Source organism: Pelobates fuscus, chromosome 4, assembly GCF_036172605.1.
Source record: "Pelobates fuscus isolate aPelFus1 chromosome 4, aPelFus1.pri, whole genome shotgun sequence".
NCBI lineage: Eukaryota > Metazoa > Chordata > Amphibia > Anura > Pelobatidae > Pelobates > Pelobates fuscus.
This window is the reverse complement of record NC_086320.1, coordinates 320965866-321254223: the sequence shown is the minus strand read 5'-3', so window position 1 is coordinate 321254223 and position 288358 is coordinate 320965866. Positions and strand designations below refer to the sequence as shown.

Genomic DNA, 288358 nt, shown 5'->3' with positions numbered 1-288358 from the left:
TGGGCGGTACCCCCGAGTGTCCCCAACATGCTAGGAGCCGTCCAGTCGTGGTCGTGCCGATATTTGGGGGTATTATCCCGGAAAATTGTCGATTGTAGCGGGAGCTGAGGCACAGCACGACCGCTCCGTCCGGATGCTAGGCTCCGCCCCCAAGGAGTCCCTATTTTAAGAAAACTAGGGCAATCATGAAAAAATATATAAGTCTATTCTGACATAGGGTACTACATAAAAGTAGGTCAGATAAAATTTATTTTTGGTGACAGACAACTGCTTTAAAAGAAGGAGTGCTGGACATTCTTCTTTTTCAGACTAATCTGTCTGCATGGATGTACCCTAAGCTATGCAAGGAGGCAGTGGCGTACATACTGGGGTCGCGGCTGCGACCCGGTATGTACCCAGTGTGGTCAACCTCTTCTCCTGGGGGGCCCAGGAGCCGGCCACCTGAGGGCCCCCCGAGGCTGGTCCTGGTGTCACCCGGCGGACGGGCTGGCTGGCGCGCGAGGGAACACTCTCCCCTGAGTGCTCCCTCTTCAGCTCCCTCGCGCCTCGCACTGATACTGGAGCCGGAATATGACGTCATATTCCGGCTCCGGCATCAGTACGCGGCGCGCAAGGAAGCTGAAGAGGGAGCACTCAGGGGAGAGTGCTCCCTCGTACCCGCCAGCCTGCCCGCCCGGTGACCGGCCGCCCAGCAACACCACTGGACCCCAGGGAATCCCCTCAGCTCTCCCAAAGGTAGGGAGGCTGGGGGATTACATTTAAAAAAAACACGTGTGTGTTAGAGTGTGTGTGTGTTAGTGTTAGAGTGTGTGTGTTAGTTTTTGTGTCAGAGTGTGTGTTAGTTTGTGTGTGTCAGTGAGTGTGTTACTGTGTGTGTTTCTGTGTGCTACTGAGTGTGTTAGTTTGTGTGCGTCTGTTAGTGAGTCTGTTTGGTGTCTGTTAGGGAGTGTTTTGTAAGTGAGTGTGTATGTATGTCTATCACTGAGTGTGTATCTGTCAGTAAAGGTGTGTCTGTTAGCTAGTGTGTATGCGCCTGTTCGTGAGAGTGTGTGTGTCTGGTAGCTAGTGTGTATGCGTCTGTTCGTGAGAGTGTGTGTGTGTGTCTTCAGCACTTACCTTTCTCCAACACCGGACTCCCTTGCCGCTGGGGATCCCTCCGCCCCAATCCGCATCTCAGCTCCGAATGCGCGGCAAGAGCAGCGCGCGCATTCAAACCGCCCATAGGAAAGCATTACTCAATGCTTTCCTATGGACATCAGCGTCTTCTCACTGTGATTTTCACAGTGAGAATCGCGGAAGCTCCTCTAGCGGTGTGGTGGAATCTCAGTAAAAATAAATTTACTAGGACAAGATTGCCATGTGGCATATGTGTAAATGTTGTATCAGTTAGTTAGTTACACGTAGCTAAGATACAATCAACACTGTATTGAGCAAATGCAGGAATGCAGAAACTGAAAACACTTCCCCTCCTCCATTGTTCTGGGTGAGCCATGTGGTCTAACAGGTAAGGGAAGTTAGGCTTTGTTCAGCTGATTGTGTAAAGAGTATATGTGGGTAGAGTTAACTATAGGAGGAGCTATATGTCTATATCATGCATTTACACAGTCAGTTCTGGGCTCAGATCTTGTTGTATTTTGGTGACATAAGTCCCTCTGAGCCCCGGTCGGTGAATCGAATAAAGAATCTCTTCCTTCCTGAAGAAACCTGTGTCCACTTCTCTGTGCTTGGCTTCCGTCAGTTTCTCCGGTATCAGCGGCTGTCAATGAGACAGCCACTAGAGGCTGGATTAACCCTCAGTGAAACATAGCAGTTTCTCTGAAACTGCTATGTTTTCAGCTACATGGTTAAAACTAGAGGGACCTGGCACCCAGACCACTTCATTGAGCTGATGTGATCTGGGTGTCTGTACTGGTCCTTTAAGTGTATGTGTATCTGCATGTACTGGCATACATACCGCGGTCGCAGGGGTCGCGGCCCTGCGACCTGGTGCCCGCCGCCATGTGTTGCGGCCCCGGCCCGCGCAGAGTAAGCGGGGGGGTGGGAGGGGGGCCCACAGGTTGTGTGTACGCCACTGCAAGGAGGGTACCTATCCATTATTGCAATATTTAACAGCCTGATCTGCTAACTTCCCTCCTGATTTTGTTTCCTTTTCGAGAACAGCAAAGTTCCTTCTTCCTTTATGTTAGTCTGTCTTGTCCAGAAAAGCAGTTCTAAGCATTTGGTTGCAAAATATAAAATAGATTTAACATATTGTCATGCATTCCAAGAGTTTAGACTAGCCTGGCCGATATTTGCCTTCTTAATCATCCCACAGGTTTCCTTAGTCTAGTATGTTGGTCATTGTGCTATATGTACTATTGTGGCATGGGAATATACAATATACTGCAGTGCTCATCTTTCCTACATCACAAGTGATAACTGAGCCCTGGCAAGGAAAATTTGGAATACCAGACAGGAGGGAATTTGGGATAAGATGCCCTGCTGAGCTGGACTTCTTACAGAGAAGCACCATTTCCTAGCAACTCTCATTGTAGAGATAAATGACATCATATCTGGCTTCTTACATCTGGAAATTATACTAAAGAATAAAATATTGAAGATTAACTATATGTATGCTTATATGTAAGTGTATGCTTTCTCTACTCTGATTGACATATGCAAAGGGTGAAGCTTATACCCATGATTGGGAGCCCACTGCAGGTTAAATATATGGATTTATATATTTAATTTATCACTTTTCAAAAAAGCATACATGTTAAAAAGACAAACATACCAAATTCTAAAATCGCTCCACATTAAAAGTTTATTTTACTCCTTGTGCTTTGTGACCTGTAACTACCAAAAAAAAACCTTAAAATCCCAGACACATTACATATTCTGTAAATCAGAACAACTAAATTAATTTCTTTTTAATTACTTTCCTTAACCTGCACTAATTGTGCACACATTATTATTGCAAAAACTGTAAAAAATAAATATTTTTTTTGCATTTTTCTGTATTTTTTTTATAATAAATAAGCATGTGTATATATATATATATATGTTACATCAAATTAAAGCCTTTTCTGTCCTTTAAAAAACGGTATATAATATGCGTTGGTGCAATAAATAAATAAATGCAAATTGCAGTTGAACGCAAACAGCAAAAAACGCAAAAAATGCCGTTGTCATTAAGTGAAAGACAAGCTTCCGAAGCTCTGTCCTTAAGGGGTTAAATATAATTTGCATAATCATTTGGAACAGGGTGTATTTGTGTTCAGCGAAGTATTCCAAGTAAAACAGTACCCCCATGTACAGGTTTTATGGTGTCTTGGAAAGTTACAGGGTTCAATATAGTGCTAGCAAATAAAATTCCCTGGACTTTCGGCTTGGGTTGTCAGGCAGGTCCTGCAATTTGTAATTAATAAAATGACCTAATTACGTAAAATTATTACATAAATATATACGTATAATTATTATTATATATATATATAAATAAATATATATATACACACACATATAATAATACACAAGATCCAGCGCACTCTCCTATCTACTAAACAGCAACTTCAATGTTGACAGATTTTAATATGATCATTGCATAAGCCACAATGTCAATGTACCCCATCTTTGGCAAGTCCTACTCTCAGTCTAATGTCTACTCTTATGTGAATAACTCACTTACTTGGGGAAAAAATTCCATCTGAGGCTCTCTGCAGTACAAGGCTAAATAGGGACCTGAGATGAGGCACCTGTAACAGGGAGGGGTGCAAAACCAAGGAGTTGGCTAGACTCCCAAATAGTGGAAAATGTATTCATACTTACCGTGATTTTCTTTTCCTGGCTATTATTCATGGCAGCATATACACATGGGTTAGCTCCTCCCCTACAGCCGATAGGACAGGAAAACCACCAAGGTTTTAAAAGGAGGCTCCATCCCTAAGGTCCTCAGTCAGTTTACAAGCTCTACAGTACATAAATAGAGACATTAATGGGTGGGAAGTATATGCTGCCATGAATAATAGCCAGGAAAAGAAAATTACGGTAAGTATGAATAAATTTTCCTCTTTCCTGGCTAATCATGGCAGCTTATACACATGGGGAATACCCAAGCTTACAAAGGGAGGGACAGAATAGCCAATCAAATAATCAGAATAATTCAACATAGATAGAAGACTGAACTGAGTTAAGTACTTGAGTACCAAATTGTGCATCATAGACTGTTTTAACGAACAGTATGAAATGCCAGACAAACGTGTCTAAAAGAGGTTCAAATAGTAGCTTACAAAACGTGTCAGCAGAAACCATTGCCATGGCAACCCAAGATGCTGCAACAGCATGAGAGGAGAGTGCCCTGATACCCTCCAGCACAGGTAGAGAACGGACGTCCAAATTGTGTCTCATTAATTGCTTCAATGTCCAATATGTAATGCAGGACAAACTAGTTCAAAGAGGTCCAAATGCCAACTTTACAAAGTTTCAGCAGAGACCATTGCCATGGAAGCCCACGCGATGCTGTAACAGCACTAGTGGAGAATGCCCTAAATCCTTTGGTACAGGCAGAGAATGGCATTGAAAGATAACTTTAGGCAGGATCTCTGGTGCTACATGCAAGACAACCATATCCTGTTGAAATTCAGTGAATGGGGGTACACAGGATCAAGCCTGGAGTTCACTCATATTCCTTGCTGGGGTACCAGCCACCAGCACTTTCTGTGCTACCACCATGGAAGCTCCTTCTAGAGGTTCGAATAATGGTTCAGTCAGGGCCCGTGAGACCAGTGCTACGTCACATATTGGCTTCACCACACTCAGTGGAGGCATGTTTTCAATCAATGCCTATATGAAGCAAAGTGCAGCTAAGTGCACACATTCACCTTGCTGAGGTACCAGTCACCAGCAACAGCAACGTCTGGGCTAACATCATGGAAGCTCCTGCTAGAAGTTCAGTCAGAGTCTGTGAGACCAGTGGTACGTCACATATTGGTTTCAACACCCTCAGTGGAGGCTTGAGTTCAATTGTTGCTTACATGAAGCAAAGCACCAGGGGCATCAACGCTCAATCGGTACCCTTCAGTACAGGTAGAGAATGACATAGATAAGCATTCACCATAGGCAGGATCTTCAGGTGCCAAATGCAAGATGACCATATCTGTTTAAAAGTAGTGAAAGGGGGTTCACAGGATCAATCCTGGAGTTCACCCATTTTCCTTGCTGGGGTACTAGCCACCAGCACTTTCTGTGCTACCACCATGGAAGCTCCTTCTAGAGGTTTGAATAATGGTTCAGTCAGGGCCCGTGAGACCAGTGGTACATCACATATTGGTTTGGAGGCATGATTTCAATCAATGCCCATATGAAGCAAAGTGCAGCTAAGTGCTCCTCTAGAGTGTTATGACACAGAACCTTTCAAGGCCTGAACGAGGAGTAATTCCAACAGACAAAAGCATGTCAAGCTTAGTAAAGCCTGTATAGGATTGTAAGAGGATCTCAATGACCGTCTCAGGGATGCCTATACTAATATGGACTCACGCATCAACACCAGAACTTGAGGATCCTGGTGTGTCATGGGGCCTTGTAATCAGTCTGGACGTACAGGAATTTCCCTTGGAGGTTCCAGAATGATCTTATTCATAGAGATGTCCCGAACAGTTAGCCGGGAACTGTTCGCCGGCGAACATAGCTTGTTCGCGGTGGCCGTGGCGGGTGAACATATGCGATGTTCGGTCCGCCCCCTATTCGTCATGGAGGTGGGAGGGTCTGGGAGGGAGGGTCTGCTGCTGATTGGCTGGAATGTGTCTGCTGACTGTGAAGTACGGGGTCAAAGTTTACTCAATGATCACGAATAGGGGGCGGACCGAACATCGCATATGTTCGCCTGCCGCGGCGACCACGAACAAGCTATGTTCGCCGGCGAATAGTTCCCAGCGAACTGTTCGGGACATCTCTACTTATTCATCATAGGAATTAGAGTCGACACGGTCTTCCACTGTCACCTTTTGCATTGCCTTTTTAGGAAAGTCGAAAACAGGAAAATATGTACATCAGACTAAAATTCTAAATTTGAGTCAGTGTATCCTGAACCTGAGCATTCTGGTCCTAGCATGTAAAAAATACTTCTGGACCTGGTAGTTCCAAGAAATGGCCATCAGATCTATGTAGGGTATCAGACAAACTGCGTCAACCCCGAGGATACGTCAGGACATGGTTGCCAATCCACCTTGTCCACAGTTATTCGGCTCCAGCAAACAGCCATTGTATTCTGAGCCACTGGTTGTTCTTCTATGCCCTGATCATTATGGGCTGGAATTCCAGCAATACGTATCTGTGAGACCCATCTTGGTAGATATAGGATACAGTTGCATTGATATTTGAGCAAATTTGGACCCACTCGTTCTTCAGCAAGCCTCTGAAGTGAAGAAGAGCCTTGAAAATAACTCTTAATTCCATACAAATGAATGGAAATATTATGCAACATGGTCCAAACACTGTGCAACCAATCTTCTAAAAACTGGAATTCGAGCTAATAATTGACCAATGAGGTTCTGTTCACTGGAAACTCAAGAGATCTAATCCCTCTTTCAGCTGCCAGGGTAAGGTGTAACTCCACTGATGGGGACAATAATATTTCTCTTGTTAGACCAAGATAGGAAGGATCTGTAAGGAATCCAGAGATGCCATTGGGCCCATCTGACAAGTCTGCTGGTGGAAGCGAGGATTCCTAGTAGTTGCATCTATTTTCTTGCTGTTACCAAGCAAAAATGGAGAAACTGGGAGAGAAAACCTTTACAATCTGTGGAACTGTTCCCGAGATAGGTAAAAGCAGAGCATAGAATTTTCCACTCGGGAATGTCAACCACTGAGCTGGTCTGAAACAGCTTTTCTTGATATTCATCAAACAGCCAAACTTTAGGAGTTATGAAAGAACTATATACCTCTGTGTGCCTGCCTTCTGAGGGTCTAAAGCTATCAGAAGTAGATCCTCCAGATAATGGAACCAGGTGGAGTTCTGGACTCTCAATAACACTATAAGCACATATAAAGATTCTTGGGGCCGCATTGAGGCCAAATGGTAGGGCACTAACATTGAAGTTCTCTTCTGAGCTAATGCCGAAGATCTCTGCAGATTAGACTGAAAGTAAGCATCCTTGAGATATATAGAGGAAAGGAAATTATCCTTCCAGATTGCTTGAGATATGGATCTGATTGACTCCATCCTGAAGACTCTGACATTCCGCCTCTTGTTGGCCCCTCTTATGTCCAGTGTAGGCTTTCATGTGCTTTTCCTCTTAGCACCAGAAGAGAGGCGAAACTTGTCCTTGGAACTGCTCTTGTTCTGGGACCTAAAAAAAATATCACCTCTTCGTCCAGAAGGCTTCTTCCTTCAGTGCTTTACCTTTTGATTCATTGGTCTTAATACTCCTGTTGGTATGGAGACTCCTGTGCCCGTTAAGAAAAAACTCCAGTCTATATCAATCTGGACCATGGATTCCACTCAAGCCTCCAGAGTATGACGAGCCCAGGTATGTGTGATCAGAAAAATGAGGCTCCTAGTACTGGAGGAGATATGTTCATTGCTGAAGAGCAAAACGACTGAGTTATAGCTCCATTAGAACCTTGAAAGGCACGTTTACCAACTGCCATGAGTTACCTCTGGAGTATTCCCTGCAGGGCCAGTAGCTCCATGTATCTCAGAAATACTGGTCACTGGAGGTTCTCCGGTCAGACTATGAGGAGCTGGGATCCTTGGAACTTCCATCCTAAGGTACCAATATCAGCACCACCCCTTCAAATAGAATGGTGTAGAGGGCAGACTTGGAGGATGAGTCATCATCCCAGAAACAGAACCATAATGCTTTCTTAGCTGCTATAGATAAAGCCATTTGATCCAGAGAATATCCTAGTTCTGTGAAGAAGTCAGTTGTAAACTGAAGACTTCAGACTGCCTCTTCAATCTTGGCTTTTAATATCTCTCTCCATAGTAGCCTTTAGATCTTTAATCACGCATTTCATGTTTGTAGAAACAGCAGCTGGCCTCCTGCAATGGTAGGCGTAAAATGTTGGACAGGTCTGCGTCCACCTATGATCCATAAGTGTGCAACTTAGGTGGTGTAGTGCTGGGGTTGGAAATAACTTCTTCCACAGGGTAAAGCCTGGCCTCTTTTCATACCCCTAAGGCTTCTGGAACTTACTTTGTAAGCCCTGCCCGCATGTCATGTGGCTGCACAGTGATAGGTCATGCTGAAGCGACAACCTTCTGGAGGAAGTCAGTGCATAACCGATTCCTTCCACTGTTTTCTCCTCATAACCAGATCCTGGTGAAGAATCAGACACCTGACAAATAATAATAACTAAATATTACCTGTGGTAAAGTATTAAGAAAAAATGTGCACTGTTAAAAAACAGCGAAACAGCTTTAAAACAGGCTGAATACAGCACTTATCCATGTCTGGAGACCCTGCAAATACTTACCAAATAAGTGTGGTATGTTTACTGTAATTTTCCCTTTATTTTAGGCACTTTCTGGCAATTGCCCTTATCCAAGATGGCTTCCACAACTTGTATTCCCACAATGCAAGTCATCTGTATTAGGCCCAATAAGGCACAAACTGCACACATGTGGGCCTATTCCGAGTGTGTTTACTGTTTAGAGACCAGGGAGAGGACTCTGTCTGAAGCCTACATGGCCCCTAAACACCCAGGGAACCGGGAATAAATAACTGGGACCGAGGGGAAGCAAAATAGATAACAAAAGTGCCGGCTAGGATGTTTAAAAGGCAACCAGGTGCAAAAAATCTAAGTTTAAAGGCACCACAGTCTAAAGGCCTCAAGGTATTAAAGGTAACAGTTTCCAAAATGTATCACAGTTTTTAAAATATATCAGTCTTCAAATGCATTGCAGTTTTCCAAATGTACTGCTGTTTTCCAAATGTACTGCAGTTTCCAATGACTTGCGGTATTACATGCAACAGTATTAAATGCAAATTTAAATGAAACAGTTTTAAATGCCACACAGCTTAAATGCAACACAGCTTAAATGCTTCCTAGCAAGAGCACAACCGCATAATGTACCACAATCTTAAACATAAGGTACAGCTGTATAATGCACTAGTTTAAAGATATCAAAGCTTAAATGCATCACAGCATAAAAGCACAACTGCATAATGTACTACAGTAAAACAGGCAAATAAAGTAATGAAGATAAAAAAAAACCCAAAAAAACAAACAAACATACATGTCCGTAAGTAACGGGAGCAAATTGCTCATGTCCTAAGCTGTAGAACAGGAAAAAGACTGAGGACCTTAGGGATGGAGCCTCCTTTTAAAACCTTGGTGGTTTTCCTGTCCCATCGACTGTAGGAGAGGAGCTAACACATGTGTATATGCTGCCATGATTAGCCAGGAAATATATATATATATGAAACATGGGGGGGTGGTTGCACTCACCTGAACATGCTTAAATGAACATGCTTAAGCATGTTCAGGTGAGTGCAACCGCCCCCCCCCCATGTTTATATATATACACACACACACAGTATATACTAGAGTATAAGCCGAGTTTTTCAGCACATTTTTTGTGCTGAAAAACCCCAACTCGGCTTATACTCGAGTCAATGTCTGTATTATGGCAATTTACATTGCCATAATACAGACAGGGGCTGTGGGGGCTGTGAGAGAGCGTTACTTACCTCTCCTGCAGCTCCTGTCAGCTCTCTCCTCCTCTGCGCCGTCCGTTCAGCACCTCGGTCAGCTCCCAGTGTAAGTCTCGCGAGAGCCGCGGCTCTCGCGAGACTTACAGTGTGAGCTGATAGAGGTGCTGAACGGACCGGAGCAGAGGAGGAGAGAGCTGACAGGAGCTGCCGGAGAGGTAAGTAAACTCTCTGACAGCCCCCTCCTCCCCCCCACTGAACTACCAATGCCACTAGACCACCAGGGAAGGAGCCCCCCTCCCTGCTATGTATAAAGCAGGAGGGGGGAGGAAAAAAAAGAAAATAATAAATATTACCAATAAAATAATAAAAAATAAATATTAAAATAATCAAAAAATAATAATTAAATAAAACAATACAAATTAATTATAAAAAAATATTAAAATAATAAAAAAATAAAAAAAAATTGCCCACTCAATTGCCCATTGCCCACACACACACACTGCACACATACTCATACACACACACACACTGCACACATACACACATTGCACTCATACATATACACACACGCTGCACTCATACACACACGCTGCACACATGCACACACGCTGCACACATACACACGCTGCACACATACACACACGCTGCACTCACACACGCTGCACTCATACGCAGACGCTGCACTCATACGCAGACGCTGCACTCATACGCAGACGCTGCACTCATACGCACACACGGCACTCATACGCACACACTGCACTCATACGCACACACTGCACTCATGCGCACACACACTGCACTCATACACACGCTGCACTCATACACATGCTGCACTCATACACACGCTGCACTCATACACACCCTGCACTCATACGCACACACTGCACTCATACGCACACACTGCACTCATACGCACACACTGCACTCATACGCACACACTGCACTCATACGCACACACTGCACTCATACGCACACACACTGCACTCATACACACGCTGCACTCATACACATGCTGCACTCATACACACGCTGCACTCATACACACCCTGCACTCATACGCACACACTGCACTCATACGCACACACTGCACTCATACGCACACACTGCATTCATTAAACACACACTGCATTAATTATACACACACTGTAAATAAATATTCAATTAATATATATTTTTTTAGGATCTAATTTTATTTAGAAATTTACCAGTAGCTGCTGCATTTCCCACCCTAGTCTTATACTCGAGTCAATAAGTTTTCCCAGTTTTTTGGGGTAAAATTAGGGGCCTCGGCTTATATTCGGGTCGGCTTATACTCGAGTATATACGGTGTGTATATATATATATATATATATATATATATATATATATATATATATATTTATATATTTATTTATAATATAAACTAAGTATGTAAATTTCATGCCAGGAAACCCAGGTTGCGTCCATGATATTCAAACGAGCAGTGCTAAAAATAACCATGATAAGAAAGGGAAGAGAGTAAGGGCAGAAGAATAGGATAAATGGAAACTCATTAGTATAAAATATCAACATATCATATAATAATATCACTCTAGTTCATGGATAGGTAACCTTCGGCACTCCAGATGTTGTGGACTACATCCCCCATAATGCTCTAACACACATAATGCTGGCAAAGCATCATGGGAGGTGTAGTCCAAAACATCTGCCGTGCTGAACGTTGCCTATGCCTGCTCTAGTACATATTTAAATTGTAGATCATTATGTGTGTATGATTATTAGTATTTTTAGTGTTTTATATATTTCTTAATTCAAAATGGATTTTTTAAATCAATTTAATTTATTTTTTTATATCCTCAAGTGTCCTATCAAATATTATTATATTATATCTTGATATTTTATACTGAGTTTCCATTTATCCTATTCCTCTGCCCTTACTCTCTTCCCTTTCTAATCATGGTTCTTTTGAGCACTGCTCGTTTGAATATCATGGACGCAACAGGGCTAGCAGTACATGCCCCCTGAATAAGAAGGACGATCAAATAGAGCCTAAAACCCCTATTGATGACGCCTGCCGGAAAAACTAATGCTAGACGGAACCAGAAGTAATTTGGCTACACGTGATTAGCCGCAATGCGCGGCCATCTTGGGAAGGTCTTTCCGGACACCTATAGATAGAAGCTACCTCTTCCCCCACGTTGGATGGGGCGAACAAAAACCGGAACTTCTTTACATGGATAAATGGGTTGGGACGTTACTTAAGTTTTATTCAAATAAAGAGTTACTATTTACTTCATACTTGGTCCACATTGGATGTATGAATATGCCATCATAGTATAGAGCCGACTTATATGGCTCTCAATATTATATAAAACCAGAGACTACTATATACCATTGTAACCACCTTTTTTTTTGTATTTATTCATTTATGTAAGTGTTTCTTCTGACATTACACTTGGGTGTGTTTAGACACACTGGGAGATATTATATATCTTTCTCACACTGTATATTACATATCTTTCTCACACTGTACATCATATTGGATTCTTAGCGCCACTTTTCCACTTTTTTGTTTCTAGTGAGCAGCCATAGGCTGCTCACTGTTAAGTAGACATGTCCCTACTCGCGGCATAGCAAGTAGGGGCATTCAGGAGATTTCAATCTCCCTTATGCTAATATGGGGGTCGTATTGACCCCCATAGATTGAGGGAAGTCAATGGGGGCTTAGGAAGTGTCGGGGAGCACAGCTCCCTGCCGCTTCTGTCTTTACATATTACAAGGAGGGAGCTGCGCGCCGGTAGCTCCCTCCTTGTATTAAACTGAACAAACAAACAAACGAACGGACTGTGTTTGTTTGTTCGTCTGACATTTCTATTCATTCATCCGTCCGATTTTCAGACAATAGCAAATGCCCAAGTGTTTAACTGGGCAATGCGCAGGAATTTCACAGCGTTATCTAGTGTGGCAGATGAGGTGTCCGACAGACCCTTCATCTACCCACACTAAGATGGCGGCCTAGGTCCGGGCACAAAATAAAGATTTTTAAAAAAGTTAATATGGGGGGGGGGCCAATGGGCGAAACTAGATGTATTGAAGTCGGGAGGGGGTTGTTAAAAAAAAACAATAACCGGATGCGGTAGTGTTAGGATCAAGGTTAAATTGGGGTGAGGCATAGAATTAGGGTATGGGTTAGCATTAAGGTTAGGTTTATTAGATTTAGGGTTAGGATTTGGTTTAGAATTAGGGTTTGTTTATGATTAATGATTTATACTGGGATTAACCCCTTAAGGACCAAACTTCTGGAATAAAAGGGAATCATGACATGTCATGTGTCCTTAAGGGGTTAAGACTAACTTTGCAAAGGTATACATGTGGGGTTTTGTTTAACTCAGGAGATAATTCTATTAGAATGGAACACATGAGATTTCAAAAAAGCATATCAAAAATGAAAGCTAAAAATTAATATTACAAACTTTGAAAAAGAAATGGCATCTCGATTAAGCCCAAAATATATCATGTGAGTTGTTTATGGAGTAATTTAAATATGTGAGGTACTAAAATGTCCCAAAGTGCATCATAAACCCATCTTCAATTTGTAATGATTTCTTTTTTAAACTGCATTGGACAGGTTATAAATTTAGCTCTGTATTTTCACAAAAATGTAACAAGGGTATACAAAGGATGTCATTCTGTTCTGAGGAGATATAGCTGAGCACAATTTAGTGATTTTTATTACAGTAGCACATTTCAAGTTTAAACCGATAAATTGCAACGTTCAGCAACATCGCTTTTTGATCCTACGATGTCGGCTCTTCCTATCATTTGTGAAGCAGAATTCACCAAGCGTCGCATCGTTCATCCACTAATGGGGAACGTGAGCTGGGTTTAGACCATTTGAGTTTTACTCAAAGTGCAAAATGTGAAAATAAAATGCTACTATAAACCCTTTAAGAAATTGGAACGGATGGCCTTGTGGGTAAGTTCAACATTTCAACTGCTATAACACCCCAAAATGAGACATATGCCAATCAAATCCATCTATAAAAATTCTAACTGTAAAACTAAAATGGTATCTTATATGGTGCTGTAGCATCACAGGATAATGGAAAAGGCATACATAGGTGACCTAGTACTCAGAAGATGTAGTTGAACAAATAATGGAGTTTTGTGCAGTAGTAGCACACATCATGTTTACGAAATACTCGTTTAAAAATCTTGCGATATGTGTGTATTTTACTACAATATTTATCAGAGATCGTAGACAGCCACTAGAGGTGGAGTTGACCCTGCAAGGTAATTATTGCAGTTCCTCAATAACTGCAATAATAACCATTGCTGGGTTAAACTCACAGCTGAAGCGGTCTGGGTGCCTAGAGTGTTCTTTTAAATATTACTACATACATTATCGGATGAAAGGTCTCCTTTAACGGTTACTAGATCTACATGACAGTACCAACAACATGTACCTTGATTCATGAAAAAAAATAAGTGACGCTTCTTGCACAAGTTAAAAGCAGATGTTAGGTAGTTTCTACTAACTAGGTGAATAGCGTGAATGAAACTACTGAGCACAGAAGTACCTGCTGTTTAGTGCTTAGAACATGGGTCCTCAAACTCCGGCCTCCCAGATGATGCTGAATTACAACTCCCATGATTCTATGGATTACAAAGATAGCCAGAGAATCATGGGAGTTGTAGTTCAGCAACATCTGGGGGGCCGGAGTTTGAGGACCCATGGCTTAGAGGGACAATCCGCACAGCAATACAACTTTAATGCAGTTGATTTATGCCTTATATGTTTACATGCTCAAATCTTTAAAATTTTTGCATACAAAAAATAATACGTGCATACATTTGATGAGGAAGTCTTTGCCTGGAGTGAGGGGACATGGCTAAAGAGGCAGGCATGCAGTGCAGCATTCTGCAAAACATTATTTTTTTTAATGCAAAAACTATAATGATTTGAGCATGTAAAAAAAATAAAAATACAGCACCGATAAGGCCAAAACCTTTCAAGTTCATTAAAGTCATATTCGTGTGTGGAGTGTCCCTTTAAGAGAACCTGTACAAATAATCCTTGAAAAGCACATCAGACACTCCTTACCATCACTAAAGTGGTTACATTTCTGTTGAAGTCCCTCTCACATGTGGCTGAGTGAAGTTTCTCAGAAAATCTCAATCATGTATTACTAGAGAATATCTAGGCATCTTCTTTAAGGCTCAATATAACCTTCAAAGCCTTTTTACGGTCAGAAATCTCACCAGTAAAGTCCCACGAGAAAAGCCCTAGAGGGAATTTCAACATGAAAAACTATTTTTTTTTTGAAAATCTGTTTATTTATGATAGGAAAAGAGAAAGAGTACATAAAGGATCGGCTCGCAGGCCCATAAAAAACATAATTACACTTCGGTGTGGCCGAGTAAGTGTAGTTCCAGATTGTTTATATCAGAAGTAACATTGCATTTATATGAGTTGACGTACAATATAACTGTTCAGGTTTACATATAACTGTAGGCAAAAGTCTGGTAAGGTTTAATTAGGTTACTGAGTATACTAATCAGGGGGTGTCAAGCACCTGGACCTACATATATTTTATCAGGTACAAAGCAACACTGTGCGCCATGTCAAAACCAGGCTGGGCGGCAGGTCGGAGATAATGATGAGACGTTGTAAGTGTGTCAGAGGGAGTATTAAATGGGTAGATGGGTGTGCACGTCTACATTCTTGGTCGAGTTATTATAGCCGGTCAGCCTTTGAGCGAGTACCCGTGTCTCTCGGCTCAAGGTGTCTAAAGTGATGTTGCTATCCAGTGTTCCTGGTACAGTACTTTGTTGTCAATTATTTCAGTACGGTTGTGTATCATACAATAGGAAAGTAGAAAGGCAGAGATAGGGTGAAATAGGGTGGCCATCGTAGTGGGCCCCCCCCCAGCTCCACGGAGCGCAGCCCGCGCCCCCGCCGGCGTCGCAGACTCGGTAGAAGTGAGGGACTTTTTAAGTGGGTATCGTGTTTCAAGCCCTGTGAGGTGTGTGCGTGTCTATCAGGTCGTCGGGACAGTGTCGATTCTGTCAGTCCAGTGCGTTGCCCTTATTGCTGTGAGTGTCCTGCCACCCAGTAAGTCAGTGGCGTGGAGTAGTAATTGTCGTTTGGGTCACAGTCTTCCCCCTGTTACTGGAGGACTATCGACTAGTAGCTTGGTATGCGAACCACGGTTGCCACCGTTCCACGTGCCTGGTTCCCCTACCTGTAAGGGATGCCTGTAGTGCTTCCGCCAATTGTATGTCTCCGACCCTGTTTAACCAATCCTCAACCGTGGGGACCTCGGTCCGCTTCCAGTACGCAGGTATGAGGGCTTTGGCTGCGTTCAGTAGGTGACGTAGGATGGACTTCTTGTAGCCAGAAATAGACCGAGTGGTGATATGTAGGAGGGCCAGTTCCCTGGACCATTCCGTGTCGTCTCCCAGCATTGTTTTGATTTCAGATTTGATACTGTTCCAATATGGAGTGATGAGTTGGCAGTCCCACCAGATGTGCACGATCGTGCCCCTCTCCTCTTGACATCTCCAACATGTGGGGGATGTCGTCGGGAATATCCTGTGTAATGTTACTGGTGTCCTATACCACATGGATATTAACTTATAGTTGACTTCCTGATAACGGGAGCTGGAGGAGCTCTTGTACTGCCAGAGGAGTGCCGTGTCCCACTGTGGTTGCGAGATCGGGTTCTCCAGTTGTTGTTCCCATAGTCTCCTGAACGTGGTGTTCGTCGTGGTGCTTCCTACCAGCAGGTGTTGGTAGAGTAGTGATACCGCCTTGTTAAGCGTGTCTCCCCGGTGGCATAGTTCTTCAAACCACGTAAGATCTCTGTGAAGGCGTTCCTTGTGCGGGAGAGACCTATAATAGTGTGTCAGTTGTAAATAGCGGAGAGATACCATTGGTGAATTAGGTCTATCGGCCAGTAATGAGCGGAGGGGCCGAACAGTGCCCCCATGGAGGACCGTTCTAATTGGGATGTAGTCTTGTTCTTCCAGGAATATCCAGGCCTTGGCTGGGATGCCACCAGCAAGGTTTGGGTTGGGAACAATTGGGAGAAGGGGGCTAGGAATCGGGGATACGTGCGTAGTTTTGCGCATCGAGTCCCACGCCTTCAAGGTTTGTGTCGTCGGGTTCTCTAGTCCTTCTCCCGTGCGACAGCTTGTTCCCCCTTGCCATACTGCTGCTTTAAGTGCGGCAGGTGAATCCCCATTGTTCAGGGTAACCCATTGCTTCGGGGAATCAGCTACATGCCACTCCAGAATTCGTTGTAGGGTGGCGGCTTGATGATAGCGTTTGAAATCCGGGAGTGCCAGGCCACCTCTAAGTCTAGGTAGGCAGAGAGTGTCGTACCGTATTCTAGATCTCTCCCCCCTCCAGACGTACCGGATAATTGCGGATTTTAAGGTGGAAAAGAAATTATTCGGTGGCGTCAGGGGTATTGTCTGGAACAAGTAGAGAAGTCGCGGGAGAACATTCATTTTTAGCACTGCGACTCTTCCGTGCCAGGTGATGTGCGGGTACGTCCATTTATCTAAATCTGAGATAACCCTTCGCAGGATAGTGGCAAGATTGTGGCGATAAAGCTCCTGGGGGTTCGTGGTGATCCATATACCAAGATATTTCATCCTCTCCGTGCACCAACGAAATGGGAAGGTAGTTCCCAGTTCCTCGTATTCTTCCGGTTGAAAAGTGAGGTTGAGCACTTCACATTTGGAGAGGTTAAGTTTGAAACCCGAAATCTTTCCAAATTTTTCGAACTCCAGGAGTAGGCAGGGCAGCGTGACTCGTGGGTGGGAGATGAAAAAAAGGAGGTCATCCGCATATGCGGCCACCTTATGTTCTGTCCCCATCCAGGTGTATCCCGAGATGTCCGGGTGGTGTCGGATCGCATGTAGCAGTGGTTCCAGGGTCAGTGCAAATAAAAGTGGTGACAAAGGGCATCCCTGTCTAGTCCCGTTCCGAATTTCGAAGCTGGGAGTTAGGGCCCCGTTTACTCGGACGGCAGCATGTGGTTTATCGTATATGGCTGTGATCCACGCCAGCATATTGTGTCCCAGTCCCAAGGCCCGCAGGGTTTCCATCATGTATGACCAGTTGACACGGTCGAACGCCTTTTCGGCGTCCGTGGAAAGAAGTAGGATTTTATCCCGCGTCTCCCGAGCCCTGTGCTGGATGGAGAATAGGCGCAGCGTACTATCTCGTGCCTCCCTCCCCGGTATAAATCCCGTCTGGTCTGCGTGGACCAGGCTCGGTAGTACCCGTTGCAGTCTAGTGGCCAGGATCTTTGTAAGCAGTTTTGTGTCCACATTCAGCAGGGAAATGGGTCGATAGCTGCCACATTGCTCTGGGTCTTTTCCCGGTTTGAGGAGGACCGTGATAGTGGCAGCCAGAGATTCCGCTCCAAAGCGTCTCCCATCCGTAACGGTGTTAACAGCAGCAGTCAGCCGGGGTAGGAGGATTGAGGAGAAGAGCTTGTAATACCCCACAGAGAATCCGTCGGGGCCTGGTGCTTTGCCTGTTTTGGTGGACTTCAGGGCTGCGGCCATTTCTTCGGCGCTAATTGGCACGTCTAGTATATCCGCCGCTTCTGGGGACACTCGTTTGTCTACGTTATCGAGTAGGTAGTCTTGAATGAGCGTGGAGGATTGGTGTCCCAGTATTGTGTTGTCAGGGCCCGGGATGTTGTAGAGGGCGCCATAGTAACGTCGGAATTCGTTGGCTATGTCTTCGGGGAATTGGGACAGTTTTCCGGATTGCAAGCGGATTTTATGTATCCGTGTGCGGGGGGTGTCTCCTTTCAGGATGCGGGCGAGGTATTTGCCGCCTTTGTTTGCGTGAATATAGAAGAAATTCTTGGAATGTTGTAGCGAGCGGTGGTATCTTTTTGTAAGGAGTTCTTTCAGGTGGCGTCGGGCATCCGTCAGGTCCTGTTGGATCGAGGCTAGCGGGGTTTGCTTATGTTGAAGTTCCAGCTTCGAGATGGTTTTATATACATTTGTCATTTCCTGCATGGTCGCCTTGCGTCGACGGGAAGCTATTTTTATAAGGATGCCACGTATGGTACTCTTATGTGCCTCCCAAAGTGTGATCGGAGAGGTATCTGTCACGTCATTTTCCTGGAAATAAAGGTCGAGGGCTTGTTTGATCTCATTTTCCACCGCTGGGTCCTGAAGTAAGGTGTCATTCAGACGCCAGGTCCACCGTGCCGGCTTGAATAGCGGGGAGTCCAGCTCCACCGTAACCGGGCCGTGGTCTGACCATGTGGCGGGGCCTATCTCGGCCGACCTCAGTCGTGGTAGCCCTTCCTGCTGAAGCAGGATGTAATCTATCCGCGCATAGCGACTGTGGAGCGCAGAGTAGTGGGTGTAGTCCTTGACATCTGGGTTGAGTGCCCTCCAACAGTCTACCAGTCCCAAGTCACTCATTGACTTATGGATCGCACGAATGCTAGATGTCGGTAAGGAACTATGTCCCGTCGACGTGTCCAGTTGAGGGTCCAGTGGGGTGTTAAGATCGCCCCCCACAACCAGCGTGCCTTCCGAGAATGCGCTCAGTTTGCTCAGTGTTCTGCGTAGAAAACGCGCTTGATTCCTGTTGGGCACGTATATAGAAGCCAGAGTGTAAATTCTGTCTGCTATCGTGCCTTTTAGGAAGATAAACCTCCCCAGTTTGTCGGTTACATTGTCTAGTTCTTGAAAGTCTAGGTCGGCTGCAAGAATAATGGCAACTCCCGCTTTACGGGCTGTGGGGTGGTTGTTGAAGAAATTGTTGGGGTATTGCCGATTTCGAAGTTTAGGTGCAGATCCTTCAAGGAAGTGAGTTTCCTGGAGCATTGCTATGGAGATCCGTTGTTTCCTCAATTCCCGAAGTAGGTGAGTGCGGCGTTCAGGTACGTTAAGGCCTCGACAGTTGAGGGTCACCACACGAAGCGGAGCACTAAGGTACGCCCTTGTCCTGTCGTTGTTTGGGCCAAGGCACGTGGAGGCTTCCGCCCTAGTTCCCATACCAGCTAACCGGAGTTCTCTGTACACTATCTAGCTGGTCCCTGGCGGCCAGGCTATTGTGGGGGTAGTAGGTTAAACGGCGTGTAAGTCTCGGTTATGTAGGGAACTCGGACCGTGGGTAATGGTGTTCTGAGTCGGTATGCGAGTAGGGATGTGGGGCGATATACGTCGTCTGCGTCTGATGAGGTCAGGGTGGGTAAGACAACGAGTAAAGCGAGCCGCCCAGTGCGGGGGATGCGCCCCTAGAGCCAAGGAGAAGGCGACACAGAGACGCCAAAGTGAAAATACAGAGTATAGAAAGTAGAGGGTGAGTAAGTTAAAAAAATGGGGGGAGTTAAGTAGGTCCCCAAGTAGAGGTGACCCCGAGAGGTGGGGTAAGAGAGGTGTTCACCTCAGTCCTCCTCCGAGAGTAGGAGGGAGTAACCGTGCGACGAGAGGGGATGCCCGGGATCACCCAGGTACCAGACCAGGGGGTGAGTCAGCGGGAGGCTCCCTCGTCCAGAGCTATGCACGGCTCGTAGTGGGGGTCAGTGGTCCTACCTCGGCCCGTAATGGACCAGAATCAAAAGTGTGTGGTAACTGTGTTATTTCAAACAACTCCTCTCCGCCGGCCACACAGCCTGGTGCTTTAATCTATACATGGAATACTAAACATGGAAACATAAATACATATAAATAGGGTAACCGAATAACCCATGAAAGGAAGGGGTCCCGTCCCCCCGCCTCCCCCAACCCGGGGTGAGCCCTCACGGCAGCTAAACAGAAGGGAATAATGGTTAGGCATTTACGGCACATTTAACATATATATATGCAGGGAATAATGCGATCGGTACAATTATATACACATATCTATGGTGGGGACACGTAGATCAATATCAACATAATTCCCAGCTAGTCCACTCTAGGTGACTGGGGGGTGGCATGAGCCTCTAAGGCATGGGTGGGGTGCGTCTCATCCACCTCCCGGCTATATCATTCTATACAACTATCTAGTACATGCATTCCTGTCTACTTCAGTGGAAATGATAGAGCGTGGTTCGGGAACTATACATGAGACGTCACACATGGCAGTATAGCTGCGCATAAATAGGGTAACCTGAAAGCCCAGGGGACCATGGCCAGAGCCCACCCAACCTGCCCCAGGTGGGGCCCATCCCCCCGCCCCTCCCAACTCGGGGGTAGTTCCCACGGCAACTGAACAAAGGAAAACAATGGTTAAGCATTTGCACCACATTTAGTAGACATATATGCAAGGGGTGATGTGAGTATTGCAATGGTGTGCGTTCAGACTTAGCGTTAACCGATATAATAACATCAATATGCTACTCGACTAACCCTTTCTAAGTTGCTGGGGGGCAGCATGTGTCCCCGAATCATGGCTCGAGTGTGTTCATTCTACGTCTCAGCCTCAGTTACCTGTATGGTTATCCACGACATGTACTCATAACTATGCCAGTGGAGGTGGCAGAGCGTGACCCTCCCATCCCTGTGTGTGGTAGATTGGTTGTCCACTAGCCAGCGTGGGGCATGACGTGTACCATCCCCCCCCCTACCCCTATGTGGTAAAATGAGAATAACGTGTGGTGGAGTATTGTGAGTGTCTGTTGTAACGTATGGAGGGGCAATGTGTAGGGCTACGGGTGTAGTCTGGTCCCTGAGTGTCATACGGGCCCTGTGGCCATATAGGTGGGGTATCAAATAAGTACGTAAACGGGACCAATTATATCCAGTGTCCTGTATGTAGGGGCATTGCCCCGTACCGTATGTCCACGTTGAGCATCTGAATAGGTGATGTTGTGGAGTGGAAAGACCAGGGCTGCAGTCAGGGAGATCGTATGTGTCCCAAACAAAAAGGGTGGGTCGCAGTGTGCAGGCATTGACATACCCTAGGGTAATTGTGTTCCCCATGAGGCCAGTTCAAGTGTCTCGTTGTATCGTAGTGGACAAATGAACCCGCTGGATGTTGTCCGTGTCGTAGAGTGTGTGCCCCCCATTATCCCCCCTCCCAAGTTCTTGACTGATACTTAACGTTAGGCAAGCGGGTGTTCAGGGCCCGGATCACAAAGAGAAGAAAAAACCCCAATTGGTACCTCCTCGTTGCCAGGTCAGATAAGTCCCCAGGTTCAGCAGTAGAAAGGTGCAAGCGGTCTAGGTAGGTGTCGTGAAGGTTAAGGCACGTGAAGGGTCCCCAGGTAGGGGCGAGAGTCAGGGGGGTAGATCCAGGGGGTAGTGTGTATACCTCTTACTCCGGCGCCTCCGGGTTGTTGCGCCTGCGTTGTGCTGGGCCTTGCGGTGGTTCTCTGTCTCGTCTCCTATGAGCTCTGAGTTGTTGAGGCCTCCCTCCTAGCGGGCCCAGGACCCAGTCAGGGGTGGGGATATGCGGCAAGTTCATTTCCTCCAGGAATCTCGGGATCTCTTCGGGCCAACGGATTGAGGCCCAGCCATTCCGGTGTCGGGCCAGTAGGGCAAAGGGGTAGCCCCATTTGTATTGGATGTTGCGTTCCTGTAGGGCTGTTGTGATAGGCCTCAGTGCTCGCCTGGCCTCTAAGGTGATGGGCGAGAGGTCATTAAAAAGGGAAACTTGCGCGCCCTTGAAGTCCCAGGCACGGTGGGATCTGGCCGCCTGCATGATGGCGTCTTTGTCCCGAAAGGAGCTGAGGCAGCAGATAATGTCTCTTGGGGTGCCGTCCGCTAACTTGGGACGTATTGCTCTGTGCGCTCGTTCGTATCTGAATGTGAGCGGAGCGCCCTCTCCCAGGATCATGTGAAAGAGGTCGTTAAGGGTAGTTTCAGGGTTTTCCTCACCTTCCGGTTCAGGGACCCCGCGGACCCTAATATTACATCTCCTTCCCCTATTGTCTAGGTCCTCCATTGTCCGCCTCATGTGTAATAACAGCTCCCCTTGGCGTGCTAGGGCCATATCAGTCGCCTGCAGTCTCGTGGCCTGTGTGTCTCGGGATTGCTCTAGGCTTTGTATTTGGCCTGCGTGTGCGTTTACCTCTGCCCGGACACCTGCTATTTCAGCCCGTAGTGCATCCTGGATGGACGTGGTGTGCACTAGGAGGTCAGCCTTCGTGACCATAGCAGCAGCCATGGATCTGATTTCCTCACCGATCTGCTCCAGTGTAGTAGTGCCACGAGGTTCCCTGGAGGACGGCTCCGTCGGCGCCATCTTGGATCCGCTCGTCTCCTCGCACATGTCGGCCGAGTTTTGGAGAAATCCATCCATCGGGCCGTGAGTTTGCCCGGATTGGGAGCCCCTCGGGGTCTGGGGGGTGTCGGTTCGTCGGTTGCGCCCCATGTATGCTGATGGGGTCGGATTAAAGGCTGTGTTTTACGTCGGCGGGTCGGAGCTCACTCACTGTGCTGCCATCTCGTTCCGAGCCCAGGCCACGCCCCTCAACATGAAAAACTAATGTCTCAAATGCTTCAGTATTTTCTTTTCATAAGACTTTGCGCTATTACTTTTTCTCTACAGTGCGTAATGAACATTTTTTTTCTCCCCAAACTAAATTACCTGGAGGGTCTGTTTTAAAAAAAATAAAAGTTCATTTAAATCAAAGGTTTGGGAGCTAAAATGCATCAATCATTAAAAATGAATCTTTTCTGAGCAGTTGCTAAAGGCATATGTCTGGTGCCTACTCAACGACAGCAGAATAATATTTGTACTGGGCATATTTCCATCGATACTGATTACAGCGAATGGATAATATGTTTGGACACTACAAGTTACTACACTATAAAACTGAGCAATCCATTCAAAAGAGCCAAAAATTACAGAATGCCTAGTCATCCTTTGCTGTAGCAGTTTAAAGGGGGAAAATGCTGATTTACATTTGTTTTAAAAAACAAACCTGAGATTTGTAGAATACATTTTAACTGTTGTATCTTGCAAGGCTATTCTCCAGAACGGTCTTGTTTTATCGGGTTTATTCACTAAATACAGAACTGAGGTGAATTGAAAATTGATTCCCATAATTTAGGATAAATAACAAAACTTTTTCCAAATCAACACTTTTTGTTTTCAATTCATTACAACGTAGTGTGAATAAAACCAATTGTTATCTCACTAGTAATTTTAAAATCATCTATTTAGTGATAAAACTACAAATAGCTTAAAATAGTTGTCATCTATTTTAACATTCAATTCTTTATCAAATTCTGGCTATATTTTACACACATTTTTAAATGTTGCTTTTGAGAACTGAAAATCATGGACTTATGTAGCACAATATGTATTGGGTAGAAAATTCCTAAAAAAAAAAAAAAAAAATGCTAATAAATAAATAAACCGACTGCCCTTTAAACTTTGCTTCAACTAGCACAGCTCTGTAATGATGTAACAATGTGTCACATGCTGGCACCAAGAGGGTGTTGTGACAATCTATTCTAGCACAGTCACAGTCCAAATACTGTCATATGTCACTAAACAACAGGGTTGTTGTAAATGCCCAGATGAAAATTTAGAAAATGCTACTTCTATGGGAAGGGAGTGGGTACTAGTTACAATTAAAGCAGGTGGAGTTTCTTTGGGCGATCCTAAGCATTTGTGGAGCCATGGGGAACATATTTGCAAAGCTCTACACAATATATAAATGCTCCTCATGCTGTTTGCTTTACCCTCCCCATTTTTATTTACCTGCCCCTCCAGCAGTATATGATTTAGCCCGTTGTCATCTCTTCATTCATTCACATTCAAACAAACAACCTCTTTAACATTTTTCTAGGTGATTGACCTCCCCCCCCAATATCTACTCAAACATTTCTCAAAAGCAGTTGTTGCACAACCCCAATTCCCCCCCATTTTTTTTCCAACCAAGAAGGGGAATCAGCCTAGCTACAGAATGAGGTGTGAGCATTTCTTTGGTACCCACACACTGCTCTGTGTTGGCCGAAATGGGTTCAATTATACTCTGGGCACATCATGATGTGACATGGATGCTATTCTATTAGTATCTTTTTTTTCTTTTTTTTTTTTAAACTGTCCAACTAAACATTGATACACTTCTGTCACTCTGGAAGGTCATTAACCATTGTCAGAACAGATTACTAAAAACTGCATGCATTGATTTTTGATCTTGAAAGACTGAAAGCTAATTTGATGTTCCGTTAACACTCTCTACAGCTAACATACACATTATTAAATATGAAGACTTTTTTTTCTGAGGTTTCATGAGATCAGCCTAGTTCTCGAATCTTATGATGTTTAGACAACTTTAAATTAACCATGTAGTGACTAAGCTTCACAGAGTATTGCAAACCTTTCTGTGCTGCATGCAGGAGAAATGCTGTAACAGCTCTCCCCCTTGTGGTAGTATAGATGAAATGCAGAATTACATTGTTAAAAAGAAGTTTGGGATATTTATCCAAGTGTTCGGTTCTAAAAAGTAGTGCTTACATCTCAAAGTGGAGGAGTCACCAATGGAATATACCTACTGGTTCCACTGGTTTCCTCTGTGATTGCTTCACTATTATTACTTTACACCAATTTTAGAACAGAACACTTTACGTCTTTGCTGCACAAGCTCTTTCAAACTCTCTGGCCATCACCTTCAAATTCCCTCTATTCTCTCGTCTCAACTCCCCATCATAACCCTTAGATTGTAAGCTTGTGGGCTGTTTAGTTAATAGCTTTGCAGCTAAAGTACTAGATCTTTGCCCACGGGCAGGATCCCCGATTCCATTTCTACTACTTTATCTATATTGTCTGTTATCTCAACTGGACAGTTCTAAAGAATATGTTGGTGCTTTATAAATGTTAGTAATAATAAGATACACATATATCAAATAAATACACAAAATTAGACAATTTGTTTTCTGAAAGTTATAATACATACATTTAGCTTAGAATGGAATGTATTCTTTATACTGTATCAATTTGTGCAAGAAGCACTCTTATATTGCTGCCTTTCAGTTCTATATGTTTCTGTATATATGATTGAGGAAGTACCTTATTGGTACAAAACATCTTTCCAACTGAAAAAATAAAAGCACACCCCATGACAAACCTTTATTGCAAAAATGTCTACACTGACAGTCCTACTTTAACATGCCCACATTCTAAATAAATCCCAACAACCAAACTCTTCCCATCCCTAAACACTATACCCCAAAAGTGTTCTTTCTTGATAAATAACAAATTGCATCCCTCCATTTCAACATGCACCAATACCTTCCTGACTTATATGTACTTTCTACGTTTTATTTAAACATTTTTGAAATGACTGCTAATCACTATTAGATGTAATAACATATATTGTGCCTCTCATGTAATTTTTGTGCTTGTTTTCCTTGTGCTTTTCACTTCATTTTTCAGGTAGTAAATGTGGCGGCCTGCCAGGGTATCACCGCCACCGATGCCCTTTTCCCAATAAACGAACAAAAATAATCCCAAAGGTAAAATATTGCTGGTGTCATATAACCCCCCACATGAGCCAAGGCTTAATGCTGGGAGAAGACGGCTTTATTTGGAGCCACACACAGCTTTTTATGCAAAAGCCCCAACACAGGGTTTCTAACATAGGAAAATCCATCCCATGATCCTCTGTGTCTGAGAGATAATTATCGGAATACACATCGCTAATTATATTATCTCTCATGGACAGAAAAATCATACATTTCTTAACCACCCCAAAAGTACCACCAAAATACATGTAAACCCCACAATAGGTAGCCTGGATCTGGGCGAACAAGCTATCCAAAATTGGCCCAGTTCCGTTCAGTAGTTTTGGTTTGCCATTGCGGAGAAGTTCTGATCGGTCTGCCAGGAGGTTGAAGCCCCAGTTCCAGGGAAATTGCGGCTCCATTCGTGTGGTTTGCACGAAATTCACATATGGTAGATGAAAGCTGATGCGTGTAGAATGCTCCCCGTGTTCGGTAGTCTGTAACTCCCCAACGCCATTCGTATAGTGAACTGTAATTGGAATGGGTAGTAGGTCCATGGTGACTGGTGTTCGTGGGAGTGCCTGGCCAAAATGAGTTCCAGGCACTCGACGACCAAGACCCACTGCTAGCGTTCGTGAGACAAAATAGCTGCCATCCATTGTCCCAACCACGTGAGTTTGCATGCATGAAATGGCAGCCACCCAGTGGAGCATTCTATTAATTATTTCCTTTGTGGTTTTCGTACAGAATACTCAACATTCCACGTTCTAATGGGTCTCTGGGGTGGTCTTTGTTCAGGAACCGAACAAAATAAACAAAGCCAAATTAAATACAAATCTGTTGTACGAAAGGAGCCAAAAGTGATGGGGTATTCCTTCACAGCAAATACCTGTAAACCATACAAATAAAAACAAAAAAACAAACCAAGGGTGATAACAAATTTGATCCACTTCTAACATGTGATTTGATATAAACTCATTCTAGCAGTGAAGCAGTTATGTATGTTCTATTGAAAGATGACATCTTACTGGTCCTTGGAGTGTTTTATTTGTGACTAATGGCAATTTTTCCACAGCCATTTGCAGATTCTCACATTGAAAGTTTGACAAATAGCTTTGTGATTATTTGTTGATAAATACTATCAAGCATTTCAGTGCTTGCTCATTTTAATAATGCAGACTTCTCCATACTGGTCTGCATTGCAATAACTCAAACAATTCGTAGACAATGATAAATTGTCTTGAGATAACAAGAGAATGGAACAGCATAGATTATATCAATGAATCAAAATGACAGGCAACCATAAAATAGAGAGAGATCCCATATTGGGAAATGTAGTTTGTCTCAGATTCCCTAATGACATTGGATTAAGTTTTACAGACACCTTTGGGTTAATGATAAGGAACAATTCTTTTACATGATATTTTAATGTAAAACTACACAAACTGTTAAAATATCTGGTGAAGTATCTGACTCCATTTCTGGGCCTATAAACTTAACGTACTGTCAGAATACTATTCTATTACACCACTTAAAACACTAATTGATCACACATTATAAATTAGAAGGAAAAAAAATTAAAAGCTTCATAGGCTGATGCTACATATTGAACCTAACAAAAACATCTTCTATAATAACAGCAAAAAAGTACAAAAAAGTTTTGGTTAAAAAGTTATCTGTTCTGGTCCAGGTCAGTAATGCACTTAAATTTGAAGGATATATATATCTGCAACTGGGCGAAATAGTGTTAGAGTGCCAGGGCTAAGGGGGACAGGAACACTGCACTCAGACCACTTAACCCCTTAAGGACACATGACATGTGTGACATGTCATGATTCCCTTTTATTCCAGAAGTTTGGTCCTTAAGGGGTTAAATAAAATGAGCGCCTATAGTGTCTCTTGAAATGTGAGGTGTGTCTCCACTGAGGAGGTGCAAAGGGGTTAGTTGTGATGTTAACATTGTTTTAATTGTTTTTAAAAGAAACGTTTTATTGAGTTTAGATACAGTCGAGTCGCGATATCCAGACAATCAAAAATCATGTTTGGTAAAATGAAGACTGCGATTATTGTGCGCGGTTGTGTTTGGTAAAATGAAGACTAACTGTCAGTGAAGTTTAATCTTGTACCAAACCCCCGTACTGGAAATCACTCACACAACACTTGCTTACAACAATCACATGAACAGTAGAAGAGCAGTCACACGATAACTTCGCAAAAACAACTTTTTATTGTTTGGTCTGAATGACGGCAACAATTTTAATTATTGATAGCTTAGTTGACAACTTGTCTCTCCTCTTCAATGCTAGACGTTGTTCCATTATTAACTCCGCTGCTATAAGAGTATATATTATAACTCTGTGCCCTAAGAAAAAAATGTAAAAAAAAAAAAAAAAACACAAAAGGAAGTACAGTGACGAATATGTTGAATATGGATTCACATGCATTGGCTGTGATGGAATTGAAAAACCGTAGTGCTTTTATGCGCAAAACTTTCTAATATATTGTAAGAATACAATGTCCGTGTTAGTTATGTAGTCTATCCATTATTAATTGCTTTTGGAAATGAGGGTAGGTTTGAATTTTAAGTTCACTTTTGGAGGAGTAGTGAGACTAAAAAGATTAAGAACCGCTGCTTTAAATTAAATTATATTACAGTCATAAAAATGTTAACAGTAATAATAAGGGGGGAGGGACCTGACGCTAGAGATGGTCGGACACATTCTCTATCAGCTCCAGTTTTAACCAGCCCTAATTCGACTTTTATACGTATATACAGCTGAAAACAGTATTAAATCAAGAACGAACTGATGCTCCACTGTAGGGACTCTGAGTATCCCATAAATTAGTTGTGGAAAGAGTTTATATTGTCCGGCCCTGTGGCCTACCAGGTCTGCCTGCCCTACGGCTAGGAGAGGCAGCCAATCTCCAGCCTGGGAACGTGCGTCCTGAAATAAGTCTGCAACAGCCCCATCACCCCTTCCCTCCCCGGACCTGTGGGTTATATCCCGGTCCCCGCTGGGAACTTTCACCTTGCCTTATTGCACTAGCGGCGCCACTCTCTGCCATTTTTGTGACTGTGTGGTGGTTCAAAAATAGCCACCTCACAGCAGAAGCCACAGAATCAAGAGGATCCAGAGTTTCATTGGGACAAACCCTTCTGCCTACACTGGAGGGCAAGCTATCCTCCAGGCAAGATGCAATATTTGCAGACTTTTTGTGCAGATTGGCTCGGCATTTGCAGAAATCTGCAAAAAAAAAGATGCAAAGCGACGAGTTATCCCCAAGTTGCCTTGCTGTGCACAAAATCACTGCTAGGACCGAGACCCAATACTGCTAAAGCCAACCTCCTGGTGTTACCTCTCCTGCTCAACCTCTGACCCACGTTGTGGCTGAGATTGCCCCATTTTTTTCCAGGCTGGGGGTCCATATGGAATTATATCCAACTTGCCATCCCTACACACTGAGGGGTTTATGGGATTCAGAGCTTCCGAGGGCCCATGGTCCTACTACACACAGCAGGGGGAACCATGAATATAGGAAAGTGACTCCCATTAAGGCCTGGGGCTCGAAGATTTGTGAGATCAAAGCACTACAGCTCAAGATGCGATCAGCGCCTGAAAAAACTGCGTTTTCCACTGGGTCCTAAAGGAGTGCCACAGGATGTATAGTAGAAGGATGAACCTTCACCCATGGCCAAGTCGTGGTGTCGGCTGAAAGCAAACTGTGGATGTTATCCTTCTATAGACTTCAGCATTACAGAGTTTAGTTTTACCTTGCATTTATTTTATTTGTTCCCAGTGGTACATATAGTTTGCGTAACATATCACCTTAACTTTATATTTACCTAGATATCTCCTACTCTGTTGAATCATGCAAATAAGTGAAGCTTCACTTGGATTTTGTATTCAGACTACTATGCCTAGCTTGTTATATTTTCTTGTTCTCAACTACTCTATTATTAAATAGACATATCTACTTAGCCTGTTTCTATTACTTTTCTTTAATATCTAAAAATGAAGCAGCCTTTGATAGGAGTTTACTTCCTTGTGCTTATTGAACTTGCAATGCTATTGTCTTTATCTATGTTATGCTTGTACACACATTTGAATGCTTGATATAGCTCCCTACTGAATTTAATGTACTTTTCAATGCCTCGATAAAAAGAGAGACAAAAAAACAGTAATAATCAGGAGATAAATAAAAATACCTTTCTTGTACATCTTTCATGAGATGCTGTAGATCTACTTCTTGCTTCCTGAGGGTGCCAAAAGAAGATTGACTTTCTATACATTCTACCCCAGCAACGCTCATGTGAAGGGCCCCAACATCTGCTCCGATGTTCCCTCTGATTACATCACCGCATGTCTCTTCATATCTCACAAACTCTGATTCCACTACAACTGGAAAAGAAAAAAAAAAATGTTGTGGGTTTTAAGCTGCTATATTTATTTTATTAAGATTCACCACATGGGCCTCTTCCTCCATCCTTTGAGCCTCTATAAAGTGATCATAAAAAGCAGGAGTTCATTCTATTTGTATGTACTAGCAGGGGAAAAGACAAATGATGCTGAAGTGGGAATATGAGAAGAGAGTTGTTTTGCATAAATGTGGATACACATGAATAATAGATGAGTTTACATAAAAGCAGACCTGACACAAGAGAAAACTAAACCTTTCCTGATCAAACCATGGCAGCATTATGTGACCGACAGTTCCAAATCCAGACAGCAGCAAGGATGGGACAGGGAAGGATCCAGAGCCCAAACCTGAAATGTGCACTGCTGGATTTTGGACAAATTCTAAAAGATCGACACATACATCCATACTAAATACAGATACACAAATTTAGAAATATACATACAGTGACATATAACTGCAAACATTTAGGCATGCAGTTTCTGAAGCACTGATTCCTGCCTGACAAGTCAAATAGCATGTAGCAAGTGATGACCTGAGCACATTTTAACAACTTGGAAGCATTCATATGGGAACAGAATGGAGGTGACCCCTCAGTCAGCCCCTGCTGCCAGCCAGACATGAATTCTCCTTTCTTCTATTAACCCCTTAAGGACCAAATTTCTGGAATAAAAGGGAATCATGACATGTCACACATGTCATGTGTCCTTAAGGAGTTAATTAGTCCACTTAGGACTGTTCACTCCCTTTTAGATAGTATTTTTCTGTATTGTAAAGGTAGATGAAAAATCCAGACACTCAATGTATCTTCATTTGTGCAGACTTTATTTTAGGAACGGCAGGCATTAAACTAACAAAGTTTCAGCCAAACAGGCCTTTGTCAAGTCACGTAAATGTTGTCCGTTTAATGCCTGTGGTTCGTAATAAAGTCTGCACAAATTAATATACCGTTTATACTCGAGTATAAGCCGACCCGAGACCCGAATATAAACCTAATTTTACCACAAAAGGCTGGGAAAACTTATTGATTAGAGCAGGGATAGGCAACCTTCAGCTCTCCAGATGTTGTGGACTACATCCCCCATAATGATCTTACACACATAATGCTGGCAAAGCATCATGGGAGGTGTAGTCCAAAACATCTGAAGAGCCGAAGGTTGCCTATCCCTGGATTAGAGTATAAGCCTAGGGGTATAAGCCCTTCTTTTTCCTTTTTTTTTTTTTTTAACTGAAGTTTTCTTGTATAAAGTAAATGTCAATTCTGATGCAGATGGGTATTAGATGTAATTTTAGATCTGTGAAATGGGTTGTATATTCTTGATTCCTACTCTGGAAAATATGTATCTGGCATCGTGGTACACAATGATGTCACGTGCAGCGAGATTGTATTTCATGTAAAATACAATTCCCACCCTACAATTCATCTACAATGTATAAAACATGCAGTGACCGATCTTATGCATTATCTGTGCGTGTGTGTGGCGTCCTTCTTCCCCCTGGGAATCTAAATATCACGGTGAAATTTGTGTCTGGTCAGCGGAATTGGTACGTAAAAAGGTAAGATGTGATCACCTATCAGACAGTGGAATACGGTTGGATAAAACTGACAGACTTGTGCCTAAGGGCACCAGAGTTATAAATCTAGTCCAATATGTTCTATCTTCGTTATTAGTGCGTACACCTTATTGTTACACAGCATAATGAGCTCATTTCAGTGGACATGCTCTTAATATTTAATGTTAATTACGCTGTCTATACTTCAATGGAGTAGAGAGAGTGTGTTGTGCCTCAAGCTCTTTAGCTTAATGTTTCCTTTAGAATAAACTTATAATAGACAATTAATATCTAATAAATATTACCTTGCAGAAGAAACATGTATATGGATAGTTATAATGGAATTTTGACAGACGAACAATGCATTTTACCTTCTTGGGACACAGCTGAACCCTTTCCGTCCCTTTAACATAAGAAATCTTTTGCAATCACCAATGTTCCTTGAAAGTAATTTTAGTCATCGGACCACCCACAGAGGCTGCAGGCACCCACAGATGAGCGGGAGAGACCGGAGAACACCCGCACTGCACCGGAGAACAGGTAAGTAGGACCCTCACTCGAGTATAAGTCGAGGGGGGCTTTTTCAGCATAAAAAATGTGCTGAAAAAGTCAGCTTATGCACGAGTATATGCGGTACATATGCATTTCCTAACACTAAAATGTCCACCTGTCTCCGCGGCTCCCGCCCAGTATCTCCCCCTGTCATGAAAGGATCAAATAACCTTTTAAACACTTAACTGATTCAAGCGCTGAGGTCCCTCCTCCGTCAGCAGATGAGAGAACCTAATGCACATGCGCAGCTAGTGCCTTGTGTGCATTAGGCCTTACCCCACAGGAAAACAAGGAATCAATGCTTTATTAAGGGGATTTAAAAGAGTTGAACGTCCTCATGCAAAGCGTGAGGACATCCAGTGTTGTTTCACGAAGTTAAAACAGAGTCTGGTAGATAGCCACTAGAAGCAGTCTTAACCCTGCAATATAAACATTGCAGTCTCCTAAGGGGACAGGGACACTGCACCCACACTATTTCAATGACATGAAGCGGTCTGGGTACCTATAATGCTTCTCTCTAAGAAGAATCTCACTAGACAAAATTCATCAGTATTGGTGACTTCAATAGAGGAAAATTGGACATCAGCGAGCAAACTGTCCAGGAGCTGGGTAGCAGTTAATTTAACTTGTGTCTGTCATTAATTTAAAAAAAATGCAATCGGGCTAATAAGCTAAATAGGTTAAGGACACATATTAAAGAAATGGGTTCCTTAAAGGATCACTTTAGGGTCAGGAACACAAACATGTATTCCTGACCCTTTAGTGTTAACACCACCATCTAGCCCCCCTCGGCCCCTCATGCCTGCATAAAATATAGTAAAAATCTTACTGTATTCAAACCTGAAGTGGTAACTCTGCATGCTGTTAGACTCAGAAAAACAAGCGGTCTGCTGACATGTGGTAGCCTGATCCAATCACAGTGCTTCCCCATAGGATTGGCTGAGACTGACAAAGAAGCAGATCAGGGGCAGAGCCATCACAATTCAAACACAGCCCTGGCCAATCAGCATCTCCTCATAGAGATGAATTGAATCAATTCATTTCTATGAGGAAAGATAAGGGTCTGCATGCAGAGGGAGGAGATACTGAATGTTTGGAAGCATTTTAGGCAGCCATGACCCAGGAAGGATCTCTAACAGCTGTCTGAGGAGTGGACACTGTAGTTATCACTATGCTGTAATGTAAACACTGCATTTGATCTGAAAAGACAGTGTTTACAGCAAAACGCTTGAAGGTAGATTTCTACTCACCAAAACAAATTCAATAAGCTGTAGTTGTTCTGGTGACTATAGTGTCCCTTTAATGTTTTACTGCCTTGAAGTCAGTAGTGTTTGGTTGCCTAGTACAATGTGCCTAATAGTGTGCAAACAAATCTTATGACCAACTGCTCAATTGGAATGTACATGCAGGGCCGGCGCTTCCTATAAGGCGAACTAGGCATCCGCCTAGGGCGCCATATAGGAGGGGGCGCTCTGCTACCCCATCGCCGGCCCTTTTATTACTGCAGCCGCCTGAGCGCTCTATAGAGAGCGCTCAGACGGCTGCCGCACTGCCTCACCTCCCCTTCCCTGTAGCGTGGCCGAGCTCCTCTCTGGTCCGCGACCCGGCCGGACAGGAAATGCACACTCAGTATGCACTTCCTGTCAGTCCGGCTGGGTCGCGGACCGGAAAGGAGCTCGGCCACGCTACAGGGAAGAGGAGGTGAGGAGAAGATTGGAGGGAAGGGGAGGGGTGGGGGGAGGGAAGGGGAGGGGGGAGAGAAGATTGGAGGGGAGGGGGGGAGAGAATATTGGAGGGGAGGGGGAGAGAAGATTGGAGGGGAGGGGGGAGAGAAGATTGGAGGGAGGGGGGGAGAAGATTGGAGGGAGGGGGGAGAGAAGATTGGAGGGAGGGGGGAGAGAAGATTGGAGGGAGGGGGAGAGAAGATTGGAGGGGGGGAGAAGATTGGAGGGAGGGGGGAGGAGAAGATTGGAGGGAGGAGGAGAAGATTGGAGGGGAGGGGGGGAGAAAAGATTGGAGGGGAGGGGGGAGAAGATTGGAGGGGAGGGGGGGGAGAGAAGATTACAGGGGGGGGAATATTGGAGTGGAGGAGAAGATTGGAGGGGAGGGGGGAGAAGATTGGAGGGGAGTGAAGATTGGAGGGGGGGAGAAGATTGGAGGGGGGGAGAAGATTGGAGAGGAGGGGGGGAGAGAAGATTGGAGGGAGGGGGGAGAGAAGATTGGAGGGAGGGAGGGAATATTGGAGGGAGGGGGGAGAGAAGATTGGAGGGAGGGGGGAGAAGATTACAGGGAGGGAGGGGGAGAGAAGATTACAGGGAGGGAGGGGGAGAGAAGATTACAGGGAGGGAGGGAGGGGGAGAGAAGATTACAGGGAGGGAGGGAGGGGGGGAGAAGATTGGAGGGAGGGGGAGAAGAGGAGAAGATTACATGGAGGGAGGGAGGGAGGGAGGAAGGGGGGAGTGGAGAATATTACAGGTGGTGGGAGAAGAATAGAAGATTACCGGGAGGGGGGGAGAAGAGAAGATTACAGGGAAGGGAGGGGGGGGAGAAGATTGGAGGGGAGGGGGGGGGAGAGAAGATTGGAGGGGGGAGAGAAGATTGGAGGGGGGGGAGAAGATTGGAGTGGAGGGGGGGGAGAAGATTGGAGGGGAGGGGGGGAGTGAAGATTGGAGGGGAGGGGGGAGAAGATTAGAGGGAGAGAAGATTGGAGGGAGGGGGGAGAAGATTACAGGGAGGGAGGGAGGGGGGAGAGAAGATTACAGGGAGGGAGGGAGGGGGGGGAGAAGATTGGAGGGAGGGGGGGAAGAAGAGAAGATTACAGGGAGGGAGGGAGGTGGAGAAGATTACAGGCGGTGGAAGAAGAAGAGAAGACTACCGGGAGGGGGGGAGAAAAGAAGATTACAGGGAGGGAAGGGGGGAGAAGAAGAGAAAATTAAAGGGGGGGGGGGAGGGGAGAAGAGAACAGGGAGGGGGAGAAGAAGAGAAGATTACAGGGGGGAGAAGAAGAGATTACAGGGATGGGGGAGAAGAAGAGGAGAACAAAGGGAGGGGGGAATAAGAGAACATGGGGGGGAGAAGAAGATGAGAACACGGGGGGAGATGAGAACGTGGGGAGGGACAGACCACTAAAAGAGGGAGGCTGGTGGTGGAGAAACCACTAGGGGAGGGGGGTGAGGAGAGACCGCTAAGGGAGGGGGGGAGAGGAGAGACCACTAATGGAAAGGGGGGGGCAGAGGAGAGCAGAGACCATTAATGGAAAGGGGGGGCAGAGGAGAGCAGAGACCACTAAGGGGGAGACGAGAGACCACTAATGGAAAGTCGGGGAGAAAAGGAGACCGTTAAGGGAGGTGGGTGGGAGAGGAGAGACCACTAAGGGGCGGGGGAGATCTCTAAGGGATGGAAGGGAGAGCTCTATACGACAGGGGACAGGACAGGGAGCTTTTTCACACTACGCACACACACACACACACACACACACAATGCATCCCTATACACACAGAAACAAAACATGCTTCCCTTACACACAGAAAAACACACAATGCATCCATTACACACACACACACACACAATGCAACCCTTACACATAAAGACAATGCATCCTTTGCACATATACACAGAAACACACAATGCATCCCTTACACACACATGCAAACACACACTGCTTCTCTTACACATACACAGAAACACAATGCATCTCTTACACACACTCAACGCATCCCTTACATACACAGAAACACACTTTGCATCCCTTATGCATACAAACACAGATTCACACAATGCATCCCTTACACACAACAAGAAACACACAATACATCCCTTGTACACAAACACACACTGCTCTCTATCCCTTACACAAAAACACACTGCTTCCACTACCAACAAACACATTGCATCACCTACACAAACTGGTATCCCTATACACTACATTCCATAAGCACACACATTAGATCCTCTACAATAACACATCCCCTACACACTCCACTCCCTGTGAGCGAACTCATGGGTGGAACATGTAGTTGGACTTATGGGTGGGCCTTATGGGCATACTCACCGTCAGGACCTGGGGCCCAGACCTTGAGCTGTGTAAGTGTAGCGGTACTTACCCTCTCCAGGGGCCGGCCGGGGTCCTCTGTTCTCGCCGTGCGCGGTCCTGCTTTTGCACGAGCCGCGCGCGGCTCATCCGACGGCGATACCAGAAAGGCGGGCAGTGACCGCCAGAAGCGGTCACGTGTCCCGCCTGACTCTAAGAGCGCGCCGCCTGTCTCGGGCGCGCTCTTAAAGGGACAGTGGGAGCCGAAATATGAAACGGTCTCCCATTGGCCCCTGTCATGCCACATTTCCCATACACTCACGTTTTGGGGGCGTGGATATGACAGGGGCCAATCAAATTGAATACTAGGGTATTTATACTCACCTTTTCCCTTAGTACCTTGCCCTATCGTGGTTTCTGGTTCAGTTCCCTTTAGTGCTTGTATCGTTCAGTTGTGGTTTTTTGGTGATAAACCTTGGCTTTGTTCCTGACTCCGTTTTCTCTTTATCCTTGCTTGTCTTGTTCGCCAGTTTGCTCTCCTGTGTACCAGTCCTTGGCTTGTTCTAGTTTACGCTGTTTCTCTGTCCCCTTGACCTCGGCTCGTTCTGGACTCTGTCTTTTCTTGTCCTCGTCTAGTCCGGCCATTCCAAGGTCCGGTAAGACGTATCTTGTTTTCTTGCCTCTACTAGACTATCTGGACTATTCTTGCGTGTTGGGGTATATTACCGTGACAGTAAGGGGCCCCAAAAAATGGAGCTGCTTCCCGTTCTTCCAGAACATTGAATTTTGTGACCACAGTTACAAACAGCCTCCAGAGATCCTGTTCTACACCAGACCAGTGGAGCCAGACTGCAGCCAGAGCCCATCACCATCCTCATCTGATTGTAAGTAGGCAATCTAGTATATTATTAGTGACACTAATGTCTAATTTACCTCACATTAAAGGGACACTATAGTCCCCAGAACCACTGCAGCTTAACAAAGTGGTTCTGGTGTCTATAGTTTGTTCCTGCAGGCTTTTTAATGTAAACATACACTGTGTGCAGCACTGGCATTAGTTCATATGGCAGATCATATTGGTGGGGCATTGCGATGTCACTGGGGGGTGAGTGGGAAGGGGGGGAGGGCAAATCTTTCTTTTGCCTAGGGCGGCAAAAAACCTTGCACCCTGTGTACATGGCTGCCTTGCCACAATTTGTATTTTACAAAGCGCTTTACTGTTACATTGCTTTTTAATTAGTTACTGTTTTTTCCCCGTTTTATTTTCACATACAGTTTTCATATGCATGAGGAAATGATAAAGCTAACGGAGAAGACAGTCCTTTTTACAGCTGTTTAAACTTATAACTCACCTGACTTGCTGCCTTTCCGCTAAACGCTTGGTTAAAAGCCTTATTACATGAACCTATGATTAAGCCCACCATTCAAGAAGAAATGTCTGGAGTGTAAAGATTGCCCTCAGCAGTGATTTTCTTTTTCTACTAATACAGCTCAGCGTTATTTGCACCAGGGATCCTGTAATACTATTTTCCTTTTCATATCTCCAATAAACCTACATGATGCACCTTAGCTGTGGAACCCGTGGATTCTCTATTTCATACTAATACTTGAAGATTGTGTCCCTCTATCACAGAGTACTAGATGGTGCACTGTTTCCTACCCATATTCCTCTGAAGTGCCACACCATATTGTTTTCCCCACTTTTTGTCCTCATATGTGCCTGGATCAGTTCTTATTGTATGTACCTACTAACAAACCTTACCAAACGTCTCAAACTTAGAATATAAAATTTACCTGATGGGTCCAAGGCATCCTTTTGATTACCTGTCCATCCAACCTTGCTAACATCCTCCGCTGTGGCTATAGTATAAGTGGAGTATTTTTTTCAAACTCAATTTTTGGCCTAAATTTTGCAATTTTGCAATTCGGTGTGCCATTCACTACAATTTAGTATTTAGTAATAAAACAAAAGACCTTGAGTTGGAATCTGAAATGTGACCTGTTGTAAAACATTATACAATTTTTTAGTTTAGTTTTTAGATGTAGTAAAATAATGAAACCTACCTGGTTTTACTGCTTTGTTTTCAACCAGTACATCACTCAGCATACATGTTAATGATGCAAAGTGGTACTTTGGTTTTTGCCAAAACCAGAATCGTCTCTTCTTCGACACCACACTAAGAAGTTGTGCCTTATCAGAATCATTGAGACTGGACACTGGTATTAATTCACCTCCGGCATCAATATATTTCAGAAAATTTTTTGTCGCTTTTGCAAACATCTTCGATCATCTGAAGTCCTGAGAAGAAATATATAACAAAAGTAAATACAGTTCCAATGATATTTTGTAACAAGTTTTTGACAGTTTCATTTTTTCTTGCCCAGTAGCCTACTCCTTAAAACACAAGAAAGGATACTCCAGGACAATACTGGCTAGAAAGGATAGCACTACACCTAACATAACAATGAGCGTGCGGCTTTAGGGACACAGCCAGGCAAGGGAGTAAGCTGAGCTACAGAACATTCTCCATGCCTGAAGTGTGGGTCCGCTAGGAGTCCTGGCACTCAGTTGCCAAACTTTATGGTAAAATCCAAACAGACATTCTGGATGTACTATAGTGGCATTGGTTCTGCTGCACTATGATGAACTAGATGCAAATAATAAGAATTGTGAGGTATGCATGTGGTTAGGATTAAAGATGGGGGTTAAATGGGCAAGCTTTGGAAGCAACAGTTTAAAATTTGTGAGTTGGGAGAAAGTTTAGAGACATAAGGTTTAGGTGTTAGGGACATTACTGGTAAAACATTAGCCACGGTCATCAACTACCACCAGCTCATAATGGTGGTGATGGGAATATTGAAATAACAATGGGGTAAATACTACTACTAAGGAGAGATGCCAAAGAACAAAATTAAGCAGCACCACATTAACCGGTAGGGATATATATTGCACTTACAAGCAGTAAATTGTAAAGAGTCTTGTATATAAGCATTGTTAAAGATTAGTAACTAGTGCTGGATACGATACATCAAATATGCTCCTTTACGTAGAAGACAAATGTTTTCCAAAAATGAGACTTGAAATGTACATCCAAACAAAGCAAAGAACGACACAATAGTGAAGAAAAAATAACTGATTAAAAGATTACCATATTTAGTACATTCAATCAAATGCCCTTTAACTAACACCCATATTAATCAATCGTCTGGGATTTACCGTTGACGTCTTATTCTATGAATTCAATGACTCTTAAGGTAAATCCTAGAGAATTGATTAGTCCGAGCAGGGATTAGAAGAAATTTTACAGCAAGACAGGAGGCTTCATATTTTGCTTTAGCCTTCTTTACGGATTCATCCAGCAGCAAAGAAACAATTAACATAAGTATCAGAAAACAACTAATCAGCACATGGATGGGCATTTAAAACGCCCAACCTTACCTTTCACTTCATTTTTCTTGCTGCCTCCAGGTGAGCGGTTACCATTTAAAATAAAAAGCTCTGTATATACTGTGCTTTTTTATTGGTGTAGAGATTGCTCTTTTGTTATGTGCTGTTGATAATTTGTGGGGCTGTCTGTGGGGCACTACTGTGTTTTCTATCATTTTCCTGGGTTCTTCCCAGTGATTGCGTTTGGTCTGACCTGGCTGTGAGGGTGACCGATATCCCTACCTATCGGAAGAGACCCTTTTTTTCTTGCATAGTTCCTAGCTTAAATTTCCACTTCTGTCTGTTTCAGTTGCTGTTTGCGGAAAATGAAGAAAATCTGTGGAAGCAGACTTGGTGGTGCCCGAGGGTCTCACAGCTTTGCTGTGCTCTGGTTGACTCACTTTCCAAGGTTCTGGCTGCTCTCCATAGCGGTTTTCAGCCCTCTCCTTACTCCCAGGCATTGTGGCTGAGACTCAGAGGAATCCCATCACTCCCCTGAGGCTGGCTCCGGTCATAAAAGCCCATGGAAGGGTCACAGTGCCTCAGCTGGCAAGAAAAGGCTCCTACCAAGATTGCTTCTCACAAGTCTGAATACACTGAATACAATGAGTGTATTCAGACAGTCTGCACTATTATTTGTATTTTATATTTGCAGATTATTTTAGCGCGCTGTTTTGGTAACTATTGTCTATTCTTTGCACATTTTTTGTGTATTGTATTTTAAGTGCTGCCATAATATCTGTACGGTGTTTCTATAGCGCTCACATATTGGTTTGATTTTGTGCTTCTCACAAGTCACCCGTGAACCTCTTCTTTCCTCTGTCACTGGTGTTACCTCGGCCAAACTTGACTATAATGTGGAGAACGAATACTATGCCCGCTGCTTAGATGCAGAATCCCAGGGGTTCAAGGAGTCTTCTAAAACATCCCAATTCCTGCAATGTGAGAGAGATGGTGATGAGTGACTCCCACTCTGTGCCAAATCCATCAGATAATGACCCTACGGAAATGTTGGATCAGGTGGCCAGTTGCGATTTGATCCTCGCTTCCTTAACCATCCCGCATCTTCAGAATGGGGGGCCCAGTCATATCACTGAATTCTTACGCTGTTGGTTCTGGCACTCTGTGGATAAGGAAGTGCGGAATAAACTACACACCAAATTCCCCAGGTCTACAGTACCAGATAGGCCAGAGTTTGATCAGGTCTTCGTGACCTTTAACAAAAAGTCAGGTAAGGGCCCTTGCAAGGGTTTGGGACAATGGCTCCGGTTTACCCAGGTCAGATATTCAAATATTCCTGATAGCAGATGAGGCCTTTAATGGCAGGACTGCGGTGGACACATCTCCTACGGGTGGATATGGAACCCAATACACAATGCTTACTCTTCAGTTCATGAAATAACTTAACCGCCATGTGTCATGTGTCCACATACAGGTCTCTCAACAAGGCTGAGCACTAAGGAAAGTTTTTCACTTTGGGGATCGTTTTTCCTTCCGGCTTGTGGGCAGCACGGTCACGCCACATGAAGAACTGACAATCTGAATCCTATTCCCCCAAAGTTCCTACTGTGGACATGGCTCTTTCTCTATTTGGCCCAGGTCTACCTAAGGTAAGGGCCGTTCACTCTTTCCCACATACTCCTGTTGTTGGCAGATTGTCTCACTTTTTCCCTCAGTAGGCTGAGCTCTCCCAAGATCCATTGGTCTCAAGGTTCTAAATCAAGTTCCTGTCGAGAATAGTGCGAACTTTCTACATCCAGCTCTGCAGACAGACCGAGGACTCTGGGGCATTGATTCACGCGGAGCTGGTCTGCAATCTTTTGTTGGTGAAAAAGAAGACTTTTGTTCGGTGACCAACCTCCGGGGTCTTAACGCGTTTGTTGTTTATCACCGCTTCAAGATGGAAGGTATCCATCTTCTACAAGATTTACTCTGTGAGGGCAAATAGTTCTCCTATCTCAACTTTAAGGATGCTTATCGGATCATTCCGATACATCTATACGACAGACAATTTTCACAATTTTAGTGGAGCTGCCAACAGTGCTAATTTACCTTTTCTTCCCTTCGGCCTCAGTTCAGCTCCCTGGTGCTTTTTAAAATTGATGAGGCCAGTCATGGCATCTCTGGGATTCAGTCCATCGTTTACTTTGACGATATTCTTCTGATGTCTTGAGATCCAGCTACGGGGATGAGGGATACGGTGCGGACAGTAAGATCCGGGATACAGTGCCGACAGTAAGATTTCTCTATGATCTTGGATTTGTCATTAACAGAGAATTGTGCCCTAACCCCGTTTCAGTCAGTTCATTTCCTAGATTTTGCCGTGGATTCCGTTCAGATGGTCCTAAAGCTACTGGCTTCCAGAGTTTCAGCCATTCGCAAGGACATCAGGCGTATGCTCTGAATAGCCAGGGTTACGCTAAGAAATCTAGCTCAGATGAAAGGCCTCTTGTCTTCCTCCATTTAGGCGATTTTTCCAGGCCCCCAACTTTACCATGCCATTCAGCGCCTGTAGGCTCATTGTCTACGGATTTGTCTTCTTACAATCAGACCATCTCTGTGATGAAAGATGCTGAACTGGAACTCTGATAATGATGAAACACATGGAGGCGGTTCCCGCCCAGATTTTGTGCTCAGTCAGATGCCACCTCCCTAGGTTGGGGTGTGACATGAGACAGCATGGCAATAGGAGGTTTCAGGACTTGGTGGGGAAAAGGGAACTTGATATCAATTGTCTGCAACTGATCGCAGGGAACTTTGTGATTTGCAGTAACACAAAGGATCTGACTCATTGACCTCTGGTGTTGAGGATGAGCAATGTGTCTGCAGTTCAGTACATAAACCGCTTGGTTAGAGCTATTAGAACTCACCAGGACCTTTATTATTAGTGTCTAGACAGACACCTCTCCATCAAAGCAAAATAAATTCTGCAACAGGATAATCTGGTGGTAGACTGGTTCTCTCGTCACTGGAGGGACACCAGTGACTGGAGACTTAATCCAGACACATTTTGTCTAATAGATTGTCTGTGGGGTCCTTTCCACCTGGATCTCTTCATTTCCAAGATGAATCGTCAAACAGACAGGTTTTTCAGCTGGCTTCCAGATACTCTCAGGTCAGTGTTGGATGCATGCGTTCCTGCAGACTTGACCTGTGTCGGGGGCGTATGCATTTTCTCCGTGAGTCTGCAAATTAATCACCTGTTGATATGCCAATGTGTGACGGGGTTGATGATCACCTTGGCTCCTGGAAATGTCGTTCGACAATCTTCTTCCACTACCCTTAACCCTGCAACTGTAAATATTGCAGTTTTCATAAACTACAATAATTACATTGCAGGGTTAACTGCTAGACAGCCACTAGAGGGCACTACCTGGTTTTCACCCCTTCAGCAACATGGGATGGGTAGTGGGAGGGAGAGGGTACCTGCAGTGCCAGGAAAACGGTTTGTTTTCCTGGCACTGGAGTGTCCCTTTAACCCCTTCAGGACCGCTGACGGTTCAGGACTGTCAGCGGTAAAACGTGCGTTTGTACCGCTGACGGTCCTGAACCGTCATAACGGTCTGGGGCTACTTACCTGATCGCCGTCGGTCCCACGGCAGCGATCAGCTCTCCTCCCGGTCCAGGGGGACTGCCTGTCTGCCCGGGCAGTCCCCCCTCGGCAGATCAGGACCCCACGGCCATGTGATCACTCGATCACATGACCGCAATAGGGGTCCATGTGTCTGCCTGCAGGGGGACTGTCTGTGCTGACAGGCAGTCTCCCTGCAAGTGAAAAATCATAAAACAAAGTTAAATAAAATCAATCAGTGTAAATAAAAAATAATATGTGTATATATATATATATGATATATATACACATGTATTATATCTATATATACCTATATATAATATATGTATATATATATATCATATATATATAATGTCATACTAAGTGTATTTTTATATTTATATATACACGTATATTAATATAAAAATACACATATTTAAATTACACACGAATATATACAATATATATAATAACTATATATATGATATATATATATTATTATAAAATACAAATAATATGTTAATAAAAATAAACAAAAAATAAAAATAATTTTTAATAATTAAAAAAAATTATATACCGGTATATATATGCAATTTTATTCTAACAGTATTTTGATATATATATATATATATATATATATATCAAAATGCACTTAGAATGTAATGATATATATATCTATGTATAAATATATAAATAAAAATAATACGAAATATACATATGTCCACATACATAATTACATAAATAATTTCATAAATATACACGTAGACGTCAAATATATAAATATGTATATATATTAAAATTATACGTGCGTATTTATGTAATATTTTTACCTAATTAAGTAATTTTAATGATTGCAATTTGAGGGACCTGCCTGCCAACCCAGGCCGAAAGTCCAGATAATTTAATTTGCTAGCACTGTGTTTAACCCTGTAACTTTCTATGACACCCTAAATCCTGTACATGGGGGTACTGTTTTACTCGGGAGACTTCGCTGAACACAAATATTAGTGTTTCAAAACAGTAAAACATATCACAGCGATGATATTGTCAGTGAGAATGAAGTTTTTTGCATTTTTCACACACAAACAGCTCTTTCACTGAGGATATTATTGCTGTGATATATTTTACTGTTCTGATACACTAATATTTGTGTTCAGCAAAGTCTCCTGAGTATAACAGTACCCCACATGTAGAGGTTTTATAGTGTTTGTGAAAGTTACAGGGTCAAATATAAGGCTTGATTTTACTTTTTTTTTATTGAAATTTGTCAGATTGGTTAGGTTGCCTTTGAGAGCGTATAGTAGCCAAGGAATGAGAATTAGCCCCATGATGGCATACCATTTGCAAAAGAAGACAACCCAAGGTATTGCAAATGGGGTATGTTCAGCCTTTTTTAGTAGCCACTTAGTCACAAACACCGGCCAAAGTTAGCGGTTTTTGCATTTTTAACACACAAACAAATATAAATGCTAACTTTGGCCAGTGTTTGTGACTAGGTGGCTACTAAAAAAGACTGGACATACCCCATTTTGAATACCCTGGGTTGTCTACTTTAAAAAAAATATGTACATGTTAGGTGTGTTTCGGGGATTTATGACAGATAACGGTGTTACAATGTCACTATTGATACATTTAAAATATATATATATATTGAAACAGCAATTTCCTACTTGTATTTATAGGCCTATAACTTGCAAAAAAAGCAATAAAGCATGTAAACACTGGGTGTTTTTAAAATCGGGACAAAATTTTGAATCTATTTAGCAGTTTTTTTCATTAGCTTTTGTAGATACGTAAAAGATTTTTCAAGTAAAAGTCCAAAAACATGATTTTTTTTTAATTTTTCACCATATTTTATTATTATTTTTTAAATACAATATATGACATAATACAAATAATGGTATGTAAAGAAAGCCCTTCTTGTCGTGAAAAAAACAATATAACAACAAAGGCAATAACAACAAAGGCAACGTAAGCAATCTGGCGAATTTTAATGTGAAAAGAATGAAACACAAGCCTTATATTTGACGCTGTAATTTTTGAAAACACCATAAAACCTGTACACGAGGGGGGGTACTGTTGTACTCGGGAGACTTCGCTGAACACAAATATTTGTGTTTCAAAACAGTAAAAAGTATTGCAGCAATAATATTGTCCGTGTAAGTGCTGTTTGTACGTGAAAAATGCAAAAAACGTCACTTTTACTGGCGATATCATCGTTGTAATACATTTTACTGTTTTGAAACACTAATATTTGTGTTACCTTGGGTTGTCTTCTTTTGCAAATGGTATGCCATCATGGGGCTAATTCTCATTCCTTGGCTACTATACGCTCTCAAAGGCAACCTAACCAATCTGACAAATTTCAATAAAAAAAAAAGTAAAATCAAGCCTTATATTTGACCCTGTAACTTTCACAAACACTATAAAACCTCTACATGTGGGGTACTGTTATACTCAGGAGACTTCGCTGAACACAAATATTAGTGTATCAGAACAGTAAAATATATCACAGCAATAATATCCTCAGTGAAAGAGCTGTTTGTGTGTGAAAAATGCAAAAAACTTCATTCTCACTGACAATATCATCGCTGTGATTGGTTTTACTGTTTTGAAACACTAATATTTGTGTTCAGCGAAGTCTCCCGAGTAAAACAGTACCCCCCATGTACAGGTTTTATGGTGTCTTGGAAAGTTATAGGGTTAAATATAAGGCTTGATTTTACTTTTTTTTTTATTGAAATTTGTCAGATTGGTTAGGTTGCCTTTGAGAGCGTATAGTAGCCAAGGAATGAGAATTAGCAAATTAAATTCCCTATACTTTCGGCATGGGTTGTCAGGCAGGTCCTGCTAATTGTAATTAATTCGGATACCTAATTATGTAAAATTATTACATAAATATGTGTAGAATTAATATATATATATATATATATATATATATATATACGTATATATATATATAATTTTTTTTAAATATTTTTATTTATATATAGGTATATATATATAGTGATATATACGTATATATTTATGTATATAGATATATATATTATTTCGTTCTACATGTATTTTGATATAAATATATATATATTAATATCACAATATAGTTAGAACGAAATAAAACACATCTATATATTTTTTTATATTTTATTTTTAATTATTTTTTTTATTTTATTTTTTTACGTATTTACTTATTTTTTTATATTATATATAAATATATATATAACAATAATTTTATATATATTTAATCAGTATCAGTCTACGTGTAATTTGATATTAATATATATATAATTATATATATATTAATATTAAAATACACCTAGACAGTGTGTGTGTGTGTGTGTATATGTGTATATATTTACACTTAGATCATATATATATAATATATATATATATGATCTAAGTATATATATATATTTTTTTTTTACACTTATGTTAAGTTATTTTAATTTGATTTTCAGCCAGCAGGGGGACTAACTGTCATTACAGTTAGTCCCCCTGCTGGCATTGCTGCAGCCAGCTATCCCGGCCATGTGATTGTGAGGTCCTCGCAAGGACCTCACTCTCACATGGCCCGGCGGGGCTGAAGAGGACGGAGGTGCCGCGGGGGGCTCCCTGGGAGTCCCCCCAACCGCGATCGCCAGCGTGGGATTGCCAGCGACCGGGTAAGTTACCAAAAAAACGGAGGGCGTACTATTACGTCCTGCGGCGTTTAGAGACGTTTTAAAAAGGACGTAATAGTACGCCCTCCGGTCTTAAGGGGTTAACATTGCAGCACTAAGTGCAAAAGGGACACATCACCCAGACTATTTCAATTTGCTGAAGTGGTCTGGGTGCCTACAGTGTCCTTTTAAGACTTAGCAGATGTATAGTTTTAATTAATATTTGACACCAGCTACTCAAGTGATTTAGTGCCTGTGGCTTAGTCAATCTATCAAACACAAACTGACATCACTTTTTCTATTTTTCTATATGGAATGTTTGGTACTTCCACTGGAATATTTGTTTACTGGTGTAGTGTGTGAGATACACATTTGGATAAATACTTTTTTTGTATAACATTTCTCATACAATATATTAACACAGCAGGCGCTAGTAAATCAAGCTGAAAGTATTTAGCTCTTAGTATCGATGTGGCATATGCAGCTGCTTAACACAGACACTAGTAATAAATTTACATTGGTTTCATAACCATTAATGTTTCTGTTTCCAGGCTAGCAGAATATTATCTCATCAGCTGTACATACTTCACTGAAATGTTACTGCATAAAAATGGCACAGCTAGACTTTATTTAAGTAGATAATGATTTATAATGCAAAGTGATTTTGGGTAGAAATGTGGCCAATTTGTACATTATTAACTTTATTATTATTAACTTTATTATTATAACTTTTTCCAGTCTACTTGCACTCGAGCAGGAGGCCGAAGGGGGGCAGGGGTGGTGGCGACGAGGGAGGTTGGGGCAGAGGGTCCCTATTGTGTTAGGAATATAGCTGTGTATATCTAACACTATATAGTTTCTTTACTAGCTTGCTAGACCTTGCATGAGCCTCCTTTATGTGATAAACTCATTTGCGTTGTTAGGACGTGTCATTAGGTCCCGAATGGCATGGGCTTTAATTACTTTAGGACTTAAATTTCACGTCCTAATGTCTGGGCCCCTGCAGCCCACCAAACCACACTCCCCGGATTCAATAGGATTGACTGATTGGCAACCAAGACAATGACTCGGATCAGCTTGATTTGCAAGATTGACAGTAACTGTTGGCAACAAAAGTGAGTACACCCCTAATAATATATATTTAATTTTATATTTACACACAATTTAAAAAAATATACATATCCCTAAGAATGTGGTAAATTGAAGTTGTGGCAGGCTTATGATGTATACTGTAACTAAACCTCTATTATTTTTGCCTAGGTTAAGTGTTTTTTTGTTTTGTTTTTTTACCATTTTGCCATTAATTCCTATGGTCCAAGAAGAAAAAACTCACAGGCACTCCAACTGGGATTGCTGGTCCTGCTCTGGAGCACCCTTGGCCGTTGGGACTGAGTGCGGTTCTCATCACTTACTCTGATTAATTCCTATGGGACCAATTTCGCCACAAGAACGACGATATTCCGTGAACCATTCGGCGAAACGTTCCACAAAGTAATAGCAATCCGATCGGGAACAATCTGCACGTTTTGGTATATTATGGTCTATATGGTGTAAAAACTGTGGGAGGAGTTAGGGTGGCAAATTTGGCTATAAGAATAAGAATAACTAGAAAAGCTAACATTTCTGGGGAAATTGTGTGAAGTGTTCTTGCCTCCACCAGTAGTCTACAACTGAAGTGGGCGGAGTAACTGTTATCATTTATATAGCACATTTAATTGCAATGTTGTTGCTTAGTTACAGTAAAACATACAGTTATAAAAACATTAGCAGGTGTACAAAATGCTCTGTCTATGACATCACTTGCTGCTGCAGCCTGGCACAGGTCAGAGTATTTTGGCGGTAGCCATCTTCAAACGGTCGTATTTTAAAAACTATAAATCCTACAGCGAAGAGCTTTATATTGTGAGAATCACAAGACCCAGACCTACATTTTGATGCATAGTATGTCTCTGCAATATTAACAATGAAGGCACCGTCGCAGTTTAGAAATTGCCCTTCAAATGTGAGCTTTGCAGAGTGGAGTTTCAATGAATGTCAATGGACGGCGTGAGTTGCAAACAAATGGTCATATTGTGAAAACTATCAGGACTATGGCTTAGCTGTGGACATTTTTTAGTGGCAGCAGGGATAGCTGAACGTTTTGATATAAGATTTGTGTAGGTGGGTGTGGCGGAACCAACCTCGCCACTGAGAACTGGAGAAGCCTGGTTGCTAGCCTCCTGCCCAGTGATTATGGTCCCTGGGAGATATTGCCCTTTAAGGGACTGAATTGGGGCTTATGGACTGCTACCATAATGTACTGACCCTTTAAGAACTACTTTTGGGCATGTGGATTGTATAATACTGTCCCTAGCCCTTTAAATACTTTGGGAACAGATTGGTACTTTTGTATATGGCACTTTGGACACAGTCGAAGCTGTCGAAGTTGTCGAAGCTGTAGAAGTTACCGAAGTTGTCGAAGTGGCCGGTATCGGACAAAGGACCACGTGGCGGCGGCCATTTTAACTTCGAACACCGCCGACCCTTAACATCCACTCCACTTCGACACTTCAACCAAAGTCGAAGTACAGGCACACTTCGAATGGGACTTAGCCGTTTTTATGCCAGGAATTGACCGACCGCACAGCCCAAATCTATGGAACTGTTTTGGGCAAGAAAATGTGCTTGCGGTCGGTCATAAAAGGACTTCCGTGTAACTTTTGATCCACTGGAGGGATTTGCCTGAATTTTGGAAGTGTTTATGTTTAAAGTATGCTGAGTCTGAATATGTGATTTGTATGTGAATGTGATGTATGGTTTTGAAGTTACAGATATTGTGTAAAAGTTATGTTTTAAACTGTATAATAAGTGGATTATCTCTCAGGCTAAGGGGAGGGGATGTGTGGGTTGTACCATATCTCGGATTGGTTATTTTATGCCTCCCCCTGGGTGTGGCCTGTATGTGTGAGATGGAAATAAAAGCCAGGCTGGATGAGCCAGTCCAGAGTTCCTGTTTAACCCTCAAAGTGAAGTGTTGTCTCATTATTGGGGGAGGATTTATTGCATGCTGTTCCAGTTTGACTGCTAGGAGTGCAAACCTATTCATATGGTTCCTATTCAACTGTCTACAGCATTCCTATGCTTGAGAGGATTCATATGCTTCTCCGATTCGGTGATTGTGGTGTCTGCCAGAGTGCTTGGAGTCCTCAGGAAGCGCTAGGAGCATCCATTAACGGAGGTACCCAGTCGGGGTGCCAGGCTATCCGTTACAGTGGGCCTAAAAATGAGGGAGTGGTGGCAGTTTTGAAATCATGTCCTGATTTTTCAGCTTTTGCCAGCTCCCACTCTAGCTTTGAACATTTTGCCATTAATTCCTATGGGACCAATTTCGCCACAAGAACGACGATATTCCGTGAACCATTTGGCGAAACATTCCACAAAGTAATAGCAATCCGATCGGGAACAATCTGCACGTTTTGGTATATTATGGTCTATGTGGTGTAAAAACTGTGGGAGGAGTTAGGGTGGCAAATTTGACTATAAGAATAAGAATAAGAATAACTAGAAAAGCAAAAATTTCTGGGGAAATTGTGTGAAGTGTTCTTGCCTCCACCAGTAGTCTACAACTGAAGTGGGCGGAGTAACTGTTATCATTTATATAGCACATTTAATTGCAATGTTGTTGCTTAGTTACAGTAAAACATACAGTTATAAAAACATTAGCAGGTGTACAAAATGCTCTGTCTATGACATCACTTGCTGCTGCAGCCTGGCACAGGTCAGAGTATTTTGGCGGTAGCCATCTTCAAACGGTCGTATTTTAAAAACTATAAATCCTACAGCGAAGAGCTTTATATTGTGAGAATCACAAGACCCAGACCTACATTTTGATGCATAGTATGTCTCTGCAATATTAACAATGAAGGCACAGTCGCAGTTTAGAAATTGCCCTTCAAATGTGAGCTTTGCAGAGTGGAGTTTCAATGAATGTCAATGGACGGCGTGAGTTGCAAACAAATGGTCATATTGTGAAAACTATCAGGACTATGGCATAGCTGTGGACATTTTTAGTGGTAGCAGGGATAGCTGAACGTTTTGATATAAGATTTGTGTAGGTGGGCCTGAAAATGAGGGAGTGGTGGCAGTTTAGAAATCATGTCCTGATTTTTCAGCTTTTGCCAGCTCCCACTCTAGCTTTGCCATTCATTCCTATGAAACAAATTTCGCCACAAGAACGACGATATTCCGTGAACCATTCGGCGAAACGTTCCACAAAGTAATAGCAATCCGATCGGGAACAATCTGCACGTTTTGGTATATTTTTGTCTATGTAGTGTAAAAACTGTGGGAGGAGTTAGGGTGGCAAATTTGGCTATAATAAGAATAATAAGAATAATAATAATAACTAGAAAAGCTACAATTTCTGGGGAAATTGTGTGAAGTGTTCTTGCCTCCATCAGTAGTCTACAACTAGAGTGGGCGGAGTAACTGTTAGTATTTATTTATATAGCACATTTAATTGCAATGTTGTTGCCCAAAGTGCTTCACAGTTACATTAAAACATACAGTTATAAAAAATTAGCAGGTGTAAAAGGCTTTGTCTATGACATCACTTGCTGCTGCAGCCTTGCACAGGTCAGAGTATTTTGGCGGTTGCCATCTTCAAACGGTCGTATTTTAAAAACTATAATTCCTACAGTGAAGAGCTTTATATTGTGAGAATCACAAGACCCAGACCTACATTTTGATGTATAGTATGTCTCTGAGATATTAACAATGAAGGCACAGTCGCAGTTTAGAAATTGCCCTTCAAATGTGAGCTTTGCAGAGTGGAGTTTCAATGAATGTCAATGGAAGGCGTGAGTTGCAAACAAATGGTCATATTGTGAAAACTATCAGGACTATGGCTTAGCCGTGGACATTTCTAGTGGCAGCAGGGATAGCTGAACGTTTTGATATAAGATTTGTGTAGGTGGGCCTGAAAATGAGGGAGTGGTGGCAGTTTAGAAATCATGTCCTGATTTTTCAGCTTTTGCCAGCTCCCACTCTAGTTTTGCCATTCATTCCTATGGGACAAATTTCGCCACAAGAACGACGATATTCCGTGAACCATTCGGCGAAACGTTCCACAAAGTAATAGCAATCCGATCGGGAACAATCTGCACGTTTTGGTATATTTTTGTCTATGTAGTGTAAAAACTGTGGGAGGAGTTAGGGTGGCAAATTTGGCTATAATAAGAATAATAAGAATAATAATAATAATATATATGTGAGATAACATTAAGTGGTCTTGCTATGCAAGAACACTTAATAATATATATGTGAGATAACATTAAGTGGTCTTGCTATGCAAGAACACTTAATAATAATATATATGTGAGATAACATTAAGTGGTCTTGCTATGCAAGAACACTTAATAACTAGAAAAGCTACAATTTCTGGGGAAATTGTGTGAAGGGTTCTTGCCTCCACCAGTAGTTTACAACTGGAGTGGGCGGGGTAACTGTTATTATTTATTTATATAGCACATTTAATTGCAACGTTGTTGCCCAAAGTGCTTCACAGTTACATTAAAACATACATTTATAAAAACATTAGCAGGTGTACAAAAGGCCCTGTCTATGACATCACTTGCTGCTCCAGCCTGGCACAGGTCAAAGTATTTTGGCGGTTGCCATCTTCAAATGGTCGTATTTTAAAAACTATAAATCCTACAGCGAAGAGCTTTATATTGTGAGAATCACAAGACCCAGACCTACATTTTGATGCATAGTATGTCTCTGAAATATTAACAATGAAGGCACAGTCGCAGTTTAGAAATTGCCCTTCAAATTTGAGCTGGCTAGAGTGGAGTTTCAATGAATGTCAATGGACGGCGTGAGTTGCAAACAATTGGTCATATTGTGAAAACAATCAGGACTATGGCTTAGCTGTGGACATTTTTAGTGGCAGCAGGGATAGCTGAACATTTTGATATAAGATTTGTGTAGGTGGGCTTGAAAATGAGGGAGTGGTGGCAGTTTAGAAATCATGTCCTGATTTTTCAGCTTTTGCCAGCTCCCACTCTAGCTTTGAACATTTTGCCATTCATTCCTATGGGACCAATTTTGCCTTGAGAACGACGATATTCCGTGAACCATTCGGCGAAACGTTCCACAAAGTAATAGCACACCAATCGGGAACAATCCGCATGTTTTGGAATATTTTTATCTATGTAGTGTAAAAACTGTGGGAGGAGTTAGGGTGGCAAATTTGGCTATAATAATAATAATATATATGTGAGATAACATTAAGTGGTCTTGCTATGCAAGAACACTTAATAAGCTGAAGTTGTTCTGGTGACTATAGTGTCCCGTTAATGCTGGTCAAAATAAAAAGGTGTTAGAACACACAGTGTATTGCAGTTTGCGGTGTATGGGCCTGCATAGTCACAGACTGGTCAGAGTGCTCATGATGACCCCTGACCACAATCAAAAGCACATTCAATAGGGGCGAGAGCATCAGAACTGGACCATGGAGCAATGGAAGAAGATTTCCTGGTCTGATAAGTCATGTTCTCTTTTAAATCAAGTGGATGGACAGGTGCAGTGGTGTTCCGTGATGGCAGTGGCCCCTTTCAGCAGGATAATTCACCCGGCCACACTGCAAAAAAATTTTAGGAATGGTTTGAGTTACATGACAGAGTTCAAGGCTTTTGTCATGGTCTCTAGTATCTTTGGGATGTAGTAGAACAAGAAATCTGATCCACAGAGGCCCAACTCGCAACTTGCAGGATCTGCTGCTAATGTCTTGGCGCCAGATACCACAGGACACGTTTACAGGTCTTGCACAATATTAGGCAGATGGCATTAATGTTGTGGCTGATCACTGTTTATATCCATTGTTTTCTCACAAGCTTGGTCTTGTCACTGACATAATGGGAAAAAAAATAACTATAAATTGAAGAGGTATACAAAAGCTAAGAATTGTCAAATGCAGCTAGATTTATTTTCAGCGTTCATGTTGCAGGAGCAGGTGTGCAGGATTATGGACACTCCAGACCCCTAAAGCACTTTAACTTGCTGAATAGTTTTATGTGTGAAGAGTGTGCCCTATTTTTTATTTTGTAAAAAGTGCGATTTCAAAAGAAATTGACACTTTTATATACTGTACAGCTTACAGCACCTGGCTTTTCAAACAGACAACAGGTCCTGTTGCTTCCTGCTTTGGTTAGCTTAGTTGCACTAAACTCAAGAGGCAGGAATTTCCCAAAGCACCTGCCTTGCAAAGACTTCTCATCGAGCTGCATTTGGTAGTCTGTGATTGGACAGGCACAGAAAGTTTGGGTGGGGTTTAAAGCAGAGGGCTGTAGCTTTTGAAAGCTGTTTTATGCTATACCCCCAATTAAAAATGCATCATTAAATACAGTTATGTTTTCATTTGGGGTACATCTACAAACAGTGATTTTCATTTGGCCTTGAAATATTGTTAATGTTTACTGAACTCAAGGCACGCTGCATAAACTTCTACTCTTACGGCTGTGAGTGGGTGCAGGATACTCTCTTTACCTTTGCAATTATGCAAAGCTGTGTCAGTGATTAGAGTGACTATATAATCCCCAAGGTTCAAGAATCCCCATACAAGAAATTGCTGCGGAAGTGAGCGTGTTTTATACTTACCTCTGCTGCACTGCAAGTGTGATATCCGAAATGTAAAGTGAATTTAAAAAAAAATTCTCTATTTTTGGCCTTTATTGGTTAAAAATTAAAAAACACTGTACACTACCAATATTCCCACTTTTAGGGAATAAACCAGTAAATGAAAAAATCTGTAAACATTTTTCAACTCATATGGTCACAGTTTATCCTGAATATTTGCCATATGGGTTTCAATTTGCTACAATTTAGAGTTTAGCAAGCAAACCCTATTACATATCATGAAATAAATGAATATAAAATAGACTTATGCACAATGCATTTCAGTTTGTTCGAACAAAACAAATCCCTTTTAATCTACGGTCAAACAAATCGATCCATTCAAGATTTATCTTGAATAAGTCTCCACAGGCAAATCTCAGAGAAAACGATTCATTTGGGCGCAGATTAATAGGTTAATTCACTAAAGTAAGAATTTAAAGTGAATTTCGAATGTCAAAATAGCAAAACTGGAAAAAATTTCTAAGTCAGCTAGAGAATTCTATATTTAGAATCTCTCTTCCACAATTTCTATGTGAGGCTAGGTTGTATTAGTAGTGAATGATAATGATCAGTTTATGTACAGTCTGGTTCATATTTTTGTGACCTAAGCTGTGTACACCCATAGGCACAGCCACTAAATGCGCATGCCCGCTGTCATGGCTTGACTATGTCTGGGAAGCAGAGAGACACTTCTCAGTTGTGTGTACAGTGTCCAGACTCGGTATGCACAAGTTGGGCAAAATTGACAGAGCAAAGATTAACTGAGTAGCCCAGTGGTGCAGCTTTTATTTGCCCCTCAAATCTGCTAAATTTGTGCAGAACTGTTTGACAAAAAGGAGGGTATCCGCTCCAAAACCACTAGTGCCATATCCACTACAATGAGTTGCAGTACTTATGGTGCTTACAGAGTGTCCCTTTATGTCTGGTAACCTTTAAATGAGTACAGGCTCTCATGTCATGTGATGTGACAGTGCTGTCTGTGAAAGAGGAATTATTTATCAGGAACTAATAATAGCCTGAGTTTTTGTTGGACAGATTGTGAAATCGACGGTGGTCACATGTCACGCATTTCTAGTCTTACATTTATTAGCATGCATAGGTTCTATAACAAAATAAAAATTTGATTGGCAAAGAGCAATAAGAGCAATGCCAAGAATTTGTTATAGTTTCTCAAGTTACACTCTGATTTGGTCATACAGGTGATACTTGAAAAATTAGAATATCGTGCAGAAGTTCATTTATTTCAGTAATGCAACGTAAAAGGGGAAACTAATATATGAGATAGACGCATTACATGCAAAGCAAGATAGTTCAAGCCGTGATTTGTCATAAGCGCGATGATTATGGCTACTAAAACAAGCAGTGTACATAGAACAATATCAGACCTCTGAAAAGTGTAAGCATGCATATTATTATTATTATTATTATTTTATTATTTATATAGCGCCAAAAAATTCCGTAGCGCTGTACAATGGTTGGACTAACAGACACATAATTGAGATCAGACCACTGGACGTACAGGAACAGAGGGGGTTGAGGGCCCTGCTCGATGATCTTACATGCTAGAGGGAGTGGGGTATAGTGACACAAAGGGTTAAAGTAGGGGAATTAAATAGTTTGTTAGAGAAGGGTTTATTGAGTGCTTGGTATGTCATTTTTGACAGTTGCAGGAAAGGAGTCATGGGGTGGGGGATGAGAAACCTGGAGTGGAGGCTGGGTGAAAGTCGGATTGAGAAGGGAAGGGAGTTCCACAGGAGAGGTGCAGCCCTGGAGAAGTCTTGAAGGCGAGCATCAGAGGTGGGGATCCGGGCAGAGGATATGCGTAGGTTATGGGCTGAGCGCCGGGGTCTCGATGGGACATACTTGTGTATGAGGGAAGATAAGTATGTTGGATGGAGCAGCATTATGTAGGGATTTGTAAGCAAGCGCCAGAATTTTGAATTGTATCTAACTGGAAGCCAATGCAGGGACTGACAGAGCGTGGAGGCATGGGAGGTGCGACCGGACAGGAAAATAAGCCTCGCATATGGACTCAGTACTTGGTTTGGGCCGCTTTTGCAGCAATTACTGCCTCAATGCGGCGTGGCATGGAAGCTATCAGCCTGTGGCACTTCTGAGGTGTTATGGAAGACCAGGAAGACCTGTGGTAGTCTCTTTATAGTCTGGAGCAAAAAAGATTGACGGATGACCCAATCTAGTGTGTAGATAGCATAAAGTTCTGCACACCACACCCCTCATACGCACTGCATTCCCTTTAGACTCTAGGGGTGCAGTGTGTATCAGGGATGCATTGTGTGTGAGGGTTGCAAAACCTTTGCGTGCGGCTCTCTGATAAATCCTGATTTTCAATGCGCCCCTCAGATTACCTAAAGTTGGACAGCCCTGATTTAGACTGTACTGAAAATGTTGCATTACTGACATAAAATTGCAATGGAGCAAGTTTGATTAATTTATGTAAATAAGTACAATCACAAAACCAAAATATAGCCTCTACGTTGTCAACGTTTCTGATGAAAGTAAAGGACGTTCTGAGTCAAATTCAGAGATTTTTCCCAAATATATAACTTTTTTTTTTTTTTTTTTTTAAACACTGAAATGGTTTAGATCTCTGTAGTCACAGGTAGAGATTTTATGTTCACCTACACAAAGTCCTCACAAAATAGGCAGAATGAAACAAATATCAGTATGGGTGTTTGCTGGCACATTAAAGGCTCCCATCCAGACCACTTAGTCTCAATAACATTGCTGGTTTGTAGAAACAGCAATATTTTCATTGCCGGGTTAACACACTTCTAGTGCCTGCCTTCCTGACAGCCACTAATGGTGCTTCTGCTGCAATAACTGAGTCAAACTTGGTTATGTAATCAAATGCTTCTGATACAGAGCAGTTGATTGGCACAGCATGGCATTTCGCTGCACATGTTAACTAGCTTCCCTCCAAAGATTAACTCAGCCAAAGAGGTGCTGTGGCAAAACCAGAGCGCTGCGGGATAAAAAGGTAAACATGCAGGACTGGACACCTAAATAGGTGGGGTAATTCTATAGTGTTAGGAATACATCTCCAGCTTTATGTCATTGATGAGTTAATCAAAATGTTGGGACTGCCAAGAATCTCCACCTTTTCCACACAATTAGTGGTGAAAAATATACTTAACCCCTTAAGGACCAAACTTCTGAAATAAAAGGGAATCATGACATGTCACACATGTCATGTGTCCTTAAGGGGTTAAACTACCTTTTAAACACCAAGGATGATAAAAGGCGCCCTTTAAACATTAAACCCTCACCTGGCTCCAAGGCCGGACAGGGAAAGCAACCCTGGAAAAAAAAAATGTATGCCAGCCCCATAAGTCCTTGTGTCACCTAATGTGTGTGTGTATATATATATATACACACACATACAAATATATACAGTTCAATCTTGCCTTGCACTCCTGCTTTAAAGGGACACTATAGTCACCCAGACCACTTCAGCTCAATGAAGTGGTCTGAGTGCCAGGTCCCTCAGGGTTTAACCCTTCAGATGCAAACATAGCAGTTTCAAAGAAACTGCTATGTTTACATTTGGGGTTAATCCAGCCTCTAGTGTCTGTCTTCCGGAGGGGGCACCCTCAGGGCACTATAGTGATCCGTTAATATAATCACGGTTTTAATACCAGGTGCTAGACTGTGGTTAGATGCGGCTCTCTAGGCAATTTAGGCAGCCACCTAAGGCCTCATGGCCACCAAAATCGCCTTAGGGCAGACTGTGTCAGGTCCTCAGTTAGTGACCTAGGACCCGACACCAGGAGGGGGCCCGGCAGCTTGCTCTGTATGCCACCGGGTGCGTGGCCCCTCCAGTCTGCCTGGCTGGAGAGCGCCAATCGCAGACACAGGTTTGCAGCTCAGCAATCTGCAGACCAATTGTCTTGCGAGATCTGACCAATCAGAGCTTTGCCGCAGGTTACCACGGCAATGCTCTGAGTGGAGCTGCAGATTGGATATAATGGCCACCGGACCACTAAGGAGCTAAAAAAGGTAATTAATCCCTTACCATCACCCCCTCCCCCCCCTTCCCTTACAACATTATCACCCCCTCACTTAATCAATATCCCCACTCCATCAGTAAACCCCCTCCCTCACACCATCAACACCCCCTCTCTTACACCAACACCCCCCATCCCTCACACCATCAATAACCCCCATCCATCACACCATCCATAACCCCCATCCTTCACACCATCCATAACCCCCATCCCTCACACCATCAATACCCCCCTCCTTCACACCATCAATACCCCCTCCTTCACACCATCAATACCCCCTCCTTCACACCAATACCCCCCTCCTTCACACCATCATCACCCCCCCTCACTCCATCGATACCCCCTTCACACCATCAATACCCCCCCTCCTTCACATCATCACTCCTCCTCACTTCATCTATACACCACCTCCCTCCATCATCACCCCCCTCCTTCAAACCATCATCATCTTCCCTCACTCCATCAATACCCCTTCCCTCAGCTCACTGACACACACACTCACTACACAGTATATAAACCCTAACTGGCATTGGAGGCTGTATGAAATGATGTTTTCTCCAGGAGGCCATTTCCAGGCCTCCCCTGCTTGAGTGCGGGAGGCGGAGCTAACATGCTGGGCCACAGCATAAGTGCTGCAGGGAATCAGGAAGGGAGACTCAGTGCTCACTCTGGCCGTCAGGAGCCTTAATGTGGCCGCACCAGACCCCAGCACCTGCCCCCTAAATTTTCTCGGACTGACAGAAGCTGTCACAGTTCCAAGGAAAAATGATTTAAATAGAACATAAGGGCTTCCTGCTGGCCCCAGGTGCCGCAGCTCACCGGGAAAATTCCCGGTATCCGGCCCTGTCTGCCTCATGTGAGGGGATAAGGAGGTATTTTACTATGGGGATATTAATTTGTTCTAACAAGCTACAAAAAAAATCATTTTGGTGATAAGAGTTAAAATTGTTTATATGAAGAATCTCCTACAGCAGCGTTTCCCAATTGGTGTTCCGTGGCGATCTGCCCATCGGGTCGCCCATGCACTTCCACGGTGTTGGTACACTACGTCAAAGGGTTCCACAGGAAAAGTTTATCTGGAACCCCTGTCCTACAGCATTATGCATTATATTCTCCTAATACATACTTCATCATTTTGCAGCTTTAATATTACATTATGTGTAAGTGCTAAGTGCTTCAGAGAAACTGCTATGTTTACAAATGGGTTAATCCAGCCTCTAGTGGCTGTCTCATTGACAGCCGCTAGAGGCGCTTCTCACTGTGATTTTCACATAGACTGGCTGAATGCGCGCGCAGCTCTTGCCGCACATGCGCATTCAGCCGATGACATCAGAAGAGGGAGGAGAGTCCCCAGCGCCAGGCTCCCTCGCTGAGTGTGAGTGTTTAACCCCCTTCCTCTCTCCTCAGCCCTGCGGGAGTGGGACCCTGAGGGTAGGGGCACCCTCAGGGCACTGTAGTGGTCCTTTAATAGTCAGTGTACAGATTAATGTGTAATGTAGGGGTTAGAGTTTAGTGACAGTCTATTATGTTAGGGTAGTGGTTAAGGGTTTTTACTGTTAGGGCAACACTAAAAGAAATAGTGGGAGTTATAGTCCAGGATGGCAGCTATTTCACCTGCCGCCATAAAATGGCAGTAGGTACTGTTCGGCATGTTACTTCCACATGTTCGGTATGTTACTTCCACATATCACACACAGATCTGCCAAATATAAGTGCCCTCAGACTGCACAGAAGTGATCTGTGTATTATTAGCTATTAATTACATAAATTAAAGGACCACTATAGGCACCCAGACCACTTCAGCTTAAGGAAGTGGTCTGGGTGCCAGGTCCATCTAGGGTTAAGCCTGCCTGCTGTAAACATAGCAGTTTCAGAGAAACTGCTATGTTTACTTTAGGGTTAATCCAGCCTCTAGTGGCTGTCTCATTGACAGCCGCTAGAGGCGCTTCTCACTGTGATTTTCACAGACGCCAGCGTTCATAGGAAAGCATTAAAAATGCTTTCCTATGGACTGACTGAATGTGGCTCTTGCTGCACATGCGCATTCCGCAGATGACGTCGGAAGAGGGAGGAGAGTCCCCAGCCCCAAGGGAGCCCGGCGCTGGAGAAAGGTAAGAATTTAACCCTTCCTCCCTCTAGAGCCCAACGGGAAGGGGGTCACGAGGGTGGGGGGAACCCAAAGACCCTATAGTGCAAGGAAAACTAGTTTGTTTTCCTGGCACCACAGTGGTCCTTTTATTGCACGCATAACCATCCATGCAGTACGGGATTCCGAATCAAATACTACCTACTGTTGGGCAGCATGTGAAATGTGCGGTTCTAGAACATGTAAAAGTCATAATATGTAGTAAGGAACTATATAAAAGTGGAACGGTCATATCTTTTTTGATAGTTTTTTTCTAACTTATTTTTGTAGGCCCAGGACATACTTGAAAACAAGAGAAATCTCAATGTATCCTTCCCGGTAAGATAAACAGTCTGACACACAATTTTGCTCCAGTCCTCCTGATCACCTGACAGGCCAGCTCTGTCACCTTGTGTCAGAGGGACTGAGGGAAATTGTAGCAGGAGTTAAAGGGACACTCCAGGCACCGAGACCACTTCTGCCCATTGGAGTTGTCTGGGTGCCAACTCCCACTACTCTTAACCCTGTAAATGTAATTATTGCAGTTTCTTATAAACTGCAATAATTAACTTGCAGGGTTAACTCCACCTCTAGTGGCAGCCACTAGAGGGAACTTCCTGATTTATAGCAAAGATTTCCTTTGCTAGAGTGTCGCTGGACGTCCTCACGCTGTGTGAGGACCTCCAGCGTCGCTCATTTCCCCATAGGAAAGCATTGAAAATCTTTTTCAATGCTTTCCTATGAGGAGCGCTAATGCGCATGTGCATTAGGTCTCCCCGGCCGGTGGGCGGGATCAGTCTCGCCCACCGGCCGACGGAGTCAGTAGGAGGAGCGGTGCGGAGGAGGAGACAGCGACGAGGGACATCATCACTGCCTCAGGTAAGTCACTGTAGGGGTTTTCACCCCTTCAGCAACTGGGGATTGGGGGGTGGGATGGAGAGGGAACCTGCAGTGCCAGGAAAACGGATTGTTTTCCTGGCACTGGAGTTTTCCTTTAAATATTATCCATGCATCACACTGTACTTTTAACCTGTTTCTGAAGTAATTTAAACCCATATGCGAGCACACCAGTAGGGATGACGTGCCTCTTTCATGGGCGCCGTACTGTCGATGACGCTTTGAGCAAATAGGGACAACTTGGTCTCATGCACAACCTACGTTTTGGCAAAATGTGGCTTTAGCCGCTTCATCTTGACATTTGACCTCTGATAGTAACATGCATCACCTAGCATGACCTGCAATAGACATCTATGGTGTCCATCAAGTCCTAGAGGTGTCTGTTCAGTAATAATGAGCACTTCTAGTACTTTGTACTTAGTACTACAACTTACAATGCTGAGTCAGCAGGGCAGGTCATATGCTAATAATGAGTTGTCATACTCTGTGCATTGCAGATTACAATCCCAACACAGTACACAGTATGTAATCAATGGGAACACAGCTCCATGCAGCAATCGCCCTCATCCCCCACCCCCTCCTGCTGTATTGGTATCTTCCAGACACATAAAGGAAGAGTCTCCCAGCCACAGACAAGGGAAGAGGTAAATCCATATCTTCCAGGGGGGCTCTCCAGCTACTAATATGGCTATACAGCTGTTACACGACATCCAGCCATCGTGATCAATGGCTAGTACTCACCTGCTGGTGCATTAAAGGGGCCCCGGGACGCTGACACACTCCATACAACACTTTACTGTCCACTTTGCGTTCCCTCAGAGTACAGCAGTTACTCAGTTCAGCCCTCCTATTGGCTGGCTGTTATTCTAAGGCGTGCTACGATTGGACACTTGGGCTGTCTATCATAAGTGAGAGGCGGGAATCTCGGACAGGCGCTGCGGTTTGTCAGTCAGTCAGTCAGTCAGTGTGTGCGTGTGAAGGTGTACCAGGCTGCAATAGCCAGCTCTCAGCAGGATATCTCATAATAGATCTAAGTGATGATTTAATGAATAATTATACAACTGCAATAAACAAAATGGAACTACAGATACATGTTAGATGACTAATACTGATGTATTATATGATTCACTCCTTGCCGACATAAATGGCTAAATGTGGGACTGTGAAATCCATTTGGGTAGATTAGCACAGATATATAATGTGTAAATACGCACATATAGATATAACTGGCCCTTTATTAATAAGCACATAGAGATATAACTGGCCCTCTCTAAATAAGATCATATAGATATAACTGGCCATTTATAAATAAGCTCATATAGAAATAACTGGCCCTCTCTAAATAAGCACACATAGATATAACTGGCCCTGTCTAAATAAGCACACATAGATATAACTGGCCCTGTCTAAATAAGCTCATATAGATATAACTGGCCCTGTCTAACTAAGCTCATATAGATATAACTGGCTCTCTCTAAATAAGCTCATATAGAAATAACTGGCCCTCTCTAAATAAGCTCATATAGATATAACTGTCCCTCTCTAAATAAGCTCATATAGATATAACTGGCCCTCTCTAAATAAGCTCATATAGATATAACTGGCCCTCTCTAAATAAGCTCATATTGATACCGGAGAAACTGACGGAAGCCAAGCACAGAGAGATGGACACAGGTTTCTTCAGGAAGGAAGAGATCTTTATTGGATCACCGATCGGGACTCAGAGGGACTAGCGTCACCAAAATACAGCAAAGTCTGAGTACTGAATACATAGAGTACATTCCTTATATAGCACTGTAGCTCCTCCCACAATTAACTACACCCACACATACCCTTAACCTATTTAATGAATAGAGTCTAAACTCATCCATCCGGTCTAACCACGTGGCTCATCTGATACAAAGGAGAGGGACGCGTAATTCCAGTTCTTACATTCCTGCACCTGGTCAGTACAGTGATAACAGTATCTTAGCTACGTGTTATTAACTAACTGATACTACAAACACATATACATACATATGCCTTGTGGCAATCTTAGCCTGCTAAACTTGTATTTTACTGGAATTACATCACATTCCCCCCTTTGATGCCTCTGATATTTCACAATTACTTGAGGCATCACTTAACCTTGGTTTGCATATACCTCAGGTTACCATGAACCAGACCAGACTTATCTTATGATGTGAATCTTTTAACACTCATCTTCCTGCATTGGTTCTCCTTGATCTAGAGCCTTATACTTATATATCGCCATTATCTGTGCAGCAGCCTTCCTCTCTGCTATACTTCCTATCAGGCTTTGCACAGACCTAACTACTAAGGGTATAAGACACGGTAGGAGTAGACACAACAGTAAAATCAGTAGGACTCCACCTACCACTGCCTTAAGCCCTCCAAACCACTCATACCAGCTACCAAACCAACTACTTGGATTGTACCCTTTCCATACCTGAGTAGGCACATGCGCTAGTTTAACCATATGGCTAGTAAGCTCAGCTATTGCTTGCCCTTCGTCATCTATTTGAAGACAGCAATTACTTAGGTTAAACTTCCCACATACACCTCCCTCTACTGCCAAAAGGTAATCCAAGGCTAATCTATTTTGGTACACTGCTGTCCTCATCCTGGTATTATGCCTCGCTAGAAGATTGAGCGCTTGTGAGGTCTCATTAGTAATAATCTCAACCACCGCCTGTAATCTTATAATACGGTTGAGCATATAAATTGGGGTTCTATAACCAAAGGTACCATCTTCTGCCCACGTGGCTGGCCCATAATAATCTATGATACGCTGGGGAGGCCATTCATTATCTTCCCAGGCGCCTATCTCTATGGGTCCCCTTTTCTTCCTATGATTCACATCATACACTTTAACACCTAAAGTCTCACCTGTTTCAATCGGTAACAAGAAGAAGGATGGTTTGAGCATACCCAACACACATGCCCCTTCCCAGTCCTGTGGCAACTCCGAATAGGCTTTCTTACCACAGATCCAGTACAAATTTGCTGGGGCTCTCCAGGTAGATGTGATGGATAGATCAAACCACACATCCTTTAAATTGGCATATCTAGCAAACGGGTTAGATGGTTCTGAGACATTTGAAGCCGACCACCAAGTTGTATTCTTTGTATCATCATCATAAGCTTTTTGCCCTAGACAAGTTAATTCTCCTACAGAAGTATTATACATCATTCCTTTCCTTGCTATGCAAACATAACCTATGATGGAGGTCTTTAATCTCCACTCAGATTTACCTCTAACACTCATATGATAATCGGCTTGTGTAGATATTAGTTGGTCAACTGCCTCAGAACCGGACATTACCTCCTTTGCTTCCCAAGGCCATTGGTCTCCCATGTTAGTACCTCCACACACATAGCAGTTGGTAACATTAAGACTACCGGCAATACTTTCAGCTAAATCGATGAACAGGTTTTTAGCATTATGGGGGATCTTATTATCTATACTCATCTCTTCGTAAAAGGAATGGTATACTTGATGAGTCTGGGAGGATACCGTATCAGTCTCTATTCCTATAAACAATAATGTCCCAGGATCTAAACCCGTCCCGTATATTTGAAACCCAAATAAATTTCCATACTTATCTAAGAACTTGTCGGGGTTATTAATGAGTATATGGACTGGGTTGCATTCCATAGACTTACAATAAGGGCTAGTCGACAACTTAGTCACTATCATGTCTTTATCTACTGTCTGTCCCCAAGTCGCCCACCCCACACAAGACCAATATGGGCAAAAGTTATAATCTCTATTTGGGCATCTAGGACTTACATATTTATTTTTGCTACTGGGACAAATATATTTATCGTTAGACCCATACGTCCTCTCCCATCTAAGATCCCCACATACATTCCACGGCTTTCTACCACTCGATATCGCTTTACACGCATCAAATAGCAGAACACCCGAAGAATGTACGGATTCTAACACCGTTTTATTAATTAGGGTCCCCTGAGGATCTCCATTCCTGAGAGTCAACCAGATTGTACGAGGTTGATACTCCGGACTGAAGCACTTAGGTTCTCCTACTCCTAAATGGCACACACTATAATCTATATTTAAGTATCTACATCTCGATACATCTCCTTTACACTCGTATTGTGAATGCCAAATTAGGGTTTGGGAAATATGGTTACCTGTTCTCGTAGTCTTAATGCATACCTCACAGCTAGGAGTGTCGGTACCTCTACCTTCCTGAATATAAAAACACATATAAATAAACACAATCAAAAGCACATCTTTCGCCGTCATCCTCAGTCTTCGTCCGTGCGATGGAACCTCAGCTTCCAGGATGTGAGGGCTGCAGGGAATGGAGTTCTGCTCGTCTTCACAGGTGTCCCTTCGAGACTTTCCTGGCTTATACACTATGTGTTGGTAAGCGGACAGGCTTTATTATGGCCTTCTCACGCACACCTGTAACAATAAAATTTGTAATCCACAATAATTCCTCGTTACTCCGACTGAGTAGTGCGTTTTAACCGGATCTTGCAGGGATTCTCTGGATCTACTGTAACTTGCCAAGAATCGACTGCTGCTGGTTTAACCCTGGAGTGATGTATCCACGGAGTCACTTCTGCTACTTTTATTGCTGTAGGGGTAGACAAAAGAACAACATAAGGACCTCTCCACTTGGGCCCTAACGGTACATTATTCCACTCTTTAATCCACACTTGATCTCCTGGATGATAACTATGAACAGGGGGATAAATATTCACAGGTAATCTATCTTGTACCCATTTCTGTACCTCCTCCATAGTCTTACCCAACTCTACAACCTGCTGCCGGGTAATTCCTTCTCCCAACTGACTCAAGTCCCCCCTTAAGTTACCAAGTACGGGAGGTGGTCGCCCATACATGATTTCAAAAGGAGAGAGGCCCATCCTTCTGGTAGGGGTACTGCGGATTCGCAATAAAGCTATGGGTAAGAGAACGTTCCACTTAAGTTGGGTTTCCTGACACATTTTAGCCAACTGGTTCTTTATAGTTCTATTCATTCTCTCTACCTTACCAGAACTCTGGGGTCTATATGCAGTATGAAGCCTCCACTTTATACCAAGCATATGAGTCAGTTGTTGTAGGCACTGATGAACAAAAGCTGGACCATTGTCCGATCCTATAGAACAGGGTAGTCCATATCGGGGTATTATTTCTCGTAGCAGGAATCTCACAACTTCTCCTGCTTTCTCTGTACGAGTAGGACATGCTTCTACCCAGCCTGAATAGGTGCACACAATTACCAGCAGGTAACGATGTCCACCCGATTTAGGCATCACTGTAAAGTCTATTTGTAGATCGGACATGGGGAGTCCCCCCATAAACTGAACTCCTGGTGGCTTTACTGGTCCTTGTCTTGCATTATTCTTAGCACACGTTACACATCTGCGTACAATGGCCTGAGTCAAGTTGGACAATCTTGGTATGTAGAAATGTTTCCTGAGAGATTCTTCAGTACTGTCTCTCCCAGAATGTGTCCCGTTGTGATAATTTTGGACAATTTCTACCGCTAGCGATGCTGGTATAACTATTCTTCCATCTTCTAGCTGATACCACTTGTTCTCCAGATACTTTCCCGGTTCAGTCTTTAACCACTCCTCTTCTTGAGCTGTATAAACTGGAGTCCATTGGGACAGTGGAGTTGGTATAAGAGCAGCTATATGCCCCACATACTCCTGTCTTCCTGATTCAGCAGCACGCTTAGCTGCACTATCTGCCATCCGATTTCCCTTGGTTACATCACCATCACCTCTCAGATGTGCTCGACAATGAATAATACCGACTTCTTTCGGCTCCCACACTGCTTCCAATAGTTGTAGGATTTCAGCTGCGTACTTGATTTCTTTGCCCTCTGAATTCAGTAGTCCTCTTTCTTTATACAAAGCTCCGTGGGCATGAGTGGTTAAAAACGCATACTTAGAGTCCGTATAGATATTTACTCTTAAACCTTCAGCCAATTGTAACGCTCGTGTTAGTGCTATTAATTCTGCCTTTTGTGCTGATGTTCCTTTCGCCAGTGGCCGAGCTTCTATCACCTTGTCTATTGTTGTCACTGCATATCCTGCATAGCGGATCCCTTCTTTCACATAACTACTGCCGTCGGTGTAATATTGAACATCGGGGTTCTGGATGGGAAAATCACGAAGATCTGGTCTACTTGAAAATACTTCATCCATTACTTCCAAACAATCATGTTGACTTTCAGTAGGTTGCGGCAAAAGGGTAGCTGGATTTAAGGTGTTTACAGTCTCTAAATGCACTCTTGGGTTTTCACACAACATTGCTTGATACTTGGTCATACGGCTGTTACTAAACCAATGATTTCCTTTGTAATCCAACAACGTCTGTACTGCATGTGGGACTCGTACATAAAGTTCTTGACCCAGAGTGAGTTTATCGGCTTCAGCTACTAGCAGGGCGGCTGCAGCTACGGCTCTTAGACAAGGTGGAAGTCCGCTGGCCACTGCATCCAGTTGCTTAGACATGTAGGCAACAGGTCTTTGCCATGATCCCAAGTACTGTGTCAATACTCCCACAGCCATTCTTCTTTGCTCGTGTACATATAAGTAGAATGGTCGTGTGTGATCAGGTAGACCTAATGCTGGGGCACTCATCAAAGCCTTCTTCACATCTTCAAATGCCGTTTGCTGTTCTTGGGTCCATAAGAAGGGGTCGTTCTCTGTACCTTTGATAGCTGCGTACAGAGGTTTTGCTAGTATCGCATAGCTGGGAATCCATATCCTACAGAAGCCTGCTGCCCCCAAGAATTCTCGCACTTGTCTTCTATTCTTGGGTATTGGTATTTGGCAGACAGCTTCTTTTCTCTCTGGCCCCATAATCCTTTGACCTTCAGAGATATGGAATCCCAGATACTTGACAGTTGGCAAACACAACTGAGCCTTCTTCCTGGACACCTTGTATCCTGCCTTCCAGAGAATATGTAGTAGATCGTGCGTTGCTTGCTGACAGATTTCTTTTGTAACTGCTGCTATCAACAAGTCATCTACATATTGTAACAATACACACTCTCCTGGGATGGACTCGAAATCCAATAGATCTTGACTTAGGGCTGAACCAAATAGGGTAGGTGAATTTTTAAACCCTTGGGGCAGTCTTGTCCAAGTCATTTGGCGTTTTGAGCCCGTTACAGCGTTCTCCCATTGGAAAGCGAAAATACATTGGCTTTCTGCGGCAATTCGGAGGCAAAAGAAGGCATCTTTGAGATCTAAGACTGTGAAGTAAGTAGCCCCGCCCGGAATTAAAGCAAGCAGGTTATATGGATTGGGTACAACTGGATGTATGCTAACAACCGCATCATTGACTGCTCTTAAGTCCTGCACAGGTCGATACTCATCTGTGCCGGGCTTTTGAACAGGCAGCAATGGGGTGTTCCAGGGGGAAGTACAGAATTTTAGGATACCATACCGTATGAACTTATCCAGATAGGATTGGATGTTCTTCTTAGCCTTCTGCGGAATGTGATATTGTCTTAGGCTCACTGGATAAACCCCATGTTTCAGTTCAATTTTTATTGGTGGAATATTGCGGGCCAGTCCTGGTGGGTTGTTCTCTGCCCAAACTCCTGGTATGTTAAACAATGTCTCATCACTCCTAGGGTTTTGGCTAGTCAACACTGTATAAAGTCGCCACTCTTCTTCCTTTGGTACGGATAAAGTCATAATACCTGAAGGTCCATTAAACTTTAAAGATGTTGTTCCATCTGGTAGGAACGTAATCTGCGCTTGTAATTTGGATAGCATATCACGTCCCAGCAATTGGACTGGACATTCAGGCATATAAAGGAATTGGTGTTTTACTACGTGGCCTCCCAATGTACAGAGTCGACTTTTAAGAACCGGTTTTTCAGCACTTCTTCCAGTTGCTCCTATCACAGTAATAGTCCTTCCAGATGGAGGAGCAACTAGATTAGTCACCACTGAATGTTCAGCACCAGTGTCGATCATGAACGCACTCCTTTTCCCCCCTATTGATACATCGACCATAGGCTCCGCTCGACCAAGGGGGATGGAGCCCGGTCGGTATCAATAGTCCTCCATGACAGTGTCAGCCAATCCTACAAAGTCCCTACCTTCTCTATCGCGGGACCTTTGCGCTGCTGGAATATACCTGTCTTCCCTAACACTTCCTCTGTTCCCATTACTCCCTCTATAACCATTACTCCCTCCGGGGCCTCCTCTACCTCTCGCTCTACCTCTAAAGTTTCCGTAGCCTGCCCTGGGTTGGTCTCTCTCGTACTGCTCTCTTTGCGGACATTCGTTCCTCCAATGCCCTTCTTCCTTGCAATACGCGCATTGATCCCTACTCAAAGGCTCCCTACTCCATCTATTATTGCCTCTATCTGGGCCCCGTTTATCTACGCCTGCGATCGCTACCGCTAGCATATCAGCCTTTTTACGCATCTTGCGCTCTTCCTCTTTCTTACTTTCTGTATCCCTGTTCATATAGACCTTATTTGCTACCTCCATTAGTTGGGTGATGGACATACCTGCAAACCCTTCTAACTTTTGTAGCTTGCGCTTAATATCTCCGTATGCTTGGCTGACAAAGGCGGAGTTAACCATTCGGGAATTGTCTGCGTCTTCCGGATTAAAGGGGGTATACAAGCGGTATGCCTCCAATAATCGGTCATAAAAGACACTGGGCGCTTCATCGCTTTTCTGGATCACCTCAACTGTCTTCGACATGTTAATGGCTTTCTTTCCTCCGGCTTTCATGCCAGCAATTATAGCGTCTCTATAGGCTCTGAGTTGAACCATATCAGCACCATTTACGTTCCAATCGGGATCGGTGTTGGGATAGTGTGTCGCGGCCCATGCTGCTGGATTGGCTTGGTTCAAAGCACGGGCTCTATCCTCTAATGCTTTAATGGCTGCTTGATTTATTCTTGTCCTTTCCTCATTGTTAAATAAAGTCATTAGTAACTGCTGGCAATCAGCCCATGTCGGATTATGCGTCTGTACTATTGAGGTGAACAGATCAGTCATAGCTTGTGGTTTCTCAGTATACGAGGAATTATGGGTCTTCCAGTTTAAAAGATCGGTTGTGGTAAATGGGACATATACGAAGACTGGGTCAGCGTGTGCCATTTGACCTGCGGCATCGATATAAGCTGACCCGGGATTCAGACGAAGAGGCATCTGATAGTGCTTTAATTGTTGGGCACCAGTCAACTGTCGGGTTTGGATGGGGCTACGTAGAGAGGCGTCAGTCATGGGTTCCGGTCGGGGAGAGATAGGGTATGGGGATGTGGGAGGTCGGTTTTGGGAAAAGGTCGTAAATAAAACACTTCGAGCCGAGCTAGATGAAGCTTGACCGGAAGTCTGAAGTGGCGCCAAATCAGGATATTCGTTTCTAATGGGGGTGGATTCTGGTTCCGGAAGGGGAGATTTAGTACGAGGGGGGGTGGATCCTGTACTGGAGGAGGAAGCGGAAGTGGATGGGGGTAGTGAGGGAAGGGTTACAGGACTTCCTGCGTTTGCGTCACTTCTTCTTAACGGAAAGTAAGGGGGCGGCAAAGGGATCTCGGACTCAGGGGGCGTGTCCAAAATGGGCCTAACACCAGTCCTAGTGGACGAGCAAGTCCTAGCTACCATGAGGCGACACTGCTCCTCGTGGCATGTCTGGAGCCATTTTGGCGAGTCATTTACGGCCTGTCTCCAACAGTCAATATAAGGAAACTGGCCGTAAAGTTCAGGCCTACCCGATACAGCCACGTGTAAGCGCTGTACCAGAGTTGGATCCAAACTGCCACGTGGCGGCCATGCCGCAACCAAAGTAGGCCACTCCCTAGTGCACAAAGTGACCAAACGTACAGGGGACATCTTAACCCCAAAATCACAAACTTTGAATCCCTTTTTAAAATTCTTAACCATACATCCTAAGGGATCCGGAATCGTTGACTGCGACGCACCCATATTTAACAGTGGAACGTTGTCGACAACGATTACTATACACGCGTACTATTCAACAGTCACACCCGTTTCCTCTGGCAACAGCACCACGTGGTACGGTTACCAAGTGAAACGTACACAATAACAATAAACACTCAGGGAATTCCCGTACACACACAGCTGTTACACCAGTCACTATATAATCAATATTATGCCCTTTGGCGTAACTATACAGTCACCCACGCTATAATTCTCTATATACGAATTACCCGTCTATAACACACCCCAGTAACATCGTCTTTTACAAATAGCGGTTACAGTACGGTTAGCATAGGTCAAAGCACAAGTTAAGGTCACAATACAATTATTAGTGGTTATGGTGTTAAACATGCAATGGACGACAATGATTAGTACTTATTATATAATGTCAGTAAATATACAGGGTTATGGTACCGTGCACTATAATACAGCAACACACTATTAACACTCTCGCTAGACGGCTGAGCTCGCGCTATCTAACAAGATATACACTTTACTAAAACAATCGTTAACACATTTACAATTCCCAACTAAACTATTGGCCAGTACCTTGAATGGACTACCTAAAACTATATACACCCGTTTTGGTTAGCCACACTGCCCAATCACCACATATACATAGCGAGCTAGAGATCCGAATTTACACAGGCGCCTCTTAGTCGCACTATACAACGAGCTAGAGATCCGAATTTACACAGGCGCCTCTTAGTCGTACTATCAAAAGTCTAGTGGGTTCCAAATTTACACGCCTTCCCACTTAGCCCAGATAGGATGAGAACTAGCGAACTGAATTTACACAGGCGCCGCTTAGTCTCCCGGTCCCTCCGACCTAGCGAACGTAATATACACCCTAGAACGCTAGTCTAGACAAGACACCGGTGTCCGGCTAGGGCTATCTTACACCAGGACCCCGCCTGACTAACCAAATCAAACGGTCTGACTAAAGAGCGTTCGATCGAGCGGTGCGCCTTCGCTCCTTCCCTCCGACAGAGGGGGCAGATACAGATTCAAAACCCCTTTGGGCCTACCGCACAATCGGTATACCCCTAGTGGGTCCTGCCGTCTAAAACAGCAGTTGTCTTACCTCCTCGTTCCTGAACCTGAGTTCACACTCATCGACGGGGACACCCCAGCACTTCTCACGTAGAGGCCGATGATCTCCTGGACAACAGACCAGTGGCGCCGAGACGAAGGGAGGTCCACGCAGAAGTTCAGGGGTGCAGCCGTAGAGAACGTGGGCAAAGATAGACCGTCTCACGCCTCTGCCTCTCAGCTACCGTTGAACGATGAGCTTCCCGGCCAATGCACCAAATGATACCGGAGAAACTGACGGAAGCCAAGCACAGAGAGATGGACACAGGTTTCTTCAGGAAGGAAGAGATTCTTTATTGGATCACCGATCGGGACTCAGAGGGACTAGCGTCACCAAAATACAGCAAAGTCTGAGTACTGAATACATAGAGTACATTCCTTATATAGCACTGTAGCTCCTCCCACAATTAACTACACCCACACATACCCTTAACCTATTTAATGAATAGAGTCTAAACTCATCCATCCGGTCTAACCACGTGGCTCATCTGATACAAAGGAGAGGGACGCGTAATTCCAGTTCTTACATTCCTGCACCTGGTCAGTACAGTGATAACAGTATCTTAGCTACGTGTTATTAACTAACTGATACTACAAACACATATACATACATATGCCTTGTGGCAATCTTAGCCTGCTAAACTTGTATTTTACTGGAATTACATCACAATATAGATATAACTGGCCCTCTCTAAATAAGCTCATATAGAAATAACTGGCCCTGTCTAAATAAGCTCATATAGATATTATTATTATTATTATATTATTTATAGAGCGCCGTCAAATTCCGCAGCGCTTTACAATGGGTGGACAAACAGACATGTAGTTGTAACCAGACACGTTTTACACACAGGAACAGAGGGGTTGAGGGCCCTGCTCAATGAGCTTACATGCTAGAGGGAGTGGGGCAAAATGACACAAAAGGTAAGGATAGTATTAGACTAGTGACAGTTGCAGAAGAGGAATCAGTTGGGAGCTATTAAGAGTTTAATTGATACGCTTTTATGAAGAAGTGGGATATTTAATGATTTTTTGAAGGAGTGGAGACTGGGTGAGCATCTAACGGAGGAGGGAAGCGAGTTCCACAGGAACGGTGCAGCCCTCGAGAAGTCTTGAAGGCGAGCATCAGAGGTGGGAGTACGGACAGAAGATACACGTAAGTCTTCAGCAGATCGAAAGGGCCTAGACGGGACATACTTGTGTATAAGGGAGGATAAATAGGTGGGAGCAGCATTTTGTTCGGTATTTACAGTTGAAAATGAAGGAGAGGGACCTCAGTTAAGAAAAAGGATAAATGAGTCAATTATTACATGCAGGGGAGGGCTGGCAGCCTTAGGCTTGGGGGGCAAATCCAGTCAAGTGGCCCATTGCACCAAGAGGAGAGTAAAAATAACTTTCCCATGTGATTGAAGAGGGGGGGGGGGGCGGGGAGGAGCAGTCACCTAAACAGACACTCAATGACAGGCACACATACACACTTGCTGATTTGGCACACACTAAAAAACACACAGACACACACAGAAAGACACACTGTTACAGAAATATCAACTCAGATAGACAGACATACTGACACACACACACAGGCATACTGGCTGACACACACACAGAGACATACTTGTACACACACAGACAGACATACTGGCACACACACAGACAGACATACTGGCACACACACAGACAGACATACTGGCACACACACACAGACATACTGACACACACAGACATACACCCAAACTTTACACTTTTAAAACCAGTAGTGGAGGGTATAAGCTACAATTGGGGGTTTAGGAAATGTAGGGGGGGACAGGGGCTGAAGCAGGTTGATGGCTACAATTTGGGAAAGGGGCTGTGGTGTGGGTGATATGGGTTGCAACTGGGGGAGAGGAGCTGTAGTGGGATGTTATGGGGCTGTGGTGGGGGCATGGGGCTGAGGAAGGGGGCAGGAGCTGAGAGAGGGGAAAGGAGCAGGGAAAGGGTGGGACAGGGGCTGAAAGGGTGGGACAGGGGCTGAAAGGGTGGGACAGGGGCTGAAAAGGTGGGACAGGGGCTGAGGAAGGGGACAGGGGCTGAGGAAGGGGACAGGGGCTGAGGAAAGGGACAGGGGCTGGGCAAAAGAGGACAGGGGTTGAGGAAGGAGGACAGGGGTTGAGGAAGGAGGACAGGGGCTGAGGAAGGAGGACAGGGGCTGAGGAAGGAGGACAGGGGCTGAGGAAGGGGATGGGGCTGGGCAAAAGAGGACAGGGGCTGAGGAAGGGGGACAGGGGCTGAGGAAGGGGGGCAGGGGCTGAGGAAGGGGGACAGGGGCTGAGGAAGGGGGACAGGGGCTGAGGAAGGGGGACAGAGGCGAAGAAAGGGAAAGGGACAGGGGTTGAGCAAGGGGACAGGGGCTGAGCAAGGGGACAGAGGCTGACCAAGGGGACAAGGGCTGAGGAGGGGACAGGGGCTGACTAAGGGGGAAGGGCCTGAGGAGGGGGGACAGGTGCTGACTAAGGGGACAGGGCTGAGGAGGGGGGGGACAGGGGCTGACTAAGGGGACAAGGGCTGAGGAGGGGACAGGGGCTGACTAAGGGGACAGGGCTGAGGAGGGGGGCAGGGGCTGACTAAGGGGACAGGGCTGAGCAGGGGGGACAGGGGCTGAGCAAGGGGATAGGGGCTGAGCAAGGGGACAGGGGCTGAGCAAGGGGACAAGGGCTGAGGAGGGGGGCAGGGGCTGAGGAGGGGACAGGGGCTGACTAAGGGGACAGGGCTGACAAGGGGGGACAGGGGCTGAGCAAGGGGACAGAGGTTGAGCGAGGGGACAGGGGCTGAGGAGGGGGTCAGGGGCTGACTAAGGGGACAGGGCTGAGGAGGGGGGACAGAGGCTGACTAAGGGGACAGGGCTGAGGAGGGGGGACAGGGGCTGACTAAGGGAACAGGGCTGAGGAGGGGGGCAGGGGCTGAGCAATGGGACAAGGGCTGAGGAAGGGTGAAAGGGGCTGACTAAGGGGACAGGGGCTGAGGAAGGGGGGCAGGGGCTGAGGTAGGGGACAGGGGCTGACTAAGGGGACAGGGCTGAGGAGGGGGGACAGGGGCTGACCAAGGGTATGGGGCTGGCGAGGGGACATGGGCTGACTAAGGGGACAGGGCTGAGGAGGGGGGACAGGAGCTGACTAAGGGGACAGGGCTTAGGAGGGGGGACAGGGGCTGACTAAGGGGACAGGGCTGAGGAAGGGTGACAGGGGCTGACTAAGGGAACAGGGCTGAGGAGGGGAATAAAAATAAAACTAAAGTGTATTTCCCCGCTCCCTGAGTCTTACCTTAGGCCAGGGAGGGGTGGGCAGCAACCAGCATACAGTAGCAGCCAGTGAAGTCGGCCTCTCCCGATGATGTCAGGAGGAGGGGGCGTGACTTCCTCTGCTCTTCTCCCATACTCCCCAGCGGTCCTGTGAGAAATCAGTGAAAGTCACGCCCCTTCCTCCTGACATCATCAGGAGAGGCCAGCCGACTCCACTGGCTTCAGGGCGAGTGAGGTAAGTTGAGAAATCTGAGTCCTCAGCCAGAGGCAGGAGATTCAGATTTTTCCTTTTTTTGCTGGGTGTGGGCGGCCCTGGGTTTAGGGCAGCCTGGGGGGCAATTGCCTCCCTGCCCCCCTTGCCAGCCCGCCCCTGATTACACGTGAGTTTACAGAGGAAGAGGTTCTATTTCAACTGTCAAAAGTAAAGACAAATAAGTCAATGGGACCTGATGGAATACACCCAAAGCTATTAAAAGAGCTTAGTGGTGTACTAGCAAAACCAGTAACAGATTTATTTAACCAATCATCGTTAACAGGAGTAGTCCCAGAAGATTGGAAGTTAGCGAATGTTGTGCCCATTCACAAGAAAGGTAATAGGGAGGAGTCGGGCAACTATAGGCCAGTAAACCTTACTTCAGTAGTGTGGAAAGTGATGGAAACCATGTTAAAGGATAGGATTCTTGAACATCTAAAAACACATGGATTTCAAGATCAGAGACAACATGGGTTTACTTCAAGGAGATCATGCCAAACTAATCTTATAGATTTTTTTGATTGGGTAACTAAAATTATAGATCAGGGTGGTGCAGTAGACATTGCTTACCTAGATTTCAGTAAGGCTTTTGACACTGTTGCACATAGAAGGCTTATCAATAAACTGCAATCTTTGAGTTTGGATTCCAATATTGTTGAATGGGTAAGGCAGTGGCTGAGTGACAGGCAACAGAGGGTTGTAGTCAATGGAGTATATTCGAAGCTTGGGCTTGTCACCAGTGGGGTACCTCAGGGATCTGTACTTGGACCCATTCTCTTTAATATTTTTATTAGTGATATTGCAGAAGGTCTTGATGGTAAGGTGTGTCTTTTTGCGGATGATACTAAGATATGTAACAGGGTTGATGTTCCAGGAGGGATAAGCCAAATGGCAACTGATTTAGGTAAACTAGAAAAATGGTCAGAGTTGTGGCAACTGACATTTAATGTGGATAAGTGCAAGATAATGCATCTTGGACGTAAAAACCCAAGGGCAGAGTACAGAATATTTGATAGAGTCCTAACCTCAACATCTGAGGAAAGGGATTTAGGGGTGATTATTTCTGATGACTTAAAGGTAGGCAGACAATGTAATAGAGCAGCAGGAAATGCTAGCAGAATGCTTGGTTATATAGGGAGATGTATTAGCAGTAGAAAGAGGGAAGTGCTCATGCCATTGTACAGAACACTGGTGAGACCTCACTTGGAGTACTGTACACAGTACTGGAGACCATATCTTCTGAAGGATATTGATACCTTAGAGAGAGTTCAAAGAAGGGCTACTAAACTGGTTCATGGACTGCAGGATAAAACTTACCAGGAAAGGTTAAAGGATCTTAACATGTATAGCTTGGAGGAAAGACGAGACAGGGGGGATATGATAGAAACATTTAAATACATAAAGGGAATCAACACAGTAAAGGAGGAGACTATATTTAAAAGAAGAAAAACTACCACAACAAGAGGACATAGTCTTAAATTAGAGGGACAAAGGTTTAAAAATAATATCAGGAAGTATTACTTTACTGAGAGGGTAGTGGATGCATGGAATAGCCTTCCAGCTGAACTGGTAGAGGTTAACACAGTAAAGGAGTTTAAGCATGCGTTGGATAGGCATAAGGCTATCCTAACTATAAGATAAGGCCAGGGACTAATGAAAGTAATTAGAAAACTGGGCAGACTAGATGGGCCGAATGGTTCTTATCTGCCGTCACATTCTATGTTTCTATGTTTCTATGTTTCTATGAAAGCAAGAACCATAATTTTAAATTGAGCTCTATATTTTATAGGAAGCCAATGTAGGGATTGACAGAAGGGTGAGGCATGGGAGGTGCGGGCGGACAGGAAGATGAGCCTCGCCGCCGCATTCATTATGGACTGTAACGGCGCAAGTTGGGAGCATGTAAGACCACTGAGAAGCGGATTACAGTAGTCAAGGCGAGAAAGTACAGTGGAATGGACCAACACCTTAGTCGCATCTGGCGTTAAGTAGGGGCGGATGCGCGCAATGTTTTTGAGATGGAAATGACAGGATTTGGCGATAGAGTGAACATGAGGCTTGAAGGAGAGGTCGGAGTCAAAGAGAACACCTAGGCAACGAGCCTGCGTGGTGGAGCTGATGGTAGCACCATTGACTTGGAGGGAGGGAGACACAGTAGTAACAACACTTGAGGGAGGAAAGACCAGAATTTCAGTTTTGGTCAAGTTTAGTTTAAGGAAGTGGGCAGTCATCCAGTTACAAACAGCAGAGAGGCAGTCAGAGACACTAGTCAAGAGGGACGGGGAGAGATCAGGAGAGGACAGGTAGATTTGCTTGTCATCTGCATAGAAATGATATTGGAAGCCAAAGGAGCTAATGAGTTTACCAAGGGAGGCAGTATAGATGGAGAACAGTAGGGGACCAAGGAATGAACCTTGAGGGACACCAACAGAGAGGAGTTGGGGAGAAGAAGCAGAGCCAGAGAAAGAAACACTGAAAGAGCGCTGGGAGAGGTAGGAGGAGCACCAGGAGAGAGCAATATCTTGTAGACCGATATTGCTAAGGATGAGAAGAAGCTGTTGATGATCAACAGTATCAAAAGCCACAGACAGGTCAAGGAGAATTAGGATAGAGTAGTGACCACGAGATTTTGCAGCGAGTAGATCATTGGATACTTTGGTCAGTGCCGTTTCCACAGAGTGCTTAGCGCGGAAACCAGACTGAAGCGGGTCTAGCAGAGAGTTTGATTCGAGGAAGTCTGTCAATCTCGCATACACAATTCTTTCAAGGATCTTGGATGCAAAAGGCAGTAGCGAGATAGGACGATAGTTGGATGGGGAGTTAGGGTCAAGATTGGGCTTCTTTAGAATTGGGGTTACAGTTGCATGTTTGAAGGGCGATGGAAATATACCAGAGGAGAGAGAGAGATTGAGAATTTTAGTGAGAGGTGGAGAAAAAGAAGAAGACAGAGTACGGATGAGATGCGAGGGAATTGGATCTAGGGAGCAGGTGGTGGGGCGGGAGGACTGGAGCAGAGCAGAAACCTCTTCCAATGTAGCGGGTGCGAATGAACATAGAACAGCAGAGGGAGTGAAGTTAGGGGTATTAATTAGTTAGGGGTTAAGTATTGCAAGGGGGAGGAGAAAGATGAGAGATCTCTTCTCTGATTGTAGAGATCTTGTCAGTTAAGTGAGTTGCAAAGTCTGAGGCAGTCAAGTTAGTAGGTGGAGGAGGTACAGCAGGGCGAAGAAGAGAGTTAAATGTGTGAAATAGTCGTAACTGGCCCTCTCTAAATAAGCACATATAGATATAACTGTCCCTCTCTAAATAAGCTCATATAGATATAACTGTCCCTCTCTAAATACGCACATATAGAAATAACTGGCCGTGTCTAAATAAGCTCATCTAGATATAACTGTCCCTCTTTAAATAAGATCATATAGATATAACTGGCCCTCTCTAAATAAGCTCATATAGAAATAACTGTCCGTGTCTAAATAAGCTCATATAGATATGATTGGCCCCATGTAGACACTATACATATAAAGATATTAATAGCCTTGTGTAGATACTGTGCACAAATAAATTTAATTGGCTCTGTGTTGATAGGCACATAAAGATATGGTCAGCCATTAATAATAACTAAATAGACACATATACTGTAGATGAATGATCCTACGAAGATATGTATAGATATGAATGCCCCTTTTGTAGATTGTCACGTTAGATACAAATTACCTTTTTTAAAACTCTGCACATAGAGCTCTGGAAAAAAAATAGATATCTTCTAAAATCAGCATCTCTACATATATGGCAGCCATTCCATTGCCTGCTAATTCCAACACAGGCATACGTTGTTTTACTTAATGAGGAACTGAGGTGATCACCTAAACCAAATCTTAATTAATGAGGAAAAATATAAAAATAACTGCAGTGGTCAGCACTAACTTCTTGCAACAGGACCAGCTGGACGGCAAACATCATGCTTGTACTTCCTAAAAATAATTGGAATGAAAAAATAACTATTGACCATGTCAAAAGAGTTGAAAAGAAAAAATTTGAGTGAGAAAAATAATGGCTCAGTTCTGACTTTACTGGCAGAGAGATACAGGTTGCTTACATCATTAAAATGTCAATGACGGCGGTTCATAAGAACAAAGTCAAGCAGCCAACATTGGGCATAAAAAAAGCTACAGGGGTGAAAACGACTCTCCACTGACCAGGATGACCACCAACTCATTTGAATATCAATATTAATTTTAACCTTTGGCCAACACCTGGTCATCTAATGGTTAGACAGGAACCCGGAGAAGCCTACAAGCCACAGTGTCTCGCACCCACTGTGAGATTTGGTGGAGGGTCGGGTAGGGTCTTGGCATTCTAGTGGATGTTTCTTAGATGTGCACCACCTACATAGAGATTGTTGCAGACCACGTACACCCCTTCATGGCAATGATGTTCCGTGATGGCAGTAGCATCTTTCAGCAGGATAATGCACCCAGCCACAATGCAAAAACTGTTCAGGAATGGTTTGAGGAACATGACAAAGAGTTCAAGCTGTTGCCTGGCTTCCAAATTCCTCAGATCTCAATCCGGTTGAGCATCTGTGGGATGTGCTGAAACAACAAATCCGATACATGGAGGCCTCACCTTGCAATTTGCAGGACTCAAAGGATCGGCTGCTATGTCTTGGTGCCAGATCATAGGGTGATTCAAAGGACATGTTTAGAGGTCTTACGGAGTACATACCTGAACGCATCAGACCTGCTCTGGCAGCACAAGGTGGATCTACATGATATTAGGAAGGTGGTTTGAGGCTGATCAGTGTATTTACTGGCACATATAGATATGAATGTTCATATGTGATACAGACAGATACAGATATCCATGTGTAGGCACTAGGCACACACAGATACGAATGACCCTTTGTAGAAAATATGTACATATAGATATAAAATACTACTTTTCTGCTGCTTCAACGCTTCCCCAAAAATAAATTAGAAGTAGCCACAGAGAGTGACAGTTCTGCAACAATCTTTCTTGATGAATCTAGTGAATTTTTGGATATTCTAAACATGACTCCTCCAAGTAAACTCACTCCTGTTAATGTGAAGGTAAGTGCACCACATACCTGAAGACAACTGGCTTTCTACTGCTCTTATATGGCCTTTGGGTTGCCAACCCTGGGTTCACCCCTTAGCAGATAATCTTTCTGTACAGTGGAGATGTCAAACAACTTTCCATCACGATGTAAGTATAATGAAAACTTGTCTAACTAATGATTTAAAAAGGCTCACCTAGGCTGACAGTATGGACGTTTTGCATATGTATCCCAATAGTTTGCTTTAACAGATTACAGTTTAGCTCAGTGGTTTTTAGCCAGTTTGAAACCAGTGACTTAGATAACTCTTTCGTAACTTAGCCAAGTCAGACATCTTGAACCTCAAACAACAAAGACAATGAAATTGGTTTAACCCCTTAAGGACCAAACTTCTGGAATAAAAGGGAATCATGACATGTCACACATGTCATGTGTCCTTAAGGGGTTAAACATACTACTTATAGACTTTAACCAAGAAACAACAAATGTATTTAGTTACAGTTCACAAAATATGGTATTATAGCCATAACCATGGCTTCCTAGCATAGAGCTTCACTTAACGGTTTCCTGAACAGTTCTGTGAATTATTCCACCAATAAATCATTGTATATGTAGGCACTGTAGCAGCTTCATGACTGAAGTGGTTATAGTGCCTGAGATCCCCTGGCTCCATCCCTCCATTTCATGTTAAACTGTTTTGAATATTTTAATGTTTATGTAGAGCCTTCAGCATCCCATCCCCTCTGCGCTGCTTGGGATAATGAAGAAACATTGGCTGTTAGTGTTAGCTGACCTCTTGCAACCTATCAAAGCATCCATTGCTGGTATAATTTGGTATGACTAGAATTAAGTATGGAATATTTGCCCTAGCTATACCTCCAGCAAGGGACCCTTATTTAGCATTACACAGCTTGAAATTGTTTACTACTGAATGGAGAGACAATGCCAGAGGACTCAAGGTGCTATAGACAATTCAATGAGATAAAATGGTTTTAGTGCCAACAGTGTCCCTAAAGGTAATATAGTGTTTCAGCAAAGGCTTGAGTTTTCATCTACATTTATAATTGCAAATATATGTATATCTGCTCACTATGTTCTCTGTACACACTGCTCTTCTACACATCTTATACACACTTGCATTTTCCTGTAGGACCACATATAACCTGTTATCTTTAGCAGGACATTCTGGGGATTTTGTGTTTAAGTTACCATGCTGGACTAAATGGCAGCTACTCTTTTCTATCCATTGCTTATAATGCATCTGCAAATGACTTCACATTTTTAGACAATCATTTAGTGACAGGGGCTTTGTGATCTAACTCCCTTCCGGTGATTAATACACGATGTCATAATTTGATGTGTATGGGTCATTTCAGCATAACAAATTTATAAAGCAATCTTAGGAAATGTATCACAAAACAAATTACTTAAACTGGACTGATGAAGAGCATATATCTGTGCACTAGATTCTCATTGACATCTTATTGCATATGCCCAAGATCTGTAGAGTATTCTGTAGTATTGCACCTGTATATTTAGACATGTAAGTTTGACTGGTGGACATAGGGCCAGGACATTAATCACACATTGATCCATAAGTGTAAGGGAGTGGAACACACATGAGCATTTGTCCAAATGAGCCGCTTGCCTAATTTTGCAAATTAGCTTTCAGTTCTTTACGATTTGGTGTTTAGTGAATAAACTCAAAAGATTCAAAAATTATCTAATATTTAGTTTATATTTCTATATGCCATTTTTTTTACTGTCTGTCTCCTTTACACAGCCTATTGCACCCTGCCTGAAGAGCTCCCTTCATCCTATTTCAACTATGGCAGAATATTCTTGCTATTTACATAAACCTATCATGATAGTCTCCTTGGATATGCTAGGTGCTCATACATATAACTTGTTTAGACCACAAACAGCTTCAAATGGCATAGGTCTATCAGAGCAAGTAAAGAGACAAGGCATTTATGAGGTCACTCACTGATTGTGACACGTGTTGTCATACACAGTCATATCAACACAGTTGAAAACCATAAACTAATCCCGAATAAAGTATCATATAAAACAAAGATCTCAGGGGTAGTTTATTGCAGTAGTTATGGTGCTTGGGACCACACATTTAACCCTGAAATATAATCACTAGGAGTAATTTACACCCACCCACCCTGTTTCCACATCATGACCTAAATGTCTGTTTTTTAATTTACTGTACATTAAATAAATCCCATAAAATCTGATATTCTAATTAGATGTAAATACAATTAAATAATTTAGGGTTGTGAATGTTAGCATTCAGAATGTATTTAGTATATTGCTAATCATGGGGAGCCCTCTGTGGTACCACCAGAGCATACAATGCTAACCAGTAGCATCAATGTGCTAAGTCTTGGGTACTAGAATCTTTGATCATCTTCCTTGTTGATTCCCAACTTGTTGTTGGAGCCACTAAATTTTGAAGTGACTTTCTACAGAAGGTATCTAAATGTGAATATTCAATAGCAGCACTTCATACGAGACTCTCTATCCCAGCAACCTATAACACGTCCTAGAATTTTTACATTTCTCATTTATTTTAGAAAATGTTTATTTTATTATACACTGGACAAACCATTCACACCAAACATCTTGTTTCTATTTCGTTTACACGTTTGCAGTGAATTTTACTGAAGTGGAAATTGTTAGTAATTTAGAGTAATAAATGAATTCCAAAACGGGGAGAATCTTCTTGATGCGTAGTTTGAAATTCTACACTCTGTACCAACTTTGTATTTTCCTTTATTAATATTTTTTTTTTTGTGCCATAGTGAGTATCCTTGTATTTAAGATGAAAGCTGTGATGAAAAAACATTGTTAGTGCAGGTGTGAGCACCGTAAAAGAATACAATACTAAATGCATACTATGAAATTGTTTTTATTTACACAATTACAGAATTTTTCCATGCACATTCCAAGGGCCGAACCCACAAATTATATTAATACAGGTAGGATACTTTATAGCAGCTCATCCAATAACAATGTCATTTTGTTATTTTATTTCGTATTTTGTATACAACTAAGGCTGTTCTTTGTCCATTCATGGAAGACATTGAGTTATTTTTGCAATATATAATCAAAGATTATAAAATCATATATAGGATACATTCAGTTCTTGGTTACAGATACACTGTGAATAGATCTTTGCTATTTAAGTAATGAAAAACCAGTTTGAGTTAATAATGTATTTTTTAAAAATGCACCCCCACCAAAAAAATAACCCAGCATGGATTTCCAAAGGCAAAGTAAGATTCAACAAAACAATATAATAGACAATAGTAAGAAGTCAGAATGTGACATAGGAGAAACAGTCTAAATATGTTCAGCATGATGTGATCAAAGAGCCAATCTGCCCAGGTAGCATCTTCTTGAGAGATCAAATGCTAAAATTTCAGTAAAGGTTCAGCATACTAAAGTATGGAAACATGCAACCTTTACACTGGTAGATGTTTATTCCAACAAACTGTTGCCTAGCTTTGCTTAGTAGGATGGCTAGTGTTTATTATAAAAAAAATAAATAAAATAAAAAAGATGATGTGTGGGGAGGAGGGAAGAATTATTTTATTTTTGTTATCCCAGTGATTTCTCTGAGTACAAAATGAACATTTATTTTTATTTATAGCACTAAAATGATACAATAATAATTAAGGATATTGGTATTTGATACATTATTCCCACCAAGAAATACCCCTTTACAGTTAATAGTAATCTCCTTGGATTGTAAGCTCACAGGATGGAAGTCTATGTTTAGTATTGGTCCTTTTATATTGTAGTGTCTTTTCCCCACTTGTACATAACTGCGGAATATGTTGGAGCTTTATAAATGCCAGTAATAAATGAATACATAAAATTATGGTAAAACCTAGTACCATAAGAATAGGCAACCTTTGGCACTCCAAGTGGTATTGACTACATCTCCCCTTATGCTTTGCCAGCATTTTGGTTGTTAGAGCATTAAGGGAGATGTATTCTACAACAGTGCCAAAGTTTGCCACCCCTGGTTTATACCATTAGTCCACTATTGGATAAATATTTCAGACATCACTGGATATGCATTGGTTGCGTGATGACGATAGGAGTTGAAGCTCTATCAATTAAAAGGTCTCAAATGCCCAAGCCAGCTCTAGCATCAGTCAGTGGGCTAAGTAGCTCAAGGGGTTATTAGTGATTAAGACTGTATTGTATTGAATTAGGAACAGCTCTACACCCATTGGCACTTGGAAACTTAATTATCAAAGATGATAGTGTGTAAAATTTAATTTAAAATAAACAATTACATTGCAAAAAGGTTTTCTACTAATGCTTAAAGCACAAAATGCTTCATTTTGAATCCTAGGTAAATATTAGATCCTACAATGATTCAATATATTAATGAACGAGAGAAAGAGAGAGACGAATAAAAAACATTACAGTTTAATCAAATATTTGATTGCATATTGATGGCTTCAGCCAATACAGAGCTATCTTTGCCATACCTATCCTTTGCTAGATCAGCATCTCCAAATACTGGTTTTCCAGTTGTTAGGTAGATATACCTTCTACGGATCTTTGCTAACCAAAAAATCCACACACACTGTGTCAATTTTGAAATGTGGCTCTACTGACCAAAATGTGGATTTACTATCACAGAAACAGCTTCACAAATGACAGACAGGCTTAGATCCTTGCCCAGATATAGGTGGTTTAAAAATGTTCTTGCCTCATTAATGTGAACATTTTCTTATATTACCACCTACCTCAACACTGTGCATGTTTTATCAAAGTAGGCAAAATATAATCTAAACTAGTGAAAGGCCATTTTACAAGAAACCAATAATATTATTTACAACTGGTGCTTGAGTGGTAGACTTTTGCTGTTGAGGCTCTTTACAGGGACACTCCAGTAGAACGTATAGAGACCTGTTTGGGCAGGATAGTGGTTTAAATGTCTAATCATATAATCAGAAAAGTTTCCTCTTCCTTGGTTATCAGACTGGGGTCAATAGTCAAGGTTATTCTGATACCTCTATTGCAGACCTTTTCTCCATGTCAATGTGTTATAAGCCAATTCATCCCACCACTACCCTCAAGTATATCCATGCACTATTAGGGAGGACTCTTTGATGACAAAGTGCTTTTTTGGGGGATGCACAAGAGCCAAGCCTGTATGTCTTCTAGATAACTCTGTCAACTTTTTTATCCATATGTGTTTTTGTATGCTCGGAACGCTATCCACCTATGGCCTACACAAACTTTCATTTTTTAAAATATGTTTTAGAGTTTTGTGTATCTGATCATGCATTCATTTGCTGAATTAAGTATAATCCATCCAGTTATAACTTAATGTATGTTCTAGTCCATATTTTCCATCTCTGTCAGCCCTACAAATGGTCATTGGAAGTTTAAATTAGAATGAAGTCATCGGAGTGTGCACACAACTTAGTGGAAACAGATAAGTGTTATAGGTGGGATGTAGTTGTAGTCATATATAAAGTGAGCTCAGGCGACATAATTTGTTTTAGCTCTATTGGTAAATGGCAATAAACAGCAATTTCTAGATAAATTAGCCAGGAAGATGTGTCCTGCTTGCCCTGTCCATCGGTACAGGGTATGTCGGTATATCACTAGGAAGGGCAGCTCTTTCTATGGTTTTTAGCCTATTACCTGGAATGTGTTGTGTAAAGACAACCAAGGTCTACTTACATATATATTCCTATAGCTAGTATTGAGTGGGTGCCCTAGTTAGTCTATTTGGCATTTCTTATAAAGGTGATATATAAGGGTCTATGTCCTGAGCCATTTCCTGTAAGCTTAGAATCCCAGTTATGGACTGGGGATTCTGGTTAAGGCATGGATTGTGCAAAGCTCCAGTTAACGTGAGTAATCTTAGCTCAGGATATCAGGTGCTGTGTATTTTTAGATTAAACTGCTAGCAATTTGGAGAACAATAGTTAATTGTAAAATCACAGATTATCCAATAAACATATATAGCTATGGCTTATTGCTACTCTACAGAGTACAGTGGAGGTGTGTATTAAAATGCACTTTGATCAATGTCAATAAAGATTTTTTTATTTTATTTTTATTCTTTGTTGGAAAAGTTCATCCACAAAATAAATGTCAAAAAAAAAAAATGTAAAAAAACAAATCTTCGATTTTTTATTAAATCTTAGTAATTATAATCGGTGAGAGAAACCTAAAACCTTTATTTATTGACCCAAATTAAAATAATCTAAACAAATGCATGAACAGAAAATACAAAATTAAAATGCTAAAATTAGGGTCAAATTTCCCTTTTCTTAAATCTTAACAATTTTTAAATTATTATTAAAGTGACCAGCACATTAAGTTCTACCAATTGAATCCCACACCATTATCTCATTAAGGAACAATGACATGTCAAGCATATCACAATATAATAAAATCTGTCTACCATCATCATTAACATCCATGATGTTGGTCTAAGTCATAAAAACATAATGCAACATAATTAAAAATATATATAGGTCTCCAGAAAATTATAAGGCCCGAGGCCTATTATAGACTGTTCTGTCTTCCGAGTCAAATTGGGACTTTGACCCACTTACATTCTATGAGTACCTAATTGCCATTGGCCTGGATAATATTATATAGATATATATTTATTTTTAACAAATACAAGACCAAGATAAATATTTATTTTAAATGATCTGTATCTCTGGGTCACATGGTCGATTCATGACAGAGTAATACCTTTTTTAATGCCCTAATGTTAATTTTAAAAATAATAAAAAGTACCATTTAGTTGGGTAATAGCACAGGACATACATGGAAACAAGAGCAAGCTAAATGTATCCTTTCAGGTTAAATAATCTGATAATATACCGACTGGAATATATTGACTAAAACCCAATAATATTAAACCAGGCTTCATTAAAAACTAGGAATTAAGATTTTCTTTTAATAACTAAAAATGACCTTATATACATTTATTAAAGTACATTTCTAAACAGTGTTTGGTACAGATGGTGTGGGGTAAGTCACCACAGTATCGGACAGTCCATTTTAGCAAATCCTGGATCTTTTCTTAACTGCCAGTAAGTGCCATTTGATGCCCACGATTCATCACTCGACTTACTGTGGAGTAAAGGAATGCTTTGTTAGTGATAAATATCAGTTTTTAATTTACAGGAAAAAAAATAGACAAAGCTTGCTAAACAATGGATAGAGAATACACATAATCTTATTGCATTGCATTGCAAGAGGTATGGGTCAACAGGTCATGTTTGACGAACATGCCTGGCCGCAGGGAATTTATCATAATAATTACACTAACTTATTAATCAACTTTCAAGAAATGCTATTCATTGGTAGAGAATAACTGGCATTTCAATGGGAAAATTCAAAATGTAGAAAGAGATTATGTTTAAACAATTGTACCACTTTAAAATTTAACTGCGCTTCCCAGGATTTTAATATATTTGGTAAATATGTAATTGTGAGGCTATAAACCATGCTTTATCTCATCTTCCTATCAATCATTGTTATAAATGTTGCCATTTCCTGCCATTGAACGTACGTTTTTGTTTTCCTCCTCATTTGCATTGTGTGCCTTGGTTGTGCCTTAACTGAACTGCATTGTGATGTAACTTGCTAAATATATATTTAAAAGAAAAGGGAAAAGGGTTAACACAAGTTCTAAGTGGTTTTTAATGTTTTATTCAGTGGTGTAATTTCAAGAGAAGTGAAACTTCCCATTTAAAGTATACTGATGATACATTCTTGAAAGCATACGATTCTGTGATAAATTATGGATTACACCCCACCTGAAAAAACGAGGCTGATGCTCCATGCCATTATCTTCCAGAACTCTTCTCCTTTCTCTCTGCAGCTGCTCAATCCTTTGTTTTTGCAACTCTGCTCCTTCAACATTTCCTTCTTCCAGGTATCTGTAAAAACATAATTGTGTTTATAACATGAAGTCCAGTTAACAGAGTTTGTTGAAACAGTCATCATGGGGCTGAAGTACAGAGAAACACATTTATCAGGGTTTTGTACAATGTAGATATGCGAGTTTATGCACAATATTTTGACACTTTACTGTTAAAAAGATACTCTAGATTGGGTTAATTCTCTATATTTTAGTGAGATAATGGATAGAGAATATATATTTTTTTGCTAATCGTAATTTTATTAAGGCTCAGGTTAGAGCAATAAGTATACATATATATGAAATCATCATTGGTTTACTTGTCAAGTTATACAAAGACAATTGAAGAGGTAAACAGAATGGCATCAAAATATCAAAACAGTGGGGAAGCATATTTAGGCAGATTTTGCTGCACGGCCTGAGTCTAAATTTGTGAACTTGGTAAGGGAGGGATAGAAAAGTCAAGAGGGGGAAGGGAATTTACGAAATTTGCATTCCTATATTCACCTCCCCAGATGACCAATTGTTTATGCATAATAGGTGTCGTAAGTGTGCCATGTTGGGGTGTTGATTGGGGTGCAAAATCACAGTTTAGTGAATCTATGCATTCCATTAGGGTACCATGAAGTACAACTATTTGTGCTATTGCAGTAGTATGGGGTTTATAACAGTATACCATCATAGGCGTGCGCAGCCTATTGTATAAGGGTGTGCACCCTAAAGCACAAAAACACACGCCGCATATATATATATATATATATATATATACTGCTGTGTGTGTGTGTGTAGACGCTGTGTGTATAAGGGCGCTGTGTGTGTGAGGGCGATGTGTGTGTGAGGGCGATGTGTGTGTGAGGGCGCTGTGTGTGTGTGTGTGAGGGCGCTGTGTGTGTGTGAAGGCGCTGTGTGTGTGTGAAGGCACTGTGTGTGTGTGAAGGCGCTGTGTGTGTGTAACGGCGCTGTGTGTGTGTAAGGGCGCTGTGTGTGTGTGTAAGGGCGCTGTATGCGTGTGTAAGGGTGCTTTTAGTGTGTATATATGAGGGTGATGTGTGTGTGAGGGCGCTGTGTGTGTAAGGGCGCTGTATGTGTGTGTGTGTAAGGGTGCTGTTAGTGTGTATATGTGAGGGTGCTGTTAGTGTGTGTGTGTGTGTGTGTAAGGGTGCTGTTTGATTGCTGTATGTGGGTGCTGTGTGTGTGTGCTGTATGTTTGGGGGATTGTGTGTATTGTGTGGGGGCCGTTTGGTAAATATCCCCCCTCCCTTCTTACCTTATGTAGGGAGGGGGGACCTTGCTGCTGCCTTCCCTGGTGGTCCAGTGGAGGTGGGGGCAGATTTCTTAATATCCCCCCTCCCTTCTTACATTATGCCTGGGAGGGGGGATCATTTCTGCTGCTGCCTTCCCTGGTGGTCCAGTGGAGAGTGAACTCTAGCCTTGCAGGCTAGAGTTCACTCTCGCGAGATCTGAGCGTTGCCGCGGTAACCGCGGCAACGCTCAGAATCCCGCGAGAGGACCCGGCGGAGCTGCTGGCAAGAGCTCCCCGGATCCTCTCCTGCCTCCCTCCCTGCCTGTGGGTCGGTGGGGAGGGAGGCTTAGAGCAGAGCCGGCGCAAATAGCGCCGGCTCTGCATGAGCCGACAGGGGAGATCCCGAGATCTCCCCTGCCGGTCTCAATACATAGGCGTGCCCAGGCACACCCGGCACACCCCGTGCGCACGCCTATGTATACCATTCGTTCATGCATTAATGGGCATAGCTGTCGGACAGAAGTTTGCGCGGTATTGTGCATGGCTCCACATATCCCAGCAAAATCGTTCAACTTTCCCCAGGCTGTCTCCCAGTAATTGCTATAATTTGAGTGTTTTCTGATAACTAATTCATACAAACTTGCTTGATTAATTAGTTGTATGCACATCTGTATTGTAGGGATCATTTGTGTGGAGCAGTTTCAGGCAATAGTGGAGAGGGACACTATAATAATATGGAATATTAAATATTGCTCTGGTTTTCGGTATTGTAGTTGGGAAATTAAAGAGTACAAACTTTTCTAGTAGGGGAGGTAGATAGCTGTGCTTGATGAGCTTGGCAATATTTCACCAGAAGGGATATAGGAGAATAGCTAGTCAGTCATCAGGATAGTGTTAAGGTCGTGGTTGGCAGACAATCAGAGGTGTGTGGTCTGGTTGCTAGGTGGGATACATGCAATAAAATCTCTTTATTGCCTGCCAATCCCGATTCTATCGGCTTGTAGTGTGGTTCCTTTGTAGCAGTTAGTGCCTTTAGTATGCTGCTCGGTATTGCTGCATGATTGTAGCATTTAAAATTGGAGAGGCTCACCCCACCCAGACTAGACACTGAATAGTTTTCATCGCTATGTGCGATCATTTACCATTCCACACAAACCTCGATACCCAGTGTAGTATTTGTGCTGAAGTAAGTGGGGTATGTGTATTGGTAAAGAGCGAGACAGGCATTTTAATTTATGACTTATCTGTCAGCATCAAAGTAGCTGTTTAGTTGATACGTGAGTGCGCTGGATTTCTATTTTTACTGTACTTATTGGCCCCCAGCAGCACCCCATTTAAGTATGTTTAGGTGAGTGCAGCCAGCCCCTTGTTTTCCCATATATATTTAGGAGTCTAGCCAGCTCCTTGGTTTTGCACCGCCCCCTGTCACAGGTGTCTCATCTCAGGACCCTATTTAAGCCTTTTACTGCAGAGAACTCGAGATGGAAGGATTTGCCCAAGTGAGTAGCTCATTTAGTAGACAGTTGGCAGTGAGAGTAGGACCTGCCAAAGATGGGGTACATTGATGTTTGTGGCAGGCTTATGCAATGTATGATCATATAGTGTAACTAAACCCTCATAATTTTTTGCCTAAATTATTATATTATTATTTTTTTAATTCTTTATTTATATTGTGCAAGTGATAACAACAAAGCTTTGTAGGCCACGACAGCCCTTCCAAGCAGAGAAACAACAGGTTTGAGAATCTTAGTCATGGCATCCAGTTAGACAGCACATTTTTGTATTATAAAATGCAAGTTAGAGTCTAATCTGGTAGAAAAGGTGTAGAACGTAGTGTGTTCTGACAGACATTTTGAGTAGTACACAGGTTTTAGAGGAGGAAATGGAAATAGAGAAGATGGGAAGGCTCCCCAGACTGACTGCATGCACCAATAATTTTGTTCATGCTAGGCACTGCTATAAACACAATCTGCTGAGCGAGTTTAGATATTAGCACAACATTAGCTAATTACATAAGGATTGTAGAGATCTTGTTAGGCGGCAGCAAAATTATGAGTGTCTCAAGATGCATATGCCTATCATGTCAGAAAAAGGTTAAAACAAAAATAGATGGCAACATAATATAAAACATACAGTCCACCAGGTAAGCCAAGGTTTCTGGCAAAGTCCACTGGTGCCCTGCAAGGTGGGTCATCTGGTCTGACAGCCTGATATCTCTGGGGTGTCCCCGCAAGCAGATCCGCTGTGTGGTGCGTTCATGCCTCCCGCCGGCGATTAGAAGCCCCTCCGTGCTGTGTGTTCTGGCTTGTTCACTCGTGGCCAGGCTTGTGATTCGCAGGTAGCAGTTATGCTCAGCAAGCTGTTGTTTCTGCCTGCGGGCAGGCAAAGCTGTGTTGCGCGGTATTGGTTGCATTGCCGCCATTTTGGTGCCGAGGCGCGTGGTGCACTGTGCCAGGTAGGCTGGATGGTGGGCCAGTGGAAGGCGGTATTTTCCTCCATTGGGGACCGGGATAACCCCCCCGGTCCATGGGGGGAAGCGGGACCCGCAAGGTGCATCGCAAGGCCGTTGCTTGGCAGCCAGGTTTGCAAACAGGGCGGCGGCCGTCCGCCCCGCTCTTCACCCTCATAGGCCGCAGACCCCGAAGCTTCATATCACCCACAGGGGCTCCGAAACTCCCGATCTCGGGGACCGCGGTGGCTCCGGCAATTGCCCGGATACCTGTGTCAACTTTTGGTCGCTGGTAGGGCTGTATTGCTTGGGTTTTGTGCCACAGTAGACCAAATTTGTCAGGAGCCTCTCCAGCCCGCGACCGGTCAGCATGGCGGTCGGGCCCCGCCCCTAGATTAGGTGTTTTTAATAAAACTAGTCAAATCTGTCAGCATCAAAGTAGCTGTTTAGTTGATAGGTGAGTGCGCTGGATTTCTATATTTACTGTACTTATTGGCCCCCAGCAGCACCCCATTTAAGTATGTTTAGGTGAGTGCAGCCAGTCCCTTGTTTTCCCATATATATTTAGGAGTCTAGCCAGCTCCTTGGTTTTGCACCGCCCCCTGTCACAGGTGTCTCATCTTAGGACCCTATTTAAGCCTTGTACTGCAGAGAACTCGAGATGGAAGGATTTGCCCAAGTGAGTAGCTCATTTAGTAGACAGTTGGCAGTGAGAGTAGGACCCGCCAAAGATGGGGTACATTGACGTTTGTGGCAGGCTTATGCAATGTATGATCATATAGTGTAACTAAACCCCCATTATTTTTTGCCTAGATTAGGTGTTTTTAATAAAACTAGTCAAATCTGTCAGCATAAAAGTAGCTGTTTAGTTGATAAGCGAGTGCGCTGGATTTCTATTTTTAATTTATGAAGTACAATCATTTTTGTGGCTGCTATTCGCACCATCCAGGAAATGAATAAGGGTCTCCATTCTTGCAGCTGCTATTTAAGTTTTGCAAATAGTTTAGCATAATTGGCTTGGAATAACTTGGCCTGAACCTTTGTGAATGCTACGCCCAGGAAGGTTATGTGGTCCATATGCCAGTCATAATTATAGTCTTTTCAGCCGCTGCAACGTTTCTGTTGGGACTCCCTTACTTAAAGGACGACTATAGTGCCAAGAAAATAAACTCGTTTTCTTGGCACTATAGGGTCTTTGGGTCCCTCCCGCCGGGCTCAAGAGGGGTTAAGGGGTTAAACACTTCCCTTTCTCCAGCGCCGGGAAATCTCCTCCCTCTTCCGACGTCAGCGCTGAATGCGCATGCGCGGCAAGGGCCGCGCGCGCATTCAATCAGTCCATAGGAAAGCATTTCTCAATGCTTTCCTAGAAACGGCAGCGTCTTCAATGAGACAGCCACTAGAGGCTGGATTAACCCTAATGTAAACATAGCAGTTTCTCTGAAACTGCTATGTTTACAGCTGCAGTGTTAACCCTAGATGGACCTGGCACCAAGACCACTTCATTGAGCTGAAGTGGTCTGGGTGCCTATAGTGGTCCTTTAATGCTTTGAGAAGTTCAATATGTAATAAGAACATTTACTGTATATGCCTCTAGGATAAAATAAAAGTATGGTAATGAAGTTTCTGAATCACTTAACATTAAAGGAACACTATAGGCTTAGGAACACAAACATATTTTCCTGACCCTATAGTGTTAAAACCAAAATCTAGCCCCTCTGGCAAACCCTTGCCCCGATAAATATAGTAAAATATTACTTGTATTCAAGTCTGCAGCTGCTGCCTCTGATCGACCTGCTTGGCTGACATCATCAGAAGTGACTCTCTGAGCCAATCACAAGGGCAGAGCCAGCACAAGCCAAACACAGCCCTGGTTAGTCAGCATCTCCTCATAGAGATCCATTGAATCAATGCATCTCTATGAGGAAAGTTCAGTGTCTCCAGACGGTTTAGAGTTATCTCTGCTGGATTTTGAGACATGTTCGTATTTGTAGGTCGGAAATCGTGTTGAGGAGCCAATGTGCCGGAGCAAAATTTTAGGTAGCATGCTCCCTTTTCAATAAAATAATATTTACTAAAAATACATGTGAACCTCATTTGCAGCACATCTCCAGAATTACTGATCTTCCAGCAACACCAGCAAACACTAGAGGGTGGTCAACAACAGGGATGTATAGAATATTTACCACAGAAACTTCATGATAGACATGGTAGTGTCTGGTGGGAGTATTGTGACTCGATCTCCATTTAAAGTGGTTCTGTCAGTCCACTGCCCCACAAAAATGAGTATTTCATAAAATGTTTTTAATACAATACTCACATTGACAAAAGATATACTAAGACAGAGTAGGGACGATTATATATAGTATAGTAGTATATTTCATAGGCTTGACAAAACCTATCAAGTCAACTTTTACCATTTCCTCCAGTCATCACTTGTGACAGCCATAGGGAAAAATCCATGCCCATGGAGGATCCCGGGGATCTACCTTAGACATTCCTGCTTCCATCAGGAAGATCATAATGTCAGCTGTGAGGGACAAGTTCAGTAAAGTAAAACTCCCCTTCCCCTACACCCCACGGCCACCAAGCAAAGCAGACACCATTGGGGGTGTTTGCAAAACATTCAAAGACCCCAGATGGTGATAGAGCCATTTTAATAATGCTTAACTTAATAATGTCAGAAGCTTCTACCAATGATCCATGCAGATAAGTCCAGGTAAATCCATGGCTGATCATTTTGGGTCATTCGGATTACAACTAATTCTAAACTTGCAAATACAATGGGGTGTCTCGTCTGTGAATGCATGCATTAGCCGATATTATTTTAGTTTATCACCTTTGGTCTGGTCTATATCTGGTGTCCGTCCCAGGCAGGAATGGCTTTATCTTTGGGTCCATTTCATTAAGTTCCAGTGCGAACTTTGTGAATCCATAATACAGCTCAAAGTCCTTAGGCATAGGATCTAATGGAGAAGCAAGCAGACACACGTTAAATTCTATTTTAATAGGAGGTATAATAGGACTCATTCTTAGTTACGATTATATTTTAATTAACTGTTACTAAAACAAAAAAGGTTGTTTGATAGAAACATGAGATTTCATTAGAACATGGGAATGCCCAATAAAAGCTAAAATGGCTTTATTCCTGTCTCTGACATCGGAGTGTTACTTTATAGTGTGCAGGTATGGCTTTTAAACCATGTCTTGTTTGTTATGGAAAATCGTAAACAATAAATTCACTTTGAGACGTTTCATATATGGTCTGTATGTAGAACACTAAACAAGACATACCGTGGACTTTTCACTGGGGGTGTTGTAGAACATGCATTATTTACTTGTTTGTTAAGCTCATTTTCTTGCCATAAAATCAATTGTCAGTGTTCCAACATCTGTATTCATTAAATATGTAATAACATTATTCACAATTTAACTAGCATTTCGTAAAAGCTGAAACTCTTGAGGAAGAGGAAGGGTTTGGTGTGTTTTTTTAACCGTATAGTGCTGATGGTAATTTGATTTAAAGTAATACATGACAAAATTCATGTCTTGCCTGCCAGTTGTTCCAAATTGGAAAATATAAAAGTAAAATATGTCATGGCACTGGAAGGGTAAATTCAGCTTTGTACTAATATTTATGTCAATATATGTATAGAATATGTAATATTTAAGATTCACATATCATTCCTATTTCCTTGGCCTTTAGGAGTATTTATCTTAAGCTACGTTACTGCTCTTTTACAAATTAGCTGTATTTTAAGATTGTTAAATTTGATTTATACAATGAATTACTTGCAGTAGAGAAGGGTACATTGATCAGTACCCGGGAAAGCATTATGTAGAGTGGTGCCTTCATAATACATAAAAAACAAATGTATCTAAGGAAATCTTCAATCTGCAGGTATATCCTTTGTTTTTATACTTTAAAACAGCATCTAAAAGGTATTCTATAGTGTTAGGAATTCAAGTCTGTATCCCTAACACATAGAGCCCTCTGGTCTCCCATTCCTTGCGCCTCCCTCTCCCGTCAGCTTAAGGGTTAAAAAAAAACAAAAAAAAAACCTTTAGTCACTTACCCAATTCTAACGTCAATTGGGTCATCTGACAGGGGAGGCTAATGCACATGCCATTGACAGCCACTAGAGGCAGTCTTAGTCCTACAATGTAATTATTGCAGTTTCTCAAAAACTGTAATGATTTACAGTGCAGGACTATGTGGGACATTTCTACCAGACCACTTCAATGAGACAAAGTGGTCAGGGTGACTATAGTGTCCCTTTAAGTCCAGAATGTCTTTTAGAATGTGCCAGAAAACACTTGTGCAAACACTTACTTGCTCTCCATATGCAGGTTGGGGATGAAGATGAACCACAGAACAGGCTCTCGTGCCATTTTCCAAACAACCGATGCACCACTTTGCCACTCCTGTCCATGATTGTTCCTTCAACTTCATGTACATTTGGGTTCCAATATTTTGCCTGTACAATAAGGTTTTAAATTATCGGTCAATCTAAAAGTATTTTTAAAGCAGCAAAATAAATAAATGATTGAAATATAGACAGAGTATCAAAAGGAAGGTGGGCTACAAAAAAAAAACATGATTGTTAAAGGATCACTATAGGGTCAGGAAAACAAATATGTATTCCTGACCCTGGAATCAATGCATCTCTATGTGGAAAGTTCAGTGTCTCCATGCAGAGCGGGGGGACACTGAATGGCAGGGATGCTTACTGTGCAGCCCTGAGCCAGGAAGCCCCTCCAGTGGCCATCTAAGGATTGGTCACTTGGAGGTGTCCATAGGGGCAATTTAACACTGCCTTTTGCATGAAAATGCCTGAAGGGAGCTATTATACTCACCAGAACAACTACATTAAAGCGGCACTGTCATGCCAAACTTACCTTTCCTCAATCTCTTCCTCTTCTCCCCCTCTCTCAGGATCTGTTATTCTTTTCTTCATGTCTTCTTTAGTTTTCTTTAAAATCATAAGACAAAGTAGGGACTCTTTGCCTTATGGAGGATTCCTCCGCTTGACCAGCTCTGACCAGCGGAGGAGCAAAGTGTGCTTCATTTCCGCTGGTCAGAGACATTTTCCCATAATTCTCACCTTTCCTCCATGTTCCCACGATGCTTCCTGTCATTTTAGACGAAACTGCCGAATTGCGTTCTAACTGAATGAGAACAGTATGTTCGTTTCTTTTAGAACGCAATTCGGCACTTTGTTCGTATCGGAGTTTCATTCAAATGAATGAAACTCCGATCCTATTCATTGCCGCGGCTGCATCTTGCAGCCGCTTATTAGATAACTCCCTAATTCCCACGGTATCAGGGAGCTATCTACCAAAAGGCTGAAAGACCTAAATTGGTCTTTCAGCCAAATTTACTAATACTAAGTAAAGATTACTTAGTATTAGTAAATAATTATGCCCCTACACGCTATACCGCGAGTAGGGGCATGTCTAGTTAGCAGTGAGCAGCCTGTGGCTGCTCACTGTAAAACAAACAAACAAAAAAAACTAATAACCTCCCCCCCCTTCTTGCGCAGCTGGTGGGGGCCCCCTAAATAACAATAAGGGGGGGGGACCTACTGTCCTGCCCCCCTGGCCCCTACCCCTGAGCGGTGGGTGGGGGCCCTAAAAAAACAATAGGGGGGGGACCTACTGCCCCCCCCCCTCCCCCACCCCTGAGCGGCGGGAGGGGATCCTAAATGAAAATCCACCCCCCCTCCCCCAATCAATGTGACTAGGGGTCCCAAGCCCCTAGTCACCCCTTCCCCCCACCCAAATCAAACTATCCCCTACCTACCCCCCTCATCCTATAAATAGTGAGGGGGGAATAAAATAACTAACCTGTAAAAAAAAATTAAACTTACTATTTGACGTCTTCTTTTTTCTAAATTCTTCATTTTTCAGCCCCAAAAAAGGCCAAATAAAAAGCCATCATACCCGTCGAACTTAAAATAAAAGAAAAAACCAGAGCGCAAAAAACTAATCATCTTCACCCATGGAGGGCTCCGCGCAGACTGAGCTACACAGGGCGGGGGAAGGCTTATAAAGCCTTGCCCCGCCCTGCAATTAGGCTAAAACACTCTGATTGGTGGGTTTAAGCCAGAGTGCTCTTTGTCATTTTACACAGCGTGGGAAAGTTCTTTGGAATTTTCCCACGCTGTGTAAAATGACAAAGAGCACTCTGATTGGCTTAAACCCACCAATCAGAGTGTTCTTAGCCTAATTGCAGGGCGGGGCAAGGCTTTATAAGCCACTCAGGGGTGGGGGCCGGGGGGGAGGATGGTAGGTCCCCCCCGCTCTTTATTTAAGGCCCCCACACACTGCTCAGGGGTGGGGGCCATGGGGGGGGGGGACAGAAGGTCCCCCCCCTTATTGTTTTTTTAGGACCCCCACCCACCGCTCAGGGGTGGGGGCCGGGGGTGGGAAGGCGGTAGGTCCCCCCCACCATTCTTATCTAGGGCCCCCACCCACCGCTCAGGGGTGGGGGCCAAGGGGGAGGACAGTAGGTCCCCCCACCTCATTATCATTATGGCCCCCACCCGCCAATCAGGGATAGGGGCCTGGGGGGGAGGACAGTAGGTCCCCCCCCTCATTAGCTTTATGGCCCCCACCCGCCGCTCATTGTGGGGGAGGGTGGGAGGACAATAGGTCCGCCCCCCCTTGTTGTAATTGATGTAATTTTTTTTCTACAGTGAGCAGCCACAGGCTGCTCACTGTTTAGTAGACATGCCCCTACTCGCGGTATAGCGAGTAGGGGCATTCGGGAGATTTTAAACTCCCTTGTGCTATTATGAGGGTCATATTGACCCACATAGAGTGAGGGGGGGACCTGGGAGGCTTATGAAGTGGCGGGGAGCACTGCTCCCTGCCGCTTCTATTTTTACATATTGCAAGGAGGGAGCTGCGTGCCGGTAGCTCCCTCCTTGTAATAAACCGAACGAGCAAACGAACACTGATATTCAGTGTTGGTTTGTTCGTCTGATTTTTTCTATTACATAGTTACATAGCTGAATAGAGACTTGCGTCCATCAAGTTCAGCCTTCCTCACATTTGTTTTTTGCTGTTGATCCAAAAGAAGGCAAAAAAAACCAGTTGAAGCACAATGAATAGATGAAATTCCCGTTCGCATGTCCAGGTGTTTCACTGGGCATGTGCGGGAATCTCACAGGCTATCTAGTGTGGGCAGATGACGTGTCCCACAGGGACTTCACCTACCCTCACAAAGATGGCGGCGCCCTGAATATAGATTGGGGCAGAAGATAAAGATTAAAAAAGAGGTAATCTGGGGGGCTTAGGGGTATTTGGGAGTGACTAGGGGGTCAATTGGATGTAGTGGAGGCGGGAGGGGGGTTAAAAAAAAACAAAAAACGGGATTCGGCATGACAGTGCCGCTTTAACCCCTTAAGGACACATGACATATTTGACATGTCATGATTCCCTTTTATTCCAGAAGTTTGGTCCTTAAGGGGTTACACTGTAGTTGTTCTGGTGACTATAGTGTCCCTTTAAATATAAATCACCCGTGTCATTGGATCACATAGCAGGGGAATATTTACCAAGCAATATAAATGGTGGTGTTTACATATCAACATTCTGAAGGCTAGACTGGCAGAAATCCAGCGTTTACTTGCATAAAGAAGTCTACCGTGCATTAACTACCGAAATCAGCCTCACAAAAACAATTAGGAATCACTAAGGTAAAATGGATACAGAGCAGGGGTGCCCAAAAGGTAGATCCCCAGATGTTTTAAAATTACAGCTTCCATGATGCGTTGTCATTCTAAAAGGCATGCAAAGCAACATATGGGAAATCTACCTTTTCGGCACCCGTGATTCAGGGTACGAGTATGACAAGTGGTATTGTGACAACATTTTCAGGAATTGGCATAAAATGTTCTGTTGCAGAGTCAGACACGACCATCCGATAAACATTAACAAAAAAGGCTCATTAATTCTTCTGTTTATTACAAGAATTATTTTATGATGGATTCTTTCAGTTAGAAGTTTCTTTTTTGAGATCTTGTGTATGTGGAAATCCTAGCTCTGTATTTTTCCATAATCTCTTGCACTAGTACCTTCAAACACGTCTTAACACACACTCCGAGAAACAGGTACTTAATACAACACTACACACTGCATAAACAGACTTTAAAAACATACCTTCATAAAGGTTACTTTGCAGTGACAGCTGCTATTTTTGGTATTCTTGATTATTATCTCTCCGTAGTGTTCTATCCATCTCTGACCGCTTAAAATGTTATGGATACAAGAGGTCACCTTATTCCATTCATAATGGTCCCCTGACCTTCAGTAATTAAATAACAAAATAAGTAAGTGCTTTCCATGGTAACTGCTTCACTTTTAAAACTTTCTGTGATTGAAATACACAGACTTACCCTGGTAAGACCAGATGTGTTATACCAATAGGAACAATTTCCATAGATTTGCCCCAAAATTTATTTTTCCACCGGATATCTGAAACAGAAGAAAACCTCTATATATTTAAAATATTCCTCATTATTCCTTATGCATGACAATAAACGTACAAATTATTTCGGCTAATAATTTAAATTTTCAATTTTACCAGGTTTTAATATTTACTAATATTAACATTACTCATTTGTGACATAATATTGTATAATATAACATAACAAGTGAATGAGAAGCCACCAGTATACCTGTAAGGAATAATTAAATATACAAATATAAATACAGTATTTACTCGAATCTAATGCGCACCGGTATTGGCAAAATAACGTTTTCAAAATTTGAGCGCGCATTAGATTCACCCGGAGGAAAAAGTCGGTCCTCACTTAACGATCATCGTAGGAGCGGAACTCGGTCGTTCAATTTGAGTTATAATGAGCTATGATAAAAAAAATTCTGATTTTTAAATTTTTTTTTCTAAAGGATGCTTTTATACATCACGTTTCAACTATTCATTTTATACCGCATGCTTCCTACATATATTTTAAATAAGTCAAATGCTGATTGCTTCGCGTATTATCACCAGAAATGAAAGTTCTACATTTCTCCACTAGAGGGAGTCATTGGTTAAATAATTGTTCCTCTTGTTTTGTATTGTTGCAGACAATTTTTCAAATGTATTTATAGGAAGGAAAAGAAAAAAAAATGGCAAATTTGGAAGTAATGACTTAGTTTTGAGTAAAGAGAAGATGTTTTTGCTTATAACACATGTAAAAATGGACAGTTCTGTACATTACACATTATATTTTTGTTGGAGTTGAGAAGTAAAAAAAATAAAACTTCCCAAGAAAGTTGTATTTATTGTAGACATTAACTCTGGGTCTCCCAAGGCCATCTTTTCCTCCATGTAATCTACCATCGTAGTGCATATGTGGCAGGGCAAGGGCTCCAGACAAAAGTTTGATAACCTCTGCCTCGATTGGGCCTTTCTTCAGATAATATCAGGTTAGTCACTTGTTCCGCTGAATAGCATAGGAAGAATTCTAAGAACTGCTCAACACATTTTGATTGAGTCCTCAGAGCGGCAGAACAACTGCTGCATAGTTTCATACCCTCTTTTGTGAACTCACAATCATTAATTGGGCCAAAATTAGGAATGCATCACGCAGGTATATAAAATACTGACAAAAAAATATCCTACACTCTCAAAAGCCTTCAGGAATCAATATATTTATTTATAAAATATTTTACCAGGAAAGATACATTGAGATTTCTCTCGTTTTCAAGTCCTGGGTCCACAAAACATTGCATTGATACATTATGGTACAATAAAATACAAAAACAATATTAAAGACACAATATATACAAAACTTAACATAAAACAGGTAGTAAATGTATAATCCACCATGACACGTGCATTCTGTTTTGAGGTATGTAGAGAGGGATCTCTTAAAGGGCTCCAGGCTTGGGGACGATTTTAAAGTGTGCGGTTTCACAATTGCGGAATATAGAGATTTTGATCACTCTATTTCACTAAAGTTGGACCTACAGTACATATAGATTTGAATAAAAAATTTTTTCTCCATGTCAGAAGGTAGCAGACAGGGACATTTGACTTTATCACTCGTTATTGATGTAGGACAATAGCATTCTACCCAGCCTCAAAAGTTTTAATGTCCAAAAATTAAACAACAAGTTCATTGCAGTACAGGACGCCTGAAGTGCTGCATAAAATCATTTGGCAGAGCTGAGCAATGCTGAAAATGACTAGGAGAGGCGAATGCCTTCTAATTTGACATTCTAATTTGCATAATTAATTATATATGCGTGACATCACAGGGCACCACGTACATACAAGAATGAGAACATTCCTTAAATCACTAATAAACTACTTACGATGTTTGTACTTTGTGTGTTTAGCATTGTGAATGTGAGGCAGTGTGTGTATGTACTGTCTGTATGAGTGTGTGTAGTAGTGTGTATAGTAGTTTGTCGTTGTCTAAATGTGTATAACAGTGTGATCTTACGGTTGTCTGAGCCTGTGTCATTGTCTGTATACTTTGAGTGTGTGTCTAAAATGTCTGTCTATGTCATTGTGTGTATATAGTATATAACAGTGTGTGTACATACCATTTATAACAGATTGATATTCTGGTTCCATTACTTTTACCATTCTCCCATCTGACATACACATGCTACTAAATACAAACACCGACTGCTGTATACAAACACCGACTGCTGTATACAAACACAGACTGCTGTATACAAACACAGACTGCTGTATACAAACACAGACTGCTGTATACAAACACAGACTGCTGTATACAAACACAGACTGCTAAATACAAACACAGAGACACAGACTACTAAATACATACATACACACACAGACTGCTGAATACATTCATACATACACACACACAGACTGCTGAATACATACACACACACACAGACGAATAATACATACACACACACACACAGACGGATGAATACACACACACAGACATACTGCCAAATACACAGACACAAAGGCTGCTGAAGTCATACACACACAGACTGCCGAATACACAGACACAAAGGCTGCTGAAGTCATACACACAGACAGACTGCTTAATACATACACACAGACAGACTGCTTAATACATACACACAGACACAGAAAGATAAGTCCTGCGTTCACTCCCATCACTGGGCGGCTGCAAATGACTACAGTACACATCAGCCCCAATATATAGTAAAAACCAAAAAAAAAGAAGTTACCTGCGCTCTCTCCTTAATCCCTATGTATTTTTAAACAAATTGAGTTTTTTTAGTTACCTCCAATGGCCATGAGAGGATGAGCCCACCTGCCCGCGTCAAGGCAGATCAGGGTCAGAGCCAGCACCAGCTGACTGGAATAAATGTAAGATTTGACTATATTTAGAGGGGCTAGATAGTGGTTTCAACACTATAGGGTCAGGAACACATGTTTGTGTTCCTAACTCTATAGTGTTCCTTTAACAGGTTAAAGAACAGAACCTTCCAAAATAATAAGCATGGCTACCAGATATTGATTAGCTTTGCTTTAGAAGACATACTGTTAGATTGTGTTTTTTTGCTTCAGGAATTATTATAAGAAAATCCTTTTGCTACTTATAACCAAGATATAGAAGGTTGTTTTCTCTCAAACGACATATCCCAGGGGTAGTAAATAAGATGGAACAATAGTAAACATCAATTAACTTTAAAACTGTTAGTTCCGTTGCATGCTTATAGCAGTATTCCTTTTCCACATATTGACAGAAATATAACAGCAATTCCGAGAGAAATTATCTCTGAACCTGGAAGAAGCCATTATAACCAAGGGTCGGTTCTTAAAACACTGTGTGGTTTCATTGTATGTTCTCTCAAATAGAATGTGCCATTAGCTCTAAACCTAATGGATTATAAAAAAATTAAAAAAAAACCAACAAACCACCTTATTCCAAGAAAACATTTCTCATTAAAATTTACACTTTAAAATCACAAACCCAGCCATCGTTTTCAAACATGCAAGATAGCTTACTATCAATGTAGTGATTCCCAAGGTGAAACACGACCCATTAATAGCTTCAATTATCGGAGAGCTCTGCAGCTGGGCTCATAACCATTACAGTAAATGAGGAATAATGATTTATCATGTCTGATCATGTTGTGGTAAATTGTAGAACACATTGTACAGGAATCTTGACAAACTCAAATGTAAAAAGCACTTAACACATTATTATATTTAGCCCTCATTTCATAGAGGAATACATTTTGTCTTTGAGTCACAAACACAGTAAGTTGTAATTAGGAAAACGGACTATGAGTAAAAGATGATATCAGATGTTTAGCTGTGCAGTGGTCCATCTATAGTTTCCAAAAATGATTATTCTCTGGGGGAGGGAAAGGGGAGGGGATAAATAATTAAAAATCCAAAAGCATTTGCCTTTGTCTTGTTTGCCTTTTGTATAAAGAAACCAAGTGCCACAGGAATTTACAGAAACATTTTAGATCATTTTAGTTTTCCTCTATTTAATTTCTAATAGTTTTAGGTTATATTTTATTTCTTTTTAATATAATTTTGGGTTCATATGGTCCCATTCACAACAAGAAGGGCAGCTAGAGGAAGTTTATCTGCATGTTTGAAATCATTACATAACAGACATCTTTGGCTTATTATTATTATACCACATACTTGACAAATTATTAGAAATGTATTATTGTATTTTTCGGTCACTGTCCATATACTACAATGTCTAAACATTATTGACTGTTAAAATGTGGATAAAAATGTACAATTGTCACTCTCTTCCGGAAGAGAGGAGGCGGGTAGACTTAGAGTCATCTCTCATGGGGCCTGCCATCCCCCAGTTCTTCATGTGGATCCCTAGGGACCATAGACCATCAATGCACATCGACTGCCCAGCTATAGCGAAGTCCTTGAAAATTTGGGATGCCACGTCAATTAAGTATGGGTTGTCCCCACAATTATCCCCGTTAGCTCCCTATTTGAGAAACACGGCTTTCGCCCCGGGATTGGATGCCAGAGATTTTAAGGGTATAGAAAGCACAGGTGTCCAACGTTTATGCCATCTATACGAAGGCGGCTCGCTTCTTCAGTTTGAGGATTTAAAAACCAGGGCCGATCTACGCCCTTATGATTTCTTTAGGTACCTTCAGCTTAGGGATTATGCCCAGACTCCGGCAGTTAAAACTAGCGCGTTGACACCACCTACTTTTTTCGAAAACATGTGCCAAAAGGCCTCATTACGGCTATCTATGCACATTTAAGTACGTCCACGTCAGAATGGGGGGAGCTCACTTACATATCCCAATGGGAAGCTGATCTTGGTGAGGAACTAGAGGGGGTGGATTGGCAGGAGATCTGGGATGCTGCGGCGACTTAGTCTATATGTGTCTCCATGCAGGAACAAGCTTATAAGACCATGTTCAGGTGGTATGCCACCCCGGTGAAACTTTATAGAATGCATAAAATGTCTACAGATTTGTGTTGGAGAGGTTGTGGACACAAAGGAACCTATTTACACATGTGGTGGGAATGACCAGAGGCTCAAAAATTCTGGAAACAGGTGGCGGAGTTATTGAGGGATATCTTTCGTAGAGAGGTTAAGCTGGACCCATGGGTGTTCCTTCTGGCCAGGCCTCTGGAGGACTGGTCCAGAGCAGAACAGAAGTTGGTACATAAGGTGAATTTGGCAGCTAGGAGGGCCCTAGCTCAAGTGTGGCTACAAAGTGTGACCCCCCCACTTCATATTGTGACACAAAAGATTAAAGATTCATTCCTTATGGATACGCTAACAGCGAGGGTCAGGGGCACAATTACAAAGTTTGACAAGGTCTGGGCACCATGGATAGATAGCGGAGTGGGCGATTAGGAGATGGGGGGGATGGACTCATTCCCCCCATACCCCTGTCTCTATAACAATTTTCTAGAACCGACTAACTCACTCAATCTAATCTCCTTTAGTGGGACTTTAAGGATCCCGCTGGGAGTCTTACAGGGCACAGCCGGCCCCATAGGTGACATAATACTCGTTGCCATAAGCAACTATGCCACTTTTCGATCACGTACACTAAATATCATACTTGTGGGAACATCCCTGCAGCATCCCCTCCCATTTACCCCCCCCCCCCCCTCCCTCCTTCTGGTCCCGTCCTTTTAATTTGTTCCGCTTCTGCCTTCCTCTATCACTTCTACTTTCTCTTTGTATCGTCTCTTTTAACTCTGACTGGCTTCTCCTTCTTTACTAATCTAACAGCAACATCTTCACCCTAATTGTAGTGAGTTACGAGCGCCTAGAGATTATCTTAGATTCGACAAACCATCCAAATAGGCGAACTCGTCCGCAGGGCTGGAGATGGGTGATGTAACCAAGTGGTACGTGAGTTATGCGACTCCGTGAATTTAAATTTTTTGTCAGAATGACTCGTGTGCTACAGTCAGTCATATTTCTTAGTTTTACATAGATCTTAAAATTAGGTGGGGCACCATAATTTTATATGGACTTTCATGGCCAACGTGCAATCGTCATCTACGTGGCTGACAAAGGATTTTTGCCGTACAATTTTATGTGCTTCCTATATATTTTGGTGTATGATTCTGTTCATTTTGGCTTGCATATGTTACTGTTTCTGTTGAATATGGTTAAATGTGGATATTGATTTGGTCTGTTTTCTTTAACATTAGGTATATATTGTATTAGTATTGTGTTATTGTTTCAGATATGTGGAGTTTTTAATGTTTTATTTTTTATATATTACTAATTATTTGTTTTTTTGTTTTGATTTATTACTATTATTATCTTTTATCATTTATTCATTTGATTAGAGCTTTTTGCAACAACCTAATATAGTTATCTAATAATTTGTATGTGGAGACACGAAAGATCTGGTGTCATTTAGATACATGGTTTATGAATTTTTGTATTGATACTATGTTTCCTTTTTTTAGTGTTGATTATTAGTTGCAATATGCTGATTTTTTTCTAAGTAGAGTAATCTGCCAACTGCGCATGTGCTCACATGACTATGGGGACTCACGGAGGTCAATATACTTTTGACGCGAAGATACCGCTGGAACGCACGGAAGTGCGAGTTGGAACGCAAACGCCACTTCCGGTGATGTTGAAAGATTCGAAAAGCGGGAAAGAATACTACGATCAGCTGTTATGCGGCAAGTTGATGATCAATCCGGAACCGAGTTCGAACACACCCACCACACCACCAATAGGATCAGGAGTTGCCTTATATATTGGGACTGTGGGATGAGGGAAGGTACAGCGGGAATTTTTTCTTGTATGGAGATTGTTGATTTTGTATGATTATTTTAACCTAAGAGTGCCCTGATGAAGTTCTGATTGAACGAAACGCGTTGGACCAGTGCCTTTTATTTTATTTAACAAAATAAAACATCTATTTTTCCACCATACTTATTGTTCCTGCTCTCCTTTTGGTTTCCGGATCTTCAAACCCATTGCACCCAGTGGATCCAGTTTATGACCCCCCTACAGGAGTAGGTGGTGGTAATTTCAATGCGGATTTTCTATCTACATTTTGTGAGTGTACCTGATAGCGTGTCTTTTATGACATACTTGTAACGGTCTTCACTATGTTTGGTTAATCTTTTATAGGTATAGACAGCGTCTTCCCCTATCTTTGTATCCGTTTGTTCTACTAGGCACCTATGTGGAAAGTTGCCGTTGGGAAGCTGTCATTAAGCTAAGTTTGTTTTTGTATATTTTTTTATACAGACTATTAGAGTGTGTGTGTTGTTTTCTACTTGTCTGTCACTCAGACAGCCAGATAGGTTTTCTTCGCTTCTGTTAGCTCCACAGAGCTAACAGAAGTTACAGGCACATTACAGTAGCGCATGCCTGCCTCAGCCCCTCCCCTCCCCCCCCGATGAGCTGAATTTCAACTCATTGAGAAGCATTAGAAAGCCGCATGAGCGCACTTCTCTAACGCAGAGGCTTCTCAATACTGCTCCAACACAGAGGCTGCTGGGGAGAAAGAAGGGAGGGCTTGCAAATCCAAGCTGCTATTTTATAGACCCCCAAAGAAAACATCCCCCAAAAAATACATGTGTGTTTTCTTTGGGGTAATATCTACTAAATTGTAAAAAATTAAAAATAAAAAAAAAATTGTTTCATGGAGTGTGCCCTTAGACCCTGTGGATTATTATTATTATTTTATTATTTATATAGCGCCATCAGATTCCGTAGCACTGTACAATGGGGATTAAAACACCTCCAGGCAAGAAGAAGAAATCTTACAGTGACAAGTTCACTTTATGCTCTGATACCTAATTAGGGAATGCATATCCCATTGATCAGAAGGATGGTTTATCTCACCGGATGTTAGGTTAAAGCATTCCGGTCTATGCTGTCACTATAGGTCACCTGAACAACTTTAGCTTAATGAAGCAGTTTTGGTGTATAGAACATGCCCCTGCAGCCTCACTGCTCAATCCTCTGCCATTTAGGAGTTAAATCCCTTTGTTTATGAACCCTAGTCACACCTCCCTGCATGTGACTTGCACAGCCTTCCATAAACACTTCCTGTAAAGAGAGCCCTATTTAGGCTTTTATTGCAAGTTCTGTTTAATTAAGATTTTCTTATCCCCTGCTATGTTAATAGCTTGCTAGACCCTGCAAGAGCCTCCTGTATGTGATTAAAGTTCAATTTAGAGATTGAGATTATTTAAGGTAATTTACATCTGTTTGTGAAACCAGTTTTTTTTTTTTTCATGCAGGCTCTGTCAATCATAGCCAGGGGAGGTGTGGCTAGGGCTGCATAAACAGAAACAATGTGATTTGCAGGGGAATGATCTATACACTAAAACTGCTTTATTTAGCTAAAGTAATTTAGGTGACTATAGTGTTCCTTTAAGTAGGTGGGGGGAGAAACTTTACTACCACTGGCCAACAATTGTATAGATAAAATGTTGTATGTACCATCCCAGGTACACTTTAAAAAAATATAATATAAGGTAAGCATGCAGTTTTAGAATTAAATAATTTCTTCCCAGTTGACCAGGGATACCAGGCCAAGGGGTTTTCATTATCTGGAGAGTAAATATAGGAGACCATAAGGGAGAGAAATAAGTAAAACCGTTCTGGTAACATTAGACATAAATGACTTCAAACTCCTATTTTTAGTATGAAAACAGAAAAGTAAAATAAATCTTGACTGAAGATACCATTTTACAACACTCTACAAATGCAGTAAATTACAAGAAAAATAATTTCAATTCAAGGTCAAAACACCTGTAACAGGACTAATTCTCACATTCAGCAGTATTTTCGACTTGGTAACTTTGGCAAATTTTATTTTCAAGACACAATTTATTTTCGGCAATTAAATTCCATCATGACAAACCAGGAATGGCTGGCAAGGAGACAGCCACTCTCTCTCCCCCCCCCCCCCCAGCCACTTAGAAAGAAGTGTGGGCTACTGCCCCACAGGACCTAAATATATGATGGAACTGTGTTTTTATTATAAATGTATGTTATTCTTTGCCGTATTAGTATAAAACATTTTATACAAAATTAAGGGGGGTTGTGTGCTGGGACGTTGATTTGGTCTCAAATTGGGCTAAATGTTTGTACTAGTCCCTGCTTCCCCTCAATATAAATGTAGCCAGCTCTCCCCTTATGTCAAATATTAAAATGGAATTTATCTGATTCACAAACCATCTCTTTTCTCCTCTTTCCCCTTAGGCAATGGAATGAAAATGTATGATGTCATTATGAATGAGTAACTTTAAAAGAACAGGTAGCAATATGTTTTAAAATTACCTTGATAAAAAACAAATTTTTCAGATTCGGCATGGCAGGCAGATACTGGGGGATGGTGACTAACCTGCAAATATGAAAATAAAATTATATATTATCAGGACAGCAGTATATTTACCTAATGTATTTGGAGCGATCAAGATTTAAATAGCATGTGATGAATTTAAAATATTTTGATCACAAACCATATTGAACTGAGAAAAAAGTCCAAGGATAACTATTGTTTCAGTGTCATGACTCCAGATCTCAAATTATTAAAGCAACACTATAGGCACACAGACCACTTCACCTTATCGAAGTGGTCTGGGTGCACTGTCCCCTTAACCCTACAATCTAAAAGACTGCAGTTTCAGAGGGACCCCGGCACTAGAATCAGGTGAGTGAAGAAAGGAGATGTAACCTTTATTTGCTGGCAGGGCAGAGAGGGGTGGCAGAGGAACACTTCAGTTATCTTTGAATTCCAAAACAAAAAAGTGTTCATTTAAAGGGACTTATCAGCAGCTATTTTCTAGTAGATTTCTTTATTATTAATAAAGATTTATTAAAAACGGCTATTGTATTTTGTGATTTAAAACTTGAAACCTTGAAAGTTAAAGTTTATCTATGCATAGGTAGACTTGGCAAGTCTTTCCTGTCTGCAAACAATACAATTTAATTCACAGCTAAGAAACTTCAACGTGCAGCAATCGTTAGTCTGTAAGTGCAGATATTCCAACCAATGATCTCTCATATCACATTAAAAGGACACGGTAGGCACCCAGACCACTTCAGAGGAACTGTATTGTTTACATTGCAGCTCTAAGTCTGCCCACAGTGGGTGTCTACCAGACAGCCACTAGAGGGCTTCCTAACGGACCTTTGGTCCGGTATCTGACCCTGGATGTCCCCACGCTCTGCATCCAGCGTCAGATTTTTCCCGATAGGAAAGTATTGATTCAATGCTTTTCTATGGGAAGGTCTAATGCGCGCGCGGCACTTGCCGCGCATTAGCACCCACTTGTCGCGGGCCATCAGAGGGGATGGGGCTTCGACCCAGCGCAGCGATCAACGCTGCTAAAAAGTAAGTAAATAAAGGGAGGAAGAGGGAGCGATAGTGCCAGGAATACAGCTTTGTATTCCTGGCACTAATAGTATTCTTTTAACCTCAACTGGTGTTAAAAATACAATGCTGATGCAGCAAAGCAACACCTAAATAAAATAAATTTTAAAGGTTTAGAAACACTGGGGACCATATCTCCCGGATACAATCTTTACAAATATAAGATAACATTAATATGATCAGAGTAATTAAATGTACTGTTACCTGCTCTGCAATGAACCTAACGCCTTCATCTTCTTTAACACATTCATATGTCTCTCCGAGTACAGGGTTAAAAGGCTTGCTTCCTGCTCGGTAGAAACTAGATGCATACACAGATACTGCAAATGTGGCCACATAAACCTAAAATAACATACATTTTAGTTACAACTGGATAGAAGCAAGAAATTTACTCAGGGCAAACATACATTTATTGACAGTATAATGGCATAAATGGTCTCACAGTAGTTCAATACAAACATGATGGCCACAATGTAATACTTTTGGACAAGCATTTGAAATTATAACAAGGGGATAAAAGAACTTTGAACTATCTACAGAAGTCACCATTAACACCTAGAAGATATTGTTTGTAGGTAAATCACTTGAAATGGTTTTCTAACAGATTGTGATAATTTGAAAAACTTAGTCCCAATGGGAAAGCATTGGATTGGCTAAAAAGCGGCAATTCTGATGATGTCACCAAGGTGGTAGAGCTAAGGCGAGTTTTAATTCATTCTAAGTGGGCTCAAGCCACCTAAATGGTGGGTTAAATACTATAGGGTCAGGAATACATGCTTGTGTTCCTGACCCTATAGTGTTCCTTTAAGCTAAAGTTGTTTTGGTGACTGTTGTTTTCAATTTAAGAAATAATTCTTAAAGGATCACTATAGTGTCAGGAAAACAAATCGGTTTTCCTGACACTATAGTACCTTGAGGATGCCCCCACCCTCAGGGTCCCCGTCCCGTGATGCTGAAGGTGTTAAAACCCCTTCAGTTACTCACCTTCTTCCACCGCCGGGCTCCCTTACCGCTCCTACCCCGCCGATGTCAGCTCCCCCGTCTGACGCCGCGCGCATTCAAAGTGTCCACAGGAAAGCATTTTTCAATGCTTTCCTATGGACGCTCTGCGTGATGGAGGCATAATATGCCTCCAGCGTCGCAGATGCTCCTCTAGTGGCTGTCCGGAAGACAGCCACTAGAGGCTGGCTTAACCCCAAAAGTAAACATAGCAGTTTCTCTGAAATGTTTACAGCAGGCAGGGTTAACCCTAGAGGGACCTGGTTCCCAGGCCACTTCATTGAGCTGAAGTGGTCTGGGTGACTATAGTGTCCCTTTAAATACAATTTTCTGGCTTAAGGGACATTCTACTGCCCAAATACAAAAAAATATATATTTTTTTAAATCACTGTTTAGTAGATATACCCCAAATTAAAACTTGCATGCATTTAATTATGCATTTTTTTTCATTGGAGTTATATCTAAAAACAGCTTGCAAAAACTGAAGATCTCTTGTCTGATGCCTTTGCAAACCCTCCTCTTCTAACCCCACACAGACTTTATGTTGCTGTTCAATCATAGATTTCCCGATGCAGTTCAATGAGTAGTCATTGCAAGGCAGGTAACTCTGGGCAATAGCTGCCTCTTGAGTTCAGTGCAACTAAGCCAGCATAATTTATAAAAGTTTCAATTTCTATTTACATTTCCAAAATGTAATAAATAGGACACACTCTTCACACAAAGCTTTAAAGCAAGCTTAAGTGCCCTTTAACATAAATAAACAGCAAGTGCATTTTCAAGGAGGACAAGTCATGCCCATACCATTCGTTCATATTGGTCTTCAGTCTCAGCTGCTTTGTGTAGCAAATAACTATATTCAAGTTCCTCACATAGTCTCTGCAGGGTATTAAGTGGCTCGTTCAACTGTACGGGCATGGATACTTTGGAAAGATCTTTGCCAATGTTGTTTCTAAGGATATTCCACAAGCTGATATTACTCGTGTTTGGACATGGAGCAGGAAGACACGTTCTGCGTTTCGGACAGCCATCGACTGTTGTAACAGACTCCGAGTCTAAGCCAAAAGAGGGGAAAACAAAACATGAAAAGCCTGTTAGCGAGTTACACTATGCCAAACAAATATTTATAAAACCCTTGTTCTGAAGGAGGAAGTGCAGATTTTCTCACTTCCCTTCTCAACCTCAATTCAAAAAAATTCTAAAAAAGCAACATTAATAGAGTGTGTTGCCAAAACAACAGCAATATGTCTTAACGAGGACAGAAATTGTGAGTAATCTAGCATACAGTCACACGGTCTAATCTAAAGAATTTCCTCTATTCAATTCATAACACTCTATTTATATAAAAAGTTAGTAAGTTCTGTGGTTGGAACCTTTTCTACAATGTGTGTGTACATGTGTGTTTTGACATCCAACGAAAAACCAAGGATGGAGCGTGGCAATTTTTACATAACTGGGAATAAATACAACAAAAATCAGCATAGAAAAGGTTTTCTTGGTCACTGAAGACTAAATAAAAAACAAAAAACAATGTTTCCATAACACCACCAGCACAATGTACAGATTATATTATTTGTAGGTCAAAGGTGGCATAACAATATTTAGTATAGCTACCTAAATAGCCTTAGTAGTTCACACGATACAACAGTACTAAAAGTATTTTTTTTAATGGACATAACTGCATTTTATGAAAATTATTTCATATTACAAATCTTAATCAAAAAGCAAACAAACCAAAAACATTAGTCATGGAATTTTTTTGGACCTATAGCTTATATGAAAGCATTTTCTCAAAAACATCCAACAAGAAACTTTTGGTAAAAACATGCCAATGTATACCTAAAGATCGTCTTTCGTGGTCGATGTCATTGCTTAGATTATCCTCCGAAATGTTATCGCTTATATCACTGACATACGAGTCATCATCCGATACCTAGAGACGAAATGGGCACAAAGGACATGCATTAATAAAATGGTTTTTGAAGCCAATGTCCAATGCAATGGATCGGGCTAGGTGAACTAATGCTCTGATATTAACAGATAAAGGTGCAATGTTGACAGTTTATACGTGGTTGGGAAAGTTGACAAGCTCCAAACTTAGAATACTAAGTAGCGGAAATCTTGTTAGAAACAGGCCTTGTAAATAGATATGTTATTTTAAACTAGAATGTAAACGGTTGTATACAGCAATAGAATAGGTTTGTGCTGAGAGCTCATTAATAAAACTCAATAGCCAAGAAGCTTCAGTGTTGTAGAGATGGACAAAGCCTTTTTCTTCTTTATGTGATATGTCAGTGTGCAAACCATACATGCACATACTGTGCTAAAGCTCAATATGTCAGTACATAATGGACATCCATTAAGTCAATATAATTTATACCAACAGGTCTGTGGTATGAGGGCAGTGATTCCAAGAAATTAATAATCTGGCTAAAGTGACAGCATCTTTTTAAAAATAAGAAGATACCATGGATTCCCCAATGATTTCACGTACCAACAACCTCAACAATAGAAAAGTACATAAAAGAACAATAATGTATTTCATGTTCAACCATATAAGTAATTTTATAGGTTTGGTTAGTTAAAATTATCTAATGCTATAATGTAAAACAGCTTTGTTTCAAAAGCAGGCTGAAGGTATCAAACATATGAGACCATGGTCGGAGACATTGACCTCATTCTCAGATGAGCTTGATGACTGCAGCACTTCCTGAGCATCAAAGAACTCTGAGATGGAATCTGTGATTGACAGTCTACTTTCATTGGACATCTGATGGACCAGCGTCTTGCTCTCCTCACATGAGATGTCCTGTTATCAAATAGTTAAAATAAAGAGAACATGTTACTTTAAAAAAAAAAAAAAAAAAAAAAAAAAAAAAGGAGGTAACCAAGACAGCTTATACTCAAGTAAAACAACATAACATTAAGCATTTGTGGTTACTCTATCACTTTTACAACCCCAATGAAACGGATATATGCGTATTAATAGGATTGAACATAAATAGAGTTGTATAAAAAGGAGGAAGGAAAAAAAATCTAATTCATGTGTAGGAGAGATAGAAATCTTAACCATCAAAATGTACATTGACATAAATTGGCAGGTTTTAAATAGATTCAGTTTTCTAAACGCAGAAACAGATGCAAAACATACACTGGAGGACAGTCAGATCCTGCAAACTCCACTTAAAAATGTCCCAGGATTCATAAAAAATAGATGAATCTAGGATAACTTGGAATGCAAAATGTGAAAATGCAAAAGCTGTAACACCACATCGAAATTTGACTTGATAATAAGCGGATTATTTATAGAAAGATGTATTAAAAGTATTGCTTTCAGCATATTTGCTAGATTCCTTGAAATATGTCAGGGTACCATGATTAGAAACAGGTTGACTAAAATCCCATGAATTTCTACAATGGAATGTCCAAAGAAACTCTGTACTTAAAGGACCACTCTAGTGCCAGGAAAGCATACTCGTTTTCCTGGCACTAGAGTGCCCTGAGGGTGCCCCCACCCTCAGGGACCCCCTCCCGCCCGGCTCTGGAAAGGGGAAAGGGGTTAAATCTTACCTTTTTCCAGCGCTGGGCGGAGAGATCTCCTCCTGCTGTCCTCCTCCGATCCTCCTCTTCTCCTCCCCGTCGGCTGAATGCGCACGCGCGGCAAGAGCTGCGCGCGCATTCAGCCGGTCACATAGGAAAGCATTCATAATGCTTTCCTATGGACGCTGGCGTGCTCTCACTGTGAAAATCACAGTGAGAAGCACGCAAGCGCCTCTAGCGGCTGTCAATGAGACAGCCACTAGAGGACATAGGGGGAAGGCTTAACCCATTCATAAACATAGCAGTTTCTCTGAAACTGCTATGTTTATGAAAAAATGGGTTAACCCTAGAAGGACCTGGCACCCAGACCACTTCATTAAGCTGAAGTGGTCTGGGTGCCTAGAGTGGTCCTTTAAGTTGCTGCTGTTTTCTGTTGTATGGCAAAGTGAGGAAAAGGTGGACTCTTGGATGACCTGACCTCCTCCCCAATCACTGCATCTGGTAGATGTTCCGTTCCATTCAATAAGTCTGCTCAGCTATTCTTCCTGTGTGTACTGTGCAACAAGGATGTCCATCAACTCCCTTGACAACGTATCCTCTGATGTTTGTGTGTTATTTATGTGCCTAGAAAAGTATGTAGTAGAGTCTTCACATTGCAAAATACACTATATAATACAGTGTAAGGTATCCAGGAGCTAGTCAGTAAAATGGATGAATGATAAATTGATGCTTAATATTAATAAAACGTTTATAAAACACTGGGGTGTCCCAATAGCAGTATAAGTCCAAGGCAGTATAGGATGAATCTGTATGGTATAGGTACCCCTAACCCTGCTTATGAAAATAATACAGGGTGGACCATCCATACCCTTACACTGTATTATATAGTGTATTTTGCATGGTTTTTAAAGGTTTTGGTGAATCCCCTTTTCCTTTCCAGTTTTAGAGCTACTCCCTTCTGCCTTATTCCCTCTTCTTTCTGTATATTCTACCTCTGAATATTAGAATATTTAGAGTCTTCACGTGCCCATGGAAAAAACAATTTCAAAAGCTAGATGTATGGGGCGTGGCCAGCGGAGCAACTGACCAGACGCATGTATGCAGAGCTCCGGCTCCATAGACTATATTCACAGACAAAAAGCCACGAAACCGGCCAAAAACAAGAGCCAAATTGTGCCTACTACCTCCACAATCGAGATGGGGCGCAAAAACAGAAAATCAGCCTACTCAGAAAGCCTTTACCAACCTGACATCCGAAGATCCTTCGACGGACAGAGGCCTCAGGCCCAATCCAAGATGGCCCCCAGCAGACCACGAGACTCCAGCACTTCGGAGGGCTCCGAGGGGGAAGATGGATCCGTGGCCTCACAGGCGAATAGCGGAGTGCACTGCAGGGCGGACTCGGACGCCGACACAACCCCAGCCACTAAAGGGGACATTAAGAGGCTGCTACTGGACCTCCGAGCAGTGTGGAAGACAGACCTAACTGGAGTGCAGGCGGAGGTCGGCGCACTAAGTCGCCGTGTGGATGAAGTAGAAACGAGAGAGGGAGACAGGGACAGCTGGCAACTTGGGACCCAAGCACAGCTGGAAACTATGGCCCAACAGATCCGAAGCCTGACCAGGACAGTCACCGCTCTCGAGGCCCGGCACCGCAAGAGAAACGTGCGGATGCGAGGGATTCCGGAGACTGTGAACCCGGAGGCCCTAATGGACTTCACTGATAAGGTCGCCAGGGCTCTGGGCGTACGGGGGGACAACAAAGCACCTCCACTGATAACAGCATTCAGGGTGCGGAAAGCTCCCACCGCCCCTGCTGACGCACCACGAGATACAATAGTGGTGACGAGAGACATTGCGGTCAAGACGGCCATCCTCACCCGATCCAGAAGCCAAGCCTCAGTGACCGTGGACAACTGCCAGATTAAAATATTTGAAGACCTACCTTTCGCAATACTGGCAGAACGGCGCCGGTTCCAGCCGGTCACCAGAACACTACGAGACCATAATATCAGATACAGGTGGGGAGCATCTGGAACCCTAGTAGTGCCCCACGAAGACACAGTGCTGATCCTGTCTGCAGGGGAAGACCCTGCAAAGCTCCTCAACATGTTACAGCTACCGCCTGCAGCGCTGCCAACACAGGGAACAGCCGAAGCTGCCAACGCTAAGACCCAGATACCGAGAAGGGTGACCCAGAACAGAGCTCACAACTTGCCACAGAATGGCCCGACAGACGGAGAACAACCCCCGTGAATAAGAGAGGGGCCCCGCATCCCGCACAGGTACCGCACGGACAGCATGAGAACTCTGGTACCTACCTTGTGGCCCACTGGGACTTGACTCTTTTGTCCGAGGCCCTTACCCCTGAAGACTCACCCGCCAAGCTGTTAAATGTGAGCAAAGTAAACTTTGCAAAGAGCTAGACTAGCTATAAAGGCAACACATAACTGCCCCTTACTGTTTTAATATACTGTTCATCACTTATCGATTGCTCTAAACGATGGTTGCTGTTTTTTCCTTTACATTCCCTTTTTCTTTTGTTACTCATATATGTATATCTAGCATTATATATGATGTTGGTCATGCGGATGCAAGGGGGGGGGGGGGGGGGACAGAACACGTAGCAACACACATTGAGATGCCCAGTACCCCCCAAATAGCACACCAAGGCACACGTTCCCACGCCCGCTGAACATAGCCGGGCTCAAGCCGACAATCACACCATGGATATTCCACATAGCGAGGACAAGCCTCAAACTGGTGGGATCACCCGCACTACAGGGTAACGCTTTATACATCAAATTTTTATTTTTTAAACCCGTAACTACAGGCACGCAGAGCAGTCTTTCCGATGTCACTGCAGCCAGACTGCTAAATATAGGAACCACTACCCGAGACAGGTCCTCCTAGACGCCACACTATGTTTGCTTTGCTGTAAATAGGCTTAATCTGCAATATAATTTAATATAATTTAATGTAATTTAATTTAAGAAGACAACATACCAATGGCCACAAGTGATGTATGTGGCCCCCAGTTGAAAGCAGGCCTACAGCCCTTATTAGATAGCCGTAGGCATCGTACTGTGCCCACCTACAAGCCATGATTAGTCTATCATGACCGACCTTAATACTATTGCATTTTACACACTTGAGGTCATTCAGAGTACATATTATCTATCCTAACTTGTGACAACATAATTAGACGTATAACCAGAAATACGAACTGAAAATGTTTTTCAATGTGTATAACGTTTAGAAAGATTCGAGCTTTCCGTGCTTACAATGATGTTACTACTTCATAAGATATATACATATATCTAGTCAACATTTATTTTATCCTATGCATTGTCATTACTCACCATTTAAAATGTCTGACAATTTTGCTTATATCCATTTATAGTTTACTTTTTTTAAAAATGTGCACAGCTATCTTTATAACATGTTATGTACTGTTATCCAATGGCTTACTGCAACTGTTGTGGTTCAGAAAGCCAAAATGTTATATCATGCACTAACAAAAATAAAGAATTAAAAAAAAAAAAAAAAAAAAAGATAGTGACAATGTTTCAATGATTACTCTGTGCTACAATAAAATCTTGAGGAGTCAAGGCAAGAGTCTTCATTGTTTTCCAAATAAATCTCTAAATCTATTGTAAAAAAAAAAAAAAAAAAAAGCTAGATGTATAGAGATCATGAACTCTAGTTGTGAAAATTTGAGTTCCATAATACTAGATAATACAAATTCAGAGAACTGCACAATCTTGATTTGACGGACATGGGACAAAGCATTTCATAGTCTCAGCCTGCAGTTATCTTACTCATGGCCTGAGTAGTTCTGATGAAAGCTAAAATGAATGTGGTTTTCTTCAGTCTAGAGGTCAGGACCAAATATACACATTGTTCAGTCTCTCAATACCACAGGAGGCTTCCTCTTCATGCAGAATACCCACCCTCAAGCACAAAAAGATGCGATCTGTATCAGTTTCCTAATATTCAGTTACAAGAACGAGGATATAGTCAACACTTTAAAACATAATTTTTCAAAATTAAAAAAAAAGGCGGGTACTTACTGATAACGCATTCTTCAGTCCCATGATTTGGGCAGTTGGAGAAATGTCCTGTTCCAGCAATTGTTTCAGTTTCTCTCTCTCGGTGAAGACTGTGCTATAGGCAGATTTTAAAGTAGAATACGCTGTAGGTGTACACAGAAAGAGAATCATTACAATTAATAAACTCACAACCGTGAAAATCAGTTAATCTGACGACTGAAGTTGATGTAGGACAACAAAGAGACATTATGACAGCAGATTAGGATCGACTGGCCTGGCTATCCTGCCATTTTACTAGCCATTTAGAAACTACATGATAAACCTTTACAATAACCATGTGCAAAGACTTGTTTTTTTTTTTTTTTGGTGAAACAGGCACTCCCTGCACAATAAACACTACAAATCACTCCAGTGGTAGTGAAACAAAAAGTCTGTGTGCCATGTTCCTTTTTTTTTTTCCGCTTTGTGTTTTTGAATGTTTTGACAAAAGAAAAACAACACACAAAAACAACAGGGTTCTACCAGTGTGTGAAGCTTGCTCAGATTAGTGCGTGAGCTTCCCCATTATCTGCCCAACCATGGCTTCAGTGAAGGCATCACTAGGGTAACCAAATACATGAATGTGTAAGAGAAGGGGATGGGGCAGCTTTAGAGCACAAAATTAAACAGAGTTAGTGACCAAACCCCTTAGACAGCCAGGGTTCTCTACGCGGTTACAGGAATTCTATAATCACAGGAGCATTAGATTTAGAGGACAGTGTACTCCTGTTGCAGTGAGAGTTTACTCCAAACACACCATAAAAAAAAAAAAAAGGTTGTCATATAAAAGTTTAACAAAAGATTTGAATGCATTGAACAAAGAAAGATTACGGCTTTCTGGCACAAATTAGTATTTGCTCTTGTATAGTTGTGAAGTTGCCAGACTTCTTTAATTAGATTGTTTTAATTGCACCTTATTCAAAAACAAAAGGCTGAGTCCTAAGTGTCTGAGTCCAGAATGCTAGATAGCGGTTGCCTGGTTTGAGCCTTTCCCATTCGCTATATTATATGTGATTGTAAAATTTAAAGGACTGCCAAAAACAAGAAGCTTTTAAAAACAGCCACAGTTAAAACATCTTTAGAAATAAAAGAGACAAAGGAAGCAAACAGACAGATGAATATGTGTTTCACAATGCGCAAATCATTTGAAAGTATTCATGTAATAACCTGAAATAGCCCCTGAATTCTGTAATGAGCTTGAGGACATCTACATGCTTTTATCTAGACATAGGAGGTTGATTTAAAAAAGAAAAAAGAGCTGATCTGGGAACTAGAAGAACAATATGCATGTGAGTGAATGCGAGGTTACACGTGATCTATATATGACCTCTAAAGCATAAACGTGAGAGTCAGATAATGTCAGCCAAGGATGGATTACGCACAGTGGTTTTCCCAAGGTGAGTTCTAAAAGGCAACTGATTAAGCATCAAACTAACCAAGCACTCAATGGCATCCTTCCAATAAGACAAGGCATTGGAGCAAATAACGCCACTCAGACTTGTGTCTGCATTTTATCAGTGCTTGTTACTCCAATAAACAGTCATGCCATGACATCCCACTAATTTAAAATAAATGCATTAAAACTCAGATTCATTTTTTTTTTTTTTTATAAAAGTGCACAAATGGATTTATGTTTCTTTTATTGTATTTACTAATCTTTTATTGTGTTTACTAATCTGGGTTAGCTCAGCGATGTCCTTACGATACAGTCTTTGGGTGGTATTTAATAAGTATAGGTATGATGTATCCATTTCATACAATGATTTTGGCACGGATGGTTTGCATATATACAATATTCTATATTTATACAAGATTGCCTTTTTTCATGTTCCTTCTTTAAAGGAACACTATAGGCACCCAGACCACTACAGCTCATTGCAGGTCAGTATGCAGTGTCCCGGGTCCCTTAGCCCTGCAAAGGTAATTATTGCCGTTTTTAAGAAACTGCAATAATTACATTTGAGGCTTAACTCCACCTCATATACATGGGCACAACCAGCGTCATGTAAAACCCCATAGGAAAGCATTATACATGCTTTGCTACTGAGGAAATACTAATGCAAGCGCGGTCATTGCTGCACATACGCATTATGTCTCCCCCGCCGACTGACGTCTTGACAACTTCTTTTTTCCCAGGCACAATAGTTTCCATTTAAGTAGGTGCACCATGACAAAGAGTGTTGGAGGAAGAAGAAAGTGTGGGGGTAGACTGCAGACATTCCAAAACCAAATATATCTGACCTGATATTTTTAAGAATTGAAGGTTGCCGTTATTTCGTTTTTTGGTGGTTGTAGATTTACTAGATGGCGGAATGCTGAAAAGTAAAAACTGTTACTTAGTAAATAGATTTGTGTCACCGCCTTAAAAGGGAATCATGTCTTATTTGGATATCACCACAATGAATAAAACATTGTAAATCACTAGTGATGTCCCGAACAGTTCGCTGGCGAATAGTTCCCGGTGAACATAGCGTGTTCGCGTTCGCCACGGATGGCGAACATATGCGATGTTCGGTCCGCCCCCTATTCGTCATCATTGAGTAAACGTTGACCCTGTACCTCACAGTCAGCAGACACATTCCAGCCAATCAGCAGCAGACCATCCCTCCCAGACCCTCCCACCTCCTAGACAGCATACAATTTAGATTCATTCTGAAGCTGCATTAATTTTTTTTGTTTATTATACATTATCCTCCATAGCCAGTAACCTGTGTTTATTATACATTATCCCCCCATAGCCAGTAACCTGTGTTTATTATACACTATCCCCCCATAGCCAGTAACCTGTGTTTATTATACATTATCCCCCCACAACCAGTAACCTGTGTTTATTATACATTATCCCCCCACAACCAGTAACCTGTGTTTATTATACATTATCCCCCATAGCCAGCAACCTGTGTTTATTATACATTATCCCCCCCATAGCCAGTAACCTGTGTTTATTATACACTATCCCCCCCATAGCCAGTAACCTGTGTTTATTATACATTATCCCCCCACAACCAGTAATCTGTGTTTATTATACATTATCCCCCCACAACCAGTAACCTGTGTTTATTATACATTATCCCTCCATAGCCAGCAACCTGTGTTTATTATACATTATCCCCCCCATAGCCAGTAACCTGTGTTTATTATACATTATCCCCCCACAACCAGTAACCTGTGTTTATTATACATTATCCCCCCCACAACCAGTAACCTGTGTTTATTATACATTATCCCCCCCACAACCAGTAACCTGTGTTTATTATACATTATCCCCCCACAACCAGTAACCTGTGTTTATTATACATTATCTCCCCAATAGCCAGTAACCTGTGCTTATTATACATTATCCCCCCACAACCAGTAACCTGTGTTTATTATACATTATCCTCCCATAGCCAGTAACCTGTGTTTATTATACATTATCCCCCATAGCCAGTAACCTGTGTTTATTATACATTATCCCCCCATAGCCAGTAACCTGTGTTTATTATACATTATCCTCCCATAGCCAGTAACTTGTGTTTATTATACATTATCCCCCCCCATAGCCAGTAACCTGTGTTTATTATACATTATCCTCCCATAGACAGTAACCTGTGTTTATTATACATTATCCCCCATAGCCAGTAACCTGTGTTTATTATACATTATCCTCCCCATAGCCAGTAACCTGTGTTTATTATACATTATCCCCCATAGTCATTTATCGTTGGATCTAGGCAGCATGATGTCTTAGGCCGGCCCAGAGAGTGAGTGAGTGAGTGAATAATATAATATATATGTTCAGAAACATATTAGTAATATATGTAAATCGGGTTCATGCAAAGAGAGTGAAAAGTATTAAAGAAAAACACACTTATTGCATCAAATTTACAAAGCCAAACTTTTAAAAGCTTTCCTCATTTCTTTCTCGGGATGAGGAATATATCGGTTGTAGACTGAGGATTTCCATCTGCCCAATCTTTTAATAATATGCACTGGAGTGTCAGTGTTGAAGGAGACCAAAGCTGACCCTATTCTAAGTGAAAGACCCGAGACATGGATACAACCCAATCTTAGGAGTAGTGTTCTGATGTAGAAGATGAATTTAGCCGTAGTCAGAGGGATTCAGTGAGAGTAGTGGTGAAATATGTGTGGCATGACTGAGTGTGGGTAAGTAAGAGTCAAGTATTTTAACTGGGCACTAGTTATAGGTGGGATAAAGTGGTATAGCGGATGGATGAGTAGTTTGGTTTGTTTTAGAGGTTTGTAGAGAAAGTATATAGTGATCATGATTTTTAGCGATATCCAATATTCTTAAGGTGGTCCCAGTGCCACCACTCATATCTGGTGTCACAATAGCTTGCATTTAAAAAAACAAAACACTTTTTTGACTGTAATATAATAGCAGTCAGTTTTCTTCACACGTGTGCATTTCAGGGCCTGCCAGGGCGCAGTATCACACCAGTGCAACTCATATCTGGTGTAACAGTAGTGTACATTTAAAAAAAAAAATACAGGGGGCTTGTTGTCACCTTTCGGGGACCCTTGGTGTTGTACGTGGCTGGGTGGAGGAAGAGACCTTCAATGACATCAGTGAGGACAAGGAACGGGACATGGCTAGCTTGGTATCCAACCTTGTGCAAATGGGGAGTTTGCGGTTGTGCAAATGGACTGTTTGCAGTGCATTAAACGGGGAGTTTGGTCTGTCACTGTGAAGCGGGCGTAACCCTTACACTACCTGATCGATACAACATCATACCTGATGTTTTAAAGCACGTTATTCCAAACAATTTAGGAATGTTAGGTGATTTATGCCCTTTATGGATTAAAACCAGACTCTGCATCAACTATGTAATTTTCCATTTTGTGGCCAGAAAGAGTCCCTGTGGGTTTTAAAATTCGCCTGCCTATTGTCTATGGCGGTTCGCCCGTTCGCGAACATTTGCGGAGGTTAGCGTTCGCCGTTTGCGAGCGGAAAATTTTATGTTCGCGACATCACTATAAATCACCTTTAATTTGTGTTAAACTTTTTCGCATGTGATGCTGTTCCTTTTAAAATGATATCAACGTTTTAGAAGACATCACAATCCAGTTCAGTCCAGGCACAGCCAGAACAAACACAGCAAATGGGGTGGAAGTTACAGAATCATAGTTTAATTTAATTCCGTCTTATCCTGGCACTTGATACAATCACTGGCAATTAGCTTTATAAATGAAGATCACAGCAGAAATGGGAGAAAAAAATAGAAACAACTATTGGTAAATAAATGTACAACAACATCGTGTATATACTACGTTACAAAATGCACCTGTATTGTAACAACAAGTAAAATCACACTGCATCTCACCTTTGTGTGCAATATGACACAGATCATCCTGCATTTTGGTAAATTCTGAGTTTTCAGAGCCACTGGAATATGTTTTTTCCTCGGTATAATCTATGGTAGATAAATTTGGGTTGGAAGCATGGAGTCTTACATTTGCTGAGAGGGTTGTTGGAACCTGCAGGAAATAAACGCAAGGTTGTTTAACACATACACCAAGGAGAATTCTTACATAACCAACGGTTAACTTGTTTTAGAACACTCAGAATGCATTTTATATAAAGTACAAGGATATGCAAAAATATCATTTTAACCACTGGCAAAAACAGAAAATGTGCGCATTTGTGTCAGTCACGCTACAGAAAGCCAAGTCCTTTCCTGTGTTCTGTTTAGAAGGAATCCTCTAAGGAAGTCTGCTGTCAGTCATGGCATGAAGTGGGAATTTAACAGAGCTGGCTATGGATATAGTCAGTGCATGTGAAATTAAGCATAGACAAGAAAGGGCTCTCTGTATTTTGTAGATTTTGAATCTGCAAATCGAGGATGGAGTTCGTGGATTGACATGCCCCAGTGTATCATTGCCACATTTACATTTACCACAGCGTGGTCAAATCACAAAAAAGTATATACTCAATATAAATATCACTGATTATTTTTTAGCATGTCTAAATCATAAAAGTATAAAATATATATATATTGAAGCATACATTTCACGTTAATTTAGCACTTAACAGTATGGTATTTTCACTTTAACACACTGCATGAATCAATGGCACTTTAATAATAGTAGACATACACTCCAGTATAATTTTTTACTGGACCTCTTTACAGCACTTTACAAGATTTATGATGGCACCTTAGGTAATTTAAGTTTACTTAACTTGCTAAATTGATCATTTATATTATTTCTTTAATAGAAGTAATTATATTATGTTCCAAACGTGCACTTGAAATACACAAGTGTATCACTATATCTATTTTACACTTTATCTTCCATTCAATATTCTTTTCTGGATGTGTTTTTTAGATTAGGTAAGTGGGGCTCGTATTTTATAATGCTTGCTTGTTTCACAGCCGGGTTGCTATGGCAACCGGATACACACATGTTTCACCTACTAGTCACTGCCTTATTTAAACCCCATGCGATTTTTCGTTGCCGCGATAACGTGTGACGTCATCACGGTACGTGGGGGCGTGACCTCGTCCGCGCATGGAACGATGGGGGACGCCTAAGCACAGGGGTAAGTCATTTCTTTCTAATTCCACCTACATTTTATGTATATAAATGCACTTTTTTACTTGACATTGTATGCCTGATCCTGATGGAAGTTCCAGATGGAACTGAAACGTTGATCTTTTAATGGATATTTAATAAACTGTAAGTATTAATTTTCAAAGTCCGAGAGTGCTGATCATTATCTACATGTACATGTTTTTCCCTGGATTTCAAGCACCCGGCCAACACCAGCTAGAAAGCGTGAGTGCAAGGATACTCTGAATCAATATATATATATAACGATGTTAAACAAAAATCTGCACACCAGTCAAGCCATAAGACTTGCTTTTCCCACAGAAATCCCAAATCTGCAGTGATGTTACAACCGCAAAGGATTCGGGGTGGGCATATGCAAATTAGTTTAACAAAGAATCACATTTTTGCCTCATTCCATTTTAAACATGGATTCCTTTTAATCTGTGTTTGCTGTATACAACTGCTTGGAACACAATTTAGGAAAAGATGCAAAACCAGTGAACCACTCATGGACAGCTGTTTCGTTGTTAATGCAACTCTTCAGCATGAGGTTGGTTACTGGTGTGCTTATTGAGGCTTGGTAGTGCTTGGGAAGCAAAATCCAAATAGGTTATGGTGGGGAAAAATTGTATATATATATATATATATATATATATATATATATATATTCCATATAAAGAATGATTGTCCATGAAAATAAGAAGAGCTTTTTAGAAAGAAGACTTTTTTGTGTGAGTTTTGAAATTATATTTTATACTTTAAAAGTCAAATTTACAGTTTATTCAGAAAGTATTTTTTTACTATTAGTATTAGTATTTAGCTCAGATGCATCCAATTTCTATGGAGAGATTTCTACACTTTGATTGGTGTCCACCTATGGCAAGTTCAGTTAGTCGGACATGATTTGGAAAGGCAGAGCTGGAGGAGGAAGGGCCTTGACCAAGTATCCAATGGTCACTTTGGGTGAGCTCCAGATATTGTGTGTGAAAATGGGAAAAACCTGAAGAAGGGCAACCATCACTGTCTAGTTGGAAGGGTCTCCTCACTGCTAAGCGCATTAAAGCCCACTTGGAATTTGCAAAAAAAGAACCTAAAGGACTCTCAAGACTGTGAGGAACAAGATTCTCTGGTCTTATGAAACATAGATTGAACGGTTTGGCCTCAGGTCAAAGCATCATGTCTAGAGGAAACCAGGCACCGCTCATCACCTGCGTAATAGCATCCCAGCAGTGAAGTATAGTGTTGGAAGCATTGTGCTTTGAGTTTTTCAGCTACAGGCACTGGGAGACTGGCCAAGGTAGAGGAAAAGCTGAGTGCAGCAGAATACAGAGATACCCTTAATGAAAACCTGGTCCGGAGTGCTCAACGCCTCAGACTGGGCCTTGGAAGAGGACAATGACCCAAAGCACGCAGCCAAGACAAAGCAAGAGTGGCATAGGGGCAAATCTGTGAATGTCCTTGGAGTGGTCTAGCCAGAGCCTGGAGTTGAACCCAATCGAACATCTCTGCAGAGACCTGAAAATGTCTGTCAACCAACAGTCCCCATCCAACCTGACAGAGCTTGAGATGATCTGTAAATATGAATTGGATAAACTACTCCAGGTGTGCAAAGCTTGTCGCATCATTCCGAAAAAAAACCCCCCACAAAAAACCACAAAGCTGTAATCACTGCCAAAGGTGTATCAACAAAGCTAGATTTAAGGGCCTGAATGCTTATCTCAATGTGATATTTCAGGTTTTGTTTTGTTTAACATATTTCCAATGGTGTTAAAATTCTGTTTTTGCTTTGTCATTAAAGGGATCCTACAGTGCCAGGAAAACAAGCCAGTTTTCCTGGCACTATAGGCTCTTGGAGTGCCCCCCCTCCCTCGGCGCTGAAGGGGTTAAAACACCTTCAACCACTTACCTTAATCCAGCGCTGGGCTCCTTCAGCACTGGTTACATCTCCTCCCCCGTCGACGTCAGCTCCCGAGTGGAGTCGAATACGCATGCGCGGCCAGAGGTGCACGCTCGCATTCAAATCCACCCATAGGAAAGCATTACTCAATGCTTTCCTATGGGTATCTTTTTGGAAGCTGGAAGTACGTGAGGACGTCCAGCGTCAAATAAGTGTGATTTACTCAGTGTAACTCTCTGAAACTGCTATGTTTTCAGCTGCAGGGTTAAAACCTGGGGGACCTGGCACCCAGACCACTTCATTGAGCTGAAGTGGTCTGGGTGCCTATAGAGGTTCTTTAATGGGGGTTGAGTGTAGATGATGTGAACGCAAACAATATAAACAATTGTAGTACAAGGCTGCAACATAAAACATTTGAAAAATTAAGGGGTAAAAAAAATTGTCCATATAGACATTGTAAATACTATGAAATTTGATAAGAAAAGAAAGGATCACGTATTATTTTACTCTTAAACAGATTTTTTTTTTAAGAAAAAAAAAGTTGTTTGATTTCATTCATTGGTGTCTGGCTCCTTTGCAGGGGAGTCTTAACCTTATATGACTTAATCATCCTTCACCCACTTATAAAGGTTAAATTGCAAAGGCTAATTCTAAACCATCTGTCAGTGATGACACCAAACCGCTTATAAATTGCTGTTCCATCTACAGTTTGCTGATTTATTCCTAAACCATTTATGAATTTTCAGCATCTGAAATTGGTAATGTTTGAGTACATATGTCATATGATATCACCAGGCATTAAAGAAATTAGACAGTATTACATGAACGCACTGAAACTAACGCTTTAAAGAATAAATGTTTTAATCAAAGTGTAAGTGGTGTCCCACAAAATTATTATTATATTAATTCAATAATTTACTGGTAACAAAACAACTTGCATAGGTTTTGTGTTGAGAGTGAATTGCACATTCATAGTTCAAGCAAGTTGACCAAATTGTTTTAGACAACCTTTCTGTTTCTGTCAAATACAGCTCTATATTAAAAATATATGCATTATTTTTAATGTAAAATATAACACAATTATAGTACCTGCAATGACCCTTTGGAATCTTTACTTATTCCTTTCGTTCGCCACTTTCTTTTGTTTAATCCTTTAACTTTTTTAGGGCTTTCAAAAGCATTAACCTTGGAATAAAAAATGCAAATTAATGAGCTTAAAAAGACATGCAGCACTTGATAATTCTTTTATTTTTTAAACAAGCTAGTAAACATTTTTATACACACATGTATGAACTAGACTAAAGCAAAAAAAAAAAAAAAAGTGAAAAGTATGTAATAAACATTTATAACCTACTATAAACTGTGTAAGTTTGATTTCTTCGGCACACCTCTAAGCAAGATGACTTTTTTCAGCCTTCCTCTTCTGACTCTTACCTGCCTCTCTCCCAACCACTGATCCACCCATCACAGTTTCACATAAATTAGCACTAGTTAACGAGTTAAATCTATACATTTAGTCCATGAAAGTAAAAAAATAAATAATAAAAAAAAGGCCAAATAAAATAAAATATTTAACAAATCATATTTTGCACACTTATGATGATATGCCCATTTTTATTGTTCAGTTATTTATAGAAAATACATAGGTTTATGCACAACCTATGTTTAGGTTATACTTTGGAGGATATTTTATTACATTTTCATAAGATAAGATAAAAAAAAAGGAAAAAGATTCATACAACAAATACTATTGTTGAATGCACATAGAGTAGGGGAATATATTGAAATATAAAAACAAACAGCTTGTTTTTATATTTCAATATATTCCCCTACTCTATGTGCATATATCTATTGAAGACAAGAGGAAGTCTTCGGGGATTTACCGGGAAAACTTCACCTAAAAAATATTAAGGGAAGTCCTGGTTTGTTTTGAACTATTCATTTTTTTCACTGGGTTGTGTTCACATATATTGTTACTATTGTTGAATGTACTGAATAAAGAAATTATTGTAGAATGAGGTTGAGGCCAGTCTACAATGAGACAAGTGAGAAATGGGGAGTTCAGGATTCTTGAATACACAAATAAATGTTTAGGCAGTAGTGCTAGTTGTAGCTGACCCATGATGTTCTCTCTGGTGAATGTGTACCAACTTTTGTAGTGGTTTAGACACCATGCAGGAGCTAGGAACTTAATATAATGAATTAATTTCAAGGTAGGTGTGAGTCATTGAAATCAGGTGGAAGAACTGCTAAGGGCAAGCAAGAGGTGCCAATCACAAATCGAAAGATGTTCAAAACATCTTTCTAGGTCTTATGAAATATGGGATAGATCAACAGACATAAGTACCAGGGTGCCCCATCCCTTGAGAAAACTCCTGAAGAGTTGGAGAACTTTGCCTTAAACAACAGAGATTATAGCACATCACCAGGATTTTAAGGCCATTTTCCTTGATCAGAGATCAAGAGATGGTAAATTTAAAGTAATTTTTAATGGTGTAATTTAAAGTAATTTTTCATGGTGTCTTAAAGGACCACTATAGGCACCCAGACCACTTCAGCTTAATGAAGTGGTCTGGGTGCCTGGTCCAGCTATGGTTAACCCTTTTTTTTAATAAACATAGCAGTTTCAGAGAAACTGCTATGTTTACACTGAGGGTTAATCCAGCCGCTAGAGGCGCTTGCGTGCTTCTCACTGTGAAAATCACAGTGAGAAGACGCCAGCGTCCACAGGAAAGCATTGTAAATGCTTTCCTATGAACTGGCTGAAAGTGTGCGCGGCTCCTGTCGCGCATTCAGCCGATGACGTCGGTAGGAAGGAGGAGAGGAGGAGGAAAGCTCCCCGCCCGGCGCTGGAGAAAGGTAAGATTTTAACCCCTTCCTCTCTCCAGAGCCCGGCAAGAGGGGGACCCTGAGGGTGGGGGCACCCTCAGGGCACAATAGTGCCAGGAAAACGAGTATGTTTTCTTGGCACTATAGTGGTCCTTTAAAGAATTTTGAGAAGAATAAAGATTTCAGAGTCTTATTGGTAGTGTCCTAGACCTAAGAAAATAATTGCAATAGAACAGGTTTAGCAAGGTTCCTTACTCCTTACACATGTTTTGAAGTAACATTGAAGATGTATACACATGTACAAGTTATATGAATAATATGTGCTTTGCTTTCTAGCTCCAAAAATAGCTGCAATCAATATGCAGCTGATTGCAGTCACTGCATGCTCAATCGAAAAAATACATTATTAATTTCTATAGCTACTGCACTACATTAAGGAAACTCTCATATGCTTTTTTTTTACACATCTTCTCAGCAAATGTTTTATGTTGTGCACTCAGAATACATTTGCCTAAATAAGTCTCTCCCCTATGTAGAGAGAAGTGTCTAATAAAATAAAAGGTTCGAATGATCGTGAATTACTGCTCACCTGGATAGCATTTATTGCAGGCGCTGAATACGTTCTATGAAGTACATCCATATTCTGAAGAAGCTGACTCATTTCCACTAAATAACTGTGACACTGGGAGAGTTCTGCATTAAGAATACACAGAATTAGCATTGTAGAAGACACCCAAGTTATTTCCAGTGGCGGATTAACATAGGGGCTAATGGAGCTAAAGCTCCAGGCCCATACCCATAGGACCACTGAATAAAAACAAAATAAATAAATATTTTAAATATTTTGTTTGCTACTTTTAATATGCTCTTGCTTTTTCGCCAAGGGAGTTAAGAATGGGAACTTGGTTGTAAAGGAGAGTAACAAATGTTGCATGGACTGATTGACCATAAATGAGTTCAGATAAAGTTGACTTTGTGCACTGTGCACATGTCCTCTCTAACATGTGGCATGTCCCCTTAATTCTACACTCACTACATCCACCTTTTTCTCTGGGAGCTCCTGCTTGCTAGTAAGGAGGGACGGAGAGGAGAGGACAAGTGCTGAATGACACCAGGGAACTGTCCCCAGAAATTTCAGAGCGAGCGCATCATTAGGCGCGTTCGAGCCAAGCTCAGAGTGCTGAAACAGTGCTGTCTGCAAATTTCAAAGGTGGTGTGTAAAGTATTAACAAACCTAACAGTGAGAGTTTGTTAATAGCCTTGTTATCGTAACATACTAATTACATCACTGCGAGCAGTTTGAAGATGAGTAGAGATTTCCCCTTTCAGCTTGTGTTGTGTTATCCAATACACACAAACACAATCCACCCTATTGTGAAAGATTTTTTGTTATAATTCACATTCACATTTGAGTTTATGGTTATTTTAACTATCTGTAACAATTGGAACAATCACAGAAACCATTAAGAAAAAGTAGGTGTAGACTGCACATATTTCACAAAAGGTTGGTTTCTAAAGATCTAACTGTTAAGTTGCACATGAAATGCAGCATTATATATAATTAGCCTGTCATATTAATCTAACTGCAGAAATTACAACTCTATATATAGGTTAAAATTACAGCAGTGTATAAAAATAAACATGAACAATAACATAATTGAAGAATTTAGGTAGGATATCTGCTGATAGTTCACATATATTATACAAAACATAAAATTGAGTGTAGCAATACATACAGCTGTATTTATTTAACTCTATCCTAGAAGTGAGTGCCCTATATTGGCTTCCTGTCCTTCTGAAGCATTAAAAAGCATTAAAAAGCCTATGCACCTCTCCGTAACCATAAAGAACTCCCTTCCTCATTGAAACCTCAGACATAGCAGGAAACCAGAGGGCTGAGTGGGCAGGTGCTGTCTCTACAACCGCAAACCGTTCGTAAATGGTAAGATAGTGCTCGGGACCTCCTGACACCATAACAATGTCATTGAGATGAAATTGTTATAGTACCAGGAATGTCCCTTTATTGAGCTGGGGATAATCAACTAAGAAAATGGACATAAGTAAGCAGAATGGGAGGAAGAGAAACAAAGTATCCATTTTTCTCTTTCCAAAGCAATTGGTTCCCCGACTGTGTCAAGACTAAAATGGAATGATCTATATTTACAAGAAAATGAAGCATCACATGGAGGGGAAAATTATAATACAAGTTATTGATCAGGGATAGGCAACCATCGGCACTCCAGATGTTGTGGACTGCATCTCCCATAATGCTTTGCCAGCATTATAGCTGTAAGAGCATCATGGGAGATGAAATCAAAATCATCTGTGTGCGGAAGGTTGCCTACCCCTGATATAGCTCATATCCAAAGTTATAATTTCCAGAGAAGTGGTGGCATCCTTCTAAATTCAGTCCGACCGTGAGCAAACAGCATTAGATTTGAAGGGTTTTACAAATCTGTATCTCTGCCACTTTAAAAACTTGCTTTCTTTTAAAAGAAAGACTTCTGAAATAAACAATAACAGTTGCTCATAGTTAGCTAGTACTTCTCCTTTAAGACCTGTAACAAGAATATAATTAGCACCACATTTAATACTGTATGAAAGATCATTACGTCAAGTCTACCTCTAGCACATTTTTCCATATCATCAGACGATTGGAGCCAGGCTGGTATCCTACTGTCATTTAAACGAGAGAATGGTAGACTGCCTCCCAGCTTCAATGAATTCTGTCTAATGAAATTAGTGTCCTGTAACATTAAGCAAGAAATACAACCATTACAGTAAATTCTAGCTTGAAAAGTAAATTGAAAAGTAAGTTTCTGGAAAAGGGTTCACAAAAAATAAAAAAATACCGGTAATCAGAATTCATGGATAATACAGTAATACACATCTGAGAATGAGCTGTTATGTATATCTTTTTGAAGATCTCTATTTTCTTAATCTTCTCAAGTATGAAAACCGTATTTTCTAAACAAATCCACCCATTTCACACACACACACACACAGTCATCCGGTCACACTCACCCCCTTCCACTCCCCTACCCCTCAGACTCTCTTTCTGTCACACTCAAACCACACACACGCACAGCCATCCTGACATAGCCACCCTGATACATATCGGCAATGTCCCAGCACACACAGTCAACCAGCACATACACCACACAGTATCACCATAAACACAATGCACAGAAAGACAACAAGTAGCCCCTCCATACACTTAACACACGGCAAGCAGCCACCCTACACACAAACTCCCAGACACAGATACACATGCTCACAAAGATACACTGACACATACAGACAACGATATGCATTGCAGACAGTCACATAGTTGCATGTATTTGCCTGTGCATGTCCAAAGAGCCACCACGGCTACAATGTAAGGACCAGACAAGTCACTATGCCAGGTGCTTTAATCCAGCATACTGTAGACATCATTTTACCAAACATTGGAAGCACTCCTGGGTCTTCATAAATTAAAACATAACTGAGAATGTTACATTTTGAGAAATGTTATTTATTCACAACACTGTTTGTAATGAAACTTAATTATAGGGGACACATTTTTTTTTTCTTCAATGTGCTATCTATGTATATTGAAACAAACAAAAACAAAATTAAAAAAATACTTTCCAGGGCACCCAAAATACTCTGGGTATGTGTTTAGATTTTTTCCTGGCAAACCACTTGGTAGTGAAGGGGTCACTGATGAGTACATTGAGTCATAATTCGGTCACTGAAACAGACCACTTTTTCCAGTTATGTTCACAAAATCCATTATCTACATGAGGTTCCATGGAATACACAACAGCTTTCTTTTTAATTCTTTCACCAGTAAACATGGACTTTACCTGATGAGCTGTAATTGGATCAAAACTGGAAGAAGATTCAGTAGTAGAGAGCATTGGATAAAATTGAGTATTCATATCGTGTGGAAATACCGATATTTCATTCTGCCGGAACAGGCGGTGATCACGTAGCTTCAGTACCCAATCCTCAAAATCTTCTGGCGGCTTAACCTACAAAATATGAATACAATGACCAAGTGCTACGTTTTGTCATTTATAGAGCAAAGTCTAATCTGGCTAAATATTTTAAATACAATTAAATCAATTAAATATGCTTTTATTTATTTATTACTTGATCTTCTAAAACAATATTAAAGGGACTCTATAGTCTACATATAAAAGCAAGAAAGACAGGTCCCCCAGCCTTCCTTCTTGATTTTATATGTACTTTCAAATATAAAAAATCATTTTCGATGCTTTTTTAGATTAAAAACGTACCTCCGTTCCAGCGCCGAGCTCCCAGCCATGCCGCGCCCCTTTTTCGTCAAAATGACGAAATTGCGGGGCCCAATAGGACGCTTCTCTGAGAGAAGCGTCATTGCTCCCTTGTGCGCATGCACGACTTCGCCACACATGCGCACAGACTTCAGAGGGCGGCATTTATGCCGCCCTCTGAAGTCCTGAGCGCACTACCGCGCATGCACGCGGTCGCGTGCTGAGCTGACAGACAGCTCAGCTCGCAGTTTTTGCCCGCCCCCTCTCCTCTCTGACAGGCTGGAGAGAGAAGGCGCACACACAGTGCCTTCTCTCTCCTGCACACGTCAGACGTATCTTAATACGTCTGACATGTACAGGGCCTTTTTAGGGCCCTGCATGATAGGAAGTCCCTCTGGTGGCTGTCTGAGTGACTGGAGGTATTCCTATCAATGTACACACTGTATTTTCTCTGAAAATACAGTTTTTACATTAGATTGCCTGCAGGGAGCTATAGATCTCACCTGAACAACTACATTAAGCTGTAGTTTTTCAGGTGACTATAGTGTCCCTTTAATGGGATTTGGTCTGAGGACACTTAGGCCATGACTATGATAAAGTCTTACTCTGAATCTTTATTTGTCTATTTGTCCAATGCCGCTCTCTAAAAATATACCACATCAATCAGGAGCGGGGGCACTGTGACTGTACCAAGCAGCAGGGCTGAAGAAAAAATGAAAACAAATTGTGAACTGTACATTCAATTCTACTTCATGCTGACATAATTGGTTTTATTTCAAGGTCCTGTGAAAAGAAAAACTCAATGTCTATTTGTGCCTCATTCAAAACATTGCATTATGTCATTTATAGTGAAACGGTGAAAGTAAACTTCTAAATGCTTGTTTATGCCATGTTTTTAAAAATTAAGGGCACCATGCCATTTTTCACGTGTGGGTTCAAATCCTTAAGGAATTGACTAAAGCGGCAAGGTCAGTCCGTCATTGTGTGAAACAAGTTAGGCATCAATGAAAGCCTCTTCCAGACTAAAATCTATATTCAGAATGTATTGTTCCAAAGCAAGAAACAGAAAAAGATTGCAACTGGACTGTATTATTTTTACAAATAAAACCAGCTCCCATATATTCTGAAAATATGTCAAGAAGAGTGGCACAGCTTCATTTACTCTCTGTAATTATAAATTAAAGTAAGCAATAGTGCCTACAAATGCATTTTTTTTGATCCGATAAAAAGTTATATTGTAAAAATATATATATATATATTAATAACAGTCATAAACCAAAGAAAGGAAAACTATTTTTCCTTTTTTCATTACCCAACAAGCATGGCAAAATAAATAAAGTGACCAATACAACTATAGTGCATTTGATAGGTTTTGGCCTAATTAATATGCTGTATTTTTGGCACACATTTTAATCTTTAAAGTTTTTGCACAAAATATTTTCTGCAGAATGCTGCATCATAATCCTGTCTCTTTGAACAGGCCCCAAACTCCTGTGAGGGTGTAGGTCAGTGAGGGTGTAGGTCAGTGAGGGTGTAGGTCAGTGAGGGTGTAGGTCAGTGAGGGTGTAGGTCAGTGAGGGTGTAGGTCAGTGAGGGTGTAGGTCAGTGAGGGTGTAGGTCAGTGAGGGTGTAGGTCAGTGAGGGTGTAGGTCAGTGAGGGTGTAGGTCAGTGAGGGTGTAGGTCAGTGAGGGTGTAGGTCAGTGAGGGTGTAGGTCAGTGAGGGTGTAGGTCAGTGAGGGTGTAGGTCAGTGAGGGTGTAGGTCAGTGAGGGTGTAGGTCAGTGAGGGTGTAGGTCAGTGAGGGTGTAGGTCAGTGAGGGTGTAGGTCAGTGAGGGTGTAGGTCAGTGAGGGTGTAGGTCAGTGAGGGTGTAGGTCAGTGAGGGTGTAGGTCAGTGAGGGTGTAGGTCAGTGAGGGTGTAGGTCAGTGAGGGTGTAGGTCAGTGAGGGTGTAGGTCAGTGAGGGTGTAGGTCAGTGAGGGTGTAGGTCAGTGAGGGTGTAGGTCAGTGAGGGTGTCTGTCAGTGTGTGTGTGTGTGTGTGTGTGTGTGTGTCTCTGTCTGTCTGTCAGTGTGTGTGTGTGTGTGTGTGTGTGTGTGTCTGTCTGTCTGTCAGTGAGTGTGTGTGTGTCTGTCTGTCTGTCAGTGAGTGTCTGTCTGTCTGTCAGTGAGTGTCTGTCTGTCTGTCTGTCAGTGAGTGTCTGTCTGTCTGTCTGTCAGTGAGTGTCTGTCTGTCTGTCTGTCAGTGAGTGTCTGTCTGTCTGTCTGTCAGTGAGTGTCTGTCTGTCTGTCTGTCAGTGAGTGTCTGTCTGTCTGTCTGTCAGTGAGTGTCTGTCTGTCTGTCTGTCAGTGAGTGTCTGTCTGTCTGTCTGTCAGTGAGTGTCTGTCTGTCTGTCTGTCAGTGAGTGTCTGTCTGTCTGTCTGTCAGTGAGTGTCTGTCTGTCTGTCTGTCAGTGAGTGTCTGTCTGTCTGTCTGTCAGTGAGTGTCTGTCTGTCTGTCTGTCAGTGAGTGTCTGTCTGTCTGTCTGTCAGTGAGTGTCTGTCTGTCTGTCTGTCAGTGAGTGTCTGTCTGTCTGTCTGTCAGTGAGTGTCTGTCTGTCTGTGTCTGTCAGTGAGTGTCTGTCTGTGTCTGTCAGTGAGTGTGTGTCTGTGTCTGTCAGTGAGTGTGTGTCTGTGTCTGTCAGTGAGTGTGTGTCTGTGTCTGTCAGTGAGTGTGTGTCTGTGTCTGTCAGTGAGTGTGTGTCTGTGTCTGTCAGTGAGTGTGTGTCTGTGTCTGTCAGTGAGTGTGTGTGTGTGTCTGTCAGTGAGTGTGTGTGTGTGTGTCTGTCAGTGAGTGTGTGTGTGTGTGTCTGTCAGTGAGTGTGTGTGTGTGTCTGTCAGTGAGTGTGTGTGTGTGTGTCTGTCAGTGAGTGTGTGTGTGTGTGTCTGTCAGTGAGTGTGTGTGTGTGTGTCTGTCAGTGAGTGTGTGTGTGTGTGTCTGTCAGTGAGTGTGTGTGTGTCTGTCAGTGAGTGTGTGTGTGTGTGTCTGTCAGTGAGTGTGTGTGTGTGTCTGTCAGTGAGTGTGTGTGTGTGTCTGTCAGTGAGTGTCTGTCTGTCTGTCAGTGAGTGTCTGTCTGTCAGTGAGTGTCTGTCTGTCTGTCTGTCAGTGAGTGTCTGTCTGTCTGTCTGTCAGTGAGTGTCTGTCTGTCTGTCAGTGAGTGTCTGTCTGTCTGTCTGTCAGTGAGTGTCTGTCTGTCTGTCAGTGAGTGTCTGTCTGTCTGTCTGTCTGTCTGTCAGTGAGTGTCTGTCTGTCTGTCTGTCAGTGAGTGTCTGTCTGTCTGTCTGTCAGTGAGTGTCTGTCTGTCAGTGAGTGTCTGTCTGTCTGTCTGTCAGTGAGTGTCTGTCTGTCTGTCTGTCAGTGAGTGTCTGTCTGTCTGTCTGTCAGTGAGTGTCTGTCTGTCTGTCAGTGAGTGTCTGTCTGTGTCTGTCAGTGAGTGTCTGTCTGTGTCTGTCAGTGAGTGTCTGTCAGTGAGTGTGTGTCTGTGTCTGTCAGTGAGTGTGTGTCTGTGTCTGTCAGTGAGTGTGTGTCTGTGTCTGTCAGTGAGTGTGTGTCTGTGTCTGTCAGTGAGTGTGTGTGTGTGTCTGTCAGTGAGTGTGTGTGTGTGTCTGTCAGTGAGTGTGTGTGTGTGTGTCTGTCAGTGAGTGTGTGTGTGTCTGTCAGTGAGTGTGTGTGTGTCTGTCAGTGAGTGTGTGTGTGTGTGTCTGTCAGTGAGTGTGTGTGTGTGTGTCTGTCAGTGAGTGTGTGTGTGTGTGTCTGTCAGTGAGTGTGTGTGTGTGTCTGTCAGTGAGTGTGTGTGTGTGTGTCTGTCAGTGAGTGTGTGTGTGTGTGTCAGTGAGTGTGTGTGTGTGTCTGTCAGTGAGTGTGTGTGTGTGTCTGTCAGTGAGTGTGTGTGTGTGTGTGTGTCAGTGTGTGTGTGTGTGTGTCTGTCAGTGAGTGTGTGTGTCTGTGTGTGTGTCTGTCAGTGAGTGTGTGTGTGTCTGTCAGTGAGTGTGTGTGTGTCTGTCAGTGAGTGTGTGTGTGTGTCTGTCAGTGAGTGTGTGTGTGTGTCTGTCAGTGAGTGTGTGTGTGTGTCTGTCAGTGAGTGTGTGTGTGTCTGTCAGTGAGTGTGTGTGTGTGTCTGTCAGTGAGTGTGTGTGTGTCTGTCAGTGAGTGTGTGTGTGTGTGTGTCTGTCAGTGAGTGTCTGTGTGTGTGTCTGTCAGTGAGTGTCTGTGTGTGTGTCTGTCAGTGAGTGTCTGTGTGTGTGTCTGTCAGTGAGTGTGTGTGTGTGTCTGTCAGTGAGTGTGTGTGTGTGTGTCTGTCAGTGAGTGTGTGTGTGTGTCTGTCAGTGAGTGTGTGTGTGTGTCTGTCAGTGAGTGTGTGTGTGTGTGTGTGTCAGTGTGTGTGTGTGTGTGTCTGTCAGTGAGTGTGTGTGTGTCTGTCAGTGAGTGTGTGTGTGTCTGTCAGTGAGTGTGTGTGTGTGTCTGTCAGTGAGTGTGTGTGTGTGTCTGTCAGTGAGTGTGTGTGTGTGTCTGTCAGTGAGTGTGTGTGTGTCTGTCAGTGAGTGTGTGTGTGTGTGTCTGTCAGTGAGTGTGTGTCTGTGTCTGTCAGTGAGTGTGTGTCTGTGTCTGTCAGTGAGTGTGTGTCTGTGTGTGTGTCTGTCAGTGAGTGTCTGTGTGTGTGTCTGTCAGTGAGTGTCTGTGTGTGTGTCTGTCAGTGAGTGTGTGTGTGTGTCTGTCAGTGAGTGTGTGTGTGTGTGTCTGTCAGTGAGTGTGTGTGTGTGTCTGTCAGTGAGTGTGTGTGTGTGTCTGTCAGTGAGTGTGTGTGTGTGTCTGTCAGTGAGTGTGTGTGTGTGTCTGTCAGTGAGTGTGTGTGTGTGTCTGTCAGTGAGTGTGTGTGTGTGTCAGTGAGTGTGTGTGTGTGTCTGTCAGTGAGTGTGTGTGTGTCTGTCTGTCAGTGAGTGTGTGTGTGTCTGTCTGTCAGTGAGTGTGTGTGTCTGTCTGTCAGTGAGTGTGTGTGTGTCTGTCTGTCTGTCAGTGAGTGTGTGTGTGTGTCTGTCTGTCTGTCAGTGAGTGTGTGTGTGTCTGTCTGTCAGTGAGTGTGTGTGTGTGTGTGTGTCTGTCAATGAGTGTGTGTGTCTGTCAATGAGTGTGTGTGTGTGTCTGTCAGTGAGTGTGTGTGTGTGTCAATGAGTGTGTGTGTGTCTGTCTGTCAGTGAGTGTGTGTGTGTCTGTCTGTCAGTGAGTGTGTGTGTGTCTGTCTGTCAGTGAGTGTGTGTGTCTGTCTGTCAGTGAGTGTGTGTGTGTCTGTCTGTCAATGAGTGTGTGTGTGTCTGTCTGTCAATGAGTGTGTGTGTGTCTGTCTGTCAATGAGTGTGTGTGTCTGTCAATGAGTGTGTGTGTGTGTCTGTCAGTGAGTGTGTGTGTGTGTCAATGAGTGTGTGTGTGTCTGTCTGTCAGTGAGTGTGTGTGTGTCTGTCTGTCAGTGAGTGTGTGTGTGTCTGTCTGTCAGTGAGTGTGTGTGTGTGTGTCTGTCAGTGAGTGTGTGTGTGTCTGTCAGTGTGTGTGTGTCTGTCAGTGAGTGTGTGTCTGTCAGTGAGTGTGTGTCTGTCAGTGAGTGTGTGTGTGTGTCTGTCAGTGAGTGTGTGCGTGTGTCTGTCAGTGAGTGTGTGTGTGTGTCTGTCAGTGAGTGTGTGTGTGTGTGTGTGTGTCTGTCAGTGAGTGTGTGTGTGTGTGTGTCTGTCAGTGAGTGTGTGTGTGTCTGTCAGTGAGTGTGTGTGTGTCTGTCAGTGAGTGTGTGTGTGTCTGTCAGTGAGTGTGTGTGTGTCTGTCAGTGAGTGTGTGTGTGTCTGTCAGTGAGTGTGTGTGTGTCTGTCAGTGAGTGTGTGTGTGTGTCTGTCAGTGAGTGTGTGTGTGTGTCTGTCAGTGAGTGTGTGTGTGTGTCTGTCAGTGAGTGTGTGTGTGTGTCTGTCAGTGAGTGTGTGTGTGTCTGTGTGTGTGTCTGTCAGTGAGTGTCTGTGTGTGTGTCTGTCTGTCAGTGAGTGTGTGTGTGTCTGTCTGTCAGTGAGTGTGTGTGTGTCTGTCTGTCAGTGAGTGTGTGTGTGTCTGTCTGTCAGTGAGTGTGTGTGTGTCTGTCTGTCAGTGAGTGTGTGTGTGTCTGTCTGTCAGTGAGTGTGTGTGTGTCTGTCTGTCAGTGAGTGTGTGTGTGTGTCTGTCTGTCAGTGAGTGTGTGTGTGTCTGTCTGTCAGTGAGTGTGTGTGTGTGTCTGTCTGTCAATGAGTGTGTGTGTGTCTGTCAATGAGTGTGTGTCTGTCAATGAGTGTGTGTGTCTGTCAATGAGTGTGTGTGTCTGTCAATGAGTGTGTGTGTCTGTCAATGAGTGTGTGTGTCTGTCAATGAGTGTGTGTGTCTGTCAATGAGTGTGTGTGTCTGTCAATGAGTGTGTGTGTGTGTCTGTCAGTGAGTGTGTGTGTGTCTGTCTGTCAGTGAGTGTGTGTGTGTCTGTCTGTCAGTGAGTGTGTGTGTGTCTGTCTGTCAGTGAGTGTGTGTGTGTCTGTCTGTCAGTGAGTGTGTGTGTCTGTCTGTCAGTGAGTGTGTGTGTGTCTGTGTCAGTGAGTGTGTGTCTGTGTGTCTGTGTCAGTGAGTGTGTGTCTGTCTCAGTGAGTGTGTGTCTGTCTGTCTGTGTCAGTGAGTGTGTGTCTGTCTGTCTGTGTCAGTGAGTGTGTGTCTGTCTGTCTGTGTCAGTGAGTGTGTGTCTGTCTGTCTGTGTCAGTGAGTGTGTGTCTGTCTGTGTCAGTGAGTGTGTGTCTGTCTGTGTCAGTGAGTGTGTGTCTGTCTGTGTCAGTGAGTGTGTGTCTGTCTGTGTCAGTGAGTGTGTGTCTGTCTGTGTCAGTGAGTGTGTGTCTGTCTGTGTCAGTGAGTGTGTGTCTGTCTGTGTCAGTGAGTGTGTGTCTGTCTGTGTCAGTGAGTGTGTGTCTGTCTGTGTCAGGGAGTGTGTGTCTGTGTCAGGGAGTGTGTGTCTGTGTCAGGGAGTGTGTGTCTGTGTCAGGGAGTGTGTGTCTGTCTGTGTCAGTGAGTGTGTGTCAGTGAGTGTGTGTCTGTCTGTGTCAGTGAGTGTGTGTGTGTCTGTCTGTCAGTGACTGTGTGTGTGTCTGTGTCAGTGAGTGTGTGTGTGTGTGTCTGTGTCAGTGAGTGTGTGTGTGTGTCTGTGTCAGTGAGTGTGTGTGTGTGTGTCTGTGTCAGTGAGTGTGTGTCTGTCTGTGTCTGTGTCAGTGAGTGTGTGTCTGTCTGTGTCTGTGTCAGTGAGTGTGTGTCTGTCTGTGTCAGTGAGTGTGTGTCTGTCTGTGTCTGTGTCAGTGAGTGTGTGTCTGTCTGTGTCAGTGAGTGTGTGTCTGTCTGTGTCAGTGAGTGTGTGTCTGTCTGTGTCAGTGAGTGTGTGTCTGTCTGTGTCAGTGAGTGTGTGTCTGTCTGTGTCAGTGAGTGTGTGTCTGTCTGTGTCAGTGAGTGTGTGTCTGTCTGTGTCAGTGAGTGTGTGTCAGTGAGTGTGTGTCAGTGAGTGTGTGTCAGTGAGTGTGTGTCAGTGAGTGTGTGTCAGTGAGTGTGTGTCTGTCTGTGTCAGTGAGTGTGTGTCTGTCTGTGTCAGTGAGTGTGTGTCTGTCTGTGTCAGTGAGTGTGTGTCTGTCTGTGTCAGTGAGTGTGTGTGTGTCTGTGTCAGTGAGTGTCTGTCTGTGTCAGTGAGTGTGTGTGTGTCTGTGTCAGTGAGTGTGTGTCTGTGTCAGTGAGTGTGTGTCTGTGTCAGTGAGTGTGTGTCTGTCTGTGTCAGTGAGTGTGTGTCTGTCTGTGTCAGTGAGTGTGTGTCTGTCTGTGTCAGTGAGTGTGTGTCTGTCTGTGTCAGTGAGTGAGTGTCTGTCTGTCAGTGAGTGTCTGACTGTCAGTGAGTGTCTGACTGTCTGTCAGTGAGTGTGTGTCTGTCTGTCTGTCAGTGAGTGTGTGTCTGTCTGTCAGTGAGTGTGTGTCTGTCTGTCAGTGAGTGTGTGTCTGTCTGTCTGTCAGTGAGTGTGTGTCTGTCTGTCTGTCAGTGAGTGTGTGTCTGTCTGTCTGTCAGTGAGTGTGTGTGTGTCTGTCTGTCAGTGAGTGTGTGTGTGTGTGTCTGTCAGTGAGTGTGTGTGTGTCTGTCTGTCAGTGAGTGTGTGTCTGCCTGTCTGTCAGTGAGTGTGTGTGTGTCTGTCTGTCAGTGAGTGTGTGTGTGTGTGTCTGTCAGTGAGTGTGTGTGTGTGTGTGTGTCAGTGAGTGTGTGTGTGTGTGTCAGTGAGTGTGTGTGTGTGTGTCAGTGAGTGTGTGTGTGTGTGTATGTCAGTGAGTGTGTGTTTGTGGAGCCAAGCTGCTGAACTGAATGGCCGCATGTTAGCACTGCTCGGCACCAACACGCCACTTTAACGACGAAAACAGGGTTATAAACCCTTCACACACAACCCCACAACGGAGCACCGGGCAGCCAAAGACACAATGGGTCGGAAGACCAAGAAATCTAGGCCAGACAAGCCCAGCATAAGTAAAAACATAGGGGACCTCTGGCGACAGGCCCAAAGAGCCAGAGAAGCTAAGATGGCCGCCTTCGCGGATTATGCCTCGGATATGTCGGATGGTTTCTCGGACGGGACGGCGGAGGGGCACGAGCCAATACTACTGGCCCCCAAACCGCCACCCTTGCTACCAGACTCTGCCCCAGTCACAACTGCGGTCCTAAAAGAACTGCTTGCGGGCCTACAACGCACGTTACAAGCTGACGTGGCCCAAATCAGTCAAAACCTGAGAGGCCTGATAGGCCGTATGGGAGCGCTGGAACAAGAAACCAACCAAAATACACAGCAAATATCGCTACTGCAACAAACAGTATGTGAGCTGAAGCAGCATCAAGCAAAAACAGAACTGAGACTTACGGAGGCGGAGGACCACAGGAGAAGACTGAACCTCAAGGTCAGGGGGATCCCTGAAGCAACGACAGAGGCAGAACTACCCCACCTGGTACACAGACTGCTCCAGGCGCTCCTACCGCCCAAGCAAGCGAAAGCAGTGGAGATAGAGGGGATGTTCCGCTTGCCCAAACCGGTTAAGGCCCCGGCCGGGGCATCACGAGACTTGCTCATCCGGTTCCAGAGAGGTAGGGACAAAACCGCTGTCCTCAATGCGGTACGCAATCACTCCCCATACCCCTTCGAAAGCATGGCACTCTCCTTCTACACAGATCTCTCGGGGAACACACTTGCATGGCGCCGCTCTCTCCAGCCCTTCACGGCCCTCCTACGAGTGAACAACATCCAATATCGATGGAGAGCACCCCGCACACTGCAGGTACAACAAGGAGACACCACACACCCAGTACACGACCTACAGGGAGCAAAGGGACTGTTACCAATGTTGGGGCTCCCAGGGGACCTTGTGGCAAACTGTGGGTCAACCACCACCACCACCCACGTCTGGAACCCAGCTAATGCAGCTCCATTTGTTCCACGGGAACCGAGAAAGGACACCCATGCGGCAATCACCACCTGAGGCGACGGAGATACGCGGTGGTTCCCTGCATCACCGGCTCGTTACCACCGCCACAGCCTAACCCATCTTCCACTTCTCCATACTCCTCCACCGTTGTTGAAATAATCTCCCTTTCTCCCTGCCGCCTCCCACTCCCTGGATATGCAATGGCCAACACCAGAAAAGGACATTGGGCCTAACGACTATATCACACCGCAGCCCCACAGAGCGGAACGAAACGGCAGGACTAACTCAAAGTTTTAAGGACCTAAAGTGTTTAACTTCTCCATGTTTTCCTTTCAACTTTTTCTGCTGGTACACTTTACACAATACGCACCCCCCACCCCCACACTTAGATGACCAAGAGCGCATGGTACTAATACCTACATAATGCCGCAGGCAGCCCGGTTGAGGGTTCGACGGTGCCCCGACTAGGCTGAAACACTACCACGCTCTGCGGAGAGACAAGCATCCCAAACACGATATTAGAGGCCCAGGCCCGGACACAGAGACATACACACCACCTTATATAATTAGGAACAATGGGACACTTCATCCGAAAGGTACCATATAAAATGTACATATGCACTGTGGGAGTAAATGTCTTGTCCACAACTCTCCATAAGGGCACTTAATGTGCTTGGTATGGTTGCCGGGGCGTACTGAGCCTATTTGCTACCATTTACTTTATATAATTGGTAACAGACCCAGCGCTGATTAGCCTAACACACCACAACTCGCCATCGCCTAGGGTCACGTCAACGCCACCTAAGCACCCTCTACTATATACATTTACTGCATTTTCAGGTATTGTCCGGCTGTGCTTTCAACCTTCCTATAATAGACCACACCAAGCCTGCGTGTTCACTAAAGGAAATGCTCGCAACACACACATCAAGCTACTGATGCACACATATAACACACTGACTACAACCTACTTGTAGCTGCAGCTTTGGTGGCTGACACACTTTGATCTAACTAACAGACCTCACCTGACTGTGCTATAGCTCTCTAGAGTCGTGAATTGCAAAGCATAGCAACAGCTTAGGTATATGTCGCCACGCATACTCACACTTGATGTCACATTTGGTGGAGCCGATAACTAAGTCCGTCACCATAGCATGATTCTTCTTATGATGATGTTATCTATTAATACTATTATTTATCATATGAGTTAGCCTAGCATTTTAGTTCAAAAGACTAGTGAGTTATATTTAGGCTTTCAGTGAATATATACGGTATTACGTAACCAGTTACAGCCCTGATTTAAATTGTGCCCATACTACAACTACTACACCATAGGTGACCTAGCTAGCAATGTTAAGCATCCAATATCTGTATTTGCGCTTATGTTTTATTTTATTTCATCTAACCCTACTCGGACAAAACAACTGTCTAGTTAAGCATGTCAAATGTAAAAATTGTGCAAAATATCATGTCACTGTCTAACTTGTATGAAACTTGAAATACGCTGTTGTGGCGTCTGTTGATACATTGTGACCACCTGCACACCAAAATAAAAAAAATCTGGCTCCTAACATTTTTTTGCTGGCTCCTAGATTCCGAGCAAATTTGTCAAGCCCTGGTTTATGTATCTGCATATGTGTCACTGTGTGTATCTGTATGTCTGTATCGTTCAGTGTCATTGTTTGGGGCAGAGGAGAAGCAAGGGAGAGCCCGGGACAGAGGAGAAGCAAGGGAGAGCCCGGGACAGAGGAGAAGCAAGGGAGAGCCCGGGACAGAGGAGAAGCCAGGGAGAGCCCGGGACAGAGGAGAAGCCAGGGAGAGCCCGGGACAGAGGAGAAGCCAGGGAGAGCCCGGGGCAGAGGAGAAGCCAGGGAGAGCCCGGGGCAGAGGAGAAGCCAGGGAGAGCCCGGGGCAGAGGAGAAGCCAGGGAGAGCCCGGGGCAGAGGAGAAGCCAGGGAGAGCCCGGGGCAGAGGAGAAGCCAGGGAGAGCCCGGGGCAGAGGAGAAGCCAGGGAGAGCCCGGGGCAGAGGAGAAGCCAGGGAGAGCCCGGGGCAGAGGAGAAGCCAGGGAGAGCCCGGGGCAGAGGAGAAGCCAGGGAGAGCCCGGGGCAGAGGAGAAGCCAGGGAGAGCCCGGGGCAGAGGAGAAGCCAGGGAGAGCCCGGGGCAGAGGAGAAGCCAGGGAGAGCCCGGGGCAGAGGAGAAGCCAGGGAGAGCCCGGGGCAGAGGAGAAGCCAGGGAGAGCCCGGGGCAGAGGAGAAGCCAGGGAGAGCCCGGGGCAGAGGAGAAGCCAGGGAGAGCCCGGGGCAGAGGAGAAGCAAGGGAGAGCCCGGGGCAGAGGAGAAGCAAGGGAGAGCCCGGGGCAGAGGAGAAGCAAGGGAGAGCCCGGGGCAGAGGAGAAGCAAGGGAGAGCCCGGGGCAGAGGAGAAGCAAGGGAGAGCCCGGGGCAGAGGAGAAGCAAGGGAGAGCCCGGGGCAGAGGAGAAGCAAGGGAGAGCCCGGGGCAGAGGAGAAGCAAGGGAGAGCCCGGGGCAGAGGAGAAGCAAGGGAGAGCCCGGGGCAGAGGAGAAGCAAGGGAGAGCCCGGGGCAGAGGAGAAGCAAGGGAGAGCCCGGGGCAGAGGAGAAGCAAGGGAGAGCCCGGGGCAGAGGAGAAGCAAGGGAGAGCCCGGGGCAGAGGAGAAGCAAGGGAGAGCCCGGGGCAGAGGAGAAGCAAGGGAGAGCCCGGGGCAGAGGAGAAGCAAGGGAGAGCCCGGGGCAGAGGAGAAGCAAGGGAGAGCCCGGGGCAGAGGAGAAGCAAGGGAGAGCCCGGGGCAGAGGAGAAGCAAGGGAGAGCCCGGGGCAGAGGAGAAGCAAGGGAGAGCCCGGGGCAGAGGAGAAGCAAGGGAGAGCCCGGGGCAGAGGAGAAGCAAGGGAGAGCCCGGGGCAGAGGAGAAGCAAGGGAGAGCCCGGGGCAGAGGAGAAGCAAGGGAGAGCCCGGGGCAGAGGAGAAGCAAGGGAGAGCCCGGGGCAGAGGAGAAGCAAGGGAGAGCCCGGGGCAGAGGAGAAGCAAGGGAGAGCCCGGGGCAGAGGAGAAGCAAGGGAGAGCCCGGGGCAGAGGAGAAGCAAGGGAGAGCCCGGGGCAGAGGAGAAGCAAGGGAGAGCCCGGGGCAGAGGAGAAGCAAGGGAGAGCCCGGGGCAGAGGAGAAGCAAGGGAGAGCCCGGGGCAGAGGAGAAGCAAGGGAGAGCCCGGGGCAGAGGAGAAGCAAGGGAGAGCCCGGGGCAGAGGAGAAGCAAGGGAGAGCCCGGGGCAGAGGAGAAGCAAGGGAGAGCCCGGGGCAGAGGAGAAGCAAGGGAGAGCCCGGGGCAGAGGAGAAGCAAGGGAGAGCCCGGGGCAGAGGAGAAGCAAGGGAGAGCCCGGGGCAGAGGAGAAGCAAGGGAGAGCCCGGGGCAGAGGAGAAGCAAGGGAGAGCCCGGGGCAGAGGAGAAGCAAGGGAGAGCCCGGGGCAGAGGAGAAGCAAGGGAGAGCCCGGGGCAGAGGAGAAGCAAGGGAGAGCCCGGGGCAGAGGAGAAGCAAGGGAGAGCCCGGGGCAGAGGAGAAGCAAGGGAGAGCCCGGGGCAGAGGAGAAGCAAGGGAGAGCCCGGGGCAGAGGAGAAGCAAGGGAGAGCCCGGGGCAGAGGAGAAGCAAGGGAGAGCCCGGGGCAGAGGAGAAGCAAGGGAGAGCCCGGGGCAGAGGAGAAGCAAGGGAGAGCCCGGGGCAGAGGAGAAGCAAGGGAGAGCCCGGGGCAGAGGAGAAGCAAGGGAGAGCCCGGGGCAGAGGAGAAGCAAGGGAGAGCCCGGGGCAGAGGAGAAGCAAGGGAGAGCCCGGGGCAGAGGAGAAGCAAGGGAGAGCCCGGGGCAGAGGAGAAGCAAGGGAGAGCCCGGGGCAGAGGAGAAGCAAGGGAGAGCCCGGGGCACAGAAGAAGCAAGGGAGAGCCTGGGGCACAGAAGAAGCAAGGGAGAGCCCGGGGCACAGAAGAAGCAAGGGAGAGCCCGGGGCACAGAAGAGCAGGGAGAGCCCGGGGCACAGAAGAGCAGGGAGAGCCCGGGGCACAGAAGAGCAGGGAGAGCCCGGGGCACAGAAGAGCAGGGAGAGCCCGGGGCACAGAAGAGCAGGGAGAGCCCGGGGCACAGAAGAGCAGGGAGAGCCCGGGGCACAGAAGAGCAGGGAGAGCCCGGGGCACAGAAGAGCAGGGAGAGCCCGGGGCACAGAAGAGCAGGGAGAGCCCGGGGCACAGAAGAGCAGGGAGAGCCCGGGGCACAGAAGAGCAGGGAGAGCCCGGGGCACAGAAGAGCAGGGAGAGCCCGGGGCACAGAAGAGCAGGGAGAGCCCGGGGCACAGAAGAGCAGGGAGAGCCCGGGGCACAGAAGAGCAGGGAGAGCCCGGGGCACAGAAGAGCAGGGAGAGCCCGGGGCACAGAAGAGCAGGGAGAGCCCGGGGCACAGAAGAGCAGGGAGAGCCTGGGGCACAGAAGAGCAGGGAGAGCCTGGGGCACAGAAGAGCAGGGAGAGCCTGGGGCACAGAAGAGCAGGGAGAGCCTGGGGCACAGAAGAGCAGGGAGAGCCTGAGGCACAGAAGAGCAGGGAGAGCCTGGGGCACAGAAGAGCAGGGAGAGCCTGGGGCACAGAAGAGCAGGGAGAGCCTGGGGCACAGAAGAGCAGGGAGAGCCTGGGGCAGAGGAGAGCCTGGGACAGAGAAGAGCAGGGAGAGCCTGGGGCAGAGAAGAGCAGGGAGAGCCTGGGGCAGAGAAAGATGTCTACATTTTATATAACAGCTACTATACTAATAAACGTTTTATGAATACAAGGGGTACAATTTATGGAAAAGGGGGGGCCAAGGGGTACTCAAGTGAAAAGGGTTGGGAACCACTGCACTAGAGGTTAGTTTCAATGTATCTGACGAAGTCTTTGAGTAGTTACCTTCAGATGGTATATATGTTCTTCTGTATCAAGGTCAATGCACTTCGTTGTCTTCTTGACGGAAACCACAGACAGACCAACATCAATGCAGCCATGTAACTTTCCTTTCTCCATCTTTAGGAAATATAAAACAGATTATCATTAATAATAATAATAATTAGATTAAAACTTTAATTAGGACAAGGAAGTAACCAATTGGTGAAGCTTAGTTTTTACTACATCCTTACGTCGAGTCCAGCTCTCCCTACTTTTTCTCGTACCCTACATATTTTTGTACAGACTCATCTTTTATGCTATCTATACTCTGCATAAAGCCTTTCGATATACACACATTATTTTATTTAATGTTAGGATCTAGGCACACCTTACATATCACAGTCTACAGTGAAAATCTGACCTTTATTTTCTTAAATAATATGTTTAATGTAGATGGCACTTTGCATTAAACTAGGAGTTGGCTGTTGTACTACTGGAGTTTAGTTGCAATAAACAGTGCAGATATCCAACAATCTCCAATAATGAATAGCCTGATAACCGAAGAAGATTGCCCTTCTGTGACTTCTATACTTTAAAGCAAAATGATAATTTTCATGTTCACGTTCAGTAGTTTATTTCCTTTTCATAGGACTATTAAAAGGAAATAAACTAGCTATTTCAGAACATATTCAAGTGTATGTTGCTTTAATGAGTTGTACAGTCAGCTCACTCTATTTTAAGCAACATATGCAACCATTAGCAGTTAAATAGCTTATCTGCATAATTGTCAACTAGTGCCCTGTTTACAAGTGTCACCCTATCAGTGTACAAATCCTCTGGTGTTCTGTGTGTATATTGCTGCAATGGTCCCATTACATCCTCAGTTTGCATGATGCTGAAATTACATCACCAATGTACTATTCTACTTTATTTTGGGTTTTAAGTTTTTGGCAGCACAACACCTATGCATATTCCTTAGGCTGATCATCTTACATGACTGATTGGCAAAAGCTTTATGTCAAGAAAATCAGGCACTGAGGAGTACTTCTGTTTTTTATATTGCACTTATTTAATTCACATAAACAAAGCATGAGTCATCGGAGTAATCAATTGTCATGCCGAGAACAATGTCTCATCATCTAAATATTCCAGAACCAGGGTTGGCATCAAGGAAAAATGATACGAAGGTCTGTGCTCCAGACAGACTCATGATGTCAAAGGAAATTGGAAAATTTGTGGTGGTGGTGGTTGTGTAAGTGGAGGAGCCCCCCTTCTCCACTCACACAACAACCATCATCACAAATTTTGGCTGTGCTGATTTGTACAAGATAGAAGAACCAACAAGCATAGTTGTAGGGGAGGGATACATAGGTACAGAGATGAGCAGAAAGAAACACACGAGGGAGAAGGAAGGGCTGGGTGGACATATAACCCAAGAAGAAGCAAGACCCATAACGGATATTAACATACAACTGACTGGCTTCTCATTTGATGATTCCATGGCTTTCTAAACTATCTTGGAACCTGTAGGATACAAGAGGTTTTTCAATAGTGCAGGGGGTTTAATAAGAATGCCACCTATATTGATCCATATATAATAAATTTTCTGGAAGTAAAGATTTTTTTTTTACATTTTAAAAAAACTCTTTAGAATTGATTGTTAATGTTAAAACAACAATAAAAACATACAGAAAGTTTAATATTTGCCATGATTTATAGAGGTGGTTTGCAAGTTACACAGGCTGAAAAGAGACGTGTCCATCAAGTTCAGCCTTTCTCAGATCTGTTTTTTGCTGTTGATCAAAAAGAAGGCAAAAAAACCCCCCAAAAATCCAGTTTGAAGAACTTCCAATTTTGAAACAAACTAGGAAAAAAATTCCCTCTTGACCTCAGAATGGTTTTAAAATATTTCACATAGTCAAATAATGTTTCTCAATTAACTACATCGCTCTTTTTCCTGATGGAATAATTAGCATGCAGCTTGCAGTAAAAACATATAGAGTTATTCACTAAAACAAGAATTCAAAGTGAATTTCAAATGTACTAAGGTCAGAATAGTCAAACTGGAAAAATTCTCTTAATCAGCTATGTTTCAGTTCGGCTGCTCTGGCCTGAATTTATTCCTGACCCTATATTTTCAAAGATGCTTATGTCTGGCTGAACTACATAGTAAGCAAAACCCCTAGACCTCACTGACATACTGTATACAATGACCTCTGATAAATGTATTTTAATGCACTATTACAAAGTAATATTCCCTTAGATTGGGTGGAATATCAGAGTCTGTAAACTGTGAGTAGATTTGTGCCAAACAAGGCAGCATTGGATTGCCATTGAGAAACATCACATATTGGGATAATTATAGCTGATCCAACATGTCATAGTTTGAGGAAGTGAAAGAATTGCTTTTGCGTGATGAAGAAAGAAAAAAAATAATGTTTCTTACGCTCTTACTGAAACAGCCTGATTTTGTGTCGCTTGATAACAGCTGTGTATCATTAATGAAAATATTCCCTTCTATATTTACACCAGGAGCCATGTCCCTTAAAGGCAAACCACTCCGTGTTTATAAAGCAAAATTTTTATAAACTTAGGACTTCGAGTAATTTTCTATCGTTTAAAGGTTGCGTTATTTTTGTTTTGTGAGAAAATATTTCATTTTAAAAATAGTATTTTAATATTTTCTTCATTCGTGCTTAATGCTGATTTTTTTTTTTATAACCGTAATTAAAAAAAATAAAATAACAATTTTATTTTATTTTTTAAACCCCCCTCAAAAACAAAAAAAGTTGAGTGCGGGTTCGGAGATTTGGGTAAAATATGTACTATAGAATAAAATTAAACTTTTGTTTTCCTTAATGAACAAGTCAGAATACCGCCAATCCATTTCAGCGCACCAACCCACACATATAACAACAAATTCAAGGATCACAATACATTGCAAAGCCCTGTGACTTACATTTCCAATTTCACATACTGGGGGATTTTATTTATAGGGATAATATAGGCATTACAATATCTTTAGCTTAATGAAGCAGTTTTGGTGTATAGAGCATGCCCATGCAGACCATTATACTCAATCCTCTGGCATTTTGGAGTTAAATCAGTTTTGTTTCTGTGTTTGCAGCCCTAGCCACACCTCCCTGGCTGTGCTCATACAGCCTGAATGAAAAAAAATGGTTCCATTTTCAATCAGTTGTAACTTATTTTAAAGGTTTCTATCTCCTGCTTTGTAAATTGAACTTTAATTCTTCTGCAGGGTCTAGCAGGCCATTAACAGAGCAGCATATATGAAATTCTAAATTAAACATAGTTTGCAGTAAAGGAAGTATAAACATTAGATCTAACTTTACAGGAAGTGTTTAGGAAGGCTGTGAAAGTCTCATGCAGGGAGGTGTGCCTAGAGCAGTACAAAGAAAAGGGATTTAACTCCTACATGATAGAGAATACAACAGAGTGCAAAGGCATGGTTTATACGCCAAAACTGCTTCATTGAGCTAAAGCTAATTGGGTGACTATAGTGTCCATTTAATACAAAATTAAAGCAGTATTTTAATTTCACAAGGCAAAATATAAAGTAAAATGTAATCAAAATTAAACTTACTTCAGTAGGACCCTTGGCATACTTCAAAATTCCTTTTTCCAAAATGAAATATCTCTGTTGCAAAAAGAAGACCAAAAAAGAAATCAGTCATTGGATCTCTAGTTAGTTGTCCAGGATCAACAACCAACCAAAATGTGGGGATAATTCAAACTAAATAAGGATTGGCATCAGGGAGCACTCCCCATAATTTAAATTCCTGTTATTTTTCACTAGCTATGTGCCTGGAGTATCATCATGTTAATTCTCTTTTATCCTAACTTTAACAACAAATATCTGTGTTCAGCAAGTACTGTGAATGTATTAAAACCCCCAAGTGTAATTAAGGTAGATAAATATCTACTGCATATATTTTTTAACGCTGGCCATGACTTGTGGCTAAGATGGCTTTCAAGGTATTTATTAATTGTAGCTTAATAACTATTGAAATGCATGAAAGAGATTCAGATTTCCAGATTCACTTTTTACCTAAAATGGAATAACAGGGTTGTCGCATTAAGCAATTAATAATAAGGCATTGTGTGCAAATCTACTCTAACCCTCGGGAATTCTCATATCTGGAAAAACAGCGGACAAGTGGTCCAGAGTCCTCCCATAACTCCTCTCCTTGAGGATGCAATATTCATATAGAAGTAAGAAGGGTTGAAACCTGGGCAAGACAGACTGACTGTAAAGAGGTGTATAGATCCACAGTCTGTAAAATGCATCCCCCAAAAAGGAAGAAAAATGTACTCAAATATTTGGTAAGTCTGTTCTCTCCTAAACAGGGATGGGGTGCAGATCTCTGGTGCATGTACAGAACATGCCAAGTCCTGGTTTGCTACAATTGCTATGAGCAGATATGTATGCATGTATAAAAATGTGAATAACCAGTTGAAGAATGGAAATATGCACTCCGAGCCTCAAAAGTCCAATAAAATGTCCAGGAATAAGTCAGTAAACAAGCACCAACTGACATTTTTTTCCAGGAATGGGAAAGTCTGCTCTAATAGAGACCAGATGCCACTAGTAAAGTCCTAAAAAAAAATAAACACCCCCAAATAAGCAAAGATAAGATGAAAACATTTGCACCAAATAATAGTCACATGTCTTTAATCCCTTCAGAGCAGGATTAACCATAAAGTGACATTAGGTGGCTGCACAGGGCCCAGGGAATCACGTTCTCCATCCTTCTCCAGTATCAGAGCATTGATGCAGGTTACCAGGGAAACATTCTGATACTTTCAGCAAAAGGCCAGAAAGAGCTGTCTGCACCCTCTGGGTTTACAGACAAAGCAGCACATCTCCCATCAAGGAACACCATTCCCCCCTTCCTAGCTGGAAGGTATAATAAACGTTCATTATTTTTCTTTAGCCCCTATTCCCCCAATTGCAGATCCTATGCATATTCTAGTAAAGCCTCTGTTCCCCCAATTGCAGATCAGATACTACTAGTAAAGTCCCTAACCCCTCCCACTACAGCCCTTATTACCCTACTACAGCTCCTAACCCTCCACAACAATCTCTAACCCCTCCCACTACAGCCCTTATTACCCTACTACAGCTCCTAACCCTCCACAACAATCTCTAACCCCTCCCACTACAGCCCTTATTACCCTACTACAGCTCCTAACCCCTCCCACTACAGCCCTTATTACCCTACTACAGCTCCTAACCCTCCACAACAATCTCTAACCCCTCCCACTACAGCCCTTATTACCCTACTACAGCTCCTAACCCTCCACAACAATCTCTAACCCCCTCCCACTACAGCCCTTATTACTCTACTACAGCTCCTAACCCTCCACAACAATCTCTAACCCCTCCCACTACAGCCCTTATTACCCTACTACAGCTCCTAACCCCTCCCACTACAGCCCTTATTACCCTACTACAGCTCCTAACCCTCCACAACAATCTCTAACCCCTCCCACTACAGCCCTTATTACCATACTACAGCTCCTAACCCTCCACAACAATCTCTAACCCCTCCCACTACAGCCCTTATTACCCTACTACAGCTCCTAACCCCTCCCACTACAGCCCTTATTACCCTACTACAGCTCCTAACCCTCCACAACAATCTCTAACCCCTCCCACTACAGCCCTTATAACCCTACTACAGCTCCTAATCCTCCAAAACAATCTCTAACCCCTCCCACTACAGCCCTTATTACCCTACTACAGCTCCTAACCCCTCCCACTACAGCCCTTATTACCCTACTACAGCTCCTAACCCCTCCCACTACAGCCCTTATTACCCTACTACAGCTCCTAACCCCTCCCACTACAGCCCTTATTACCCTACTACAGCTCCTAACCCCTCCCACTACAGCCCTTATTACCCTACTACAGCTCCTAACCCCTCCCACAACAGCCCTTATTACCCTACTACAGCTCCTAACCCCTCCCACTACAGCCCTTATTACCCTACTACAGCTCCTAATCCTCCACAACAATCTCTAACCCCTCCCACTACAGCCCTTATTACCCTACTACAGCTCCTAACCCCTCCCACTACAGCCCTTATTACCCTACTACAGCTCCTAACCCCTCCCACTACAGCCCTTATTACCCTACTACAGCTCCTAATCCTCCACAACAATCTCTAACCCCTCCCACTACAGCCCTTATTACCCTACTACAGCTCCTAACCCCTCCCACTACAGCCCTTATTACCCTACTACAGCTCCTAACCCCTCCCACTACAGCCCTTATTACCCTACTACAGCTCCTAACCCTCCACAACAATCTCTAACCTCTCCCACTACAGCCCTTATAACCCTACTACAGCTCCTAACCCTCCACAACAATCTCTAACCTCTCCCACTACAGCTCCTAACCCTCCACAACAATCTCTAACCTCTCCCACTACAGCTCCTAACCCTCCACAACAATCTCTAACCCCTCCCAATACAGTCCTTATAACCCTACTACAGCTCTTAACGCCGCACTACATCCCTCGTCCCCATCACGCTGACTTGCATCCCTTATTATCTACTACTGTTATGGATGTAAATTAGTGATAGTAAAATGTCTATTTACTATGTGCATCTGTGCCTTTATTAATTGCTCAAAATGGCTGCTAGAGCACCCCTCCCATCGACTAAAGAATGTAAAGAATGTCATGTATTAAGATGGCATCTCCGTCTAGAGTGCTACACCCAGGATGCTGATAACGTCACACACTGTGGGAGGTACAGTAGATAAGACACTTAGCATTTACCAATTAAAAACGTACTTTCCATGTTATCTCATGTTTTGTATATGATTTATTTCTGCCTGTATAAGGGGCTCCCCGCCAGCCTGATTAAACATTCCAAAGTTTTTCATCAACCTGAAACTAGTGTCTCAGTGTGATTTACTTCAGAGCATGCACACTTTCTATTTTAAGCAATTTGGACAGGAGCAGATACTCCGATAAACAACCCTCCCACTACAGCCTCTATCCCCCTCTTACCAACTGCAGCCCCTATCACATCCCTACAGCCCACTACCAGTGTCTCTCCTCCCTAGATTAGATTCTGGATCCGCCCCTGTTACCATCCCTATGTGAAGGTTAAAGGACAGGCCCCAAACCAGTAACCTGCATAGGTTCCTGCAAGATCTTAATCCTTCTCTGAATCACATACCTGTAGAACAGATGCACATACCTTATGCCAGCCTTTAAGTGGCCACTTTCTCTTTTTAAGCAGGAAGCCCTCTTGTTTTTGTGGTTCCTGAGGACAGCATGTACTGCCACGGAGGCCTTCGACAATTTCCCAGCTATCCTGTTCAAACAAAACAAAAAAACGGAATTACTTTACGCAATAAACAATCAAAACAATGTTACAAAGCACCCTCAATCAGTTATAAACTATTACAGCTACTTGCATATCTCTGGGAGATATGTACAGTCTCTATGACAGCTCTGCTACAGGGTTAGACTTGTACAGATGGTAGCACAGATTATTCAACATTTTGCAGCAATGATTAGAGTTCAGACTATTGAAACATGAATAAACTGTTGGCGTATAGGTAAGGTAACCAACCATATGATATCTCCTCTAATTAGACACACTTACAAAGGATACATCCAGCAGGGAAGCAACAGTTTTAATTTAGCTTTGAATATTTTCCACAAGTGTCGGCTAACGAGATCGCTTATTTAAGTGGGTGGACTATATTTTTTAAACTATTAATTTTTTGAGTATAGCAGAGTAAGAGCAGCATTAAACATTGTGCTATATGCTTTTATGGTTAATGTGAAATACTATTCAAAGAGAAACCTAAATTTTTAAGACTGTACTTTCATTGAGAACATTTACAAAATTACAGAACTATAGATCTGTCCCTCTACTATAAAAAAACTTCTGCAATGCAGCAAAGAAAAATGAGCAATTCTAGGTCTTGAGTTAACACATGTGCGGACTTCAGCAATGGATACAATGCAGCATTCAGTGCTGTAAATTTTTTTAATTTTAATTCAATATAAAAGGAGCACTCTAGCTCCAACGTGTATTTCTAATGTTAGATTTTTCTCCTGCATATTTTGATTAACGGGCTCCCCTGTAACCATTAAACACATCTCTTTAATCATCACTTGACAATGTTTTATTAGTTTTTTTTTTGTTTTGGTTGTTTTAAACCAGCAAACCGTTTTACACAAGGATACAAGCTAAATTAATGCAAGAAAAATGTAAAATGTTAAAAAAAAAAAAAAAAACTTTGTCGGGTTCCTTTGTCTGGCACGCCTCTCAGTTGGGGGTTTCTACAGTCCTACTCCCTCCCAGTTCTTACTAACCAACTAATCCACCCATCTGAGTTTCACATGAACTAACACTAGCAATGCATGAGAAACTTTGGCACGCTCATGACTTCTGCAAACAAAGAATGCCGAGAGACAGGGAAGCAATATTAACAAACTGATTCTCTACATAAATATATATATATAAAAAGAGCAAGTGTAACAATTGATTGTACGTATGCATATGTATGTGTGAGGATTGCATAAGAGGATCAGGAACATGAGAAGGTGGACAAATACCAAGGACTGAAAGAAGAACTAGAAAGGATGTGGAAAGTGAAGGCAAGAGTAGTCCCGGTTGTAATAGGAGCACTCGGGGCTGTGACTCCCAAGTTGGGGGAGTGGCTTCAACAGATTCCAGGTGGGACATCTGAGATCACTGTCCAGAAGAGTGTAGTTCTAGGAACAGCTAAGATACCGTGCAGAACCCTCAAACTCCCAGGCCTCTGGTAGAGGACCCGAGAATGAGGAATAAACATACCACCAAGGAGGGATGAGAAAATCATATATATATATATATATATGCAGAACAGTGTGTGTCACTCAGTATATAAAGGAACTCACTGTGCAGAGCAATATGTATCACTTAATATATAGATGGATTTACGGTGCTGAGCATTCATGTAGTATACAGGGGACTCACTGTGCAGAGCAGTGTGTTGTGGAGTACACAAGGTATTTGATGTGCAGAGCATGGTGTATCACTCAGTATTCAGAAGGATTCACTAAACAGAGCATTCTGTGTCTCACTTAGTAGACAGAGGGATTTACGGTGCACAATTCCTAGGGATAGGACACTGATTGGCTAGATCTGGGTCCCCTCTGGGGTAGGTGTGGAAAAGAGCAAGAGAAAGAATCATCAGGTAAATATGTAAAAAATAATAATAATGATAATAATTGACATGTTTTATCTGCCTGTAGAATGACACAACTATTTCAAAACTAAAGCTTTGAGACAGTCAGAGGAGTAAAAAACACTTTGACCTCACCCATGGGTGAGCTGGGGTGAAGACACAAATCTGTTTCGAGTTTACTTCTGTAACGAAAATATACCCCAACACGCAGGATTCAACTAAACAGAAGACAACACAGAGGGGAGATACGTCTACCGGACCTTAGAGTGGCCGGACTCGACGTATATAGGAGAAGTACAGAGTCAGGAGCGATCCGAGGTCAAGGGCACAAAGAGACAGCGTAAACTAAGACTCCCACTGTTCCTTTAAGAGCGCGCCAGAGACCCGCGGCGCGCTCTTAGAGTCAGGCGGGACACGTGACCACTTCTCGCGGTCACTGCCCGCCTTCCTGTTGCAGCCGTCGGATGAGCCACGCGCGGCTCGTGCAGCAGTAGAGCCGCGCGCGGATTGAACAGAGGACCTCGGCCGGCCCCTGGAAAGGGTAAGTACCGCTACAACTTCCCAGTAGAGATGATGGATTTCTGTAAGCAATCTGGTGTTTCACATGTAGTATTACTAGACATGTACTCCTGGTGGAGATAGAAGGTGTTTATATATATTTCTAGTTTTGAACAGTAACTATGCCATTAAAAAGGACAATTTTTTTTAATAAAACAAAATTAATAAATCTAAAACTTATCAATGGAGAAAAGTTGCCTGCATATTTTAATGATTTTATTTTTATCATCAGCACATGTATACTAGTGTTACTCCAACTACCATCACCATTTCTCGTTTTAGAAGTGGTCATGGTGTTAAGAGTCTGCACAACTTGCACTTATGTGCTGAGGACTAGTTAAAACCCCAGAAAACAGCTGTGGCAGCCTGAAACACTGTATATACAATATTACGTTTGCCATCAGCAGGCACTGGTGTCAAGTGTAAATCTTGGGCAAGTGGTCTGCAATGGGAAGCTTTTTTTTTTTTTTTTTCTTTAACACTATGGAATTCAAATTATAAGAGCAGGATTTCTACCTGCATTTTCCATTACAAATACCTCCAAGTCATAAATTATAAATTAACAAGATGCTGAAAAAAAAAAAAATGTTCATGATCAGAACATAACAGAAAATTAAAACATTTAGAATTTTGCCATGTTTTTAGGTTGTGTTTTTTTTTTTTTTTTTTTCCAGTTACAGTGTGAGAGAGAGTTTGTTAGAGAATTTAAGCACCAAATCACTCCATCTTGATAAATTGATTTTGGGAAAAAGAGGATGCCCCTGTCGTCTTGTTAGTGAAGACAATGGCATTTTTGAGAAATGACGTTACATTTTGAAATCTCAATACTCCTAACTGCTGTCACACAGACCACCTCTAGAGGCTTCAGACTAAAATACATTCAACGACTGATTCTATTTTACGTCCGGTGTCCTATATAATAGGGTCACTTTCATAAAAATTGAAACGAAAATGTACATTAATAAATAACTATGAATTGTAAAAAAATAAGTTAATACAATTTTACCCTATATTAAAACAAGCATAATCTTTAAGCATATTATTTGACTTTAATGACTGCCTGGAGGACCACTTGCCTCTATAAAAGACACATCTGCCTACTCTCACGCACACACACAGATGATGGCTTCTGGCTTTCAAACCTAAGCCGAGAGCACAGGTGGAATCTGACATACAGTAATTAGACTGTTACTGGGCAGTGAGCTGGGGAAGGAGATAGTCACTGTAAGAAGTCAATGCTGTTGCTTAGAGCGCTATGTATAGCGACCCTGCTGTCAATAAATAGTAATTTGTTAGTTTGGCCATTATTGCAGAGCAGCTTTGGGCCTTAAATTAATTATTAAGCAATAGAGATCAAATCTCATGATACCACAAAAGATTCCATTGTCTAATTTTACTATCAAGATCAGTAAAACATGAAGAGAGGACACCAACACATCCAGAGAGGTGAGCAACCTTCATATGGTTCCACTGTTAATTACATACATCCAGCCTTTGTAGAATTATCCCAGCACCAACATTAAACCATGCAGTTTTCTAGAAGTTCAACATTCTATATCATCACTAGGTAGTCTTATTAGTAGGACAGATAAACTCTTAATAGGTTTTGTTTATCTTACCTTCTTAAAGTGATACGATATGATCTTAAAAAAGTATACCAGATTTTTTGGGGGAGAGAATTCACCCCACCCCCAGTGCTTGCACCCATGTTTACAAACCCCATCTAATAGTCAAAATAACCTTTTCAAACTTTTTGCTTTGGTAGTGGCATAAATATATAGAATTTCTCCCACCACATGAATCCTGTCACAGTGGCAACGATACACGACAGAAAAGGGGGGGGGGAAGGATTTTTTTTTTTTTTACTGATATTTTTAGTGTGCGTAATTTCAATGGACGTGGTATTATACAGAGAATATACAGACAGATTATATTATGTTACCTAGTTCTGTTTATAGATACATGGCTCTAGGCAAAGGGAGTTGCTATACATACAAATAAATGCATTCCCAAATCAGTAATGTAAAAGTCAAATGAGAAATGGTTGTAATGGGAAGCAAAGTTTGGAATTACATAGCAAAGTGACTGCGGGCCTCGGTAATCATCATAGAACAGACACACTAAAAGCAGCCACATTCAGAGAGAATTGGACATTAAGGAATAAATATTGCCTCGTCATTATTCCAGATACTCAGTAGTGCCCCCTAATGGCAAATCCCAAAATTTCCCTTTAATACAGACCATTCCACAACGCCTTTCTCCTTTTCTCCAGTGTTAAATCGTTTGTGTCCTCATGCTATCAATCCTAGTGAATGCACAGCAGGTTAGACGAGGAAGGCGTTGCATTCTTTAACAAGGAGTTTCCTTATAATCTATGAATAATTGTGTTAGCTGACAACACTGACACAGACTAAGATCATTTTACATAGTTTCTGTCAACATGACAAAGCACAGCATGACAGGCATCTTCCCATAGCAACAGCAGCTATACCAATGAATGAGGATTTTCATTTACCTTAAACAGGAGTGGCCAAAAAGCAACCTAAAGCAGGTGCAAATGGACATCTCGTCAGCCTTGAGGCCATGCACTATGGGTTTCTCCACCTCTCCAATCCTGCCTAAAACATACTTCATACTGATAGCCGAACAAGACTGTCATGGCAACCACTGTATACACAAATCTCGCCAACAGTGCATGCAAAGACACCTTGACATTTTATTGTGCAGAATGAATACAATACTGGGTACAAATAGCAAGATTCGGTGTTGGGAACAAATTATCCGTTGCTTGGAAGCTGCAACAATTGAATCCGTTTTAATCGGGGGATTATTTTAAAAAGTTTCACTATTGAATGAATGTCGGTAAAAGAGATTGTTCTTTGCGTTTGTTACTGGCTGTCATTTTAAATGACATTAAAGTGCTTTGGTTAATCTAAAGAAGCCATGGAATGTGCAACCTTTCACCAACAGCTAAATATAATAAAACTAATCAATGACGGAGCCTGAAGCAGATTTGCAGTTCTATGAGAATGGATTGACTCACTCGCAGTATATGAGCACTAACGTGTGTTAAAACAAATGGATATGAAGATATTGTAATGCTAGATCACTTTGTGCCTAATGTCTACAACACATTGGTAAAATGCCAATCTCTATCCTACAGATTGCATGTATTCTCCCACATTGTTTTAAATTTTTAAAATTCCATATTGCAGAATCTGACTTAAACCAGAGTTTTGACAACAACATTCCAGGCAGCTATGTAGCAAGAAACCCGTGACAAAAAAAAAATATATACATCTTTACTCATTGTAGAGATTTTTCTCTAGATGTCTAAACCGGAGTGCACCAGAATCCATATAATACGCAGAATATGCTGATAGCCAGATTCAGAATTTGTAATCAATGGGAATGCCACAGTGACATGGCTATGTGTGAGCTCTCCTTAACACTGTATTGGAAATTAGTTAACGTGAGCACACAGGTTGACAAACACATGCATATTCGATCGTCCTCTCCATGCAAGGGAATAGTAGGCCAGGGATTGGCTAGGAATCTAGGATAGATTGGCCAGGTCATGGATAACATTGAGGTACCAGAGCGGCAACGTATTTCCTAGTAAAGCTTCCACAAGTTACTTATAATTATCAGTTTTGAACATTAACGGTTTTTAATGCATTATGTGTAAATGCCTGAAAAATGGGTGATATCCCTTTTAAATTTGTCAAATTTTCTTAGGCAAACATTGGAAGCTTTGATTCTTTTGCCTCCTTTTAGCAAAATTTTTTTCACTGGATTTGAATTTCTATGTAGGAATGTGTGTTTTAAGTTTGTTCTTGTGTCGCAATAACAGGACTTTGAAGACCATAGAATTTGTGTCATTATCACTCAGGAAGGTAGAATAAAATTGCTTATTTATCTGGGGAACCCATATGTTTGTCAAAGTTCCAGAAGGGATCTTCAGGCATAAAGGCCATGGAGGTACTTCGTCTATTCGAGTAATTCTGTGGCCATTATTTATTTAGACAAAAGTGTGTTTCTTCATTTAATGGGGTGGTCAAAGCTATGTGCGGTTTTGTTTGTTTTTTGAATTTGTATCCCCAGGAGTTTGGTTCAGGGCCGGACTGGGTATGAAAACCAGCCCTGGAAAAAATTACATACCAGCCCCATAGCATTGCGGAGTCATCAGAATTCAGCTTAACAGCCCATTAAAATGCGGACGGCATTTAACGCCGTAACAGCGTTAAAGGGACACTATAGTCACCCAGACTACTTCAGCTCAATGAAGTGGCCTGGGTGCAATGTCCCTCAGGTTTTAACCCTTCACATGTAAACATAGCAGTTTCAGAGAAACTGCTACGTTTACATTTGTGGTTAATCCAGCCTCTAGTGGCTGTCTTCCGGACAGACACTAGAGGCGCATCTGCGACGCTGGAGGCACATTTCGCCTCCATCGCGCAGAGTGTCCATAGGAAAGCATTGAGAAATGCTTTCCAATGGACACTTTGAATGCACGCGGAGCTATGCGCATTCAGCTCCAGTGACGTCGGACGGGGAGCTGACGTCAGACAGGGAGGAGAGGTCACCAGCACCGAGGGAGCCTGGCGCTGGATTAAGGTAAGTAACTGAAGGGAATTTAACCCCTTCAACGCCACGGGAGGGGGACCCTGAGGGTGTCGGCACCCTCAGGGCACTAAAGTGTCAGGAAAACCGTTTTGTTTTCCTGACACTATAGTGATCCTTTAAGAGTTTAAGGGGTTATTTTGGCCTGGGGAAGCCAAATGGTTATACACCTATGCTCTAAACCAGGAGTAGACATCCTTTGCCACTCCATATGTTGTGGACTACACCTCCCATGATGCTTTGCAAGCCTTAATGGAGATGTAGTCAAAAAACAAAGGGAGTGTCGAAGGTTACCTACCCCTGTACTAAACCCAACATATATAATACAGTTCCTACCCCATAAATATAATATTTAATGCTATAATATTTAATGCTCTCATCCAACCCCCTTCCCTCCACAGTTCCCTCACCCCTGTAGCCCCACCTATTTACATTTCCTTCTACATATACATATATATATATATACATATATATATATATATATATATATATGTAGATTATTCATTAGGCCACAAATGTAAATGTAAAAAATATAATCATTGCCTCATCTCAAATTCCCAAGTCAGATCTTTCCCGTCCCCCCTCCCACTCCCCCTAATACACTGCTGACCCCCCTCCCCCTAATACACTGCTGACCTCCCCCTAATATACTGCTGACCCCTCCCTCCCCTAATACACAGTTGACCCCCCTCCCCTAATACATTACTGCCCCCCTTATTCCCCTCCCCAATACATTACTGCCCCCCTTATTCCCCTCCCCAATACATTACTGCCCCCCTTCTTCCCCTCCCCAATACATTACTGCCCCTCTCCCCGATACATTACAGCCCCCTCCCCCAATACATTACTGCCCCCAATACATTACTGCCCCCCCCTCCCAATACATTACTGCCCCCCCCTCCCAATACATTACTGACCCCCCCTCCCCTCCTCAATACATTACTGACCCCCTCCCCTCCTCCATACATTACTGACCCCCTCCCCTCCTCCATACATTACTGACCCCCCCTCCCCTCCCCTCCCCATACATTAATGACCCCCCTCCCCATACATTAATGACCCCCCTCCCCTCCCCATACATTAATGACCCCCCTCCCCTCCCCATACATTACTGACCCCCCTCCCCTCCCCTCCCCCATACATTACTGACCCCCCCTCCCCTCCCCCATACATTACTGACCCCCCTCCCCTCCCTCATGCATTAATGACCCACCCTCCCCTCCCCCATGCATTAATGACCCACCCTCCCCTCCCCCATGCATTACTGACCCCCTCCCCTCCCCCATACATTACTGACCCCCCTCCCCTCCCCCATACATTACTGACCCCCCTCCCCTCCCCCATACATTACTGACCCCCCTCCCCTCCCCCATACATTACTGACCCCCCTCCCCTCCCCCATACATTACTGACCCCCCTCCCCCATACATTACTGACCCCCCTCCCCTCCCCCATACATTACTGACCCCCCTCCCCTCCCCCATACATTACTGACCCCCCTCCCCTCCCCCATACATTACTGACCCCCCTCCCTGCGATGCAGACAGTTTCAGTAGAGCCGCCGCCGCGCAGCCGCCGGATGTGATGTCATGTCGTCATTTGCCGCTCACATCCGGCGGCTGACAGGAAGTATCGCACAGTAAGCAGCAGCAGCGGCCGGCTCAGGTGTGGCTGCGGCCGCGCGGTTGTGGCTGCGGCTGCGCGGCCGCATAGGGTAACAGAAATTTTTTTTACAGGTCTTGTGGCTAAGTGCAGCCACATGTCAAAGCGGCCCCAGGGCTGGCGGCCTACCGGGAAATTTCCCGGTATCCCGGTAGGCCAGTCCGGCCCTGGTTTGGTTATTATTGGTTTGTCAAGAAAAATCAGGAAGTCCCCAAGGTTTAAGCTTTTGTAGGACAGTACAGTTCTATAGCACTTTTAAAAGGAATGCGCATGGTGTACATTTATTAACTAAAATAAAGTTATTTTTAAAAGTCTAAAAATCTATAAAGAAAACTAGTAGATGTTTGGAAAAAAAAGTCACTCAAAGACTGTGCCTGATGTATGGTATCAATGGTAGAGCAGATTTACTATTGCATTATTGATATTAAGCATATCTCTTAATAAAAAAAAAAAAAAGGGTGGAAAATTGTTTTAGAACAGGGTACAAAGAAGTCCATAGCATGTCAGCTAGATGCCAGATTCCTGAAATTTTATAATAAAGAGCTTGTCATGTCCAAAGGTACAAATCAATCAATATTAATAATACAAAGACAGGATCAAGCGATAGATCACTCTAGATTAGGGGTGAGCGGATGTGAGAGCTATAGAAATTGTAGAACTGAAATCTCCATGATACTTTGCCATTCTAAAAGCATCATGGCAGTTGTAGTTCTACATCTGTGGATATACCATTTGACAGCCCTGAGAGAAAGACAGATTTCTAGTAAAACAAGCCCTATTTTAGTAAACATTAAAAAAAAAAAAAAAAAACACAAAAAAAAAACCAAGGCCTGTACCCTTTCTCTCCCACCCAGAAGTATATATATTCACCACAATTTTATACAAACTAGATTTTCCATCTGTTGTAGAATCAAACCTGTCTACGAAGAAACCCACTGGCTAGAGGCGAGCCTGCTCTATGTAGTGACGTTCAAAAACACTAATTATGGTTTTCTGATAACCATAACAAGAGGTCTGTTGATGGAATAGCATTATATCTCAATATTTAAATGTGTTCCTTTATTTTAATTATTGTTATTGGAAGCAGCAGTGGTTTATCTCTTTTCTATTACATCATACCAATATTTAGAATTACTTTGATTATTTTAGAGACCCACTCCAAGCACCATAATAAGCAACATATCATGGTTCCAGGAGTGCCCTGGTGTCCCCACAAATGTAAGTAGTCAAACCTTCTTTTCCGAATGATTTGCGTTGTTACCAGTTACCACTCCCTGACTCCAAACAACCGGAAACTTCTGGCTCTCCCTTCTGGCTATAGGTAAGCAGTCATCGTCGTCGAATGGATCCCAGGTAAAAAGTTATATGAACTGTTTGTCTACTTACATGGGGGAAGGAGAGTAGTCCTGGTAGTGGTGATGGTGCTTAGAGTGTTTCTTTAACCAATGAGGCAGAGGCATTGCTAGAGGGTGCTGACCTGGTGGGATTTTTTACCCATTACATTTTCAACCCCAGGTTTATGTTGCAGTTGAGAGGCAGGATGGCTGGTTGAAGAGCAGTGTTTTATTGCTCTTTGTAGACCAATTAGCCACCTGTTGTCACTAAAATTCTAGTAATCCGCAGACATGTGTCAGAATCCACTTGATTATCTGACATATGATGACCCTAGTGAAACACACTGTTTTATCACATAGCTCACATAATGATCAGACATTCCAGGCGTTTGACAAAGAGTCGGGCAGAGCCAAAGTGCCCATGGACACAATCCCTTTCTCTACCCTTCCCTCAGTTTTAGGAGTAGAGAGACAATCTCAGTATAAGGAATGCTTATCTACAGAGGGAAAGAAGAACTGAGAGTAGTACAATACCTGTCATGGACAGGCTTCAGAACAAGCAGGGGGAGATCAGAATGCCTGGCAAGCCTACATCCCCATGGTTAACAACTACTAAGGTGCAGGAAGCAAGAGAGGGGGTGTGTTTAGGTGGGTACCAGTATTTAGATGTGGATATGCTTCATTTCTGTTTGAGTGCTTGTTTTTCTGAGTTTGTGGTGCTTTTTTACGAACATTAAACTTTTAAAAAATATTACATTTTTATTCTTTTATGTACATCTAACAAGAAATCACGAAATCAAGTGAACATGGCTAAATTCTGACCAGAAGGTAAAAAGGGAAGTTTTCATATATTCTAAAGCCAATTCCAGTCAGAATTTGGTCAAACTGACTGAACTGGCAACAACTTGCCGGATGCTTTCGGAGTCTGTATAGGGTTCACATATGAAATTTTTTTTAAACCAAAGTATAGAGAATATGTAAGGAATATGCACAAAGCAACAATTTTAAACTAAAGAGGGAGTGAATGCATCCACTTGCATTTATATTTTTTCAGCTTTCTTTGTGGGTTAAATATCTTCTTTAAAATAGGATATGGCATACCCCTCTAAAATAATCCAATAGGGCAAGAGGAGTGTTTCGAGGTTTTCAAATCATTGCGAAGAGAGGAACCTTGTTTCTAAGGTTAAACAACTGGAGCAAGAGAGGGAAAGGGCTTTAACAAAGTCACTAACGCAAATATTTTTATTTCGTTACAGCTGGCATCTTGGCACTTCATTATACTCTGGGGATACAGAAATGTGGCCAACAGAAAAGTACAATGGATGAGGAGAGAATCTTCCACAGTGAAGGGGTAAATCAAATAATATACTTTTGCTGCTCCGCAAGGCCACATCCCACTGAGATCCAGTAAAATACAATGCTTGGGATTTCATTACCCAACAGGACCTTTGGACAAATGAAGCTTTATCTGGAAGGCATTACAGCTTTGCCATACATAGATCCCCATTCTGGGGAGTAAGGGGTGCACCCAAATACTGTATACATCTAAATTTAAACAGTGGTTAGTTGCTCTGCAGTTAACTTCCCTTTTTATTAGTGATCTCATTTATATTACACAATTTATCAATTCCCACCAAATCCTATTACAAGGACAAAAAAATAATAATAATATGTTACATAGAAACAGCAGATAGCCCATCTAGTCTGCACAATTTTCGTACTTTCATTAGTCCCTGGCCTTATCTTCAGTCTGGGATAGCCTTATGGCTATCTCACACATGCTTAAACTCCCTCACTGTGTTAACTTCTACCACTTCAGCTGGGAGTGGAAGGTATTTCCATGCGTCCACTACCCTCTCAGCAGATTGATAATGCCTGAAATTATTTTTAAACCTTTCCCACTCTAATTTAAGACAATGTCGTCTTGTTGCGGTAGTTAGTCATATCAACACTAGGGATATGCTGGCTGTGGTTGATGTCTGTGGTTGATGTGTGTGGTAATGCTCTGTATTTTGCACCACCCACACCTGCGCCCCTTTCTGCAGTAGGAAGGGGGGGAGGTGCTATGATCTCTGGTGGTCCAGCAGGTGTCTTGGATCCCTGTTGTAAATCACAGAAGATGCTCCTTCAAGTCCCAGGACTCACTTGGATACAATGCTGCCGTCTGACAGCAAAGAAGTGCTTAAGGAGGTCACATAATCCCTTTGCAAAAGGGTCACCCTGTAGCATGCCTACCACTTACTTGCAGGTCACAGGAAAAATAAAAATACCTTCCCAACCTACCATTTTAGAAACAACCCAATTAAAGCTACTAATTTTTCAATGTTTTTCTACTCTTTTTACTGCACAAAGTTCTACCATACAGAGCTAAAATGTTATTTACCACATTCTTATCTCAGCTGAAAATTGAAAGAGGATGGGCAGCCCCCCATTCAAGAAGTGACAAAACTTTTAACGAAAGCCAGTTTATTCCATACATGACATAGGGGTCAACATTCTGCTATTTAGATTGATTGGGACTCTACTGACTCACTAAAAATGCTTTATAAAGCTTCAATGAGAAAATCTTTTAACCAACGAGCTTTACGTTCCCACTTTTTCCAATAAAGCGTATATTTTGTCAATGTTTTCTACTTTGTGTAATGCACAGGTTTCACATGCCTATTGGTTTAAAGGACCACTCTAGGCACTGATGTAGAATTATTTAAAAATCTTTATTGCACCTGTATTGAATTATTGTACTAACTCCATTTTAATCTCACATAACCTCACATTATGACAGACCCTCCATTTTGTCTACATTACATGACAGAATTTCCTAACAGCATTTAGTATAATGAATAGAGACTGTATTTTCTATAAAGACATGACTAACCCCGGAATTGCTGAATCTCCTGTAATTTGCAACATAGTATAATCTGAAGGCCATGAGAACACTGTACTAATGAAATGTTCTATTCATAAAAAGAACCTTGCACCTGACCACGAGTCTGACATCACTAACTGCCCAAAATGACGCTCAAGCCCCCCTTCCCACCGAGTAAGCCTCATGCTGGGAGAGATGGCGCTTGAGCCATCTGTCCACACCCGTGTCCAGAACAATACCACCTCCCGGTGGGAGGACACCTAGCTAGTCACTCAAATCCCTGAGCCAATTAATAATATTGATGGGTGGACATTGACATAGCCACTTAACATTTAATCCAATTAATGATGTTTGTTATTATCTGATATTCAATGATGATGTCATTCTGCTCTTATAAGGGCTTGTAAGCCTGTTTTTTGCCCAGATGCCATTAAATTTTCTGAAGTTATTTTTAACCTGAACTGCATGTGTCAGTGTGAACTTACTTCTGCGTATACGCAATTTAATCATCTCAGATTTGGACAGGAACAGATAGACATTTAAACATATTTGTTTATTTCTAAATTAATCTACATCAGCACCCAGACCACTTCAGCTTAATGAAGTGGTCTGGGTGCCAGGTCCAGCTAGGGTTAACCCCTTTTTTTTTTATAAACATAGCAGTTTCAGAGAAATTGCTATGTTTATAAATTGGTTAAGCCTTCCCCCTAATCCTCTAGTGGCTGTCTCATTGACAGCCGCTAGAGGCGCTTGCGTGATTCTCACTGTGAAAATCACAGTGAGAGCACGCAAGCGTTCATTCAGCCGACGGGGCGGAGAGGAGGAGGAGAGCTCCCCGCCCAGCACTGGAAAAAGGTAAGTTTTACCCCGTATCCCCTTTCCAGAGCCGGGTGGAAGGGGGACCCTGAGGGTGGGGGCACCCTCAGGGCACTCTAGTGCCAGGAAAACGAGTATGTTTTCCTGGCACAAGAGTGGTCCTTTAATTTCATCTCAAATTGCCAATACGCTTCTTCCTCTAATTGCCAATAAAATTCTTCTGATTTTAAAAAAACAAACAACAATATAAAACGGCAACAAAGTATTCCTTACAGAGGTAAACATTGTACATATTTTTGTTGACCAAAAAAGTGCAATAATAGTGTGTGGGTACCTGACGACTCCCCAACTTGGAGGAACAGCTGCTGGTACTCCGAGATGGCGAGAGCATCCTTTGGGACACACCCAGATTCCTCTCTTCACCCATTATGAAGACTCAATGTCTGTCTCCGGGAAAAAGAGACAGAGTTTCACAGTATTCCTTAATTAGTTGCTGGGAAATACCAGAGAAGCACAATTTTGCAGTCATTATCTTTGCTGTGTACACATTGCTTCAGCACCTACAACGATATCAAAAACAAAGTTTGCAGATTAATATCTAATATAATACATTCATTACACATCGTTCTTGTCATTACCCAGATCAGAGGAAACCTAACAGCATTATTAACTAAAGTATGAATTCAATGTGAATTTCAAATGTTATGCCAAAATAGCCAATAGCCAAAATGGAGGCTCATTCGCTTAACGGGAAAACTGTCAGGAATGTCGACTTATAGACTAAATAGCTGAGCATATTAGCGAGTTGGGGAATTTTTCCAATTTGGCTATTTTGAGCTTAAATTTTAAATTTATTTTGAATTCTTGAAAGTTCACACTTTTATCAAAAATCTAAAATAGTTTTTTTCAAAACCCATAAAAGAATAACAGAGATAACTATAAAACATTTTTTTGATAGGGGAGACTTCTATAGAACAACAAAAATAACTTTGTCTAGAGTTACTTATGAGTAATGCATATAAAGGGTCTCACATAATAGGTTTCCCCTCCCAGGCTCCCCCCCAACAGGTTTTATAAAATGCAGCAGGATATTAGTCACACATGATCCCGTAATTAATATTTTATTCAATGCAACAGGAAATTAATCACATATAAGAAAACAAACAATGTATTGACACAAATAAATAGTATATAAATATGAAATACTATCAGACAATATAAACAATAGCAAAAAAGTCTAAAAAGCTTGTACTTCCAGTTCACTTCCCCTTTACAAAAATTACAAATTCCATAAAATCTTATTTATGTAAATAACATTCAAAAAAATAAGTTTGGGGCAATAAGATTTCTGGAATTCAAACATTAATTTTACACTTTAAAACCCAAAACAAAAGATTTTTGAACAATTGTTGTTACCCTCTGCATTCTCAAGTATGGGGAATGGTAATTTCCTAAAACAATTTAAACTAAAATTGAATTGGTTAAACACTCCTTTTCCAAGGAAAACCAACTGAACTTTGGGCTTATTTTGCATTTTAGGGTTTGCTTATGGGTCCCTCATAATTAGCACAACTTCAAACAAATGGAATAAATCTAAGAATAAAAACCTTATCTGCCTCACGCAATCCAGACTTTCAGCCAGATATTAATGCAGGTGAATTACGCAGAATTAAGCATGAAAGAAAAAAAAAAAAAAAGTAAAACTTAAAACATCATTCTAGTTGTCCCAAAAGGACAAGAATTGTTACAGGAAAGTGGAAATACCCATCCTCTACATTTAAAGGGACACTATCGTCACCAGAACAACTATAGTTTAATGTAGTTGTTCTGGTGAGTATAAAAGCTCCCTTCAGGCATTTTCATGTAAACACTGCCTTTTCAGAGAAAAGGTGTTTACATTTCCCCTAGGGACACCTCTTAGATGGCCACTGGAGGGTCTTCCTGGCTCAGTGCTGCACAGTAAGCAGTCCTGCCGTTCAGAATCCCCACGCTTTGCATGGAGACGCTGAATTCAATGCATCTCTATGAGGAGGCCCTGATTGGCCAAAACGGCATTTGACTCCGCCCCATGCCGATTTTAGCCAATCCAATGCTCTCCCTATGGAAAAGCATTGGATTGGCTAAAAATCTGCCATTTTAAAAGTTACAAAGGGGGTGGAGCCAGTGCCGGCTGGACCTGCGCGGCGCTGGAAATAGGGCGAGTTTTAAACTTTTATAGGGGGCATTGGTGGGTTAAACACTATAGGGTCAGGAATACATGTTTGTGTTCCTGACCCTATAGTGATACTTTAATAACATTGTTGATAGTATGCATTTTAATATGATAAGCATATATATATATATAATACATTTATTTAAAAGGACACTATAGTCACCCAGACCACTTCGGCTCAGTGAAGTGGTCTGGGTGCCAGTTCCCTCAGGTTTTAGCCCTTCAGATGTAAACATAGCAGTTTCAGAGAAAACCCTTCAGCTCCAAAGGAGGGGGACCCTGAGGGTGGGGGCACCGTTAGGGCACTATAGTGTCAGGAAAACTGGTTGTTTTCCTGACACTATAGTGATCCTTTAAGATGCTTTAACTGTACAACTGTACTCTATGTAAACCCATTTCCCCCCTGCAACTCTACACAACCATGTGATACTTTTTGCAAAACTTAGCTTACAACACAAGGCGTATTTGATAGAGAATACAGAGACCGTAAGATTCAGATCCCCATTTAGAAGAACAAATATATATATTAATGTGAATTATAACAATTATTTTAGGATTTTTGATACTAAGGGTTTAAATACATTTGTGAACAATTTTGGAGATTAAAATACTGAATATAAATAAAATGATACAAATTAATAAACCGGCCTGAATGCATCAGTCATTTTTAGGAATAAACTCCTGACTCAGGACTGCACTTTCTTCCCAAACCACGACTTTCTGTAGCTGTCCAATCTCAGACTTCCCAATGCAGCTCAATGAGAGGTCAAGGCAGGAAGTAACAGGGCCTGTTGTCTGATTGGCAGCCAGGGGTGTAAAAATTTTATATTATAAAACTGCTACTTTGTATTGGAATCTGTACTTTTTTTTCATTTTACAAAAAGAACACATTTTTTCAGATAGAGCACGTCAGCAAGCTAACGTGCATTAGGGGTCTGGAGTGTCTGTTAAAATAATAAATAAATGTGTTTTCTGTCAGTGTATACCTACCCAAATGCTAAACATATTGCTCAATTGTAAATTAACCTTTTCAATGTGGTCAGTTAATGCCTGAGCCATTCGTTCAATGTTAATCAAAATACTACATACAGTTGTAATCAAAATGATTCAGCCCCCCCATTGAAATGTTTGTGTATTGTCAAAAATTACAGACGGTCGGCTGTTTGCAATGAGCAAATTAAACAAAAGCAATTGAAATAGCTCAACACACACACCGACAGTACAAGTGGTTACCCCAAATTCGGCTGAAAATACAACTTCATTGCAAACACTTGAAAGTGTGTACATTTTGACAATAAACTTGATTTATAATGGGGGTTGAATCATTTTAATTACAACTGTATAAATATATATTTACATTTTGTACTATTGATGTGCCTTCATGCTTAAAGGACCACTCTAGTGCCAGGAAAACATACTCGTTTTCCTGGCACTAGAGTGCCCTGAGGGTGCCCCCACCCTCAGGGACCCCCTCCCGCTCGGCTCTGGAAAGGGGTAAGGGGTTAAAACTTACCTTTTTCCAGCGGTGGGCGGAGAGCTCTTCTCCTCCGATCCTCCTCTTCTCCTCCCCGTCGGCTGAATGCGCACGCGCGGCAAGAGCTGCGCGCGCATTCAGCCGGTCACATAGGAAAACATTCATAATGCTTTCCTATGGACGCTTGCGTGCTCTCACTGTGAAAAATCACAGTGAGAATCACGCAAGCGCCTCTAGCGGCTGTCAATGAGACAGCCACTAGAGGATTAGGGGGAAGGCTTAACCCATTCACAAACATAGCAGTTTCTCTGAAACTGCTATGTTTATGAAAAAATGGGTTAACCCTAGAAGGACCTGGCACCCAGACCACTTCATTAAGCTGAAGTGGTCTGGGTGCCTAGAGTGGTCCTTTAAGTACTGCCACTGAGGTCACAAACAACATTCTCTGCAACCACCTAGCATTGACATGTGAATGAAGAGGAAGAGAGAACTGTGACAGCAGGGTCAACTCTGGTAGAACTTGGATGGGGACAGTTGGTACTTTGCCAATAAGTCCCAAATGTATGCCCCCCGCCCCCCTCCCCACCATTCTTTTAACTTTTAGAATCTCAATATATTCATTAGTTTAACACGTTCTACTTAGCTGCACATTTCTCCACGCCAAGTTTATCGCATCATACATTATAGAAAATGGCTAAACTATTGACCTTTTGTTCCTTAGATGTAATAGTACAAGTTATATGTACATAGACTTTTCTATTACTTGTATGGAATCTAAATAAAGTCCTGTTGCAACTTTTGTGCCTAATGAACTGTGTAATAACAGCCTGCGGTGAGTCATCTTCGGCAGAACATGAGCCAAAGTTACCATGTGTATACATGCTCAACAAATTTTTCATGACAAGAGTTCAACTTCCAGGTTCCTTGGATCCACCAGAGGTTTATTGTTCTAAGAAGGAATGCTAAAGGGGGTTACATAACAACACACACCCGCTATACCAGGTATGCCAGGTGTAGTCTCTAGATCAGTAACCAGCACATACAATTCCATGGCCTTTTGTTTAAACTGCGTTGTAAAACCAAGACCACAGCATGCTTCCAATTCCTAGTACGGACACACTGGCACCATATTAATGTTTAGGTTTCACATTCTGGTAGGATATTGCCCAAATCAGGAAGGCCTGAGAGTACAGTTTACTTTGGATACTGAAATCCATTTATACAGACTTGTGAAAGAATCTTAACCTACATCATAATACAGCTACATTTTAATGATAAACAGCAGCAGGAAGAGAGTGAGATTCTGTAAATATCCAGGAGGGAAATAAAGGAATGTAGATGGATCTGGGTCGGAGGGCAAGTGTGTATGACCATCTGATCATGCACGGTACTAACAGAATTCTTATCCATGGAGTCCTAGGATTCCAGAATTTAGAGATATGAAGGTCTATAAGCTCAGTAGAAAATAGCTTGCTTATTCTTCACTTCTCAGCAGTTTATAGTATAACTAGTGATTTTTTTCAAGCTTAGGCCAAATTACCAAATTGGATTACTATTGCACCTCAGCGATGGTTTCAGCTCTGCTATTTTGGTGCACAATTTAGGATTGAAATTTGGTGAATAACCCCGAAAGTTCTTCAAACGTTAGGACATAAATGAAGAATATTACACAGCATTTCAAAAAAGACCAGATGCCCCCGATCTGGAGCTCCCTGCTGAGCAGGCATGGCTTGTCTGCAGCAGGTACCATGATATACATTACATGCCATGCTATTGTAAACAGCCAAAAGGGAAATGTTACTCTCATAAAGAGACATTAACTTCATTAGTATGCAGGTATTATTATAGTGATCCTTTAAGATGCTTTAACTGTACAACTGTACTCTATGTAAACCCATTATACCCCTGCAACTCTACACAACCATGTGATACTTTTTGCAAAACTTAGCAATTCGGGACTTTGTTCGGATCGGAATTTCATTCTAATGAATGAAACTCCGATCCTATTCGTGCTGCGGTTGCATCTTGCAGCCGCTTAGTAGATAACTCCCTAATTACCACGGTATCAGGGAGCTATCTACCAGAAGGCTGAACGACCTCAATTGGTCGTTCAGCCAAATTTACTGATACTAAGTAAAGATTACTTAGTATTAGTAAATGCTGCCCCTACTCGCTACATCGCGAGTAGGGGCATGTCTAGTAAACAGTGAGCAGCCAGTGCTCTGTGTTCCAAAGAACTTTCCCACGCTGTGTAAAATGACAGAGCACTCTGATTGGTTTAAACCAACCAGAGTGTTCTGAGCCTAATTGCAGGGCGGGTCAAGGCTTTATAAGCCTTTCCCCGCCCTGCGGAGCTCATTCTGCGCAGGGGCCTCGCCGGGTAATGATGGATTCTTTTTATTAGAGTCGGGTTTTTTCTTTTTCGTCTGTTTTATTTTGCGCTCGGGTTACTCATTTTATTTTTTACAAGTTTGACGGGTATTATGGTTTTTATTTGGCCTTTTTTGGGGCTGAAAAATTACGATTTTAGAAAAAAGAAGACATCAAATGGTAAGTTTTTATTTTTATTTTACAGGTAGTTGGTTAATTTATTCCCCCCTTACTATTTTTAGGGTGAGGGGGGTAGGTAGGGGATTTTTTTTATTTGGGTGCGGGGTGACAAGGGCTTGGGGACCCCTAGTCACCTTGGGGGGGGGGGGGGCATTTTAATTTAGGGCCCCGACCCGCCGCTCAGGGGTGGGGGCCGGGGGTGAGGATTCCCCCCCCCCCTTATTGTTATTTATGGCGCCCACCCGGCGCTCAGGGGTGGGGGGAACTAGGGTTTTCTTTTGTATTTTTTAGTAGACATGCCCCTACTCGTGGTATAGCGAGTAGGGGCATTCAGGAGATTATAATCTCCCTTATGCTATTATGGGGGTCATATTGACCCACATAGAGTGAGGTAGGACATGGGGGGCTTAGGAAGTGGCGGGGAGCACTGCTCCCTGCCTCTTCTATTTTTACATATTACAAGGAGGGAGCTGCAAGCCAGTAGCTCCCTCCTTGTAATAAACTGAACGAACAAACGAACACTGATATTCAGTGTTTGTTCGTATGACCTTTCTATTCATTCATCTTTCTGACGAATGAATGAATACCGGTAGATGAAATTCCCGTTCGCATGCCCAAGTGTTTGGCTGGACATGTGCAGGAATTTCACAGCGCTATCTAGTGTGGGCAGATGACGTGTCCCACAGGGACTTCATCTACCCACACAAAGATGCCGGCGCACCGATTATAGGTCGGGGCAGAAAATAAAGATAAAAAAATAGGTAATATGGGGTAGCTTAGGGGCATTTGGGGGTGACTAGGGGGTCAGTTAGATTTAGTGGAGTCGGGAGGGGAGTTAAAAAAAAACACGTGATTCGGCCATGACAGTGCTGCTTTAATTCTAACAAAACATGATTGACCTACTATAATACAAATAAGGTCCTGCCCAAGCGAGTTTATAATGATAATCCCTACACTTCGTTTACTCATTAACCTATATTTGTATATTAATGTGTGTACAATAAGAACATTTTCTTTTTGATAACAATACAAACTTCAAAACAGCTTGCTTCAAGTGTTGCAATCTCAAATTTTAAACACCAATCATTTGATTTGCACTTCCAAAACTAGCGCAAAGCACAGACAGGCAGGTAAATTCCAGGCAAAATAACATTTGAGGAAGACAAGTCCGTTTTAAGATTACCGGTAACTTTTTTTTTTTGCTTGAAGGGAGAGGATAAAGGAATAGTGGCAGTAGTGAGCATTTGCTATAAAAACTGAATCATAGGCAGCTATAGCATTGCCTAATAATAGCACAAGAAACAAAAGAACAAACAAAAAAACATAGTAACTGTCTTTAACTGAAAGTAATGATGAGGATGGCGATATAAGCAGAATATATTTCAAGATATGCATTCTAAAGGTTGCCTGCAGAATCTCAGATAAGTAGCATTGCTAAAAATAGATGAAGCCCGGGGGAAATATTAATAGAAATTTTAAAAGGAGTGCCGAGAGGGAGAAATAGAAGAAAAAGCCCTAGCCATGGGATTTCAGTGTGGGAATCCATTGCCATGGAGATTAAGCAATTTTTGTAAAGCACGGAATATAAAAATAGGACAATACCTGTAAGGGTTGTACAGCATGTGCAGAGCCCTATTTAAACACAGACACGTGCAACGTAACGGAAAAGGCACACATAGAAAAGAAAAAAGAAAATCATGTGAGCACAAAATACTGTAGTGGAGTGAAATGGGGGCAAAATAGGATATGTAAATACAGTACAACTTATAAAAAAAAATATTGCCAAACAATATACCTGCACATAGGAAGGACAGGGTAAGTGACAGAACTACAGGAATAACCACACTACGACTTATATAAAAAGAGATGACAAACTTTAGGGTGGCAAAGCATCATGGGACTTGGACCTCTGCAATAAGTGGAGATTCACCTTTTCCCAACACTGCCGTAGATGTTTCGGTAATGCCTTTGTATGCCATAGTAAACAACTTTGAGGATCACTGCAAAACAGGAAGACCACCAAAGGTGACAGAACTACTGTAACGGAATACTTCAAGAACCAGAACTGCTACAGTACACTGTAGCAATGCAGGGCTGAGGCAGCTGGCACCCAGCGTGACACAGGTAGGTTTGTCAGATCTTTCTAAAGCTAGGATTTTCCTGGCAAGAAAAATCAATAAAGTGGGCTGTGGCAGTTATGGTGGATAGAGAGTTTGATTTAAATACTTAAAGTGGCACTGTCACACAACCCAATGATTAACATGGAGCCACAATGGAGACACTCCATTCTAAAAAAGAAGGAAATAGAGCAGTAACGATTTCTACATTCTAAATTTATTTTTCAGACCTCACAAACACGTTTAGTCACATGTAAGCAATAAGCAAAGATAATATTAAAAATCGTAGGAAGTGAGGGTGCTACTTTACGGACACATGAATGAAAGACATTTAAACACCTAAACCCATTATTCTTACAATATTGCTGTAAACTACATTTCCTATGATGCGTAGCAAACAATAAAAACTGCCTGGGCATTATGAGGAATGTAGTCCGCAACCAATCATCAATGATCTAAAGGAAAGTTTTGCTTATTACTCACAAGAAATGCAAAAAACAAACAAAAAAACAACAACATATTTGTGGAAGAAAAAAGCAAAACATGGTTGTTTATGATTCAAAGATAAAGCTGTTGTCATTGATCCAAGCTGTATACGATCAGATAATCACCTCGGAACTTAAAATGCTGGAATTAAGAAACATTCCAACCTAAAGGGACACTCCAGGCACCCAGACCACTTCTGCCCATTGGAATGGTCTGGGTGCCAACTAACACCACCCTTAACCCTGCAAGTGTAATTATTGCAGATTTTATAAACTGCAATAATTACCCTGCAGGGTTAAGTCCTCCTGTAGTGTCTGTCTACTAGACAGCCTCTAGAGGGACTTCCATGTTCTCAGAACACCTAAAGTGTTTTAAACGACGCTGGACGTCCTCACGCTAAGTGAGGACCTCCAGCATCACCGAAATCCCCATAGGAAAGCATTGAATAATGCTTTCCTATGGGGAGGTCTAATGTGCGTGCGTGGCTATTGCCATGCATGCACATTAGGTCTCCCCCGCTGATGTCCCTGGGGTTTAACCCCTTCAGCAACATGGGATGGGGGTGGGAGGGAGAGGGACGATTATGTTTTTCTGGCACCGGAGAGTCCCTTTAAAGAACTCTGTGCTCCCCACTGCAGATACAGCCTTCACATGTTCAGTTATAATGTTGCTAAGGGTTTCCCTGGAATAAATGAGATTACACAGAATGAAAATATCACAACAAGCAGAGATAAGAGACAAAGCCTTCCTGTGAGTAACACCTGAGAAACCTGGCTTAGCCAATTCTAGAATCAAAGTAATGAAGAAAATCCTTCCTGAGTGCATGGAAAAATAAAGTACTATAGCAATTTGTTTGTGGCATCTTCCTGAGAGCAATGTTAAAGCCGATCAGTCAAGGCTGCTGATTTATTAGATGTTTGCATTTTTTTTTTTTTGTGCTGTCAGTAACTCATTCTGTTCTTTAAGTTATTGATGAGAAAGTGAAGCATTAGTCAAATGGACCATCATTTTTATTCAAGGCAAACTGCAGACAAGGGGTTTTTACATACCTCTGAGCACATCATCCAAGTAAACACTTTAATAGCATTTACTAGGGTAAGTAAAAAAAGAATTGTTACTGACAGCTGATTTATTGTTTTTAAGGGGCACACTTCAATCACTATAAAAAAAACTATAATAAAAAAATAAAAAAAATAAATAGAATAATAATAATTAATATATATATTAAACATACAGGAAGAACACCCTCCTTGATAGAGTGTAACCTTGTCACTTCATAAAAGGGCAGATTTCTCATGAAATGGATTTTGAAATATCGATAGATCCCATGCCTGAGACCTCCTCCTACAATAACTTTAAAGATTCATTGTAGTCACCGGAACAACTACAGCTTACTGTAGTTGTTTTGAAGAGTATAGTCAGTACCTGCAGGCATTTCCATGTAAACACTGCCTTTTCAGAGAAATTGCAGTGTTTACATTACTGCCTAGGAACACCTCTAGCGGCCATTCCTCAGACGGCCACTAGAGGTGCTCCCTGTGTCAGTGCTGCACAGTGTGCACCACTGTAGTTCAGCGTCCATGCTTCACTTTCCCCATAGAGATGCATTGATTCAATGCATCTCTATGAGGAGATGCTGATAAGCCAAGGAGGTGTTTGGCTCTGCCCCACCCCGCTTTCCTTGGCTAAGATCATCCAAACTGACAATCTCAGCCAATCCAATGCTTCCCTAAGGGAAAGTATCTTGAAGAGTACCACTGTTTTTTCTCTTTTCCCAGCTGATCAAACTTGAATTTATGCTGGCAGAGAAATTTAACATAAACCAAAACCAATAGTTACCAGTAGTCCTTAAAAAGGCAAAACAGATGCACATGCCTAGGCACTGGGTCATTTAGATGATAGCCAATGTTTTGAGATAGCGGCAAGTAATTATTATGGAGTCTACAGAAATATAGGATGGGAATCTGAAACATTACAATGCAATATATTATTTACTTCAATATAATATCTTAAAGACTGCCTGGCCGCCAAAAATACAGCATCAACAGGTTTTGGTCCACGGCTTCTCAACCTTTGTATTTGCATTTATGTCTGAACTTTGGCATAATTCAGTGGTTATGTAATGCAGTAGAAAACTATAGTGACTTGGTGTCTTGGCTTCACAGTGGATCGCTCTAAATCAACAATCTAACAACTAAATCAACAATCTTGAGCCACAAAACCAATATAGTCCTTACAAATGTTTATACTATAGGAATTTAAAAATATAGGTCTATATAAAAATAAATGATACACAATGGTGGTGTTTATTATATATGCTACATAATGGTTAAGTATGAATTACGGGAACATTATCAAATTGGGGGGCTCTGGAGAAATAAACCACAAAACCAAAGAGTAAATACCCCTTGGCTATAGATGTTGGTGTTGTGTGTTTTTTATACCAATATTTTGCACCTTATAATGTGGTGTTCTGCACCAGAATTAGACTTCTTTTGCCCACCCTGTCATTAGTTTCACTTTTTTTTTTTTTTTTTTTTTTTTTAAACCAAAAAAAAAATACAAATAAAAATTGGCTGCAGTGTATGTAAAGTAAAAATAATAAATTAAATTTAAAAAAAAAAAAGGAATTCCTGTGCCTATTTATCCAGTCACAATTTTACGCCTTTATTATCTTGGCATATATTTTTAGGCAGGAGCACACAGTGAGAAAATTAAATCACTACAATGTATGAAGGTATGCAAAGAGTTTTATACATATGGAAAGTGAAGCAGAATGAAAATTATGATGCAACCTTATATATTGACTCAACACTTTTTATACACGGCCCCAAATGTAACTGAACCCAGCAACTTTCACAGTCCTGGGAATGAAAAGTCCTGCCTCTAATGCTCCCGCCCACTCCTGGTTTCCAGGTTGCTGGGTAACCAAGAAACTTGTCAATATCCAGAGTGGAAGTTTACAATAGAAAAGGGGCAATTAATACTACAGGGTCAGGTAAGTGCACAGATCCCAGCTGTTTGACCGAGGTGATCTGGTTCATTACTGACAGATGTCAGTTTGCTGCCAAGAGAACTGTAACTCATCATCTTAAAGTGCTATTGAAGATTTACATTATCCTGTCACTCGGCAAATACTGCTGACAGAAAAACATTTTTTTTTTTTTTAAATGTATTACAAATGTTATAATTCCAACGAATCTAGTTTAACATTCCTCCTTCTCCTTATAAACAGTTATCAGGGTTGATAGACACTCACCATGCAGAAGTAAAGTGGTTGGACTTCCAAGACTACTCTGCAGATACAGGGTAGCGTTAAGATCACTGGCACTCAAGAGGTTACTAGACTGAACTATGCTGCTCCTATTTAATTCAAGGCATGCAGAGCACAGGGTCATTCACTATACACGGATTTCTGACATAATGACAAGGGAATTGCAAATTGTAAGCCAACATCTATTAAATGAAAACAGAAACAAAATAATATAAAAAAAACACTAAAAAAAATGGGCTAGATAGAACAAGACACCACAGGCATGGGAGAGAGTGGAGAAACAACAACATGTGGTTACCTTATTATTGTCAAACAAAACAATGGAACCCAGGAGTACATATTGGGGTGAATGGTTGAAAGATTCTAAGTGTCATTTATATAGCGTCAACTAATTGGCTGAGAGCTGTCAGCTGACAGCTCTCAGCCAATCAGCGGTGCCCGTGCCTGGCAGCACTCCGCACTTCCTGAATCTGAAAATTCTGAAGTTGGATGCAGACTGGGGGGGAATGGACTTCACAGCTGGAGGTAACTTTGGGGTTAAACTGTTTGTGAATGGTCTATCCCCATGAAAGTGCCTCGGGGGGCCTCCTGGCACCATAACAACTTAATTTAGATTAAGTTATTTTGGTATCTGGAGTGTCCCTTTAAGCTGGGGAGTACACTGCTGTTTCGAAACATCATGTAAACACTTTGTGTAAGGCAGTAGCTGGAGGTTTTCCTCTTCTGTATTATCTTTTCTCAGAGTGAGTCATAAAGAGGAATAAATGCAATTTACATGCCTTACTAAATATTTGTTTTGTTTGCATGGTTACAATCAAGCCAAACCGCACCGCAGCATTTAAAATACAGCTTCTTTTTCTCCTAGTTTATGTGTAACTAGCTGCATTAGCATATACAAACATAATTTTGTTTATGTACCACAAATAATGTGTGTTGCATGGGTGCATGAGTATATGGTTTATGTACATAAGTATGCACACCTATGTGTACAAAGTGGGTGATCCATATACAGTTGTAATCAGTTATTCAACCTCCATGAAAATCAGGTTTATTACCAACATTTACAGACTTAACTGTTCAACACAATGACTGCTGCAAGTGGTTTCCCCAAATTCAACTGAAAATGCCGAAAAAAAATATTCATATAAACATAAATAAGGGGAAAGTAGTTCTAGGAGTAATTATGAAGCTGCTTATATTGGTGAGGTAGAGAAAATAATGAAATGCAGTTTTTTAAAAAAAAAAATACTTGCCTAATTCTGAAATTGGGCTTGTATTATTGCATAACTATGAAATCCAATCATTACATATAGCGCTGCCGTACAAAAGGAGAGCTCTGTCCTCTTCCCAGATTTAAAACAGAAAAAGAAAAAAAAAAGAAAAAAGAAAATTAACATTGTCATCAACCTACAGCAACCTCTGCACTATTACAAAATATACAAAACAGCCCAATTTTATGTAGCACTAAAATGTCATAATAACATTAGATAGCCAACACAGACAGACAATGCTGAATTTATCGAATTCCTTCCCAAGAGTTTGATGGGAGGAGAAGTGTGGTGGAATCTCGGTAAAAATAAATTTAGTAGGCCGAGATTACCACGTGGCATGTGTACGTGCATATGCTGACGTATCGATCAGTTGGTTGCACGAGGCAAGATACGATCAGTAGTGTACGGAGCATGTGCAAGAATACAGGATGTAGTATTCCCCTCCTCCATTGTGCTGGACAAGCCATGCGGTCAAGCAGGAAGTTAATTCTTGTTTGTATTGATTGGTCAAGAGAATGTGCGGGTGGAGCTTAATATGGGAGGAGTTATGTGCCTATATAAGGAGCCTGCACTATTGTCCGGGGCTCAGAACTTGTTGTATTTTGGTGACATTAGTCCCTCTGAGTCCCGATCGGTGATCCAATAAAGAATCTCTTCCTTCCTGAAGAAACATGTGTCCATCTCTCTGTGCTTCGCTTCCGTCAGTTTCTCCGGTATCAGAAGGATCCTACCAACATATCGGTAATTAGATTTATGATATATTTTAGATGTGCCATTGATACATTAGATATCAACATTCCTTAGAACTCAGCTTGCCAGCAAGCATTAGGTTTAAAAGGTAGTAAGGAAATTTCAGTTTATGATACACAACTTTACGGCCACGCCAGTGAAAGTTAGTAATGCAGAAACACACATTCACACAAGAAAGCCTGAGATTAAGTACCTCTATGTGTGTGAAATGTGATTTAACCACTTCTGTATATCACTATGACCCTACACACAACGCTTACCCCAGTACTATCCAAGAGTGTAATAAATGAGTAGTAGTGTATTACCAGACCTTAGAGTGGCTGGGCTGCATACAGTACCCATACTCTGCAATCTTTAGTTATAGCTTCCATCTTTTCAATATGCATTGAGCAGTTTCCCGCACATGGCAGAGGTTCATGTTAGTGCAATGAAACTTTACTCACAGATACATCTATAAAATCCCATATTGAAGAGGCCAAAACCGCGCTTTTTTTTTTTTTGCTGTAATCCACACGACTAGTCACAGATTCACATTACATGGGTAGCCCATAATGCGGTTATTAGAGGTCATCTAATACAACAGGGATCTATTACAAAGAGCAAAACATCCCCAAAAAAGGAACACATCATAACCATAATTACAAAACATGAAACTACATGCAAACAGAATCCAACCAAGAGACAGCATATCACCGTAGACATTTAAAACAAAATCTCCAATATAACTATGTCTAGTGGAGCGAAGGCGGCAAACCCAGTAACTATAGTAAACTAATTCATCAGATTTCCTGGATCCTTTTTAAACGCTAAAGATCTTTAACTTGAGCTTTCTGTGAAATGGGATAAGACAGGGTTGCCCACTATCGCCATTCATTTTTATTATTGCATTGGAACCTCTAGTGATTTTTTTTTTTTTTTTTTTTTTTTTAAAAGAATCAATTAGGGGAGTTCTGTCCAAATGAGGAGAACAACTAATCTATATTTAAAACACCAAAGCACAGACCATACCATTAGCAATACAAAATCCTGTCTAACTATATGGGACAGTACATCAACAGTCCGACATCACCAGGGAACTTAGCTGGCTTAATAACAGGGAAATGCAGCAGGGTGGAGGGAGAGGGATATCTTGATTTGCTAAATAATATGTCTAGCAGTATTAATTTTGAAATTCCAAAGCAAATGTTTTCTCAGTAATACTGCAAAACTTCCTACCCAGCAAAACAATTAAGCATCTTTTTCTAGGACTCCAGCGCATTCGCCATCTGCTACTATTACAGAATTTAACATAATAAGTATCATATTTCATAGATTTCAAATTTAGAGACAATTTATGCTACGAAATCTGTACAATTCAAATAGTGCAGTGCAGAATGCAATTACAGTTAGTGAAGATCTTAAAGCAGTTTCAGTAAAACATATTAAGTAATTTACTTTGAAAGATTATACAATGTATTATAAATGCCCTGTGGTGCATGCCTTTGGCACATAATAAGCATGTGCTTAGTTCTAAATGATGAAAACAAAATGTTTATTTGAACGAGTAATGAGATTTTTGCCTTAGGTAGTTGGGTCAAGCACAGTCTTGGCTCCTGACCACAAACATGATAAACATGTGCATAGTAATAAACGATGGAACATAATATTTATTTAACAGAGTCATAAAATTTAAATTGAGGGGGGGCGGGGCCTGACCGCTAAGAGCAACGGACGCACAAAGCAACAGCTCCTGAGCTGAACCGCTATTAATGCGGATTATACCAAAAAGGCACCCTAACTGGGCTCTTAAAAAGCTGATACCGGGCGGCGGACACCGAGACCTTTCTAAAGACACCTCGAAAGCAGAGATACTGCCCGGCGCCGACATGCGGCCTACACACGCGGGCGGCGCGGGAGAGACGGCCGCTCTCGACGCTTGCCTATCCGGCACATACCCTGCTGGGCCCACGTTCCCCCCCCCTACGGACCGGTGGGGGTTATCCCGGTCCACCCTCCTCAGGGACACAGAACTCTGCGAGCACACACGACCGCACTCACCCCTCATCCGGAACCCAAGATGGCGGCTGCTGCTCGGGCTCCGGGGCCTCCACGCACCCAATCTGTACCGACGCAACTGACAAGCGAGCTCCCCCAGGAGGACCGCATAGCAGCGGCCTTTGACCTTTTTTGGACCCGGTGGTGGACCATTATGGCACAGGCCCAAGCAGCCACAAGGATCCCTCGACTGTCCACCGCCATGCCTTCACACGCACCGGCTCTGAACCACACAGTCAGGCCACAGACCGGCAAAAAGCAGCAAGGGGCACAGGGAGCTCTGCCCAAACTCAGAGACCGCAGACCACGCCTCAGACGCCGCCGGCCCAGGCCCCGACGTGTTCGGAGAGCTATTCAACGCGGTCCGCCGCTGTACAAACCACAGAGGCGCACGCGAGAGGCCTATGTTTGGCCTGCAGCAGGGGAGGCCTCTTTAAACTATCGGCCCATCTCCCACCAGCAGGGATGCTTAACCGCATCCAGCACTCAGAAGGACCCTGGCGGAGCAATATGGCAAGGCACTACGTGGAAACCAAGCGGGATCGTACCTGGCCTCCGCACAAGCCACTCACCTGATTCGGGAACCGATGCAGCACAACCTCCCACTCCTACCAACGGGGCAAGCCGACAGGACTTACCGACGGTGCTACGGAGAACCCCAGAGGAAACTCCTACCTGCCGATACACCACAGGATGGGTCAGCCTGCTGTATGCCACATGGCCACGGGACTCTGTGCACCATCAGGCGGGCATTGGCTAAGCAGTCCCCACTGCGATGACCCCAGGGACACCCACTATATCCAAGGGACTCAACATGTAACTATGCAGCAAGGAACGTTATCCTACCTACACCGAATCGTTAATTATTATTGTTTATATGTTGCAGCTACACAATTTTCCTTTTGCCTGTATTTTGGAGACCCAGGTCCTCCTTATCTAAAAAGTTGTTCAATTGTAAAATATGAGTAAACTACCTAAGATTAGCCAGGATTTAAGCTACCTGTATACTTAAAGACAATTTGGCTTTTCGCCATGTTTATAAGCAGCTGCTTAGCGGATAGGCCCTAGGCGAAATATATGCTCCCGTACCCACACATCTTGCTGGAGCTCCATATGATCAGCTAGGTAGGAGCCCTACCATATACCTCAGCTAACGTCTGATCCGGCTTAATATTTACTTACACACACAAGATCAGCCCAAAACTCTGCCAATGTTACACTTTAGATGGCTTCGTTTTGCGCAATGTTTTTACGCCACTGCTTAGTACATAGGCCCCGAGCGATACATAAGCACCGACACCCACAACTACTGCCGAAACGCAATACTGTATACAGCATATAAGGCGTACACCAACATGCCACTTAGCCACTTACACACCTTTGCTCACACACGTGTTGACCCGTACGCCGCTTAAGATTGTCTTTTCTGTTCACTACATAGCAAAAACGTACTAAGCTAACTTATGCCATGAAAATGTTTTAATATGTTCCACAAGAATGCGTCTGTTACGGCTGTTATAGCTACACAGACACTGTTGACCACGTTTCGTCCTACATCTTGCTATCCATCACATAAAAAAAAAAAATGTGCAATTTCTCTGCCACTGCATAACCACTGTAACCTTGAAATACGCTGTTGTGGCGCTGCTAATTATCTGTAACCACCTGCACAACCAAAATAAAGAATTAAAAAAAAAAATAAAAAAAAAAAATTAAATTGAGAAAAAAAAACATAAATGTATTTAAACCCGCTTGCATGAGATGGGGCATAATCCATCCACTGCAAATAGAGCACTTCAAATTGGGCATTTTGCCTGTTGAAATAACCCAATGAAAATAAACCATTAAAAGTACTATTCATCTTATAGTATTCTTTCTTATAATGCAAATAAGCTCTAAAGCTGAAGTGACATCTCATTGAGGCTAGCTGTTGGTAGTGGTTAATAAAACATCTCTTTTAGATAAGAAATATAATGTGTCCAGCCTCTTTGAGCATGTGGGAAGGTCTCGTTTCTTTGTTCCCCCTTTTTTCTCCTCCTTACATGTCTAGCCATTATAAGTCTTGATATTATTTACAGACGATAAGAGTTTTTCATCACATCGCCTGCTATTGCTTCCCTCTTTGGCGTGCTCAGATTTGGAATATTGATTTTTTTTTTTTTTTTTTTAATTATTTGAGGGATTACTGAATCTATGATGTACCCGAGAGGGGAATCACTGAAGGTCTCCATGGTATTTTCATTTATTTAACATTAATAAATCTGAAGAATTAAATTGCACTTTGCATTGGAAAACTAGCATAATCTTTACAAAGGACAGTTTATTGTCAATCTCCTGGTTCCTCAGAGGAGTAGCTCCTAAATATTATGTTTATTCTATCTGTATAGGGAATCTTTCATTTTACCTCCTTTGATGAAGACAACATAGACCTCTCAACATAGTAGGGCACAGATACTCACTTACGCATCAGAAACAAATTTTTACTTCTAAGCTGTGATCAGAGAAGAGTCTTAACATTAGAATGTAGCATTAAAGACCAAAATAAAGATGCCATTAATTTAAGTAACATCACTTGTGGCCAGTGTAGCTTCAGCAATCCTATGAAGTGTTAGAAGACAATGAAAGCAGTAGTATTAGTAGTAGTAGTTGTATCACAGTTTAATCACTTTAAAGGAACACTATAAGGTCAGGAATACAATCATGTATTCCTGAGTCTATAGTGTTAAAAATACCATTTAGGTAGCTTGCCCCCTTTAAAAGGGGCTAAAACTCGCCTTATTTCCAGGGCCGTGCGGGTTTGCCAGTGCCCCGGCCAGCCTCCTTGGTGACATCAGAAGGGAAAGCATTGCATTGGCTGAAATCGGCAAGGAGGTGGGATGGGATGGGGCCAATCGCGATTTTCGCCAATCAGCACCTCCTCATAGAGATGCATTGAATCAAAATTCGGGGTCTCCATGCAGGGAGCACTGCCCAAGGAAGCACCTCCAGTGGCCATCTGAGGAGGCAGTGTTTGCATGAAAATGCCTGCAGGGAATGATTATACTTACCAGAACAACTACATTAAGCTGTAGTTGTTCTGGTGATTATAGTGTCCCTTTAATTTGCTTTTAGCCTTGCAACTGTGATTTAACAAGGACAACTCAGTTTAAACCAACCCACTGTCTGCCTATATAGTTGGGCAAAATTGCACTAGAGATCTTTTTTGATAAGGATTTAAAGGAACACTTCACACACCATAAACACTACAGTCCAGTGTAGCAGCTTTGATACCAGGAGTGCCACAGCACCCTCCCAGGGTATAAAGTTAAACTATTAGAGAACAGTTTGACAACTAACCTGGGACCCACCAGTTCCCTTTACCACCTCCTCTCTAGCCGGAAGCTCCCAGAGGTGAACAAGCCTGGCAATTCATGGTGGCTCTCATCCAATGAGTCGGTACTGTACTTTACGGATCTCATTGAAGAAGGGGAGGCAACCAGTGAACTGCGGACCCCCGGTAAGATGTCAAATCAGGCTCAAAGAGTTTGACAACTTATCCTGGGAGGGACCCAGAATACCAGGCTATAGACGTTATGGTGCTTGGAGTTTTTCTTTAAAACTCAAACCTACCATACACCTTTACTCTTACAGTGATCAGTTGTAGAAATAAAAACAAAATGTAAAATGTTTTCCCAATTTAACAGCCACACAGAGCAATGCAATATTTAAAATCTAGTTTTTAATTTAACAGTTTATTTTTTTGTCAAACATTACTTTTCATCTCAAGGTGGTCCACTGGATTGGATGGCAAACCACTGTGATGTAATTGTTTAAAAATTTAAACATGTCTGGAACCTGGTAACAAAATATCTGTCAGGCTAACATTTACCATGTTAAAGTCATTTGAAGGAATGCCAAGAGACACCAACAGGGAGACGGTCAAATGCAACAATATCCTTCACAAGTCCCAACATGTTTTATTGGTAATAGTTTGAGTCAAACAAAATCAATGGTTTCTTTATTAACAGTAAATTACAGTGCGTACATACCAACATTCTGGAACACCAATCCACAACAATAGGTTACCATCAACGACAGCACACTCTACTGAACCAGTGAAAAATGTTCAACGTTGCTATCACTAGTGACATCACTAACCAAGCCAGTGGCGGAACTAGCACAGTCGCTGGGGATCACAGCCGCAACCGGGCCCGTCACCCCAGGCCTTGCCGCCCTGGGTGGAGGGGACCCAGGGCAATTTTCGCACAGGGGCCCCCGAGGTTTTTAGTTACGCCTCTGAACCAATCCATTAGAAGTTTTGATGATTGTAACAGTTAACCTTTATCTTCAAGAAGAAAAAATCTAAAAATATATTGGTGTTCAACAAATCTGCCCAAACCATTATTAATGTTAAAAAAAAAGTATGTATGAGAAACTAACGTGGTGTGAAAAGGTCATATTAAATCAATGTCCTCAATTCATTATGTTGCAGAACTTCAACAGCTTGCTACTTGCATATGAATCACTGTTGCTTTAAACAAAAGTTTTGTCACCATAAAACCAGAAGATAAATAATGAAGCAGACATACAGTAATGAAGACCTTTTTGCTCTTGTTCTGTCACAGCCCAGAAGAAGTGAGAGATGAGCATCAAAGTCCTTTTATCCATAATAAATGCTGCTTCCCAAGGCTTCTACCTACTGCGCAATTAAATCAAATTAACACATTCTTAGAACTCTGGATATATGTTCAGTGAACTACACGAAGGCTGACAATTTAGAAGCCATTAAATGCAAACTACGATACTTACTTGCCATAAAAAACACAAACCTGCAATTTGATTTTCATATAATAATACCTTGACCATACATAACTGAACACAAAGTAAAGCATTTTATTGACTTTTAGTGCTTGGAAGTTTAATGATCCATGGCCTAAAATATTTGAAAAACAAAGCTGAGAAAGTTCTTTGAGCTCAGCGGTTTATGGAAACTTAAAACTGTTACAATTGAGTTCACATCTCCCTTAACATACTACACGTTGGAGAAGGTTTAAAATTAAGAGAATAAGGAACGGCCAAGTTGATGGTACACTCGAACCAACCTAACACTCTGCTCAGACAACTTGCAACTTTTTTCGGAAAGGCTTTATTACTAAAAACATGCTAAAAAGAGCACAAAACATTACTTTAGTGCTATTAACCCTCCAAAAAATAAATAAATTGTTGATACAAAATAAATAAAATATGCAACACAAACACCAGGGAACAATCCGAGAGACTAAAGCGAACAAGTACGAACCGAACAAGACAAGACAGCGCAACATAAACACCCTCAAACCTCCGACACGATCACAGGAGGCGCGAGCTGCAACAATGCCCCCCCTCCCAAACAATAAACAAAAAACTAAAACAGACACACACACACACGCTAACACAACTGCCAGAAATTTAAAAGCAAATGCAAGACCGAAGTACTGGAAACACCCCGACCCGAGGAACTACACAGTGACAACTCAAGGACACGAAACCACTTGACACGCCAGACACTGTGCCACCCACTAGACCCCTGCAGACCCCGCAAACCGCACAACAACAAGCAATACAATAAGACAAGACAGCAGGGGCCACAACGGGGGCGGGCGGGAAAGACGCCGAATAAGAGACAGCAACCCAGACGCCCAAAACGCAACAAGCACTCACATCACGCACCCATACAATATTCAAGCACACACATCCTTAAGAACGATTCAAACGCAATCAACGTGGGCTGACCCCCCCTATAGATACTTCAAAAAGCGCTGCAACACGCGACAAAACCCAAAACAAGCACCAGAATGCACACCACAATCACCGAACAACACACACACAGGCAAAACCACACGCAACACGCTAACTATGTCAGATGATTAAGATACAAATGATATGATCAAACCGCCTCTGCGCAAGCAACTAAACGTTATGTTTGATGCAATGGGAAACACGCCTCTGTGCAGGCAACTAAACGTTATGTTTGATGCAATGAGAAACACGCCTCTGCGCAGGCAACTAAACGTTATGATTAAGTACAATCGTAAACCACGCCTCTGACATGATACCAATAAAGATATTTAAAACAAAATAAATAAAATATGTAGTGCTGATAAGATGTGTAATTTCATATGATAAATCTATAAAGAGCAAAAGTTAAAATTATGTCACAAAATTAAAACCTGGAATATCTGGACCATATTAGATAAAGTAATATGTAAGTAATATATCAATGGTAGGTTCCTAGCGCTTGTAGAGGAATAAGGAAGGCAGCTAAAACAACCTAAACCAAAGTCTGTCTTATCCGGCCCAAGATGAGATGTACACAGAGAAGGGAGTAGCGCCCTACAGTGGTCCTCAGGTGTTGGCAGGTATGCAACAAGACAAATATATAATAAAACAGGTGTAAAATGTAGAATGCCCAAATATAAATTGGAGATAAAAAAAAGAGAAGAGATATATTTATAGTGTAGAGACCTATCATTTAGATCTACTCCTGTGCACCTGAGCAATGTAATCCACACCTAAGGATACGCAGTGTATCTCCAGGTCCAGGGATGGATGATCCAGAAGGTATGCTAAATAAGCAATCTAGTGTAGTATATTTGGTGTTATGAATGGAATATATATGGAAATGCACTCACATTTATGGAGCCTCCTAATGGCTCTCAGAAAATAGAATGCAGTAGTAAAACCCAACTTTTGGAAACGTTAGTGGTTGAAGTTCTCACGATGATGTTATGTGAACAAAAACAGAAATAAAATATTTGTAAAAATATATATATTTTTTATACTACAGTGAGCACAATATTTTATTTTTATTTACATAACATCATTGCGAGAACTTCAGCCTGGAAATTATGAGCATATATATATATATATAAAATACAATTAATTTTGGAAAGGTTTTTAGGAGACAAATATATATTGATAAACTGAATTTCTATTTAGTAACTACCTGCCAAGCAGTGGATATATCAGGTCTCATCTGCAGGAAAGATTGTGTCAATTCAATTCTATTCAAATCCCAACAGATTCCATAGAAATAATTTAAAATACCATGGAAACTTTTTTTTCCTTCACCAAAGTTTCCCAATAGACAAGTAGTGGAATGAATTCTACATTATTAATTCATATTATGATGTGCAATAAAGAGCTAAACGTCAATAAAGATATATACGCTAATGCAAAAATTAAACCCTGTGTATGACTCATATAGAGTAAATGGAACACTGGGATTTATTAATGGGTTCCATCACTGGTATTAACCAAGAAAATGGATCTCTATTAGACCCTACCTAGCCACAGCAAAGCCTCCATGTTAAGAGAAAACAGACATTCAAAATATCGAATGATGTGGTATATATATATATATATATATATATATATATATATATATATATATATATATATATATATACACACACACACACACACACACGTTTATGCACAATTCTGTATTATAGTAATTTATTTGTGCATTATATATATATATATATATATATATACACACACACACACACACACACACACACACACACACACACACTCTCTCTCTCTCTCTCTCAATTACAGCTCTGACTTCATTTATTACAAACCTCTTACACATGTTTGTTATATTTCATATTAAAGGGGCACTGTAGTCACTATAACCATTTAATTTCTTTGAAATTGGTTATAGTGCCTAGAGTAATAAGATACTGTCCCTCCATTCAGTGTTTAATCATGTTCAAGCAGTTTAATACTAAATAAGCGTCCTTGGCCATCCAGTCAGGCCCCTTCTGGAGGTGTGGCTAAGGCAGAGATTACACACTTTCTTTTTGTCATCCCCATTTATACCGTCGGTTGGAGTTTTGATAGGCTAATGGCAAACAGCAAACACTCTCAGCCAATCCCAGCTGCACATTGCTTAGGTTAATACTCCCTCATTAGCCAAAGCAGTACAGATGGACTGCCCGGGACTTTTGTTTGGCTTTAAACATAAAAACATTAAAAACGGTTTAATACTTAATAAAATAACAGTACCACAGGCTCCAGACAATATAACCAGTTTTATAATACCTACAGTGTCCGTTTAAGTGTTTTTTTTACATGCATCTTTTTATTGGAATATTTCACAGACTGAGTCTCTGTTTATAGACCCACCACTTGTATTCTGGGGTTCAGATTTGTATTCTGTGTTGATGGTGTTAATTTGAATGTCCGTATATTTGAACATAACCACAAAGCCAACTTATTTCTGAGATTATAGCAGAGGATATTTCCCTTTACCTTAAAGATCAAAAAATGAAGAAAAATGTCACATGAGTCAGCTATTTAATTCAATAAATTTTGCACGCGTTTTCTCTTTGTTAATATACTGGTTTCTTCGTGTTCCATTAAAAAAAAAAAAAAAAATCCTTTAGTGTTCAGTACTTTCATCCTAGACATCCTTAAGGTAATGAAAGCTGAATCACTTCCTCCCACTAAAAACAAAATATGCCTTTTCTGCTCAATTTCCTCTGCTATATGGAGCATGACTATTTAATAAATGTACATCAAACAGCATCCTCGTTTAAAAATTTTTTTTTTTTTTTTAAAAGTAGTAGACAGGTTTCCTTGTGCCCCTGTTAAACTAGTTTTATTTGGATAAAATTTAATTTATCTACCATTTTGGGAAAATGTTATTTTGGAAACTGCGCTTTATTTACCAAAATTTGAAAATACTAAGCAGGAGATAAAATATTTGGGCAGGGAAGAACTGGTCAAACACAGACTCAAAACACCATAATGGCAGACATAACACACCATATATGATACCAATAATGCCCTGGGTGCAGCTACCCCCAGTTTATGTAGTCAAACCGTTTGACCTCTTACATGGGATCTGCCAGACACCGCTCCCTGTCTGACGGACTGTCCTGTTTGACGACATTTATTAGGATGCAAAGGCTGCTGGCACCATAACAACAGCACAAGAAACACCTCTTCCATGCATGTTTTTCTGTAGCCCAACATTATAACTAAAAAAAAAAATAAAAAAAATAATAAAAAAAATGAATCTGATCTTTCAAGGAATTAAATGATCTCGGAGGATTTTTGTGTGGCTGACCATAAACATAAAAATCAATAAATAATGAGTTGCAATAAAATAAACAGCGCATTTTTATTATTTTATTTATTTTTCTTTTTTTTACAGTCCAGTTATAAAGATAATTTAATAATATAAATGATCAGAAAATTAACCAACCCTGAAGAAAATGGTCAACAGTCCAATTAGCTTTCTACACGTCCAAATTTCTTGTGTTTATCAACTGTGTAAGTGGAAACATTGACAAAATAGACAAGAAAATAAAACACAAACCTATGTCTGAAAGGTCATGGCATAACGAAACAAAGCCTGCAAAACACTATTATATATTTAATGTATTTTATTTGATACAGTGGAACCTCTGTTTATGAATTTAATGCGTTCTCCAGGACGTTTCTTATTGCGAAAAATTTGTAAACCGAAATGCGTTGAATGCATTGAAAACCAATTAATCCGTTCTGGAGGTCAGAAAAAAGTCAAAATGAGCTGGCATGGAAACCAACCCACAATACAGACAATAAAAGGCATACAAGTGACTAAGCTCAGCTCCCTACCTTTCCACAGTTTGAGAAATGCACCAAAAAGTCCCAGAACAAATGCAAACAATTTCCAGAATGGCTCCAAAACTCGATGCAAAAGCTGCTCCAACACCTCCACACTCTACGCCACGTGCTACCCACAGGCTTTAAAGGACCACTCTAGTGCCAGGAAAACATACTCGTTTTCCTGGCACTAGAGTACCCTGAGGGTGCCCCCACCCTCAGGGACCCCCTCCCGCCGGGCTCTGGAGAGAGGAAGGGGTTAAACTTACCTCTTTTTCCAGCGCCGGGCGGGGAGCTTTCCTCCTCCTCTCCATCTTGATTGCGACGTCATCGGCTGAATGCGCATGCGCGGCAGGAGCCGCGCTCGCATTCAGCCGGTCGCATAGGAAAGCATTTACAATGCTTTCCTATGGACGCTTGCGTGCTCTCACTGTGATTTTCACAGTGAGAAGCACGCAAGCGCCTCTAGCGGCTGTCAATGAGACAGCCACTAGAGGATTTGGAGGCTGGATTAACCCTCATTATAAACATAGCAGTTTCTCTGAAACTGCTATGTTTATAAAAAAAAAGGGTTAATCCTAGAGGTACCTGGCACCCAGACCACTTCATTAAGCTGAAGTCGTCTGGGTGCCTAGAGTGGTCCTTTAACATGCACGGGGCGGTGCTATAAACCTCCCAGGTGCAATGCATCGTGGGGAAATTTGCTTTGTATTGCAAAAAAGTTTGTAAACCGAGGCACTATTTTCAATGGATTTTCATTTGTAAACCGAAAATTATGTTAAGCGAGGCGTTTGTAAACCAACGTCTCACTGTACTTGCAACCTGCTCTTTATAGAACATAGTAACATATCACAGGTAACCTTCATTCGAACTAATAATTGGTGTATCTGTGAAAATAGCTGCTGTCAGAAGCACAAAATAAATGTTCATGTTCTTCATGAGTTGAAGGCGTTAAAGAGTGGGATTGGTGTGGAAAAGTTGCTCAGTGCTTTTCGATTGCCACACTCACTCAATCAACACGTGCTGTACATTTATTTGGATTTAATACTTGTTATTTGTATCTCCATCCATCTCGTAGACAGAGTGGAAATGCAGGTATGTTAATGCTAAGTTCCAGTGCGTGGATGTTTGACGATTTTGACCAGGTGTAGACATTTGGCCGTGATAGTTTGCTGCTTTTCTTGAGGAAGCACTTTGACCAGGAAGAAACACATCTGTTTCTGGGAACAGGGCTTAAAAACTAATGCACCACTTACAATGTCAAAACTCACGTCAATTAACACGCCACACTTCAAATTTCTTATACACCACAGCAGCAGGCAGTCAGACAAAGCACCGTGATAATTTAATAATAAATCACAGAGCTCAAACAGGAATTGGAGTTAATCATTAGACATCCTGTATATTGATTTTGCACATTTGGTGTTGGCTCGGCCTTCCTTTCCATTAGAGCCTTACTCTAAACATTTGCACATAAATGATAAAGTCGAGCTAATACAGTAGAAGCAATCTTGCAGACTGTAAGTGAATTACCGTGGCTCTGTCGCCGGAAAGAAGCCCATGGTACATGATATATATTTTTTTCTAGTGCGGCTCGGTTTAGCTTGAATTTGAAATTCACTTTGAATAATCATTCGAGTGAATAATCCTGACAGAATGTTAAATGAACACTCCACATGACAGAACAAAAAAATAAATAAATCACTATTTAGTACGTATAACATCAATGAAAACAAGCATGCATTTATTGGGGGGCAGGTCTAACAAAAAGTTTGCAAAAGCTGCAGATTTTCTGTCTGCAGCTTAGTAATCCCTCCCCTTATTCTCCTGAACAGGCTTTCAGGAAATAACTAATCTGGAACTTCTCATTAAGAAGCCTCTGATTCTGAACTGCGTGGCGATAGGGGTAGGCAAGAAGGACAAGGTAAAATGGATCCCTGCAGATGTGCACACTCACAGGCTCCGTGTGTCTTTTGGAGAGAAGGTACGTGCGCCATGCTAGAGCTAATGAAAGAGGAAGATAACCTTGCTGGAGGCATTTCTTAATTGAGCATAGAAATAGGCACTTTTATAAAGTGCACTTAAAGGGTAACTCCAACCACCATGACCACTTCTTGCACCATGAGCACGTCTAAAAGTAGGAGTCTGTTTGTGCAAAAATTTCTGGTTGAAACACTGTACATACAGACTAATCTGCCCTTTTTTGCCAGGGCTAGTTGCACACCTGGCACAGCTAGCCTGTAACCTTTTCTGGGATGCCCAATGTAAAATCTGTGTAAAAATTACATCTGTCCACATCTCTTCTCCCTCCATTCATAGTAATTCTGCAATTTCTACAAATATATACTTTTGTGGAGCAAATTTGGAAAAGCTTTAGCTTTTATTCTTTGCCATATTTGTTTTATAACTTCTAAAAATGTATTGAAATCCTAGACATATAGGGCATTTTAAAAAGCAGGAATAATAAAGCAGGACCCCCCCAATTCCTACTTTACAACTATTACGTACCTCTTAACTCTCCACCGGCCAATGAGCAAGCAACCCATCGGCAACCTACAGGCCGCCAAACAATAGAGACCACCTAACCCCACTATGCCCCACAAGACCATAATGACGCAGATGTAATTTACTGCACCAAGAGGTCAAATATTACCCAGAGGGCCGAATCAGGAACCAACCCAGGCAGTCAACAGGCAATGAATTCTCCGCGCAGCCTGCTAGGGAGGGCAGTATCTCATCCCTCGAGATGGGACTACAACCTTCCTTGCATCTCACAATGCGGACATACACCTGACCCTGTATTATACAATGGGTCATACCCAGACCATAGCCGCTGCCAATCTGGCCTACTACCTACTGAATGACAATACTGCACTATGACGCGCTCTTATGTTCAACCTCAGTTCAACATATCGCTGCCACCATACATGGACTCAGCACTAAGAGAATGCACAATGCAACGGCAACAGCACGCACACATACTTCTGTTAAGACTTAGCCCACACTCTTACCGCTAACATACGTAGATTGGATATTAGAAGGTTACAAAATGCTCACGAATACCTATGTCAAAATTGATGTGTACCATGTTATCTGCATTACCTTTGTTCAACATACTATGCCTCTGCGTAGGCAAATGTGCATATATTTCTTTTTGCAAACCCGTTCCTTGTCTGCTACCATTTTGCACACAAAATAAAAAAATAGCATGCTTCTACTATAATCCCCCTCGTATGCGCATTAGTCCCGCTCGTCGTGGGATGGAAAATAGGGCGGAGCTTCGACCAAGTGTACCAACACTTTACTTAGTCTACCTCAATACAAAAAGAAAGCAGCCCGATCCTCCTTCTCCTACAGAGCACCGCAATTGTGGAACGACCTCCCGCACAATTTAAAATCTTCCCTAAGCCTAAAGTCCTTTAAGAGATCCCACTCTACATACCTCAAAACAGAATGCACCGGTCATGGTTGATTATATATTTCCTACCTGTTCTATGTTAAATTTTGTATTTCTTGTGTATTAATATTGTTTTTGTATTTTATTGTACCCTAATGTAACAATGCAATGTTTTCTGGACCCAGGACATACTTGAAAACGAGAGAAATCTCAATGTATTTTTCCTGGTAAAATATTTGATAAATAAATAAATAATAAATAGAATAGTCATATTTGATGGGTTAAATTTGCAAATGCTACAATGCTGATTCAAGTGGGATGAGTAAATTAAACAGATGCTGATGTTCACCATTCTATTGATTATTCAGAATAATCAATGGCATGATTTATAGATTATTCAAATGTGCAATTAGTGGAACAGTTGCAACCGTAGCAGGAAGAACTGGGCTGAGCATAGTCCTATTGTATCTTAAAATATACTGTGTTTCAGCAAAAGCCAAAAATAGTTAGCAGCTCAGTTTCAGTCTCTAGAAAGAAAATGACAAAACACCTTTTGTATGCATTACTTTATTTAAAAATAGTAAAAGGTTATACAGCACAATTATGATCATTAGAAAATCAGCAAAACCTGAATTGCTATACTGCAAAGTCTAGAGTCTGCATCTGCAAAAAAAATAATTATCTAAAATACTCGCTAGCTACACTTGTCCTTCTGCATCTAATTCAGAAGAAAACAAACACACACAAAATGCTAAAATAACTGTGTATCGCAATGACAGTAAGAAAGTAGAAAGGGTTTTTATAATATTTCATGTTAAAACGCAATCACGCCACTAATGTTTAGTTTTATTGAACGTAATCTCTTTTGGGCACTGTAGTTATACTAGGTCTTCATAAAAGCTTTTTAAAGTGCTTTGGGTTATTCATAATTTAAAAAAAATAAAAAATAAATTATCCAACAATGTATTCCCCATGAAATCGTCCAGTGTGGTCATATTTTATACATAATATTACTATTTACTAAATTATAAGATTTGCACCTTCCTAGGCAACAGCTGAAAATACGAAATGTATCCTCCTGTACTCCATTTTACAACTCGGGCCTAAAGCAATCAATAACCAATCAGAATTTGTGGTTTCTAGGCAACAACCAAAAGCACTCGAGTAGCAGTGTAATGTGCATATTATCTGTATTTCATTAAAATACTCAGCTCTCATAATTACTTTGTATATTCAGGCTCAGCCAGCATTCTCAATGAGCTGAAATGGTCTGGGGGCCTATAGAGTTCCCTTAACTACATAGCCTGCCAAACGGAAAGAAGTTTATGGGATATGCACACTGTTACCAGTTACAACAATGGCAGGGCAATATTTGGAAAAGAAACATCGACCACTCTCAGCACAAGCAAGAGCCAGTGACAAAGTCAAAGTTGGATGGAAAATTTTATTTTTCTCCTTAACAAATGAAAAAGGAGACTGGAGGCTCCAATCTGCATTGTCTTGTTAGGATGCTGTTCCAGTCGTTCATTGTGCTTTTGAAGCAAACTACGAGTTGCTGAACATACAAACAATATGCGAATGACACCATTTCATAGGTTTTGCAAGGGAAAGATCACTGCATGAAACAGTTCCCTAATTGCAGCTAGAATATACATTTTTGGAGACATTCTGTTAGTTTCCTTGGTAATAAATCATATACAAAATTCCGTACATAATCTTTAATCCTTTAGATTTGGCAATGACATTATTCAAGACACATAACGGATATGACTGGTGTACTTGCTCTTTCCCAAATCAGATAGATTATAGTCTGTACTCGTGAAACCAGCTACATTTGAATCCGGCCACAAAAGGGCTTATAGGAATATGTATAAATTGGCGAAACATACCCCAAAATAGTAATACTTTGGCAAGCGGACAAAGATAAAAGGCAGGAGTGAAGATTACATGAATGCATGGTACAACATATGCATATGAACAGGATTAAAAAATTTTGAACTGAATATTTAAAATTGACCAATCAAAAACACCAACATATACCATTATATATATATATATATATATATATATATATATCTTTGTATTTAAAACTTACTAATCAAAAACACCAACATATGCATATATAAAAAAAGTTAAACTGTACCTTGCACTGAGGCTCCAAAATTGCCAAACCGGGTGCAGCACCAGGGCTTAAACATCTAAATAGAAAAATAGTTGGTTACACTCTCGGATTTCCATTAAAATATAACTTTTATTCCAATTACTAAAACAGATCAACGTTTCAGTCCATCTTGTGGACTTTCATCAGGATCCTGAAAACTGATACTGAAACGATCTGTTTTAGTAATTGGAATAAAAGTTATATTTTAATGGAAATCAAAGAGTGCAACCAACTATATTTATATATATATACACACACACACGCATATGTTGGTGTTTTTGATTAGTAAGTTTTAAATACAAAGATATATATATATATATATATATATATATATATATAATCCAAGTTCCTTGCACACTGACTGTAGCTTTAAGATCCGGGTGCTTTAAATCCAGGGCAGGTTTAAATATCAAAAATGTACAGCATGACCAGCACTCACGGTTTTGTAGAGTAGATATAAAGTATAGACTTTATTTAAACATAATTAAAAATTGGCAGCTCGACGTTTCAGTCCTCTTCTAGGACTTTCATCAGGTGTTTAAATAAAGTCTAGACTTTTTATCTACTCTACAAAACCGTGAGTGCTGGTCATGCTGTACATTTTTGATATCTATCTATCTCTATATCTATCTATCTATATATATATCCCAGAACATATGCATACACTTGTACAAACACATAGTAAAAGTACAATACAAGAAGCTTACAAAATAAATAAAAGCACTTTTGAAAGATGGTGGCTCCAATGAGTGATTGCATTTTGTAAGTGCATCTCATTTACTTCTCCTGCCCCTCCTTTTGGGACCATCATACAAGCGAACAAGTCTCCTTTGGGGGTCTTTAAAAAAAAAATGCAATGACCGCACTAGTGACATTACAGCTTTAATTTATACATGGATGATATGTTCGAAATGGGATGAACCAATTGTCAAGATGAACAGCTGTCAACAGTTCTTTATTACACTAAAACCCTTTTACAATTAAAATGGTCCTTTCCACCATCCATTACACATAATTTTATATAAGAAAAACAATAAATAAAAATATATATACAAATCAGGAGGCATACAGAAAGCACCTGAGTGAACTTGTGTTGCCATATTTTTGCAAAGGAGTAAACACTGTAGCTACAAAATACGAAAATGCTCAAGGGTTATTTTATGTATATAATAAATCAAAATTTGTTTACCTAGGCCACTGAACGTGTATACCGGCAGTGGTTCTTATTTTATTATTATTAAGATTATAAGAAGTAGTCTAATATTTTACACTGAAGTGACCTATTCATCAAATATTTCAAATACAAACTATAATAAATGGTACAAGGCCCTTTTAAGAGGTCTCTTTGCTCCATTGTGGAAGGTAAACTATCAACAGTTAAAGCAGTACTGCAGGTAGTTACCTGAATCCTCCAGTAAAGCAACATGATACCAGTGAGGCCTTAACAGCACATGAACCCAATTTTGGCTCAAAAAGGGTATGCTAAGCAACTTTGGTCACTGTAGTCGTTATGGTGCTATAAACCTAAGGGCAAAATCGTATCCTCTCCCACAACACATGTAACCAAATCCCTGTTCAACAAATAATGTGGAAATTATAATTTCACGTTATACAGGGAGTGCAGAATTATTAGGCAAGTTGTATTTTTGAGGATTAATTTTATTATTGAACAACAACCATGTTCTCAATGAACCAAAAAAACTCATTAATATCAAAGCTGAATATTTTTGGAAGTAGTTTTTAGTTTGTTTTTAGTTTTAGCTATTTTAGGGGGATATCTGTGTGTGCAGGTGACTATTACTGTGCATAATTATTAGGCAACTTAACAAAAAACAAATATATACCCATTTCAATTATTTATTTTTACCAGTGAAACCAATATAACATCTCAACATTCACAAATATACATTTCTGACATTCAAAAACAAAACAAAAACAAAATCAGTGACCAATATAGCCACCTTTCTTTGCAAGGACACTCAAAAGCCTGCCATCCATGGATTCTGTCAGTGTTTTGATCTGTTCACCATCAACATTGCGTGCAGAAGCAACCACAGCCTCCCAGACACTGTTCAGAGAGGTGTACTGTTTTCCCTCCTTGTAAATCTCACATTTGATGATGGACCACAGGTTCTCATGGGGTTCAGATCAGGTGAACAAGGAGGCCATGTCATTAGATTTTCTTCTTTTATACCCTTTCTTGCCAGCCACGCTGTGGAGTACTTGGACGCGTGTGATGGAGCATTGTCCTGCATGAAAATCATGTTTTTCTTGAAGGATGCAGACTTCTTCCTGTACCACTGCTTGAAGAAGGTGTCTTCCAGAAACTGGCAGTAGGACTGGGAGTTGAGCTTGACTCCATCCTCAACCCGAAAAGGCCCCACAAGCTCATCTTTGATGATACCAGCCCAAACCAGTACTCCACCTCCACCTTGCTGGCGTCTGAGTCGGACTGGAGCTCTCTGCCCTTTACCAATCCAGCCACGGGCCCATCCATCTGGCCCATCAAGACTCACTCTCATTTCATCAGTCCATAAAACCTTAGAAAAATCAGTCTTGAGATATTTCTTGGCCCAGTCTTGACGTTTCAGCTTGTGTGTCTTGTTCAGTGGTGGTCGTCTTTCAGCCTTTCTTACCTTGGCCATGTCTCTGAGTATTGCACACCTTGTGCTTTTGGGCACTCCAGTGATGTTGCAGCTCTGAAATATGGCCAAACTGGTGGCAAGTGGCATCTTGGCAGCTGCACGCTTGACTTTTCTCAGTTCATGGGCAGTTATTTTGCGCCTTGGTTTTTCCACACGCTTCTTGCGACCCTGTTGACTATTTTGAATGAAACGCTTGATTGTTCGATGATCACGCTTCAGAAGCTTTGCAATTTTAAGAGTGCTGCATCCCTCTGCAAGATATCTCACTATTTTTGTCTTTTCTGAGCCTGTCAAGTCCTTCTTTTGACCCATTTTGCCAAAGGAAAGGAAGTTGCCTAATAATTATGCACACCTGATATAGGGTGTTGATGTCATTAGACCACACCCCTTCTCATTACAGAGATGCACATCACCTAATATGCTTAATGGTAGTAGGCTTTCGAGCCTATACAGCTTGGAGTAAGACAACATGCATAAAGAGGATGATGTGGTCAAAATACTCATTTGCCTAATAATTCTGCACTCCCTGTAAAGTGTGACAGCAACGACAGACTGAGAACACGGACATTGCTTATCATATGTCTAAAAGTGTACATATATACATATATACATATACAGACCACCCGCGACGCTGTTGCAGAATCCCAGCTGTGGCTCGACAGCCATTCCCAACACCTCTGGGCTCAAGCGCCAGCACCATCTGGCAGCTACCACAGCTGAACAAGAGAGCAGAGTCCGTGGAGACAAGCGGCAGGAAACTAAAGGGCATTCTCACCGTGACAAGCTCCGGAGTAAACCTGCGCATCGGGATCTTCTCCCTCCTAGGCCTAGGGGCCACAGGGGGTGCGAAAGCCCTGCATCGTCCACCAAGGCAGAGAACTGTCCATGGTAAGCAGCGCCTGTCACCCCGATCCTCTGACCACCCTCAACAGGGGATAGTCCCGGACTGTACCGGAAACTGTGCCTGTGGCAAACAGATGCCTGCCCTCCTCAGGACCTGGGGCTGGAGAGGCACCCGACCCTGGCACACCACCATCCTGCTACCCGTGGGAATTGGCTGAGCCTGGCGGTTCACTAACCGACACCACCCTCTGTTTAGCAGCACCCTATCTTACACACGCTAAACAACATGATGTCACACCTATATCTGTTGATTATATATGTCATTTAAAGGACCACTATAGTGCCAGGAAAACACTCGTTTTCCTGGCTCTATAGGGTCTTTGGGTCCCCTTCACCCTCAGGGCCCCCCTTCCGCCGGGCTCTAGGGTGAGAAGGGGGTTAATCCCTTACCTTAATCCCTTACCAGGGCTCCCTCAGCGCTGGGGAATCTCCTCCTCCTTTCCCGTCATCGGCTAAATGCGCATTCAGCCAGTCTCATAGGAAAGCATTCTCAATGCTTTCCTATGAACACTGGCGTCTTCTCACGGTGAAAATCACAGTGAGAAGCATGGAAGCACCTCTAGCGGCTGTCAATGAGACAGCCACTAGAGGCTGGATTAACCCTATTATAAACATAGCAGTTTCTCTGAAATTGCTATGTTTACAGCAGGCAGAGTTAACCTAGATGTACCTGGCACCCAGACCACTTCATTGAGCTGAAGTGGTCAGGGTGCCTATAGTGGTCTTTTAACACATGCACAAGAACGTATGGGTATAGTGTCCAAATGTTACATTGTCAGCCTGAGGCTTTCCTTCTTGAACCCAGCATGAGCTTTACTGATTCTTTCAGTGTTTGCCTAACATGTTTGTTAATGCTTTGCAATCTCTAAAATAAAAAAAAATGTACAGTTCCTCTAGACATATTGTGCTATAATACTAAGCCTAGTATTTATATTGGTATTTGAGGGAGTACCAGTGAGGATTAGCACCCAGGTGGCTATAGGTGACTATTAATTAGTTTCTCCATACTTCATTTATTGTATAATACTAAGCCTGTACTCAAACATGTCACTGTCATATTCTGTGTACTTCTATGCAAAAAAATAAAATAATATATATATATATATATATATTTATTTTTTTTTTTTAAATAATAAAAGAAAAAATAAATAAATTTGCAATTCCCAATGGCAGATCTATCCAGTGGTTACTGTCCTTGATGTCACTGACCAAAGAAACATCTTAAAGAAGTTTGCACAGATTTGCTACCATTGGATACACTTTTATTTTCGTGCAAACAAAAGTATTATGTGCATAATACCTTTAAACAAGATATACAAGTTTTTCCAGACAGGGTGACAAGAGTTTATGTGGGTGTAGAAAAAGAAGGGGAAAAAAAAAAAAAATTAAAGTTAGCTCTACACGGAAATAATGGCTTTAATAAAAATAAGACTTGCCTAATTACTACTATCTAATCTTAGTGGTAATTTCTAGTGCTAAAAAACTTGTCAATGTCATTTTTGACCTATTTAGTAAAGGTTTTTATTTATTTTTTACCTCCAAAGAAGCAGGTGGTATTTTGCTATAATCTTACGATTTTTACTTCTGCGCTGCATGGATGGGATACATTATTGTCAAATCCAAGATTAAATACATTGTTATCACTATTAAAATGTTTTATCTTTGGTCTAAAAAGAGAATAAAATGAAGAGCCAGGAAGCAGACACTCGTCCAATAGGAAAGCAGTTTTCACAAGCTTGAAACACATTATGGTGCCCTTATCCTGTGCTGTAACCGCTACTTTGTATACTTTGCAATTTGGAGAATTAGCTTGCAGATTTTGTGTTTTTGTATACATGGTCTTCTATCATAATATAAAGTCTGTAACAAGCAGGACATATTACGGTAATATGCTGGACCTGTGCCTGAATACCACAATCGATATTAATATTGTGAGTAATTTTTATTGATGTTCAAGCATACAACACATTTACACAATATCTGATAAACTGGACATCGGTAGTGTAAGCATTCTGGTGACGGAAATATTATTAAAAACAAGGCACAAAGTATATAAACTTGGTTAAAGGAAAGCTCTAGAAAGGAGTGATCAGGATTTCAGGAACGGATACGCAGAGTTTATACAAGGAGATCTGGAAACAGCTATGGAAATCTGAATATGTACGAGTGGTGAAGGAGCAATATCATGCAGGAATGTCATCTCCTCTCCTCTGAAACTTTCATAATTTGTGGGATTATCTAGTGTGCGCCTTCAACTACCAATAATCATTTTTAGGAGAGAACTGGCCAACAAATGCATCTCAGTACTAATGTGAATATTGCATTTTTGGCCTTAAATTCTCCTTCAGGACGGCGGTGGTAAACATCCATAAGTAATCTTGAGAGGATAGAAAATTCGTCAAAGGACATCGGAGTGGGCTGAAAAGGGCAGGTGCTGGTAAAGAGGTACCAACATACTTTTATTTGGCAAGTGCTCACAATTTCCACTCACCAAATAACCAGTGAGTGAAAATTCAGCCCTGGCGATTAGAAATACACCCTTGGTGAATGTTCCATCGGCTCTCCAGGCTTGCAGTGGTTGCGAACTTTTAAGCCTGTCTAGTAACACAGGAATTGACATATCCTCAAGGAACCTCTCCTGGAAATAAAATAATCTGCATATAGCTTTTCCACAAACCAATGGTTAATTTATTCATGCATGGGTGGGTATGTTTATTTTCTTTTATTATTTTTACAACTGTTTACAATACACTTTGGTTTAGTCAGATTATCAATGAAGATTTATGGTTGTTCTCACTAGAACGTAAATAAGGGACAGATGGAGAAGGTCATCTGAACTTTATGATGTACTGCACTCGTCTTCCACATCAACAATGCTATGTTCAATTTACACTGATTTTAGTTGCCATTTAATTGCATTATTAACATCAAACAAATGGCTAGTTACAAGTTGAATTAAATGACCACAGATAATGCGACTAGAATGACTTCTCGCATTAATGCAACTAGAATTGCAGCACGGCTTATTTGGAAGTAACTCATACTTGGATACTCAGATGAATTAACTCGGAATTTTACAACCACGTATTGACAACCTAAACTTCAGAAACAACGGAAGTTCTCACCGTTTTAAGAATTCGTTTTAATAGAATGCCAAATGTCAGTTAAGCTAATTAATTATACATAGGAGTGGGAGGGAGGGAGACCTTACAGCACATTGTAAATTACTTTAAACATACCCACATATATCCTGTTAAAAGCAGCGAATGTGATTTATATACTGGAAACAGTGTGGGCAGAAGAAAGGATATATTTCACCAAACAAATTTATTTTTAAATTCTTAACCAACAGAGAACTGCTTTGTAACGGCTTTCCATCCAAACTCAGAGAATTCATTTCTGCATTCACAACCCATGGGTCACAACCTAAAACTAGGTCATTGCATGTTTTGCCTCTAGGCATTTACCTCTCTAACTGAAGACTGCAATTAAAGAAGGACTCCAGCTTTATGTATACAGTACATAAATATAGATTTCTTACTGGATATTTAATGGTTTCATTTGTAATAGAATTAGCATAATAGTCCAATGCAATTAGCACCCGTATAACTAAAGCATTATATTCCTCACTTAATTGAATATAGCTATTTAATATTTTATGAAGAAGTGTGCTTAAATCACAAAACGTGAGCACGGTTCCCTTCTGTTATCACTCCTTTGGCACGAATACGAATGGTCGTGCAGATAAGCATTTTTTATGATCAAATAAAAAACTTAAGGAGTTAAAACACAGCGCAGAACATGAAGGTGGGAACAAAGGTTTTGTGCTCCAAATAGCACTGTCCCCGCAGCTAATTTCATTGTACAGATAAGCTTCAGACACTGTTGCATGCATCACATGTTAGATTCAAGTTTAATTTGGCTTGTGTTTATTTCCTTTTGGAAAAATCACAGAATATTCCCAGCTACTGTACCAATTTTCTTGGAAAAAATATTTTGTGTTATTACTGTATGTTTGTGATTTATATTTCTTTGTATAATAACCTCGGTCAATGAATAGTGTGTGAGAGGTGTCGTTTATATTTTAAACCTTCCTTCCTGTGAAAATTATAAAAAATGTTACAGCCTTAGTAAAAAATAATAATAATAAAAATTATAAGGCGGGGAAATAGTGCTACTCTAAAGTATCTATCAAAAAAAGGCAAATTAATAAGTTAACAAGCAAGCGTCAATAAGAGGCTTTGCTGTATTTTAAATCAGATGATCAATTTGTTTGCATGCAGGATAGATATATCATCCAACCAGTTTTATACAGTAATCTCCAGAGTCTGATAAATACAGAGGATCATTGCTGGCATCCTGGAACATTCTTAAAACCATAACTTAATATTTATGTTGTGTTAATGCAGCACTTACAGGAGATGTGCTGCTCCCACAAAAAAGCATGCCTCTGATCACTGTAATGGACAGAAAATGGGAAGGATGGGGAAAATCTGTGCCCAAAAGTCTTTCTTTTGGGGTGAGGGTAATTGATTCCTTAATACGGAGATTGCCAAATTTTTCATGTTGGAGAGACACTTTTCAGAGATGCATCATTTCGCAACACAGTGGTGGTCGAGAAGAGATGGTGTTCTATTTCTCAAGCAAGTCAGTTCATTTGAAGCAGTGTCACCAGAGGTGACGTGGAATCAGTGGGTTCGACCCGACTGCGCATACTACACGTGCATCTATTCAAAATATAGTAATACAACTTACTATAGCTCTCTGATACCCAGCCCAAGTTGGCTCTTTTCACCTTAAAGGACCACTATAGGCACCCAGACCACTTCAGCTCAATTAAGTGGTCTGGGGGCCAGGTCCCTCTAGTTTTAACCCTGCAGCTGAAAATTACACTGAGGGTTAATCCAGCCTCTAGTGGCTATCTCTCAGCGGGAGGGGGGCCATGAGGGTGGGGGAGGGGGACCTAATGACCATATAGTGCCAGTAAAAAGAGTTTGTTTTCCTGGCACTATAGCTCCTTTAATTACTGTTGCTGGCTGGCTGCTATGGCTGGCAGGCTGGCCTCTTTCTTCCCAAAGTCCCTTTGTGCATCTGTTTCTTCCCTAACCTTGTGGTGTGTATCTTAACCCTAGTCCTTCTGTGTGTCTCTTTGTCCCCTCTCAGCCCCTCTGTGTGTCTCCCCCAGCATGTCTGCATCTTTGTCCCAATGGCCCCCTGTGCCCTTATTTTGTCCCCTTACCCTCTACCTGCTCAGCCATCACTCCTTACATGTAGTGTGGCCTAGTGGGCGATCTACGGTGGAGGAGCCTCTGTTTCCTGTACCCTGTCTAACAGTTTGTTGCTTTAAGTGAGCACTTCCGATCAGTCTGGGTGTGGGATACAGAATCTCCTCTACGGTGGTTCACCTGCTTGGTCACGCTACATGCAGTGACCGGCAAGAGGGGAGTGCTGTGAAGTGCGTTCCCCTTCCATTCTATCACTTTAAGCATGCCATGGTCGGACTAGTGCACCATACTAAATCGGCACCTTATTCGCACAACACACGAACGTGTCATGACAGTTTGTAAAGCTCTGCCCTAATACATATATATACATACACAGACAAACACAGACACATATAGATATATACACACATACATGCATACATATGTATATGAGGACAGGGCTGGGAAGCCAATATGAGCTTTAATTTTGTTCTTGAAGTAGTGTGGTCACTATTAAATCAACTCATTCTGCAATGTTCCCAGCAATATAGCTATATATAGGTTGTTCAAAACTTTGTGATTTCACTATGATACACCGTATTACAGAGCCCTTAACTTTCAATGAAGCCTCCTGTGTGACTTCCAGCAATTTTCGCAATAACCAAACTATTAAATTCAAGCCCTCACGCCTACTTTCCATTGAAGGAAATGTAGACTGAAATGAAATAAGCAAACACAATAGCAATACGTGCTTTTCAGACACTTTGTTCTTCGTCCACACATTTTCTGGCAAAAAAAATTAAATAAATAATCACGGTTTACTGGCACCCTTATTTCATGGCAATGATCCCAGTATTTAACAAAATTTCAAAAAGGGTAAAAAAAAACAAACACAAAACAATTACCACAAAATACCAAATAACAGGAATAAACAACTTCTGGAACACCAGATATCCCAGCAATACTGAGCTTCAACTCACAACATGCTGAGCCAGCATAACCATGGGCTTAAGTCAACTTCAGGACCTTGTGAAAAAACTCCCCCCTCTCCCACCCACCATTGTAAAGACGTCCTGCTGGGCTGCAACTGCCAAATAGAGTTGTATCCATACAAAGCCAAGTTATTAGATAAACCACAATCTTGGTTATTTAAAGCATCCACATATTACCGAACAGAAGAATGCAAAACAAAATGCACACTACACAATATATCACAAAATACCAATCTAAAAATCCCATATGCACAAAATAAGTCAAATATTTTTCTTTGGAGCAGGAGACCTATACAAATAGCCTGGAGTGTCCATTTAATACCGTGGTCTAAGATGCATTTATTGCTCCTTGTTAGACATCTGCTCCACCACATTTATCTATTGATCGGTTTTATGCATCCATTCATGCAAGAGAAAATTCCTATTTCTTTCATCAGCCTCCCCTGGGTCAAACCTTCATATCAATAAGAAGCATTTTAACAGTGATATCTTAATTATTAAACATCCACTACGAACATTTCAGATCGATCCTTTTATCTCACTGCAGACCTGCTTTCAATGTCACAGCTCGGGAATGGGGTACATCGGGAAACCTCGAAAAGCAAGGGGGAATGGACCAAGAGCAGCGTAGCCCCATAATCATTCACTGCCAATTTCGGGTGTACAAAATGACCAAGAGAATCCATATGAATGGTGGAGTGTTTTAAAACTGACTTCTAACTTGCCTTACAGGTAGCTAGCCTGGTTAATTTGAGTGACGGAAGGAGGGGGGAATCAAACTCTCACATGAATTTTGATTTATGCAGAGTACAGTATTTGACAAAATATATTTGAATCAATGAAAGAACATAATATTTGCTCCTAACCCTACATTTCTGTCATTGTCATAACTGTTGACAATCAATTCATTCAAACATTTCACAGCTAAATTCAGAAATTTTCAACACGTCTTTCATCCATAGCTTTGATCGCATGTTGCCCAGAAAGCCTCTGGGACCACGGTGCAAGTATTGCATTCAGTGACCAGAAACAAATTAGAATTACAAAAAAAAACAAAAAAAAGAATTTGGGGGAAATACAGTGTAAATCCTGCGTACAGGCAAGTCTGCGCTATGATGGCATATTTATGTCGCTTGAACAAATATGTATTTAATACCGAAGGAGATTTAAAAACAAAGTGGAATTAGAAATACCCAAAGTAAATAGGAAGTGGATGATTAACTAAATATAATCATTTTAAAAAGTAGGATTTTAAGCTGCCTATATGTGATAACTAAAATAGTGTCACACACTATTGCTGCACACAGGTAGCCACTGGGTCTGAAATAAATATCAAAGACCCATAGTGTAAACTGTAAAACCAAAAAAAACTATGACTCAAAAAAGGTTTGTGTGTTTTTATGTTAAAAGCTCTGTACAGCGGGAATGTCGTAATACACGGGCACGCTGTGTAGGTGCCTGGGGGTCCCACGAGCCTAGAGGCCCCATACACTTGCCAACTTTTCTGTATATTATTCCAGGAGATTTATTCAGAACATTCAAACCCTCTTTATTAAAACGCTTAGATGGACTAATCACCTCAGTATCAGCGGTTATCTGTACATGCGATATTGCTGTTGCAAATACATATCTTGACCTTGACTAAAACAACATACACGTAATAATTGTACATAAGCAAGTCAAAATCAACACACAATGTTTTGAAGCCGTAAAGCTATAATAAAGTCCTTCAAATAACTTTAACAGTCCATGTCAGTTGCCTCCCCCCGCTACCTACTAAATATCAATAATGAAAGAAATGGAACAGACTAAATATAAATATAAGATTAATTTGATGGATAATTTACAGTTTCATTTTGTGAGTGGTTGTGTAAACAGGGCCCCAGTCTACTGCTTTGCCCAAGTGTCTACAATGCTGTTATGTTGGCCCTGCTTTACAGTGTGGCTACTTGTGTGAAGCAATATTTGGAACCAGAATAAGTTACTTGACTGTTTTTTATTTTTTATTATTTGTGTTATTTTTTGTTTCCATACTTTAAATGTTATTGTGGCAGAACTATACATTCGGAAACAATAAAAAATACAAAAATATTTTTTTTTAAGAAATCGAGAATATATCAAACGGGAAAACATGATAACACTTCGATAACGGTGATGGTAACACATTTTTTTTGACGTGCAAACAGTGGAAAATGAGTACATAGCTGATATCACCTGACTCGCATTTAAACTATAAAAACATGAAAACAAGATAACAGTAAAGGTGTTAAAAGTGTCAATTCTGAGCTTGCCCCAGATGCACAGGCAATAGCCAAATCTTGAAATAAACCAGTGTTCCAAGACGAGGCAAAAGCCAAGTTGATTATGAGGCTCTGAATTCCCTGGTGGGATTAGACTTAATGGGTATAGTGATGTAGTGCAGGGCGTGCTCTTACACCTGGCCAGACCGTGATCAGGTGTCTCTGTGGGGGAAGTGGGTCAGTTATAGGACTTTTAATGGATTGTTGAGACACTAATTTTAGTTATCACGTGTAGGATGCTTATTATTCTATTTTAACATAATTCTATGGTTTCCCTAGTGGTACTATATATGTCAATTATATTACAATTTAGCTCCAGGCCTGTTTCCTGATCGGTTTACATGTTCATGGTCCTGTTTTATTAATACTGAGGAAACTCAGTGACTTACCTGGCAGATTCAGCCATCCTGTTTGCTACAACAAAAGCCTGAAATGGGTGTTTTTGCAGGGAAAGGACATTTCATACCTACTTTGCCATTCACATACAATTGTTGAAGAAATTTTTGCTTCACATAGGTATACAAATGTAATGTATACTCTGTGCTGGCAGTGTCTCCAGCAATTATATGTTAGATAAGATACTCTTAAAGGGGCAGTATAAGCTATATAAACACTATAGCTCAATGTAGCGATTATCCAGTTAATTGTCTTTCTGCACCATCCCCAATTTCTTTTTCTTTTTTTTTCCAAATTGCATAGAAGCAGTTTGACAAGAATTGGCACTCTATCCAGAACTCAGGCAACATCAAAATGTGAAAACTACTCTTCCTCATAAACTAGTGTCATTTCATCCTACCCGGATGGCAATGACATGCCGAGTGAGCTGGTCTAAGCATCTCCCGGAACTATAACGTTCATCCAAGTTGGACAAAACTGTTCATGGAACTGTACATTTTGCATTATCAATGTGGGGGTAGAGGGGTGGTTTCCGAGTACCTTCGAAAACCCTAGTTGTTGTACAGCAGTTACAAAACGGTTTGATAAAAAAAAAATATGCAAAAAACAAAACAGAGGGTAACATTCAGACATTTGACAACAAAACTCTTATTTTACCACATGACAGGAGGCTTCATATTTGCATATCTTTCTTTACTGAAAACTCCAGCAGCATAGAAACAGTAACAACCAATCAGAGAAAAGATATGCTGCCCATAAAAGGCCCTCTCTATGACATCACTTCCTCTTTCTTTGCTGCTCCAGCCTACAACAGGTCAGAGTATTTTTACCTCTCTGGTATATTCCTATATTTTTACTCTATCTTCAACTTTGTACTTAAAATGTATCCCTCTGTTGCACCTGGCTCTCTATACCCGTCTCCCTTTCTCCCCATATTCAGTTTTCTCTACCCATTGTTCCACTTAATAAGCTGTTCCTTGTCTGGCGGCCCGCGGGCGTCGCGGCTGTCCGTGCCGCGCTCGCCGCGCGGACCTGCCCTGTTGATATTCAGGGGACTGTGTGGGGACGGGTGGAGGGGGGCCGGGTCGGTATTTAGCTTTAATCCGCCGCGTCTTTCTTACTCGCGACCGCGAGCGAGTACTCACCATCACACGCGGCCGGCGGCCATCTTGGATCTCGCGAGACCCACGACGGGCGCCTTCTCTGCTCATGTGGCGGATCAGGAATCACCCGATCACCGCGCCCTGCATCTCCATTAAACCCTTCAAGGAGTCCCCCTCCCTAAAGGCACACTCATTCATTAATAAAATATTTTTTTCTTTTTCTGCTGTGAACTGACACATGGATATAATCCTCACATTGTGCCTTACACTGGATAAATGTATGCTGAGCATGCAAACAGTCTGAATGAATTACTGTACCCTGCACAAGGCCATACTGTATCACTATTACTATATACTAAAAGATATGTCAGTATATGTCAGTTTCACATATAAACTAATAAACAATCCACTTGCTGGATATTTGAGCATGCAAATCATTAAAGGAGACTGATTGTATTAAAGATTGCCCTGCACATGGATACATATATATTTACTGTACCTAGTGTACATTCTGAACGTGGGTGTCCTCTGGGTATTTTTTCATGGCACACCACCCGATCTGCACCTTAGCATTGGTTTCCTTTCTCAGGATCGCCTCCACAGTAAATCAGCTCAGCTCAAACTGATCTCCACATACATACATGGATGTTTAAACACTGCCTGTCAGTTTTACATTAAAGCAACAGTACCACTCCACTTGCTGGATACGATTTGAATGCAGGATCATTAAGGAAACTGAGCGTATTGCAGAGTACCCTTCACAGGGATACATATATGTATATTTACTTTACCTGGTGTACATATTGAACATGGCTGTCCTCTGGGTAAGTTTTCATGGCACACCACCTGGGGTGACCCCCAGATATGCATGCAATGCTTATAAGGCGCCAATAATTATAACGTGGGTGTCCTCTGGGTTACCATGGCACACCACCTGGGATGAACCCCAGCCGAATGCACGAGGGTCCTGCGGCTGCAGACCTTAAGGAGACAGGCCCCACACGCTTCTATAATAAGCCTGGTCGTTAAAAAACGTGCATACAGCTCTGGCGTACATTTGTGGTGAACCCAGCTAACCAGACCAACACCACGGCTCTCAGTAGCCAGATTAAACTAATAGAGGTGACCCCTCTACACTTGGCACAAGTATTCATACACTCAGACAATCTAAAGCAGGCAATTCAAGCCGTTTAACCTGGGAGATCCCCAGTTGTACCAGGAGTCTACCACCCCTATGTGCTGATCCCCCAACACTACTCCCACTGACTGCCACTATCTCCCAACAGGACGGGAACGAGTCATGGAGGACACTCTCAACCTTCCCAAGATTTCCAGTAGCGGCCACAGTGGAGAAGTTTCTGTTATGAGCTCTGCCCCAAACTGCTTGATGGAGGCCTCAGGCCCAAAAGTCTCCAAGTCAAAACGGCAAGGGAAGGGCTCCAGCCCCCCCTGCCACTAAGGTCAAGGGCAAGACACCCATCAAACAGACCAAATGGACGGAGCACCGGGAATCCAAACCCCGTCCACCACAATCTTCCGACAAAGAAGACTATTACCCACCACGCACTTTGGACATGGTAGATGAGTGGCACGAAGACGACTCGCCATCTGAGGAAGAGGTATGGCAAGACCTACCCCACACTGCCTCGAAGTACGTTAGGGAAACCTTACTCGGTGACGGTGGCTGAGGCAGTGATAGCAGTAGCGGCAGGGTTCAAAATCCTTGCCTGGAAATTATAGACCTGTGAGCTTAACTTCTGTGGCTGGTAAAATATTTGAAAGGTTATTAAGGGATAATATTCAAGAATTCCTTGAGAAGAATATGGTTATCAGCAAAAATCAGCATGGTTTTATGAAGCACAGGTCATGTCAAACTAACTTGATTGCGTTCTACGAAGAAGTAAGTAGAAGTATAGATCAGGGTGTTGCAGTGGATGTGATCTATTTGGATTTTGCCAAGGCATTTGATACAGTTCCACACAAAAGATTAGTGTTCAAACTCAAGGAAATCGGTCTCGATGAAAATGCTTGTTCTTGGGTAGAACATTGGCTTAAAAACAGAATACAAAGAGTTGTCGTTAATGGTAAATTTTCAAGCTGGACAGAGGTGGCAAGTGGTGTCCCTCAGGGGTCTGTTCTGGGACCTCTTCTATTTAACATTTTTATAAATGATCTTGAAGACAGCATTGAAAGTCATGTTTCAGTGTTTGCAGATGACACAAAACTTTGTAAAATAATACAATGTGAGCAAGATATTACTTTGCTGCAGAAGGATTTAGATAGACTGGAGGACTGGGCACTCAAATGGCAGATGAAATTTAATGTTGAAAAATGCAAAGTTATGCACTTCGGCGTAAAGAATACACAAGCAACGTATACCCTTAATGGAAGTGAATTAGGGATAACAACACACGAAAAGGACTTGGGAATTGTTATAGACAACAAACTATGCAACAATGTGCAATGTCAATCAGCAGTGGCCAAGGCCAGTAAGGTATTGTCATGCATGAAAAAGGGCATTCATTCTCGGGACGAGAATATCATTTTGCCTCTCTATAAATCACTGGTAAGACCACATATTGAATATGCTGTGCAATTTTGGTCACCTGTTCTAAAGAAGGATATCATGGCACTAGAAAAAGTGCAGAGGCGGGCTACAAAATTAATAAAAGGAATGGAACTTATCAGCTATGAAGAAAGGTTAACAAATTTAAACCTATTTAGTTTAGAAAAACGTCGCCTGAGAGGGGATATGATAACATTATACAAATATATTCGGGGCCAATACAAACCATTGTGTGGAAATCTATTCACAAACCGGACTTTACATAGGACACAAGGCCATGCGTTTAGACTGGAAGAAAGAAGATTTCGTCTAAGGCAAAGGAAAGGTTTTTTTACTGTAAGAACAATCAGGATGTGGAATTCTCTGCCTGAAGAAGTGGTTTTATCAGAGTCCATACAGATGTTCAAACAGCTACTAGATGCATACTTGCAAAGACAGAATATTCAAGGATATAATCTTTCAATGTAGGGTAATAACTGCTTGATTCAAGGATAAATCTGACTGCCATTCTGGGGTCAAGAAGGAATTTTTTGTCCTAGCTTGTTGCAAAATTGTGCTTCAAACTGGTTTTTTTTTTTTGTTTTTTGTTTTTTTTTTGCCTTTTGGATCAACAGCAAAAAACAGGTGTGAGGAAGGCTGAACTTGATGAACGCAAGTCTCTTTTCAGCTATCTAACTATGTAACTATGTAAACCAGAGTAGCCGAAGACGGAACCTTCCTGGACGAACAAAGGGCCCCACTCTTCGACCCCCGCAACATCCTGCATCTGCGGTCTTCAGAGTGGAGCCTCCCGGACCACCTAGCACGTTTCATGCACTATTGGCTGCGCAACCCTCTGGAGATGGAAGTAGGCGCACGCCTCAAGGCCGAATACCCCAGACCACTGCTACCAGACAACGTGGCAGTTACGCCCGGGTTCAACAACACTGTGGTAGTCTTCATTGCACGCTCAGGACGAAACCCCCGCAATGGTGGGGAGAAAGGCCTGAGGCCGACACTATAAAGTACTTGAGTTACCAGGCCTAATTGCAAAGATGCTCTATTTTGCGGATCTGGCGCTCAACCAGGGTACACAACTCAACCCTAACACCAGAGAATGGGCTCAATGCTCGATATGCCTCCTGGGCAACGCAAATGACGCACTATGCGCCGAAAGACGCAAATCTGCACTGGTCCGCATCGACAACACACTCTTGGATTTAGGAACGAAAGAATTCGGTCCAAAAACACAAGGCCTACTATTTGACGAAGCGTTCATTGCAGAACTCAAGAAACACGTGAATTTATTCACCACACTAAATTAAGCCCAAACTTTGCTAAAACAAGTCTTCCACACCCCTACAGGGAGAGGTGTTTTTTTGGGAGGACAGGTCGGTAGCGGAACGGGGCCCACCAGCCGCTTCTGGGTGACAGGTTCCAGATCGTATATACAGTCCTCATATTTCTCCCATCTACTACACAAAGGACCTCATCCTACAGGGGCGCGGATAGAACTAGAGGCTTCAGATGTCGGGGCCGCGGCCACTTCTCTACTAGCGAGTCCACCTACATACCTAAATGTTTCCAATTTTATGACCGGCAGCCTGTCTCTGTTTTACAGAATTGGGAGACAATTAACAAAGATGCTTGGGTTCTCCAGACAGTACAAGGCTATGTCATAGAGTTTTTTTATCACAGCCGTTCAGGTCGCCCCTTCACCTCCAATACGCATGCTGGCAGAACAGGAACGCCTCGTGGACAGGGAAATCCGCACCCTCTTCAAGAAGGGCGCAATTCAATATGCACCGGAGGGGAAGGCTTCCTCAGCAATATTTTCCTGGTCAAGAAGAAGCCAGGAGACTACATCAATTGAACTCCTACGTGGTATACAAACACTTCAAGATGGAGGAAATTCATCTTCTACAAGACCTCCTAAGCGATAACGACTGGTTTCCACATCTGGAGCTCAAGGATGCATACTTGTCAGTATCTGTTGCCCTAGACTGCCAACGTTTCCTCCGATTCCAGTGGAGAGGACAAACATGGCAGTTTACGACTCCGTGGTGCTCACGGAGCTGCTGAAACCAGTGAGGGCACGCATCCGAAAATTTAGGCATGCAATGTCTCGTATACCTGGAAGACTTGCTGATCCTTTGCGAATCCAGGCTACGATTGCAGACACAATTTGTCGTTCACTTTCTGGAATCCATGGGTTTTGTAGTACACAGACAGAGATCGCTTCTCCCTCAGAGTCGGGCCAGTTCCTCGGTTTCGACATCGACCTGGAGAACTGCGTTCTGCGTCTGTCTACGGCAAAAATCGCCTCTATAAGGAAAGATACCAGACGCGCTCTAAGGTTGGATACGATTCCTCTCAGGGTACTCGCCCGGATTGTGGGACTCCTCTCCTCCTCCATACAAGCGGTATTTCCTGGCCCACTACACTACAGGGCCATGCAACGACTGAAGGCGAGATACGTACGCATCGGTCACTCATACGACCACTGGATCCCATTGTCAGCAGAAGTGAGGACGGAATTTCGATGGTGGTTATTTCACATACAAGCTTGGATTGGCAGAGCGATCTTTGGCTCTTCCTCCGGATCCGAACTGCGAAGCGGTGGATGAATCCCTGCATACGTGGCCCAGCCGTTCTCCACGATAGCAAGGGTGCTTCAATACACACGCACCCACTAGATATCGCTCCTGCTCATAACAACCCTCTGGCAGAGCCAACCGTGGTTCCCGGATCTCCTGGAGATGTCTCACGAAAACCCCCTACTACTCCCTACTTTCCCTCCACTTCTGACGGGACCTTGAGGGGAAGCCCATTCCCTCGTCCTGGAAGGACAACTGGTGCTAGTGGCCTGGACGATTTCAGGGGTTCCTGGTCAGTCCACGGCCTATCACAATCAACTAAAGACCTCCTATGGGACTCATGGGCTCCAGGCACCAGGAAACTTGGACGATCATATAGATCCTTTAACTTGATCAGATCTGCTATTTCGGCGGCACACGTTCCAGTACCAGGCAGACCAGTGGGTCAGGATCCACTGGTATGTCGGTTACTGCGGGGTGCCAAATTAACTAGACCCCCAGCACCCAAATACTCTAGCCTCTGGCAGGTGGATGTGGTGCTGGATTCCCTTAGTGGCTGGCCGGACAACCCCTATCTGTCAGTGAAACAACTTTCAGCCAAGCTGGCCCTTTTGTTATGTCTCGTCTCATTCCGACGGGTGTCAGACGTTAGAGCGTTCGATGTGGACGGTTTCTCTCTCACTCCAGAAGGAGTTACCTTTTCCATATCAAGGCGGACGAAATCAGATTCGTCTTTGGTGTCATACCCATACTTTGGGTCAGATCCCAAACTATGTGTTGTCAGGACACTATTGAGGTATACAGAAACCGCAGCTCCCCTTCGAAATAATTAGACGGGTCAACTCCTGATTTCTTACGTAAGGCCTCACGGACCAGTGTCTACGACAACACTGGCTAGATGGGTCCGCTGGCTATTATCGTTAGCAGGCGTTGAACCTGGCTTCGGAACGCACTCGGTCAGGGGGGTGGCAGCCTCCCAAGCCTTACGGCAGGCACCTCCCTAACCGGCATTATGCGCTGCGCGGATTGGACGCAAGAGAGTACATTTAGGACGTTTTACTTTAGGCAAACATCTCATGCTTCCTTCATATTAGTCAATTCGAAGCTTTAAAAATGCAAATATGAAGCCTCCTGTCATGTGGTAAAATTTAAGATTATATTAGCTTTAGTGTACTAATAATCTTAATTTTAGTAATGACAGGAGGCGAATATTTCCCGCCCTATAGGATCCCTCCCATGACTTACTCAAGTTGATCAGAATACGTCTTTTATGTTCAGGAAGACACGTACGATATATGGTTGTATGTTTAATACTTAGACATGTATCTTGAGAGGATTGTATAGGGTGAATAATTAGACATGTACCTTGGAATATGTTGTGTATATACTTATTAAATAACATTAATTTTGAATTAATATATTGATTTATTACTCATTCAGGCATCCATTGTTATGTCAGATTCTTAATGTTTATTGTATGCGGACAAATTATCACGCCAGAGTCCTTTCACCTTTTTCTTTTCTTGCAGTGTGAACGTCTTCTCAACAAGACAAAGATTCACCTTCCGTACCTCTACATCACGGAACTACTGGAGTTGGATATTCTGTTATGTTATTGAACTGTTGACGTTTAATTTGATTATGTTTTATAGTTGTTATTTGTTGTTTCGCTTCAAAGAAAGAGGAAGTGATGTCATAGACAGGGCCTTTTATGGGCATCATAACTTTTTTCTGATTGGTTGTTATGTTTCTATGCTGCTGGAGTTTTCAGTAAAGAAAGATATGCAAATATTCGCCTCCTGTCATTACTAAAATTAAGATTATTAGTACACTAAAGCTAATATAATCTTCAATTCTGAGTTGTACTTGTGCATAGACTGTATGTTTAATTGAAGATCGCAACATGGCCGCTACAATGTATCCAAGCACATAGATTACACAATACACCTACAGCAGTCATATATATTCTTCCTCAGAAGGAAGCTTAACTCGTTGGCACTAGACGTTTCATATGCACATACATGTTTATAATTCATTGGGCAGCCCATAAGCTTACAATAGCAATGACATTAATTTGACTGCTCACCATATGAATTTACATACCAGTACAGAGAAGTAATTCCTTCTGCTTTCCTTTTCTTGGTAGTTTGATGATTTTGCAAACACTAATTCACAGTAATGTGAGCGTATAGCAGCGCCAAGGGTCCTTTTAAGGTAGCTGAATTACCTCTGAAATGAATTTAAAAAAAAAAAAAATTTTTTAAAAAGGACAGGAAGTGTTTAGAATGCATCAAAAACCCAATTTATATTCAACAAGGAAAAACACAGAGGTTGAAAAGGAAAAAAAATCACAACAATTCATAATTTAAACACATGTAATCTTCAAAGGTATTCTTTAGGTAAGTCATACAATTAAATCTACAAATTGTGCAAGAGAAACTGTCAATATGTGTGTACATTATATTTACTACATACATATTACACATATACATGCACAGTTAATAAATACTACTGCTTACTCCTACTTAGAAAGCAATAACACCGAGCTTAATAAAAACAAAGATGAATTCAAAAGCTATAAGATCTTATTTTACAGTAAAAACATACATTATCCATCTCCTGTGTTCAAAACATTGTTAGAATGCATATGACCAGGTTCTTACTAAATGCCCAATTCCAGCTAACTTACTATTAGAAAGTATCAAACACAACACACAGTCTATACTATTAAAGGAACACTCCAGGTACCATAACCACTGTAACTCATGTAGTGATTATGGTGACAGGAGTGCCCTGGCTCTGTCCCATGGTGAAATGTCAAACAGTACTAAAACGGTTTCACAACTAACCTAGGTTCCTCGGGGGCCTAGGTTGATGCATGAAAACACATAAATATGACACTGTTTATAAGGTCTTTCTGAGGACCATAACATTAGTGGCTTAGTTGCAGAATTAATTAACTGAAAGCATCAGCTGTTGCATTCAGTCAATGAATTGTCTACAAAAAGCACAGGGCAAGCAACTCACTAGATGTGTTTGTGCTATACTCTAAGAACTAGGAACCTGCAGAGAGCACTGAAACAGTGCTCCCTGCATTGTCTGCCCTTAGTTGGTCAGCCTGCTGGATTGGCAAACAAAATGGCCAGGTTGACCTGTCAGTAAGTTAAGGCAGATCGATTCCCTTTGGGCAACATAGGTGACCTTTAAGCCCCCACACCACGTCTAGATTCACAGGAGCCTGATTTTGGGACCTTTGACACAGTTTGACGACTTCATATGGCACAGCCCTCTAGACTCCTGGTACCATAACAACTACAGTATGTATGCTTCCTAGACTGCCTCTTTAAAGCTTATCAGTCACTAGAGATGCAATCTTTATGAAACAGTGATCAGGTCTGCTCTGGAACTTTACTGAAATGCCAATGCAATCTAAAGATACCATAATACAAAGTAGGGACTTTGTTTTATGGTAAATCTGAGGCTGGCAAAAGGCAGGGCTCTGTTGTCAACTCTTGCCCAATCCTAGCAATTGTCACAAGTGAAGACTGTGGGATTCAGACATTGATCTATCGAGGCTCCTGCGGGATCCTTTATAGATCGCAATGATTTCCTCTTGCGCATGCACAAGAGTACGGCACAGGTGGCAAAATGAATCCAGGAGCTGAGCAAAGATGGTGGCCGCAAGGGACATCTTCAGGTAAGTACAATCACCTTCGTAGCCACCACACGATCAATGGATATTTCACTTTCAGTATTAAGGGGTTAAGGAGCATGACCGTGAGACACAAAACATTGCCTATTACAGTTTACGATTAGACACATACTCATACCTCCCAACATTTGAATGGAACACTTAAATTTTAAGTGTGACAGAGTGTGGCCAGGGGCAGGGCTGTTCAGAGAAATTTTAGGGGACTTACGAATAACACATTTTATGCAGATAAAATTTAATTTAGAACAGTAACGGATTTATCTTCTTTACACAGGCTGAATTCTAAACACATTTATTGTAGTATAAAGACACATTACTGTGAGCTTTATTGCTGTGGAGCTCTGCTCTACACTCACACATGCCAACAATAAAGAGCTCATACAAAAAAAGAGTGACATTATGGTAGAAAATAGGGACAGAGAGACGAGTGTCAAAAATAGAGAATGTCCCTCCTCTATAGGGACACTTGGAAGGTATCCAAGCCATACTTGCAAACATGAGCAATTATTAAATATCCGTTAAATTACTGCAGAAGCAGTTTTGCTTTTCAAGAAAGTTTATTGCTGCAAGGACTTTTTTCACAGAGCAGTACCCCCTAGCAGGAATTTGCTTCTACAAAGGTAGTTACCTTATAGAACCAAATTTCTGCTTGGTGGTACTGCCAATTCACCTGCGCACCAACATACATGTATTTCACAATCCCCTACAGTTACATGCCCCCCTACCTCTCTCCCTCCACTAGGCGTCCTCCTGCTAAGCATAACAAAATTCATCTTCTTCCAACATCTTGATGAACACTGTGGCCTTTCTTGAAAGACAAGCATCTTTTCCTGTAGCAATAAGCATATGAGTCATAAGCGGCAGGCTTACAAGCTCCATCTGCTTCTCTGCTCCAACTAAATGAGCACACACCTCATCTAACCTCAGCAGAAAACCTGATCAACGGACAGATATGATTCTTGAATCATATCATTTGTTAAGCAATTTGCTGGTTGCAAGCTGGTCCGACCAAGGTTCATTAAATTTTGTCTTGTTGAGCCAACTATGCATGCTCGCTGGTTGTACACGTCAGGCACGGTCACAAACTCCACACATTGGAGATTTTATGATGATGCAATCAGAGGATGTGAATTTTAACTATTACTCAGCAGTCAACCGTTTTTGCTCAGGTACCCATTCGTAAATATGAATGCAAAAAAAAATTATAAATAAAATAAAAAAAAGAAGCTCTGAAACTACGCATGCAGAACAGTTAAAAGTTTAACACACTGGGGCGGGGGCGGGCGGCCATGCTGACAGGCTGCAGGTCACCTCAGCTCCTGAGGAAAATGGCTATTTCTGGCTAGAAACCGGCCTCCTAAAGCTGGTAACACCCTGGAAATCCGTGGAACAAGACCCTGAAGTGTCCCAGTGCAGCTGGAGCTCCTGAAACCGGGTGATTCTGGGTCCTGGTGAGATGCTCGGGGACTTGGGACTGAGGCCTACCCGGGAGGGGAGTGGGGCGGACGGCCGCTGCCTCGCTTTCCGTCCCGGCCACTACTACCAAGCGACTGACCTGGGGCCTGCCCGGCTCCGTTCACCCCCCTTTGGACCGGGGGGGATATCCCGGTCCCCACAGGGGAGATGGCTGCCTGGCTAATCCGGAGCTGCAACACCGGAGCGAACCGGCTCACCCTCTAAGATGGCCGCCGACACAACTGCCCCACATGGCATGGGAGGCAGGAGACCTAAGCTACAAGAACACAGTACCACACAGGACTCCCCAGTCCCAGGACCAAGCTGCATATGAGCCATCACCAGGAACAGCAAGCACCTCGGAAATGCCCGACACGACAAGCTCACTTACCCCACCATATGGTCCCAGGGTTCAAAAGACCGCAACACCCTGCTATGAGTCAGATTCAGACCCTGCTAGCAGACCAGCTCCATCTAACTGGCCACGGACCCAGAGACTCACTATACCACGACAACCTGCAGGAAAGTGAGGTACCCCTGACAGACATTGGCTGAATGGGACCCCAGACCAATACTGCCAAGGATGCATTGCAGAAGCCCATGTGGGGCAAGGGGAGAAAGCGCAGAGCAAAGTACCTACCAGACTTACACCCACTCTTTCTTAAGACTCCACTCCCAGTGGTATTTTATCTATGTTCTATGCCTCAGTTTTGTTTTATAATCCACTGTTAGCATTGACATACTACTACTCAGTTGTAACTAAGCCTACTTACATGTATCCATGCGTTACTTGTGACATCGATATAATAGAGTATATACTGATTAAGCCTAAACACAGTTTGTTTAAACTTACTCTTAGAAAAGCAGATTACTTAAGCCTGACAACAGAAAAAAAAAATGTGCCTGTTAATCTTATGTCCCACTTGTTTAGCTGAGAAAAGCCTGAGGACTGCTTTCGGGGCACCTCATGCATGCTTGTACCATTTATATGCACTACAAAAAATAAAGAATAAAAAAAGTTTAACACACTGGAAGTGATCCATTCCTTTAAATTCAACTTCATTATCTGATATAATACGTTTGAATTCAAATGCTTTATCAGAAGTGGGTATTCTTAATATATCATTTTGGATGGTGCTGGCATTAATTTCACATTGAAACCTATTTACTTTCTCCTAGAATTACATTAAATTCATATTAAAATCTACTTATCTGTCACTGTTCCCACAGAAACTGCATAAAGAGTAATTCACGTTGTGTAGCATTAACAATACAAGCTGTACATGAAATTGCCTTATCAGCTTGACGGGAGATTTCTAGAGAATATGTCAACATTGACAACTGATATTACTGGCGCTTAAAGCAAGCACAAGGAGTGACTAAATGCACACAGATTTGTATGTCAACATTTTAAGAATGATGGATGATGTGTAAAATAAATAAAAATCCTTATAATAATATTGCAAAAATTGTGTCTTGAAGGTACTGTAAATCATGAACAAAATAACTTTTTAGATAAGAATAAATATATTAGAATGATACTATATCCATGTCAGATGTTTTTATCCAAATATAGTGGGTTTTTTTTTTGTCTCAGCATGCAAGTGGGAACACAGTGTACTAATAAAGAAAAACTCCTACAAAATCTCAGTGTACTCATTTGATTGACTTTGTATTTTTTAGATTGTTCAACTTCCAAGACCAAGTCTCCTTCATGTTTTCAAAATCACAATCTGCCTACTGAACTTTAAAAACTTATTGAGAAAAGATTTTACCCATCATTTAAGGTCAGCATCGCTGAACCAGAAAAGTTCTCTAAATTAGATGTGCTTTCAGTTTGGCTTCTCTAGCATTAAATATAAAATTTACTTTCAACGCTTACTTTTGTAAATAACCCTGTATGTCTTAAGCAGAGAATTAAAAAGAACACAATATTATAAAAACCACAAAGTCAAGATATTATTTCAGCGTTGAGTTTGTCTATGAAAACTGCTCATTATGGGGTTATGAAGATGCCAAGTATTGACTGGAGATACCATAGAGATACTAATCTTAATAAGGTTAGTATAAAATATATAAACTTGCAGAGTCATCACAAATGCAGGAACACTAAATATATCTGTATCTTTGTTACTTTAAAAGAACACTACAACTATATTAGGAACACAAACCTGCATTTTGTTTTTTGTTTTTGAATTTTCAATATATAATTTTTATTGATTTACAAAAAAACAAAGAAATCGGTAAAAGGTAACAAACATTGAGGAAGTATCCTCATTTGAAAAACAGTTGTATAAACATATGTATGTTATAGAATCTACATCAAAATTATTGACATTTGAGTATTATTAAGTAACAAACGACATAAACATATGTAAATCTTCCGGACCAGCTTTGGTCACCTTTAAAACAAAGTATCATAGGATCAACTATAGTTATTCATATTTTAGGCTTGACAGTCATTAGAAAACCTTCTGTTAGAAGATGCATTGGTGTGTGCTGCTAAGCATGGTTTATGATAATAAAACATTCTGATAACAATGAGGTATTTGAGACTTTCAATTACTGAAACAATGCTTGCAATGGATATGCCCAGGGGTGGGCTCCTGTTTTGTTTTGTCAAACCGGCATTCTTAACGCTATGGTTGCCTAGTCCCTAATTCGATTTTGTGCCCCCCCACAGACATTAAAAAAAATAAATCCCACAAGTCATCATTAGCTCCCTAATTTTGTATCCTTATATGGGATTGCCACATTAGGATGTCAAATTAGGGGATCTATATTAGAGAACTTAATTTCTGGCAGAATTAAAAAAAGCCTGTTTAGCAGGCAGCTCCCTAATTAACAACAAATTTCCAGAAATTCCTACATAAGGAGTTAAAGGGACATTATAGTAACCAAAACAACTACAGCTTAATGTATTGGTTTTGGTGCGTATAATCATTATCTTAAGGCATTTTCATGCAAACACTGCCTTTAAAGAGAAAAGGGAGTGTTTACATTGCCTCTTAGGGACACCTCCTGTGGCCACTCCTAAGATAGCTGCTAGAGGTGCTTCCTAGGGCAGTGCTGCCATTCAGTGTCTCCACCCTCTGCATGGATACACTGAACTTTCCTCTTAGAGATACATTACAGTTTGGAGAAGGAGGACATGATCAACAGTGTCAAAGGCAGCAGAGGTCAAGAAGAATTAGTATGGCGTGGTGGCCTTTGGATTTAGCTGTGATTAGGTAATTTGTAACTTTAATAAGAGCAGTATCAATAGGTTGGAGGGGGCGAAAGCCAGATTAGGCAGTGAGTCATAGGAGTAAAGACAAGTCTTTCAAGAAGCTTTGAGGAAAAAGGAAGCAGGGATATGGGACGATAGTTCGAAGGGGAAGTTGGGTCTAGGGATGGCTTTTTTAGGATGGGTACGACAGTAGCATGCTTAGGGGGCAGCAAGGACAGCACCAGCTGAAAAAGAGCAATATAGGATGTGTGTTAAGGATGGTACAAGACAAGGGGAAAGAGATCTGATAAGGTGGGAAGGTACTGGATCAAGCTGACAGGTACTTGTATGCTACGTTCTACTTGTGCTTGGACAGCGAGGAATACGATGAATATTAAAGGGACACTATAGTTAGCACAACAACTACAGCTTACTGTATTTGTTATGGCGAGTAGAATCATTCCCTTCAGGCTTTTTGCAGTAAACACTTTTGTTTCAAAGAAAATGCAGTGTTTACATTACAGCCTATTGACTCCACTGGCCACTCCTCAGATGGCTACTATAGGTGCTTCCTGGGGCAGTGCTGCCATTCAGTCTCCACCCTCTGCATGGAGACACTGAACTTTCCTCATAGAAATGCATGAATCAATGCATCTCCATGAGGAGATGCTGATTGACCAGGGCGGAGTTTGACTTGTGTTGGCGCTGCCCGTGATCTGCCTCCTTGACAGTCTTATGGGAAAGCATTGTTAGAGGCTTTTGTTCAACACTTCAAATTAAATCAGTTAAGCAGGCAGATCAGGGGCAGAACCAGCAGCAGCAGAATGGAACACAAGTAAAATTTTACTATATTTAGGGGGGTTAGATGGTGGTTTTAACACTAGAGGGTCAGGAATACAAGTTGTTGTTCCTGACCCTATAGTGTTCCTCTAAGCAATAAAAACTGCTCAGAAAGAGCGAGAAAGAAACAACCTCTCCAGTTTACAGTATGCTTTCAACCAAAACAAATCCAGAGTTGTACATATCCCATAAACCTATGCTATGGATTAAGGGATAGGAAAGCACTCCTACTGAAAGTGATAGTATTGACTAAAATACTGGTCTCTGTGGACAGCACATCAATCTCTAATCACATCGCATTAAAAAGGTGGGGAATACCACAGAATGGACTATAGCTTATACAGTTCATTTTGGAAATATATATCATTTTTGTTTGCCGAACACCTCATCAATCCAATTCAATCCCTCTTCTAGAAATAGAGGGTGGTGACAGATTAGTCCTACCATGATGCATGGACAGGTGACTCTAAATAAAACATTTAGTCATTGTAAGTCTTGCTGGCAACTATAATTAAATTGAGAAAAGAATCATCTGTATGTGCTTTAAACCTGGATTACAGGACTTCACCAAAAAAAAAAAAAAAACAACACAGAAAGAGAAAACTTAGTTATCATCCTTGCAATAATAGAAAACAAGATCGATTTCTAGGGAAATTGTTAAAAATAAATTGCAAACAAATGTCTAGGTGGCTTGCGTTCATGGTTTGACCAGTAAATCAATTTGACAGGAAGTATGGATATCATTCCAGTAGGAATTCGAGTAGATATGATATGTAGAAGCTGCTAGAGACGTGAAAAAGAAAGACAAAGCAAGTGTACAAAGTCATCAAGCTTAATCTCAATGGGCTGGCCTGAGTGCTGTGGTCCTTTAGCTTTAACCCTGCAATATAAAGCAATGCTGTTTAATAGATGTGGCAAGGCTTACACTGAAGAATTAAACACTCCTCTAATTGCCGTCTTCCTGCCACTAGGGGCACTAACCGCTCTGAGAACCGAGTCAAACTTCGATACATCCATGCAGTAATACACCCATGCAGCTTTGCTCTATAAATTTATAGAAAAACAAAACAAGACTGGCTGAGTGTTTCCAGCTCAGTTTTGTATATTTGTTTATTTTTCTTCTATAAAATGCTTGCTGGTTTAACAGAGATTTATAATTTAACAGAGTGACAGACAAACTGTTGAATTGAAAACCTGAATAGATACCACTACAGAGGGGTATGTTGTAGAATTCTTGGGACAGGTGTGTTATTACAGAGCATTTAAAAGTTGGAGGATGTCAGAAGAATCAGAGTAGAAGGTTAGCAGGGAGGGGGAGCGAGTGATGGTCGGTCCTTTATGTTCCATAAGCACAAGTGGAAAGATTGACTGGCGAATGAAAGTGGGGTGAAGAAAGGAGCAGCATGAAATGTATTACTAACGCAGAGGCTTTGGGATGTTGATGGGATTGTGATGTTCGACATTGTGAGAGATTTTAAGGGAGATCAGGAAGTTTTAAATTTCTTCTTGGATGGCCTATCATAACCTTAAAGGGACTATAGTGACCTGAACAACTTTAGCTTAATGAAGCAGTGTATAGAACATGCCCCTGCAGCCTCTCTGCTCAATCCTCTGCCATTTAGGAGTTAAATCCCTTTGTTTATGAACCCTAGTCACACCTCCCTGCATGTGACTTGCACAGCCTTCCATAAACACTTCCTGTAAAGAGAGCCCTATTCAGGCTTTCTTTATTGCAAGTTCTGTTTAATTAAGATTTTCTTATCCCCGGCTATGTTAATAGCTTGCTAGACCCTGCAAGAGCCTCCTGTATGTGAATTAAGTTCAATTTAGAGATTGAGATACAATTATTTAAGGTAAATTACATCTGTTTGAAAGTGAAACCAGTTTTTTTTCATGCAGGCTCTGTCAATCATAGCCAGGGGAGGTGTGGCTAGGGCTGCATAAACAGAAACAAAGTGATTTAACTCCTAAATGACAGTGAATTGAGCAGTGAAATTGCAGGGGAATGATCTATACACTAAAACTGCTTTATTTAGCTAAAGTAATTTAGGTGACTATAGTGTTCATTTCAGACCAATATTAACCAGTACAAGATGCTAGAGAGGGCGACAGATCTGTGAAGAGGTAGATTAGCGTTTGGGTTAAACACAGATGAGACATGATGTACACAAATGTTGGAGAGAAGCAGAATACAACGAGAAGCATTTTCAAAAAGGTATTATTTAAAGGTATTATTTTATCCTAAAACAAAAAAAACAAATGATGAGAAATGCAAAAACCCCAAATTTGATAATGTCAATTTAAGAGATAATAATAAGCTCAAAACTGGCCCGGCCTTCCAAAAAATATCTGCCCCAGCAATGCTCATTATACTGATCAACCAATGATAACCCTAATATTTTATTTTTAGAAAATAAGAATATATAAATCTAAAGTTTTGCCATTGTAATCTGTAACTATAATAAAATAAATACATAAAAAATATTGCCCCTGAATCCATAATTATATTTCGCTCCCATCTGCACTGTCCAACTGGATCTGTGAGAACTGGAAACACTCGATAATTTTCCCCACTGTCTCCAAATTGTTCTTCATTGCTCAAGGAAAAAACAAAAACAAAGTCATAGCTATTCACGCCTAGTGCTAATTAGTTAGGGACAGACCCACACTGGGTGTATGCAGACAATCAATAAAAATGCACCACATGAGGGGCGGGGCCTGACGGCCAACCTGACCGGTCGCAAGCAGAGTGAGCTCCGACCGGGAATCTCAGAAATAGCCCCAAAAGCAACTCTTTAATCAAAACAATCGACATCTGAGAGCTGGAAACAGCCTACAATACGCTGTGCCTCAATCCAGAGCTCCACGAACGCAAACCAAGCAAAGTAAGCCCGCAAAGCTATTGCGGCCTACCTGGGGGTGAAAATGTGAGAGAGGCAGCCGCTCTCCTTGCTCGATCCCCTGCAGGAACAAGCAGACACAGGTCAGAGACCTGCTCCCCCCCCCCCCCCCACCCCGCCGGTGGGGGTCATCCCAGCCTTATCACTCCACATACGGAGGTACCAGTGGTCCCGCAAACGAGCAAGTTACAACTCAAACCTCTCCACCTCAAACTACCCAAGATGGCGGACGCCAGGCCTCTATCCTTACCACGAGGCTCGACAGAATCGACACTCATGAAACTAGACAAAATATTAGAGGAATTCTGGCGAAGGATCGAGGTGAGGCAGCGGAGAGCAAACTCGCACCACCCCTCGCCCCCGGCAGACCAGCGGCACGTGCCGACCCCACAGAGGAGGAACGGCTTCGCATCCAGGCACCGCAATAGAACACGACCCGAGCGGTCAGCTCCAGGGGGTAAGTCAGCTCACGGAGCCCCCCCACAGAAACCCCCTTCCAAAAGTGGACTTAAACAACACCGCTGGGAGGCACATAGCCCAAGCTCCAGTGCCAAACGGAGCTCCCCGAACCTACCAAGAATCTACCTTCATGCCGCATGGACTGGGGACCGGGTTTGGAGGGGAAAAGTGGCAACAAGACACGGAGCCCAAGGGGGTCCCATTCATCTTGTATACCCCAACTATAGCCTGGAAAAGAACTGCATTCAGTGGCCCACCAGAGGCATTGGCTGAAACTACCTACCTGCCGACCCGGATCAGGCGCCAGAAGAAATGGACCTGTTGACTACCCTTAATGCTCTGACTCGAATTAGACCCACTAAAGGAGGTGCTGATTGCCCACGTTATAAAACTTTTTTTTTTTTTTCATTTTTGTTCCCCCTTGGGATCTAGTATGCGCAGTCCACCTCACCGACCAGTGGGGCCAGCTGACCACAGCCTCAGACTCACCATCCAAGTTATGATTCCATCTGTTGTACTATAAATTTCATTGATGATGTGGTACTCTGGGTGCTGTAGCATACACTTAGCCAGGGCAACTAGCGTCTTATTACTAGACATTGGGGCACGTTATACCGCCACAATAAGTTAAAACCAAGAATAGCTGTGATTCTTGATTCGCCTATCTGAGGCGGACGGCACACCACACTATGCGGGGGCAACCCAGGAAATAATCTGAATGGCAATGCTACACAGGCCCACTCAAACGGCTCCCACTAGAACACAGCAGCCATCTATACTCATATCTATTACAAACCAGCAAACCACTCAGATAATAGTGTTATAGCCCATATCACACCACAGAAGAGCCACACAAGTAGCTATACATGAGAGCCTGTACCAAAATAATCTTGAACAATGTTGTTATCCTGTAATACAAGCATGTAATATAAAGACGTACTTATCAATGTAAAGCCCTACTCATAACGCTAAGCTCGAATACATATGTTAAAAAAGTGCAAGAATCTCATGCCACTACCTAACCTTGTATGCATATGCTAATGTGCGCTGTTGTGGCGTTGTGACACAGTTTTGTACCTTCCTGCACAATTAAAATAAAGAATTAAAAAAAAAATAAAAAAAAATAAATAAATGCACCACATATTAGCGCTGGTAACAGGAAAGAACATGAAATGCACTAAACATTTATTGGCATACATTCCGAAGACCAGTGTTCAATATTATTTCAGGAATGTTACTTTCTTGAATAATCCTTACGGAATGCTGTGGTCTTCAAGATTATATATGCTGCCACATGTTCCCACAAGCTTTGTATAGAAGCAAATGTAATTCCACCAATAACATGCAAAAATAACTTTACAAACGTTTTATTCCAAAAGAGAAATTCATTATTTGTAGCCCTTGGAATCCTCTGAAAATGGAATACTGTTTAGGTTACTTGTATTGTTTCCATGAACAGTGTTTAACCCCTTAAGGACTGGACTTTTTTTGCGATGTTGTACATTTGCGACCAGGCATCTTTTTGACACTTTTGTGGTGTTTGTGTTTAGCTGTAATTTTCCGCTCTCTCATTTACTGTTCCCATACAAATTATATATTGTTTTTTTCAGGACAAAAGGGGCTTTCTTTACATACCATTATTTATATAATCTCATCTAATTTAATTTAAAAAAAAATGAAAAAATATGATGAAAAATTGAAAAAAATACACGTTTTTTGAATTTTATGTGAAAAATCTTTTACTCATCTACAAAAGCGAATGAAAAAAACTGCTAAATAGATTCAAAATGTTGTCCTGAGTTCAAAAATACCCAGTGTTTACATGCTTTTTGCTTTTTTTTTTGCATGTTATAGGGCTATAAGTACAAGTAGGATATTGCGGTTTCAAAACATACATTTTTAAAATGTATCAATAGTGACATTGTAACACTGTTATCTGTCATAAATTGCTAAATAACACCCCACATGTACATATTTTTTTAAAAGTAGACAACCCAGGGTATTCAATATGGGGTATGTCCAGACTTTTTTAGTAGCCACTTAGTCGCAAACACTGGCCAAAGTTAGCGTTCATATTTGTTTGTGTGTGAAAAAAGTAAAAAACTAAATTGAACGCTAATTTTGGCCAGTGTTTGTGACTAAGTGGTTACTAAAAACGACTGGACTTACCCCATTTGCAATACCTTGGGTTGTCTTCTTTTGCAAATGGTATGCCATCATGGGGGTAATTCTCATTCCTGGGCTACCATACGCTCTCAAAGGCAACGTAACCAACCTGGCCATTTTCAATGTAAAAATATTTGACCTATATATTTGACCCTGTAACTTTCAAAAACGCTATAAAACCTGTACATGGGGGGTACTGTTATACTCAGGAGACTTTGCTGAACACAAATATTAGTGTTTCAAAACTGGAAAATGTATCACAACAATTATATCATCAGTAAAAGTGCTGTTTGTGTGTGAAAAATGCAAAAAAAGTCACTTTCACTGACAATATCATCGCTGTGATATGTTTTACTGTTTTTGTTTTTTTTTAAACTTTATTTTTGCGTGATAGTCTCATTACAACATTTGCAGACAAATATGCATTGTACATTGTATAGTTGATATAAAGTTTGAAATCCTTCCTGGTGCATTACAAGTGTACCTTTGGGCCGCTGTTGTCGTGCCCGCATTGTAACAAAGACATTACACATTTTATATTTTTCATACAACTGAAGTAACGAACCAGCAGAATATATCTCTAAACAAACTATCTGTGCCAACGAGGCTGTTGTTAAATGATTAATTACTCAATTTGGTTGGGGGTTGTGTCTCCAATCCCACTGTAGCTGTCCTGGTCTGGCCAGAAGTCATTACGTCCGTGGTATTCTAGGATTGGGGGCCAACAGTCCCCTCAGATAATAGAGAGTATGTGAAGAAGAAGAAGAGAGAAGAGGTGAGATCTGAGATGAGTAAGAAGAATTGAGATCTGGAAAGAGGGATGGAGGTGGGGTGGGGGGAGGGGGATGTGCCGTTCCCTAGTTGCGTGGGGGCGTCCAATTACCTAGTGTCTTCCTCGATTAACCTATGTCTCGGGAGAGTTCGCTACTAGTCCATGGTTCCCAGAGTTTTTCAAATCTGGACATGGATCCTCTCACTGTGGCCGTCAATTTATCCATTAAGTATACGTCTTTCAGGTTGGAGATTACCTTCCGAATGGGAGGCAATTCCACCTTGAGCCACGCCTGTGCCAGGGTTCTACGCGCTGCTAGTGTTACCTTGTGTATTAATTTTTGTTCCCTGGCCGTCCAATTATCCAACGCTCTATTCAATAAATATGTCCAAGGGTTAAGCTCGGGTGCCCTGTGGAGTATCTGTTGTAGCAGGTCAAATATTTTTGACCAGTATGTTTGTACCCGTGGGCATTCCCACCACATGTGGAGATATGTGCCTCTGTGGCCACATCCTCTCCAGCATTCGTCTGTCGGTGTTTGGCGCATGTGAAAAAGTTTCACCGGGGTGGCATACCACCGAAACATGGTTTTATAGGATTGCTCCTGGAGGGATACACATATGGACACCGCGGTGTTTGCTTCCCATATTTCCCTCCACTCTACTCCCTCCAGGACCTCTCCCAATTCCTTTTCCCATGTCTCTGTGTATGTTAATGTACCCCATTCTTCTGTTTCTGCGCAAATGTGTGCGTACAGTATCGTAATGAGGCCGGTTGGTGTGGTTTCTTTTAAGCACATTTTCTCATAGAACGTTAGTGTGGCTGTCCCTGCTCTCTGTATGTGGGGGCTGCGCACAAAATCTGTGATTTGCATATACCGAAAAAAGTCCCTAGGGGTGAGATGTGTCCCTTGTTTTATTTGTTCGAACGTAACTATGCCGTTGCCACCAAACATGTGGCATATTCTCTGTAATCCCACCTTTTCCATGTTCGCAAATTCCCTGGCTGCCATTCCCGGGGGGAAAGCTCTGTTTCTTAGAAGTGGGGTAAGTGGGGAAGGGGATGTCGCTAGCTTGTATTTGGACGCAGACGCGTCCCATAATCTCAAGGAGTTTAGGATAGCCGGACAGGAGGTTCTCAGTAACGGCCTGTCTCCTCTGGGTACCCAGATGTGATATTGTGGTAGATCGGGGCCGGTGAGAAGGGACTCCAAATCCACCCATCTCCTCACCTCCAAAGGTGTGTGCCACATGGCTACCTGCGCTAATTGCGCAGCTAGATAATAGAAGTAGAAGTGTGGGAGCCCTAATCCTCCTCTCTGTTTGTGTCTGTATAATATGTTTCGGGATATCCTGTGCCGCCTATTCTGCCATATAAAGTCTCCGGTCGCCTTTTGTAAGGGTGCTAGATCTGATTTTAGTAGTTTAACTGGGAGCGCCTGAAAGAGGAATAGGATACGGGGCAGCACATTCATCTTTACAGCGTGTATACGCCCGATCCAAGAGATAGGTTTATCTATCCACTTGTCCATATCATGAATTAGGGTTCGTAGCAGTGGGGTGTAGTTTAGGTGGTATAGTTTGGCCGGGTCCTTTGGAAGTTGAATCCCTAGGTATTTTATGTGATCTGTAGCTATTGGGATGTTATATGTTGCCCCCAGCTCTGCCGTGTCCGCCGCGGACAGGCCCATTATCAGTGCACTTGATTTTTCTAGATTAGCCCTGTAACCGGAGAATTCACCGAATCGTGCTAGTACTTCTTGCAGAGCCGCCATGGAATCTTTTGGTTCTGTAATCGTTAACAGGACGTCGTCGGCATAGGCCGACACTAAGAACTCCTGTCCTCCAATTGTGACGCCGTGTATCCGTTGGTGCTGGCGTAGAGCTTGCCATAGCGGCTCCAGGGTCAGTACGAACAATAATGGCGATAGGGGGCATCCCTGCCGGGTCCCATTGCTCAATTGAAAGGGTGTGGACCTCGCTCCCGTAATTTTAACTTGCGCATATACTTGATTATACATTGCCTTAATCGTGGCTACATATTTTTCTGGGAATCCCTGGTGTTCGAGGAGGTGGAACAGATAGGGCCATTCGACCCTGTCGAAGGCCTTTTCGGCGTCTATTGCTATGATTGCCGTGGGAGAGCCAGCTGTTTGCTGACGCCATATGAGGTCAATGTTCCGTCTGGTGTTTTCAAACAGTTGTCGCTCTGGTATAAAGCCCACTTGGTCCGGGTGTATCAATGTTTTCAAGTGCAGGTTAAGGCGATCTGCCAGGACTTTCGCTAATATTTTTATGTCATGGTTGATCAGCGAGATGGGCCTGTAGTTCTCCGGTAACAGGGGATCCCTGCCCGGTTTCGGAAGGAGTATAATGTTGGCCAATGACATCTCGCTCTCAGGGTTGCCTCCTTCCATAAAATTATTGAAGAGTCTTTCTAGGCGAGGTATAAGTTCTTCTCTATACGTTTTATAGTAGGCCCCGTCGAATCCGTCTGGCCCTGGAGCTTTATTGCCTTTCAGTTGCGTTATCGCTCTGTCTATTTCCTCCCCGGTGATTGTTTCGTTCATTGTTGCTGTTGCTGCCGTCGGGAGTTTAGGCATGTCTAGGCTTCGCAGGAATGTGTGCATGTTCTCCCTCGCCACTGCCTGTGCAGTGGGGTCCCTCGTAGTGTGATTATAGAGTCTCTTGTAGTAGTCTGTGAATACCTGCGCTATTTCCGTCGGGGTGTTTTTTATGGTTCCATCCCTGTGTTTGATTGTGGTGATGTGTGTTCTACCCTGTCGTGGGCGTATGGTCCTGGCCAACAGAGTGTCCATCTTGTTTGACTTTTCGTAGAACGTCCTTCTGGACCAGGTGATGGCTTTAGCTGCGTCGTCCAGAAGCAGTTCCGTTATGGATCTTCTGGTGCCTTCCAGTCGTTCTAAGATTTGTGGGGTTGGAGTAGTCTTATGTTGTTGTTCTTGTTTTCTCAACAAGGCGAGCAGTTGTGTCAATCTCTGTGTCTTCTGTTTTTTCCTTCTTGTGGCTAATTTTATGCACGTGCCCCTGATCACTGCCTTATGAGCTGCCCAGATAGTGCTCGGGGACATGTCTTCAGTGTCATTCGTTTCGAAGTAGTCTTGTATGTCTTTACGGATCGTCTCCTGAGAATCTAGATCGCTCAGCAGATGTGGGCTGAGTCTCCAATTCCACGACGCTGTTGTGCACAGATTGCCCAGTGTTATAGCGATATCCGCGTGGTCTGACCACGTTATGGATCCTATCTCAGTGTCCACTACTCTAGCCATGCAGACATTGTTGACGAGGAAGTGGTCGATCCTGGAGTAGGTTCCGTGGGGGGCAGAATAAAAAGTGAAATCTCGTGAGCTAGGGTGTTGCGCTCGCCATGCATCAATCAGTCCATTGTCTTGCGTAAAGTTGTGTAGTAATTTATCCTGACTCCCTCTGCACTGTGACCTCAATTGGCCTGGTCTAGAGCTCCTGTCCGCTGCCGGACACGGCACAGCGTTTAGGTCCCCACCCACAATGAGCATACCATGTGGGAGTTTCTGGAGTTTGGCGGTTAGGGTATCCCAGAATGCTATATCTGGTGTGTTTGGGGCATAGACATTAACCAAGTGAATGGTGTGTGCGTGTAAAGTGCCTGAGAGTATGACATATCTCCCTTCTGGGTCCGGGTCGAAGGTTGATACGTGAAGTGGGCATTTGCTGTGTATTAAAATTGCTACCCCGTTACGTTTTCGATGGGATCTAGCTTCATACGAGATGGGGTATGTGCGGTCTCTGAGCTGGAATGTCGTGTGCTTGGGTATGTGTGTCTCCTGTAGGAAGGTGATATCCGATCCCTTCCGTTTGATCTCTCGAAACATCAGCCGTCTCTTTTTGGGGGCATTTAGCCCTTTTACGTTAAGTGATGTTAGCTTGAAGGCCATTCCTAGATTTGGGATAAATGCTGGTTTTTGCGTGTGCTTTTTCTGTTGTATGTGGACCTCGTGTGGGGTCTCTGTGGTGGGTCGTTGGAACGCCAACCCAAACGCCCTTCGAGTCTGGCACGGGGAGGGGGAAGAGAGGAGAGGGAGTGGAGAAAAGAATAGTATAGAGGGTGGTAAGTAAAAGTAGAGCTAGAGAATAGTGAGGTCTGGTCTTACAAGTCGCCAGACCGGTGTGGGGTGCAGTTCCCTGACCCATGTCCTCACCTGCGTGGGGAGTATGAGATAGGGGTCCCTGTACCGTATAACTGCCACACCGCTGTGGAGTTAAGTGACTATGTTATGTATGTTATGTCTAGTAGTGTCCAGTAGATGGGTTCAGCGATATTGCTCGCCTGGCGGCTCTTGAGGGCCTGACCATGTCGTCCTAAGGCGCTGAAGACTGGGGTGGAGTCCCCTGAGGGGTGGGGGGGGGTTATAATGTGGGTTCAGGCCACGCCTACGTCGTCGCCCCTAGTTCAGTATTGCCCATAACAGGTACTTGTATCTCAATGCCTGGATCTGTCCATAGGCCTCTGTCTCGTCTCTAAGTGGTTGAGTCCATGCTATGGGGTGTAGTCAGGTATTCGTCGGGTGAGACCTCGTGGGTGTTTGATGACCTAAATATTATGTTCCTGTCGTTCTGATATAGGCTCCCGGTATTCTGCTCAGGTGTCAACATACCCAGGGTCCTGTTGTCAAGGAGCACTTAGTGAGCATGTATAGTCCTGCCCCCCCTGTATCGTCCCTGCCACTTTAGCCCTACCCAAGAGGAGTTAGCCTTTGTCACAGTTGCAGAGTGAGACATTAGGTACAGGAGGCACTTTACACATGTTGACTCAATGTCAGCTCCCATCCCCCCCGGGTATAGCGGGTAGTGTCTCTTTGACCCTCCCACGTTGTACCCAGTGATATCCTTCCCTCTGCTGCTGTGTTTGGTCCGTATCACCCTTTAGTGTATGTGTCCCATCCAGTGGGGCGAGGAGGGAAGGGGGTGGGGGGGGGGGACTCGATCGTTTCTAGGCGTCAGTGTATCATTCTAAGGAACTTGAATTCCCTGTGGAAGCAGTAAGCCTTTGAGATAGGTCTAGGGGGGGGGGCTCTCGTCTGCAGTCCCAAGCCTAGGTACCGTACCCCATTCACCCAGATACTGTCAGGTGTTTGGCCCGGTTAACCGGGTGGATGTGTGGTGGCGTTAATTGCTGGCTTCTTTCCCCGTCTATGGTGTCCTGGTGGCCCGACCCTGATTCAAGTAACCGTGGGGCCTGTCGTGAAGGAGGACGCTTTGCGTCAGTACTACACCACCCTCCTTGTTGCATTTGCAGTACCGAAGTCCCTCCTTGGAGCAATAAACCATAGATATGGCAGTTGGTTAAGCTATCAGTTATCACGGGGATTCCGAACATGTAGCACCTCCTCCAACTCCACTCAGCCCTAGGCCTGGTGGGTACCCCAACCTGAACCTCCCCTGTCATACCTCTGTAAAATCTAGCGTATTCTGGGGGGGGGGGGGGGTGTAGATATATATGTATCATTTTAAGGTACATGAAATCCCTCTTGAAGCAGGAAACCTCTAACATAGGCGTAAAGTTTAGACTGTTTGTATATTTAACAAGAGATAGCTGTTGGCTCCCTTCCATGTCCCATCCTCCCTATGCACAATAACAATTTACCATATCATTAATTTGACATTTGTACGTTTCATATTGTGGATATCTGGCTTACTGTAGCCATAAGTAACCTCCAACTCCTTTGTGCCCTTATGGCCCAAAGCATATCTAGCATGTGTTGTGCCCCTGCGCTTGTGGTATCTGATACCGTGTCCCAGGTCAGACCAGTTCCCCTGACCATGAGTACGTATTCCGGGTATATTTATGCACGACACCTGACAAACTGTGTCGGGAGAAAAAAACAATAGTAACAGGAAAATAACTTGTAGTTGGCCCAACCATTCCAAGTGCATGGGCCCTTCTGTAGGCAAAGCGTCCCGTAGGTCCCTGTGTCCAAAGCGTCTGTATTCCCGTGCCTATGTTTTGGGCTGGGAAGGCTTGGTGACCTCGTCCCTGGTGCCAGGTGAGAGAAACTATGTAGGGGATTTAACATGTAGCCCCCCCGCCCGCATCCCGCCCCATTACCTCTAAGAGCCCTTAGACCTTACTTGCAATCTTCACTGAGGTGGGTGCATGGCTGCAGGGTGCTCGTCCCGGTCTCTCATCTGCGCTCAATGTCCCCCCATCCCCCTCCCAAATGACCCCAAAGCCCCTGACCCTCTATCCCCAGGAGCACGCCGGCTCCCCGAGTGGGTGGGCCCGTTCAGCCTTTAAGGGTAAGTTAGCATTTAGGTGTCCCCAGTACCTCACACTCCGATGGTCTGCCATTCACCCAGGAGCGGCGGTAGATCTCCAGTGCCTGTCAACGTGGCTGGGAGCTGTGGTGGAGCTTGTATCCCGAGTCCCGTAAAGAATGTCGTGACATCTTCGCCCGGCTGTAGTACGGAGGTTTTGCCCTGGTGAAAAGCCAGAAGTTTGAAGGGGTACCCCCAGGCGTACTTCACGGTTGCTGCCCTCAGAGCTTCTGTGATGGGTCTCCATTCCCGCCTCCGTTGTAGCGTAGCTGGCGCCAAATCTTGGAATAGTGTGAGGTCCGAGCCTTGATGGCGGATTGGGCCATCTCTGCCTTTTCTTATCAGTGCCTCTTTGGTTTGAAAATGCAAGAAACGTATGATGATGTCTCTTGGGTTATTCGCGTCCAAACTTCTAGTACGAAGTGCCCTGTGGGCCCTCTCTATATGCCATAGGTGGTCAGGCAGCTCAGGGAGCAGAGGTTTAAGGATAGCCGTCACCACGTCTATCACAGAGCCTTCCCCCGAGTTTTCTGGGAGGCCTCGGAGGCGAAGATTATTACGGCGTGATCTATTCGCCATATCTTCAATAGCGAGTTCTGCTGTCGCCATTCTGGCGGTTAAGATGTTGACTTGGCTGACTGCTGCATTGTGTGCTGCAGTGGTAGTCTCCAGGCGGTGTTCCAGCCTCGTGGTGCGTTCGCCGATGGCTTGAATTTCTGTCCTCAGGACATGTGTGGAGCGTTCTATTTCCCCTGCTAGGTAGGTTTTCACCTCTGCCAGGGTAGCCAGGATTTTCGCCGTCTCTGTCATGCTCAGTGCGCCCTCGGCCTCTGCCGTTGGTGTCACAGGCGATCTAGGTGAGCCCGCGGCCTCTAGGCCTGCTCCGCCGCCATCTTGTGATCCTGCATGTCCGCCTCGCGGCATTGTGAAGAACTCAGCCACTGAGGCTCCTGGTTCCGAGCCTTTTTTTGGTGGTTTTTTAGTTTGTCTTTTCTCCATCTTCTGGACTTAATGATTTGGAGTGGATTAGTCGTGAAATTTCAGCTTTTGTGAGCTATCTGCGGTGTGTACGGAGCGGAGCTCTAGGCAGATGCGTCCAGCTCGCTCCGTGTCCAGGCCACGCCCCATCTGCTTTACTGTTTTGAATCACTAATATTTGTGTTCAGCGAAGTCTCCCGAGTAAAACAGTACCCCCCATGTACATGTTTTAGGGTGTCGTAGAACGTTACAGGGTAAAATACAGTGATAGCAAATTAAATTCTCTGGTCTTTCGGCCTGGGTTGGCAGGCAGGTCCCTTAAATTGCAATCAATAAAATAACTTAATTATGTAAAAATATTACCTAAATACGCACGTAGAATTTAAATATATATGCATATTTATATATTTGAAGTCTACGTGTATATTTATATAATTATTTATGTAATTTTGTATATCGACATATGAATAGTTCGCATTCTTTTTATTTATTTAAATATACATAGATATATATACAATTTCATTCTAAGTGTATTTTGATATAAATATATATATATTAATATCAAAATACAGTTAGAATAAAATTTCGTATAGATATATAATTTTTTTTCAATTTTTTATTATTATTTTTAATTTTTTTAATTTAATTTAAATTATTTATTATTCGTATTTTATAATAATATATATATACAATATATATAGTTATTATATATATTATATATATATACGTGTGCAAATTAATTATAAGTGTATTTTTATATTAATATATGTACATATTAATATAAAAATACACTTAGCATGACATTATATATATGATATATAGACATATATTATATAGGTATAATATATGTCTATATATCATATATATACACACATATATAATAATATTTTTTTTTTTTATTAACTATAACTTTATTTTTTTTATGATTTTACACATGCAGGGAGACTGCCTGTCAGCACAGACAGTCCCCCTGCAGGCAGAGACTAGGACACCTATTGTGACCATGTGGTCGCCCTGTTGGGCGATCACATGGCCCCAGGGGTCCTAAACCGCCATGGGGAGACTGTCTGGGCTGCAGGCAGTCTCCCCACACCGGGAGCACCGCCGATCGCCGCCGGGGGAACGACGGCGATCGGGTAAGTACATTTTAAATTTAGGACGGTTCAGGACCGTCGTCGGTCGGCAACGCAAAAATGCCGATGACGGTCCTGAACCGTCCTGCGTCCTCAAGGGGTTAATGCAGGACTGTAGTTTCCCCGCCCCTGAATCTTTATGAAAAATACTCATTATGATGGTGTTGGAATTTAACTTAAAGGGACACTATAGTAACCAGAACAACTACAGCTTATTTTATTTGTTGTGGCGAGTATAATAATTCCCTTTGGGCTTTTTGCTGTAAACACAGTCTTTTCAAGGAAAATGCAGTGTTTACATTACAGCCTAGTGAAAACTCCAGATGGCTGCTAGAGGTACTTTCTGGGGCAGTGCTGCCATTCAGTGTCTTCACCCTCTGCATGGAGATGATGATTGGCCAGGGTTGTGTTTGACTTGTGCTGGCTCTGCCTCCTTGACAGTCTCAATCAACCCTATAGCAAAGCAAAGGCCCAGACCACCTCTTCTGATGATGTCAGCAGACAGCAGGCAGGTCAGAGATAGACAAGGGCAGAGCCAGCAGCTGCAGACTTGAACACAAGTACGATTTTACTATATTTAGGGAGGCAAGGGGGAGCCAGAGGGGCTAGATGGTGGTTTTAATACTATAGGGTCAGGAATACATGTCTGTGTTTCTGATCCTATAGTGATTCTGTAAATTACAACCCAGGCAATAGATATACAGAGATAAAGTAGGGACTACTTTGTCTCTGTATTTCTCTTCTGCCTAACTTTTATTGACACAGGGCAAAGTCTAAGTGACGGCTGCAGGGAATTGGCTGTGTCTATGGAGGATTCTGCCATGTGCGAGAATACTGCAGTGACGTCAGAAACGAGGAGGGCCACACTGGACCAAGCTGGTGCGCCCATGAAGGACAGGCTCAGGTAAGTAAACTCCCCTTTTCCGGTTGACAAAGCACCAGGTGGGGTGCGAAACACATCCAAGGAGTCACTTACGGTTTTCTGGGTGGTCTTCTTAGGTGGTCTCTCGGTATTTATATCTATTTTCAATCACTCTATATTTATATAATTTTTCTTTGGCTACTGTGTTATTTTACACACTTGATACTATTTTGTACATATGATATTGTAACTACCTCTGCATACACGAGGACTGGTATTACAGTGCCATGTGTATTTATTTCTATTACTTTTTTTTTTATTAACGTGCTACTTTTTCATGACCTTTTCTTCCCATTTGTGGAGTGTTTGGGTTTACCCATGTATGTGGACTGCTGTGGTTTTTTTCTGGGTGTATTTTTGAATATTTGGGAAGAGTCCAGCACTGAGGAGTTGATTCTTAATCCTATTAGTCCTGATTTAGCCTTGCAGTCAAAATGATTATTCTACCTCACCAATTATATGTTTTTGTTCAGCTTTTCCTGCACCCATCAGCCACCGGACCCCACAGCAGCAATGTCATTGTTGGGGGTCTTTGTAAATTAGGCAAAGTCCTCAAACGGTGACAGTGAAGCGTTAAAGTAAAGATGTAGTCAGAAAATAAGTTTATTTAACCCCAGAAGGACACATGACATGTGTGACATGTCAAGATTCCAGTTTTTTCCAGAAGCTTGGTCCTTAAGGGGTTAAGGGCCATAAGTTCTCTACTGGTGCTGTGATCTCTGTCCACCCCATTCGGGTGTTTAAAAAAAGATTACTTGCCTTGGTTCCAGTGCAGGCACCTGCTCCACCTCTGTCAACTGCCTGTTGACTCTTCCATTAGTTGTCCAATCATAGAGAAGCATGGAGGACAAGATGCATATACACAGCAAAAACTGCTATGAGCAGAATCTGATTGAATAATAAGTCTGGCTCGGCTCTGCAAGTGGAACTGCCTCTAGTGCTGTCAAGACAGTAACTAGAGGTGTATTAAACCCTTTAATGTCAACTGTTTCTACAAAACAGTAATGTTTTGCATTGCATTGACAGAACCTCTGCACGCAGACCGCTTCATTGAGATGAAATGGTCTGGGTGCTATTAGTGGTCCTTTAACCCCTTAAAGACCAAACTTCTGGAATAAAAGGGAATCATGACATGTCACACATGTCATGTGTCCTTAAGGGGTTAAAGCTGCTCTCTAGCTTGGATCTTTCAAAGATAGGCATTGCATAGCATCATAAATTCATTTCAGTTCTACAGCATTAAAGTTTCTATGCATGCAAAATAGCTTAAAGGACCACTATAGTGCCAAGAAAACATACTCGTAAAAACCCCTGCAGCCACTTCCCTTATTCCAGCGCCGGGCTCCCTCGGCGCTGGTGACCTCTCCATCCCCTGCAGACGTCAGTTCTGAATGCGCATGCGTAACCAGAGCTGTGCGCGCATTTAAACCGCCGATAGGAAAGCATTACTCAATGCTTTCCTATGGACATCCAGCGTGAGTTCAATGCAATTTTCGCATTGAGGATCGCGGAAGCGGCCTCTAGTGGCTGTCAGGGAGACAGCCACTGACAGCCATTAGAGGCTGGATTAACTGCTATGTTTTCAGCTGCAGCGTTAAAACTGGGGGTTCCCCCAATGGAAACCCACTATTCCTCAATAATATATAGGATGACGAGTCCGATTTATATCTTCAGGTTAGCCTTACCACAGACGTTATAATAGCCCCTATCCGCTTCAAAGATACTCCTCGGCTGAACACAGCCATTATGATGACTGGCATATCCTGACCATATACTACACAGTTACTACCTGGCTCACACAGGGATGATAAACTTACCACATTCGACTATAAGTTGCAGATGTTTGCATATTTGCTACATGTACCGTAACGAAGTTATTGATGTTGCTACTGTACTACAGTAGTAGTACAGTAGTACTGTGCTACTACTTCTAATTGTTAGTATTGTCTTGGCGTTCATTTCTTTATATTTATATGGCTGCTCCCGCTGTTGCGAGACCTGCGTGTCTCCTATTTTACTATCCTATCGCATTGTTATACATTTTCGGTGACACAAATAAAAGCCATTTGAACACTTAAAACTAGGGGGTCCTCGCACCCAGACCACTTCATTTAACTGAAGTGGTCTGGGTGCCTATAGTGGTGCTTTAATATAGCTATGGTGAGTGTGTGCTACCAATAACTATTGTGTGTGTACAAGTCTGTGCTTCCTATACCCACTTTGTGAGTGTCCTATACTTCATGTATGTACCCGAGTGTGAGCTTCATTTATCTGTTGTAAGTGCCTAGGTGTGAGCTTTCTTTATCTATTGTGTGACAAGTATATGGCTGAGGTAAGGGTTACTGCAGTACCCAGAGAAAATAAATATACAAACTTTTTCATATTGTGCTGCTGACACCTCCCTCTGCAGCTCCAAGCAGGGCAACGTAATCCACAAAAGTAAAAAAAATTAGGGCCGCGCAAACAATTGCAAATGTGCACACCAATTGCTACAAAAAGATTTTTAAGGACATATGGTACAAACGTTTCGGGTTATCCCCTTTATCAGTGCACGTCAATGCGTTTCGCACCAGGTGGGGTGCGAAACGCGTCCAAGGAGTCACTTACCGTTTTCTGGGTGGTCATGCATTGATAAAAGGGGATAACCCGAAACATTTGTAGCTTGTGTCCTTAAAAATAAATCTTTGTGTAGCACTTGGTGTGCACATTTGCAAGGGTTTGCGCTGACCTAATTTTTTCTATTTTTGTGGATATCTATTGTGTGTGTCTGAATGTGAGCTATTTATACCGTTTGTATACTCTTATGAACTTCCTTTACCCGTTTTATGTGCTTGCATGTGAGCTTTTTATGCAAATTGTGTGTGCCAGAGTGTGAGCTTTCTATACATACAAGTAATGAATCTATTTATACCCATTGTGTAAACTCATGTGAGCTTCCTATACTTGGTGTACGTTTTTGCCAGCTTTACCAGTTGTGTGTGGCTATGTATGTGTTGAAAGGCATAAAAGCTAAAATTCTTTAGATTGTCACTTTCATCAAAAAGTAACAAAACAAAAAAAAGTTATTTCACTTTAGTTTATTGGTAAATGTTTGCTCCATTATACTATACAAAGAATGCCTGTTTATGGAGTTAATCCATTTACCTCTGTCTAGTATGAAGAATGACCAATTTAATAAATGTGTGCTTTTCTTCTATGAATATCAGATCTCTCTCAAACACAAAATATTCCAGTACATAAAAATAGGACAGCCAAAAAAAACAAAAAACCTCCACTTCCTATTCAATGAATTACTCATTTAATACAAACAAGATTTATTGTAACAGAATCGGAAAATAAACCTTCTGATGCATGAAGCAAAAAATGAGGACAAGCGTTCACTAACATATCTGGTGATAGAGATTATCATTTGGCTTAAGGTAGATTTGGTTCAAAGGCAGCTGGCTGTGCTCTCTCTCAGCAGCCTGACTCTAACACCTGGTTTCTAATGATCTATTCTGTTTAGATTTGTGGCTTTTGTAAAGTCAGAAGATGAAAGCTCCTGTCATCAACACTCTATAGTAAGAAACCGTCATCACAAATTGCTAGTAACATTGTATATGAACATTCAGTGATGCAACACCAGATAGACAACCTGTGCGAAGCCTCGTGTCTTGCCAGTGACTGGAGGACAGTTGTGTAGTCCATTCACGGACTAGTTGAAGAGATCAGATGCTCTCTCAGTCATAGGTATTAGTACCAACGTGCAAAAAACAATCATTGGGGGTTTTGATAATCTCAGCCATGGAGATGGGGGCCAACCATGGCTAGACCAGCACGGCGATGGAGAAAAGGCAAGTTTAAATCTTTTCTTCCGGAGGCGTGCCAGAGACCTAAACAGGTACTTCAGCACAGACTACTCTGAAGAAGAAGCCTCTGATTGGAATATTCTCTGGCACAGAGTAAACGTTTATGCTAGGGAAAGAGAGCAGGGCTTGCATAGGCGTGCGCAGCCTATTGCATTAGGGTGTGCACCCTCAAGCACAAGCACACGCGGCGTGTATGTGTATGTGTATACACATATATACACACACACACACAAAGCTGTGTGTGTGCTGTGTGTGTGCTGTGTGAGGGTGCTGTTAGTGTGATGTGTGTGTGCGGGTGCTGGTAGTGTACTATGTGGGTGAGGGTGTTTGTGTGTGCGTGCTTGTGAGGGTGCTGTGAATGTACTGTGTGTCAGGGTGCTGTTTGTGTGTGTGTGTGTGCACTTGTGAGGGTGCTTTTTGTGTGTGAGGGTACTGGTAGTGTTTTGTGTGTGTGTGTGTGTTTGTGAGGGTGCTGTGTGTGTCCGTGAGGGTGCTGTGTGTGTCCGTGAGGGTGCTGTGTGTGTCCGTGAGGGTGCTGTGTGTGTCCGTGAGGGTGCTGTGTGTGTCCGTGAGGGTGCTGTGTGTGTCCGTGAGGGTGCTGTGTGTGTCCGTGAGGGTGCTGTGTGTGTCCGTGAGGGTGCTGTGTGTGTCCGTGGGGGTGCTGTGTGTGTCCGTGGGTGTGCTGTGTGTGTCCGTGGGTGTGCTGTGTGTGTCCGTGGGTGTGCTGTGTGTGTCTGTGGGTGTGCTGTGTGTGTCTGTGGGTGTGCTGTGTGTGTCTGTGGGTGTGTGTCTGTGGGTGTGCTGTGTCTGTCTGTGGGTGTGCTGTGTCTGTCTGTGGGTGTGCTGTGTCTGTCTGTGGGTGTGCTGTGTCTGTCTGTGGGTGTGCTGTGTCTGTCTGTGGGTGTGCTGTGTCTGTCTGTGGGTGTGCTGTGTCTGTCTGTGGGTGTGCTGTGTCTGTCTGTGGGTGTGCTGTGTCTGTCTGTGGGTGTGCTGTGTCTGTCTGTGAGTGTGCTGTGTCTGTCTGTGAGTGTGCTGTGTCTGTCTGTGGGTGTGCTGTGTCTGTCTGTGGGTGTGCTGTGTCTGTCTGTGGGTGTGCTGTGTCTGTCTGTGGGTGTGCTGTGTCTGTCTGTGGGTGTGCTGTGTCTGTCTGTGGGTGTGCTGTGTCTGTCTGTGGGTGTGCTGTGTCTGTCTGTGGGTGTGCTGTGTCTGTCTGTGGGTGTGCTGTGTCTGTCTGTGGGTGTGCTGTGTCTGTCTGTGGGTGTGCTGTGTAGGTCTGTGGGTGTGCTGTGTAGGTCTGTGGGTGCTGTGTATGTCTGTGGGTGCTGTGTATGTCTGTGGGTGCTGTGTATGTCTGTGGGTGCTGTGTATGTCTGTGGGTGCTGTGTATGTCTGTGGGTGCTGTGTATGTCTGTGGGTGCTGTGTATGTCTGTGGGTGCTGTGTATGTCTGTGGGTGCTGTGTATGTCTGTGGGTGCTGTGTATGTCTGTGGGTGATTGTGGGGGTTGGAGGTGGGGGTACATTACTTAATATCCCCCCTCCCTTCTTACTTTATGTGGGGAGGGGGGATTCTTGTTCCTTGTCCCTGGTGGTCCAGTGGAGGTGGGGGCAGATCAGTTATCCCCCCTCCCTTCTTACCTTATGCCTGGGAGGGGGGATCCTTTCTGCTGCTGCCATCCATCCCTGGTGGTCCAGAGGAGAGTGAACTCTAGCCCCGCAGGGCTAGAGTTCACTCACGCGAGATCTGAGCGTTGCCGCGGCAACGCTCAGATCTCGCGAGAGGAACCGGCGGAGCTGCTGGCAATAGCTCCCCGGGTCCTCTCCTGCCTCCCTCACTGCCTGTGAGCCAGTGAGGGGAGGCTGAGAGCAGAGCCGGCGCTCGGATAGCGCCGGCTCTGCATGAGCCGGCAGGGGAGATCCTGAGATCTCCCCTGCCGGTCTCAATACATAGGCGTGCCGCGGGGATTAGGGTGTGCCCAGGCACACCCGGCACACCCCGTGCGCACGCCTATGAGGGCTTGTAAAAGCTGCATACTTCTGGTTTGCAGCTTTTCCAAGCTGGTTTTTTTCCATATACCCCCTAAGAAAACATGCATGTTTTTTGGGGTGGGTATATTTACAAAATTGCTATAAAAATAATGGGGATTTCCTTTGATGAAGTGATTGTTTTCGGTTATAGAATTTGCCCCAGCAGTCTTGTATACAAAAAAAATTCATTTTGCAATGCCGATGCCTACTAATGGCTGTCAGACAGACAGGAACAAGGAGCTTCCAACAATAACATTCAATAATTGAATCTATCAGATGTCTGGCATCAGCATGTATGTATGCTTATGCCAGAGGGTGTGTGCATCCAGAGTTTCTTTGTGAGATGACAAAAGTCAAAAGTCATCAGGATTGAGGACATTATCTCGGGAAGATCGCATATTATTTATAAAGTGTTCCTGCACTATAAATATTTTACAGTAGATCTTATATAAGTATAAGTTTTTTTAAAACTATATTAAGTAAGTAGGTTGCAGGGAACAAAAATTATTTAAGGAAAAATGAAATGTCAACACTTTCTCATCATCCTTAACTTTGATACATTATAAACAATAGACCACAATCGTGTTCTGTTTTAAGTTATTAGAAAATGAATTTTTAGTTCCTTGAATATGTATTTCATATCTGTTAATATTGAGAAAGTGCACGGACATACCATTGCCAAACTCACGTTATATGACACTTTCTTTATCTATTCACTGTGCATTACTACGGCTAATATTCAGGTACTGATTTATTTCCCTCAAAACTCCCCCTCCCAAATCCCAAATGTAATTTCCTCAGGTAAAGGAATACAGGTTTTGCCTCCTTCACAATGGTCCAGTTCAAAGCTCCTTGTAGAGGAGTATTAGGGACTTTATGCGCATGCAGGGCCAGCGCCACGGACATCCATGCTTCCCCATAGGAAAGCATTTTACTTGCAGCTTTGCTATGGGCTTCTGCATTATGTGACAACGTTCCACTGTCAGTGCAGAGAAAGAGTGTCTAGTGTCTGCCAGTATGACAGCTACTAGAGGTGGATTTAACCCTGCAGTTTCAAAAACAAAAACAAAAAAAGGCAATGCACCTTGCGCGCATTCCCATTTGATCAATGCTTTCTTATTGGGGTATTCAAGAAGCTGGACGCCCTCATGCAAAGTGTAAGGATGTCTAGCATCGTTTCACGGAGTTAAACTCTGAAAAGCCAGGAAGTGCCTCTAGGGCAAGTTATTAAGTTCCTATAAGCTTTTAACTGTTCAATGAGTTCTCATATTCTCTGTTATTAGATTAGGCCAGGCCCGGACTGGCCATCGGGCATACCAGGCAAATGCCCGGTGGGCCGCGATGGCCGTGGGGCCGAGGCCGGCAGGGAGATCACAGGATCTCCCCTGCCAGCCCCTGCAGTGCCAGCGCTACCCGAGCACCGGCCCTGCTGTGTGCCTCCATGGGCCGGTGGGGAGATCAAAGATCTCTCTCACCGGCCCAGAGACAATTCTAATGCAAAAGAGTAATAAGCGCTCTCTTCTCAAGGGTGAGCAGCAGTTCACCAACAAGGTGTTCCCTCTACCTTGTGATAAATGGACAGATAAAATAGAAAGGTGAACAGCGCTAAAGATCAGAAAATGTACATACGTTTAGTAGAAATACTGGCCAGCGGAGTAACTTAAAAAAAGAGAAACAAAGATACAAATAATGGTACAGTATGTATGAACGATATAATTCCACAAGAACAAAGGTGTTATATTCACACTCACACTTTGAGGAGCTATATCAGCTCGGTGTTAAGAGCCTGGACGGAATAATCCCGTCTATGGATTTCTTGAGGTTCAAGACCGTTGGTGAATTTATAGGTGTGAGTATTCGTTATATGAAAAACAAGAGTAAAATACGCCACATGGTATAGTACGTAAATAAAAATATTGTAGTAAAAGTAGATGATCCTACTTACATATACTAGAGCAACGACCTGCTCTAGTTTGGAGAATTTTAGGTGGAATAATCCCCACCTCGGGATATAGTGGACCCAGGTATAGCAGCAAAGCAGTATTAGATAGGAAGGAGGACAAGAGAAATGACTGGATAGTTTAAAATATATATATACTTTAATACAATAAGTAAAAAGTCAATAATAAACTATAAAACCAGTCCTGTATAAAAGTCCAAAATTCTTCCTCACTTGACGCGTTTCGCCGAAGCTTTCTCAAAAATGATTCACTTTTGAGAAAGCTTCGGTGAAACGCGTCAAGTGAGGAAGAATTTTGGACTTTTATACAGGACTGGTTTTATAGTTTATTATTGACTTTTTACTTATTGTATTAAAGTATATATATTTTTTAAACTATCCAGTCATTTCTCTTGTCCTCCTTCCTATCTAATACTGCTTTGCTGCTATACCTGGGTCCACTATATCCCGAGGTGGGGATTATTCCACCTAAAATTCTCCAAACTAGAGCAGGTCGTTGCTCTAGTATATGTAAGTAGGATCATCTACTTTTACTACAATATTTTTATTTACGTACTATACCATGTGGCGTATTTTACTCTTGTTTTTCATATAACGAATACTCACACCTATAAATTTACCAACGGTCTTGAACCTCAAGAAATCCATAGACGGGGATTATTCCGTCCAGGCTCTTAACACCGAGCTGATATAGCTCCTCAAAGTGTGAGTGTGAATATAACACCTTTTTTCTTGTGGAATTATATCGTTCATACATACTGTACCATTATTTGTATCTTTGTTTCTCTTTTTTTAAGTTACTCCGCTGGCCAGTATTTCGACTAAACGTATGTACATTTTCTGATCTTTAGCGCTGTTCACCTTTCTATTTTATCAGAGACAATTCTAAGCGGCCGCCGGCTGAGGAGTGTGGGAGGGAGGAGAGGACCGGCGGAGCTCTATCCAGCAGCTCCGCCGGGTCCTCTCGCGAGGTCTGAGCGTTGCCACGGTTACCGCGGCAACGCTCAGATCTCGTGAGAGTGAACTCTAGCCTGCAGGCTAGAGTTCACTCTCACCACTGGACCACCAGGGAAGGAAGCATAGTTCCCCTCCGCAGGGCAGAACGGCTCCCCCCCTCCCAGGCTAAAAGTAAGAAGGGAGGCGGGATATCATTTTTTTTTTTTTTTTTTTTTTTTATTATTAATAAAAAAATATATATTTTAATTTAAATACAAAATACATACACACACACACAGCACCCCCAGACACGCGCACACACAGCACCCCTGCTCACACAGCACCCCCGCTCACACATACACATATACATATATATATATATATAATAACCCTCAGTGAGTGAACAAAGAAAATTAGAAACCTAGAATGTGACGGCAGATAAAAACACCCTCACACACAGCACCCCTCTTACATACACACACACACACACACACACTGCGCCCCTCACACATACAATACGTCCATATATATATATATATATATATATATACACACACACACACACTACAGCACCCCTCACACTGCACCACTACACACATTACGCTCCAGATACACGCTAGATCCCTTACCCTATATGCACTCTTAATCCTCTATACACACACACACACAATCTCCTATACACACTCTGGGTCCTTTACACACTAGAACTCCTACACACACACACACTGCACCACCTACACACACACTGCATTCCTTGTCAGCAAACACATACAACATTCTCTAAACACACCCTCTCTACAACCCCTACGTCACCTATACATACACACACTACAGCCCGTATACACACACTCGCTACATCCCCTATAACACTATGTCCTCTATACACACACACTCTCTACAGCCCCTAGCCACACATATTACACCACAAACACAAATTAAATTGACCTATTTACACAATACCACACCACACTGTACACACATGCAATCCCACAAGCAGGCTCCAAACACATGCACCATACGCTTTCCTTGGCCTTTTGTCCTCTGGTATCCCACTTGTGGAGACACCAGAGACAATTTAAAAGCAAACACAGCGCAAACATGTTATTACATTTTCTTGCGCTGCGCAGAACAAATTCAGGGCCTTTTTCTAATGCCAGAGCTCTTCAGCGCGGCTCTGCGCATTGAACCAACATGCACACTTTGAGAGGGGGCGTGCTTGTAATTAGTGATGACAAAACACACCCTCTCTGGCCCCGGCCCCGTTAGGGGGCCGCTCTGATTGAAAAATGGCAGGGCCTAATTTTTTTCCCAGTCCGGCCCTGGATTAGGCTCTCCCTTAGCTCACTGTGCCTTGAGGGGTATCAGCTACACCTCGCTGACAAGGCCCATGTAGGCTGACAAGGCCCATGTGCCAGAGTATGAGCTTTCTATACGTATAAGTAATTAATCTTAATCGTCCGGGGTTGCTGCATCTCTCATCCAGAGAACTTGCCGGCATTTTGGTTCTGGACTACCCTTGTAGGTGTTATCAGTCAATCTGTAATGGCACAAGTTAGCAAAAACTATTTTAAGACCTGAGCAGGGATTCACCATCAAAGGGCAAGCTATTGAGTTCCTCTAAGCTTTCGTCTGTTCTCAGAGTTCACATATTCAGAGTTGGTTTAGACATAGCATTAGGAAATTTATTGACTTATAAACTCAGTAGTAGATGTCAGGAATACTGCACTTTTTTGTGAGTGTGAAAGAGTAAATCATGCAAACATAACACGTAAGACAGTGTGGCATGGAGAGTGTAATGCTTAGAGATAAAACTGTGTAGAGCCTGTCACATTGTGTAAAGACCCCTGGGTCCCACCGTAACACAAACATTTGGAGGAATAAAATTGACATACAGAGAATGAAGAGAAAACCCCCATCAGCTTGGCAGGAATCAGCAGACCCCCCACCACCAGCAGTACAAAGTCCCACAAGACAGACAGATGCCCGTAACCAATATCCCACACAGGGAGTATAAAGCCAGTCTGCCACCAAGGCCATGTCAACTAGCCATGATGCAGAGTAGGTGACCGCTTGATGCTTTTACATGGCTTGTTAGGGATTACCGGAGCATTTCATACCGGATCAGAATCTCCATTGGTGGTAAGCAGATATAGTGTTTATTGGCTGTCTGCCCTAAATGGAGATGTAGTCCCGTTGTGTGTGTCACTTCAGTCAGCGGCTCAGGGGTGGTGGAAGCTGCGTCATCAAGGAAATGTGCCCCATGTGGAGCATTTGTGCTTTGGTCTAGGTCCCTTGACGCTTGGGTAGTGTTGCCCAGGAGTGCCTGTAATGGGTTCCAATAGTCATAGGGAAGATCACCATTCTCAAAGTGTGCCCGGAATGTAACCGGCTCAGCAGCCATCTTAACAGGTAGGGGACTCCTTCGACCAGTAAAGCCGATATTGGGTCTCCAGGGTGGACCAGGATGACCCCCACCGGTCCAAAGGAGAGGGAGGAAAACAGGGCCAGCGCCATGTGGGTCTGGCTCGTTGTAGCCAGGCTGGATAGCAGGGTGACGGCCATCCACCCCACTCACCACCTGAGTAGACCTCAGTTGCCGAGGTTTGTATATCTCCCACAAGGGGCCAAATTAGGAGTTTCGGGCCGATCTTCCAGACCAGCATTTGTTAGTGCAGTTGACTGCAGTTTTTTGGTATTAGGCGAGGGTTCAGTTTGCTTTTGTGGATCGAAAAGACTGATAATAATGGGGAAATTTTTCCAAGCGACTAGTCAGCATGGTGGTCTGGCCCCACCCCCCATATTCTCTGTTTTTGTTATGTTGTATAACTTACTACGTTCTGCAATGTTCAGTGAATGAAGAAAGCTCTGTGAACATGGGAACGCATATTTCTAAAAGGTGAATAATGCCATTCTTTTGTACTATATTTGTGCCACAAAAATGAATGGTTGTGCCACTTTCATTTGGAGATATTGCGCATTAAATTTCCTCAAACATTGCCTACTTTCTACCCCATGCCATTAATAGAAAAAAAAAAAAAAGAAATACATTATTCATTTGTGCTCTAATTATGCTGATTTGTGCTGCAAAAACAAGCATTTGTGTAGCTTTGGTTTCAGAGATATTGCACATTGGATTTGACCAATCCCCATTCACTTTGCACTCCATGTTATTAAAGTTTAAAAAAAGGTCAGGATGGTTTGCATTACTGCAGTGCAGGGACAGGCTTTTTTGCACCAGAACCACTAATTAAGCTGTAGTAGTTTTGGTGCATAGAATGGCCCTTTAAGAAGGCTACCTGAAATTTGCTCTTGAAATTCTTGGGAAAGTTCCATTTGACTTGTGGCACTTTGCCATAAAACACTTCTGATAATATGACCACAGCACAAGCAGCTAATCTATTTACTAGCAGATAAAGACTAGTTAATAACTGAAGTAATCAGAGCACACGGAACTCAGAGTGAAATAACACAGTAACCAGTTACCACTCACTATCAAGGTACAATGTCACATACAGCTGGAAAGGCACTTCTGGAATGTGTTCTGGAATAGTTGCAATGATAAACTTTCACATGCTCCTCTATGCTTTGTGTTTTGCATTTCATACTTAAAGCTTAAGAAGGGACACTAGCCACAAGAACAACTACAGCTTAATGTAGTGGTCCTGATGTCTGCAAGTGGAGCAATGGAAACTATGCCTTTTCATATTAAAGGCAGTGTTTACAATGCTGCCTTGTAACACCTTATTGGTGCTTCCTAGTCCAGTGCTGCACATTGTGCAGCACTGGCATTCAGCATATCTACGCTCTGCATGGAGACACTGAATGTTCCCTAATCCGTGGCACCTATGGGCTCACTGAATCTCCATTTAAGAAAATCGGATGCTGCTTGGGACACGGAGATCCGGTGCTGCAGAGCAGCCTTTTGGGTAAAATTTCCTGCATCCTTTCTGTACCTCTCGCCTAAATTGCGGGCTCACTGAATTTCCATTTAAGAAATTGGACGCCGCTTTGGAAACATGGAAATCCGGCGCTGCAGAGCATCCTTTGGGGTGAAATAGTTAAAGAACGGTTTAACCCTTCAGGTAAGAAAATGCCAGGAACCTCTATGCACCATAACAACTTCATATTGAAAAGGTTGTTACGGTGCCCAAATAGTTCCTGTATGTCAATTGACATCACAATACAAACAGCTGAAGTACCTGCATCCTTTCTATACCTCTCTCAAACTGCGGTATTGCTCCAATAAACTACTTGTTAAGGTTTTTCAAGATGCACAGAAAAGATTTAAGGTAGTTTTAATTCAGCCTACAACTTTTACTTGTAAAAAGCTGATAAGATCTCCTTGATAAGGTCAGCACTTTGAAAAGTGCCATAAAACGTATGGGCGTCCTGACAAGACTACCAATTCTAAAGGTTTCAATTGTGAAGCCTGGGAATTTATTTATACAACAATTTCAAACGTTAGTACCTTTTTATCGTTCATATTTGGGATTGGTTCTTTTTTTTTTCTCAAATGAATTATTTATGCAATAAATTTAAAAGGGAGTCAATTTTTTAAACACACTAATTACCTACAAGTTACAATTACCGTATTAGTATCTTTGTTAGATTTATTTTACAAAGCGCTATTAATGGCTCACTACGGTCACCTGTATTTTACAATAATGCATTTTTAAGCCTTGGCACCCTCACCCTGTTTGTTTATGGGTGTGGAGGCCATTATTTACATTGTGCTTATAGTATTAGCTTTGCTAAATCCACATGTTAAAAAAAAAAAAAAAAAATTTAAATTTACTTTAACGTTTAAATTCTATACATGGAGTCCTAGTTACACAAGCTTCTTCTTGGATCCGTTCTCCTGTTTTTTGCACCAATTTAAATGGGAAATGTCACTTGCACCTAATTTTAATATTACTCATTCCCTATATTTAATAAATATTTGTAGAGTGTGAAATATAAAATGAAATGAGAAATCAAAACTTGGCTTCATTTCAGTCATTGTTATAAACTCTGTCGTTTGCACATGACATTCGGCATAGAGAAAGCACTCAGAAAATAGAAGAAATTGAACAATGTTGATGTTCACCTTCTCATTTTGAATGTGATAAACATTAAAGAAGTATTTCAAAACACCAAATCCTGACAGAGTCAGAAGATCCTGCTTAGGAGCTTCTATCAGCTGTCCAGAGCTAACCCCTGCAATGCTGGCTCATTGGCAACTGATCGTATAAGGTGAGTCACAGTAGAAGGGACAGACCTTATGGAAGAGCCTCAATTTTTGTCAAAACAGCAAAGACTGGAGTGAGCATCCAAAGACACTTTACCCAGCTAACCATTCACTGCAATGAGCTGTAGTGGCTAGAATTCATACACAGTGTCCCTTTAAAGCAGATGTCATTTAAGAGGAGAATTGAAGCACCATGAAAGTATGTGCCTCCCTGTATCATCAGTATGTCTCTCCAGTCTGTGACACCGCAAGGCAAATTACTCCTTTCCTAAACATACAAGATGTTTTAATATATATAGCCCAATGATGCATCTGGCCAACTCTTCCTGATTGGTTGCTCATCTTCTATGGTTTGAAATCAACCATTTTCACAAGCTACGCAGAAAACAGGAAATATTGTGGTTTAGTGAAATACCCAACAATCTGCATTGCAGAATAGGTTTCACAGCAAGTGGAAATCTACTTCTAAACAGATCCTAGAAATACTGAAAACACACCAATACAAACCCCATAGGCCAGTTTTACATTACATGGATTGTTGCAAAGAATCTTTAAAGGTTATATGGTCTCTTTAAGAAGTTAAAAATATCTAGAACACGACCAGCTGGTTCTAGAAAGCAGCAATTAATTTATTCATTAACCTTTTAAGGAGTAATTTAAACTCAAAAGAAGGTTCAGTACACCTGCAGTGCTTTTCTACTCAGCAGTCATGCTTGCTATCACGTGGCTTGTAACAAGTTACGATGACTCATTATGCGTAATGTTAAATAGACGACCAATATATGCACACCTTTCTTAAATCATTAGAAAAAAGAAAAAAAAAGAAAGAAAAAAAAGAGGACATACTTTAGTTCCTTGGAGTGTTCCCAACTCTTATGCAAGATCGTCTACAGAAGATGGAATGTTCAAGGCATCTTTTGTAGACACTTGATGAACCTCTAGGACAGTGGTTTTCAAACCAGTCCTCGAGGCACGCCTACCAGTCAGTGTTAATTTTGTCAAATAATAATTTTAGTAGATTAAAATTTTTGAGATATAGTTGACTAAAACTAAAACAATTCACATGGCTAAAATACGACTAAAACTAAAAAATAAAAGCCTATGACTAAACCTGAATTGATGTTTGCCACCAAAATTAACACTGCTACCAGTTCAGGATTTAGGGATTACTCGGTTGTGTCTAAGGTGTTTTCAGAAAGAAAGAAAAAAAACACACACACACACACACACAACTACTACACTACTGGGTAATTCCCTAAATCCTGAACTGGCATACCTTGAGGACTGGTTTGGAAACCATTGCTATAGGATTAAAGGCAATTATATTTTGATTTCCCTAGGGAACCACCATCCAAGTCAGAGTTGGTTAGCAAAAATGTAATGATACATTTACTTAAACCACAAGCAAATGACTAGCTAGAGCTAGACTGTAGTTTTCTATTTTCTGGACTGCTCTTCAAACTGTGAAGTTAATGATACTTCATGTTATGTTTTGTATGTTTGAAGTTTTCATCAAGCAGACCTTAGATGTAAATTTAAAGCAGAACGGACTCTAATCCAAAACAGAATGTTCCTTATTTATAACAAATAGGTTTTAGCATCACAAAAAGCAGGTATTAAATAGGCGATGATCCGGAAATTGAAACAATTTAATTTCTAAGTGACATTGAGAGGATTGTACAGTTATCCTGTATTATCAGGGAATCAGATCCTGTAGCTGGAGTGTTCTCAACATGCACATGAACCGTTCTGGCAGACTGCTTTTTATCTGGCTGTTTAGGTGGGGGATTCCCTGTCTATGACAAATACAATCAACAGTACAAGAGAAAGGCAATCCTTCGCTCATCATACATAATGAATGTAGGAAACTGCAAAAACATGTCACTGTCACTGACAGTTATTTTATGGAACGTTGTGCAACTCTTAATCATCTGTATCTGTCTGTATCTGAGGGGAACTTTCCTCAATCTATTTAAAAAGGAGTTAACTCCTGCTTTCAGTGAAACTTTAAAGGATCGTGTTAAAATTCATTAATATAAAATATATAAAGAATACAAAAAGAGACAGCCTTGTTTGCAAAGGATAACATTCACATTTGGATCTGCTTTGTAAACTTGCCATTCTAGAGTCACCAGGAGGCATCATACATCTCTGAGACAACCTTAAAAGGGACACTATAGTCACCCAGACAACTTCAGCTCATTGACATGGTCTTGGTGCAGTGCCCCTTTCAGTTTAACCCTGCAGTAGTAATTATTGCAGTTATTGATAAACTGCAACAATTACTTTGCAGGGTTAACTCCATCTCTAGTGGCTGTCTGGTGGTCACCTGACGCTGGAATTCCTTACGCTCTGCAATGAGGACATCCAGCGGCAGCTAAAACCCCGTAGGAAACCATTGATTCAATGCTTTCCTATGGGTTTGTCCTAATGCATGGATGTCAAAGTCGCGGCCCACAATACATTTATTTGCGGCCCAGCAAAGATATTCATTGCACAGGTCACCTGGAGGCACACAGAGGTGAATGGAAGCAGGTTGAGGCGGGCGGAGGCGGTCCAGAGGGGTATAGACGCAGGACTCCGGATACACAAGGTGAGTGTAGTCCGAGTCTGGAGGCTAATATTTTTTTAGTTTTTTTGTTTTTAATAGAGGTGGAAGCTTGGGTTTTGTAAAGGGGGTTGGGGTTTAATAGAGGTGCAGGCTTGGGTTATGAACGGGGGGTTGAGGTTTAATAGAGGAGGGGTCTGGGGTTTAGTACAGGGGGGTTGGGGTTTAATAGAGGTGGGAGCTTGGGGTTTAATAGAAGTGGGGGCTTGGATTTTTTACAGGTGGATTGGGATTTTATAGAGGTGGGGGCTGGGGTTTTGTGCAGGGGGTTAGGGTTTAATAGAGGGGGGGCTGGGGATTTGTACAGGGGGGTGGGATTTAGTAGAGGTGGGAGCAGAAGTTTTGTAGAAATTGGATGGGGGGGGGGGGCAGCAGATTGTGAGTGTGTCGAGGGGAAGCGGGTTATCAGTCACCACCACCACCTCCAAGCCCAACAGCCCAATAAGACTCCATCCAGGCTCTATTAGACTCCATCAAAGTCTTTAATGTAGATTGAAAGGGCCTAATAAATAAATATGCTTTAATTATTAAATAAGATATATCTATTTCATTCCTCCCTGGTGTTTTTATCATGGTTACATTTTTATTTTGTGATATTTGTTTATTCATCACCTAGTTACATCGGCTTGGTCTCACAGTTTAGCTGGTTTCCTAGTAACCACGATATCTCTGCGAGCATCATTACATCATAACGAAACTTGCAGGTTGGAATCAGTTTGTGGCCCACATAAACTTAAACCTTGTTTATTTGGCCCATTTTAGCCTTTGAGTTTGACATGCTTGTCTTAATGGGATCACTGTGCTTGTCACACAAGGTCCCCATCGTCGGTGGCGCCCGACCCACTGCCGAGGGACATTGACGATGGATTCAGGTAAGTGACAGTTAAGTGGGAGAGAGAAGGAGGGTAGGGGGGCACTTGTATTCCTAGCACTATAGTTTCCCCTTTCAGGTGGCTTTCACCTGAACTTGCCTTTCTCCTATTGTTTCTTCCTCTTTCAGAATCTGCTCTGGTTTTCTTTTCTTCATTTCTGATCTCTTTAAAACATAAGACAAAGTAGGGACTACTTTGATTCTGTATTTTTCCTACGCCTGACAATCTTGACAAAGAGTGGAGCTTACAGCGTAAGACAAGCGCTATCTTGACAAAGAAATTGGAACTTATGCTTCAAGCTCAACCCTTTTTCACAATTTGCCAAACGTAAAAAGAAAAATACACAAGACAAAGTAGTTCTATGTTTTGAAGGTGACAGAACCACTTTAACCCTCCATAGTAAATGTTACAATATTTTCCAAAACAACCTCCAGGATTCAGGAGGCCAGTAACCTGTGAGTGATAAAAAATTCAGATGGTCCTATTCAGTAAAAAAAAAAAATAAACTTTACAGTAAAGGTAAAGTAAAATACATAAATGATTTTTTTTATTTGTTTTTAAAGTTATTAAATGCTAGCGATTTATCCTTCTGTTTTGGGTTTTTTTTTGGTCAGTTTTTAAAGCATTACAACTAAGTTGAGCAGTAGTGACATGTTAGCAAAGAAAGAGTGGCTGTACAAGAGTCACAGAACACTTCTAAACAAAGACTATGGTCACAGTAGGGAAAGTATATAATATCACACTAACTTATCAAAGTCTCATTTTATGTCAAGGAAGATTGAAAGAAATGCAAAAAAATAAGAAAACACAGGAAAAGAGATGAATCTATTTTTGTGCACGGATCATATAATAGGTAGGGAGAATGACCACTGTCAGCATAACTTTAAAGAAAATAGAGTGAAAGTACAAATAGGAGAGGCCAACAGAAGTGAGAAGCTTGCCCTGCAGAATTAAGGTGGCAGTTCACCCCACACCATTCAAGCGAGACGCATGGCAACGATAGAACAGGAGTCCCTAAGGTCCGGAACGGTCTCTCCACCAGCCCCTAGCTTGGCGCCAATCCTAAGCCCCTGCCTCATGGTCCCAGCCGAATCCAGCAGCCGGTACACTTTCCCCATTCTCCCCCCGACACTTAGCCAGATGCGGGCCTAACAGGGACGTAAGCCATGTGAGGGGTAATGACCAGAATTGGATCATGGCTGAAGTAACTGGTGATGCAGCCAGAAGCCTGGTCTTTGGCGGGTAGGTCTCCACTACAGTTTCACTCTCTGCTTCCGTTGCAGCAACGAGGTCACCTTATGTTTCGTGGCGGGCCTCTGAGGAGGCACGTCAGAGCGTGGTGTGGCTGATCAAATAAAATTCCCTACATATACATAATATATTTATTTTTCCCTATAGTTTAAAAAAAAAATCTATTTAGTTTTATTTTAGATTTTACATTTTTTTCATTTTTACAATATTTTTATATTTTATTTTGTATTTTCCGCTTATTATAAATATTATTAGAATAATAATAAGCCACATACCAATTTTTTTCTTCAACGTTTTTTTATTTTAAATGCTATTCTTCAATAAGTCATACAACTGGGGGCGGCGCTAACAGCCATATTAGCAAGTCACACATATATTAGCATACAAAAAAACAAATGTGCAGTCCCACAACCACACTGTTAACGGTTATGTTCATTTACATATGTCTTATATTGCTGTTGTAGCAAGACATACCATAATGTTATATAAAAAATAAAGAATTAAAAAAAAAAGCGATGTAACAGTGGCGACCGGGATAATCCCCACCGGTCCAGGAACAGGACACAGGAACAATCAGGCGCAGGTCCAGGCAGAGGATTGGCTGCTTCCTCCGACCAGAAAACATCAACGACCCGCCGAGGCAATACTTGACACTTTAGAAAGATAATGCAGATAAGAGGGTCTCTCTCGATGGGCTGCAGCTTCCCCTACAGGTATAGTCGAGGATCAGGCTAAAACTTACTCAGAAAATTTACATAAATGGCTTGAAAACAGATTTATATCGAAGAGCTCCAGCAACATGCGTCTGCCTCGGCTTGCAATCAGGCCATACCCTCTCCTCTGCCTTTTTATGGAAATTAACTTGCTGGCATAACATTGTATAACTGCCTGCAAACACTCCATGCTCCATTACCATCCATGTTCACAGATATTCTCTACCAATAGCTGCAGCAATATACCGAAACCCCAGAAACTATTTCTCCCCCCCCCCCCCCCCCTTTACTAAACAAGATCTTCAGTAGAAACATGACGGCAGATAAACGTTTGGCCCACCTAGTTTGCCCAATTTTCTAAATACTTTTTTTAATTAGTCCCTGGCCTTATCTTATAGTTAGGATAGCCTTATGCCTATCCCACACATGCTTAAATTCCTTTACTGTGTTAACCTCTACCACTTCAGCTATTCCATGCATCCACTACCCTCTCAGTAAAATAATACGTCCTGATTTTATATTTAAATCTTTGACCCTCTAATTTAAGACCATGTCCTCTTGTTGTGGTAGTTTTTCTTCTTTTAAAAAATAAATAAATGGATGGCAAATTGCAGTGCCTATGTGGATGTATGACTAACCCTGGTGGTTTTCTTCCTACAATTTAGTCCTTGAGATATTTGGGGGATCTATCAGGGAAGTGCACTTTAATGGCGCCCAGGTAACAATCTTCAACTGAGCGCCATGCATAGGCGTGCGCACGGGGTGTGCCGGGTGTGCCTGGGCACACCCTAATCCCCGCGGCACGCCTATGTATTGAGACCGGTAGGGGAGATCTCAAGATCTCCCCTGCCGGCTCATGCAGAGCCGGCGCTATCCGAGCGCCGGCTCTGCTCTCAGCCTCCCCTCACCGGCTCACAGGCAGTGAGGGAGGCAGGAGAGGACCGGCGGAGCTCTTGCCAGCAGCTCCGCCGGGTTCCTCTCGCGAGATCTGAGCGTTGCCGCGGCAACGCTCAGATCTCGCTAGAGTTCACTCTCCACTGGACCACCAGGGATGGATGGCAGCCGCAGGATCCCCCCTCCCAGGCATAAGGTAAGAAGGGAGGGGGGATAACTGATCTGCCCCCACCTCCACTGGACCACCAGGGAAAGCAGCAAGGAAAGATCCCCCCTCCCTACATAAAGTAAGAAGGGAGGGGGGATATTAAGTAATGTACCGGCACCACCACCCCCCACAATCACACACACACAGCACCCACACACATACAGCACCCACACACATAGCACCAACACACATAGCACCAACACAAAGAGCACCCTCACAAAGAGCACCCTCACAAACACACAGCACTCTCACACTCATTACACAAACAGCACCCTCACAAACACAAACAGGACCCTAACAAACACACACAGCACACTACCAGTACCCTCACACACAAACAGCACCCTAACACACAGTACATTTACAGCACCCTCACAAGTGCAAACACACACAAACAGCACCCTGACACACAGTACATTCATAGCACCCTCACAAGCACGCACACACAAACACCCTCACCCACATAGTACACTACCAGCACCCTCACGCAGCACACACACATCTTTGTGTGTGTGTGTGTATATATATATATATATATATATATATATATATATACACACACACGCCGCGTGTGCTTGTGCTTTAGGGTGCACACCCTAATGCAATGGGCTGCGCACGCCTATGGCGCAATGCTTTCAGAGATGAAGGGGATCAAACAAGGGAAGTAAGTTAACACATACCTGCCTTTTGTTTACAACTTCAAAGTGATGGATGGGTTACCTAATGGGCCGTCTATGTATATTGCACTAGTGGCCTAATCACATGTATAAAAAATGTAAAACTACAATGGTTAATGTTATACATTAAAAAAAATCTAAAATTAAAATTAAATATTGATCATATAAGTTATTGCACATCTATTCATTTTTAAAAAGTGGACCTAATAATGCAGAATTTTATCAGGGCTTTGTTCACATGTTCATTATTTTTAATTTTGAGCAAGATCTCTTTTAGAGTAATAATTTCCATGCAAGTGATTTATTCTTAATCACTTTATCACAGTAAAAACTGTACTAAACATTTAATCTTTTTTTTTTACAATAAAATAAAAATCAGACCATGAATTGAAGATAGTAGTGCATTAACCCCCCCCCCCCCCACAAAGTATGATAGCAGAAGGCATGATGTCTAAACATGCTCTTAGAGCACTTCCCAAAAAAATCCTAAATTGTGATATTTATTAATTTATTTTTTTCATTTGTATTATATTAGAGTTATTCACATAGTATACATCTGTGTCAATATATGTAAAGAATAATCATTTGTGGAATATATTTAGGCTAGGCATTGTTTTACAAATAGAGTTAGAGAAAAGGAGTGTGATACGAAAATCTGAATGATTGAGACAATATAGGCTTAGCGCCACTAGTCAAATTATCATGTGTCGTACACTGCAGGCGGTCAGCCGACCAGGTTGCTCATCTAGGGGTTATATATATATATATATAGCGTACCTCTAGGCATAAAAACAAACATTCATAGTCATGTTTGCAAAAGTAAACGAACATGAGAAATAAACGTAATGAAAATTGAACGTATGCATCAGCAACATTTTAAGACAGTCCATGGTGCTGGGAGAGTTACTGGACCAAATTGTTTTTGTGGTATCGCTCTCTCTAAGGCGGTATATCCACCTGGTGTATCTCCTCTAGCATGGTGGCGGCCGGTAGGCCCAGTTTGTAAAAGAGTGTCTCAGGGTTATCAGAGGAGGACAAGGTAAGTATTGCAGTGCTTGGTCTGGTTGGTAAAATTTCCAAAATTAGCTTGGGTCAGCCGGAGCTCTATCGAGGTGCGTCTTGTTAGCTCTGCAGTTAGGCTCCCGATATTTATTAATTTTATGCTGTTCCATATATTTTTATACATCGTAAACATAACATTTTTGTAAGCCTTTTTTTCTTGGACATGATGGAGGCACAGTATCACTGGGGGTTAATAAAAACTTGTACCCCTTTCCTGTATAGCGGAAATTTGAATTCTGCTGTAGATTGGGTATTCTGCTGATATCACATATGTGCTGCCGGCTTTTTTTTTGTTTTGTTTTGTCTAAAGTGTAAAAATTTGGAGCAATCTCAAGAGGACTATCGCCCTCTGAGAAGCTGTCAGAAGGAGAGCAAAGGTTTACATGTGAAAAGTATTGCATTTAAGACACAATCCAAAGGTAGAACATTAAATAGGTGACTTTGGAACGGCACTGATCAATAACAACCAGGAATGATCTCATTGTGTAGAATTACCTGCTGCTTCCTTCCGGATATAGTAGGATTTTCCTCTGCTGTATTTCTGTGAATTGGCATTTCTCACTCAGATTATCCTTTTAACTATTGAATGATAAATTGGTTTCTAAATCATGGTAGACATCATATACATTGCTACGATCAGCTTGTATATTCCCAGATACTATCTTCAGTGGACTCTGTGGTACACCTTCCTCACAAGCTGCTCTGGAACCTCTATACCCCACCGGGCTGAAGGGGGAGAAAGGGGGTTAAACACTCCTCCTCCTTCCGTCGTCATTGGCTGAATGCGCATGCGCGGCAAGAGCTCCGCGCGCATTCAGCCAGTCCATAGGAAAGCATTCTCAATGTTGAAATCACAGTGAGAAGCGCGGAAGCGCCTCTAGCGGCTGCCACTAGAGGCTGGATTAACCCTAAAGTAAACATAGCAATTTCTATGAAACTGCTATGTTTACAGCAGGCAGGGTTAACCCTAGATGGACCTGGCACCCAGACCACTTAATTGAGCTGAAGTGGTCAGGGTGCCTATAGTGGTCCTTTAAAGGGTTAATCCAACCACCATTGCGAATTCAGTGATTTGAAGTGGTCATGGTGGTAGGAGTCAATATGTGCAGTGTTTCTGCTTCAAACATTGTACACAGAGATATTTTTCATTGTTTGCTGGGGCTAGTGGCATACCAAGCTCATGCGATACCTAATGCCAATTCTGTGCATATTTTGCAGTTGGCGTCAGCAAGGACAACGTGCTGGCGACAGACATGATCATCTTCTCCCTTGCAGGCAGAGTGCCTGCAAGGAAGTTTTTTTCCTCCTTCCCACTGTGTGCTCTGTCATGCTGCATTTAAAAAAAAATAAACCCTACCACCATTTTCATTCCCTTTCCACACATGCACTCTGATTAGCAAAACGATCCAATGACAGGCTTTTCTATGAGAGGCCGGTGATTAGACACTGTGTGGAAGTCCGCACCGGGAGCTACGCCTTGTGCTTGGACTCCAGGTAAGTAATACTCTTTTTTTCTAATTTTACTTCAAAATGGTGTGTTGGTGTTTTTCAGCGCCAAGAAAGTGAATATACAGGATATTACAACTAGAAAAGACACCAATGAAAATAGTGAAAGATTGTGTGATGTTAGGGAGCATGCACAACAACGTGCAGTAAGTTAGCTTGTGAACAATCCATGTCACAGATAGAAAGGAGATACATATAAGGATTCCGTAACACAAACTATATGACAGGACAACGTAACCCCAAACTTCCTGTGCTGTGTGTAACATCCTCTACTACTGAAACATTCATAGCATGTCACTGCATGGCCTCTTCTGCTCAATAATTTGACAACGCACAGGTTTTCCCTCAGTGTAATTTAAATGGTACGAAGGACCATAACTGGCATGGGAAAACTACATCCCATATAAGGCAGGCAATTGGTTAGTTTTGAAATAATCACACTGGAAACCAATCAAAAGTTCCTGCCAGTTATCATTTATCACTTTGCCAAGAATTGTGCCTAGATGAATAGCTGCTCCATTCTTTACTACAGTTCAGGGGGGGGGGGGGGGGGGGGGGGGGGTGACAGTGTTTGTATTACACAGTTGAAGCCGATACTCAAATGGTCTAAAATTTAACAAAAACTATGTAAACAATAAAGTGATATTTATTTTGCACTCATTCATTCATTCATTCATTCATAATTAAATCGTACGGGGCAAACGGTCAAATGGGTAAAAGGGAAGATATGGAAGGAATACTCTGGGCACCATAACTTCTGATAAATAATATGGTGCCTGGAGGTTCTGGGTGCCATCATTCAGGGACTGAGGTGGAGCAAGATGGGCTGAGCAGATTTGTGCATCTGAATAAATTTAGAGTTAAACCATTCGTAAATGGTTTAACTCCTTAAAGGGATACTATAGGCACCAAAACAACTTTACCTTAATGAAGTTGTTTTTGTGTATATAGCATGCCTCTGAAGTCTCACTGTTCAATTCTCGCTGAAACTGTAATATTTTACATTGCAGGACTAAGGGGGGCAGGGACATCTAGTGATGGGAGTAAAGTTCTTGCAATCTACATTAGATCTTGACATCTCTATACTATGTTAGCAAAACAAAAATATGTTCACTCGCTAACTTGTGAAATGTAATGGATTTATTCTACATGGCATAAATAACCCTAAAATAGCCCGTATTGATAAATTATCCATCTCCGCTGTAATCCAATTGATAATGTATTCTCAATTTTGCCATTTGGATTTAAATTCTTACTTTGTTTTTTGTTTTTTTGTCCAACCTAAAATGCTTTCTGTTCGTGTACAGCAGATAATTATTTAAAGCAAGCATGTCATACTCAAAGGCTAGCACGGGACAAATAAACAAGTTTAAGATTATCTGAGCCGCAAAAATAAATAATAATAATAATTCGACCTAGACCAACACAAACTAAAATTACTTGTATCATTCTCATGAAAACAATATGTAATTCTGCGCCTCTCTCTATCTCGAGATATATATATATATAAAAAACACGTTATCACTTTAAACATAGCACCCATATGTTATATTATTATTTTTGTATAGCTTGTCACTTTAAAGTCATGTTACATGACTCTTCTTTATTATACCTCTATTGAGATTATTTCACGATATCCACAATTATCTATTAAGATAGATCATAAATATGTTCTTAAGTATCCTCTATATGTTTTTTTTGCACTCTCCTTGCATGTTGGTCTTTATATTTTCCCTCAGACACTGAGCTTTGACGTTTATGGTTGCCTAGAGACCATTTTCGTTTAGCCGGCTGTCATCACAGCATGCATCACGTGCACATTTGGGGGCGGAGTTTAGCAGTGTATGCTCGCGCATACCCGGAAGTATACACGGCGTTAGCCGTGATTGATATGATGTACCCGGACTTGTAGTCTAGGCGTTCATGGCTGTATAGCCGGCTGTTACCATGGCACATATCACGTGCATGCTTGGGGGCGGCACTCAGAAGTGTAAGAGTGCGCATACCCGTAAGTATACACGGCGGTAGCCGCTATTGACACATTGCACCTGGGTGAGTTATTCTTAATTACTAATATAGCTATATATTGTCATTGTATGCATGTATTTTTTTGTTGTCCTATCATTTTTGACCCTGAGGAAAGTCCCGAGCGGGGACTGAAACGTTGGTTGCTGATTTTATCCTGATTTGAATAAAGCATGTGAGCAGCTATCTTTTGGCAATATATATATATATTTTACTCAAAAGCTTCACAAGTTAACTATGCTGCTCCCCCCCCCCCCCCCCCCCCATCTAATAAACAGCCTTGCGCGGCGGCCCCACCACCCATTCTAATACACTGCCCCCACTAATTGAATATACTCCCTCCCCTTGATCTAATAAACTGTCCCCCCCTCCATTTAATACACTGCACTCTATTCCCCAATTTAACACACATTATTCCCCCCCCCCCCCCCCCATTTACTACACTGGCCCTCTCACTCTAATACACTGCCCCACCTCCCTACCCCCAATTTAAAGGGACACTATAGTCACCTTAACAACTTTAGCTTAATGAAGCAGTTTTGGTGTATAGAACATGCCCCTGCAGCCTCACTGCTCAATCCTCTGCCATTTAGGAGTGAAATTCCTTTTTTATAAACCCCAAGTCACACCTCCCTGCATGTGACTTGCACAGCCTTCCATAAACACTTCCCGTAAAGAGAGCCCTATTTAGGCTTTCTTTATTGAAAGTTCTGTTTAATTAAGATTTTCTTATCCCCTGCTATGTTAATAGCTTGCTAGACCCTGCAAGAGCCTCCTGTATGTGATTAAAGTTCAATTTAGAGATTGAGATACAATTATTTAAGGTTAATTACATCTGTTTGAAAGTGAAACCAGTTTTTTTTTCATGCAGGCTCTGTCAACCATAGCCAGGGGAGGTGTGGCTAGGGCTGCATAAACAGAAACAAAGTGATTTAACTCCTAAATGACAGTAAATTGAGCCGTGAAATTGCAGGGGAATAATCTATACACTAAAACTGCTTTATTTAGCTAAAGTAATTTAGGTGACTATAGTGTTCCTTTAATACATAGCCCCATTGGCACTGCCAGCAGTAGGGAAGGGGGAGTGGCTGGCCTGCAGTGCACACTGTAACGTCGTCGCGCAGCCACTATGACCCCATATGCTGTATTCGCATATCTGGCGGCTGACGTGGAAGAATGTTTTGCTCCTGCTGGCCGGTCACAGGAGCACACAAGCGGCCACGACCCACGGCAGGAGGGCTACAGTACAAAGCGGCCCCAGGGCAGACGGCCTACCGGAAAATTCCCTTTATCCTGATAGGCCAGTCCGGCCCTGGGTCGCAAATATACTCATTAAGGGCCGCATGTTTGACATTCTTGATTTAAAGCATACTTTTATTCAGGCTCCTAAATGTAATATCATACTTGTAACATTGTGGCACATCATTCTTCTAACAGAACCCAATGCAGATATTGTCTGTACTAGTCTAGAATAAGTTATGCAATATTAATACTTCATTAAGGATTGTGATGATATATGGCATGTGCCAAAATGCCTCGAACTACCTCATTCAGAAAACCATCATATGATGTCTATAACAAAAGGTGAGGATCTGTATATACGCCTCCCTGGCTCTGACTCAGTGAAACTAAGGATAGCTACTGAGCTTGTTCATCAAGTAACCACCATTGCAAGCTATGAAAACAGTGACCCAGCAAGGCTCAGTGCATGCCTTCATAAATATTGTATCTGATTTCCCTCCACTTAGTGCTCAGTAACCACTTAACAATGAAGTCAGTGGAGGGGGAAGGTTTTAATTGGGTTTAACAGCATATCAGTCTAAGACATTGATGGCAACCATTTCCACCAAATAAACTCTGCAAAATGGTGTCTGTTGCAGTTATATAAATGCACAACATTTTCAAACGTTGTTTGAGCCCTCATTTGTCCCCATGCCCATTGCAGTCCCACTAAAATGATATGGTCCAGATCTAGTGGTTATGACCTATTGCCCTATTTATATCTGTTATACACACGTATTAACCCTTAACCCCTTAAGGACACATGACATGTGTGACATGTCATGATTCCCTTTTATTCCAGAAGTTTGGTCCTTAAGGGGTTAATAGAGAACACTTGGGGTGGTCGGCAGCCGTTCCAGGTGTGCCTATTAAGGGCTAATAAGTGTGCAGGCAAGGTTTAGAAAAATACCTCTCTCCATCTCAGAGAGTTTTCCTTTTAGTTGAACGGTGAGTTGTTAATGTATGACTCACCAAAGAGGTTTTGCCTTGACGTGGCAGATGAGCTTACAATTTAATGGCCATTGGAGTGATACTAAAAAAAACTACTTTAGTTATTTAAATGTACATAGGAATTTGGGATAGTGTTCAACTAACTTTTTCCACCATCTGTTTTTATTGTATGTATTTGGGCTGATGTGTACTGTAGTCATTGCTGCCGCTCAGGAATGGTGGGAGTTTGAGCTCAGGGATTTATTTTGTTTGTTTAGTTTAGGATCATAAACTGCCAAGAATATACGTAGAGTTTGTTTTTTAGGCTTAAACTTAATTTAAGAGCATACTAATGATGCAATTAGACAGTGTGTGAAAAACACATTTATACATTGGAGCTTATATTACATATGCAACTATGCTTCATTTGATCATAATATATGAACATGTGACAGTGTACACAGCTGGCCCATCTGTAGGGATAAACTAGACAAGAAGTTACTTTTTGGGACGTGACCATACCTAATAAGAGGGACCTTACAAAAGGTATGTTTAATTAGGGGCAGTGGGCCATAACATGGTTTGTCTCTGACCTGCAACTTGTGGTGTTGAAAACTACACTTCCTTAATGATCCTTAATCATAAACGATGGACGATAAGTGCTGCAGTTCATATTAGTAACCTTTGGATCAGCCTTAACAATGTGCCATTTGTGTAGGAAACCTAATTTAACATGTACATCAAATAAAAGGTGCCTAGAATGACTCCTTGCCTGGCATTTGGGTTACAAAGGCATTGTGTATCTGAATGGAATGGGCGATGAAATTTAAACAGAATTTTTTTTTAAAATAGTTCAACTTATATTTGAGTTACTGACACAGTGCTCATAAAATTAATAACGGTTACATTTTCAAGTTGAATACATGTAATATTTTACTGTACTTCAACCACAATACATACATCAAAAAAAACAACAAACTGGATTAACTTGGCATTTTACATTAATAAGGTAATGCTCACAAACTAGGAGGAAAAGACATGTATATGCACTGCAATAGTGTTTAATGAAAGTGATGGCTTTAAAAAAAAAAAAAAAAAAAAAAGAATTGAATAATTTGAACTCTAGTAGTAATTATCAAGAGAAGGCGGCAGGATCTCATACAGTCAAATGCACAAATACACAACATACGGTAAATTAAAGTACTATCCTTTAGAATACACTGACACATTTTGTAGAGCTACATACATGGGAACAATCAACTCATCTGCAGCTATTCGTGAGAAAGGTGTATCTATAGAAACACTACAGCTTCAGTGAAGCTGAGCCCAGGTGCCCAGAGAGTTACTATTCCCAAATAGAGATTGCACTGCATTGCCCTCTGCTGAGGCAATATAACACAATGATATACTGTACAGCAGCAGGTCAGTGCCAGCAAAGCATATTCCTTTGAGATTTCTGGGAAGACATTCAGACTGGAAAGGGAGAAACGCACACCTCTAGCCTTTCAGCAAACATTCAGACAAATTGATAATAAAGAAAGCGTAATTACTCTGCCATTAGAATACTTTAACCCTCTGAGTGCCAGGATGCATTCCAATGTGTTGTGCACAAATCAGTCACTCAATTTAACACATTCATTAAATAAAAGGTGCCTAAAAGAATTTCTTGTCTGGCAATTGGGCTACAAAGGCATTTTGTACCTAAATGAAAGGGGCATTAATAGTAACATGAAATATAAAAGCTTTATTCCATATAGTTCAACCTTCACATTTTATTCTTAAAATTGCACTATTAGACCTATACAAAGTAAATACTGCTATTTTATCAGTCTTTTGATTGTGAGATTAGGAACAGAATTAAATTCCGCTTTAGTGATTTCTGTGAAATGTACTATTGCTATAACACTACATAAAAATTACAAGAGACACTTGACTAGTACCTACTTTATCTCAGGAAAGTGATTTTTCCCACAATATTTCTTTAGGATGTGTTGCTATAAAGAAAGATGAAGTTGATGGGGACAGGCAGAAATTGTAAGTAGGAGCTGAGTGATAGCATGGCTTTCAATTTATACAATGTTGCATGATAGTGAGCAGTCACCACAGAGTTAACTGAGAGGTGAGATATGAAGGTAAAGTTCAACGAAAAAGTTCATTTCCGGAAGTTAATAGGTTTAAGATGCAGCCCTCACAGAGTGGGCTCACCTAACGATTCATCCAGATCCCCTTTTCAACCATTGTGATCCTATCTCATGATCAGTCAATATTCCACTTATTATGGCAGATCTACAACTCCCATCACCCTCAGATAATATGGACAACTCCCAATACCCTCAGGTTGCTGTTAGCTGAGGCTCCACAAGTTGTAGCTCACACTGATCAGATTAGATTTCATGCTCCCCCACTGCCCCAGTAAATTCCTGGAGCCCATTCTGGCAGTCACAAATAATGCGATCTCGCTCAAACCACCCACCTGGGGTCTGTCTAGGTAAGTTAACACAGAGCACAAGAGCAGTCACTCAACACTGTGCATTGCCCTCTGCCTGAGACAATGCTCGCGTTAAATCCTACCTGTCTGTTTGGCAATCAACCGTCATGTAATCGCCTTTCGCTGTTGCTGTGTTACTGGGGATAGAAACACAAGAGGCTTTTCACCAGCGAGCTGTCAGTGCCAGGTTTCCAGGGAACTCGTGGAGGCTCAGTCACCGGACCCCGTGGCTGGCTAGCAGGCTCTGTATTGATGGAGTCCTGGTGACAGAGAGGCCGCTGTGCTTAGAACTTCTCTGCTTTACACAAACGTTCTATAGGAAGAATGGAACGCGAGCCTGGGATGTTCCAATGGGCGTGGCCAACCGCTAATGACAGGCACTCTGGCCTTCACTGCCCCGCCCATTTCCGTTACGTCAGAGAAACTACCTACAGGTATAGGGCTGGCAGTGGTGAGTTTACAGGCAGAGTGTATGTTCAATCAATGCTGGAAATGGTTCAATAAAATATCCTGGAAATGAGATTCTTACAGTGTGTGCTGTCCTCACATAGCCCTGGGTTTCTGTTAGGTTCCATTTATTTATTGATTTGTGTAGCCCAGGCTCAGGCTGCCTTGCTTATTTGTGGAAGCCATGCTACTATAGGCTGCAACAGGAAAGCCAGGAATATATTTATTATACTCCTGCCAGGCAACACAAGAGAGGCTGTAAGTTAGCAACCCAACCCACAGGGGGGCTGGTCACCAAACAAGGGAGTGCTGGGAATTCACCAGGGCATTGGAGCTTTAAAGGGGCGCTCTAAGCACCATAACCACTGCAGCCTGTGGTTATGGTACTAAGAGACCCCTGGTGCTTTCACTCTGTAAAGATTCAGGCCGTTTAAGGACAGTTTGACACTTACCTGAGTACCCCCAGCTGTTTGTGGTACTTGCAGTCTTCTGATACAGCTACATTTTCATTCTATTTAAAATTTTCTTTGGCTGACACTCGCAGCCAATGAATACATTGAACATTTCAGATAGAATGAAAATGTTGCTGTATCGAGAAGACTGGAAGTGCCATGAGTACCTAGATAAGTCTTATCTACCAGATAATGGCTCCAGTTGACTCCTGGCACCAAATCCACTAAGGCAGGCTGCATGGGCGTTGTTAGGTTCCAGAAACATCCTGGGCTGGATTCACCCTCCTTGCTGTTGCAAGGTCTCCCCCCTCTGACATCCCGCAGTCCCTTTATTTATACAGGTATATTAATGCGTGTGCGTTATAGTAATTTTTTGTGGGCATAGGTAGCTGGCCAGCCTGGCAGGTCCATTGCTGGGCAGGCTGGTATCTGGCAGTGCCCCTGCCTAGCTGGAATAGAGAGCAAGAGTTTCTGTACCCCTACGCTCTCCTCAGCAAAGCCTATGGCAGACTGTAGTGGTGTTGTTGCTTCAATTAGCTATTTAACCCCTTAAGGACACATGACATGTCATGACTCCCTTTTATTCCAGAAGTTTGGTCCTTAAGGGGTTAATTGTCAATTAGCATTTACAAATTTGACACAATTCACTTTTTAGTTAGTAACCCTCTTTATATGTTTAGGGACCATAAGGTGGCCTTATCTAAAAGAAGAAATGTAATTTAAATATGACATAGTGACACCTTATAGATTGTATAATTTGAACTACACATTCCAGTGAAATTGACAGAAATGTAGTTTAATTCTCATGTTCCGATATAAACTTCTACAGTTCTACCTTTGCAGTGGATACACATTGCATTTACACTAGTTTGCATAGTGTGTAATAGCAATTGAATTGAGGGGGCAAAGTTGTTCATGTTGAGTGTGACTGTGGTGACAATAGTAGTATAAGAGTAAGCAAATCTCAAGGCAATTTTTATAGTACAGAGCTACACGCTCTGAATGGAATAAGTGATCCGTGGATCCCAGGTAAGCCAACCATTTGACTACTTACATTGGGGGTACCAGGTCACTTTTGGCAACATAACCACTACAGCAGACTGTAGGGGTTATGGTGCTTAGAGTGTTCCTTTAAATGTGGATATATAAAAATATTATAGAGATGAACTAAGTTAAATTATTGTCACATTAGTATTGGTCTCTTTCTATCATCCTTTGATGGATGGAGTCTCTAGAGATCAATGGAGCCTAAAACTGCTGCATAAAGTAATATACTGTATCATAAAATAATCTGTTTTTCTGTGAACATCTTAAAAAGCTAAACCTTGAGCCCTCTGTAAAACATCTGGCGGGGCATCTCCGAAATGGAGGAAACAAGATGGAGACTGCCTCTTCATCAACCTTGCAAGGCCTGACCTTGCAGCAAAGGTCCCAACGCATCTCCATCGACTCTACATTGGACGTGGTCTTCCAACGATTCTGACAAAGAATTCAGGAGCGTATTCAGGCATCCCTACCTAAACAGAGGGTATATATAAAGGGCAGCATTCAGCCGTAGCAGAACTCCTATGGGCGAAGTTCTCATGCAACGTCTTACCAATTCTGCGGCTCACCTGCCTGGGCGGAGAGCCCTTCGAGGCACTGCCTCAAAAGCATCATCCACAGAAGTGGAGGATCGACCACCATCCAGATCCTCTGTTTTCCCTGGAAGGACAAAGGACTTGGCCCTTAAGGATACCCAAGTCCATGGAGCAGAGATGCTGGCTCTCCAACGAGTCTGCTTATTACTTGAACTCCCTCATGCACACACTGTTCCTGCCTCTGGCAGGGATCCGCTGGTCCCTCTACTGAGCCCACAGCCCGACGCCCAGTCTGACACTGGCAGTAACTGCTCCATGTGCTCTATTAGTTCATCTAAAATTGTATACTGTTTAACCACCTGACACTATGGTTATTTTTATGCTTATGATTTCATGTTATGCAATGTGCAGTAAGGAAAAATCTTGTATTATTGGAGATGTGCCTCGGTGTCCAGTGGTCTTACTTGTTACCCAGTCCTCATATGCCAATGTATATCTTATCTTATATTGACCTGATCTCTAAACATAGGCAGTCAGTCATGCTATAACTACCTATCTAGTCAGTTCATTTAGCCTGTAGTGTTAGCTCAATCCTGACATATCTTTTAGAAGCCTGATTCTTTTTCCTTTAAATTGTTTAAAAAAAAAAAATTTTTTTTAAAAAACGCATTTTACTCTTAAGCCATGACTATGTTATAATTATTAAACTATGTGTATAATCTTGTTTTCGCTGTTGTGGGTTCCAAGCCTACTATGTTCATTAATGCATGGAAAAGAGATTGACAAATAATAAAAAGTTGATTTAAAAGTTTAGACCAGAATAGCCTAAATGGAAAAACTATCTAAGTCAGATGCTTTCATTTTGTCTAGTATAACCTAAAGTTTAAAATGTGCTTTAAATTTTCAACAATTAACACATCAGTGAAGAACCCTGACAGTTTGTGTTTTACCACTATTCGTTGTTCAGTAAATTGATCCCTTAGACTGTGACATTGCTAGCAACTGTATAACAAGTCTGGTAAGTACTTTTGTAAATGACAGAATTCACTGCTTGGCAAAGTACAGAGATTGCCAAAGTTATTCATATGATAAAGCAGTAGGTGTGGTTAGAATGATATCATACAGAAAGGTCATCGAAATTAAGTAATACATGAAATTTTTTGTATTTATTTTTCTTTTACTTTGATTTTTTTCATGTGTATGTGAGTGTTGCAAAATATATTTTACATATTACAGCCTGTGTTTCAGCTGCCATTTTTCTTTAAAATCTATTGTAAAAAGGTGTGATCCTTGTTTGCAGATAGCACGGTCCTCTAGGGTAAACAACAGGCACAGTCCTTTTATTTTCATATATTCCAGGCACTTTATTTGTAAGTCCACACAGGAGACAGCAGCAAATGAAAACATAAATATAACACAAATCCCTATAAACAAAAACCTAGCTCATCTGAGCACTTACTAACATCAGGTTACCTATCTCTCAGGGGTTAAACTAGAACAAAACAATATTGGTTTCACCAACCTAGTGTCTTTGTCAGCTCTCTGCACTCCAGTGCTTAGTCAGCCTGTTGCTTTCCTTTCTACACTCCCAGTGCTCCAACCCCTTAAGTCACTTACCTGAGGCAGCGGCTGTCTCCTCGCCGCTGTCTCCTCCTCCGCGCCGCTCCTCCTCTGTATTGCGTCGGCCGGTGGGCGAGATTGATCCCGCCCAACGGCCGAGGAGACCTAATGCGCATGTGCGGCAATGCCGCGCATGCGCATTAGCTCTCCCCATAGGAAAGCATTGAAACATAATTTCAGTGCTTTCCTATGGGGAAATGAGCGATGCTGGAGGTCCTCACACAGCGTGAGGATGTCCAGCGACGCTCTAGCACAGGTTTCCTGTGCTATGAAGGAGGAAGTGACCTCTAGTGGCTGTCTAGTAGAGTGGAGTTAACCCTGCAAGGTAATTATTGCAGTTTATAAAAAACTGCAATAATTACACTTGCAGGGTTAGGAGTAGTGGCAGTTGGCACCCAGACCACTCCAATGGGCAGATGTGGTCTGGGTGCCTGGAGTGTCCCTTTAAAGAAACACTCCAGACTTCTAAAGCATTTTAGTATGTTGAAAAGCTTAAAGGAACACTATAATGTGAGGAATGCAAGTGTGTTTTTCTGACACTACAGGTAATAGCGGTTTAGTCTCTAGCTCCCTTTACCTCTGGTTAAAAAGGTGATTTATTAAAAAATGTCCAGCGCTATGCGGGTGCAATCGTGGCTGTCCCTGTCCCACTCCAACCCCTTGGCTGAGCTCATAAAACTATCCATAGTAAAGCATTGAGAGGCTTTAGCGCATGCGTGGCAAAACCCATCTCTGCACCAATCCGCTTTGAGGAAAGTTCTATGGGGAAAGTTCAGTGTCTCCGTTCATTTCTTAAGATGGAGTCGGTGCATTATAAGCAAAACTGGAGCAGAACGAAGGGGGATGGGAGTGTTCCATTCACTCTGTTTTCATATACTACATTCCTGCAGTCATCTGAATTATTTTCATTACTGATTGAATTCAATCAGAATGTCCTCTACTGGGAGCTCATGGTAACTATCACACCTATCCTGTTGATCCTGCCATTCAGGTATATGTACTGGAATTGTCTTGTGTTGAATCTATACCAGACTTGCACTTGGCTACCCTTCCTATTGCTTGTTTTTTTAGTAGCCAGTTTCTTTGAAATAATGTGATAATTTTACCTAAAATACTGTGCGCTTCTGCACTCCGGCTACTTATTTTATTCTAGGATGGTTTGCGTTTTTGGCACACAGTTGGGTTGAAGGACTAAGGCCGCTTGGTTGGTTTGAAGTGGTTATGGTGCCTGAATTTAAAATGATGCACATGCAGAGATTAACCCTTTAGCTGCTGGTGGTATACCTTCACATCCGGCAGCCTCATTAGCCATCTGAATAATGTCAGTTTTGTGCGAAATTAGCATCTGACACAAACACGCACAACATTCTGTGCCTGTTCAACTTTCTCTCTGTGCAGACAACTTTTATTTGTAACGTAGGGTTTAAATTTTACAATTACTTTGAATTCCTGACAAACATTAGTCTTTTTTTTTTTTTTAATTCTTTATTTTTGTAGTGCAAACGAAAGATACAGCTGCTCAGGTATGCCACAACAGCATAAACAGACAATGTTTGGTACAGGATGATACATTGAAGTAGCATTGTTAATTCTGTACAGTTTTTTGTTTTGTTAGTAGATGATTCGTCAACGCTTAAAGTTAGGTTTAGTAAGATTCACGTTATTTTAGGTACAACAGGTTAGGAACATTTTTGCGTGCTATGATTCTAACATATATATAAGTAATTAGAGTCGAGTGAACATTGCTATATATCTCTGTCAGTGCCACGTCAGCTGGGATAAGCAGTTACACGATTAGGCATAAGCATGGCGTTGGGATAGTGGCAGGATTTTGTGCGCTGAGTGGGCAGTGTAGATGCGTTGGTGTCTGAAACACGGCTGGCCACTTAAGCACAGGCAAAAAGGGGGTACCCACTGGTTGCAAGGTTTGATAAGTAAAAATTACCCTTAGCTAGGCTAAGTAAGTGAGAGAAATAATAAAAGTAAAATAGGCCTGTATTAGGTAGCATGTAGGGAGGCAGTAATCTGCCTATAAGATTGACAGGACACTTAATTAGACGTGTATTGAACACGGTTCCACCTTGCTTTACAGTAGATATACATCACATGCTAGGTATATGTTACTTAAGCTTAATCCGGACCTACTATTCCGCTATGCAGGCACATTTCACAAGGGTTAAATTAGCATACTTAGCATTAAATCAAAAATATAAAAGCGATTTTTGCAAGATGAGCTAGGATATCCGCTGGGTCATTCCTGTGGATAGGATCATATAAGGTCCTGAGAGTTCGAGATTATGAATTATGTTCAAGTTGGATTGTGCATTAGGGGACCAGCGGTGGTTTGTGTGGCCCCTGCCCGATGTTGTCAGGCTGACTAAACAGCGGCTTGGTGGTGTGTGAGACTTGGCTGTCTGGTCACGAGCTGCCTAGCGTGTGCCTGGCGCCTGGCGAACGGTTCTTTTCCCTGTGGGGTTGACTCACGATTTCCAGGCTGGGCGCCGCCAGGTAATGCAGCCAAGTCCATCAGTGCTCCAGCGGGATCGGATCATAGAGTCCCAGGCCAATCCGAGCGTCTCCACAGTGTAGGTTGCCTCAGCAGGGGTTGCTGTCTGGCGAGATCTCCGCCATGCTGCCTGCCGCTTGAGGATTTGGCAAGCCGCCATCTTAGGTGGTTTCTGCATACCCTGGGAGGTGCGTGTTGCGTGTAGAGTGTCCGACGGTCACCTTAAACATGTGGCAGTGTGGTGGGCAGGTAAGGCAGTTGCCAGTTGTGGGTATATACTGCTTAACGCCCTGTGTGTCTGGGCTAGGTGGTAGCTGCAGTCCGCCCCAGGTTTTGTATTGCAGGTCCTGTGCACGTGGCCACCGCCATCTTAGTCTCGGTGTACTGGTCTGCTTGATGGTGTGACGGTGCCGCAGAGTGTGGCCCCATAGCTTGGACCGGGATCACCCCCCCGGTCCAGAGGGGGGGGGAATCAGGACCGGGTCCGCCGATGGTGCTAGTGTGTCGGGCTCCGTCGGGCAGGATAGCGGTGCGGCGGCCGTCCGCACCACTCACCGCCAGGCGAGGTCCCATCTGTTGCCGCGGGCCCTCTCCTCTGAGGGACTGAAACTTCGGGAGCCAGTCTCTCCCCAGCTCGGGTAGCCCGGTTACTGCATGGGCTGTAGGTTTTAGGCGGTTCTTCCCGGCAAAATCACGATTTATGAGCTTTATTTGCCTTTCTGTGCAGGAGCCGAGCCGTCTTGCGACCGCTCAGCTCGGCGGCCCGGCCCCGCCCCCCAAACATTAGTCTTTTATACATTAAACTCTAAAAGTGATAAGAATGGATTCCATGCCACATAGGTTCTCTACGGGCAAGATCATGATGACTTACATTTGGTCATTAAGGGGTTCTAAGATATGTTGTTGTTTTTTGTTTTTTTGTTTGTTTTAGGTACAACAAGTATATTCACTAAAATAGTGTGTCGTACTTTGATTTTCTTTGTTTTGTTTAATTCTATAGATTAGAAAGACGGAGTTCTCATCACATATTGTATCATACCAGGTGCTTTACATTGTCTAATCACCTTCATTGTGTCACCAATCTGTCTATGTATTGTGACCATATAATTTTCCATATGTAGTTGTTTTTTTTTTTCCAACAGCACTTCAATGCATAGACTAATAAAAGCACAACAAGCATCTTTATCTCATGCTCTGTCGGCACAAACTGACTGCTTTTCCCAAAAGATGTTATGAAGATGTTATGAAGCATAAGCAATGTTTACAAGTACATGCTTTAGTCTGCACTGTTAATTTATTTATTATTATACTAGGAAAATACATTAACAGTTTCTGTCTTGTTATGTATGTCAAGGACACAAGCATGTTTTACTTGTATTCAGCTGCTTTTTATTTCATTTGAGATTAATTTATGATTGGTTATACATTATCACTATATGTTTAAATGCAAGTATAATTTTTGAGAGTTTTTTTTTTTCTCTATTGTTTTATTTTAGCTTTAAACTTTAAACAGTTGATCTAATTTTTAGCTTACTATTTGATATACTGGTATCCTGTACCATGGTAGTAAAACATTGTGTAAACAATATATAACCAATCACAGAACATTAAATAGGTAACAGTTATATTGTCAAATTGAATTTTATTGCATTCCACGTTTTGGTCACTTGGTCTATAGGCCCATCACATTGCACTTATATAATTTATGTGCCCCTAATGTCCCTGATGCTGAATTCTGGGAGCCGGCCACAGTTACCCTGCCCCTGGTTTTGGGCTATTTGGTAATGGGTGAAGACTGTAACTTAGTCCCATGCCGGTGGCTGATCAAAGCTTCAGACCAGGCTTAGTAAGGTCTCATGGACGAGGGGGTCAGGATAAACTACTCCCTAAGTATATTGATAAGTTTGGTCTCATGGATATATGGAAGGTGCAGCCCCCCAATACTATGGACTACACTTTCTATTCAGCTTCTCATGTTACATATGCAAGGATTGATGTTTTTAGAGTAGTAATCCTAGTTGATAAGTTAAAAGTAAATAATATCATGGGCAGAGCCCTCTATTTGAATGATTTTACAGAATGTTCTCCTTGCACCTGGCATTTAAATAACTCCTGATAGAAAGACCCTGTGGTAATGACCAAGATATGCCAATCCCTAGAGCTATATTTTCAAGAGAATATCACCACGGAGGCTGACCGGATGATGGTATGAGCAGTCATTAGGGGGCTTCTTATTAAAATAGCCACCAGCAGAAAGAGTAAAATCACAAAAACTATTTTCTTTTCAAAAACCCTTCCAGGACTAAAGCCAAACATAAAACAGCTCCCACTGCTCACACTCTGATGGAATTGATGGCATTAAGTTCTCAAATCAAACACCTCATCCTTGTGGATATAGCTCAACAGATGAAATGGTCTTGCAGTTTGCTTTATGAGAAGGCTCAATCTTCGCTCTAGGCCTCAGCACAAACCTATCGCTGCAGTACACACCCCTTGTGGTCACCTCCCGACACATTATTGCCACAACATTCAGGGAGTTTTATTTGAATCTTTATGATCACACCCCAGATCAAATGAGGGACAATCCAGACAATTGACAACCTTTTTTACTTCTCTTACACTCCCATCCATTCTCTCTGACATGAGGGTGGCACCTGAGACTGTGGTTATGGCAGACAAAGTACTGGTGGCTATTGCATCCGTTAAATGTGGTAAAGCCCCTGGTTAAGACAGATTCATTGGCAGCTACTACAACTTATGGCAAGTCCCTGCAGGACTTGCAATAAGCAGAGGTAGCATTTCTGGATGACATTAAACATGCCACTGTAATACCTATCCTGAAAAAAACATCTCTTGACCCATCCTAACCCTCTAACTATCGCCCCACATCCCTGCTCCCTTTCTCATCAAAGCTTTTGGAAAGACTTGTCTTTACCCGTGTGTCTCACTTCCTTAATTCCAACTCTGTCCTTGACCCTCTTCAGTCTGGCTTTCGCCCTCTCCACTCTACTGAGACTGCTCTTATCAAAGTGACTAATGACCTAATCTCTGCTAAATCCAAAGGTCACTACTCCATATTAATTCTCCTTGACCTCTCTGCTGCCTTTGACACCGTTGATCATGCTCTCCTCCTTCAAACTCTTCAATCGCTCAGTCTCTGTGTCTTTGTCCTCTCTTGGTTTTCCTCCTATCTCTCCCAACACTCATTCAGTGTCTCCTTTTCCAAGGATACCTCCTCCCCTCGTCCTGTCTCGGTTTGAGTTCCCCAAGGCTCTGTCCTTGGTCCCCTTCTATTCTCTCTTAATACTGCCGCTCTTGGTAAACTTTTGGATTCCACTACCACCTATATGCTGATGACACTCAGATATACCTCTCCTACCCGGACCTCTCCCCTGCCGTCCTGCAACGTGTCACTGCTTGCCTTTCTTCCATCTCTGACTGGATGTCCTCACGCTTTCTGAAACTTAATGTCAGGATCGGGACAGGGATCCAACACGCAGAGTACAAACAGGAGAAGTTACGTATACCGGACCTTAGAATGACCGGACTAACGTAAGGAGTAAGCAAAGAATGGTCTAGAGACAAGCCGAGGTCGAGGGAACGAGAGAGCAGGTAAACAAGAGACAAGCCGGGTCAAAAAGGTAATAGAGGTAAGCAGGGTAGAAATAATACGAGCCGGGTCAGAACCAAAGAGACAAATAGAAATAAGAGCGCTGAGTGACTAGACTAGCTAGAACCACGACAGGGCAATGAACCAATACACAAAACCTTATTTTATACCCTGGTTCTAAATAGATGATCACGCCCCCGACGAGTCCTGATTCGTGCTCAGGACTTGATTGACAGGTCGGAACGGATAGTCGTCATGACGTCGGCTACTAGAGCCGCGTCATAAAAGGAGGCGGATCAGAGGCGTCCGGCGTGTAAACGGCCGAGAGGACTGCGAGGAACGAGTGAGTCAACCCCTCTGAGAGGGCGGAATTCTAAGTGTCTCACCTCCTCTGAGGTAGAGACAACAGGTACCCTGACACTTAACCTCTCTCGCTCTCCCTTCAAGTCAGTGATATGCACATAAGCCCATCCCTGCAAGCGCGCTGTCTTGGCATCATACTTGACTCTGGTCTCACCTTTGAGTCTCACATCCAGTTTGTTGCCAAGTCCTGTAGGTTCCAACTCAAAAACATAGCCCGCATCCGCCCCTTTCTTACGCAAGATGCTACCAAGGAGCTTGTCCATGCTCTAGTAATTTCCTGCATGGATTACTGTAACCCTCTCCTGATTGGTCTCCCCAAAAGCCGTATTGCCCCGCTACAGTCTGTAATGAATGCGGCAGCTAGACTGATTTTCCTCTCTAGTCGGTCCTCTCACACCTCACCCCTCTGCCAGTCTTTACATTGGCTCCCTGTATCCTATAGGAGTCAATTCAAAGTGCTAACCCATACATTTAAAGCACTGAACAATTCCAGCCCCTCTTATATCTCTTCACTGATCCATAGGTATGCCCCTCCTCGTACCCTCCGCTCTGCCCGTGACCACCTCTTGACCACTGCTCGCACCCGTACAGCCAACTCGCGCTTGCAGGACCTCTCGCGGGCGGCTCCTCTCCTATG

General features: G+C 42.3%; 2 protein-coding genes across 3 annotated transcripts in view; both read right to left on the bottom strand.

Moving 5' to 3' along the window:
- Positions 1-62755, bottom strand: part of GSDME (gasdermin E) — a 116038-nt gene extending 53283 nt beyond the window's left edge. Inside the window, exons 1-3 of the mRNA XM_063452369.1 lie at positions 62669-62755; positions 38653-38887; positions 30244-30436 (exon numbers count right to left, since the gene is read on the bottom strand). Coding sequence (XP_063308439.1) covers positions 30244-30436; positions 38653-38869 — 410 coding nt within the window. The 5' untranslated portion in view covers positions 38870-38887; positions 62669-62755. The remainder of the gene's footprint in view (positions 1-30243; positions 30437-38652; positions 38888-62668) is intronic.
- A 25307-nt stretch (positions 62756-88062) lies between these two features.
- Positions 88063-277506, bottom strand: OSBPL3 (oxysterol binding protein like 3). 2 transcript variants are annotated; one of them, XM_063452364.1, is made up of 23 exons: positions 277227-277506; positions 223876-224001; positions 172078-172303; positions 157898-158014; positions 154269-154322; positions 150689-150802; positions 135814-135981; positions 134586-134709; positions 132552-132655; positions 130223-130318; positions 126009-126162; positions 120667-120788; positions 115728-115862; positions 114893-114986; positions 113858-114108; positions 112262-112399; positions 110962-111025; positions 101611-101689; positions 101375-101519; positions 97542-97686; positions 96048-96174; positions 89416-89538; positions 88063-88726 (listed from the first exon to the last, which is right to left on the bottom strand). In XM_063452364.1, the coding sequence occupies exons 3-23, from the start codon at positions 172168-172170 to the stop codon at positions 88630-88632; spliced, it is 2544 nt and encodes an 847-aa protein (XP_063308434.1). In that variant the 5' UTR covers positions 172171-172303; positions 223876-224001; positions 277227-277506; the 3' UTR covers positions 88063-88629. The 2 variants fall into 2 exon arrangements, with proteins under 2 accessions (XP_063308434.1, XP_063308435.1); XM_063452365.1 differs by lacking the exons at positions 172078-172303; positions 223876-224001; positions 277227-277506 and adding an exon at positions 162684-162765.
- Between the last annotated feature and the right edge of the window lie 10852 nt (positions 277507-288358).

What these genes read in the sequence shown, in the direction of transcription:
- OSBPL3 (XM_063452364.1), bottom strand. Translation starts at nt 172,170, where the DNA reads ATGGGTGAAGAGAGGAATCTGGGTGTGTCCCAAAGGATGCTCTCGCCA. An exon ending in CTGCAATAAATGCTATCCAG is followed by an intron (nt 130,319 to 132,551) that starts GTGAGCAGTAAT and finishes TTTTATTCCAAG; the next exon opens with GTTAATGCTTTTGAAAGCCC. An exon ending in CAAGCTCATCTGAGAATGAG is followed by an intron (nt 114,987 to 115,727) that starts GTCAATGTCTCC and finishes TTTCGTCTCTAG; the next exon opens with GTATCGGATGATGACTCGTA.